Source organism: Caretta caretta, chromosome 3 (assembly GCF_965140235.1).
Source record: "Caretta caretta isolate rCarCar2 chromosome 3, rCarCar1.hap1, whole genome shotgun sequence".
Classification (NCBI taxonomy): Eukaryota; Metazoa; Chordata; order Testudines; family Cheloniidae; genus Caretta; species Caretta caretta.
The window spans coordinates 121,485,827-121,713,091 of record NC_134208.1 but is presented as its reverse complement, the minus strand read 5'-3'; the positions used below and the strand labels follow the sequence as shown (position 1 = coordinate 121,713,091).

General features: G+C 43.1%; 2 protein-coding genes across 3 annotated transcripts; both read right to left on the bottom strand.

Moving 5' to 3' along the window:
- Positions 1-36,214: 36,214 nt before the first annotated feature.
- Positions 36,215-38,169, bottom strand: LOC125634006 (uncharacterized). Its single transcript, XM_048844117.2, has 2 exons — positions 37,261-38,169; positions 36,215-36,672 (listed from the first exon to the last, which is right to left on the bottom strand). The coding sequence occupies exons 1-2, from the start codon at positions 37,841-37,843 to the stop codon at positions 36,401-36,403; spliced, it is 855 nt and encodes a 284-aa protein (XP_048700074.1). The 5' UTR covers positions 37,844-38,169; the 3' UTR covers positions 36,215-36,400.
- Positions 38,170-79,296: 41,127 nt separating this feature from the next.
- FNDC1 (fibronectin type III domain containing 1) lies at positions 79,297-205,410 on the bottom strand. Of its 2 annotated transcripts, none has more exons than XM_048844100.2 (20): positions 205,104-205,410; positions 158,248-158,454; positions 155,108-155,206; positions 151,381-151,498; positions 148,918-149,105; positions 148,592-148,699; positions 144,571-144,759; positions 139,325-142,582; positions 136,848-136,966; positions 134,382-134,493; positions 129,491-129,856; positions 120,591-120,656; positions 117,729-117,890; positions 112,739-112,969; positions 107,739-107,847; positions 92,336-92,415; positions 88,727-88,756; positions 85,484-85,645; positions 82,703-82,825; positions 79,297-81,215 (listed from the first exon to the last, which is right to left on the bottom strand). In XM_048844100.2, exons 1-20 carry the CDS (start codon positions 205,198-205,200, stop codon positions 81,100-81,102), a joined length of 5,940 nt encoding a protein of 1,979 aa, XP_048700057.2. In that variant the 5' UTR covers positions 205,201-205,410; the 3' UTR covers positions 79,297-81,099. The 2 variants fall into 2 exon arrangements, with proteins under 2 accessions (XP_048700057.2, XP_074982942.1); XM_075126841.1 differs by having other exon boundaries at positions 158,248-158,449; positions 205,104-205,208.
- Between the last annotated feature and the right edge of the window lie 21,855 nt (positions 205,411-227,265).

The window sequence follows — 227,265 nt, the reverse complement described above, 5'->3', positions numbered from 1 at the left end:
CAAAACTTCTGGGCCAGTGACCCAGATGATTTTGAACACTCTCCGTAATCTTTTAGCATAAGGCACAGTTCAGTTATGTGCAGAAGCTCTTCAGACAAAAATCAGACAATACAGTTCTATTCCTTGTCATAGATAAGTGTAGAAACATGCCCCACATGAAGTTCATGAACTCTTGCTAATGTTTCTATCTAGGATCAACTAAGAGTAGAAACTAAACTGCATGAACTGTTTGTAATTAAACTGCATGCAACTTGCTTGGTCACAGTACAAACTCAAAATCTAACATTCACAATTTTAAACACGTATGTGCTCAGCTGACTCCAGGAATGGAACGGAATAGAAACAAGATTTCCAAAAGATGCTTTGAGCAATGTAGTTCTTACACCTGTATGCACCATGCTACTGGAATTTTGGGAAATTAAAATGTAAAATAAAACCAGCCTCAAAGCTATTTAAAAAAAGGGCATATATGCATTATAATTTGGCCAAATAAAAATGGATTTTCACTCGAGCTCCAAAAGGCACATGTCTGACTTAAGGCCTATCTTCTTGACAAATTTCAAGAATCTACTTCTGCCCACTCAGATGCTAGACCTGCTCAAAAACGGTCCCTAAGTGCTTTTATAGCAGTGAAAATGCCCTTTTTCCACTGCCCTGGTCCTCAAAAATTGTTGGCCTGGTTTTGCTCAGACATGTCCCAAAAATTCACTCTTTGTCAGAGAGCAGACCTACAAATTCTCATTCTGTAAGATGAAAGAGAAAATTATAAGCAACTGAAAAAGGCTCATTAGAATGGAAAAAGCTTAGAGAATCTTAACTAATCCAATGTCTTAAATTTGATTCAAATGAGCTTTGTATCAGGCCATATTGCAGGCATTGCAAGCTCCAGCTATAATAAATATTAATATTAAATATTTCATGTAACATTTTCTGGGTAAGAACATGAAAGGACACCAAGCTTGTAAAACTAAACTGTCTCTTTATTAAGAGAACTATTTAGAGATGCTGCTATTATAATGCTACGTTGCTGTGGCATAGAAAGGCCACACCCTCCTAGCTATATGCATGCAGACTGACTTCCTGGTGACTCCTCCAAGCTCTTCCCTCCTGCAATCTGTGCTCCTACCTCCAAGTTCCATGTAGGTTGCACCAAATGTGCAAAAATCAGAACTTTGAATTGAAATGCCTTCCTATTTTAGGAAAATTTGCATTCCAGTCCCTTGGTTTGAACCTGTCCCTGTGGTTTTGTTTTGGATTGTACTTGGCATTCTGGATGTATCAACTGGAAAAACGGGGGGGTCTGAGATATAAGAAAGATTTGACAGGGTTCAGACAGACAGAACAAAAATGATCTGAGTAATCATGTTACTTTCTTCCTAGTATGTACATAAATCCTTGCTGACTTCATAACTGTGAAAATATGCCTGAAGAGAGCATAGTGGGGCTGATGCCTAAGTAAATAAGTGTCTTTAATATTTAAGTCACTCAGTTTCTTGGGATGGCTTGGTTTCAGCAACTGCAATGGGCAGCTTTACAGCCATTTTGTGGGGGAGAATAATTAAACAATCCCCTTTTGGCAGTATAGCCCAAACTAATGAAAGACGTTAGTGCCAGATGGGAGAGCACATGGGACGTGCTGCGTTTATGAACACGTCCCCTATGAAATGTACAGTTGCTGTACATCCCTTTCAGGGTACGGAATGTACCCTTAGTGCAGCTCACTCCTTTCCTCTGCTCCCTACAGACAGTGAGAAGGAAGCAGGTGCTGGGCTGCAGAGAGGATGAAAGCCTATAACATGCCCGCACACACTATTCCAACTGTCTGGGAAACTGCTCTGTGCAGCTAAACCTTTGGCACCAGTCTTCATGCTCTCAATTATTTTGTATCTTTTAGACGATATCATTCCTCAGGCTTGTGACTGGGGAGTTTTTGTTTCAGAGGCTTCTGGACAGACTGAAAAATGTTAATCTGTTTTCCAAGTGCTGATGTTTCATTCTTAGCAGTGAACTGCCTCTCCTGGAACGGCTTTCGAATTGGCTAAGTCATACCATGTGTGTACGGGGATATCTACGCTGGAGGTGCATCTTCCCAGCTCGAAGAGAAATATCTGCACTAGGTCTGATTGAGCTAGTGTGCTATAAATAGCAGCATAGCTGCAGCTGCACGGGTGGCAAGGTGGGCTAGCCACCCTGCATACATATGTAGGGGCGCAGATGGGATTGTTCTCAGGGAGGCTAACCCATCCTGCTGCCCACACAGCTGCAGCTACACTGCTATTTTTAGCACACTAGTTCGCTCAAAGCTAGCACAGGTATGTCCACCGGAGCTGGAAATTACACCTCTAGCTCTAGTGTAGACATACCCTATATGTCACCTTATTGTTCTGATGGCTATATGAACCAATACGTAGATATGATGTTGATGTCTGATTAATATACTTATGGGATCCCAATCCTGCAATGAGATTCACTGGGGCTTCGTGTGGGTGCAAAGTATTACCTGCCTGTATCTCATTGCTGGATTGGAGCAGAAGTCTGCACGAGCTCCATTTATCCCTATAGCCGCGACCTATCCCCATGCTGTTAATGCTGCAAGACTCTTGCAGGATTTTCCCATGAAAATTCTGTTCTGCTGTGCCACTGTACGGAAAGACCAGCCCTCCTCGCCACCCAGCCATGTGCATCTGAACTCGCAGACCTACAACTTCCACTGAGCTGCCACAGATTCAGGAACAAAAAGGAACAGAAACAATCTTTTGTCTTCACTTGCACTGTAGTCAGGACCAGCTCAGCTGCACTCATGGTGACACCCATTGTCAGCAAATGGATTTGACTGAACCAGGCATTTGGTATCTCTCCCCTTCCGCAAATAGTTTGACGCTTTTCACAGATCCTAGTTCTTGTTCCAAACCCAAGTGTTCAAAAATCAGAAATCAGCTTACTTTATGCAGTCATGAGATTGCTAAAACAACAAATGTTGGATTCACTTTATTTGCTTTCTGGTTTTTGAGCCTTTAGGGCTCATGTTTTCAAATCTTCTCCACATCCAGCACAGATAAAAACTTTTTTAAAAAAGCTAAAATTCTCACCTTGTCACAGAATTTCAGGGGCTGGGTATTTAGGAATTGACATCAAATATTGCAAGATTCATGATAAAATCAAGCGAGTTAGTAGCACTACCTTTGATCTCTTCCACTTCACTCTGTGAAGCAGCGAGAATTGTCTGTGGGAGTTTGTGTGTGTTATTCTGGCCACTAGAAGGCTCTCATATTTTTTTCACTAGTGCAACAGAAACTCTGAATAAAGTTCACACACAGTGTGTTCCTTTGTCTAAGTCATAGCAAAGTCTATGTCCCGGCAAATCTCCTTAATTCACTGTGTGTTGCTTCTTCTATTAAAGTGAAAGATGAAGGAGTTTCCAACATTTCAGTAATAAATTTACCCACAAAGAGAACACCAATTAATTTTTATTGTATAAGTTGTTAAAATGTTCATGGCTATACAAAAACACATCAAACTCTAATGTTCCAGTGCTCTGTACTGTCTGGTCAACACACTAGATTCCCAAATGAGTTTAATCTTCTCGTAGTGGAAATGTTATTTTTCTAGGTTGACTCCAGTCACTGACTCTATGGTTCTATGTGCATTTAAACTTTAAACATTTGAATTTTTTTTTTAGTGTGAATGCTTTCCAAAGATTGTCCATAAATAAGCTGCAATTAAATGTGGCAATTTTCAAATATCTTGCTAACTCCAGTGTAAGATACAGTTGAAACAATAATTTTGATTAGCAAGGAACTGTGACTTTGATATTTAGCAATGGAGCATTCTGAATGTATTTCCCCTGTGGCTAAGAACACCAGTAAAACCAAATGATAGTGCATCCCATTCCTACTACAGACACAGAATGGCTGATGGCATTGTTTCAAAACAAAAATGTTTGTTCCTTTCAGCAAAGTCCATCCATTCTTGTGTGTCTGGAAAGTGCAGAGCACATCATGAGTGCAACCACCAAAAAAACCACACACATGGGTGTTAAATATGCCCCTCCCCCCTCCCCAAAGTACCAGGATATCTGATTTCACAGTCTGTAACACAGTTATCCTCACAGTCTGTAACACAGTCTGTAACACTGTCTGTAACACAGTTATCCTCACAACAGCCCTGTGAGGTAGAACAGTGCTATTAGCCCCATTTTTCAGATGGGGAACAGAGGCGCCGAGAACTGAAGTGACTTACTCAAAGTCACACGGAATCTGTGGCCAAGAAGGCGATTGAACTTGGGACTCTAACCACTGGACTATCCTTTTCTACAGACTTAAAAATAGATCCTCTTCACACAGCTATGGAACAGAACTGAGATGCACAGGAGCCTTGCTGTTTGTGGTCTGAGAGGAAAATATTAGATTTGACGGGTCCATTTCCTTTTGGTATCCCCACTTTTCTCCTTCTCAGTTTATAATACTAAGTAAACCAAAACAGTAATTGAGATTCAGCCTCACATTCTGGCTATATCTACACTGCGCAGAAAAACCAGGTGTTGGCACTGGGATAGTCTAGCCTGGGTATGAGTATCCCCACTGCAAACTCCTACCTGTGTTACTTTGTCCTCACTGTTCCTGCAGTCACCCATGTGTGTCTGGGGGCATATCCCATGGTTCTTTGTGCTGAGACACTCCAGGATTATGTCCCAGGCAGGTGTGTCAACTGAAGGAGAATTTGTTTGTCCTTCAGGGGGAATTGTGGGAAGGGCATTGGAGGCTGTCAGCACTCAAATGATTTAGCCTGCATCCTCACTGAAAAGTGGGCGGGTTCCAGCCTAAATTAAATTATAATTTATAATTTATTAAGTTTATAATTTATATTATATTATATTATTATATATTATAATATATTATATTATATGAATTTAAATTATAATTTATAATTTATTAAGTTATAATTCACCTTCCTATCTGGGTAAGCCAGTCTGGGCTTAAAGTACATCCAAACTTCGGTCAGAGATTCAGTGTGGACAGGAAGGGGTTAAGGCTAAAACCCAGGTAAGAGCCTAGGCTAACTGTCTAGCATATACATACTTGCTGTATTAAGCTCTGACGGTAAACCATTTTAGTTCATTCTGTAGAAATTTATCCGTAGTCACAATTAAATGTAGCTAACCCTCTAATTTACGTTTTTATTCGGCGCTCATTATCCTGGGCTACTGTAATTATTCAAACTACAATACATTTGAATAATGTGATGGTTGGGTTTTGGGGACAGGAAACAAAGCCACCCCAAACTGGCAATGCCTCAGAACATGGTGAGCAGACTGCTTGTTGTGGGATTTGGCTACCGTCGCTATTCTGTTGCGTGCTTTACTGACATGAGGGAACACTGTGACCTTCACAGTAGTCCCTCTTGTTGCATCTTAACAAACAGTTAGTAGGATCAAAGTGGATCCTTTATTTAATAAAAAGAAAAGGAGTACTTGTGGCACCTTAGAGACTAACCAATTTATTTGAGCATGAGCTTTCGTGAGCTACAGCTCACTTCATCGGATGCATACCGTGGAAACTGCAGCAGACTTTATATACACACAGAGAATATGAAACAATACCTCCTCCCACCCCACTGTCCTGCTGGTAATAGCTTATCTAAAGTGATCATCAGGTTGGGCCATTTCCAGCACAAATCCAGGTTTTCTCACCCTCCACCCCCCCACACAAATTCACTCTCCTGCTGGTGATAGCCCATCCAAAGTGACAACTCTCAGGAGAGTGAATTTGTGTGGGGGGGTGGAGGGTGAGAAAACCTGGATTTGTGCTGGAAATGGCCCAACCTGATGATCACTTTAGATAAGCTATTACCAGCAGGACAGTGGGGTGGGAGGAGGTATTGTTTCATATTCTCTGTGTGTATATAAAGTCTGCTGCAGTTTCCACGGTATGCATCCGATGAAGTGAGCTGTAGCTCACGAAAGCTCATGCTCAAATAAATTGGTTAGTCTCTAAGGTGCCACAAGTACTCCTTTTCTTTTTGCGAATACAGACTAACACGGCTGTTACTCTGAAACCTTTATTTAATGTGGCTTACACAAGTAATAGCCCTGGCAACCTTGCAATGGCAGCTATGAAGGACAATCTGCAAGATGTCGAGATTTTTTGTGCCCAGTAAATACTTGGAACTCAGTTCAACCTGCTGGTGCACGGAAATGCATACTGTGTATGGGTGCTGTGCTTTAAGAAGGATTCACCACTGGTGAATGGTTTACGGTGGTGTTTACATTGCCAACCTTTCGCCTGGGTTATGATGACAGCAGTAATTCCTGCTCTTGTCACTTTCCTCTGCCCCTGACTATAGGCTCAGCCCATATCTGAGCTGACTCTCATTATTTTAACAGAGAAAAACATGATGATCCCATGTCCAGAATTCTCAAAGGGCTTCTCATGTTGTAGAGTGGGCAGGAACATTGAAAACACGTTGCCTTCTGCACTTAGGGTCTGATCCAAAGCCCATTGACGTTAACTGAAAGACCAACGTTGATGGCGATGGGCTTTGGATCAGGCCCTTGGCACCAAAACAGCCATGGGATAGTGGCTGCAGCCTATCCATGCCAAGAGGTTACAGGAGACATGGGCTCATCCTCCCCATCCAACACCAGCAGCAGAGAGGTTGGAATAAAGTACCTGGGAGAGAGAGGGAAGTAGAGAACGGGGGGAGGCTGCATGAGCCTTGGCAAAAAGGCCCATTGAAGAGTCCAGTTCTGAATGAATTGGCTTTTTGGAAGTAAAGGCTATGAATGGACATGCAGTAGCTTTGTATGTACATGTTTCACTGTTTAAAAATGTGCCCATCCAGTGCTCTTTGTGCACCTGCATGTCTTGTACACAGATACCACACCACTGCAGGGCCCATGTCCACAGAACGAGCCCTTCCAGAATGCATTCTCCATTGCTCTCCTGCACAGCCTCCTGGGCAAAGCACAGAAGCGCTTAGCACTGGCCTAGTTCTGGCCCTCTGGAAGTCAGTGGTAAAACTCCCATTCAGTGACTTCAGGGGGAGCAGAGCTAGGCCAGTGCTACATATTTTTGAAAATCCTACCTTAGAAGAAGACACGGTCCTTGCAGTGTACAGGTGGTGATGTCAGGGGAAATAGGATCTCCCTTGCCATACGGGCCCCAGCCTAAGGAGCTGTCAGTTAGGAACAACAGGGCTGACGAAAAATTTGATTATCTATATAGTTCCTCTCCCTCAATCTCTAAACTGAATCATTCAACATGTAAATGCAGCAGGGTGAGTTTAGAACAGACTAAATTCATCCCTTGGTCCAAGGCATGTCTGACAGGGAACCACTCTGTTCCCAACTGTGAACTTCCTTACTTTGATGAGCTTAGGCTCGAATGCTAGCATTCTTTGAACATACTGCAATTTCCTGTATCAGTTAATTTCCTCTGTTTTTAAATGGAAGGATTAGAGACTTCACCAAAAAGCTGTCAGCAAGGACAGAAGGTTAGAACAACAAAAATAGCATTCTTACCACACCTATATTGTCTCTTTCACCAACAGAAGTTGGTCCAGCAAAAGATATTACCTCACCCACCTTGTCTCTATACTATCTTCTGACCCACACAGCTACAACAATGCTGCATACACCCATATGTGTCAGTACAAAATTATACAGCCTCATGCATAATTATTGACTCATCAGTAATAGGCTTATAGATTAAAATTTTTGTATAAAATCTTAGAAGACTATCAACTTTTGCACTGTTTCAGCTAGAGCTGGCAATTAATTCAAAGTGAACATTTTAATTGATGAATGTAACCCTTTTTTGCTTATCAGAAATTGCCTTTGAACAGACTGTGATTTTTATAAAATTACTTGCTATTTGAAGTTAATTAAATATTTTGTGCAAACAAACTTCTATCTATGGCTGGTTTGCAAATTGTCTGCCACAAGTATTCCTTCAAGTATCTATGATTTGATATTTGAACCACATGATTAGTTATCTAAAGTCATGTAATATTGTTTCTTTTGAAATTTTTTAGACAAACTCTTTTTCCACCAAAAAAATGAAGATTTGGGTTAACAAACATTTCACAGATTTGCAGGGAATTCACAGAATTGTTTCAGTCAGAAAACAAAACAAAATTCCAAAAAAGTCAAAATGAAATGTTTTCACTTTCCAGTTCAAAATGACTTTTTATGTGAATCCTACTTCAATTTTATTAAAAAATGAAAAAGGTAAAAACAAACAAACAAACAAACAAAAAACACCCTTGAAAATTAAATTTGTTCAATCGCAAACATTTTTTTTAAATTTTTCAGTTCAGCTACAGAATGAAAAAAACTGATTATTCAGCTCTAATCAAGATGGCCATGAGAGCCGTTCTGGCACAAATCTTTGTGCAAATACATATTTATATATTTATTCATCAGTCTCTTTCTTCCAATGGACACTTGCAGGAACATAAACAAATAATCACTTACAAGAATATATGTGGATAGTGGATCAAAAAATTGGAAAACTAAATAAAATCAAATTTGATTTAGAATAGGCCACAATATTTGCAGAAATAATCAGTTCTAGTTTCTGCCTATTTCAGATCTAGTTTCAACCTAAAATGCTTCCACATGGCATGAATATCAACCCCCAAATAACAAGAATTAGAAATGCACCACTAAAAATGGACCATGTTGCCTACTGAGATTATGAATGATAAAAAACAACAACAAAAAACTATGAAAATGCCAATGGATCATGATTAAATCTACTTATTTTGTCTGCTTCTGAATTTTCTTCTAAAACATCTGAAACTGTTTCTCTTTGTCATTCATAGTATTTGTAATGATTCACAATGTTAAAAAAAGGGCTGCCAACATTCTTTACATTTTATAATATCACCCAAATCCCTATCTAGGCTGATAATTTGTTAAACAAGTTTCCACCCCATAAGATTTGAAACGGCTGTGTTATAAACCACTGAAAATCAGGACTGTTAATGAACATGCTGAGAGACCTTTAACTGGAGCCTTATTCCCACTGCCTCAATAATACTGTCATACGTTTCAAAGGGGCTGCCAGAAGAATCCCAAGGTATTCTTCCTAATGGGGCAGGGAGCCCACTGCCTGGGCCAGATCTTCAGAATTCTGCTCTGGGTGAGAGATGGAGTGGAGGGGACAGTGTCAGGACCCAAGGGGACTGCATGGAGAATCCTTGCCGTCTTGATGTGGTACAGGCGGGCACGTAACAGAGCACTGATTACTTCCCTGGAAAACTGACATATTGGCCTCTCAAGCTGTTCTCACATGAAACATTCAGTCTACATTTAAAATTCACATGTTCTGTTTGCCTTTCCCCCTCAATATGTTGTAAAGATATTTAAAATAATTGACTTAGATTTCTTTCCCTGTGTAACAGATTGGGACTTTTCACCACAATTTTCCCGTTGCTTGGCATAAAGACTTTCTTAAACATATTTTTTCCTTTTTTAATGTTCAATTGAATAAGCTTCCCTGACCCCCTTTCGATTTTTCATTAGGCTCCCCATCAGTCTTCACATAAGTCTTATACCTCACATGACCTTTCTTATTCTCAATCTATTTTTCAGCAGCGGGCCATTAGTCTGCCTTATAATGAAGAGTCTAATCAGGAATACAGTGTTCCCTCCCTAGGTCCTTTCTTCACTGATTGAAAGTGTGTTGTGGGAGCAGAGGTGGATTACACTTTTGTGGGTCCCTGGGCCAGAGCAAGTGGGGGCCCCTCTCCAGCCTTTCCACCTGCAGCCCCTCATCCCTGGTGCTCTTGCCAGGGAGTGGGGTCAGGGCGTGGGGGCTTGCCCCGCTCTGCCCCCCTGGCAGGAGCATGAAGCAGGCAGGAGGAATGGGTCAGGGCACAGGGGTGCTTATTTCCTCCCTCCCCCCACAGTTGACCAGGGCTTCTGAGCATGGGCCCCATTGGCCCAGTGGCTAATCTGCCACTGCGTGGGAGCTGATATGAGCTAAACACAGTTCCATTTTACTGTATAGATAGGGACCAACTGTGTTTCAGGAATTATGCTAAAATCATGGGGCAAGATTTTCACATGCCACAGTGAGGAACATCGCAGAGTGTGCTTGGCAGGATGCCGTCAAGAAGCGAATCGCCAGGACCCCCTCCAACCAAGATGTCACCACCTACCTGAACGGCTCGCTGGAAGGTGAATTTGGAAGAGACAGGGGAGACTTTGCTTCGCTCTGAACTCATGCCCGCAATGCTACACAACGACTGGAGAAGTGTATCGGCTGCCACTGGATATGGTGTGAGGAACGCCAGGAGCTGGGAGTTCTGGTGCCACAGGTGAAGAATGCAGAGCACACAGTCATCACTCTGAGATCTTAGAATCATGCTGGAGAGGACCCTGAAGGATGCCATCCGCTGCCAATATGTGGAAAACCTGAAATGGAAGCCAAACCAGGGCAAGGTGTTCGAGGTGATGTGCAAGCGGGACGCCAGCAACCTCTTCCTCCCTGGAGCCAGCTTCACCCGATTTGCTGACTGGAGGTTCATCCGCCAGGCCCGGCTCAACTGCGTCCTGCTGAATGGAGCCGTCCACTACGGGAATCGGGACAAGTGACGCAGAAAGTGTGGCTACGCCAACAAGACGCTACCCCATATCCTGTGCAGCTGCAAGCCCCATTCCAGAGCCTGACACAACGCCATCCAAGATCGCCTGGCCAGAGCCATCCTGCCACCTGTGGGTTGCTGTAAACTCCGCCATCCCCGGAACTGACAGCCAACTGCAATCAGACATTGTCATCACCAACTAGGACCGAAAGAAGATCATCATTGTGGATGACACAATGCCCCTCGAGAACAGGACTCCGCCCTTCCACGATGCCCGAGCTTGAAAGGTGGAGAAATACGCCCCTCTGGCCGAAACCTTGAGAGCTAAGGGCTGCCGGTTCAGACACACACACTGATCATTGGAGCCTTGGGCGCATAAGACCCCAGTAATGAGTGAGTGCTGAGAGAATGCAGAATTGGTCAAAGGTACGCTCGGCTGATGTGGCAACTCATGGTGTCGGACACCATCAGATGGTTGAGGGACATCTACACAGAACACATCACTGGACAACAGCAATACCAGGAGGGATGAGCTGGAGTGCCAGTGAGAACCGCAGTCAGAAAAGTAACTGAAATACTTCCCTCATAGATTGTATTTTCTAAATAGACAACCTACCTAATTCTCAGTTACGGAGGGACAATCTCCACTCGATATATTTTGCTTTTCACAACCAAATCTCTGTACAACTTTTCATGAGGGATGTACCCAAGTATTCGGATTCTAATATTTAACTATATTGTTAAATCTATTTACCTAAATTTGGGTTATTGCTGATTATGTACTCTATGTATCATATGGAGTACGTGTGGCACCTTAGAGACTAACAAATTTATTTGAGCATAAGCTTTTGTGAGCTACAGCTCACTTCATCGGACCCATGCAGTGGAAAATACAGTGGGGAGATTTTATGTACACAGAGATATGAAACAAGGGGTGTTACCATACACACTGTAACAAGAGCAATCAGGTAAGGTGAGCTATTACCAGCAGGAGAGAAAAAAACCTTTTGTAGTGATAATCAAGGTGGGCCATTTCCAGCAGTTGACAAGAACATGTGAGGCACAGTAGCGGGGGAAAATAAACATGGCGAAATAGTTTTGCTTTGTGTAATGACCCATCCACTCCCAGTCTTTATTCAATCCTAATTTAATGGTGTCCAGTTTGCAAATTCATTCCAATTCAGCGGTCTCTCGTTGGAATCCGTTTTTGAAGTTTTTTTGTTGAAGACTATGCATCTGATGAAGTGGGCTGTAGCCCACGAAAGCTTATGCTCAAATAAATGTGTTAGTCTCTAAGGTGCCACAAGTACTCCTTTTCTTTTTGCGGATACAGACGAACAACGCTGCTACTCTGAAACGTCTATGTATCATCTGACTTTTAAAAACAAACTTTGCATTTGTGGATAATCTAAGCACTATACCCAGATGTACAGACACTCTTTTCTCAATCTATGTATTATATAATTTTTTTAACATTAGCTTTCATAACATTTTAAAATATTTTTGTGCAAAGGAGCCCCTCAGTGTAGATCTCCACCCTTGCCAGGTGGTGGGCAGGACAGGTCAGCTACTATTTTCAATAAGACTAAACTTGAATCACAAATGAACTATTTTCTTTGCAACCATGAGGTTAAGTTTTTGCTGCTATGTTTTTGTTTGTTTGTTTGTTTGTTTGTTTTGATGCAAGCTTAAATACAGCAGAACGCCCCAAAACCTAGTGCTAATGAATAGATTATGGGAGTTTTCAAAATCATTCAGCATTGACCAACTCTGCTTCTCTTGAAGTCTACTGTAATCCTTGTGGGATCAGAGTTAAGCCAATGCTAAGTGTTTCTGAAAATCTCACTTAGTGTTTTTGAAAATCCCACCCAGACTTTCTATGGTGGTACTTCCAGGGGCCCTAGCTATCACTTTTCCACAACTGCAGATCAGTTTTTGGTAATTTCACAAATCTAAAATTATAGCATATTCAAATTTCATTACATTAACAACAACTGCAAATGATAAAATAGCCTGTTGAATTCTTCATTGTTAAACATTTTCCTCTAGGTTTGTATCTGATTTTTTAATCTCTGTTCTTGTCGGTGTGGCTGTTAAAAGTATTTGTTCAAAAAAACTTAAGAAAATATACTTTAGCAATGTTTTTAAATATATGTATGGAATCATTGAGCCACATACACAATGTTTTGAGAGGTTATTGTGTTTTTTAGTGAGCCATAATTTCCTCTGTTTTTCTTGGATCTCTTCCTTTTGACTTCCTAGAATTTTGTCCGTACCACAGACACAGTGGGTCATGCTTCAGGCATTTTAAATTCAGCTATTCTTAATGCAGCAAAGTTTTATTTAGTAATGGAGAGCCAAATATTGCTCTTAGTTACACCTTTCAAACCCATTAATGGGACAGAATGGGTGTAACTAACAGCTTGGCCCAGAATCTGCATAATTGATAAAAACTGCTTCAGGAATAAAAACTGGTTATATATTTTATGCATTATTTTCTGAAGAACAATAAGATCAAACTTGTCCTATACCCTTAGCGATTTCTAGGTGTGTTCAATTTAAAGTTGCATTGGGATCAGTACATTCTGAATTTGAATAAAGTCTGATATTTGACTTATTGTAGAGCTGCTGCAGCAATGCCAAAGTTAAGGTTGTAAATAGCTCCAAATATAAACTCAGTTTTTGAGCCCTAGTTTCTAATTTCTTCAAAACCAAACCATACTGGACTGAGTATTTGTAAAATAGAAGCATTTGAAAAACTAGGAGTATTTCACTTTTTAAGTTTCTCTAATTGTTTTTAAAAATGCATCTCAGAAAGACAGGGGGCCAATGTCACCTCTTATTAACAATGGTGTAAAACTGGAGTAACTACACCAAATTTAGTATATCTATATGGCATGATTGTCCGCGTAATCAAGAGCAGAATCTGGCACTTTATTTTACCTACAGATTCCTCATATGGTTTATTCTTTTGGTTCTTTTCCTGATGGTGGTATGTGCTCTTTGGTACTTGGGGCAAGTCTAGATTGTGAACTTTGAAGTTATTAAATTGATTTATGTATGAACCTCTGAAAACTCTACCAGGTTATAAGCAGAGTCTATAAACTCCTCCAGAAACAGACAGCCATGCAGGCTTTGGACCTTGCACAGCTTCGCAGGACCAGTGAGCCATAAGGAGAGTAGAATCTTGGAAATTCTGAGATCTACAAAAGAACAGACCATGCATTGAGGGAAGGGAGCCTGTGGAGTTTGTAAACTACATATGAGTGCAGAGCATCACCAAAACCAAAAAACTCTTTAGTTCTGTGGCGCAGATAAACTTCCATAGACGTCCTGGTATCTCTCATGTGCATGGATGATTAATCACAAATCTATAGGATCTCCAAGCGGACATACCCATGCTGCTAATTTCAGCCACAGACACTGAGGTTTGCTGTGAGCACATGAGTACATAGATGGGCACTGTGTGTGTCAGTACAGAAATAGAAAGCTTTCAGTGATGGACCTGGTAAGTACTGCGGTACAAGAGGGAGACAAACTAAATTCATCTAAGCAAATAGTCCTACTGAGATAAACTCAAGGAGTGTGTTAAAATCATGCCTGGTAATCAAGAGAGATATGGGACCAGAAATCAATGGACCAAAATTTGTGTTTTGGCAGCAAGAACGGACTTTCTATAAGCATTTGTATATCTGCATTATGCCCAAACATCTACAGTTGAAGTCCCATTGAATAAAGCATGGGACGCTAAACTGACATTGTTTTAAAGCAAGATCTGGTAGGAAACATGTCATTTTCTCTATCTTGCAGTTGCAGACTGCCCCACTAGTTGGCTCGGAAGATCTTTTGAAACTGGCATAACACATTCTTCATGCATGGTATCAATGGTAAGATAGAGTCAAAAGATGGCCCATAATTTTAGACCTACAAGAAAGCAAATACATACATACACAGAGAGTTGGGACTGATACTAAGTAGGGATGTGTAGCCCTGCAGAGTTCCTTTTGCCAAATGAACTTCGCAGTTTGGTAATGGGAGTTGAAAGCAAACCAAGGAGGTTTGAATTAATTGAACTTGAGCCTCCAAGGAAAATAGCTCAGATCTTTCTTTCTTACGGTAGGGCCAAGTAGCCTGACTGAGCTTATTCTGTTCGGTTCTCTTGAGTCAGGTAACCCTGTCTGAAACCATTGTTGGATTTTCAGGACTGCCAGATGCCCACTAGCTCCAGCTGTTCTTTCAGGGAGGGGAATTGGGGGCTCTGTGAAGACCATTGCCACCTAAATCCTAAAGGGCCTTCGGAGGGGTCAAGAAGCAGAAGCAAAGAAAACACTCCCAATCCCACTGCTGCTGTTTTTTGGGCTGTGAAACCCCATAAACCTTAGTTATGGAGCTTGTGCTGAGGATTACAGTGCCATGCGAGGTATGTACAGGATCAGACTCCGCTATACTTGCTTGGGTGATGCATGTAGGGGGTTAGCTTTAACAGAGCAGTTTCGGGTCACATGATTCCAGTGGGGTCCAGCTCTCTCTCAAAGATGCAGCACCATTAACTCTTTCACAGACAAGACAGCTCAGTTATACTGAAGAATGTAATATTTCTAATTCCAGTCTTTCATATTGACTGGCAATCCATGCTCAACTTTGCTAAAGGTTAAAGGACGGCCTTTGCTAGTCAAGCTTGCACTTGTATTATTGTAGAAAATCCTCAAAGGCACAGCCATTCTTATCTATTCTGAGCACTAATTAATTATGATTAGTATTTGAAGAGGAACGAAGAGAGCTATTCATTCTTCTTCCTCCAGGGGGCTCCCTGCAGGAGACATCCTCAGAGCTGGGTTAAAATGGATCATGACCAAGTATTCAATATCTCACCAAGTTGTAGAAGTCAGACAGCATAGATCTCCTCATGCAGATTCCAACGTACAGTATGTAGTGTACAGTTTCTGCTAACCAGAGAACCCAAATGGGAGGGCTTGTTTCACAAAAGTTGTGGCTAGCCTGCAATGGTAAATAAGGAGTAACACATGTCATTTTTTTGAAGAATTCCTTGTCCACCATGTGGTGTCATGAATGGCATGTTATACAGTTTGCAGTGGTGTTATAGCCGGGTTGGTCCCAGGATATGACAGTGACAAGGTGCGTGTGGTAATATCTTTTATTGGACCAATGCCAATTGGTGTTGGTCCAATAAAAGATATTACCACACGCACCTTGTCTCTCTCGTGTTATGCAGTGTCAAGTTATTATATGAATACCATCTATGTACTGTAAAATGCCAAGTCACTGCTTAATTCAGTGTCACAACTTTCACTTGGCAGTAGGCTTTAGACCTCTGCAAAGCCCCAGAATTAAAGAAGGGGATTTTGAGGGAAGAATATAAAGCTAAGGAAGAGTAACTGACTAGGGAGAGATAAAGGAAAGGTTGTACCTTCTGAGCCTTTTCAGGAGTTGGTGCCCTCAGGGGAGAGGGGAACAGGAAAGAAGATTAACTATAGAGCACAGTCACCACTGAAGCCTATAAATTCTTTCAGTACAGAACTGAATAAATCTGTTTCTTTCTTAAGTGATCCCTACCCGACAAGCCTGAGCAAACTGTAACTAGAATTTTGGAATCCATTAACACGAATTTGTGTAATTTTGCTGCTTTAGTCATTACTGTGGAAACTAATCCCACATTGCTGAAAGTGACAAGGTATAAGATCTCATAAAAATGAAGCAGTTAAGTCACTGTATGGGGGGGCAGTGGAGACAGCATGCAAATCTCTTTTTAAGTTTATTGCATGAGTGAAAAAGCCTTTTGAAATACTGTACTTTCCTACACTCAGTCCGATGGACAACAAAAGCTTTACTGATGCCATATAATTTTATGTATCCAGAATTACTTCACTGTTAACCCTCCCCTGCCTTCCTACATATGTGCAGAACTCCCATTGGAGTTTAAAAATTGAAGGCAAACTGAATTAAAGAACGTACCATACCAGAATTTAAACCTGAAAAACAATTTCTAAATTCTAGAACCAGGAAATTCTGAAACATTCCAGTTACATTTTGCGTTTCATCCATTCCTGTGACTCATGCTACATTTTTTGTTCAAATCTGAGCTTTCTGAGTTGACTAGCAGCTTGGCTCTATCTGAAAATTAATTGATTTTCCCTATTTAGGTGACATTTATTTTCTTCTCCTGCTTGTCAGTAAGAGAAAAGAAACTGCCAATGAAAGGGGACTTCTCAACAGCTTGTCTGCAAGTGCCTGAATGGCTCAGGGGATTGATGATGTTTGTCAATAGATGACACATAGCTCCATGACTTCTTTCCATCATATCCAGATACTATGGTATCCCCATGCATAATTGCCACTGGGGCTGAGCTGAGCGAGCCGGCCTAAGTTTAATCAGAACAAGATGGAACTGGTACTTGGGGTCTGGGAGATGGAAGTTTCAGGATGTGACAGGAATGGTTTGATGTAGTACACCTCTTGTTGAGGACTTTATCTATCCTTTGTTCAAGTGAGTCACAGTCTGATATTATTGGTAGATCTTCATCTGGACCTGGAAATTTAAGTGGCGCCAGGAATCAGGGTTCTGACTAGTCTTTAGTTTTTGTAATCTAACACTTTTCATGAGCTCTAAATTTGCTTTTTAAGGCCTCCTGTGTGTCTGCCTCATTATTGCTACTGATTTCTGTGAGATGACATCTCTATTAACAGACATGTAGAGGGAAGGTTGTACTCTTTGTGTATGGTAGATAGAAAACAGTCTTTCAAACTGAATGCATCCGATGAAGTGGGCTGTAGCTCACGAAAACTTATGCTCAAATAAATTTGTTAGTCTCTAAGGTACCACAAGTACTCCTAGTCTTTCAAACTGGTTACCATTTGGGATTTCCTTTCATTCTGTGGTTCTTAGCATGCTGATTACAGGAAGTTTTCTATAAAAAATAATGCATTTCTAATATTTTAACTATCTTTATCCTCCACTCCTATGGCCGCAGCACCAACAGCTCTCTCTCTCTCCCTCCCTCTCCCCCCTTTGTCTTCCTATTTGTGATCTTTCTGATGTTAACAAATGGAAAGGTTTAGGGATGGTTCTGCTGAGAACCTGGCACACTAAGATAGTTTATCTTAGTGGGCTGTTATGTGGCTCAGCACTGGCAGACAGACAGAGAAACAAAAATGAAGAGTATTATTTACAAATGAATTCCCAACGGTGCATGTAATAGGAAAGGTTGGTTTTTGACCTTTCACTGGCTTAATTAAAGCCCCTATCATTTTTCCATAGAAATGCAATTTGAAAACAAATGTGTGTTAATGAAAAATTGAAGGCTGAAATGTGGAATTGCCTGAGAGGAGTGACGAACCTTAGGTAGCTGAGCACCACTGCTCATAATTAAGGGGATGTTTATAGAGCCTGAAGGCTGTGAAATACAAACATTTGTCTGTTGATCTCTCTGGGTCTTTTCATAAAAATTTACCTGCTTGGTTGGTGCTCAGTTTTGCATATAAACACCAGAGTGGCTTAGAAAGGGGAAGCCTGTGGAGATTGGTGCTAATCAGAACCTGATGGTACCAACCAAGCTAAAGACATGAAAGAATTGTTTCTATTCCCTATTTCCTAGCAAGGGGAGCAGGATTATTGAAGATCTATAGGAGAGGTCTTCTTTATGGGATGATAGAAGGTGGATTAGAGGGGGAACCACCACATTTGTACAACAAGGGGAGAAAGTCCTGAGGACTGTGAAGTGCTGAAGCCATGAGGTATTTGTAAAAGTCATTGTGCTTCTATGAGGCGGCCTTTCTTAGGTGAATGAAGCGCACATGGGCTTGTTTAGCAGGCATATTTGAGCTTGTTGCAGCATTTTCCCCACTGGGCCCTCCACCGCTGTGGGTCTGTATGTACAAGAGGCTGATAGCTGCAGTTTTAGGCAGCGAGTCACTGAGGACGAAGAAGGGTATTGGTGTTTCTGAATCGGCAATTGGGGTTTAATGGGGTAAGAGGTTTCAGCAGCTCTTTAAACTTGACAGGTAAGTTATGTTCCAATGTTCAAATAAGAGTAGATGACCTGTGTCCATTGTAGTCACTGGGTCGGTACTGGAACATAGAAAGCAAAAGAGAACAACCAGAAGAGCAGGGAATAGGATGCAATTGCCAACAATCCTGCAAAGTTTCACTAATGTCCTTGAAGACTCCCAGGACATGTATAATGTCCTGGGAGTCTACAATAATACATAGCACTTATATAGTTCTCTGGCTTCTCTAACTTGCACCAGGGGCCAAACTGGCCCTGGGCCTCCCAAAATATGGGGGGAGCAGAAAGGTGGCATAATGTCACCTCTCCCGCTCTGTGTGCTGAGGAGGGCTGTGATGCAGCTGAGGATACAGCTATTTGGTTTTGGAAACTTAAATTTTGGGCCAGATTTCTACCAGATTGGGTCCCACTAATGAACACGCTCATGGCTGTAAAGTGCACTAGGCCACCTGTATAACAGTCATTCCATAAGTGGAAAGTATTATTATTGTTCCCAAACGCTGACCTTAAATTACAAACTCAGATTAGCTTCTCACTGGGAGCCACTTACTTCTCAAAAAGTCATAAATAACCCAAGTTCAACACTACAGCATGATGCCTTCCCTGAGGAGCGCACACATTAAAGAGGTATTACTTGTTTCCAGAAGGAAAAACATACATCACCTCAGTCACAGTGAGCTCATATTAAGCTTAAAATATGTCTCAGGGCTATGATTAACAAGACACAATCTAGCACTGTGATTTGGTCACAGCTTAAACCAGTTCTTCACTCCTGCACTGTGATAGCTGCTATCTTTATACCTGTATTAACCCATCATGTGTTATCTAGACATAAGCTCCAGGAAGAGAAATCTGTCATAGTAAAGTGGAAAGATACAAACAGTAGAGACAAAAAAGGAAACGGATTTTTAATCCCCCTCCTCAAATATTGGGATCGCTTAGAACCCATTCCATGCTCACTTACACGAGTTCTGCACAGTTGTAAAAATATCGATGTCAGTGGAGCTACCCTGGATTTACACCAGCGTGCGATCAGAATCAAGGCCCGCTGTAGCTTAGCTCACTGTTACACTTCAGTGGTAATGCCATTGTCTGACTGATTACACAATATGACAGGCTGTTTACAATGAACATTAGTTACCAGAACAAATCTCTGCTGCCTTGCTTTTACACATGAGCCAAACTGAATTCAGACCCATTAAACATTTAATTCCCATTAAACATACCTCTCTTCCCACCGCCCACTCCAGCACAAACACACACACCCACTTAAAGTATGTCAACAGTGCAATGAAAAACCTGCAACTGGCCCATGGCTCATGGGGCATGGGCTGCGGGGCTGTTTCACTGCAGTGTAGACTTTCGGGCTTGGGCTGGAGCCCAGGATCTAGGACCCTGCGAGGTGGGAGGGTCCCAGAGCTTGGGCTCCAGCCCTGAGCCCAGATGTATACACTGCAATGAAACAGCCCTGCAAGCCAGCTGTGAGTGTCTAGTTGCAGTGTAGACATATACTTAGTGGCTTCAGAGTAGCAGCCGTGTTAGTCTGTATCCGCAAAAAGAACAGAACAGAACAGAAGTACTTGTGGCACCTTAGAGACTAACAAATTTATTTGAGCATAAGCTTTCTTGGGCTACAGCCCACTTCATCGGATGCATAGAATGGAACATATAGTAAGAAGATATATATATATATATATATATATGTATAGATAGATAGATAGATAGATAGATAGATATACCTACAGGCTTCATTCATCATTTACTTATCAGTCAGTGGCAGCAAGAAGTACAATATTTGGTTGAGCCCCACAACCTGAAAACTTGTCACTGAGATACTTGATGTGCAAGAGTGTGAAAACAGTTGCAGTCTACTGAAGAGTTTTCAGGCAGCAGAGTGGAACCAAACTAAAATTTTACTTCTTGCTATTGAAATCTACAGAATTACACTGGTGTCAAATTAGAGAAACATAGTGAAGAATCAGGCAACTAATTCCCACTATGCAAGCTCAGAGGCTTAACGCCAATATTAGCATAAATCTGTCCCATGCTTAGGATAGAAATGAGTTGCTGAAGTGCAACTCCCATGCTAGCAACATGACACTTATTGTTATGCAACAAATTCTAGACTTTAGTCTGTTAAGACTTCTGTTTGAAATCCAGAAAACTTGGGAAGTGGTGTTAGCACTGGAGCTCTGTGAGATTTCAAATACTTTAGGTTACTTAAGGATAAACAGCAATAAACTGGGATTTTTTCCCCCCTCATCCCCATGGAAAGTTGTTTTCTCCCTCCTTTTTTATTCTCCAGTTGAGTTAATCTTTGGCTGAAGAGCCCTCTTAAAATAACTTATAGTTACAGCAAAAGCTATGCTTAGTCACTGCAATAGAAATGGGAGTGTGTGGTAACTGTATGGCAAACATATGGATCCATTTCTCTATGCCCAGCTGCATTCTTTACTCTTCGAGAAATGTTATTATTTCAGACTTGTGACTTCCCATTTGGTGGAAGGCTTAGTTTACAATATGACCAAACATTGTTTAGTTTGGAGACAGAAAGAAAAAAAATCTTTATTACGCCAAACCACAGTCTCTTTGTGCTGAGCAAGATGAATTTACCAATACTTCTTGCACAGCCATCTTAGAGCACTCACTCAGATATCTCCAAGTATTTTCAATCGTGTGCATTTTGTTGTAGTCCATTCCAAATTCTGGAAAAAAGTATTTAATTTACATTACATTTTACATGCACATTTTACTGTACAGCTTTTATCTTAACATTTGGATTATGAAAAGCATCCCCTTAGTTTATTTAAGGCATTGATAATTGAAAAGATATGGTGGATTTTTCATCATATAGTTTACAGTGCATATTTGCAAATATTTGTTAATTAGGTTGTAAAAATCAAACTTTTAAATGGGGGAGCAAGGCATTCAGAACTGGTTGTAACAATCTCCATTAAACATATGTGCGAGCAGTCAAACAAACATGCATGCCCCTGGAGCATGTATAAAACCAAAAACAAATATTTTTTCTTCCTTGAGGGGTGGAGTCGATTGGGGATGGGGAGGGAAAGGGTTATTGAGCCACCTATGGTAGGTAAAACTCACACAAAAAGGAACGGAAGCTTGTAGTCAACACAGTCTCTGCCTTCCCCACTGCTTCCTAGTGTAAATGTAGCATATTTTTTTTTAAAGGCCAAAATAATGTAAACCTACAATTAAAACTCATAGCTCTAGTCCTCCCTGGAGAGAACAAAAGCATATTCTAGCTCCCTCCAGGTCTCTCCAGGACTATGGAAAAGTTCAGGGCCTTTATACTTCCCTTATCCTGGCATGCCTTGCCCAAGTTAGGACTACATTCCCCTGTTGGAACTAACTCATTTCCTTCTGATAATAGAGAGGCTGGCTGGAATCACCAGAAGCCAGGGTGATCCCTCCTTCCTGAGGGGAGTTCCAACCCACCCTACTCACAGAACTTTGGTCTTGGGCCTTAAAGCCAGAGTCAGCTATATGGGTTTTTCACCATACCCCAAACTAAATTCCAAGGCCACGTCCTCTCCCTGTGTCCCTACCCCCACAGATCTATCGTAAGGTGAAAAACCTGGAACAGGGAAGTGGGGGCCTAGAAGGGTCCCCTCACTAGACTTAGGCTGTGTCCACACTTATGGCAGCATGTAGACTACAGCTGTTACACATGTAGCTACATGCCAAAGGTCTGGCAGCAGGGAGGCAGTGGAGAAAGTCTCTGGTAGTGGGGAGCTTGCAGAGCCTTTCCCTGCTCCTGGAGCCTTTCCCAGCTGCCTTCCTGCTGCCAGAGCCTTTCCCAGCTGCTGGAATCTTTCACCGCAGTGGGGAAAGGCTTCAGTGGCAGGACAACTAGACTCCTAAAAATAGCAGTGTAGACATGGGAAGCACTGCTTGGCTGTATAGACAGCAGTGTAGGGTGCATACACTAGGGTTTAGGTGTGTAGAGCACTCTACTCCCTGAGATGTACCTCACTGTCTACACTGCTAGTTATACCCAGGCTTCCTGGGTGTGCAGTGACTGTATGCTACCCACTGCCGAAAGTGTAGATGTACCTTTACAAGGCTGGTACACCAAATTACAACAGATTTTAATTTTGTGAGGGATTCAGCTTCAGTCTTAGAACTTATCATCAAAGTACCATACAGCTTAATCCTCATAAAACCTTCATGAAGTATAAACTATTTCCTATTATCCCATATTTACAAATGTGAAAATCAAAGTAGAGGGGTTAAAAGATGTGCCGATGGCCATAGAGAGAACCAACCTTATATTAGAGCTCAGACTGCTAGACCACATTCTCCTCAGGCCTCTCTTCTTGACAGAAATAAAAATCTTTACGTTCATGAAGGGACACCAATCAACAAAGAGAAAGAAAGAAGTTTTTAGCTTTAGCTTGACTTAATCTCTGGAATTAGTAGCAGATGGAAGGAATTCTCAGAACAAACATGAATTGCACCACTTTTGACCCAATTCCCTTTGGCTGCATAGGGTATTTATGGAGGCAAACGCCTCCCCTTCAGCCATGGTGGTGAATAGACCAGAAACTGTACACTGCTGGAATCTTTAGAAACTCCAGCTCATTTTCTTCACTGTGAAAGAAAGCATGTGTATGCAGCAGAGTTCCAAGTTATATTATATAACCCCAGTGACTGTGGGGAAAACATTGATTCCATATCAAGTAATCCAACTTCTTGTTTCTGCATCAGCCAAGATTTTGAGAAATACCTTGAAGTGGAGGTTTCAGTGCAGCAAGTCCAACAGAGCATCAGCAAACAGCAGAAAGTTATTAATGCTTAATGCCAACATTTCCACTCCCTTGCATGGCCAAGTCTTCAAAAGCTTTGGGACAAGTATTCCTGATTTACTTTTTTAAATGAATGACAGGTTGCATGGCAGTGATATTTATTAAATCTCTGAAATTGACCCAATGCTTCCTTGATGGACAAGGTGGATGAAGTAATCTCTGTTATTGGACCAACTTCTGTTGGTGAGAGAGACAAGCTTTTGAGCTTATACAGAGCTCTTCTTCAGGTCTGGCTCAGTGTAAGCTCAAAAACGTGTCTTTTTCACCAACAGAAGTTGGTCCAATATAAGATATTACCACACCAACTTTGTTTCTCTAATATCCTGGGACCAACACGGCTACAACAACACTGCTTGCTTGATGTTGCTTCATTTGAACTCTTGTCTCCAACTGAAACAGATGGGATTAGCACAAACATAAGGTTGTTAAAGACCAGAAATTGGCAAATGTGTGTACCTTTTTTCTTTGAAAGCAATTTCTAATTGCATTTTTAATAAGAAATTGTTTAATCCTTAGAGTGCTTTTTGTTAAAGACCAGATATTGCTGCTGAAGAGCGTACATACTTTGGGAATAAATTAGGCTAGTGTCATGTGTGTATAGAAACTCATTTATCTCCAAAACTGTGAAATAATCCACTCCTGGAATCCAAAAATTCCTGACCGCTTGGGAGCTGTGAAAGTACAGTATACAGGAAAAATTTTGCTTGCCCAGAAACCAGCAATCCCTCAAGGTTATAAGATGGATATCACTCACTCCATTTACTGAAACCATCTCCGTGAAAACCAGTGGGCTTTCTTAGGTGTCAAGGAATGTGACTACTACATCACTGACTCCCTGGGTATACTGCTGAGATAATTAATGATCCATAAAAGACATGACCAGCAATTGATAAACAAATGTTATATGAGAGATTGGAGCAAATCACACCATTTCACTCTGGAGCCATTTGACGAATTAACATGAAACATTTATGCAGATCAAACCTGATTCTTCTCTGTTATGCTACCAGCAATGAGTGCTTTGAAAATGCACTTAGGCCACAAAAGTTGCTGACAAAGACAAATATAATGAAGGCAGAAACACTGACCTTTGCATCTTCATACTCCAGCCACACTGAAATGGAATGAGATTATGCAGCTACTTGTACCCTAGATTTCAGAGTAACAACCATGTTAGTCTGTATTCGCAAAAAGAAAAGGAGTACTTGTGGCACCTTAGAGACTAACCAATTTATTTGAGCATAAGCTTTCGTGAGCTACAGCTCACTTCATCGGATGCATACTGTGGAAACTGCAGAAGACATTATATACACAGAGACCATGAAACAATACCTCCTCCCACCCCACTCTCCTGCTGGTAATAGCTTATCTAAAGTGATCACTCTCCTTACAATGTGTATGATAATCAAGTTGGGCCATTTCCAGCACAAATCCAGGTTTTCTCACCCTCCGCGCCCCCCCCCCCACACACACACAAACTCACTCTCCTGCTGGTAATAGCCCATCCAAAGTGACCACTCTCTTTACAATGTGTATGAAAATCAAGGTGGGCCATTTCCAGCACAAATCCAGGTTTTCTCACCCCCCCCCCCAAACACACACACACAAACTCACTCTCCTGATGGTAAGAGCTTATCCAAAGTGACCACTCTCCCTACAATGTGCATGATAATCAAGGTGGGCCATTTCCAGCACAAATCCAGGTTTTCTCACCCCCCCACCCCCATACACACACAAACTCACTCTCCTGCTGGTAATAGCTCATCCAAAGTGACCACTCTCCCTACAATGTGCATGATAATCAACGTGGGCCATTTCCAGCACAAATCCAGGTTTTCTCACCCCCGCCCCCACACACACAAACTCACTCTCCTGCTGGCAATAGCTCATCCAAACTGACCACTCTCCTTACAATGTATGATAATCAAGGTGGGCCATTTCCAGCATAAATCCAGGTTTTCTCACCCCCGCCCCCACACACACAAACTCACTCTCCTGCTGGCAATAGCTCATCCAAACTGACCACTCTCCTTACAATGTGTATGATAATCAAGGTGGGCCATTTCCAGCACAAATCCAGGTTTTCTCACCCCCGCCCCCACACACACAAACTCACTCTCCTGCTGGCAATAGCTCATCCAAACTGACCACTCTCCTTACAATGTGTATGATAATCAAGGTGGGCCATTTCCAGCATAAATCCAAGTTTAACCAGAACGTCGGGGGGGGGGGTAGGAAAAAACAAGGGGAAATAGGCTACCTTGCATAATGACTTAGCCACTCCCAGTCTCTATTTAAGCCTAAATTAATAGTATCCAATTTGCAAATGAATTCCAATTCAGCAGTTTCTCGCTGGAGTCTGGATTTGAATTTTTTTTGTTGTAAGATAGCGACCTTCATGTCTGTAATTGTGCGACCAGAGAGACTGAAGTGTTCTCCGACTGGTTTATGAATGTTATAATTCTTGACATCTGATTTGTGTCCATTTATTCTTTTGCGTAGAGACTGTCCAGTTTGACCAATATACATGGCAGAGGGGCATTGCTGGCACATGATGGCATATATCACATTGGTGGATGTGCAGGTGAACGAGCCTCTGATAGTGTGGCTGATGTTATTAGGCCCTGTGATGGTGTCCCCTGAATAGATATGTGGGCACAGTTGGCAACGGGCTTTGTTGCAAGGATAGGTTCCTGGGTTAGTGGTTCTGTTGTGTGGTATGTGGTTGTTGGTGAGTATTTGCTTCGGGTTGCGGGGCTGTCTGTAGGCTAGGACTGGCCTGTCTCCCAAGAGGAATTCCACCATGATTTCAACAATTTCCATCCCACCATCAACCTCAGCCTGGTCCAATCCACACAAGAGATCCACTTCCTGGACACTACAGTGCTAATAAACAATGGTCACATAAACACCACCTTATACCGGAAACCTACTGACCGCTATTCCTACCTACATGCCTCCAGCTTTCACCCTGACCACACCACACGATCCATCGTCTACAGCCAAGCTCTGTGATACAACCGCATTTGCTCCAACCCCTCTGACAGAGACAAACACCTACAAGATCTCTATCAAGCATTCTTACAACTACAATACCCACCTGCGGAAGTGAAGAAACAGATTGATAGAGCCAGAAGAGTTCCCAGAAGTCACCTACTACAGGACAGGCCTAACAAAGAAAATAACAGAACGCCACTAGCCGTCACCTTCAGCCCCCAACTAAAACCCCTCCAATGCATTATTAAGGATCTACAACCTATCCTGAAGGATGACCCAACACTCTCACAAATCTTGGGAGACAGGCCAGTCCTTGTCTACAGACAGCCCCGCAACCCGAAGCAAATACTCACCAACAACCACATACCACACAACAGAACCACTAACCAAGGAACCTATCCTTGCAACAAATCCCGTTGCCAACTGTGCCCACATATCTATTCAGTTTTGTATTGTCTATTCAGTATTGTAGTTGTAAGAATGTTTGATAGAGATCTTGTAGGTGTTTGTCTCTGTCTGAGGGGTTGGAGCAAATGCGGTTGTATCGCAGAGCTTGATTATCATGCACATTGTAGGGAGAGTGGTCACTTTGGATGAGCTATTACCAGCAGGAGAGTGAGTTTGTGTGTGTATGGGGGTGGGGGGGTGAGAAAACCTGGATTTGTGCTGGAAATGGCCCACCTTGATTATCATGCACATTGTAGGGAGAGTGGTCACTTTGGATAAGCTCTTACCATCAGGAGAGTGAGTTTGTGTGTGTGGTTTTTTGAGGGGGGGGTGTGAGAAAACCTGGATTTGTGCTGGAAATGGCCCACCTTGATTTTCATACACATTGTAAAGAGAGTGGTCACTTTGGATGGGCTATTACCAGCAGGAGAGTGAGTTTGTGTGTGTGTGTGGGGGGGGGGGGGCGGAGGGTGAGAAAACCTGGATTTGTGCTGGAAATGGCCCAACTTGATTATCATACACATTGTAAGGAGAGTGATCACTTTAGATAAGCTATTACCAGCAGGAGAGTGGGGTGGGAGGAGGTATTGTTTCATGGTCTCTGTGTATATAATGTCTTCTGCAGTTTCCACAGTATGCATCCGATGAAGTGAGCTGTAGCTCACGAAAGCTTATGCTCAAATAAATTGGTTAGTCTCTAAGGTGCCACAAGTACTCCTTTTCTTTTTGTACCCTAGAGTCACCCATTGTACCGGATGATATAAATACCACATCGACACTATAGTAAACTAGGAGTTAATGCCGCTGAAGTCCACGGCATTACACAGTGTAAAGCTTGCATAAGGGCGAGCAGAATCGATCCGTTTAAGCAGTGGTATATCATCTTCAGTGAGAACCATTCTTCGTGGATGCCTTTTCCTCACATGTTTCCTGAACAAATCCTGCGAAAAAACAACAATGTGTTTGACAGTAAATTAAAAAATGGAAATAACTGAAAGGGTTTCTGAACTGCCTTACTGGGAATCACATTTAGACAGTGCAAACTTGTGGAGCTGTTGGGACAAAATTGTACAAGAACTGTAGTCACCGGTTTTGTCAGCTGCTGTGAACAGAGAGCTGTGAATGTACCTGACTGAGCTAGGCTTTCACGATCAGCAATCCTATTAAATGGTGGAAGCACAATGCTAGCAGACTTTCAAGTCACATTGCTACCATGAAGTCCCTTGGTGCTGGGTCTGCTATTAAAACACAATATACATGTATGGTATCTGCATTTCTGTAGGAGGTTAGTTAAAGCTGGAGTAAGATCCTCCTTGTTGAGCTGTCCTGACAGAGAACAATTATATCTCCATCCTTTGAGTCTTTAGGTAGGGCATTCGTTTAGCATAGATGTTTGTACTGAATTTCCTTTGTCACTGGCAAAGAGTAACACGAGTGCTCAGAAGTTTGTTGTGATCTAACCAGCTCTGTGGTGGCTGCAGTCCTCAGCATGACGGTTTTCATATGTCAATGATTTTCATACATCAGCTCTCAGCTACATTTCATGCTGAAGCACAACTTGCAAGATGTGGAGGAGCAGTTCTCTGAATTGAGGGGGTTATTCTCAGCCTGAGAATGATCCCTTACCATTCTGCTGGATAACACCACCCTCTTGACAGAAGTGGCTGCACCTCAGCAATAGCAACAGTGCTGAGTCCATTGGGAACGTACCACCAGCGACACACTTTAAAAATAGTATGATATCTCCTGTGTAAGGTTCTGTTTGTGATAGCAATGACAGGTTGGCTATCTTGTACTGCCTGGCATTATATATGACACCATTCATAAAACACCTTGTCATGCAGCACAGAAAACTTTCCCTCTCTTTGTCTCCTTCTCTCACTTTGTCTCTCTTCCCTGGAGTTCCAAAGTTTTAAGTGCGATTAAGTCTTCATCTGACAAGAGTAGTCACGCTCTGTGTCACAACCTCAGAGAATCCATTCCCCTTAAAAGGGTCCAGGCTAGAGTTGTGGTATGAGCTGTTTGTCAGGGACTCAGACTTTGTAGAATAACGCCCCTTCCCCTCCGCAATCAATGTTCTTAATTCACCAACTGTACAGTACAGCAGAGTGCAAACCCAGAAAAAAAACTTTAATGCGAATGCGGTTTGAATGAAGCTAGAAGCCTCTAGTCAGCACACCATTCAAGACTGTCTACTAGCTGCTATTTGACCCTGGTTAGAGCTCACCGCTTAATGTGTTAGTAATTTTAGTTTAGTAGTTTGTAATTTTAACGAGACCGTTTATATTAAAAATCAAACTTTTCAACAAAGTACGGGACCAGAAAAAGCACGGAGAGCAATAAAAAAATTGCATTTTAGTCACAATACCAAAGAACAGTGACCTGTACTGCAATAATTGGTAAAGCATCACACTTCTTTCAGAAAAAAAGGAGGACTTGTGGCACCTTAGAGACTAACAAATTTATCTGAGCATAAGCTTTCGTGAGCTACAGCTCACTTCATCGGATGCATTCAATGGAAAACACAGTGGGGAGATTTATATACACAGAGAACATGAAACAATGGGTGTTACCATACACTGTAACAAGAGTGATCAGGTAAGGTGAGCTATTACCAGCAGGAGAGCGGGGGGGGGGGCATTTTGTAGTGATAATCAAGGTGGGCCATTTCCAGCAGTTGACAAGAACCTCTGAGGAACGGGGGGAGGGGGGAATAGTTTTACTTTGTGTAATGACACATCCACTCCCAGTCTTTATTCAAGCCTAAATTAATTGTATCCAGTTTGCAAATTAATTCCAATTTAGCAGTCTCTTGTTGGAGTCTGTTTTTGAAGTTTTTTTGTTGAAGAATTGCCACTTTTAGGTCTGTAATCAAGTGACCAAAGAGATTGAAGTGTTCTCCAACTGGTTTTTGAATGTTATAATTCTTGACATCTGATTTGTGTCCATTGAGTCTTTTACGTAGAGACTGTCCAGTTTTGCTAATGTACATGGCAGAAGGGCATTGCTGGCACTTGATGGAATATATCACATTGGTAGATGCGCAGGTGAACAAGCCTCTGATAGTGTGGCTGATGTGATTAGGCCCTATGATGGTGTCCCCTGAATAGATATGTGGACACAGTTGGCAACGGGCTTTGTTGCAAGGATAGGTTCCTGGGTTAGTGGTTCTGTTGTGTGGTGTGTGGTTGCTGGTGAGTATTTGCTTCAGGTTGGGGGGCTGTCTGTAAGCAAGAACTGGCCTGTCTCCCAAAATCTGTGAGAGTGATGGGTCGTCCTTCAGGATAGGTTGTAGATCCTTGATGATGCGTTGGAGAGGTTTTAGTAGGGGCTGAAGGTTGACGGCTAGTGGCGTTCTGTTATTTTCTTTGTTGGGCCTGTCCTGTAGTAGGTAACTTCTGGGTACTCTTCTGGCTCTGTATCTGTTTCTTCACTTCAGCAGGTGGGCATTGTAGTTGTAAGAACGCTTGATAGAGATCTTTGTAGGTGTTTGTCTCTGTCTGAGGGGTTGAAGCAAATGCGGTTGTATCGTAGAGCTTGGCTGTAGACAATGGATCATGTGGTGTGGTCTGGATGAAAGCTGGAGGCATGTAGGTAGGAATAGCAGTCAGTAGGTTTCCAGAATAGGGTGCTGTTTATGTGACCATCACTTATTAGCACCGTAGTGTCCAGGAAGTGGATCTCTTGTGTGGACTGGTCCAGGCTGAGGTTGATGGTGGGATGGAAATTGTTGAAATCATGGTGGAATTCCTCAAGGGCTTCTTTTCCATGGGTCCAGATGATGAAGATGTGATCAATGTAGCATGTAGTGTAAGTAGAGTAGGGTCATTGGGGATGAGAGCTGAGGAAGCGTTGTTCTAAGTCAGCCATAAAAATGTTGGCATACTGTGGGGCCATGTCGGTACCCATGGCAGTGCCGCTGATTTGAAGGTACACATTGTCCCCAAATGTGAAATAGTTATGGGTGAGGACAAAGTCACAAAGTTCAGCCACCAGGTTTGCCGTGACACTATCAGGGATACTGTTCCTGATGGCCCACCTTGATTATCACTACAAAAGATTATCACTCCCACTCTCCTGCTGGTAATAGGTCACCTTACCTGATCACTCTCATTACAGTGTGTATGGTAACACCCATTGATTCATGTTCTCTGTGTATATAAATCTCCCCACTGTATTTTCCACTGAATGCATCTGATGAAGTGAGCTGTAGCTCACGAAAGCTTATGCTCAAATAAATTTGTTAGTCTCTAAGGCGCCACATGTCCTCCTTTTCTTTTTGCGGATACAGACTAACACGGCTGCTACTCTGAAATGCTCCTTTCAGTGACAGGCAAAGTCTCCTGCAGTATTTTAAACAGAATAAAGGAAGTTGAGGCAAGGCAAAGGGAAGAGCAGGTTGGATTTTGATATGGAAGATCATGTGTAGACCAGATTTTCACCCTATGTATAATCATTCAAGAGATCCTGCAAACCAGTGCTGCACTGGACCATGAACAGAGGGCCTGGAGGATGAATATGGCAGACAGCCTGGAAAAGGAAAAAGCAGACAGGAGAAAGGCCCAGAAGTCCCAGCAGGATGAGGAGAGGGAGATGCAAGAGGACATAATGGGGCTTCATCAGCAGAAAACATGTGCTGCAAGCTCTGGTCGACCTACAGGTTCAACAAGCTCAGGCTCACCTCACTTTGGAGTCACTGGAAAACTCCATTTTACCACCTCCCTACACCCACTAACATTCAACGTGGCAGCAGGAGCTGCATCCCTATCCCAGCCACTCCATTGCCAGGGGACAGTAAGGACAACCACAGCTTCACATACACCAACTGTGGTTTTCACAGGTCAGTGTATGTGAAGCCAAAATGGACTGGAGTGGACATGACTGTTCTTTCTCCTTGTTAAGTTCTGTTCCATTAATCTATTTCAAAAGTTTTTATTATATTTGTTTTGTAATTACACATAGGGTTTTTTTGCACTGGTTTGATATGCAATAAAATCCTTTTTTTTAATTAATTCATCTTTATTACTTCCGCATGCCAAGCACCCACTGCTTGTTATTCTACAGGGCAACAGAACTTATGGGATCAGTGACAACACACAATGCAATAATTATATATGTATATCAAGTGCCACACAATGAGTAGGTGCATTAACAGAGTGTTATATTCATAGATGTACATCAAGAATCACACAATTCCTAACAGGACCCAAGACTTAAGAGTCAGGTAAAGCACAGCCCCACCACACTACATCACTCTGGCTGACTGTGAAAGTGTTCTTTCAAGGCCTCCCTCAGCCGCTTAGCTCCGCATTGAGCTCTTCTAATAGCCTGTGTGTCTGGGGCTGTTCAAACTCAGCAGAAAGCTGATCCACCTCTGCTCGCTGTGCTGGTGGCAAACTTTGCCTCACAGATATTATGCAATAAACAGGCAGCTGTAACTATTGGGATATTTTTCTTACTGAGATCTGATCTAGTGAGTAAACTCCGCCAATGTCCCTTCAAGCTACATTCAACTGTCATTCTGCATCTTGAGTCTTTCCTTGGTGTTGGTGAGGTGGCCAGCGTACGGTTTCATGAGCCATGACAGCAAGGGGCAGGCTGGTCCCTCAGGATCACTATGGCATTTCAGTATCCCCAATAGTAAATCTGCTTGCAGCTTTCTGTGCTGTGTTCTTAAAGTCAGGTACCTTCCCTGACCAGCCAACATTGATGTTGGTGAAGCATCCCCAGTGAGCCACCAGTGCTTGTATAACCATAGAAAAGTGGCCCTTTCTGTTGATGTACTCTGTGGCAAGGTGAGCTGGTGCCAAAAAAGGGATATGTGTGCCATCTATAGCCCCATTGCAGTTTGGGAGGCCCATTGCTTCAAATAGACCCCCTACATCATGCGCATTGAGCGTCACAGTCCTGCATAGCAGCAGACAATGAATGGCCCTGCACACTTGCATGACAATGGCCTCTACTGTGGATTTTCCAACTCTGAAATGATTTCCTACTGACCGGTAGCAATCCAGCATTGCAAGCTTCCACAATTCAATTACCACTCACTTCTCAGCTATCAGTTTAGCTCTCATTCTGATGTCCCTATGATGGAGGGCCAGAAAGAACTGAACACACGGACCCAGGAATGTGGCCTTTCACATCCGAAAGTTCTGCAGCCACAGCTCATCATCCCAAACCTGCATTACGATGAGATTCCCCCCAGTCAGTGCTTATTTCTCATGCCCAGAAGTGGTGCTTCACCGTCTGCAGCTGCTCCATGAATGCTGATGGTGTTTTATTGCAGTGCAGACATATCTATGAACCTAGCGTATCACTTTCAGTTGTATTGCAAGTCATGAGTGACTCTTGCTAGGGCAACAGTGCACCAGGTCAAATTCTGTTAATGGTCAGAAAAGTTGTGACTGAGGGTATGTCTACACTACGGAATAAGGTCGAATTTATAGAAGTTGGTTTTTTAGAAATCGGTTTTATATATTAGAGTGTGTGTGTCCCCACAGAAAATGCTCTAAGTGCATTAAGTGCATTAACTCGGCGGAGCGCTTCCACAGTACCGAGGCTAGAGTCGACTTCCGGAGCGTTGCACTGTGGGTAGCTATCCCACAGTTCCCGCAGTCTCCGCTGCCCATTGGAATTCTGGGTTGAGATCCCAATGCCTGATGGGGCTAAAACATTGTTGCGGGTGGTTCTGGGTACATATCGTCAGGCCCCCGTTCCCTCCCTCCCTCCGTGAAAGCAAGGGCAGACAATCATTTCGCGCCTTTTTTCCTGAGTTACCTGTGCAGACGCCATACCACTGCAAGCATGGAGCCTGCTCAGGTAACCGTCACCCTATGTCTCCTGGGTGCTGGCAGACGCGGTACGGCATTGCTACACAGTAGCAGCAACCCCTTGCCTTGTGGCAGCAGACGGTACAGTACGACTGGTAGCCGTCATCGTCATGTCCGAGGTGCTCCTGGCCACGTCGGCTGGGAGCGCCTGAGCAGACATGGGTGCAGGGACTAAATTTGGAGTGACTTGACCAGGTCATTCTCTTTAGTCCTGCAGTCAGTCCTATTGAACCGTCTTATGGTGAGCGGGCAGGCGATACGGACTGCTAGCAGTCGTACTGTACCATCTTCTGCCAGGCAGGCAAGAGATGAGGATTGCTAGCAGTCGTATTGTACCATCTTCTGCCAGGCAGGCAAGAGATGAAGATGGCTAGCAGTCGTACTGTACCATCTTCTGCCGAGCAGCCATGAGATGTGGATGGCATGCAGTCCTTCTGCACCGTCTGCTGCCCGCCAAAGATGTAAAAGATAGATGGAGTGGCTCAGAACAAGAAATAGACCAGATTTGTTTTGTACTCATTTGCCTCCTCCCCTGTCTAGGGGACTCATTCCTCTAGATCACACTGCAGTCACTCACAGAGAAGGTGCAGCGAGGTAAATCTAGCCATGTATCAATCAGAGGCCAGGCTAACCTCCTTGTTCCAATAAGAACGATAACTTAGGTGCACCATTTCTTATTGGAACCCTCCGTGCAGTCCTGCCTGAAATACTCCTTGATGTACAGGCACCCCCTTTGTTGATTTTAGCTCCCTGAAGCCAACCCTGTAAGCCGTGTCGTCAGTCGCCCCTCCCTCCGTCAGAGCAACGGCAGACAATCGTTCCGCGCCTTTTTTCTGTGCGGACGCCATACCAAGGCAAGCATGGAGGCCGCTCAGCTCACTTTGGCAATTAGGAGCACATATTACACCACACGCATTATCCAGCAGTATATGCAGCACCAGAACCTGGCAAAGCGATACCGGGCGAGGAGGCGAAGTCAGCGCGGTCACGTGAGTGATCAGGACATGGACACAGATTTCTCTGAAAGCATGGGCCCTGCCAATGCATGCATCATGGTGCTAATGGGGCAGGTTCATGCTGTGGAACGCCGATTCTGGGCTCGGGAAACAAGCACAGACTGGTGGGACCGCATAGTCTTGCAGGTCTGGGACGATTCCCAGTGGCTGCGAAACTTTCGCATGCGTAAGGGCATTTTCATGGAACTTTGTGACTTGCTTTCCCCTGCCCTGAGGCGCATGAATACCAAGATGAGAGCAGCCCTCACAGTTGATAAGTGAGTGGCGATAGCCCTGTGGAAGCTTGCAACGCCAGACAGCTACCGGTCAGTTGGGAATCAATTTGGAGTGGGCAAATCTACTGTGGGGGCTGCTGTGATGCAAGTAGCCCACGCAATCAAAGATCTGCTGATATCAAGGGTAGTGACCCTGGGAAATGTGCAGGTCATAGTGGATGGCTTTGCTGCAATGGGATTCCCTAACTGTGGTGGGGCTATAGACGGAACCCATATCCCTATCTTGGCACCGGAGCACCAAGCCGCCGAGTACATAAACCGCAAGGGGTACTTTTCGATAGTGCTGCAAGCTCTGGTGGATCACAAGGGAAGTTTCACCATCATCAACGTGGGATGGCCGGGAAAGGTGCATGATGCTCGCATCTTCAGGAACTCTGGTCTGTTTCAAAAGCTGCAGGAAGGGACTTTATTCCCAGACCAGAAAATAACTGTTGGGGATGTTGAAATGCCTATATGTATCCTTGGGGACCCAGCCTACCCCTTAATGCCATGGCTCATGAAGCCGTAGACAGGCAGCCTGGACAGTAGTCAGGAGCTGTTCAACTACAGGCTGAGCAAGTGCAGAATGGTGGTAGAATGTGCATTTGGACGTTTAAAGGCGCGCTGGCGCAGTTTACTGACTCGCTTAGACCTCAGCGAAACCAATATTCCCACTGTTATTACTGCTTGCTGTGTGCTCCACAATATCTGTGAGAGTAAGGGGGAGACGTTTATGGCGGGGTGGGAGGTTGAGGCAAATCGCCTGGCTGCTGGTTACGCGCAGCCAGACACCAGGGCGGTTAGAAGAGCACAGGAGGGCGCGGTACGCATCAGAGAAGCTTTGAAAACCAGTTTCATGACTGGCCAGGCTACGGTGTGAAAGTTCTGTTTGTTTCTCCTTGATGAAACCCCCCGCCCCTTGGTTCACTCTACTTCCCTGTAAGCTAACCACCCACCCCTCCTCCCTTCAATCACCGCTTGCAGAGGCAATAAAGTCATTGTTGCTTCACATTCATGCATTCTTTATTCATTCATCACACAAATAGGGGTATGACTACCAAGGTAGCCCAGGAGGGGTGGTGGAGAAGGAAGGAAAATGCCACACAGCACTTTAAGCACAGCACTTTAAAAGTTTACAACTTTAAAATTTATTGAATGACAGCCTTCTTTTTTTGGGGCAATCCTCTGTGGTGGAGTGGCTGGTTGGCCGGATGCCCCCCCCCACTGCGTTCTTGGGCGTCTGGGTGTGGAGGCTATGGAACTTGGGGAGGAGGGCGGTTGGTTACAGAGGGGCAGCAGTGGCAGTCTGTGCTCCAGCTGCCTTTGCTGCAGCTCAACCATACACTGGAGCATACTGGTTTGGTCCTGCAGCAGCCTCAGCATTGAATCCTGCCTCCTCTCATCACGCTGCCGCTACATTTGAGCTTCAGCCCTCTCTTCAGCCCGCCACTTACTCTCTTCAGCCCGCCACTTACTCTCTTCAGCCCGCCACCTCTCCTCCCGGTCATTTTGTGCTTTTCTGCACTCTGACATTATTTGCCTCCACGCATTCGTCTGTGCTCTGTCAGTGTGGGAGGACAGCATGAGCTCGGAGAACATTTCATCGCGAGTGCGTTTTTTTTTCTTTCTAAGCTTCACTAGCCTCTGTGAAGGAGAAGATCCTGTGATCATTGAAACACATGCAGCTGGTGGAGAAAAAAAAAGGGACAGCGGTATTTAAAAAGACACATTTTATAAAACAGTGGCTACACTCTTTCAGGGTAAACCTTGCTGTTAACATTACATACATAGCACATGTGCTTTCGTTACAAGGTCGCATTTTGCCTCCTCCCACCGCGTGACTACCCCCTCAACCTTCCCCCCTCCCTGTGGCTAACAGCGGGGAACATTTCTGTTTAGACACAGGCAAACAGCCCAGCAGGAATGGGCTCCTCTGAGTGTCCCCTGAAGAAAAGCACTCTATTTCAACCAGGTGACCATGAATTATATCTCACTCTCCTGAGGATAACACAGAGAGATAAAGAACGGATGTTGTTTGAATGCCAGCAAACATACACTGCAATGCTGTGTTCTACAATGTTTCCCGAGTACGTGTTACTGGCCTGGAGTGGTAAAGTGTCCTACCATGAAGGACGCAATAAGGCTGCCCTCCCCAGAAACCTTTTGCAAAGGCTTTAGGACTACATCTAGGAGAACCGCAAATGCCAGGGCAAAGTAATCCTTTCACATGCTTGCTTTTAAACCATGTATAGTATTTTAAAAGGTACACTCACCAGAGGTCCCTTCTCCGCCTGCTGGGTCCAGGAGGCAGCCTTGGGTGGGTTCGGAGGGTACTGGCTCCAGGTCTAGGGTGAGAAACAGTTCCTGGCTGTCGGGAAAACCGGTTTCTCCGCTTGCTTGCTGTGAGCTATCTACATCCTCCTCCTCATCATCATCTTCTTCGTCCCCAAAACCTGCTTCCGTATTGCCTCCATCTCCATTGAAGGAGTCAAACAACACGGCTGGGGTAGTGGTGGCTGAACCCCCTAAAATGGCATGCAGCTCATCATAGAAGCGGCATGTTTGGGGCTCTGACCCAGAGCGGCTGTTCGCCTCTCTGGTTTTCTGGTAGGCTTGCCTCAGCTCCTTCAGTTTCACGTGGCACTGCTTCGGGTCCCTGTTATGGCCTCTGTCCTTCATGCCCTGGGAGATTTTCACAAAGGTTTTGGCATTTCGAAAACTGGAACGGAGTTCTGATAGCACGGATTCCTCTCCCCAAACAGCGATCAGATCCCGTACCTCCCGTTCGGTCCATGCTGGAGCTCTTTTGCGATTCTGGGATTCCATCATGGTCACCTGTGCTGATGAGCTCTGCATGGTCACCTGCAGCTTGCCACGCTGGCCAAACAGGAAATGAGATTCAAAAGTTCGCGGTTCTTTTCCTGTCTACCTGGCCAGTGCATTTGAGTTGAGAGTGCTGTCCAGAGCGGTCATAATGGAGCACTCTGGGATAGCTCCCGGAGGCCAATACCATCAAATTGTGTCCACAGTACCCCAAATTCGAGCCGGCAACGTCGATTTAAGCGCTAATCCACTTGTCAGGGGTGGAGTAAGGAAATCGATTTTAAGAGCCCTTTAAGTCGAAATAAAGGGCTTCATTGTGTGGACGGGTGCAGGTTTACATCGATTTAACGCTGCTAAATTCGACATAAAGTCCGAATGTAGACCAGGGCTGAGAGGTTCTCTCTTGCCATGTTGCAGCTAGAAATGAAAAGGAATGTGTGTGTCTCCACTTGAAGAAACTCCGGTGCTCTATGACTCAACGGGTTTTGAAACGCATGCACAGCATGCACGGTAGGTTTTAATTTCCACTGAGGTATTTTGATGTGTGCCGTAGTTCTACGGTAAAGGGAAAACTGGCTGAGGAAACTGATTTGGAAAGTCTAGTTTCTAAGTACAGTAGGTTGTCAGTGATGAGGAAGCAAGTTTCTTTCACCGTGGTAGTGTGCTGACACATCATAGAATCATAGAATATCAGGGTTGGAAGGCACCTCAGGAGGTCATCTAGTCCAACCCCCTGCTCAAAGCAGGACCAATCCCCAACTAAATCATCCCAGCAAGGGCTTTGTCAAGCCTGACTTAAAATCTTCTAAGGAAGGAGATTCTTCATCATTGGCTTCTTTAACCCCAGCTGATAACTAGAGCTGTTGGGATGAATGGAACAGCAATTCTGACAGTGGGGGATGGCAACATTTAATGTTTAATCAGGGCTCCATAGCAGGTCTCCTGGCAGAGGTTGCCTGGGAGGGGTGTTGAATTAATGCATCCCCCAGGCTCTCCATAGGGGGAGGGAGGATAGCTCAGTGGTTTGAGCATTGGCCTGCTAAACCCAGGGTTGTGAGTTCAATCCTTGAGGGGGCCATTTAGGGATCTGGGGCAAAAATTGGGGATTGGTCCTGCTTTGAGCAGGGGGTTGGACTAGATGACCTCCTGAGGTCCCTTCCAACCTTGATATTCTATGATCACATCACACTCCTGTTTAGTGCAGCCACTTTTGGAGCTATGCTGGTCCTCTGTGGGAACTCCCTATGGAGCAGAGGTTGCAGATGCAATATGTTGCTGCAACCTCCTTTCCCCTGCCCTGGGCATAACTTCTGCCCTAGGGTCTGAACTATCAAAGGTGAAGCAAGTCCCACATAAGCGAACAGAATTTGCATCCAAAGGAATTGCACAGTAATGACTCATGTTGTATTGTGGTCCACCAGCCTGGACTAGAGTCTGTTAAAGTCTGTTTTCCCCCCTGAGTTACTCTTCCATAGACACATCACTTTTCTCTATTTTTTCCACTTTAATCATGTTGGAGACCGCAGCATGAAGACAAATGTGTTTATAGACTTGATTTGGGCTGGTATTTCACATTCCTTTGAGCTGTGAACAATTGTATGACTTCACATGCTGGCCACACAATAGAAAGAGGAAATGTTGCCAGCAGGCTACGTCAGGCCGGATACAGTCAGCTACAGTTCCAGCTTCATGTCTGACAATGGAAGATTCACAATGTCCAGACAGGGGACAAACAAGCCACAAAGCACTGGCAAGTGAAAATGTGGTGAGCAGCACAGGAAGGAATTTTCTAAAGGACAGCAGTCTGGGGTTTATTTTAAAGCCCACACAATGCGTGAACTATCCTGTATGGGACATTTTCAATTGCCTCAGCACAAAATGACCTTGCCAACTACAGCACCGTTCTATTTCCAATCTCTTCTTTGTGGGCAAAGGGGAAGTAGTGATGAGCCACAAGACGAGCTTGAGTGGTAATGAACTCTAGCTGTATGGTCCATAGTAAGATTTTCGTTCTCTTCGATCCAGGTTTCAGATTTGGACAAGGCAGAGAGGTGATTTAGACATTCTCCATATGGCCGTCAACAGAGGTGACATGTCCACACTAATACTGCTTGAGCTATCCTCAGTCTTACATATCATTGATACAAGGTGCCTGGAAGACCTTGTGTAACCCATTAGCGAGTATGTTACAAGTCCCCCGATCCACAGAGAATATGAGTCACCACTCACATAGCCATGGTGCTCTAGCTCATGCTGTAGGTTCCCAACCAATTCCCTGGTGGGTCAGCCAAGAGGATAGCAGCCATGTGTGCAAAGGAGGATGCATATTGCATAAAACTGGTTTTACTCTGTTGCTCATTTGTGTGGATAAAAGGTGACATTTGCTAAATAAGTTATTCACCACTGTTTTTTCCACCCAGCTCTGTTATAAAGGGAATTGCCTTTTCTCCTTAATTGTGCAACATTTTTTAGAGGCTTAATAAAAGCGGTATTGTACTTCAAGCGGCACAGGCATACCCAGCACCCACCCTTCTGCTGCCAGCCTCAAGCCCCGCACGCAGTCAGTGCCGAGAGGTAGCCCAAAGAACCAACACCTTGCTATGTGTGACTGATGATGCCTAGCAGTGGCCAGCAGTGTGCTCGGTGGCCTGCGATTATCGGCAGGATTGATAGTCATTTCTTTCTCATTTGCTCAAGAACTGCTAAGAGCAGCCATGAGAAGAAGGAACGACTGCCTTAACCTGGACCACCTCAAACACAACAGAGCTCAGCACCCTCCTCCTTTCTGTTCGTTGGCAGGAAACACTAGGAGCCCAAGCGTGAGGTGCTGAGCAATTCCTGCAAGATAGTGAGTGCCCTCAGTGCCCACTCAAGTCAATGAGAGCTGAGGGCACTCAGCACCTTGTGGGAGGTGCTCAGCGCTTTTCAGGACTAGACCCCCAGATATGTCCTGGGAGCCTGTTTTCCAGTGAGTAAAGATAGGATTTTGCAACTGCTTTTGATTAATCTATGCTACTGAATGGAAAGAGGCAGGCTTTCAAGAGGTGTGGACTCACTTATGTACAGCTTAGGCCTTGGCAATGTCTCCAGCTCTCAATTTCATTGCAAGGCTCATATTTAATGTTTTCTCAAAGCTCCACCTCCTGGCGGCATGTGATGAGGTGAGAATCTCAGCTTTCATTTTTTTAAAGTAAGTTTCTAGCATGGTTGCAGGGAAAGCTTGCAGTGTGACCTAAGTGAACCCTAAACGCTTGAAAACCAGAAGGGAAATTTTAAATAAATTTGTAAATTTTTAATAATCTGGGGACTGATCACAGTTTTTGAATTCAGGGGGTTGGCAATACTGCCTGGCCTGCACTGGGATTTGAGCCACAGGTGTACCTGGATTGGTTGGTAATGACATGATTTATACAGGCGCAATTCATGCTGCACTGGTGTAAATCATGTCTACAGTAGTGCAGCTATACCGGTGGTGAAATTCCCTGGGAAATATGCACTTTGGCTCTTAAACATGTCTAGGGGCTGTACTGGAGATGCAAAGGAGGCATAACTGGCCACTGGAGAATTCTCTGCGCAGACACAGCATAAGTCTGTGGGGCATAAGACACAGCATAAGTTTGGGGGAGGGTGATAGCTCAGTGGTTTGAGCATTGGCCTGCTAAACCCAGGGTTGTGAGTTCAATCCTTGAGGGGGCCATTTAGGGATCTGGGGTAAAAATTGGGATTGGTCCTGCTTTGAGCAGGGGGTTGGACTAGATGACCTCCTGAGGTTCCTTCCAACCCTGATATTCTATCTATTCTAAGTCACCATAAACAACTGCCCCCAACCTTCTTGCAAACCCTGGTGTAGGGACATGCCACAGTCAAGACTGAGAATGGGCGGGGCCACGTTCCTAGGGGCACAGAACAGAATCAGATCCTCAATCTAGATAAGGCCTTACTCCATATATTCCAAGGTATTTTTTCCTCCTGTGGCAATCGGTGCTTTACACATAATCCACTTGAAAGCACCCACTGAAGAGCAGCTGTGAGAAGTGCCCATTGAAGTACATTTTTATGCTCCATTCTGCTGTTGTATGCCAGCAATTTCCTTCATGGCAACATTAAACCCTCCTTTGTGGTGCAGGGAGCAGTGTTATACCAGAGGATCTCCCTTCTAGTTTATAATTAGAGATGGGCTTGTGCTGTCCAGTTCAGGGGCCATATTTTTCCCTCGTCCCACCCCTTGTGTAGTCATTTACACCAGTACAAGATGAATACAGGGTGTGTGTGCCACATTACCATTCTGTCATAGTAGTATATTACACCAACTATGCACTGGTATAAATGGCCACACAAGGCTCATACAATCAATAATTAGATGCCCAGATCCTGATTTGCTTTCACAGGAGACTCCTGCCTCTCTGCCACTTCTCTTTCTAAGGTCCTGCTCCTGAAAGGATCTTGAAGACAATGGGAGTTATGAGTGCTCAGAGCCTGTCAGGCTGAAGCATAAACAGAAATAAACAAATTACAGATTAAGGGACCAATCTTGTTCCTACTGAAATCAGTGGGAGTGGGACTGGGCCCTAGAACAGTTAGTCTTCATCAGACAAAGCCACCAGTAAGATTTACTGGACAAAAAACAACAACACCCCCTCACACTCCATTCAAATTAAGCTATCAGCAATGGAAAATTGATGTATAGATATGTACAGATTACTTATGGGGTCACCTGCTACACAGCCATGCCATGGAATCAGAATGTAGGAGGCCCCCCCCAACAGGCTACCCACATCATGGCTTGCCATGTGGGGGAAGATCAGCCACCACAGGGCTGCTACTCTCCCTCCCATGCAGGTGGGCAGAGAGTAGGCAGAGACTTGGCTCCCCCCCACAACATGCCAGCCTACACAGCTGAGCTGTCCTGGACAGGAAAATAAGCCATGCCAGGAAAAGGTCTGGTGTAGCTCGTGTCCTTTGGGGAGCAAGGGGGGAAGCAGAGACAAAATGTTGACTCTTGTCTCACACATCAATCTTTGCTCTGCTCTTGGGGCACCACACTGACAGCCTGACCCTTATTCAGCACATGGAGAAAGGCACAAGCCTAGCCCTTAATGCTCATCTGGATGTAACAGGAATTGAGGAAATAAAGGATTTTCTCAGTTATGAGAATATCTGTCCCTGCCTAATTTCTTTATGTAGTTAAAAAAGTATGCAGTGTAAAGGAACAAGACAACAACAGACATTGAGATCTTCACCCTACTGTGGTGTACTAACAAGTTTTCCATATCTTAATTACCTGCAAAGAGAGAATTCTACCCACCTCCTACCTAGCATTTCTTACAAGATTTTTTACTTGATGAATGCACAGGTAACCAGTGGAATTTAAAGAGACCACACCTGGAATCTTTCTTACAAAGGGTCACAGAAATCTTCATAAGGGAGAGGACTAGCAGCCGGTAACCGGCATACCAGAAAACAGATGCTTATTTTAAATTTTGTTGAGTGCTCAGCCACTATAGTGTGGTCATTGTGCACAAGCAATGAAGAAGAGCTTAAAGAGTGAAGGGGGTGGGGGAAGAGCATAAGGCGAGCAAATGTACAGGAGGTGCTAGGAATAAAAAAGCTTGTAAAATGAACTTTACTTCTTGTCAATCTTCAATCCCATGACAGGCAGCAGCAGCTCCCAGGCTTCCACCCAAATCTGCACCAGGGCTCAGATCAAAGCCATGTTAGTATCTGAGAACACAAAACTATTCCAAACTGTGGTGTACGAAAGTTCAGATCCCGGCCTAAAGTTCCCTCATGACATTGTGTGATCAAAGTCTCTCTCTCTAGCCACCTATCTAAATGTGCACCATTCCAGGCCACTGAACATGTCAGTGAATCCCAGACACCCAACTGACAGTCTCTTTCCAATGCTTCAGTAACAAGATATAGGATATAATTCAAAACACCTCAGTCGTTGCTCATTTGATCTCCTCCCATTTTTCTTCTAACATTGAACAAGGTAAGAAGGGATTTGGCTCTGTAAAATTAAAGTAAAATTTCTTGAGTTTTGTGGGATCGCAAATGCCCAGCCAATCTGATATTTGATGATGTTTTTCCAGCGTTCTGTTTCTATTCCATGTGAGAAGCTACCTGGATCATAGATACCGTTTCATTAGCCCCCAAGAGGCTTTAATCTTCCTTTACTTATAACTGTAAAATTTAATCAAAGCAGCAGCTATTCAGAGAGGATATTTAAGAGAAAGAAAGAAAGAAAGAAATTCTGGTTTACAGTGGAGGGCATCCAATATCAATTTCCTTTTTCCTCCACCACATTTTTATATAGGATTAAAATAATATTTGTCAGCACTTTTGTAAGTGTTTTTCAGTCCGCAGGGCCTTAAAACAGTCAATGTCCTGCTTTTTTTATTATTTTTAACATCTTGATCAATTACCAAGCATAATATGTTCCCATAATTCCACACTGAGGTATAAGAAGAGGTTTTAGAATACCAAGGTTTTGACATTCTTAATCTGTATACCACATCCCTCTGCTTTACTTAGCCCTCCTCATTTTCATGGTCACACTGGTACATTTTCTCTTTTTGTTCTTTCTTCTTCAGACAGCATGATCACAGCAAAGATTTTATCACTCCAATGAACTGAAAGTTTACATTATGAGAATGACTAGGTGGGATTGATGGAAAGTGAGTGGCAGCGTTAGAAGAGGTTAGCGGGGGAAAAAATCAGTGTTTGGAAAGGAATGAAAGAAGAGGGCAGATTTGTCTAAGACTTCAGCACAATTCGTGCTGTAATGAATTCATGTGCTTCAGCTGACAGACATAGGTGCTGTACCTTTTCTCACGCTGAATAGTACCATATGCCTTTTAAAGTCTCTTGCATTCCAATGGAACTAATTAAAGAGCAAAGTAGGCCAGATTCTAATACATTTAACACACATCTGCCTGGCTATGTCTAGAACCATGGCCCTTCAGCCCTGGCAAAAACCAGAGCTCTATCTCTTAAGCTTAAGGACCGCCTAGCTAGTAATAGCAGCAGAGCTTTCACCCTCTGTAAGCAACTGTGATTAGATGGTGATATGAACATTAGAGCTGATCAAACAATGCCAACAGTTTTTCATGGGAAATGTTTAAAAATACATATTTAAAAAATTTCCAGCAAAAAAAGGGTTTTGGCTTTTCAATTAAAAACAAAAATGTGACCATTTTCCCATGTTCAAACACCCCCTAACCTCCTCCAAATCTCAGGTTTTGGTTTAAAAAAAAAGCTATTTGGGACTTTTTTCACTAAAAACTGCCACATTTTAAATGAAATCAATTTTTTCGTTTCGAAAAAATATCAATTTTCCATCAAAAAAAGTTGGACAGAACATTTTTAAGTAGGTCTAACCTGAACTCACCTAGGGTGCATCACTTAGGGTAACTAGATTCCTGTACTCAGGTAAGAAGAGACATTATGAAGTAGGTGTGAATGCTGCAGAGCGAGTCCAGTGATGACATCAGGAAAAATTAATTCTTAGCTAATGGATGTCACTCTCCTGGAAGTGCTGGTGCTGGAAGTGGGGATCCTGCTGTTGGCCTTGCAAGTTTCCCATGCTGACATGAATTTTTATTCTTTAAAATGATTCTTCAGTAGTTACCACTGGCAGGGTCAGCTATTCCCCCATTGACCTGGTGCTTCCTCTCTTATTGACATGGGTCCAGGGCCTGATTAAGGAAGCACATGGAGCATGGATCTCCATTTGTGGTTTGTGTGTGGGGGGGTCCCAATGTACCTCTTGTGCCAGGTGTTGTTGGCAGCAATACGGGCTGGATTTAAGCAGCATGGAGTCAGTCTTAAAATGAAGACACAGCACTGGATCCAGCCCCCACCCAGGGGGATCACTAAATACCTTCTCTAGGTGCCTGGACTAGGCAACACTTCCCCACCCCCCAAGCACCGAGTCTGTGTATAAGACAAGGAAAACTTTATTAGGGGACAAGGGAGCCCAGCATCAACTTGAGAGAAATGCTGCAACAATGTCTAGACAGGAATGCTATAAATGCTCAGTAGGCAAGTGTCTCTTTACCACGACACTGCCCTTTTCTCCATCTGCTAAACTCCGCAGTTTGGTGTCAATGGGTCATGCAGTCCCAGAGTGCTGAGGAGCCCTTGGGCAGGTCTGTCTCCAGTCCCTCAGGCAGTCCTTATCCTGGCCTGAGCTTTCACCACCTTCCTCAGCTCTCCTGCTGGCTTCTACTGTGTCAGTAAAGAGCCTTCTCCGTACTGCCTCCTGCAGAGGAGCCACTCACTGCCCTTTGTGCAACAGAAGCTCCTCAAAGTCACCGATTGCAAAGTCCCCCTCCGCAACAGCTCTCACAGTAAAGGCCTCCAATTACATTGTATCTTGCTGTGGGATCCTGTCACTAACATGGGAGGGAAACTAACAGCATATAGGACCCCTGAGCAGAACCCTTGCACAAGGTAAGAGAAATGGCTCCTCTCTCTTAGTTCTACCCAACCAGTTCTGAGTTTGTGGACAGAGCTGGTGGCTCCCAGAGTGTCCTTGGAGAAATTCTGTGGAGAAAGCTTATGCCAATGAAAATCTCTCTGCAACTGACTTCTGCCTGTTTACCAGCTGAGAGGAGCAGAGAACTCCTTCCCCTCTACCGCTTCAGGACACAGCTTATGCCAGCATTGCATCACATCAGAGGGTGCTACATTGCAACATGATGGACAATCTCAGATTTGCCATGTCTCTTTATTTTAATGAGACTTGCACAGTATTTGCTGTGTCTCCTAAAGCCCCAACTGGAGTCCTGTGATTATGAGAATCTCGGCTTTCACTGAAGACTTATGGACTTATGATAAATAAAGTGCATAGGCAAGCTTGTAATGTTCTGTTGAACTGATGACAAGAAAATGTCAAAACAACTCTAGCTACGATGGGTCTCCAAATCCATAAGCAGTTTGTTTTCTCCTGGTGTTGTACATGCAAATGTGACCTCACGCTATTGACTACTAGTTGTAAACTAAGTAATGTGAAAATGATTAGACACGTTCCAAGCACAGTCCAAAAGCAAAGGAGGTTATCCTGAATGGGCAAGGACATAAATGGCACAGAATCTGGGAAAATTCCATTTGCCATCAGTGTTCTCCTTCCTGAGGAGACATGGTCTCAGCTTTAACTGTCTGTGCTCAGTTCTTTCTGGAGATACCCATCTCCTGTGCTGAACTCAGGAACCCGCACTAAATAAAAATCAGTCTAATTAATACACAGTTTAAAAATGTAATTGATAATATTTTTGGTTTATAAGCGTGAATCTCAATAGACATATCACACACACACACGCTCTTATGATATATTAGAAACACAGACATACACCAGCTGGAAGTAGCCAGGGTGAATTGCACTGAGTTCCTGCTGCTGATCTGGCCCAGGGATCTACACCAGATCTTGCCCATGGCAGCTGATGAGGTGTGAGACTTTAAACCAGAATTTTGGGCAGCAGTTTGAAGCTGAGGTCACACCAGTGTTTCCTTTGAATTTATTCAAAACCATCACAGATTCTTAGGGCTTGTACATTGTGTCCCAAACCTTCCAGTCCAGCAGATCTGTGCTCACTATAAGAATGGGGTAAGAATTACACCACTTTTATGCTCTCCCAATAGTAGCATCCAGGCTGCTCTAATTTATGCTTGGAAGCTTATAGCACCAAAGAGCTGTTCTGGCATCCAGGAATTGCTAAGGTAGAGGGACATCTTTGTCATGTACACCTTCCCTCTGCCATACCCTTCGCCTTTTTGGGCCTGTGTAGAATCAGAGGATTTACAGCTATATCAAGGTCCTGGGACTGAGGGCAGTCTTGTGGGTTAGGCACAGGAATAAGAGACATGAGTTTTGTACAGCCTTGGGCTTGGCCACTCCATGGGCCTCATTCTCTGTTCTCCCACACCTTTGTATAGGTCATTTATACCAGTGCAAAGTGCATGCAAAATGATACAGTCTCATTTGGTGGCATTTTACCCCCACTTTGCCGTAATATAAATGATCGCACAAGGTGCAGAGCAACAGACAATGTGGCTCCCATGTGTCTGTGGCTACATCTGTAAAAGAGAGATAAAAACACTTTCCTGCTTCACAAGGTGCAGAATTTATTCATGTTTGTGAAGCACTTTTAAATTCTTAGCTGGAAGGTGCTATGTAAGGGAAAATGTTATTGTTACTGCTCTTGAACAGCACCCATGGAGGGAGGAAGGAAGCAAGGCAGACTTGTGGAAGACTAGATAAAGAGACACAGAGAAATAGCATGACAAGAATATTTGTTATCTGCCTACCTTCACTTTTTCTTAACTCTGCTGGACATAGATTTCCCCTTGTCTTCTTTTGCTTCCCTTATCTATTTTTATCTATATTTATTTCTTAGCTTCTGGTTTATATTCATTACTATCAAGTCTTCCATTGGTTATATATAATAGCTGCCTTCACTTCCCCTCAAGTCAGGTTGTTTTTTTAACCAATGCAGGGTCCTTTCTTGACTGTGCCTTTTTGCATAGCTAGTAAATACTTAAACACTTCCCAAATGTCATTCGTATTTTTTCCCCAACACAACTGATTTGGCTTATAATAGTTTTTAGCTTTGTGAAATGGTCCGTGTGTTTGTGTATCTCTGTGTGTGTGTGTGACTGATTTGGACTTTATTCTGTTTCCACATAACAAATGTAATCAAGTCACCATTACTTGTACATAAGAATGGCCACACTGGGTGAGACCAATGTTCCATCTACCCCAGTATCCTGTCTTCTGAGGAGTGGTCAATGCCAGGTGCTTCAGAGAGAATGAACAGAACAAACAATCATTGAATAATCCACCCCGTGTTGGCCACTCCCAGCTTCTGGCAGAGGCTCGGGACATGGCAACAGAGGTTAGGGACAACTGTATCTAATTTTTAGTTCCATGATCGTTTTCCTTTTATCTGTAAAGATCAGATCTAATATAGAATTCCCCTGTGTTGGATGCAAAACTTTTTGAGGTAGGAAATTGTCATCTATAATATTTAGAAATTCCAAGGATGTTTTAATACTGTCAGCATGAGATTTCCAACAGATGTCACTCAGCATGATCACACAGCTTTTTACCTTATTCATTATAGATAGGATGACTGGCTCCATTAATACCTGTTATCTAATATGATTTGGTGGTCTGTAGCAGACGCCAACTAGTACCCCAACTTGTGCTTTATCTATTTGGACATTGGTCCATAAACATTCAAGATCATTTTCCTCTAAGTTTTCAGTGACTTGGAAACAGGTGGTGCCATGTTTGACATAGAGAGCTATGCTCCCTGCCCCTTTGCCTACTCGATCCTTCCTAAATAGGCTATAACCATTGATTTTACCATTTCAGTCATGTGACTCATCCCATCAGGTGTGGAAATACCAACTAGATTGAATTTATGCTCCTAAATGCACAATTCTCATTCCTCTTGTTTATTACCCAGGCTCCTAGCAAGGGTGTATAGACATTTCTTTTCTTATGCTCACATTCTTTGGTGTCTTGATTCATTTGGTTCTCAATAACATGACTTTGTGCTAAATGAGTGCACATTTTTTTCCTCTTTCACCCTCCCCTTTTGTTATTAGTTTAACCCCCTCCTGACTAGCCAGCCTGTCCCTGAGAAGCTCAGTTATCCTTCTACTGAGACAGAGGCCATTCAAACTATGTTGCTCCCACTTCACATAGAAGGTGGACCAACAGTACACAAACCGCTCTCCCTTACATCACTTACCTAGCCAGCAGTTCACTTCCAGAACTTTAAAGACCATTGCTGTATTTCTGATTATCTGTTTGACCTATGGGCTTCTTTACTACAATGAGGTGGTCACTTACTTGCAAAGAAGTTCTGAATTCTGGTAATACTAATTAGTAACCCAATTATTTTAGGGAAGCTCTATGGCCCGTGGTACACAGGAGATCAGACTAGATGATCAATCACATTGGTCCCTTCTGGCTTTGGAATCTATGAACCCTTGTAACAGGCTAAGACAGTCACACAGTCCAGGCAGGCCTGATTATCCTGCCACCTGCGTGCATACAACTCTCATTGATGCCATAACTGAATCTAGGATACTAAAAAATTGCGGAGTTTAATATATTACTGAAATCTTGCAAGCCTCATTTCTGTCTGTCTCACACACTCTCATTTTTTGGTTTAAGTCCAAGAACATGGAGTTATCAAAGCATCGAAGTTTAATTTACTGAGCACACAAGGACCATTGCTATAAATTTTTCCCTACTTTGCTGAATCTCTGCAGGATTATATTCAATAATATTCAATATGATGTCTGTAAAGCTTCCTGGTCTAACAGACACACATGTACATTAAGCCTAGCTGGGATGTATCCACTGCCCTGCAATGTATCAGAGAACAGCACATGTTGTCTCGCTCTGACAGAGGGCAGGTGTGGGGAAGGATGTAGCCACCTGGAAAGCACATGCATGCCTGCTGCAGGTGTCCCATCAATGTGCAGAGTTTAAATCTTCTCTTCTGACAATCAATCTTTTACTTTGCTGCAAAGGGGCCTCTCCATCTGCTACTCATCAGCACCCCAGGGCACCAGGAGTTTTTCTTTACCACATCTGGACTGCAATTTCACAGATTTTCACCACTAATTGTCACTCAGGTCCTGATCCTACAAGCAGATCTGTGTGGGTGGAACCTCTCCCCCCCATAGAACCCCATTTTAATCAATCAGCATGTGGTCATGGAGAGTCCTTTGCAGCACTGGGGCCCAGGGGTCCAGAACGGGGGGGAGGGTAGGAGGACTATGGCCCCCCCCACTTTTAAAAGTTGGAGGACTGTGCCCTCCCACTTTTTACTGGCTGTAAGAGTGAGTGATGGGAGGGAGGGGGCAGAGAGGAGTGAGCAGGGGCAGGATCTTGAGGGGAAGAGGCAGCACAGGAGCAGGGGAGAAGGGGCAGAGCAGGGTTGGGGCATCAGGGGGAAGGGGCAGTGCGGAGGACGGGGCCACAGTCTGGGTGGCAGGGCCCCCCATACTTTTAGGGAGCATCTTCTGCTCCTAGTGGGGCCTAAGTCCCTCATTGCCAGCTCACTGTTTATCTAGCCCCAGTGCTATAGTGTCCTTTGATTACTCACTCTGGTTTAGTCACTTTAACTACCTCGCTGCTTATTTGGGGCCCAATCCAAAGGCCACTGAAGTAAACAATGGTTTCAATGGTCTTTGAATCAGGCCCTGACTGTCTACATTTTCCTTTTTCTGTTTACTGTCTCTTCTCATCATGTCTCCTGCTCTCGCTGTCCCATGTTCTCCTATCCTGTCACTTCTCACCTCTGCACTTATCTTCCTCTTGACTTCTCTTACTTTCTCTCTCCACCACTTATTCATTTCCCATCTGACCTTCTGTCCCCCACCTTCTGCAGTTCTCCTATTTGGCTTCATGGTGTAAAACCATAAAGACAATTGCCAACACACTAAAGGATCAAAGCTTGGGTGTAAATTGTCATAGTTCCATTGACTTCAGTGGAGCTATGGCAATTTACACCAACTGAGGATATGCCCCATAGCCTGTTTACTTAGAAAACCAGGATAGAATAATGGGTCACAACTTATGTTGTATCATGTACAGGATCCAAGAAGGAGGAAGCCAAAACCATACTTACAAAAACAACCAGGGGTCCCTTTAAGAAGGCCACTGAACCAACCACAGCTCCCAGAATTCCTAGTTCTTTTATCGTTCTAACAGGCAGGCCAGTTTTCTCTCTTTCCCTTAGACATCAGGTCAGGGGAGAAGCCACTTAACCCCATTCATAAGGCCCTTACCTCAGAGCCTTGAGTCCATGCAATGAAACTTATAGTCAGAAAAGTAGTCCAGATCCGGCTGGTGACCTAGTACCTGAAACCTGTAGCAGCCAACGTGACTTCTGATCACCTCCCCCTTGCTCACTTCCTTTTCCTGTTTATATAGCCCAGCCCCAAGGGCAGGGCACAGTGGTCCTGGATTGCACCCAGGCAGCTTTGGCTGTAGCTCTAGGCTGTCCACTAAAGGGGTAGTGCACCCGGCCACATACTCTTGTTCTTGTCACTAATTATATGTAATCTGGGAGCCCCTGGATGCTCTAGCCCTATTGGGCTAATCTTTGTGAAAACATATCTAATCAAGATCCCCAAAGAGCTTGCAATCGAAACATCTGGCATGAAATCCTGGCCCTATTGAAGTCAACAGCAGTTTTGCCATTGACTTCAGTGAAGCCAGGATTTCTGGAACCCCTCGATCATAACGTGGAATTTTGAAAGAAAAAGAAGTGCATGAAGGAAGTCCAGTGCCCCAGGATTAAGAAGAAAAGGCATCATTTCCAGCTGAGATGTGGCTGTGTGTACATATAGCTATGGCACAAAGACAGAAAGGTGGGAAACATTTAGGGGTGAAATATGGAAGCAAATGAACTGTATTAATACGTGAAATGAGCTCATAATCTAATGCGAGAATGATCTGTTTTGAAATGAGGCCGTAGTCTGTTACTGTAGGGGCTCACCCCTTGTTTTGGATGATTTGTGCTTCTCACATCAACTATAAGGATAAATTTAGTAATGCTGGCATGGAAATGAGTGTCTGCAGTCTTGAAGGATCTCATTTGTTTGGTTGTTTAAAAAAGAAAAATAGGAACAAGTATCTTCAAGCCAGCAGCACTTTGTAAAACTCCTCGTTCTGTTGTTGACCTTTTCACTTGAGAGCTGTGGAGGCAGTTCAGAACAGACTGTGAACCTTCTGCTTACCTGAAGACGGGGGTGGGGGTGTTGGGTTCTTCCTGTTTACTGAGGAATTAGCTCACTGACAGCTTTCCAAAACTAGCATAAAACTCCTTCAAAACGAACATTTTATTTGCTGTGTTAAAGCTTGATCCTTCTTCCTTTGAAAACAATGGCAACACTCCCAGCTACATTAGGGCCCAAGGAGCAGATTCTCTGCTGCAGCTGAGATCAACTGGTCCATGGTGCTCTTCTTGGAGGTCCTCTGAAAGAAACGTTTCAGGAATCAAGCTGGGTGGGGGGGGGGGGTTGAGATGCTGGTAGCATGAAGTGGTTATGAAAAGATCTGTCATTCTCACAAACTGGGCTGCAGAATGAAAGCTGGAGAATCTGTGGTTTAGGATATCATTTAAATAAAGCCTTATACTTTATGATATATATATATACATAGAGAGAGAGAGATTGACATACACACACGATAAACCTATTTATATTATTTTGGTTTGGTTTGGACAGCAATTTCACCCAGCATTGGAAATACAAAGAACCCCATCCTCCCATCAATTCATAAAAGATTGGGTTGTAACCCAGACGAATAAAGGACAGTGAGTAACTGCACTGCCCCAGAAGGAGGGCAGGAAGCAGACTGGAGTTCTCAGAGTCACACCATGTTTCCTGATCGCCCTTCTGCACCAGGCGACAGATTGTGGAGATGAAGAACTGCTCCTGTGCAGTGTAGCAGCCCAGTGGTGGCTGTTCTCTTCCCAGCCCATGCAGGTTCTGGTCAAGTGGGTAGCCTATATAAGGCATATGGGTACACAACTGAGCCTATAGGGATTTGGGGCTAAACCATATGAATACACACACAGACACACACAAAGTCTCCCAGTGAGAGCTGTGTGTTAGAGCTAGACAGGAATTTTCCATTTTTTGGGGGGCAGGGCAGGGAGGAGAGGGGGGAATAATCTGTCAAAACCAAAACTGTTTGTGGGAAAGGGACATTTGCCAGCATTGAAATGAAAGGTACTACATCCATTGTGAATTGTACTGGTGTCGGATAACAATTACTACACCTGATTTGGTGTCGATGTACATATAGATTGTGTAGATGCGGCCCACATAATACACAGAGAGCTGCATAAGCGGCACACAATGGTAAAAAGGTTGAGACCCACTGCAGGATGGGAATACAAATCAAAAATACCTCACTCTGGTTTTACACCAATTAATTTTGTACAACTATTTAGCATTCAAAATATTTACCTTTGTTAATTATTAGACACCCTTACGACTGCAAATCAGGAGAGATCTACTGTATATTTAGAAAAGCTCTGTTCCATGGTTAAAGTAGTAAAAAGAAAGAGTAATGGAAGCATTTGCCAAACACATGTAGAACATTATTACTGATTTCTTGTTTTTCATCATTCCTTCCCAGTTAAGAAATAATAAAAGAATTCTGTCTACAATTGGTAATAAACCTTATGACATCTGGATTATGAAACAAAGGAGATACTGTATGTCTGATGGCCATACTGTATTTTGTCTTTTGGTCTTAATATGCATGGTTTCCTCAGTTTTTTTTAAGGTACTTCTATCACAAAAGTGATCTATTGGAGAGCAGGGATTTCCAAGGTATTGACTGATGCCTCCTTTTGGCCCTGTAAAAGGATAGGATGAAAACCAAAACTAGAGTAGGATTTTGGGTTTGACTCAAGTTGCTATCAGCAAATGCTGGCTCACATCTGCTGTGTTTATTCTCACCATGACTCTGAGGTCTTAATAAAACAAAGTCATAACAAATACATCAACTTAGTCCCATTATGGGGAAGGTTTCCAAATTCCCAGTTTATTGCTCCTTGCAAGGAGGCTGCACTGCCATGTAGAACTTTTCGCATAAGAGTCTCAGAGGTATTGTTTTCTAGCTTTTATTTGCACTTGTAGGGTTTCTGAGAGGGAGTTATCCAGTACTTAGAGCAGGCATTGGAAATCTGCCACTTCTCCTCAAATGCACGTAGCACGGTGGGGTATCTAGTGCTGCCAACCCGACAACTTCAGAAATCATGACTCAGGCCCTAAAATTCATAAGATTGGCTTGAAAAATCAGGAGCTTTTAAATATAGTCAATGTTTTAACATTGTTGAAACATTTTGTGTTCACATTTTAAAAACAAAAAAGTCTGGTTTCTAAATTCAGAATGAATTTTTGTTTAGAAATTTAATTGGACACTCTCCACAAAAGCAAGAGGTGAAAGAAAAAAGGTCCAAAGTCAAATGTTTTGAAATTATCGAAACAAACCATTTTGATTGACCCAAGCCAAAACAGTTTTTGTTTCTCCAATTATTTTCAAGATTTTTTTTACATTGTCCCAATTCGAGAAAGGGAAAATTTTCAAACTTTCAAAAATATTTGAGGGATAGGAAAATTGCTTCCAGCCCAGGTCTAGTAGAATCATAGAATCATAGAATATCAGGGTTGGAAGGGACCTCAGGAGATCATCTAGTCCAACCCCCTGCTCAAAGCAGGACTAGTAATACATATAAAGACAAAGCACTGACTGCTCAGGACCAGATGATTTAAGAAATAGAGGCTAATAATTTTTCTTTCTTTGGCTAATATCAATACATTTACCACAGTATATTATTTTTGTCATTACTTAAATAAAATAAAATAAATGTCCACCACTCTTCAGAATAGTTCTTTGAATGTCAATGGTACATTTTTAACAGAGGATCTCAAAGAACTTTATGACATTTGTTGCTTAAGCCTCAGAATACTGCCACATGTAATTATTAGTATATCTTGTTAACAGCTGGGGAAAACAGACGCACTTAGAAGTGACATGCCTTCCTCAAAGACACATGGGATACAGTCATACAGGAAACAGGCATTGCAATGCTGAGTACTGAGAAGCCTAACTTTTAGGCACCCTGCCACCTAGTAGAATCCACAGTCCCTAGTTAGGCAACCAGGCTCCCTATAAAACACATGGGGAGAGTTAGTCACCCAAAAATGGGCTTCACAGAAGTCAGCAAGATGAGCAGGGAGCCACCTTAGCTAGTCAGTAGGAAATATTGAGGAGAAGGGTGAGGTCTAAGCCCTGCTTCTCAAAGGGAGTTAGGCACCTAAATCTGGACCGTAGGGAGGCACCTATTTTCACTTGGGATTCAAGGTTGTGAACCTGCTCCTGAAGTTGGGTGCCTGAGTCATGTCAGGCATTTTCCAAACAAACAAACAAACAAACAAATCCCGCTGAAGGAGGAGGTAGTGGCTTTCCCGTGCATATCTAAACATAACGATCCTACCAATTCAGAGTATATGGAAATGAGCCTGTAGAAATATCCAATTAATAAAGGGTTAAACTTTGGGCTAACATTGTTAAGAAAGGAAGCGATGAAGAGCTTACATTCTCTCACACATTTTATGTCTCACCTGAAGTCTAGCTAGTGGTAACCAGCTGTTCTGAAATGTTCCAGCTAGCTTTGAACCCAGGTACTGACAGCTGCCTATTTGAATATAAATAACTCCGCCTGAGCTCCACTTTTGACTGTTCTTCTAGCCTTTAAAATAAAACATTGCCTAATTTCTGGATCAAACACAACAGGACTCAGCTCATGATTATTTTTACCTTTGATCACATATTACTCCTGCTTGGAGAGCCATCCACTTGGCTTGAAAGCACATCATTTTCTCATCCTCTATAATATTTAAGGCCCAGGACTGCTCCCAGTGAAATCAGTGCAGGTATTGTCATGACATAAGTAGAAACAAGAGAAAGTCCTTGGACCCTGATAGTGTAAACTGTTCCCTGTGGGCAGAGGTCTGTCCATACAGTGTTACCAATTCTCACAATATTATCACAAATCTTGCAATGGTTGGTGTTTTCTTTAGAGCCCCGACTCCTGGGATCAGCTGTTACCTGAAAATCCCAGCTTTCATTGAAAGAAAGAACTAAGATACTACCCTCTGTAGTTGCAGAAAATATGAAAATATGATCCCTAAATGCGCCAACCTCAGAAGCTGCAAAACAGGGCTTCAAATAACTCAGCAAATAGAAGTATTTCAGCTTCTATTACTAGTCAGAACCCAGAAAAGTAGAGTAGCATGGAAATGAAAAACACTGCAGGGAATTAACCCACTTTTTTTCAAACTTCAATAAAGGTTTGTTTCGGGTGAAAGTTCAAGGCTTTTCTGATTTTATCTGAACTGATCTGTCCCTTCACACCCTTTTCTGCCACTTCTAGATCCCTTTCCTGAATCTTCTACTGACAGCTGGGTCTTAATCTAAGCTGAATTGCTGTATGTCACTGACCCTGGTCACAGAACTCAGCAATACCACTGTTTAATTCTTGCTTTCTAAGTATGGTAGTCCCATGGGCCTGCTCTTTAAGAGGTCATCAGGCTTGGATCTCATGCAAATCTTATACAGAGTATGCACTTAACGTGAGTGCAAGTTATGGAAACAGTGACTTTCAGTTTCTGGTTAGGAGACCTGTAACTATATGTTATTCTTATGGTTGCATATGAACTACTATGGGTGAAACCCGGCCTCATTGAAGTCAATGGCAAAATTCCCATTGACTTCAATGGGGGGCCAGGATTTCACTGCCTGTCTTTATATTTTTGTGTCTCTTTAGCATCATACATAGTCAGCGTGGGTGCAGGAAGGTGGGGAAGGGGTTAAAGATTTAGGCCCAGCATGCCATGGACTTCAGTGGGGTGCTGCATGGGCCTGCCCTGGGGCTCTCAGTGCAGGACTGGGGACTAGGAAGCTATTCTTGGTTGAGTGGGTCAGATAAAAACAAGAATATCCTGCCACTATCACCTCCTGAAGCTTCATCTATGCTGCACCTGTTGACAAAATAATTAACTTTTTATGGTTCGATGCCTTTTGGTCATTTTTTTGTTTTCATTTTTTCAATTGTTCTTTTATATCTCGATTCCCATTAGGAAAGAAAGCAGAAGTACCAAAATCCTGTGAGAAAAGCTATTCTAACTGGGCCAAGTTCTGCTCTCAGCTATGTTGGGGTAAATCCCTGGAATCACTTAACTTGAAAGCAGAGTTTGGGCCATCGTATGTGTCGCCTGTGCCAAAAGGAAGCATGAATTCCCAGAACCGTTGTGACATCTCCAGCTTCATTTTTCCAGTTTGAGAGGATTGATAGTGCAAGCAATAATCCAAGCCAAACCTGAGCTCTGAATCTCTCGTGGTTCATCCATCACTAGTTTTTTCCAAAACTGGGCAACAATAGAATGAGTTGTATCAAAAGAGTGACATAGGGTATGTCTACACTATGTCAGCCCAGGGTTAAGAGGATCTGAGGCAGCTGAACCATGTTAGAGAATCCACGGCTTGAGCATCTACACTGACTGTTAACCCTACGTTAAGAATTCTTTCAGACACTTGAACCTGGGGCTCTGACATCTGCACTGCAGTTTAGCCTGGTATGACAGCCTTCCTCCCTCCCCACCCCCAGCACATTTCTGGGCAAAATTTCAAACCACAGTCATATTTGGAACAAATGATTTTGTCAACTATAGGCTGCGTGGACTACCTCTGACTGAAATGGATGAGATTTGTGAACTGAACACATTTCGCCGTCCCTCCGCAGAGTTCACTGTTTCAAGGTGGCTCAATAGACCGCTGAGTGGCTACAGAGCGGCAAACATAAAAGTGTGGCACTGTAAGGTTATCATTTTTAAGAAACAGGAATGGCCCTAGCAAAAATCTGCACCTTTCCAGTAAAAAGACACTTTAAAGATGTTCTTTACTGTTTGCATTTCCTGGGCACCATTTTGAACTCCACATGGTGGGGATGGGAGAGGGAAAGGGGAAGAAGGGTGGAGAGCCAAGGTGCTGGGACACAATCTGTCATTAGCGGACACATGCTGCTAGCCAGGGCTTCTCATAACTGTTGCAGTGGTTCATAGAATAAAAACCCTTCCATTGTTGTATTAATAAACTTGATAATTGATCCAGAAACTCACCAGCCTCAGGGGTGGCTTCTGTCCCTTTTGTGTCTGATGCAGGCTCTGCAGCCGGCTGTTCCTCAGGGGTGCATCAAATAGCTCCTCTGAGTATGGAGCCATAATCTGCTGCTGCTCCTATCCCAAATCCAGCTGTGAGACCAGTTTCGGCAACAGAGGGACTTCATTTTCCTCACTCACTATCTGCTGATGGTTTCCATCAGTCCCCAGGATGGATTCTGGACCAACAGGGAACCAGCCCGGCTGACCAAGTCATCATGCACCACAGCTGGCTCTGTGCAGCACCCAGCACCGGGTCAAACTCCTCATAAAACAGGCACAATGTCAGCAAGTTGCCCAAAGTGCAGTTATGGTCCCTGGTTTTCTGGTCCTTACTCTGAAGACACATAATTCGCTCCCTGCTCTGTCACCAGTCCAGTAAATTTGCAAACCTGCTAGTGGTATGCATGGTCATTCCTGGTACTCTTATTAAAGTATACAGTTATACTGGCCTCGCACCAGGGAGTCACCAAAATCTGGCTGTGCTCCCATGATCATGAAGCAGCAGGTTTTGCAAAAGGCTTCTTCTGTTCAGGCGCCATTTCAAACACAGGAGGCTCTCTGCTGGCGTGTTTGCAGCTCAGCGGTCAGAAGACACTGGAAGGGTCACTGAGCTGCTGCTGTACGCCACGGGGGGTTGCATCTGTTTTCACTTGAGTTGATTGGAAATTCTTGGGATAGAGAGGACACAGGAAGGTGGCCTGTGGGATACTTTTGGTGGAATCCCAGGATCCGGAGTCAAGTGGGGCTGCATCCACACTGCTAAAAAATAGGGCTTGAACCCTGGATCCCACTTTGACTCAGGCTTGGACCCTCCAGCCCAGCAGGGTCCTTGGACTGTGGGTCCAAGATCTAGATTAGTGCAATTTGTGTCTAGGCAGAAGAGGAGTTAGGCTTAAATCTGAATCTGAGCCTGGGCTTTACTCTGCAATGTAGACACACCCGTAGGGACCAATGAACACATTACTTTAGACTGTAAGCTCTTTAGGGCTGGGACCATCGTTTTGCTTTGTCTTGTCTTTGTAGAGCCCCTAGCGCAACAGAATTCCATTCCATTTCTGCCTCCGGCACTATTTCAACACAAATCATAATAATTCTAGGAATCCTTAGTTAACATTTCTGAAGATATACTTCAAATGAGCATTTTGTTTTGAAAGGCATTAGAGAATCAAAGGTGTTCTAGATGAAACGAGACCTGTCGGTTGTCCAGCACTTGTTAATATTACAAATACAACATTAAATGTTTTTAACCCAGACAAATTCATTTGTTAGACTCCATGTGATTAACATAGCAACTCTGGTCTATTTTTGACACTCCTTGGTGCAGTGAATGAGATATGTTGGCAGAGTTTATGTATTGAAAGCAAAGGAAAACACTAATAGCACTCGATCATGACTCTCTAATCTGGCTACTTTCCCCTTAGTTGAAATACTCTAAGTATCTCCTTCGATAATTTTCAAAAATTCTAATAATCCCTATCAGGCACATTCAGCTAACCTCCCAGTACTGCTGCATGGCAAGGGAAGTAGGTACAAAGATTAAGTGGAGTAAGATATAGAAATATGACAAAGAGCAATGGAATTGCACATATATTAAAAGCAATTACAGTTGAGATTAACAGCTGGCAGAGATTTGATGGGAATCTAATATTGTGGTTAGACCCAGGGGTTTAAGACTGACATTTTTCAGCCAATTACAGGGAGCCAGCTCTTTTCTTGGGACAATTTTTGCCATGCTGATCATCATTCCAATGTATGCAAGAACATGCGGGCTGCTATTCTGTTAGCAGTAGTGTGCCGTTTCCAGGATCTCGGGCACTTGAGACACAAAGTTGGAAACGGCACACAACAGAAGTCCAAACATAAATAAATAAATAAATAAAAAGGGCTCTCTCTGCCACAATGAGAGATCACCTGGGAGGGGGACAAACCAAAAGAACAGACTGAGCACGAGACCTTTGAAAACCTTTTATTTCCATGTAGGAAAAAAACAAAACCACTAGATGCAAAAGTTTCCTACACAGTCCCTATGCAATGCCAGTTTGTTGATTCTTGCTGTATAAAGCATTTTCGGGTGCCTTGGGTCTGAAGTGTGCTGTAGCTGATCAGGTTGTGTTCTGTTCTGACCAGTGGAACCTATGGTTTGCAGCAATAGATACACTGCATTACTATGCAGGCAATCTGAGCTCAGTTCTCAGGCTCATTCCTTGGTAGCTCTAGGGCGCGGTGCTCCTATCACTGGTGAGAAGGAATGTCTCATTAGGGTTGGGTCAGAAGGGATCACTGCACAATTGGCCGAAAATCATGAGTCAGGCCTCAAAAATCATTATGTCTAAAAAAATAAAGCTGGATTATTTTTATTTGCCTTCTGTTTTTTGAGCCTTTTTTCCCAAGCCTTTCACTGCAACCAGGAGGGCTAGAAATTTGCTAGTTTTTTTTTTTTAAACAAAAGCTGAGCTTTTCATGCAATGACATGGCTCTAAGAGCTGAGGCTTTAAGAGAAACACCACTTGTCACAAGCATTGGTAACTGTGCTGATGAGCCCTGGAGGGAACCAGGTGCATCTCTTTGGGCAGCTTGCCATACGATCTCTTATGGAAGGCTGGGGGCATTCCGGAGAATTTCTCCCTACAGAAAATGAATGGCTCAAATGAGTCTTTTAAGACTTGTGCACACACAATCCATTCTATTGATATTGTTTTGCTGCTATTCCAGATGCAGCCTCTTCTGTGATCCCCTCCAGTATACATAGCTCCTCTTCCACTTATATCTGGCAATGAGGCCTTTTGACGCAAGGATGAGTGCAGTGCAATGGGAGCTTTGAGACAGACAACCTCTATAGAGCAGAGAATACGTTTGTCTTCTTTTAAAAAGAAGTTTGAAAACATTAGTATAATTCAGTATTGGAAATTAGTTTATAAAAAAGGTTTCAACATTACATCATAGAAAGAAGCAAAACTGCCATGAAACCACTAGGGGCCTAATGGTATCATATGATGCTTCTGATGTCACACTACTACCAAAGAGAACTATATAAACACTTCAAAGGAAACATGTCACTATTTAAATATATACCCATATCCTGAGAGTTCAACACCTTCTTATGGAAAGAAACCATTTTAAAATGATTTCTTCTTTCAGATGACAAGTTCTGAGATAAGCTTTCCAGTAGATGCGGGTTCTCAACTCTGAGACTGAGCACTTCACAGGTAAATCTCAAAAGTATCTGGAATATACCACCTAGGTCATTTTAACCGGTGCAGTTTTATAATGGATTCTTTTTCTGATATTAAACGAGTTATTTTATCACACCTACTAAACAATAAGATGTTCCATATCAGTATAATTGTCTTCCAGAAAGATATCCTGATTTATAGTATTGTGAGATCAGAATCAGGCTCACTAGGTCTAATCTGCAAAGGAAAGTGATTGCTCTCAAAAAGTACAGGAGGGCTAAATTCACCAGGTATGCTTCAGCTTCTCTATGCCATTCTGTCAGTGCAAAGCAACTGTAAACCCATCCTAACTAGCCGCAATCTGGATCACTGCGCCAGATGCAGGTGTGAAGGTTTTACTAGAAAATCCCCCCCATAGTCAAGTTACAGTCTAACCATGTGGGGCTGCACTGGGGAAACAGAGTAAATTTGATCCCTGTGAACGCTGCCCAAGAGGTCTTGGAGTGCTAATACTCTGATTCTATGCATCTTTTAGGCTTTGCATTCCTTTGCCCTACAGTCTATTTTAATTTTATATTCTTAAGACCCTTTTTAAAATATAGGAAAATGAATGGCATTTATTATTAGAGTTACTAAAAGTTGTGTGCTTAATTCCAAAACCATTGAAACATTGAACCAAGCACAGGGACTTTTAATTTCCTGAGGGAACCCTGCCACTAGACTCTGCTGATCTCAAACTTAGGTGAAACTGGAGGGTTCAGGAATTTAAATAAAAAATAAAAGTTTGAAATTCTGGAGGCATGGATTTTTTCAATTTCTTTACAGGAATAATGTGCCATTTACAACAGGAGTAAATAAAAGTCTGATTAAATTTTTTTTTCTTATCTCCAGTTCCCTATAGTTTTGTCTTCCATCCAGCCCCGGAGGCACACTCCATAAAGTAAGTAAAACCTCCCACTGAGTGTTTCCTCCCCATCACCCCCAAACAATTAACCCTTCTGCCTTCCACTCCCATACACATACCAACCAGCTTCCCACACACCAAAAGCCAGATTCTGATACTCCTTTCTTGCAGCAGGCTCAGGAAAGAGAAAGGGGATAGGAAAAGGTTATTCCTGCCTCCAGAATCCCGGGGCCTGGCCACCCCTAAGGCTGTTGGGGGCTGCTTTCTGCAAGCTGCTACAGCCTCCTATGGGTTGCTCTGCCACTAAAATAACTGGAGTGCAACATGTTTGGGCCACACCCCCTCCTGCCCGTTCTCTGGCTCTCCTCGTCCCTGGCACACCTTCTGTATCACTGAGGAGATCCCATTTGTGCTTGGGATATTTCCCGGGGATGGGGAAGAGAAAAAGATCCAGCCAATTTTCAGCCTTTTACATTGCTCCAGCAGCACAAAGAACCTGCAGCGGAACCAAGAATCTGACCCCTCATATTTGCCCCTGGCCTCCCTCATGTGTCTCCCTGGCACATCCTCTCCCCACCGCAGGCCCTAAGCTTGTCTCTCACTCGCTGGCAGTGGCACTGTTGCAAGAATTCTCCTGGAATGCCCCTCTGGCATGACATTTTGCCTGCTGAGCACTCATATCACATAAGGCGACATGTTGGGGAACACTTCCCTTGGACCAGGTAGGGGCTATTAAGTGCAAAATCCAGTGAGCAGAATAGGGTTCACAGAAAACATAGCCCAAGGCTGCATGTGGACTATGGGCCCTGTAATGAACAGTGAAGTAATTTGGAGTTGTGGGTGCTCTGCTCTTCTAATAAATTAGGCGTTAGGGTGTCCCATGATGGGCTCCCCAGGACATCCCAACTTAGTGGACACTTTGGAAAATTCTGTCCACAGAAACTAATGGCAACAAAGTTATGACATGCAACTTTTCCCTGACTTCCTTCAAATGTCATATGGCCTGTCACTTTTCAGCAATCGAGCCACCAGCCGCAGAAGGGTCAGTGATCAAATGCCTATTCAAACCTAAACCCATCAGCTCAAATATAGCGGTGAGAGATCGTAACTTGAGAGATGCTTCTTCCTGTGCTGTGCAACCCTTTTTCACGTCCAGGGAGCTACTCATGGGAGTAAATGTACAGCCCTGAGGCATGTTGGTGAGCAATCTGGCTCTTTGTGAACACCGTGCAAAAGAAATATGGGCAATGCATTATCACACTTGTGAGCCGTTTCTGCTCACTCCCGGGCTAGATACTACTGAGACAAAAGCACACTGCTTCTCGGTAACTTCATGGACTTAGATCCCCCCATCCACCTTAAGCGAACCAACTGGCATAATTTAGTGCGTTTTATTGTTTACCATAAAGGAGGTGCAAAAATGCAGGCATCTTCTGTGACCAAGTAGGACAGATTTTTGAAGCATTCAGATATGCAATATTTGGAAAAGACATAATAGTAAGACCTAGGTCTGATGCTGAGCATTTCATCTGTTGTAAAGTGCTTTGAAATTTATTTTTTCTTAAACTTCTCACTCTTTTCTTCCATCACGAGCCACTGGCCTGCTCTGTAATTGCTCCCTTCACTGGACCTCAGTTGACCTTATCTGCATTCCTGAGCTCTGGGATAACTAGTTTCTCTTGATATCGCTGAGTTTCACAGAAATATTATGACCTTTCACCTGATTTCTCTCAGAGTTTCACAGCGATATTGGTTAGATCTTTCACCCACTAAAACAGTCATTTCAAACCTAGTAATTCACTTGTGAAGAGGTTGGTGAATGAATTCTTACAGTTAACCATGATTATCTACAAGCACAAAAGTGGCACTCAAAAGCAGCAGGTCCATGAAAAAGAAGATCAGAGAACTGTGAATGGTCTGCAGAGCTTTTTAAAATGTGCGAAGTTCTACCATGGTCCTGGTCAACAATCCATGGACAGTTCTGTTTCTTGTACTTCTGAGCCTTCCTGAGCTGGTGAGGATGTTGATTTGGGTGTATCAGTTTGTTGGGTGCCAGAGTCTCTGATCCGAGAACAAAAGGCTGCTTGTTGGTTGCTAGTGCAACTGTCCTGGACACAGATGCTGTTATGCCAGCAATCTTGGTTGATGTAGATTTTGACTCTTGCCTCCTTATTCTGTTTCAGTTGTTTGCTTTTGCAGCCAAATTCCTCATCTTCCTTTGTGAACCGTAAAACTGGGTTCATGAACTTTTTCCACTTTAGGGAGCCAACATGAACGTTCAAGGAAACACGTGGAGGCAATCGCTGACTGGATAGAACTTGCAGAATGGTTGGAAAAGGGTTGCACAATAATAATAGTATTCAAACCTGTTATCAAATGCAGAAATTTGAGGCACAATACTTTGTGTTGTCTCTTGGATATTTTGCTGTACTTAGATGAGATGAGAGGTGTTTAGCTTTAAGAGGTTCAGATGGAAAGTTAGACATTCCTCATAATGGTCATTTTGGGGGGTTTACTTGAATTGCTTGCAAGGTACAATAGTGTGTTGGAAGATTATATGGAGGCTATTAAGGCAGGGACCGCAAAGAGGACATACTTATCAACCCAAATTCAAAATGAATTTATCATTAGCATCGCAAGAAAAGTGCAGCCAACTATTTTTGTTAAGGTTAGAAAAGTTAGATACTTCTCTATTCTGCTTGCACTCCAGACCTCTCCCAAATGGAACAAATTTAGGGGTGTTAAGGTATGCTGAGGTTTTGAAAGATGGAATAAAGGTTGTGGAGAGCATTGTAGATTTCACTGATATCCTCAGCAAAACTGGGGAGGGTATTATGGAGGTTATTTTAGAGAAGCTGAAAAAAGAGGGTTTAGATATTGCTGACTGTAGGGGACAAAGCTATGACAATAGAGCTAACATGGCTGCAGCAAATAAAGGTGTCAAAATCAAATTCAGCAGGTAAAGCAGTTTGCTTTTTGAATCTCATGTGCGGTCCACTCCCTGAATCCTGTGGGAGAAGCTGCTGCAATTATCGTTCCCCAAGTTGTTCTATTTTTTTGGAATTGTTCAAAATTGTATACCCTGTTTTCTGCTTCAACAAGTCATTGGGATGTGTTGAAAAAGTATATTAGCATTAAATTAAAATGCCAAACCACAACAAGTTGGTCAGCAAGGATAGAAGCAATCCATCCACCATTAAATCAGGTTCAGTGTGTTCTTTACACTTCAGACAACACAAGGCTTCACACAATCTTTCACCCAAACTTACGCTGGAAGTGGATAGCTTGCAAACAAATATTTCAGAGTTTTCGTTTCTTGTTTCGGCCAAGATATGGTATACTTGCTTATTAAAAATGAATGTTGTGAGCAAAAATTTGTGGAGTCCAGATCTTGACATTCAAATGGTATGCAGTTTACATGGTAGCCTTTGAGATGTTTTCTCACAGTTAAGATCTTCTAAGTTGCTTGCATGTAAGTAAGCTGCCGTTTCACAGGCTGAAACATTAGGAATATCCACACAGTTCAAGGAGAAACAATCTCAAAGGAGGAAAGTAATGCCAGGTGAACTTGCAAAGGACCAAAGGTCATCAGATCCCAAAAATGTTTTTGAATGCAAGGTTTTCAATCCTATCTTACACACAATATTAACTCAATTGAACAATAGGATGTGTAAATATGATGATGACTCACAGAAAGGTTTGCTTTTCTGACAGTCAAAAAATTGAAAAACCTCAGCACCGGGACCTAAAGAGACACCGTCAAAACTTAGCAAATAGCTATCCAGACATTTAAACTCTGAGATTTTGAGGACGAGAATGAGTTCTTCACCAGTTTTTGCAAGTGAATCTTTAAAGATGACTTGGAAACAAAGGCACCCATTGATCTTCTTAGCTATGTTTACAAAAGGTCTTTAGATACGAGTTTTCCTAACACAGTAACAGCACTGCATATTTTTGTACTGGTTTCCTGTAAATGAAGCTGATAATGAAAGGAGTTTCAGCAAGCTCAACTTAGTCAAGAGCTGCCTAAGAACGTCCCTGGGGCAGGACAAGTTAAGTGGTGTGGCCATTATTTCTGCTGAGAACTCGGAAGCAAGATGGGTTGCCTGGGATGAGCTAAGAAATGAGATTGTTTCAGAGAAGGCTAGGAAGGTCCTTTTGTAAAGTACCTTGGGAGAGGAGGGGGGCTTGCAGCAGGGGGAGAGGGAACCCAGATTTGAGTCTTTGAACTGGGCCCAGAATACCATTGGATGGCACTTTTTAAAAAGAAAATAATAGTGATGAATAGCTTGGTCAAACTACAAAGCGTGGTAATGATAAACAGCTACAAGTACTCAAAGGGTGTGGACTTATTGAGATCAGTGCAAACGGATACAACCCAGAAAAATGGAATGACACTGAGCAAAAGGGTATTAGCTTGACTACGTGTGAGCTGTATTAGCCTGTAGCATGGACATCCAAGGGAACTGGTGGAGGCCTCATCCCCAATCTCTCTCTCACCTTTCTTATTTGTAAGACGCTTGTCACCACCGTCGAACGAGACTGGACAAAGCACTAGACGATAAGTTTGGTGGAAGCATTCTGCACGAACGGGGAGGGACTCGATGAGCCAGTAGTGGAGTTGCTTGAAGAATGAATGAATAAATAAACAAATGCTGAACATAGTCAAACAGTTCAAAAGGTTTGCATGTGAAGTTTTAGAAAACAAAAAGAACAGGAGGACTTGTGGCACCTTAGAGACTAACCAATTTATTTGAGCATGAGCTTTCGTGAGGAAGTGAGCTGTAGCTCACGAAAGCTCATGCTCAAATAAATTGGTTAGTCTCTAAGGTGCCACAAGTACTCCTTTTCTTTTTGCGAAGACAGACTAACACGGCTGTTCCTCTGAAACCTTTAGAAAACAACTCATTATGAAAATGGTCACAGTTTTTTTTTACCATACTATTCAATTTTTGATCTTCCCTCTTTTTCCTATTTCTCCCCTTTTATCACGAATAAAAGGGGAAAAAATGAAACTGAAAAATGTAAACCAAAAATTGTTTTTTGGTTTTCAATTTTTAAAAAAGAAAATTTTGAAAAACAAACTGTGTGAAGCCTTTGTTTTTCTAAAAATGACCAATTTTTGACTAAATACGTTTTTCATTCAAAAAATTTTGATCGGTTCTACCCAATAGATTGTTTCTATTTCTTTCCTCTGTGATTCTATGACATAATTCCATATTGACCTAATGTGTTCGGTCTAAATCCTTAGAGCCATAAAGTACCCATCTTTAAAGGCAATTTGCATAGACAAAATACCAAAAGTTGGTAACTGTGGCAATATCTACTATACTGAATGACCATCTGTTTGAATTGCAACAGGGCTATTAGAGAGTGCATGGCACTACTAAAGCAGGCTTAGCTCCTTGCAAATATTTGCCACTTGCTTTTTGATAGATCTTTTTCTGCGCTCCTTTCTTCTCTGTTGTGATTAATTATGGGCAGAAAGCAAAATGCTTGGTTCTTGGAATTATCTGTCAGTATGGGATCCAGGGGGACTGAAGTACCACTTGCTCTTGTGCACTGTCTTTGAAGGAATTGCCAGTATAGTTGCAGACTGCAGCATTTCACAGGTGAGGACAGCTAAGGTGTATATGCGTCCAGCAGATATGTTTTACAATCATAGTGGAATGAGTGAGAAATTTGGGGAAAACCTGTGCATCATTTTAACTTTTGTTTTTCATTTGGAAAACACAATATCGATGCCTGACATGCATTCATTGCCATGAAAAATATCACATTTATACCACAGGGGGTCCACGCTCACAATAATTGAGCTAACAAGTACAGCAGCCAAGGGAAAGGACAATCTTGCGCACCTATAAACCCCCCAGCACTCTGGGATTGTCTTTGAGCAGGTGACCCAGATGAAGAGCCAGGATTAATTTACACTGCAATCATTTTTCTGGGCATGATCAAATGAGATTTTAAAAATATCATGTTATTTTCACCAGAGACAGACTCCGACCACATCTTTATACGGACATTCCAGGAAAACATTTTGCACAAGACAGAGGCACTATCTCCAGTGGTGATGCTGTCATGACCGCTCTGGCTTTACGTTTGCTGGGTGACCCCTCAGATGTACAAAATTCTTCTAAAGATACAACAAAAATTGGATAAGAATAGCAGAAAAAAGAACTTTGCTAAGACACTGGAAAGAGCGGAACCCCCCTCAGCTCAGGGGATGTTGAGGTCTGGCTCTGGATTTCCCTGCCAATGCTAGTCCAACAAAGACCCCCGGGCTAGACAGCCTTGAACATTTGTGCCCATTCTTTGTTTTTCAGGAAAAAGAGGGTGTCTCATGGGGACTGAGGTGATGAGAGACAGGTGTGTGGGGGAAAATCTCAATAGGTTGGATAAATTGAAGGTGTGTTGGAGAAAGATGTCTCATTTTGGTTGGTTATCTGAACTGAACTCAAATTTCCAAGCTGTTCAGGATCACCTACAAGAATAACCTCTTGAGATTGCTGAGTCACATGGGTGAGCGAAAGATTTCCAAATGTTTTCAGATTTTCCAAGTGCTGGAAATGTGTGGATTGATTTCTCAAAAGCAGCAGGTGTCTGTGTATGTGTATTAACTCATTCTCTTATTGTTGGCACATAACACATCTTTCCATTATCTAAACAGATATTTTTTTCTGCTGTTGTCTTTTATAAGCTGATCCAGTTTTTTGTATGTCTTCAGAAACATTCTGTATACCTGAGAGGTCTTTCAGCAAACAAACAGCCATGACAGCATTATCTTCTGAAATACAAACATAGTCTTGTGCAAGATGCCCGTGCAACAGGATATTCCCAAAACATAATCCACTGCCTGTGATAAATATCACGAGTCTACCACCAATCTACCACCTGTTTACTAAGACCCACTATAAATTCTTTATATAATGACATTTAGTATGCTTCTATAAAGGATTTTAATTCCATGCAGTTTACTTCCCAACCAGATGAAATTCTAGTTGTCTTTTAATAGCTGTGAGTGGCATATCTTTTTCTCTAAAGTAATACCCAAGATCTTTTCCATTATGAAGCTGACTGTCCAGAACTCAAGAGTCTAAAAATTATAGGCCAAGTCCTCAGCTGGTGTAAATTGGCTGAACTCTATTGGTTTCTACTGGATTTGACCCTGTCACTTCTAATCCGAATATAATGCTAGTGTAGGCAGTAGTAGCAAAGGCTAAAAATCATTGAATAAAATATTTTAAAACAACTTTTGAGCTTTAATCTCCCTTTGGAGATCAATAAAAAATTTTTCCTGTTGTAATTGCAGCCAGGTGTTCTATAATATAACAACAGAAAAAATATCATGGCCACATTTGAAGCAGTGCACTTACAAATACAGATGGTGATATTCCTATAATTATTTTTCTAATTTATTGGAATTAAAAAACTGTACAAATTATGGCTGTCAAGAGATTAAAATAATTAATTGCTATTAATCGCACAATTACAAAAATTACTTGCAATTAATCGCATGATTAATCACACTGTTAAACAATAATAGAATACTATTTATTTACATATTTTGGATGTTTTCTAAATTTTCAAATATATTGATTTCAATTATAACACAGAATACAAAGTGTACCGTGCTCACTTTATATTTATTTTTATTACAAATATTTGCACTGTAAAAAAACAAAAGAAATAGTATTTTTCAATTCACCTAATACAAGTACTGTAGTGCAATCTCTTTATCATGAAAGTTGAACATACAAATGTAGAATTATGTACAAAAAAACTGCATTAAAAATAAAACAATGTAAAACTTTAAAGCCTACAAGTCGACTCAGTCGTATTTCTTGTTCAGCCAGTTGCTCAGACAGACAAGTTTGTTTACATTTGCAGGAGATAATGCTGCCAGCTTCTTGTTCACAATGTCACCTAAAAGTGAGAACAGGCATTTGCATGGCACTGTTGTAGCCACCGTCGCCAGATATTTACATGCCAGATGCACTAAAGATTCATATGTCCCTTCATGCTCCAACCACCATTCCACAGGACATGCGTCCATGCTGATGACGGGTTCTGCTCAATAACAATCCAAGGCAGTGTGGACCGATGCATGTTCATTTTCATCATCTGAGTCAGATGCCACCAGCAGAAGGTTGATTTTCTTTTTTGATGGTTCGGGTTCTGTGGTTTCCGCATTGGAGTACTGCTCTTTTAAGACTTCTGAAAGCATGCTCCACACCCCGTCCTGATCAGATTTTGGAAGGCACTTCAGATTCTTAAACCTTAAGTCGAGTGCTGTAGCTATCTTTAGAAATCTCACTTTGGTACCTTCCTTGTGTTTTGTCAAATCTGCTGTGAAAGTGTTCTTAAAATGAACAACATGTGCTTGGTCATCATCCGAGACTGCTATAACATGAAATATATTGCAGAATGTGGTAAAATAAAGCTGGAGACATACAATTCTCACCCAAGGAGTTCAGTCGTGAATTTAATTAACACATTCTTTTTTTAATGAGCGTCATCATGCATCAGTCCACACTGCCTTGGATTGTTATTGAGCAGAACCCGTCATCAGCATGGAAGCACGTCCTCTGGAATGGTGGCTGAAGCATGAAGGGGCATATGAATGGTTAGCATATCTGGCATGTAGATACCTGTCAAGGTTCCTCCCCCACTCTGAACTCTAGGGTACAGATGTGGGGACCTGTATGAAAAACCTCCTAAGCTTCTCTTTACCAGCTTAGGTCAAAACTTCCCCAAGGTACAAAATATTCCACCCTTTGTCCTTGGATTGGCCGCTACCACCACCAAACTAATACTGGTTACTGGGGAAGAGCTGTTTGGACGCGTCTTTCCCCCCAAAATACTTCCCAAAACCTTGCACCCCACTTCCTGGACAAGGTTTGGTAAAAAGCCTCACCAATTTGCCTAGGTGACTACAGACCCAGATCCTTGGATCTTAAGAACAATGAGCAATCCTCCCAACACTTGCACCCCCCCTTTCCTGGGAAATGTTGGATAAAAAGCCTCACCAATTTGCATAGGTGACCACAGACCCAAACCCTTGGATCTGAGAACAATGAAAAAGCATTCAGTTTTCTTACAAGAAGACTTTTAATAAAAATAGAAGTAAATAGAAATAAAGAAATCCCCACTGTAAAATCAGGATGGTAGATATCTTACAGGGTAATTAGATTCAAAAACATAGAGAACCCCTCTAGGCAAAACCTTAAGTTACAAAAAAGATACACAGACAGAAATAGTTATTCTATTCAGCACAATTCTTTTCTCAGCCATTTAAAGAAATCATAATCTAACACATACCTAGCTAGATTACTTACTAAAAGTTCTAAGCCTCCATTCCTGTTCTGTCCCTGGCCAAGACGACTACAGACAGACACAGACCCTTTGTTTCTCTCCCTCCTCCCAGCTTTTGAAAGTATCTTGTCTCCTCATTGGTCATTTTGGTCAGGTGCCAGCGAGGTTACCTTTAGCTTCTTAACCCTTTACAGGTGAGAGGAGCTTTCCCCTGGCCAGGAGGGATTTCAAAGGGGTTTACCCTTCCCTTTATATTTATGACAATACCTTACAATGCTGGCTACAAAAGTCCCATGTGAACGCCTGTTCTCACTTTCTGGTGACATTGAAAATAAGAAGGGAGCAGCACTACCTCCTGTAAATATAAACAAACTTGTTTGTCTTAGTGATTGGCTGAATGAGAAGAAGGACTGAGTGGACTCTAAAGTTTTGCATTATTTTGTTTTTGAATGCAGTTATGTAACAAAAAAAATCTACATTTGTAAGTTGCACTTTCACAATAAAGAGATTGTACTACAATGTATAAGGTGAATTTAAAAAATACTGTTTCTTTTGTTTAGCATTTTTACAGTGGAAATATTTGTAATCAAAAATAATAATATAAAGTGAGCAGTGTACACTTTGTATTCTATGTTGTAACTGAAATTGGTATATTTGAAAATGTAGAAAAAATCCAAAAATATTTAATAAATTTCAGTTGGTATTCTATTGTTTACAGTGCAATTAATCATGGTTAATTTTTTTAATCATGGTTAAGTTTTTTGAGTTAATTGCTTGAGTTAACTGTGATTAATCGAGACCCCTAGTACAAATACATTTTGTTTCAACTATTCTTAGCTGCATGAGTTTTTTCTCATTTATAAAACTGCAAACTTTTTAATGGAAAAGACCCTAGTACATAGAATCCTAAAATAATTTTCTAGCAAGAGCCCAGAAAGGCTAGAAAAATAAGATAAAATTAGGATACTGAATGGGAGACCCTCCAGGTCAGCAGTTCTCCAATTCTCCTTTCCCTTGTCAGCATGGTTCCATATGCTCTACCTCCCCCAGGGGGTGTGAAGGAGCGTACATCAATGGACAAAAACATGGTGGGAGCCACACAGATGAGGAAAGTGGCTATGTGGGTTGCCCTGTACAAACAAAAGGGTAAGTGAGGCCAGGGCAGAGTCATGTAAGCATCGTCCTTCCTCCCAATTCTGACCAATTAAAGGAGGCTATTAGTAGATTCACAGATTTGAATGGTCGAAGGGACCATTGTGCTCACCTAGTTTGACCTCCTGTATAACACAGGCCCAGAACACTTGATGATTACCTGTTCTGTTCATTCTCTCTGGGGCACCTGGCATTGGCCACTGTCGGAAGACAGGACACTGGACTAGATGGGCCTTTGGTCTGACCCAGTGTAGCCGTTCTTTTAGAACTTCACTAGTAGTTCCTGTATCCAGCCCAATGGTCTGCAGAAAGTTAAGGCTGCCACAGGCAGCATCAGCTCCATCTGTGCACTCTGTCTCCCCTCTGAAGAGAAGCAGAGTGTATCTGGGGTCCAGCAGCCAACAGCAGTGTGGTGAGAAGTCACGCTAGAGTGAAAAAGGGTAGCCCGCCACCAGAGTTGTGCAGGAAGAAGCTCAGATGTGGTGATAAGGGTCATATAAGTGCAAACATAAATAGGATTGATGGGTCTGGGAGCCATGGATCCCTGGAAGTCCATTGTCATTCTAGGCCCTGTCCCACAGCCCGTTCACAGCCACCAGTCTCACAAAGCAGGGGCTAAGGATGCTACAGTTGTGCTTTCAGGGGAGCCACAGAATTCTTGTGTTAATTTCTTCCTCTTTGTACTCAGCAGGCTAACACATGGGCAGGGCAGTGTACGGATGGGATGCACTGACGGGGTCTAATGAATTCTTTTCCTTTGATGCTGAAAAGGGGACCCCTCCACTCATAATCTGTTTGACTTCCCCACTCAAGCAGTTCTGGAGCCAAATAGGAACATACATTCAGGAAACGTTCTTTCACTGAGCCGCAAAAAAGAATTTTAGACTGCAGATGGGAGAAGCTCAAGGGGGAAACAAAATTGAGGGTGTGGTTTAATAACCCTGCCTTGAAGTTAATTATGCATAATCAGAAAAAGCTTTCTCAGATTTCGTTACCAGCATGGATAAACATGATCTGTGTTGTTACTAGAGATGAAAAGATTGCAGTTCTAAAAAAGGACCAAGAACTCAAAGAGGAGGAAACGTGGGAATCAATTAGACACATGCAAACACCATTGCCAATGAGATTATGTTACTCAGTGGGTGAAATTACAGCTCTCACAGTGAATAGATTATCTAATATTGCTCTACATCCAGCTTCATTATAGGGTGAGTCTTGCAGTCCTTAGTGCTTACTCAAGAAAAACTCACAATGACTGCACTAATAAGAAAAGTTTTGCCTGACAAAGGACTGCAGGATTTTAGTCCTATATTTGCAATTTCTCATTTGTCTATTTCACTCATTACTCTTCTATGTCATATGCACCAGCAAATTTGAGTTTTACATCATGTTGAGATGCAATATATTTCCCAGAGATTATTTATAAGTACTAAGAACAGATTCATTGATAAATGATGAAGCTGCTCTCACTAAAAGCAAACACTTCTAGGCATGCATTTGCAACACTGAACGCATATTCACTGCACTACCGTAACACATCTCTTGCTCTACAAGATTTGGCCAACTAGAACGTCCTGCCATCTAGAGGCTAAATGTATAAAAACTTGAGGGCATCTTCAGTGTTAATGCATGATCCAGAATTGAGAGGCAGTAGAAAGTTTGCAGAGTCCACATTTGGGAAGCACGTGTAGACACCATTCACAGCAAAGGCAAAGATCAGAAATTCGGGGAGGAGCCTAGGAGCCCATCGCCTTTGCTTCTCTCTCCTCTCATCCACCCCCAAACCCTCAAAAATGTTTGCTCTTTCATCCGTGAACCACATTGCACCAAATGTCATTGAAAAATTTAAACCAGCTCCTTTTAAATAATAGTTTTGGGTTCAGAAATTGAATGCAGCTTAGAGAAGAGCCAGTGGACAGCTTAAAAGGTGCTGTCTATCTGAGTGCCAGTGAATGATTTTCTACCAACGTCTCAGAATGTTGCTATTCATCATCTGCAGTGATTGTACTTAAAAAACTTGGCAGGTAGTAATATTTTATATTCATTTTGCATAGGTGTAAATTGCACAAGGAAGTGGAGAATCAGGAATAGTAAGGGGCCTCTGATGTAAAGGATCCCATGTTTTTTTTTCTATCCAGGAATGTTATTGCCAAATCTTTGACAGTGTTTAGTACAATTATCTGACACCTAATCACAGCTTGTCTAGAGATTAAGATCTGACAAATGCCAAGGGTAGGGCTGTGTGAGAAACATCAAATCAAGCAGGGTTATAGAGTTAAGAGCGGCCAGCGTACCCCGTCTGCTGCCAGGAGTTTCATAAATGTTTTGAAATGAAAATGTGCTGATCAGCCCAAATGGCCGCTCTGCTGTTAGGAGCTGGCACTGCTTCCTATTGTCTCCAGGCATAGACCTGTGTTCCCAGGCAGGATGCACTTTCCCAAGATGAGACGGGAAAGGGAGAAGTACAGTTCTCCCTAATCCCATTGAGGCCGGAGAATAGGACGAGAAGAATGGCTGACTCAAGAGAGGAAACAGTGATTGGCATTAGCCACAAGGATGCTGACTGCTATCCTAACCAGGCCGCTCCAAGAGACTGCAGTACTCAGCACTTTATTTGTGAAATCATTAGAGCTCAGGGAAGCCACAACAAGGTCTCCCAGATGCAGCCTCAGCTAAATAGTAAGTTATACTATATTTAAATAAGACTACAAAAAGTATACTGGGGAAGGGAGGATACATTTTCTGGCTAAGGAGTTATGGAACATTTCAACCCAGGAAACAGATCGCTGAGAAAGCGGAAGAGGTGCAAAGTGATGAGGATTTCCCTGGATTCCTCCTACAAATAAATCACCAGTGGCAACTCAGTGGTATTTTTGCTTTCTCTGAGTGATATTTCCATTACGCTCTCTGTCATGCTTCATAGCTGTTCTTGTTCTGTTTTATGCTATGATACGTGGGCTGTTTGGGGAGGGCGGTAGCAGGGTTATGCTGGGAACTCAGAGCTGAAACAGAGGGCTTGGAGAGCAGACATCTGCACATCTTTCCATTGAGGGGCATGACCTGCCGCTGCAGTGAAACAATGTAAGGAACACTCGGTGAGAAGGACAGCAAAGAGAGGAGGATGGTCCAACAGGTTAGGACACTTCCTGCTCTACCACAGACCTCTTGTAGGAGCTTGGGCAAGTTACTTAGGGTTTGTTTACACAAACTTTTAGTTTGCGGCCCGCTGGAGTGTAAATCTGTCGTGCACTGCCTTTGTGGACTTCGCTGCCCTCCACTAAAAGTTCCCCAGTGTAGTTTAATCTGCTTCTGTTGCAAAGCTCCCAGTTTTACAGATGGGGAACTGAGGCATGGACTTTGGGCTTGTCTACATAAACCCTTAGTTTCTGGTAAACTGGGGTGTAAATCTACCTTACACTAGCCTGCCATGAATGATGTGTCCATGTGGACCCTGCTGCTGCACACTAAAAAGGCTTTGATCAACATTGCTTTGAAATGGGAGTAGATTAAAGTGCACTAGGGAACTTTTAGTGCAGAACAGCGGGATTCACTTCGACACTTAGTGTACAGCAGATTACACCCCAGCTTGCCACAAACTAAGTGTTTATGTAGACAAGCCTGAAGTCTGGGCCTCAGTTCCCCATCTGTAAAACTGGGATTTCCCTACTTCCCAGGAAAAATGTTAGAGTTTGTGAGATATTTAGATGCTGTGGTAAGGCGAGAGGGAGTACTGGGGGTGGGGGTGGGAGAGAGTGGATAACGGTACAATAGATAGATTAGAGGTTTCTTAGACCTTTCCCAGAGATTTTACTGTTGGACAGAAACTCTCTGTCCTAATTTTGTCTGTCTGTCTGTCTGTCCATCTTAGATGGAGGATTATCCCCACTCTTTGCATGTTAACACAGAGCACTATCCTCTAACAATAATAATAACAAAAACAAAACAAAACCTGGATTTAGAAAGAGTGTTGAGCCAGTTTGGCATTTCCTCAGTATTATAAAAGCAGCCCTTGCAAGGAGGGGCAGTTTAATTACACTGTGTATCCAAGTGTCTGATTCAGTAGCAAATGCATCTACTCGGACACGGCTGCCCAAGACCTGAGTTTGAGTCTAGAAGCAGCAACATGTTATTGAATCTGTGCGTAAGAGTCTATACAAAGGCAGCTGGATGAAAAGCATTTGGCTTAACCTCAACCCAGACAAGCCCCAGTGATGCTGGTAAATAGAAGGAAATGACTGTGAAGAGTTACAGAGTGATCTCACTAAACTGGGTGACTGGGCAAGCAAATGGCCGATGAAATTCAGTGTTGATAAGTGTAAAGTAATGCACATTGGAAAACATAATTCCAGCTATACCTACAAAATGATATGGTCTAAATTAGCTGTTACCACTCAAGAAAGATCTTGGAGTCATCATGGATAGTTCTCTGAAAATATCTGCTCAATGTGCAGTGGCAGTCAAAAAAGCTAACAATGTTAGAAACCAGTAGGAAAGGGATAGATAATCAAACAGAAAATATCATAATGCCACCTATAACTCCTTGGTATGCCCACACTTTGAATATTGTGCGCGGTTCTGGTTGCCCATCTCCAGAAAGTTATATTAGCATTAGAAAAGGGACAGAGAAAGGCAACAAAATGATTGGGGGTATGGAACAGAGATTAAAAGGGCTGGGACTGGTCATCTTAGAAAAGAGACAACGAAGTGGCGGATATTATAGAGGTCTATACAATTATGAATGCTGTGGAGATTGTGTTATTTACCCCTTCACATAACACAAGAACTAGGGGTCACCCAATGAAATTAATAAGCATCAGGTTTGAAACAAACAAAAGGACGTACTTTTTCATGCAACACACAGTCAACTGTCAACTGTTAGTAACTGTCATTGTAACTTTATGAATGGCAGATCTCATTATTCAGAATGGAAGGATTGAGAGAAAGATTACGAACTATTCTACATTCAAAGAGTTACCTCCTTGAAATTTGGGCAGTTTAACAAAGGCTTTGTGGATGGGGTACCCAGATGAAGGCAACAGGCTGGTGGAACAAACTCTCCAAGAACCTAAGGACCCTCACAAAGTCACCATCTTCCGATTCACCTGCAGGTGCACTTCTTTGATCTGCTTTCTTTAACAAGCACAGAGCAACATGTACATTAAAAAAAACAAAACAAAAAACCCTACCAATACAAAACCCTACACTACACACCATTCACCCCTGGGGAGAGGATGAGAGAAAGAACTAATCACACATAACAGATACGCTTCAGGGTGCATAATGCACGAGACAAGGGCACTCATACTATAAGACTCTATATAAAATAGAACAGAACATACAACATGCAATTGCATTTTATGGGGTGAATTTTCTGCTGTGGTCCGACTTCTGCTGAGTGCAGCACAACAGCAGGAGTGGTAGGTGGCCAGTTATGGCCCTCTAATTCTCTGCCCCAAGTTAGAGGAGCCTAGGAGCTGCCCTACTGTGCTCCAGATGGGTTTGATCCTCTAGGGGATCATTCATCAGCTGGGAATTGCTAGAGTGCAGGGCACTCTGGCCAGTCTTTCTCCCCATACTTCCAATACAACCCTCACTGTCCACTAAGCTGGGGGCTGCAGAGAGGCAATGATGGAGTTTTCTCTGCATCCACCTGGGACTCTCTGCTCCAGGTGTATCTCCAACAGATAACTGAAGGGAGCAGATTGGGGCAGATAACCCACCCCATATGTTTGAATGATCTGAAATCACATTTCACAAGTGCTGCAGTCTATGAATGAGCAAACTATAGCATCCATTTGGGGAGGGGGGGTGGTAGCGGACTACCCATCCTTAGACAGGGGGCCATACTCTCAGCTAGTGAAACTGCACATAGTTCCTTTGAATTCAATAGTGCTATGTCCTTTTACACAAGCTGGGGATATGGCCCATGATGTGGATGTACATCATACAGATTTAATACAAGAGAAAATCTATTTTGTTGTGGAACAACTCCCCACTCCCTCCACAAGTAACCCTATGTGAAATCCTGGTCAAGTTTGCACTTACATACACTTCCTGCCTTAATACAAACTGGCACCTTCTACTCTTCCAAGTGTGCATTTGGGGCATCATGCAGCTTGATCCTGCATGTCAGACTACCTGGCGCAGACAACCAAAAGGGATGCAATTAAAAAAAATGGAACAATATATCATACGTTTATTAGGGAAAGAAGCTATATTTAATCATTATATTTGGCACTGCATTGAAGCAAAACAAAATGTGAAAACAATTCAATGTTCAATCCCAGCACCACTGTGAAAATAAAAAGCTCTTTTAATCAATTTAGTTACTTTTCTCCCCATACATTTACAATAACTACAAAAAGCGGCTTATAAGATATTAGTCCTATATGGTATGTAAACTGGAATGAGAGTGACAGACGATCAGGAGGTTGAATTTGTCCCCCAGGAATATTGCTATTTTCCCAGGCCGTCAGAATGCTGGAGTCTTTTTTGAGGTGGGTAAAGGCTTATAAGATGTAACAGTGAAACAATATGGCCACAAAGGCTAAATCCCTTAGGGTCAGAGTAAACCTTAATGCTACATGAAGAGAAAGAGTAATATGGCAGGAGAAATTGCTTCTGATGCATAATGAAATTCTACATTACTGCCCACTTCCCAAATAAGGTTTGTATTCCTGGCTAAAAATCAGAAGTGCACCTCCCAGACACACCAGCTTTTGCTCCCCAACCTTTGATGGAAGACATGCTGTGTGGTCTGCCCTTCTGATGTGCTTTACAGAAAGACTGACGACTTTCATACTTCATTCACATGATGGACCGGAATCAGAGGAGTTCCGTGCTGCTCAAGCACCCTAGAGGTGTCTGTTTTGTTCAGAAAATAAGTTAAAACTTGTCTGCAAGTCCTGTGTTATCTCACTGTGCCTCCATTCACACAGTGAGACTTAATAACCTCACAAGGAATAAATAATACACAAAGATGATGAAAATGAATCAAACAAAAACTGAACTCAGCCTTTTAAATAGTACTGGACAGAAAGTTTAACTTAAATGTTGACACTCTGCTGATAAGGCACCTATGGTGGTTTATAATGCAATTTTAGTATAGGCAAAAAGATTTACTCCAATTAAATATCCAGTCCTTTGGTTTGCTGGAAAGCTGTCACAGATCTTTGCTCACTTATAAGAAGAACAAAGTTCTTTCCATGGTTAATATATTGTGCATAGTAAAATGTTTCATGGACTAAAAATCAGAAGACCTATTAATTAACAGCACCTTTTACATAAAAATCCCAACCATATTTATCTAGTGAACAAGAAAAACTCAGCTTCTCTATGTAGTACTTTGGACATAGAGAACTGTATTATATATATATATATATATATATAAAAGCGAATTTACATTGTGACCTGGTGTTTAGTCCAGCAATGGGTGAACCCACCAGAGAAGTTTTAAGTATAATATATTGCCTTTGGTGAATGTCTAGTAACTTGACATGATTGTATAGTAAAACTCAGAAGCATGGAACTCCACCAGTTGTAAGTGATGGAGCATTCCATTAATAACAATGAAAAAGTGTTTGGCATTCCATTAAGCAAGCACAGCATGCTTAGGCCATTCCTGGAGGATATATGCAACTTCCATGTTTTCATGGCCAGTAAAGTTTTAGGTTTCACTGGGCACTGGTTGCACCCATTACAACCACATCTCCATGCCTTTTAAGACCCACAGAAGGAAAGTAGGGCACCAAACTCAAATCCTGTCCCAAGTGGAGTGATCAAGCAGCACCACAGATTTCAGCTGAGAAAATGTGCACAGTATTTGTTTTGGTTGGGGTCTCTTGAGCAACTGGTCTTAGTTGGTTTCTTTCATGTTTTGTTCTTTTCCTAAACAACTGGTCACAGTCTTCCAGTACAAGTCATTTGAAAGGCAGGGTTGGTGCACTCTCCATACAATCTGCCGGCGGACTGCCACATGGTTACCATTTCCCTGGAATTGGCACACCACACTCATACCAGCCCACATAGTAGTAAGGTGTTGTGTAACCAATGCGCCCAAATGACACAGGTTCCTGGCGATACTGGCGATAATACCCTGTTGGTGGAAAAATGGCAGTGGTTCAAGCCAAAGGCAAAGTAACTTGACAAATGACATCTTTGAAGTACAGAATATATGATGTATAGTATATAGCATACATAGAATTATCACAACAAAAGCTAAGGCATAGGAGCCACTTGTTAATCCCATGGCACTTCATGAGAAGTAGGATTGTTAGCTCTGATGGTTTAGCCTGCTTCAATTTTGAATGATTGCATTCTACCTACATATATTTCCTCTACAGTTCCAGTTGGATTTACTGTTCTAAATATCTAACTATTGTGTAACTATGCAGTCTCTGCTGTTAAAGAGCTTTTGCATTTCACTCCAAAAGGAGTCTGAATTTCAGTAGCAGGTGAAGTTATGCCTCTATATAAAATTTGCATATCAATTCAAGCTCATGAAGCACTTTGGAGTGAAAATGCCATAGAAATGTTCAAAGAGACTAGGTGGATGAGGTACTATCTATTATTGGACTACCTTTTGTTGGTGGGAGGGTTCAAACTTTCAAGCTACACAGAGCTCTTCTTCAGGTCTTCAGAGTTCTGTGTAGCTTGAAAGTTTGAACCCCCCACCAACAGGAGTTGGTCCAATACAAGATATTACCTCTCCTATCTCGTGTCCTTCATATCCTGGGACCAACACAGCTACAATAAAACCGCAAATAAAAATATAAGGCATTATTGTATCTTACTGGGTTCAAGACAGGATTCACAAATATCATTTTTTATAACAAAGCAAGGAGGCAAAATTACATGCAGCAAATATAGAGTTAAATCCCACTTTTTTTTTTAAACTGATGGCCCCTTTCCCTCATCTGTATAAAAAAATGTGACAGCACAAAGCATTAAAGACTCTCAACAGTCTTTCTGCATATTTTGTACAGTGGAACATCTGAAATGTTGATTCCTGTGGCAGTTGTACAATTTGTGTGTTCTACATCTCTGCTTCTTAGAGCTAGTAATGTACAGCTGGATTAACAATCCTTATTTTAAATAGAGAAGTGCAGTATTATTCTATGTCATCTACATAGAAGCGAATATTTCAGTTTCTTCACGGCAACCCAACCCTTAAAAAACAACAGCAAACAGCGTAAGATGAAAACCAAGAATGCTGAGTGAATGATTAACAGCAGTCTGTAGACCCAGGCTCTGAGACTCGCTGCTGCAAGTTGGGTTTTTTTTTGTTTTTTTTTTCAGTGTAGACATACCCTAAGGGTTATTTGTATTTTCTGTTTTATCCAATAATTTATTTGCAGACTCATTCTCTTTGTCTGAACTTTCACAAGCTGTTGTGGTTTGCAAATTATTATACTAGGACATCACATGATACAGTCTCAGAATATGTGGTGTCCGCCTGGCTCCTAATAGAAGTGATATAAATGTAGACAGGGAGGCAGAAAACCTCTTAATTCTATATAGTGGATGAAGTGTAATTCCTCAGCTTTCACTTCAGCTTTCCTTTTTTTGTTTTTGTTTTTTTACCTTGTATGGTGGGCAAGGCTTCTACATATGACTGAGGCCCTGTTCTTCCATCCATGTGTGAATCCACAAACTGGCAGTGGTCCTCACCTTTCCCCCAGCTATCTCCAATGCCGTAGAATGTATCTGAAAGGTGACATAAAAGATTAGGACAGATATATATTGTTATTTCAAATGGCCTTATCTCATCCAATGATGCTTTCCCACTTCCAGGAAAATAAAGATGGGAAAAAGTCAGATACTACAGAGATGAGCAGCAATATACCAGTAAATAAAAATATAAGAGGTGAAGAATGCTACATTTGCCAATAGGAATTAAGAGAGAGAAAAAACTTTGTAGTTTCATTAGGAACATTGCATCTGAAGAAGTGGTTTTTAACCCACAAAAGCTTTTGCCCAAATAAATCTGTTAGTCTTTAAGGTGCCACCAGACTCCTTGTTGTTTTTATTAAGAACATGCTATATGCTAGAATCATACGCTAGTATCATAGAATCATAGGCTCGAGAGGTCATCTAGTCCAGTTCTCTGCACTCATGGCAGTACTAAGTATTATCTAGACCATCCCTTGCAGGTGTATGTCTAACCTGCTCTTAAAAATCTCCAATGATGGAGATTCCACAACCTCCCTAGGCAATTTATTCCAGGGCTTAACTATCCTGACAGTTTGGAAGTTTTTCCTAATATACAACATAAACCGTCCTTGCTGCAATTTAAGCCCATTGCTTCTTTCCTATCCTCAGAAGTTAAAAAGAATAATTTTTCTCTTTCCTCCTTGTAACAACATTTTATGTACTTGAAAATTGTTACCATGTCCCCTCTCAGTTTTCTCTTCGACAGACTAAACAAACCCAGTTTTTTTTCAATCTTCCCTCATAGGTCATCATTTAATCATTTTTTACTTTTTTGTTACTTTTCTCTGGACTTTCTCCAACTTGTCCACATCTTTCATGAAATATGGTGCCCATAACTGGACACAATAATCCAGTTGAGGCCGAATCAGTGTAGAGTAGAGCAGAAGAATGACTTCTTGTGTCTTGTTTACAACATTCCTGCTAATACATCCCAGAATGATGTTTGCTTTTTTTTTTGCAACAGTGTTACACTGTTAACTCATATTTCGCTTGTGATCCACTATGACCCCCAGATCCCTTTCCACAGTACTCCTTCCAAAACAGTCATTTCTCATTGTGCAACTGATTGTTCATTCCTAAGTGGAGTACTTTGCATTTGTCCTTATTGAATGTTATCCTATTTACTTCACGCCATTTCTCCAGTTTGTCCAGATCATTTTGAATTTTAATCCTATCCTCCAAAGCACTTGCAACCCCTTCCAGCTTGGTATCACCCACAAACTTTAAAATTGTACTCTCTGTGCCATTATCTAAATCATTGATGAAGATACTGAATAGAACCGGACCCAGAACTGATCCCTGCACAATCCTACTCAATATGCCCTTTCAGTTTGAGTGTGAACCACAGATAACTATTCTCTGGGAATGGTTTTTCAACCAGTTATGCACCCACCTTATAGTAGCTCCATCTAGGTTGTATTTCTCTAGTTTGTTTATGAAAAGGTCATGCGAGGAATATCAAAAGCCTTACTAAAGTCCCTGGAATAAGTAATTTATCAGAATTACAGTACAGATGATAGCAGAGGAAATTTCAGCAAGACCCATTATTTTAATTGGTTATGAGAAAGTAAAAATAGCCCCACACACCAGTATTGCTAGGTTGACAGAACTCTCAAATTTAAACCAGAAACTGTGAAGATAGGTCTCATATACAGGAGCTTTACTGTTCTGGTTGTTTGCATATTACTGTCATGGACCAGGATGTAGCCAGTCACATCTAGTGGTTAGGGCAGGAGTCAGGAGCCAGAGCTAGAGTCAGAGTCAGGAGTCAAGCCAAGGGTCAGAGCTGGAGCCAGTAGCCAGAGGTGGTGTGTAGCAGCAGGGATCTGGAACAAGGCAAAGTCCTATGTTGCAGGCAGCCTAGGATTCACTTAGTTCCTCAGAAAACTTCCTGTTCCTTCTTCTGGCTTACATAGCAAGTTTGAGCCAATTGGAGAGGCTAGATGTCTCCTCCAAATCAGGAGCTTTGTGGGCGGTGTCTCTGTTGAGCCAAGGTCCATCAGCCTACTCTCCCTGCTGGTACCAGCAAGCTGTCAGGTGGTGGCTGCAGTCTGAGGACTGCCTGGGACCCGCAGAGATGGGCATGAGAGCACAAGTCTTCACAAATACTTGTTTATACATGTTCTTGAAACAAGACAAATATTTTGCTAAAACCCCCATTAAAACACTTTGAAAAGCCTAGGGGATAACCCCACTCAACATTCCCTCTCAATACAACCAATTGGTACGGCTACAGTTATATGACAGCCCTTGTTGAACACCTACCAGCTTCTGGATTTGCTCAAACAACTGCTGCACTACCATGTATCTAACCTGTTCAGAGTACAAGTCTCCTCTTTTATCCATTCTGTAGTTCTCTATTGTGTTTTCTGCAATTAATCCATGTGTGGACTTCCCATTATGACATCAGAAGTTCTGCATGAGTAACGAGCACAGAACATTTCAGAGAGAGCTGTATTATGATTAGAGAGTACAACTTTGCTTTCACTGTGCAAATTGCTTTAGGTTCCTATCCTTAGAAGCTAAATACTGTCATATGTGTATCCAAATTGTGCCATCAGTTTAGCCATGTACTCCTTTGATAGAGTCAACAAGTGATGGATACAGTAAGTGGAGGGGTGACAGCACTGTAAGAATAATCCCAAAACATACCTTTCAGGTCATCACTGAGGTAAATCTTGTACCTCAAAGAGTTGCAAAGAACCACTCCCACAAATTTTCGGTACCAAGTGCGTTTCACATACTGCTTTCCACTGCAGTCTGAGTAGGTGGGATCATATTTAAAAGTGAAAGGGATCCAGATGGGTTCACCACCTTAAAAAACCAAAATAAAATAAAAGGAAAAACCTAGAGGGTCAGTCTTATATTTCAGCATTTTATCAAGATGAACGTCCTGTTACAAGAAGGTACTGCGGCAGGTTAATAAACTACCCTTTTACTTTGAAACACCCGAGTTCAAAAATCAAATTTAAGTCTCAAATGAAATAAAATTGATGTTTTAGTCAAGTCCCTTCTGGACATTTGTCATGAATGTATTGTTAAAATGGTGTAAAATATGCTTACATATAGCATATTTATGTGGATCATAGATTCCTAGGCCAGAAGGGACTACTGTGATCATCTAGTGTGACCTCCTGTATAACACAGGCCATAGAACTTCCCCAAAATAATTCCTAGAGCAGCTCTTCTAGAAAATACATCCAACCTTGATTTTAAAATTGCCAGTAATGAAGAATCCACCATGACTCTCAGTAAATTACCCTCACTGTTAGGAATGTGCACCTTATTTTCAGTTTCAATTTGTCTAGCTTCAGCTTCCAGTCACAGATCACATTATACTTTTCTCTGCCAGACTGAAGAGCCCATTATTAAATATTTATTCCCCATGCAGATCATGTCAGAGATGGACAATTCCTATCCAATAATCAAACCAATCCTCTCTGCAAGGACCCCATGTGACAAGACATATTACAAAAGGGACCATGAATGTATCATGTTAGCTATCACAGACTTACAGGAGCACTCACTCTCTGTTTTAATTCAAACCACAAATGTGAAAAGATAAAACTGGACCACAAAATGTATGCTGAACAGTAAGAGATTCTATTTAACCATCCCATACCAAATTCGTTTTAGTGCACCTAGAACTGGGGTGTGGAGGAGTGGGCATCTTCAAACAATGGGTGGGCTTATATACAGTTCCATTGACCACTGCTGAAACACTTAGATGCAGTAGGTGTGCCCCCAGTTGCATTCATGCAGCCCCACTGATGTCAATGAGGTTGTATGGATGTGACTAACGGCCCGGTTTTCCCTGGAACATCAGCCTTAGTTCTTATTTCCCTTGATTTTGTCCCCAATTCAGCAAGATACTTAAGCACAGAACTAATTTTAAACAGTGAACAGTCTCATTGCTTTCAGTTGGATGACTTCTAAACCTAAAATTAAACATAAGCCTAAGAACCTTGCTGAAATGGAGGCTATATGAGCATAGGTCAGATCCTAGCGCTATCTGAATGCAGTGTCTTGTGGTTTAACATTACATCTCCCCTCTCCTCCCCTCCCCTCCAGAAAAGTAAGTTTCATCACTAAAGAAGAGATGATGTGGAAAAAAATCTGCAATGGGTAACAGGTTTCAGTGTGAAGTAAAATCTGTTGCTGTTGTGTTAAAAAGATGAGATATGAAACCTAGAGGGCACTCTCTCTCTCTATCTCTCGTGTGATGTGCGTGTGTGTTCTGGGTGGAAAATTTGGCTTTCACCACAGGAGCTCAAGTTAAATCAAAACAGATTTGACACCAGCAAAAAAATTAAAAAAAGATTTTTTGCTCAGTCTCAAATGAACTAGTTTCTTCTTCACTACGTTGCAGTGGTTATAAGCTACCACTTAATAATTATGTTGCACAGGATCAATATTACAAATAATTGGTTGTTCCTTTATATTAAATAATGGAATCCACCTTCCTTCTAGAATGCTTTTGTAGCAATATGTATGCAAGATAAAACAGATATAAGCTTACAACGTGAAAATGTTAGTTTTCTTTCCTGTTATTTCCTACATCCTCTTTGGTTTTTTTATTGTGTTATTGGCAACTGTTAAGAATGAGAAGTATGTTTTAAAAAATGTCAATTTGTCTTTCTTCCTTTTACGAAGCACAAACATAGGGCCCAGTCTTGCAAACACTTGCACGTGAGTAACTTCTACACACATGAATAACCCATTGAATTAATCTGAATTGACCCTCATGACACTACTTAGGTATGTAAAGTTACTCAAATGCATGTTTGCAGGATTGGGGCCATAAACGTCTCTATACAAATAAAGCAGTGAAATGGTCATTTCAAGAACAAAATATCATGAACAGAATGCGGTTAATGTTAATATTTTTATTCATCAACTTCCTGGCTATCATCAACAGTGCTCAAGAGAATCCTTGCAACAGCTGCTCTGAAGTAGGCCATGTGGTTTTCAGAATATAATCAGAATGCCTTTGGAAAATTACCTTTATATTAAAACACCAGACCACTTTTGGAGAATTATCATTCAAGACACAATTCTATCCCAGGTTCTTAGTACATATTCTCCTTCCAAAAACCATGTTAACCTGCTACATCTCGTAAAGAAAACAATCCAGTTCCTACAGAAAGCAACCTTCACACTTGGAGATTGTATATCATGTCATTCCTCACTCTGCTACCTTATTTCAAGGACCCTGTCCCCAGGAGTGGGGTGATCACTGATAAATATGATAGGTGGTTTTCAAAGGACACTGTAGGAAAACCCAGTCACCATAGCTCCACTCCAGATTTGGTTAATAAACTCAGACTTTATTACTTACGAGTAAACCCCTAAGTGAAATCATTTACTGTTCATGTAGAGGTGGCCTTCAAACTTGGTCTCAGTGCCAGTAGGTTGTTCCCATATGGTCTCCAACGGACTGGTGTCTGGTGTCTTGGGAGTCCATTACTTGCACCTTTATCAAGATCCTGGAACAACCCACCTCTACCCAGCAGTCCTCAACTCAACATAGTAGTTAGAGACGGAAAGGAATGATTAAATAACTTAATCTAGCCTCATGAAAGTGCAGGATATAGTCTCCCAATAAAGGGTGTACCAGGTATAGAACAGGTTCTACACTTGATTTTAGCCTAACATAATACACTTCATTTACAACACTTCTTTTAAGAGGTAATTGGCTTCAAAAGCCTGATAAGACTGGAACACAGATTCTTGAGATGAATCAGGAGTTGGGAATTAACACAGTAATTTATATCACACGCCTCCCTCAAACTCTAATAGAAAGTAGTGTGTCATAGTGCCTAATTTTTACAATGCCCAGATTTGTTTCACAGGTTTTATAGACAATATCAAGAAAATATCAGCAGTGAGACTTACCAGGTGGTCTGACAATAAGCAGTGGATTATCTGTAAGAATGAAACAAAACAAAACAAAAAAAACCCAAATATTTTAGTGTTTTCTCTCAAAGACTAGTGTCTCCTAATGTTACAGTGTACTAGCTATCATGCAAGAAAGAAATATCAGCTTCAAAAAATAATTGTCTCTAGCTGTTTTCAGAACGCTGAAGATACGGGTTTGTCTCTTTTCAAAACAAATGGTGTTAAGTTATACCAATGTTTTTCACATTTGATGGCATGCACCTGCACTTGGATTATACCATTTATTCTGAAAGATGTTTAAACTGCAACAATTTTTTTTTTTAAATTAGTAAAAAATATCCTCCATTCGGTTAGCTTTTAAAAACAGACTTCTTTACTTCAGCCAATCAGAAACCAGTTTAATCATGCAATCTTTTAAAGGCATACGGTGTTTTTCTTCTCAATATTCTACCTCATAGACCAGTCAGCACCAGCCATCTATATAGGCAGGTCATTTTGCTAAATCCCTCATGTAGGTGCCTAAGTACCAATTTTGGGACCATTGTGATGCACATGCCCCCACCCTTCCAACCCTGTAGGTCGTTAAACCCCGCTAGGAACCTGCATTTTCGCCCTCAAAGGTTCCTACGCACCTTCATTTCTGCCTCTGGGTATGTGCACTGGGCAAACTACGGCCTGCGGGACCCTCCAACCCAGCCCCTGAGCTCCTGGCCCGGGAGGCTAGCCCCTGGCCCCTCCCCTGCTGTTCCCCATCCCGCGCAGCCTCCGCTCACTGTGCCACCGGCGCAATGCTCTGGGCAGGGAGGCTGCGAGCTCCTGGGGCAGCGCAGCTGCAGAGCCACGGCCTGACCCGCCGCTCTGTGCTGCGCGTCGGCGCGGCTGCAGCACCACCAGCCACCGGTGCTCCAGGCAGCGCGGTTAGGGGACAGGGGGCAGGGCGGGTTGGATAGAGGGCAGGGGAGTTCGGGGTGGTGGTCCGGGGGTGGGGGTGTGGATAGGGGTTGGGGTGGTCAGAGGCGGGGAACAGGGGTGTTGAATGGGGGCAGGGATCCTGGGGGGGCAGTCAGGAAGAGGAGGGGTTGAATTGTGTGGTGGGGGGCAGTGAGGGGCAGGGGTTCCAGGGGTGGTCATGAGACAGTGAGAAGGGGTGGTTGGATGGGGCAGGGGTCCCAGGGGGGCAGTCAGGGATGAGAGGAGGAGCTGGATGGGGTGGTGGGGGGCAGTCAGGAGCGGGAGGTCTGGGGGCAGTCAGGGGACAGGGAGCAGGGCGGGGTGGATGAGGCAGAAGTCCCAGGGGGGCCATCAGGGGGCGAGAAGCAGGGGGGGTCAGATAGGGGGCAGGGGCCAGGCCACGCCTGGCCGTTTGGGGAGGCATGGCCTCCCCTAACCAGCCCTCCATACAATTTTGGAAACCTGATGTGGCCCTCAGGCCAAAAACTTTGCCCGCCCCTGCTCTAGGCATCTGGATGCCTATCTCCTGCCTAAGGCTTGGAGTGATGCATGAATTGGGGGAAGACAGCAATTGGCAGCCTAACTTGCCTGCAGGGCCCAACCTGAGCACGCTTAGTGGATTGAGCCCTGCAGGCGAGCTCATACAGAAAAGCCAGGGGAGGAGAACACGTCCCTTATAACTTTTAGCCCAGTGGTTAGGGCACTCGGTATGTGGGAGACCCCTGGTTCAAGTCCCTTCTCTGCCTGAGGGGGAGAGGGATCTGCCGCCTCTCAGATGCTTACTCTAACCCTCAGGCTACAGGACAGTCTCCTGGGGGGCTCCCTAGTCTCTCCTGTTGAAACTGTTCCACTCTGGCTCATTAAAAAAGAGTCATGGGAGCAGAGCCCTGGATCCTGGGTCTCTCACATCCTGGGTGAATGCTCTCCTGGAGAGGGTACAGAACTGAGAGCCAAAAGCAGTGATAGGCACCACCCTGAAGCCCAGACTTAGGCACCTGTATCTCTGTGGGCAGGTCTTCGCTACCCGCCGGAACGGCGGGTAGTGATCGATCTATCTATCTTTCGGGGATCGATTTATCACGTCTCGTCTAGACACGATAAATCGATCCCCAAATGCGCTCCCCGTCAACTCCGGAACTCCAGCTCGCAAGAGGCGGAAGCGGAGTCGATGGGGGAGCGGCAGCGGTCAACTCGCCGCCGTCCTCACGGCCAGGTAAGTCGACCTAAGATATGCTGAGTTCAGCTATGCTATTCGCGTAGCTGAAGTTGCGTATCTTAGGTCGACCCCCCCGCCAGTGTAGACCAGGGCTAAGAGAGGCAGGCTTACCACATACCCCCTCTTATTGGCATTTCCTATTTGCTAGCAGAGGCAACTTGACACTTAGAGTGCTGGCTTTAGTGGATCACAGTCTAAGGTGCTTATCTTTCCCCATTCACTGCACATGAGCCTATGCTCCCAACTCAGTTCTGTTCCTGCAGTTTTTCCACAGTGCCTAAAAATTAGGTGTCACAATGCTGAGCGTTACCATGCTTATGTCCCTTTGTGCATCTAGGTCTTAGCAGTTAGATAAAACAACAGGAGCAATTCTTTGTATCTATCATTGTGATTTATATTGTCTCTTGAATTGGCATTTCTTCAGTGGAAGCTGCTTGAAGCCAAGGTACATGGTTATCTATTGTTTGGCAAAATTCCAGGGAACTTTCATTATTTGATGAAACAGAACAGCGGGTTACTGTCTTTCTCAGTGCATTCTGCAAAGCACTTACGAAAAGCTGTGGAGCTCTTTACTGTCCCATTGAAGTCAATGCTAAAAATTCGGCTTAATTTACAGCTGACCATGCAACATGCCTTTAAAATATCTGAATTCATTTCATAAGACCATTTACTTTATTATGCAGTTTTAGTTTGTTTTGTTTCTATAAACAGAACTTCCATTGATTTTAATGGAAGTTCTGAAGCAAAGACTGTAGGATCAAGTTAAATGGGCACACACAGAAGCAATGTATACCCATGTTGTCATAGGGCCAAAACCGGTGACCCTTGATGCCAATGGACATTTTGCTCAAATAAACTTTGCAGAATTTGGCCCCTTGTTAGTCAATAATATGACTGGCCTGCAGCTCAGTAGAAGAAATAAAAGTGGATAAAAATAGCCCATTGAGGATACTATTTTTATAGAGTATATTATCCTCCAACATTCTATTGGCATTAAGAAATTGGAGCAGATTTCATTAAAGAAGGAAAAGAGAACTGAAATTTGCCTGTCGGGTGGAACAATTGTTTGAAATGAGTACTTCCATCCCTTCAGCTGTTCACAATTAGAAAGCTAGTTTATTAAGTGTCTGGACAATCTATCAAAGATGTATTAAACTTCCTATTGCCTCCACACCACTGAGTATTAGCTATCTTTTCTATTTTAAATTTAACTTTCCATTCCCCCTAAAGTTAACTTCAGTTTCATTAAAACTTCCCATCACTTCAGTGACATGAAAGAGTAGGTACACTTTCTTGATTTTCTTGAAAACAAATGGTTTACCTGAGAATCTTTAAGCAGAAAAGTTCAACATCATAGTCATCACCATGGCTTTGGCCCTGGCCCTACCATACCAGTTATTAAAATCTCAACTTTAAATAAAGAAATAAGCAACACATACCAGATTCTGTGACAAATGTGACTGAAGAGCTAATAGGCCCATAACCATAGGGATTCTTTGCTTGGACTTTAAAATAGTATCTACAATAAAAAGAGGAATTGAGCAAGCATTAAAAATAGTATTGATTCCCTGGTAACAACTCAGCTATAAAGACTACAAAGACGGGGCCAGAACTGCAGCTAATGTAAACTGGTGCAGTGCCACTGGGCAAAAGGCACCAGTGAGTTTAATGGAGCCATATCAATTTATACCAGTTGAGCACATATCCCTTTGTGACCTACATTTTCACATTAGTGAAAATATCCATGTTTGTTGAATAAAAATAAATAATCCAGGCTAATTATAGCCAGTTCACATCAAACAGCATGTTTGAAGGGAGCACTTGCCAAGAGGAATGGAATAAAAGATAGAAAAGTCACAAGATATGTTCTGATCTCAGTTACAGCAATGTAAATCCAGACTAACTCCAATGAGGTCAATGGCATTAACTCTTGATTTAAACTAGCATATCTGAGATAAAATTATGAATTTTTACATTTCTTTAGAAATGGTAGCATTTCTAGACGAGCAGTATTTGAATAATCCGAGAAAAGTTACATATGTTGAGTTATTAGTTTGTTATCAAAGCCCCAATTCAGCAAAGTACTTAAGAAAGTGCTTAACTTTAAGTGAGAAGTCCCAGTAAAATTCAAATGCTTTGCTGGATAGAGACTGGACTATTCAGCTGCTTAAAATTAAGCACATGCTTAAACATTTTTCATTTCATTAAAAATTTTTACAATGTTTTGGTTAAAAAAAACAACCAACGGCCCTTTTTCCTTTTCAGTTTTATGGTTCTTTGTTTTCTCCCCACTGTCTCTCCCTTTTTTTCCTTTTTATCCATTCTGCCACTAGAAAAAGGAGAAGGAGTTAAAAAGAGACAGAAGGGGGAGGGGGAAATCAAAAAACATTTTTTAAATTAATAAGAAATTTTCAAATTTGTCATGAAAAGTTTTGCAAAAACTAAAATGTTTCAAACGTTTTCATGGAACACACTTACCATTGTTTGACTAGCTCTCCTTTTGGGATCCTTTTCCTTTTCCGTGGACTCCCCACCATTGGGAACAGTGCAACTCCAGTGCAAGCCAGTGCCTCCACACTGCCACAAATCTGGGGGCACTCTGTGGGCCAGAGTCATTGCTGAGGCAAACGTCATTGCTGAAGCATGTAGACCCATCAGATTTTTGGCTGGGTCCCGCCCGTAACCACCTATTCAGTGGAAGTGGCGAACCCCACATCCTGTACTCAGAGGTTGGGGTTTGTTACGGCAATGCTGTCAGGCACTTATACAGGATACTAATCACAGGGCTGCAACTGCCAGAACTACAAGACCTGATGTTTGCAAATGCTAAGTTTCTGTTGCTGAAATGAAACTGAATGTCTGCTCTTCAGAAACAGTATTGCAAAAAGCAGGAGGCAATTTAAGTCAGTTACTAGGCAAAAATTCTAGCTTAAAATGCATGATTTTCATAAACGTGTATGTTAAGCTTCTTCTTTCCTTGCTGCTTGCTTTGTTCCACTCTTGCAAAAAAAAAAAACAAAAAAAAACCACCACAAACAACAACAAACAACCGGCATCTTTAATGACCATAAGTGTTTGGCTCTTGATTTTGCATCTCATCCAAAAGTATCCAAAAGTAGCAAGTATCTCCAGAAGCACAGTGCCTCTTAAAACCATCTGTGACCAACATAACTGGGTCAGTACTTGCTCTGAGGGAAGAATGCCACCAAACCCCTGGATTATTTCCCTCGATAATCTCCCATTCAAGCAGTAGGCCAAACGCTCCCTAGCTTGTGAAATCTTACAAAAGCACTGCGTCACATGCTCTGACTGCCGGTCACGGCTACATACAAGAAGAAAAAGGCTAACTCACTATGAAAACAGAATTCTACCCCTACTTTCCAAAGTGGTGACAGCAGAGCCAAGAGAGGTCAGCATGGGAGAAGATCCATAGGAACCTGTGAATCAATTATCTTTGGCGGAAACTGGCAGTCTGTGTTGATCTCTTCCCCCCTCCCCAACCTTGCTAAATACCTTCCTCTAGGCTTCCATCCTACTATGATCCTCTGTACTTTCCAGTTCCCCAGCTCCTCTTCTCATCCTTGACAAACCCATACTCACTTTCTGTGCCCTTCTCTCCCTCCTCTTCCCTGAGAGACACTCCCCCTCTCCTCACCTCTAAACTTGCTCTTTAATTTCCCTGGGCGGGGGGGAGGGGGAGTTGGGTTGTGGGGACTGTATGGTACATCCCTCTATTAGCACGTAGTGGAGGAGGCAAGAAGGAAGGGAGTTCCCCTTGCAGGGACTACGAGGCTCACAACAACAGTGGAACTATCCAGCATGGGCTGAACACTTTAACAAATATAACTGGCCTTGGCCTTTGGGGGTGGGTTGTTAACCTCCCACCCCCCTTGAAAGTAACCAGTTTTGATGTTTATCACACATTGGGCCATCCAAAGGATTTTAGGGAGGGTTAACAAGAAGATTCTTTGGGATACACACCAAAGATAACTGGCTTGTTTTACCTCAGAACTCTCCCTCTCTCCCTCTGCTAGCCTCCTGCTGAGGAAGTGAATCCCATTGTCTTTCAGTCTGACCACAGTGATCAGTTTGCTTCAATTTAGATGGGCTTATATTAAGGTCTGCCTTTGCAAGGAGCAGGGCAAGAGACTTAATGTTTTGAAAAAGTGAAGAGAGTTTCTCCTTTACCAGACCCAAAGCCTGGTTTCCATAGACCCCGCCAACTCATCAGGGATGACCATTTCATAACTGTTTAGGTAACTCTTCTGGTCCGATTGGCTGCTTAGAGGAATGTCAATTTATGCCCTAACATATATAAAAGCCTTGGAGTAACAGATGCATCTTGTGGCACAGGAAAGTGCAGATGGTCAAAATGTAGCGACATTATAATAAAAGAGGTCATGCAGCTGGACCATGATGATTTCCTTTAGAGTGCGTTGGCAGAGAAGGACAGGCAGTATGGGGCACTTACACAAAATTAACCCACGTTTTACTCTTGATTCACAACATTTATTGTCCTATTTATGGACAGAAATGGAAAAAGGGGGCCAGATTCCTGCTCCAGTCAAGATCCACCTTTGGATTATAACCTATGACATCTGACAACAGCTTTCAAGGGAACTCAGTGCACTTTGGTTACACCCCTTCTCCACCCCAAGCACAGCCTTTATTGGGGCTGGTAAGGGATATGGCACAGGAATTGGCTATACCATTGCTACACTCCTTGGAGATGCCCCCATACTCAGGAATCCCCAGCAGAGGAGAGCTGGGTAATTTCCCCATTTTTCCACTGCCTGCACGATAGAAAGGGTTACATAGTAAATTCAGAATGCAGCCTGGGTGTGATTCCAAAGAACATTTGTTTCCTTGTCCTCTTTCCCACAACACTTCTCTCATTTATGTACAGCAGCCTTGCCCACACACACCTCTCTTCCAATAAACACCCTCCAACTGGACTTGTAAGGAAAGAGAATCCCATCGTATTCCTACCCCCAAAACTGGAAAGAAATAGCAAACTCATGAGGATGAAGGAATTGTGAGCATACCAATACTCTGTATCACCGTGGATCACCCATGTGATCTCTGGTTACATATTTTGAAATCTGTGAGCATTCCCACAAGCAGAAGGAGGAAGATGAATGGGGCTGAGAAGAAGAGAAATCATTACTTGATTAAAAAGCCTTCTTCAGCCTAACATTAGCCCTTCATGATAATTTAAAGTGTATCAGATGCCAATTCTCCCCTCCACTAGTCATGCTTATGGTATGAAGCATGTTTCTGTCCTTATAAGCAAGAAGGGAAGGTGTAAGTTTAACAAAAGTTGACATGTTCTCAGTTATCCTCACATCAGCATGCTGCATCCATGTTGGAGACTTCAAGGGTTTCTCTACTCCATGGGCAGATCCTCAGCTGGTATAAATTCTCACAGCTCCACTGTGGAGCTATCTACGACAGTTTGCACCAGAGGAGGATCTGTCCTATATCTCTGCTGCATTTGTCTCTTTTCTTTCGCTGTGGTCAGAAACCAACAATTTTTGGTCCACTTTTGTAATCTGCAAACTGTTCTGAATGTAGTTAATGGCTACATGATGCCCACAACTGCAATACCCACTGTGGCAAAGAAAGCCACATGAAAGGCTGGAATTCAGGAAAGCTGTGCTTTCTCTTCATTCCTGACGCAAGCCTTTTATTGTGGAAATATTTGCCAGTGATTTAAATATAGGCCCCACTTCCTGACTGGGGCCACGGAGTGTTCAGCACAGCTGAGAGGGTGGGGGCAGGGGCACAAAGGCACCCAGGGGGCTTGTATTTACTGAAACAGTTAGCTCAAGTTAGTACACTCAAGTTACTCCACTCAAGTGAAACAGCACTGGAGTTACACAGAGCAATTAGATTAACAGTTGATGAGTCATTATAATTCAGCTGCTGCATCCTCACTGCATTACTAGTTCCAGCATCAGCAGCACTCAAGCTTCAATCCACATCCCGAGGGGCCAGTTAGCTTGAGCTGAAAGCACCACTTAAGATTTTGATAGGTGATTGGGAGTCAGGTTGGGGCAAAACATGAGTTATAGCACAGGCTATCACTGCACTGAAGACAAGCTTGATATGTGTTCCTTTAATCCTGGGCTTCCAGCTTGGTTCCCAGGGTAAATGAGAACTATGAGAACCTAGTGGCTGCTTTAATTTACACAGCCTGCTAATGGTTCCAGAGGCCATTTCAGCAGCAAAGGGCAGCCCCAGCCACACCCACTTCTATCTGGTCATACTTTCTGCACCAGAGGGAGGGGCTGGGATAGGACCGAACTGATGGCAGAACACCAGCCAATTATCCCTCCCTAGAGGCCACCGAGATGGCTTTAAGCAACTTTGTTCTGGGGTGCAGTACAAAGCTGCCCTGACATTGCTCAGAATTTGGTCCAACACACACAGTAAAACCAGAAAGAGTGGTTTCCAGCCTATTTATCTTTTGTAAAGAGTTAAATAGGGCTGTCAATTAATCAGAATTAACTCAAGCGATTAATGCAAAACAAATTAACTAGATTAAAAAATAGTCATGATTAATCTCAGTTTTAATCGCACCATTAAACAATAACAGAACAGCAAGTTAAATTTATTGTAAATATTTTGGATGTTTTTCTATATTTTCAAATATATTGAGTTTGATTACAATACAGAATACCAAATGTACAGTGCTCACATTGTAGTATTATTTTTTATTGCAAATATTTGCGCTGTAACTAGATGACAACCCCTTGCAGTTTTTGGCAGCCAAAAACATAGGGATACCAGCACCTGCAGTACCACATGAAATTTGTACCAAATGACATTTTTAGTCAGAAAGAGAAAAATAATATTTTGTCCTAAGGAAAGTCCTTTGAGAATTGCATCTAAGATCAGGGTCAATTTACAATAGATAATAAATAAAATACAGCTTGACATGCCTACAGAGCCTTCTATCCAATCTAGCCTATTAGTTCATTTTATCATCCATTTATCGTTTTGTTATTTAGTGTTATGGCCAACTCATATTCCATTTGATATATAATCAATGTATGCTAAACAGATTTAAGTTGTAGAATTGTGGAAGTATAAGACTGACAAGTATTTAGGAGCGACGAGTGTGTATTAGGTATACAAGTAAAGCATGGCTAGGATGCAAGGCCTACAGGCTGAGGCCTGAAAGATTTTAGATTAGCCTTATTAGGCCATATGCTTAAGAACATGAGTGGATTCTTTTATAAGAATAAGGGGAACTAAGAAACAACCTATGAAAAACAAGGCACAGATGGGGTGTGGAAGCACAGATAAGGAAATGAAGGTTGAAATCCTCACGTATATGCATAAGGTGTTAGGCATGGTCAGAACAACAATATAAAAGAAGTTCCTCCATTGGGTAAAAGTGGGAAGACCACACAGGAAACCCCAGCAGGAACCATCCCTCTATTGACGATCATCTGTTGAGAGAGCCATCAGACCCTAGAATATCTCTGAGGTTGTGAGTATGACTACAATCTTCATCATGGCATGGAGTGCTTTATCACAGATTTCTGCAAAAATCAAGCTGCCTGTGAGCAGCTTGTTCCCACCGCTGTACAAAAAAACGAGACTAGGGAACATTTTTGTAAGTTACACTAAGGAAATATTCTGACTCTGTGTCACTGATTTCTCATTCACACAAAAATAGCCCTGCAAGGTACCGCATTTCAGCTGCCACCTGCTCAAAGGGGCAACAATATGTATGCAGTCACTAGGCAGGACGACACATGATAACCATACACAAACATTTAAAGGGTTAAATACTAAGGGCTAGATCATGCCCCCATTGAATGCAGTGTGGATTCTCCTAGTCCCCAGTGCAGGGGGTGAGAGGGTCAGCCAGCATCCCAATACCATTCCTAGTTCTCCAGACTCCCACAAAGGTCCCTCCCCAGGGCTGAAGATCTTCAGGTGGGAAGGGAATAGAAGAGGTTGCGGGGGGGTAGGGGAGGAATGGCATCAAAGGGGATGTGCACAGTTCTTCAACCATGCAGCCAGCCAACTCTCAGCCTGGGCATGCCCATAGTCTCTTTCAGCTTCTTGCTTCTGGATCCCCTATAGAAGCCTCTATTCCTGTTCCCAGCAGGAGTTCAGGGTCCTTTTTGTGTCCCATTACCTCTAGTCCCTGGCAGTGCTCTCCAGGTCCCACCACAGACTGTTGGCTGGGGGCAGCCTTATAGGGCCTCTTGCTCATATCAGGCTTGCAATGTTGGTTTGCCTCCAAAACAGGGGAGGGGAGGCTAGCCACTACCCCAGGCTGGTACCGCTTGCTACTGGCACTCACTTACACTCCCTAGTCGCTTCTCCTCCTGGGCAAACTTCCTCCCTTTCCTGTGGCAAGATTCACCTTTTTAAGCTCCCTTTCTCCAGGTGGAGCATGTGCTGCAGGTTCACCTGACTGGCACTGCCTGAGTGCAGGGGTGCTCGTTAGCCATTCTACCAGTAGGATGGGAGCATGTCCCATCATCCCCCAAACCTTGTGAAAAGTCAACAAAAACATGACTGGAGCCGGAGGCTGCATTATCTCCTCTGCAGCTTCCTGTGAAACCTTCCTTTTGATGGGAGCTTTCATGGGCGGCAGCTGGCACAAGCAGCCCTGGCAGCATGGCCTAGGGGAGCAGATCTGCCTCTGCTGGGAGACAAGAGGTGCAGGGGATCCCAAAACCAGTGTGGGGACACAGGACCTGTAGCTAGAGAGGCCTGGACCCCTGCAGATTTCAGGGGAGCATCAACACATGCTAGCTCCACCCCTCTCCCCAGCGATGGAATGATTTGGGGGAAAGGCAGTGAAAGGAACCTCTTAGAGCATTGCCAGGGATAGGCAAGATGGAAAGACAAGGCCATGTTTGACTTTGAATATACACGTGGTAAAAATTAATTTCCTTATGGAAATACATCATCACAGAATAATGTAAAACAAGTGATGTGTTCAAGGGCAACTGCTGACGTTAGTCCCAAAGGAAATGCCTTACCATGACTCTCTGCAGGGTTATGAAACTAACCCACCACTCGTGTTTCAGTTATATTTTATACTTCTAGAGCACATGGAGTGATCTCAGATACATACACACAGCATATAAATAGGAGGGCAAAGGGAGCCTTTAAAGGCTTGGGGCCTGATCTGAATCCCACTGAAGCTAATGGATCTTTCAAATGACTTCAGTGGGATTCTTTCACTATTTATCCAGAATGCAACAGCTTCAACAGAGAGAGAGAGAGAGAGCAAGCAAGGGACTGACTCTGCAGCCTGGTGATTAGTGCACTAACGTGGGTGATACAGTCCCCCTGCCCCAATGACTTTTTAAATTAGTTACCCACAGCTTCAGCAAGAGAGTCTGAGGGAGCCCCACATCAGAATACCCTACAGCCTGCTGGCTAGAGCACTCATTTGAGAGGTGGCAGAGTCCTGTTCAAATCTCTTCTCCCCCTCAGACAGACAGGGGACTTGAACTGGGGCAGGGGGTTCTCACGTCTCCCAGGTGAGTACCCTAACCACTTGGCTAAAAAGCTATGAGGCAAGTTTTCTTCATCTTCTCACCTTCCTCCCACCCTGCCTCCTATAAATACAGTATGGGTGCCAGTTCCCAAGAGAGCATTGGTTTCTGAGAATCCCAAGCAAGGGGAGCTGCCACCCTATCTCTGAGAGAGGCAGGGCTTAGCACACACCCTTGGCTTGGCAACTTCCATTGGCTAGTTTAGGCAAGGAGCCTCCAAGCGTGCTGGCTTCTGTGAATCCCACTCTCAGGTGTCTCTCTTCCCCCATTCATCGTACAGGGATTGGGAGCCTAGGTGCCGAACTCAGGCTTTGTGAATCCCAGGGGTTTTGTAGGCCCTTAAAAATTAGATTCTTTGTGAATCTAACCCTCTGTGGCTAAGTTTACCCATCCATAAAATGAGGATAATATTTAGCTGCCTCATAGGTGGTGAGGCTTAATTTATGTTTGTAAAGTACTTTGAGCTCCTCCTATGAAAGACGAAGTATGAATAAGGGCTGGAATTAGTAACAGGGGGTCTGGGATCAGAAAGATGGGCCTTGAGGAAAAAGAGGAACAAGGGGAGGTGATAGAGGACCTGGAGGCTGTGACCCTGGGAGCCCCTCAATGCCAACTGACAGAGGCATATCATAATTCACATCAGGTCTGACATTGCTCCAACTCACTGTTGTCATAACCTGTATCTAAAAGGAGTCATGTAAGGTGTCATATGCAAACTGGTAACATGCTGGTCATTAACATTGTCGTGTGAGATATGTACAATCTCAAAAGGTGTTTGGCATGCAGTGATAAGCCCAGTCTGTCCTAGACAAAGGAATGTTGTTTCACCCGCTTGCCTGTTTCCAATGTAAATTGAGCAAGGTGAGGCCAGAAACAATGGAAGTAGATTTACGTACAAGGTAAACAAAGCCATCAAACTAGCAAGTGGGGGAGACATCCACCTAATGATGACGCCATGAGGGATGAAAGCTGTACCCCCCGGAAGCCTCACTGGCTCTAGAAACAGAGACAACGGACCTTGGGGAAAAGAAGCAGAAACAAAGCCATTTTGTCATCCATCACTCAATGGACCCAAGAAGACAGAGCACTTGAAATCTGAGAAAGGTGGATCCTTCGACCCTGGGGACTGAAGTCTCTGGGAACTGCCTGTAGGTGAGAAACCTGTTCAGACAAAGACTGTAACTTACTAAAGTTAAGTTGCAGTCATTAGAAAGTATGTTTTGTTTGTACCCTTTCATATCTCTTTCACTCTCACTTGAAAGCACTTAAACTTATTTCTTGTTTTATTACAAAATTATCTCACTGATGTTATATTGAAATAAGTGACAGTCTTCAGCAAAGCCAACAGGCTGCTATGTGCTCTGTGTCTTTGGAGGTAGCAAACTTACTAACTTCTGTGAGTGTCCAGTAAGAGGGACTGGATACTGAAAAGGACACCTCTGGGGAACTCAGGAGTTGAGGTTCACTGATCATTACCTGCAAGGCAAGGTTTGAACAGGCAGAGTCCTGAAGAATTTGCTGGCAAGGCAGACAAGCTGGTGTGTCTGGGAGCTGACACATAGCTTAGCTGCGGCAAAGCTCACTCTTGCCATGGCAGAGCAGTAACACAGTGGCTCACAGTTCTAGGTACACTGAGCAAGATGTCACAGAGGCAGAGAAAAGTGCTTTAGTGCGGAAAGGGAGTTGGAGCAGAGAGCACGCTGCTAAAAACTGACGAGTCCCAGCATCCTTTGTGAAAGGCTGATGGGCAGTCCGAGGGTAGAGGAGCTATCAAGACAGGTGGGCTGAGCCTCTGAGATAGTTTTAAGATTTATTCATTCATGTCACACGGAGCCTGATCCTACACTCACTGAAGACGATTGGAGTTTTTCTATTGGAGAAGCTCCTGTTGACCTCAATGGACATTGAATCAGGCCCTTCATTAGAAAAGCTGGTTATATTTGGGGTTTTTTGTTTTGTAAAACTTTAGAACAAGTTGAAAATTTCTAAGATACTGTAGAATTTTGAGCTGTTTGAGGTTCTTCCAAGCATGCTACCCAGGGTGTGACAACAACTTTAAATCTTGGTCTGAAGCTGATCCAGGATTCATATGCTGGACAGGCCGTAGTTTGAACAGCATGACAGCCTCTCATATGGAATGCTGAGCACCGATATCAACATTGGTGTACAGTAAATCTTACTTACTCAGAGATTTCTCATAAAATGCACACACTATTGTGAACACACAGGTTCCAGTCTAATTTCTTCCTCCAGTTCATGTTTTCTCAATTAGATACTTCCCACACAGCAGTTATGGAGATATTTTTAAGACAAAAAAATACATAGTCAATTCAGTTTGTGAATTTGGAGTATGTAAATGATATTGGCTGAGGCAGACAATTTTTTGTATAGAAAAGGATCCACTTGCTGTGCCCACAGGTGCTAGATGCGTCTGTTAAAACAAAGTTCCTCTGCAAAGTGCATAATGGAGGCCAAGTCTCAGAACAGGGTTACAGAAATATACGCTGTTTCGCTTAGGTTAAAAATTCATAGAACTGTTTCACTGAGAATCTCTAGAACCTCAAACCATTGGAACAGGCACTTGAAATTTGGCAAGGAACTTTCACTGGTGTCTAGGATGTGACTTTTATTGTTCTTGTGAAAAACTGTCCAAATGTGGCCACGGGATGAGCTTCTGAAGATCTCAGTTCACACTTGCTCAATAAAGACGTGTTAGAACATGGAAGCTAACTTCACTGAAGATTCCATCTATACAGAGCATGCTCCAGCTCAGAGCTTCAGCAGCTCAGCAAAATTCTCCTTGCAATGGCTGCTCTTGACATCCAGGAGCCACTCTGATGCTGGGCACTGGAACTGAGAGCAGGAAAATGGTCTCTCTGGTGCTTTCAGGGTTCACCCTGCTGGTGCCCAGGCAGTGTGGAGGTGGAGGAGAAGGAAGCAGCTTGACTTGAATGTAGAGAGGTGAGGAGATAGGCCTGGAGGGTAGAGAGTGGGGAGACTGGGACAAGGGGCCAGGATAAGGGCATAATGAAATGAGGAGCCAGAGGAAGTTGGAGGACTAGGTCTGGGATATGGAGACAAGTGGGAAGGAAGAGGGGTATTGGGACAAAGAACTGGGAGGGGACTAGAATGTGGCGCTGAAGGTGGGGAGACTGGAGACTGGGAGCTGAGCGAAGATTGTAGTGGGGACTGGGAAAAGGACAGGCTTGAGGAGCTAGAAGCAGAAGAGGTCTGGGTTGACAGGGGTCGGGGCAGAAGGGTCTGTAACCACTAGAGTACACATCCCTCAGAACCTTGGACGAGAACCCAGGACTCCTTAGCCTCAACTTTCCACTTCTGTCTAGCAAACAGCTGTGAAACCCACTGACATAATGTGTGCCTCACCTCCCTCTAAAACAGTGGTTCTCAAACAGGGATTCATGAACTCTTGGGGGTTCACAAAATGTATCAGGGGGTTCTCAGAAAAAAATTCTGTAATGGCAGACAGAGCTGTCCCTAGGGACCCCAGGCGCCGGGGCCCGGCAGCCTGAGCCCCGTGACCATGATTTCCTGGCAGAACAAGTTTAAGCTTTGTTGTAGTCGTGCGTTGTTAGGCTGGATTTCTCAAGATCCGAATGCTTGTGCGAAGAACTCTTTATTTGAGTTGGCTGCTTAAATACCTTCATGCTGTTTCATGTCTGGTACTCCTTGATGAAACATGTAGGAGGCTTAATCGAAGTGATATGAGCTACAAAAGTGAAATCTTGGAAGAATGTTGCCATTTTCATTATTAATTTTATTACATTATGTAATGATAAATTATAATGTAATAGTAAATAGTGTGTGATAAGCATGTCATAAAAAAAAACAAATTATTTCCAAGATCACAGCTTCTATAATTTATGCTCAGGTAAGGGAGAAAATCCCTGGAAATATTCATTTTTAGGAGGGGGGGTCACAAGATTTGATATTTTCGTGAAAGGGGTTTGTGGGTTGTTCAAGTTTGGGAACCACTGCTCTAAAACCTTAACAGTCACCTCACTGACTTTTTATATCTAGTCTCTCAACAGATCGGCACATCTGGCCATGCATGTGGGAAGTAATGCTGCCTTGTCACTATTAATGTTTTGCGTTAGAGCTCAGGTTTATGAAGATGGGGTATATATTGCTTTTTGGTGCCTTGGGAGATGGAAGTGAATGTCTTACTCTGTGGGTCATCGACAGTATTTCAGGCAATACGAAGGTCGAAAGGAATGCACAAGTCGTTCCCATTAATGTCTTATCTGCATTCTTTTAAGGGTTTGGGTGGATGGTGTGTGCTTCTGCAACCTTCATTGCTGCCAAGTGAAGTTTTTGTTTGCTGATTTCCTAGGTTCTTTGTGCAGGGTTGGAGAACTTCAGTGGATAACTCCCCAGAAGGCTGCACCGGCCTGGGAATCAGAGGGAGAAACTGTGCTACTGAAGCGGCTCCTGATGACACTGACCCCTCTGAAGAGCGTGGGAGGCTGGGATGTTTTTTATGTCTACAATAGTTTAGCTTTGTTTAAAAGTTACTGACAGTAAGAGCACCAAGAGCACCACTCCACGCTGAGCAGTGACGACATAACCTGGCAGCCAGAGGGAACTTCCATGAAGGAGTGTCTCATCACTCACTTCCCAGAACACTCTGTAGCCTTTCATGGACTTCTGACAATTGGATACAGCCAGGAGCAGCTGCAGCAGCGGGGTGTGCATCTCTGTGTTACACCAGCAAGCCTGCCTATTGCACCCCCCTTTCTTCTGGGACTCCCATCCTTTCCTGTATGAAGCATACCTCTAAACCTACAAAGATGCCAAACTAAGGCACTTACCTGTATAACCACCACCATCTTGACCAATACCAGAGATTGAACCATTGTCCTCGAGAACTAAAAGCATCACTCTTTCCTGCTTGTGCTAAAGAGGCAGGCTCTCAAATTGAGAGCTGTCACAGATTTACATCCTTTATGGATGAGGCTCAGTGGGGGTTGCATAATGAACACTGACTAGTCGATTACTCAAGTAAAGGGATTGAAATATGTATTTTGGTGATTCAATTTACAGATGATCATAATATAAAATCTGTTTTAAAGAGGTCTTCTTGCTGCTTGAACCACACATAACCATACTATGCCTCCAAAATAGATTACGAGCAGGATGTGAATCCCATGAATTTTAGATTACTAGTTTAGACACTTCCTAGTTTAGCTAGAGGAATAATTGTTAGCCCTTTAGTAGAGCAGTAGCTGGAGTAGGACTTGACACACACTTTCCCAAGTGGATTACACACTATTTTCTAATCAGCAGTAGAATACCGGTGATCAGAAATCCTGCCGTCTATTCCTAGTGCTGGGAGAGGAGTGTGGTTTATAGTGGTTAAAAATAGGATAATCAAAACTGGTTTCATCATTCTGAAAGGCAGTGTGATGCAGTCAATACAATCTGGAGGTGTTGAGTTAGAGACCTCCAGTGACCTCGCATAAACTCATAACTAAGTCTGACAACTTATTTCAAATAATGGATGGGGATGGAGAGTGTTCAACAGCTCTTCATTAACGGTCTCCTAGGTTTTGGTTCCTGGTTTCAGTCATTAATAAAGGCAGTGAATTAAAACAGCAGTTAGAAGAAGCGACAACTGAATGCCTGGCCTCCTCTTTCACAGCTCAGAAAACTTTTCCTTGGACTACAAAGGCATTTGATGAGAAAGTCATTACTATCTCCTTCTCTCCCCATCCCCTGTCTGCTCAACCCCAGAGAGAGTAATGATATTTGTGCCATTACAGATTTGTCACCAAATTCAGTGGGATTGCGTGGGAACATATCTTTTCCATTATGGCTACAATGTTATAAAATGCACTATAGACCAACACTACTGATGTATAAGGCTCCGTCTACACGACAAGCACTTCAGTGGCACAGTGCAGCACTGCGGCTTCGTTGCTGTAGCATTGTAGACACTTTCCATATCAACAGAAGAGGTTTTTTTCCATTGGATGCAGTTGATCTTTGAGAGGTGGTAGCTAGGTCAATGGAAGAATTCTTCTGTCAACCTAGCTGCAGCTAAACCTGGGGGGGTGGTTGACCCAACCATGGCATTCAGGGCATGACATTTTAAACAGCACTGAGAAACGTACCTAGGTCAACCTAACTTTTAAGTGTAGACCGGGCATAACTGATACTCTAGAAATCAGCACACAAAGAGCAACAATGTGGCCAAAGGACAAGTCCCAGGGTGTTTCAGGGATACAAAGTAAGTGAGACTAGCCACTGGAAAACTGTCAATGTAGGTAATTCTGAATGCTTAGTATTTTCTCTGTATCAATTCATTTTTTTTCAAGCCACCGTGAAATGTTCAAATAGTGCTCCATGTTTACAGTCTATGCTTTGGTTTTTGCCATTTCAACGAGATCTTTACAAAATACAGGTTTAATGTTCCTGTTAAAGTGAACTCTGTAACACAACCTTAAGTCTGGTGCCGTTACCGTTGCACCATTTCATCTCAAGAAAAGTCACTACTTAGAGAAAACATATGGGCCTTGTACTGTGAACAGACAGGGAAAGTGAATTCTAGAGTTGAACACCCTGCCACAAGCCCCCAGATGGCTACACCTGGGGCCTATGAGCTCAAGCACCTCAAACAGAGAGATGGTCTTTCAGGTAATGAAATCCCAACCACATAGGGTGAGATTTTCAAAACTTCCTAAGGGAGTTGGATGTTCAACTCCCAGTGAGCTTCAGTGGAAGTTGGGCATCTAGCACCCTTAGGTATTTTTAAAAATCCCTCCCATAGAGCTTTATAGATTACCACAAACCCTTGAACTGCAGCCAGGAGCGAATAAAGCGGAAATATACACTCACCCACAACCCTACCATATTTCACATGTATATTCTGAAGCTTGCATAGGTGCCCTTGACTTTGTAATTCATTCTCCCATTTATCTGATAGAGCCAATGTGTAGCATGATGCAAGCAAGGCTCCTGTCTTTCATTATTTTATTTTTTTCCTGAACAGGCTGCTTGGATTATGTATATAGCTTGCACATTCATTTCTGGGCCAAGTCTTTTTATGCTGATATAGATCAGCATATCGGTATAATTAATATGTATTGCTCATCCATACATGGACAATGTGATGTCTTATGTACTTATAAGTAGATGCATGATTTCTAAAATTTGATTTGATTAGTTCTGTTTGGTCTAGATTTGCTGACAGATTTGTGCAATTCTACTAAGACCACCAAAATGACTAACAACTAGGGAAAATTGTTTTAAATTAACAACAGTGTTCAAAAAGAATAGACCAAATTGTTACCTTGTATTTGGCTTCAGGTTCTCAATAGGTAAATGAGTAGCCCCTGCAGTCCTGGTTGACCACTTGTTCCTTATAAAGTCATCATAAGATGCACTGTAAACCAAGTAACCTGCAAATGGAAGAGAGAAAAGCAGATCAGCCAATGAGAGTTCTATGTTTCAGTCAATGATACCTTGAGGCTTAACTACTTTGACAAATTCTAAGCGTCAAAGAGCAAAGACATCAGGGCTTTCTATGGCACTGCTTTATACAAAGCCTACCCTTTATTCTCTCGGTCCCTCTATGTATCTGCATTCTTTAAAAGTGCTATTTTAAATTACAAAATTGTTGACTTTTCCAAGGAAATTGGTTGTTTTTTTTCAGAGCCGGAGCTTGCATTAGGCCACTTTCATCTTTGGTGTAACTATGTTGAAGTCAGTGGAGTTAAACCAGGGATGAACTGGACCCATTATGTTTAAATAACACTTCAATTGTGACACAAATTGACTAGTATGAAATAATAGAGAAGGTGAGGCTGAAACTTCTTCCTCCACTATTTTACTTTAAAATGTGTTGCATTTTAAAATGAGGAGGAAGATCCTCAGCTGGTGTAAATTTTTATAACTTCACTAACTTCAGTGGATCTAGTACATTTGCCCTGAGGTGTCAAACTCAGTCTTGGTATAACTCCAACATCTTGCTGGTAATTACATTACAGTGAAAACCTTTTATACAGAGGGAGACCAATCTGTTTCCCCACTATTATTTCCCCAGATGTCAATAGTAAAACTCCGATTAACATTAATGGGAGCAAGAGCACACTTATTACTCACTCTACAAGGTAATAGTGTGATATGCTTCATGCTCACTCATTCTGGAGCAAATGTTAATCTCAGCTCTGTAATGGGCAGCCTGAACATTCTACATTAGAACACTGCATGGAAATCCCATTGAGGTCAATGACTTTTGCATGAGGATCAAGTGCAAATATAAGCCATAGAGATCCAGCGTGCAGATCAGACAATAGGATTTTGCCCTATATTTGAAAAAGAACAGTTTCCAACATTGGTAAAGATCCTGCGTTGGTATTTAATGTGTGTCAGGCTTTTAAACAGAAACAAAAAACTCTAAGAAAAAGAGCAGAAATGGAATAATTCAACTCTGGCAGTGTCAGCTGCTGGGCCTGATTCTCCTTGGCATGACTCCAGTTTCATGCTGGTGTGACTCTCTTGAAATCAATGGAGTTACACACTGTGTAAAAGAGGAGCAATACAATCAGGTCCATGATGTCCTCTTCAAGGCTGCCATTTTCAAAGAAGCCTCAGGGAGTCAGGTGCTCTACTCCCATTGAATTTAAATGGGAATCAGACACCTAACTCCCCTGGGCTCCTGTGAAAATCCCAGCCTAAAGTCACGCACATTTCCAGACATTCCCATTAGCCAATCCAGTATATTCCTGATTATCCGAACTGCATGGGGGACACGGACTTTGGATAATCAAGCGAGCAGGGGCCATTCAGCAGCTGGGCGGCCTCCCCTGCGGCTGAGGGCTCGTCCTCCTCTTCCTTACAGTCCTGGTTGGGGATCTCTGCTCTGCCCTGCTCACTCATTCCAGTGACAGCAGAACTGAAGAGGGCTCCTTGCGCTGCTGCAGGCTGGTGACACCATCCTCCTCCTCCTCCTGGTCTCTGCTCTACCATGCTAACCTCCACATTATCTGAATCCCTTCTTTGTCTCCCAGCATGAAATACAAGGGCGGCAAGGAAGGGGTTCAGTTAATAAGGTTTCAGATAAATGGGAGTATACTATACGTAGATATCATGCTGTACACATATTGAGAAGCAACATTCCTTAAAGTCAATCTGCAATTCATAGGTAGCAGTCAACCTCTGACTCAAGTTCCAGGCTACCAACAGGTGCAAAGTGTCTGAGAAGCACTCAGCATATCCATTTCTGACAGTGACATTTTCAGTTTAAAAGTGACACAGATCCACTTTCTCTTTCCATTGACTCAAGCTACATTAATCAACCTTGAACACGGTTTACATTCTGTTCCGCATCGGTATGACATAGTTTTCTCTCTGGCTTCAAGCCAGCACACCTGTGAGTTCTCTTGAAATTTTGATCAAGCTGGGGTGAGAGAGGGAAAAATCAATCCTCTACTAAACTAGCTCAGTCAATTCCCAGCTGAAGGAGAAATAAAAGGAAAAGCGAGTGCCTATGTGGTCTTGTTAATTGGGTAACAAATTAAAAAATATGACTAGTAACTTTGGGGCCATGAGCAAAGATTTTGAACATCTAGAATTTCTTCCCCGCACCCCCACCTTGAGTAAATTTCCTTAGGCATAAAGAAAAATGTGTTTTTCATTCTGTCCCAAACGAAAGCGGTTGGTTAAAAAATATGCAGCAAAAATTCATGGGCAAAACCCAGAAAAACCTTTCAAGCCCTCTCCATTCATCACAAAAAGAGGGGAAAGGGAGCATAAGCTTGATTATTTAAAAGTCCTTTGAAGTGTGCCTTTAACAATCTCAGAGTGCCAGACCAAGACATTATGACAAGCTATATTACAGAAATGAACAATCTGAAGCATGGCTGTGAGAAGAGTGAAAAGAAAGACACGTTGCCAACTGTGTCCACATATCTATTCAGGGGACACCATCATAGGGCCTCATCACATCAGCCACACTATCAGAGCCTTGTTCACCTGCGCATCTACCAATGTGATATATGCCATCATGTGCCAGCAATGCCCCTCTGCCATGTACATTGGTCAAACTGGACAGTCTCTACGTAAAAGAATCAATGGACACAAATCAGATGTCAAGAATTAGAACATTCAAAAACCAGTAGGAGAACACTTCACTCTCTCTGGTCAATCGATTACGGACCTAAAAGTGGCAATTCTTCAACAAAAAAACTTCAAAAACAGACTCCGACGAGAGACTGCTGAATTGGAATGAATGTGCAAACTGGACACCACTATATTAGGCTTGAATAAAGACTGGGAGTGGATGGGTCATTACACAAAGTAAAACTATTTCCCCACATTTATTCCACACACACACACACACACACACACAGAGTTCCTCAGACGTTCTTGTCAACTGCTGGAAATGGCCCACCTTGATTATCACTACAAAAGGTTCTTCTCTCTCTCTCTCTCTCCTGCTAGTAATAGCTCACCTTAAGTGATCACTCTGGTTACAGTCTGTATGGTAACACACATTGTTTCATGGTCACTGTGTATATAAAATCTCCCCACTGTATTTTCCACTACATGCATCCGATGAAGTGAGCTGTAGCTCACGAAAGCTTATGCTCAAATAAATTTGTTAGTTTCTAAGGTGCCACAAGTACTGCATCTCAGAGAAAGGTGCCAAGATGAAAGTACTTCATGAAACACAGGAAAGCCAAAAAAATGCATCGGACATTGTCAAACATTACTTATGTGACATATTGCTCTGAAATTAACATAATTAGTGACATTGTGGGTGATTTTTTAAGTGAACAGTGTGCAGATAACACTGAAAAATGAAATCCTTTATTTATCCACTGACCAGGCACAGCACTGCCAGTGGAAGCTTCCCTGCCTTCCCCCACCACTGCTTATCAGCAATATAAGGCTAGCATAGTTTTCGTGACCATTCACTTCTTGGCCCCTCTGTGGAAGGGCTGCCAGCAAAAGAGTGGGTCAAGATTCAGCAATAACAGCAACAATGTAAAAACCAGTACAACAGCACTGTCAGTTTCTGACTCCAAATCATCTGACCCGCTGTCGAGTTGGGTTTTGCATCATCTCCAAATACTTCTGTTGTTTACATATCTCACTAATTTTTTTAGCAAGGTTAGAGATTTGTATTTCAAATTTACATTTTTTTTGCTATAATGTGCTCTAAAGACAGTGAAAAAGATCCAGTTTAATGTATTTGTTTAACCGCCAACCGCAGCATGTCAGATTGGCATTTGAACAAACTTTAACTATAATAAAGTCAACACAGTTTGGGTTATGTGTTCCACAGGAGTTAACCAGCTCCATTTCAGTTTAACTCTTTTTATTTATATAAAAAGCTTAAATTTCTCTTTTCACTCAGCTACAAAGCTCCACAATATTTCTTTGTATGCAGAAACAGTTTTATTCTGGCCTGTATCATTAATATTGCTATTGTGGCATGCAATATCTGCAAACCACAAGAAAAACAGTTCCGTATTTTCCATAACATTCCATCCTCTCTTCCCTCCTCTGCCCTCACCACACATTTTATTTTCTTGAGAGAGTGACTATTGATTTCAGAGATTTAGAAGAGAGCGGTGTTAGAAAATAAAGAGACTGATTTTGAAATAAGAAAAGGAGTACTTGTGGCACCTTAGAGACTAACCAATTTATTTGAGCAAAAGCTTTCATGAGCTACAGCTCACTTCATCGGATGCCGACGAAGTGAGCTGTAGCTCACGAAAGCTTATGCTCAAATAAATTGGTTAGTCTCTAAGGTGCCACAAGTCCTCCTTTTCTTTTTGTGGATACAGACTAACACGACTGCTACTCTGAAACCTGATTTTGAAATGTGGCTTCCCATATTGCTGATGCAAATAACTGCAGGGGAGGGAAATTTTATAGGTCTGAAGTCTTCTAACCCCTTGAGTGCTTCTGCCAATCTGACTGTTAGAGCTACGTGCTACAAAATAAGCCCACAAGTATTTGCACTTCAAAACTGCATGCACAAAAACAGAGCCAAGGTGAAGCCCTTTAGAAGACCAGGACTAATCTATGCTTATCAGTGGCATTGGTACAGTGTTGACAGATGACATAGAAGCTCTTTCTCACTGACTAGCAATTAATACCTTCTTCTCGGAGAGCTGTATGGTAACGGAGAGTTAACATTGTTGAAAAATTATGAATAATAATTAGCTCAGATTAAGGTAAAAACCTTCCCATTTGGCTTCTGCATAGTTTCCTGAACCCCAACCAGGACAACAAAATCCCCAGGGTGACAGCCAAGACTGGAAATTTCTGTTACCATACCTGTTATCAAGTCTCCTTGTCGGGGTTTGGCCCAGTCCACAATGACAAAGGAGTGGCAGCCTTCCATTGCCACCACTGTGATATTGTGAGGGACAGTCTGGGGATGCAGCTCTCCCCCTTTTAGATTATACGGTATGATTTCATCCAGACTTTCCACTTGGAAGTGCTCCAATATCTCTGTCAAGGAGCAGGGGGCAGCAGGATCTTTATTGAGATAACTCACATAAGGAGCTGGAAGAGACAGTGATAAGCAGCATTTATTTAACAGTCTGTACAGACAGGCAGATTACTACAGCTAAGGACAATTTCCTGTAGAGAAAAGCACAAGGTTAATTTTCTTTTTATATTCCTTACAGGCGGCCGAAACAGGGGGCACTCGCAGAAATGGCTATATTTTATTTTTTAAAATAAAATAAATTAGACATTCATTTCCTGACCTTCCAGCTTGTAAATCTTGTATATTTTCCTACCATTTCACTGACGCTTTCAAATCTGTAAACTGTCTGGAAACTTCTTGGAGTGCTATTACTCTTCATATAAATAAAGCACCATGGAAACTGTAAGCATGACAAATATTCAGTGGCAATTACATTACTCTAAGGCTTTCAATAGATGGGGAATAACCATGTCTGGTGCATTTCAGTCTGTGTTATAAAGGATCAGGATGGCAACTCTTGATTAACCCAATGTTGTTGCTCTAAAATTAAGACTTACCACCTGTCTTTGGGAGCCAAAGTTGTGGGTGGGGGGAGGGGTGTAGAAGGGCCCACAGTGTAGGGGCAGGGTCCTTCCCATGTCACAACCTGCCCACTTTAGATTTGGAGCTCCTCTGCCTCCTCTAGTCCCTTTCCCCCGGTAGCTGACGTAGCCTTCTGATTCAATGTGTGCACTCTTGGCAGCAAGAGAGACCCCACCAGGGGGGAAGTGGCTCAGCATCTGGACCTGGCTGCTCAGAGCAGGGAGAGGCCCACCCATGAGTCCAGCACCATGCCCCCATATCCTTGATGCCTAGAGACAGGCACACACAGGGGTATTACCCCTTCACTGCTCCCTCTGGCAGATTTTGCCTTTCGGGCTTCTGTAGCAGAGAAACTGCTGAATTTGAATTAATATGCAAACTAGATACCATTAACTTGGGTTTGAATAGAGACTGGGAGTGGCTGGGTCATTACACATATTGAATCTATTTCCCCATGTTAAGTATCCTCACACCTTCTTGTCAACTGTCTAGATGGGCCATCTTGATTATCACTACAAAAGTTTTTTTTCTCTCCTGCTGATAATAGTGCATCTTAATTAATTAGCCTCTTACTCCACCTTTTCATGTTCTCTGTATGTGTGTGTGTGTGTGTATATATATATATATATATATATATCTTCTTACTACATGTTCCATTCTGTGTATCTGATGAAGTGGGCTGTAGCCTATGAAAGTTTATGCTCAAATAAATTGGTTAGTCTCTAAGGTGCCACAAGTACTCCTGTTCTTCTTTCTGACAACATTGTGCAGTGATGCGGCTGGGAGCAGCATCGCTATGATGCCAGACCCAGGCTATGGAGCCACAGACAGTTTCTTGTGCAAAGAAGTGAATGTAGTTTCTCCCCCAACAGCGTGTCTTTGCACCCTCAATTTCATAATTTCTGTCAGTGCAACTGAACCTTTGAGTCCCTGTTAAAGCTGCCCCTACCTCCCCCTTGCATTTTGAGGGCCAGATCCTCAACTGGTATAAATCAGCATAGCCCCATTGACTTCGGTGGGACTACACCAAATTATACCAGCTGAGGAGCTGGCCCTGGAGGTGCAGCCAGCCCCATTCTAGTTGTCTCCTGCATGGATGGCCTCTCTTTATCCTCTTCCCTCTCCTACCTACCCACAACCAGGTTTTGCCTAAGGAATGCAGAAAGTAAAAGAAAGGGTCTTGTTCTTCTAGTGATAGGGTCACCATATTTCCCTAAAGCAAAAACAGGACACTGAGCAAGACCGGCCCAAGCTGCCTGGCATCACCAGGCACAACCCCCCCCGAATGTTCCTCCACACCCCACAATTTGAAAACTGTGCCTTTTGTCCCATTTGCTCTTGCCAACTGATGATCAGCTGGTAAGAGCAAATGGGACAAATGCCCACTTTTGCCAAAAAAGTTGGGCTGTCCAGGACAGGGCTTAAAAAAGGGACTGTCCTGGCCAAAATGGGACGTACCGTCACACTATCTAATGAATGTAGTTTAAGTAACAGAGTTTTAGTCCTTTTAGCTCATGGCAGACCCCTTGCTTTGGAAACTGGACACCTTAGTACTAGTGTAAGCAGTTACTTGTCTCTATGTGGTAGTGAGGTCCATTAGGGAGAGGTGCTAAAGATCATGGAAACAAATTACTGATATTTAGCAGTGAAACCAATGTAGCATGGTTCTCTCCCACTATGGTTATTTAACACTAAGAACCAGTTGCTCATATTAAAATCAACCCCTAATTCCCAAGTTTCCTGGAGTATGGAAATGTACAGGTATCAGTTTAGTAACTGGTAACTTTTACACTTATGCTTTATAGTGACAAGAACTGTACTTACTTCATGAAATGTCAAAACGGTAATTTTATTGCATTAAAGGTCCCTGTCATAGGGGCAATTGGACCGTCAAGAGGAATCAGGGCCTAGCCTGCCCATGACAGCCCTCTGAAGACCCACCTGGGACTAACCAGTTGCCCAAGGTGGCTGTTTAATGGTCAATTAGTAGCAGAGCACCTGCAACCTTACCACAGGGCTGCCTGAGTTCAAAGAACCAGGGAGAGTACTCCCAGGAGGAAGGTGCCTCCGAAGGGAGGGACAGCCTTCCCTGGGAAGGAACAATTGTAGCCTAGGAGAAGGAACTGAGAGGTCTCCAGAGAGACAGAGATAGTTCCTTGGGTGAAGGATACTAGAGTAAGCTGAGAGAAGGAACCAGAGACTGTTCTAGAGGTGAAGAGAACAGAGCTATCCTGAAAGAAGGAATCGCAGGCTGCTCTCAAAGGGAAGGGAGCAGCCGCAACTTAGAAGCCCTGGCTCCAGAGGATGGGCTTGGTCTAGAGTGTCCCGTGGCTAAAGGAGCAAGAAGTTAGTTGAACTGACCCTGAAACTGCAGCTTTCCTGGTGGGCACCTGAATGAGGTCTTGCTTATGCTTATGCTAATCTTTGTTGTTAATAAATTAAACCCTCTGAAGCGGGTGTTCTTTCATGCACAGAAGTCTGGTTTGGACTTATCTATATCCAGATCAAGGGAAACTAAAGAAGAGCTCACCTGCGGTGTCACACCTGAAGGCTATAGGGGGCATGGAACCAGAGGCACAATGTCCACAGTCATTTTAACATTTAAAGAAACAGTTTGAGTTCTAACGTTCGCCTTTGGAAATGTTTATTTAGTTACAATAATACAGTTCCCTGGGAGGATAATATTTTCCCTCCTAGTGACCTGAAGTGTTCATAAAAAAATGTTCTTAGTTTATCTTATTGGATTTCCCACCACACAGGGAGTCTGCCCAGAGCTCGTAATCAACTTCATTTTAGCCATCACAAGGTTTCTAATCTAAACAGACCGGGACGCATGATCGCTGAAAGGACAGGACCATCCTGTCAGGTTTTGACAGGAAGGAGTTGAAGACTCATTTGAAAAAGTTTTGGTTTATGTGAGAAGTATTTTACTCCCCAAACCATGGTAAACAAGAGCTCAAGCCTCAGCTGCTCCAGAGCAGAACCCCACACAGTTGGTGAGTATGTTGGGGGGATGGCATGAATCAAAGGTGGCTCTAAGCCACCTTTCCTGCTCTCCCAGTCCTGCAGCTGAACTGACCCTCAGAGCAAGTTCTGCCAGCCTTTAACAGTCCCATAGGAGCTGCCATATCAAAGGAGGATTGCTGGAATGCAGTGCTCTCTGGCCCTTGAAACACCCTGACAACGTACCCCCAAGACTTCGATGAGGTCTCAGAACAGCATCCTTAGCTGGTATAAACAACAATGGTTACAGCAAAGTCAATGAAGCTCTGCTGATTTACACCAGCTGAGGATCTGGCCTGTGCATGCAGATCCAAACCTTTTGGCGCAGCTCCATCTCCTATTGTTTCTTTCTACAATTACAAAATAAAGCAAGACGTTTATGAACATATAAAACATATTAGCACTCATAGTTAGCAAAAGGGTTCCAATTTAAGACTTTGTTCCATTTACCTATTCTCCCGTACTATACATTCCAAATGAAATATCCCGGCAGGACAAATTCTCCTCTGAGATACATCAGCGTACAATGCCACTGGTATCAATAGGGTTCCACTGGTGTAACAGAAGAGAACTGTGCCCTGGTTTCCCATCAGAGGGCTTGTCTACAAGGAGAGCTGCACAAGTTTTACTAAAGCTTTGAATTTAAACTGATTTAGCTTAAGTGGAGCAAATCCCAGAGTAGACACTCTTAGGGTATGTCTACACTTAAACCATTACAGCAGCACAGTGATGGTTCTCCCATCACTGTAGTTAATCCTCCTCCTCAAGAGGTGGTAGCTAGGTTAACAGAAGAATTCTTCCAATGACCTAGCACTGTCTATCCCAGGGCTTAGGTTAATTTAACTATGTCCCTCAGAGGTGTGGATTTTTCACACCCCTGAGTGACATAGCTGGGGTGATATTAACTTTTTAGTGTAGACCTGGCCTTATTTTGGTTAAATCAGTTGGAAACAAATTTAAGCTATATTGAAACACAGCCCTCTTAAACTGAAATAAAAAAGTGTCTACAAGGGCTTTGCTCTGGTTTAACTAAACTGGTTTAGTTTGTGTCTGAGATCAAGATACAGCTCCAAGTGCTGCTACTTGTGTTTATCTTGTGATGATCTCTCAAAGCACTGTACAGTATCAAGAAGAGTTGTGACTCATTAGCCAGATTTGTGTAGTCTTCTCACCAGAACGAATGATGCAGCTAGAACATGGACTATTTACCTTATTATTTAGCAAAAGCATAACGAGTACTGGGCTCACCGGTAAATCGTTTCTTCCCAGCTAAGTCAAATTCTGACACAGGATCGGAGCCAGCAACACTGATCTCTGGATAGTCTGTCTCAGGCACTGCTTCTGTAGTAGCAGCAGTAGTAGTGATCACGGTGGTAGTTGGAGGCAAAGTGCTCTCAAAAAACTCATAGTCTTCAGAAGACACAAAGAAGAGTTGACAACATTAGCTTGTTCCATGTTAAACTGGCTTAAACTCGACAGGGAACTCGTAGTTTCCCTCATTACAAACTATGATGAGAAAACTAAAGCAACATTCACCAGCAGACTTCACATCACGGGGTTCACACACTCCTTACTGATTTTTAAGTCAGAGGAGAGCATGCTTTGCTCTTCTTCCCAGGGCTTACAGCAAACTAAACAAAACAAAGACAGTCTTTGCACCAAAATAAGGATGAGGAAAGCCTCCATATTCTTCAGTTCACTTTACTAACTATAGAAATAATAGTGCCAGAGGGGATTTAAGTTTGATTTATAAGGAACTAAGAGGGAAGAAGCGAATCTGTTCTCTCAAGCAATTAACATGCATATTTTAAAATATATGTTTATTGGTAATACATACAAGTTGTTCACAGAACCCAATCCGCTCCCATTAAAGTTAATAGCAAAACGGCCACTGACTTTAATGGAATGCCTAATGATATTAAACAGAGTGGGACATGCAACAGGAGATACGCATACGTGTCAGATACAAAAAAACATATGCACCAGTTCATGGGGAAAATAATACTTTTGCAAAAAGAAGTGTGGGGAGACATCAGAAAATAAAAAATCAAGTAGATAGGAAAACAAATATCTTTAATTTGACTGACAGAAATTCAAAGAGAAGGCTGACTCACTGCACTTATTTGGCATCAAGAGTCTTATTCACAGAGAGCTGTGCTCGCTTTTCAGAAAGGTTTGATCTAGTCTAATCTACTCATCATGGTTCTTGTATAACCATCTTTGCCATGCTATCAGAATGCCCGCAAATTATAAATCATATACATCAATCTCTCTCTCGGTCGCCATCCCCTCCAGTGAGCTGCCATTGGAATTGGTTATTTTTGTACTTTTTTGTTGGTGTTATTGTGGGAAGTCTAGGTCAAGGAAGTAGATTTTTTTCCCTTCTGCTCTAAAAGTCATGATGTCTGTAGTCATCCTGTTGTTTTCTAGGGGTGAAGAGCAGGGAATAAGGAAACCCAGAAGATCACCAGCTGAATTCATTGCTACTTACCCCTCATGCAAACTCATCAGGTAAAATTTACCATGATAAACTAAACACATTCGTATGGCAAGATTCTGAGTTGACACTCACTCCCTGAAAACCTGAGGATAAGCCCGCTCAGAAACTGAGGCCAGATCCAGCCACCTTTGCACCATCTATTTTACACTCCTGGAACGGCTTCCCTCTGGTCTGGTAACCTGGTGAAGGTTAGAGCCACCCAAAGGCTTAGACTGACTGCCAATGGCCGCCAGGGGACACTGACAGCAAAAGAATCCTGGCCCTGTGCCATTTCCCCCTATGCCAACTGCAGGAAGGAGGTGGCATGAAATTCACTACAGGAGCTCTCCACTGCTTGAGGAGCCTCCCTACACAGGAGGGATCCCTCTGTGACTGGGATGGGAGCTTTAGTGTAGCTTGCACCACTGGAATGAAATGAAACGGCCCTAACACAGCGGAAGATTTGACCAGATGAATCTATCAGTTTTCTCACGATATAGTTTCTCTGTGCTCGGTAGGTGAAAGTCACCCCTGTGCAGAGGGCCAGAAAAAGGCCGGTTTACCCTGGAAGTCCCACTTAACCCCGAGTGAACGCAGAGCAGCTTTATTTTCTATTTTAGATTAACTCAGCAACTTTGCTGATTTTTGGTTCGGGCTGGATTCTGTAACAGGAAAGATAAGGGCAGGATTGAAGCAGTGTCCTTTAGAAGTGTCACTTTGAAAAATGTCTTTTTTGTTCACGAGTTGAGTTATAAGCAGGCAGATTCTAAAATAACAGCAATTTAAGCTCTTTCTGGGCCACTCTCTTCAGTCTGTTAAATTGACATTGTGCTGCTTACATGCAATATTATGTGGCACAAAGTCAAAGGGGAATCTCCATTGGTATGATGCTGGAGGAGGCAGCATTGGTGCCTACTAAGCCAGCTCCATCACTGGTGTAAGGGAAAGTTGGGTGGAGGGTGGGGCAGGGGCAGAGTGGCATGGAGATCCACTACTCCTGATCCCCCACTGATGTACATTAATGTAATCCATTCAAGCGCATTACTGGGGTAACAGAGAATCAGCTCTCAATTGGACCATTTGTGACACTCTACTTTGGAGACCACCTTTGTTCAAACATTCCCTATGTCTACATTGGAATCCAAGCTACAACAACAGTGAAGCCAAGGCAGCAGAGGCTACCCATGTTCCCAGGCAGGGCCCTCCAGCTTGTGCTACTAGTCATCCTGCGGCAGCTCTGCTCCTATTGTTATTTGAGCTATCTAGACAAAAGTTAGCTTGCGTATGTTTGCATGTGCTACAATCACACCTTTCACTGCAGTGCAGACACACCTATTGTCACATTTGCTGAAAATGCTTCAATGATTTGAGAATACTGGGCCCATGTTTCCTTTACACTGCTCTGGCTGTGAGTTACTTCCACTTTAAATCCCCTTCGAAGGCTCTATTTTTCACAACCACCACAGGGCTGCTTTGAAACCAAGAGGCATGGCTCCAGCTCATGATCCTGGTGATAGCCTGCCTAAGTTCCCATCCAACATGATGCAGATTTATTCTTTACAGTGCAATGTTGAAAGGGGGATGGGGAGACCACACAGCACTTGCAAAGGACTTTCCTAATGAACCAGTACCTTCGTCATAGATCACATACGCCTCTGGAGTTGCTGTCACATCCATATCCAGCCCTGAGAACGTATCTATCGAAGGAGGAAGAAAAGATAGCACAATGATTAAATGATATTTGCCTCCCTCAATTACTCTCTGAACACGTTTTAAAATAAAAGCTGAAAGCTATTTAATCCATAGAATAATGAGACAACAGCAGCAATGGTTCTAGATCACATGATAATAGGTGCACTATGAATATCTAGAGTAGATGAACGGGTGGTAGCACAAGCAAGCTAGCCAGGAGGCATGATGCTGCTTCTTGCAGAGCTGCTGTACAAAATACCCAGCATCCTCCAGGAATTCTGCCCTGGGAGACCCACAGGATTCTTGGAGCAAAGGATGCCTTGCTTAGCATCCCTGTAACAGCTTGTTGTGGTTTCATGGCAAAAAACCCATGACATTTATAAGCAAGAATGGGTGAAGCAGTGCAGATAAAATAAGAACGACAGGGAACTTCTGCTCAAAATGTTTTAGATGCAAGACAATTGGGATGTTGACCCCTGTGTATAACAGACTTCCTTCCTCCCTGAAAAGTCACTTCAGAAACTCTGCAGATTCATGGATTCTCTCCTGGATCAATTGCTGTCTTGTGAGTTTGGGGCTTTCCTTGCAGTCAGAGAAATGTACTTTGCAGTGCCTGTGGCTCAGGGAAGCCAGAGCACACAAGACCTAGACTAGCCGTCCAGAACAGTACTGAGAAAATAGGAGCATCCTGATGGATTCCATTAAAGGTAGAGCCATGTTAGAGACCATCAAAAATGAAGAACTGGGCTTTGGGAGGAAGATGTGGTTGGGATGTAGGACAGTAAATGAATAAGAGCAGGAGGAAGACCTCAGAAGGTTTAGATACGTATCTGAATTCTGGGAGGCTTGCATCAACCTTTTGAAGTCTTTTTCTCTCACTTCTACTCTATAGGTTGAGGACGCAATCCAAAACTATACGGATTCTAATAGGCAGAGCCACCAATTATAATGGCCCCAATGATTACCATAGATAGTTACTGATCTCAGCTACATTGTCCATAACATTTTAACAGCTCAGGCACAAAATCTCTTTGACCATACTTTACCATGATGCTTGGTGACAATGAAAAAAGAAAATTATTTGCCTTCCCAAAGAAACCCAAAAGACCTCATTCCAAGTAGAATTATGCAAGGCTGGTTATATATTATACACACACACACACATATATATATATACTATAGGCACCTATATTAAAGATATTGTGTATGTGTGTACACAAAAACACATGCACAAAGGTACATACATACTTGTACATACACATGAACACACTCTATCTTTCATGTAATCTAGTTGCACACACCAGTATAAATTATATTAATGTATCCAACTACTTGACACATTTCATACTTTAACATTGTTCTGTACAGGATACTTTCTAAAGACAGGTAACCTTCCCACTGTAGCTCTTAATAAGATAGAAAATGTTAGTTATATTAAAGATATTAAGATGTATGTTGAACAATTTCAATTTCCAGTATTAAATAATTAAAAATAAAATCTGAATCATATTAGCATGTCTCATTTATTTTTTATTAGAGAACAACAAACATACAAACCTTCGTTTTCTATTTCTTGCTATTACATTTCGGACAAAAAAAAAAACCCTCAAACCCTAGCTGGTATAATACAGCAGTAATTTTAGTGCCAGAAAAATTTTTGAAAATACAGGAAATTGGCTAATTCTTGTCAGACTTTAACAAAGCAAATGTCTGACATTTTCTCACGGTAAACTTGTGCAGCTGACTGACAGGCAATCATACAAAGCAGTGAATGTCTACTGCCAAGCTAGCATATGACCCAGTGCATCTTTGGACGAAGACAGAGAATCTTCCCAACATAGGCAGCTGGTATTGATCACTAGTTATACTGTAAACACTCCTTTTTGAATACTGCCAGATAAATTATTGAGTATCAGATATACACGAAGCTTTGAACGTGTTAATGTGCAGATTTCACTCCTTAATGCTTCCCAGCGTAACTACCTCTTGTCAAGACAATAGTCTGATTATACGGAGAAATTGTATTTTCTTTTGTGTTTCGTCGAGTTCTCCCGTTTACAGGGCTATATTTTCTCAGCAGAACTGTGGCACAGAAATGGCATAGTTATTGCAAAACAAACAAAATCCCCCTGCAACTTTCTGTTTTATGTGGTTTTATGTTTATGTTGATTGTAGTTCCTCAGTTAGCTCCTCCTACGCTGAGTGTAGCTCCCTCAGCTCCCCAGTAGGGTTTACTTCGACCTGCTACCAAGTGAGAACAACAAACTTCCTTGTCTTAACTAGAATTTTTCCACTTTCACCACAAGTCAGCCAACACACACAAAAAACAGCTCCCTTTTCCCTGAGTCTGGGCACATCCAGGGCTGAGTCGTCTGGGAAATGTAGGCTTGGGCTGCCAAACTCTTTTCTGCTAAATGTTGCTGAATCTAGTGAAATGTTGACAATAAATTGTGCTGGGACAAGCAAGTATTCTGCCAAATATTAACAGACTTTGCAAAATAATTAGTATAACATGTGGTGGCATTTCTGGCACTTACAGACCAAATCTGTTGGGAAGCCAAGTACTGATGGTGACAAAATATCAGGCTCTGGAAGAATGACTGTTCTACTAAAGACCCAGACAGAGGAGATAGACAGTGCAAAAACACCCTTTGGAAACATTCAGGACAGAGCAGCAGCTAAAGTTTGGGGCATGTTGGTAGTGCTATATAGGAACGGGTTATCCTCCTTCAAACGTAACGTAGCAGCTGTTAAATAGGCACCTTGGAGGAGCTTTCATCTCGATGACGTTCACCCAGACAGGGCAGGCTGTCTTATTGCATGTGTCAAACGTTGGACTAGGCAGCCAAGCTGAGGTTACAGAAACGTTATGGAGAGAGAAGCAAACATATATTCCTCATAGAAATCCTCGTAACTCTGAAGTGGGGATTAATATTTCTCAACTTATGTCATGTGTATGTTGCAGGATTCAGGAAGTGTCCTGCCCTTTCAGACTTCCAATCTGATGCATTGGCAGAGACATTCTTGACATGCTGTACTTTTAAAGAGGAACAGCTGGTTTTTCTGCAACATGCAATAAGGCTCTCTATAGATTTGGGTTGATCCATGGATGATATAATGACTCTTTTGCAAAGAACGAAATGTGGGCCAGAGCTTCTGGCAAACTGGACACTGGAAAGGAAAGAAATATTAGTATTTAAAAGGTTCTTTAAACTTCAGAGAAAAATCAGCCAATGCCTTTATTAAAAATAATACTGTGAAATATTTTTAGGGCCAGATTTTGAAAGCCTTGATGAGATTCAAGGCAGCCTTACTCCATGAACAGTCCCACTGAAGTCAATGTGTCTGCTTGTGAAATAAGATACTGCCTAATATAAAGGGAATTAGAATTTGGCCCTCAGTTATTTTCATGGAGATGATATTATGTATCTTCAAGATGCAATCAGTGATATGGTCAAAATAGACGCAAAAAAGCTGCCCTGTTGTCTTTAAAGATGTCCTTATATCGAAGAGTCATACTATAGAGGAAGAATAATCTAGTGGTTAGAGCACTAACCTAGCACTTGGAAGACCTGAGTCCTTACTGTGACATAGACCTCTTGTATGACTTTGGGCAAGTTCCTTAGCCTCCCTGTGCCTCAGTTCCTCATCTGTAAAACAGGGCTAATTCCTACCTCACATAGTTGATATGAGGATAAGCATATTAAAAGATTGTAAGATGCTCAGTTGCTCTGGTACTGGGGACTGTATAAACATGGATAGACACTATAAAACACCCAGGCTGCCTAAGAAATTAGACTCGAATTGCCAGAGGTGGAGAATAAGGAAAAGAGACAAAGGTAACAGGGAAGATATAAAGGATTTCCATATTAAACTCAGAACTGTAGGGGGGGAAGCACACCAAGAAGAGTGTCAGTGGATCTCACGTGATTTTTCTTAAAGTGGGTCTCTACCAAAACCACCTGCTGCCATAATGAAAGTAAGATAAGCCCAGGAAAAATCTTAACGAAAGTAAACTGAATCACAAAAAGGAAACGAAAAGATAATGAAAAAAGTGCCTAAAAGGGAGTTGGCCCGAGTTAGCAGTAATAATACTAAAAACAACAGAGATAAGATCTGTCTCCACCTCAGTCCCTGTAAAGAACAGCTGTAAAAAAATAATGACAGTCAAAAATAGTTACCAATACTGGAAGACAAAGCAGTTCGATGACAGCATGAAGCAGGCATGGGCAAACTACGCCCAGCGGGCCACATCCAGCCCACCAGCTGTTTTAATCCAGCCCTCAAGCTCCCACTGGGGAGCGGGATCTGGGGCTTGCCCCGCTCCGGCACCCCAGCTGGGGAGCAGGGTTGGGGGCTGCTCTGCGTGGCTCGAGGAAGCAGGGACACGTTTCCCCTTCAGCTCCTACGCACCCCACTGCACTCTAACCCTCTGCCCCAGCCCGGAGCCCCCTCCTGGACCCTGAACTCCTCATTTCTGGCCCCACCCCGGAGCCTGCATCCCCAGCCAGAGTCCTCATCCCCTCCCACAACCCAGCCCCAATTTTGTGAGCATTCATGGCCCGCTACACAATTTCTATACCCAGATGTGGCCCTCGGGCCAAAAGGTTTGCCCACCCCTGGCATGAAGACACACTATGAACAATGGAAAAGGAACAAATGGCCAAGCAAAAATTCTTTTGTAAAAATAGCTAACAGAAAAGAAAGATAGGGAGGGAATTCTTGATGTTACGGGTGAAGCATAGTGGTTTTCTCAGCATGAATTTGGTCTGGCTGCACTTCTCACCAGTGAAAAAGCCACAAAATGGTTATGCTGGTCATCCTACATGAGTGCCAATAACAAATACTAAGAACATGACCATCAGGTGGTATATCACACATATGTTTTAGGCCCCATCAGTAGGATTCCTTACAGGCACAGAGGCCTGCACTAATGCATCTGTTTGCAGGGTTGGGGCCTGAGAGAGTTTCTGAACATTTTACAGGTATGGTACACTATATTGTAAACTTCCACCACATAGTCAAAAACAGTTACACAAGATTACCTGCTAAATAATGAATACTAAGAATATAAATAATAACAGTTCTGTCTATACAAGGTAATAAAATCTCTCAGACAGATTACTCACCTAGTACAGCTGATAGAGGAATCGCCGATCTTCTGCCCATGGCAGTTTTTGTAGAAGACGTTTGTGTCCATCTCTCAACTCATCGTCAGCTGCCCATGTCTCTTCTTTCCATCTCTTCTGTGCTTTCTAAACTGATAGTGCGGCTCCCCAGATACCATTTACATTGTCTGTTTCTAAATCCAGTTACAGACTTCTGTAAATGGGGGGCTTAGGACAATCCGGTAGGCGCATCCAGGCCCCATTTTTGAATATAAAGAGCTGTTTTCTGATGCTGCTTTCAAATGATGAGTGGGTTGAATTTACACCCGGTGTATACAAGCTCAATAAAACTGACTTCGGTGAATTTGTTCTTGCTTACTTCAGATCTAAATTTGGCAGTGTCATTAGCTTCTATTGCTGCAACAGAGATACAATGACAAGCAAGGTCTTTGCTTTATATTTAATGTGGGGAAAGGAATTTCTGTATGGCCCTCTACTTTACTCACTTAGAGCCAAGCCAATCTTTCCCCAGCTCCTAGGAGTGACATGCTGTTTTTCTTGCTTGCCAATCTATATCTGCTCCTTGTGTGTCTTCCAGTTATATCTTCCTACTTTACCAACAAAAACAAATTTTTCCTATGGTTAGAACACTGCGGAGGCAACAGCTATAATGACTGAGATGGCTTCGGTCTCTGTTTATAATCCATTCATATTCAAAAAATGACAAAAGAGAGTGAGCGAGAACTAACAGCTATGAGAGGCAGTGTTGACTAGTGGACAGCGCTCTAGACTGGGACCCAGAAGATCCGGGTTCTGGTTCTGCCACTCACCTGCTGGGTGACCTTGAGGAAATCATGTCAGCTCTCTGTGCCTTGGTTTCCCCATTTGTAAAATGGTGATATTTATACTGACCTAATTTGTGAAGTATTTTGAAATCTATGGCTGTAAAGCACTATATAAGAGCTAGACATAGTTATCAGAGATGGGCCAAGCTCCCATACTCTGCTCAGAGCTAGAAAAAGTTTGGGTCCAGATTTGCATTTTGCAGCTAAGATCCAGCTCTGTTATTCATGGATGGATCCGGCAGCCAGCAGTCATTAAAGCAATGTGACACAGTGACAAAAGTCAATGGAATTACACTGATTTGCACCAGCTGGGAATCTGGCCTGCAGATTTTATAGTCTAGACGCCATAAAGCACTTGCTTCTCATGGACAGATGATGGTAACTGATAGATATACAAAATTAATGTGAAGTGTGGAAACGGTAAGCAACCCCTATATCTGTTGGTATAGTGCAGCTGTTCATCACGAATATCTCCATCCTTCTACCATAGCACTGAGAGATGTGATTGAAGAGTTAGACTAGCTAATCATGTTAAAGAGGGAATTTATGCAAATTATTTATAATCAACTGAAAAGGGGTCATCTACAGAACAGTTGCAACTCAAGTGATAGTGCATGTCATCGGACAAATAGTCCAGGGAAACCTGGATAACAGGTTCCTCTGGATTAAAGTGTTAAAGATTATAGTAGGAAAAAAGTGACTATATAAAAAGGCCACCTATTTGCTCAATAGTTCTGCACCCATTACGGCTTTCAAGCTCATCTTCTCACTTTAGTGAGAAAAACAAGTTTTTATTCCTACTGGCAGACAATGAACAGGCAATACAGCTATGGAAAAGCAAGATAGTGTATGAAGCAGAATATAAACTATCAACAAAATTGTCAGCTAAATTCTAAGGACTCTGTGCTACTTCTACTGAGGTCAATGGCATTTTTGTCATTTACTTGAGTGGATGATGAAGCAGGCCATAAACACAGAATATGAGTTAATAGCTGCTTATGATGAGGCTAGAAGCAGAAAGAACCCAGACTGACTTTCGTATCCCAAATTGAGGCCCCAACCAATTCAGCAGAGAAATTTCACGTGCCTAACTTTCAGCACATAAGGAGTTCTATTGAAAATCAAAGTTCTCACATGCTTAAGGTAAGTCATGAGCTTAGGTACTTTGCTGAATTGTGGCCTGAGCTTGCAGGGTTGGCCATTAGCTTGTAAACTGAGCACATGTGATATGCAAATGATTGAGAGAGAATAAAACTACAGCCCTGCCGTCCCTTTTCTGGTGAGGACAGTACTTTAAACCTCATAGCACTACTCTTTCAGCCTTTAAAGATGCAGCTGTTTGTTCAGAAGCCAAAGACCTAGGATGTTGGCCAGAAGAGTGACCATTTAGTTACTTTTAACTTATACAGTGCCGCATAGCCATCTGGAAAGGGGGCAGCTACGTCAAACTAAATCAAGACTGTGATTCAAAGCCCAAGGAAGTCAGGATCAGGCCCCAGTAGCTAGCTGATAACAAGTATTCATTTTTATGAGAGTCTCAATAATGATTTGTGATCTGACAAGCCTTGGAGATTCTTTGCAAGTATGTGTTGTTTCAGATTGCAGCGAAATACTGAAACATTCCTCTTTGTCAGATGGCAAACACTTCGAGTTTTCTTTTCCACAATCAACTGTCATTGGCAAGTTCGGAAGATCGCTTTTCAAAACAAAGTTTTCATTTTATATTTTTGTAACTGTGCAGTACAGCCACACATATTGTGACTCAGGGACTGGGGGTAACAGGATGTCAACTGTTAGAGGGCACAAGGGTTACATCGGGTTTTACAGGGATCCCCTGGGTCAGATTTATCCAAAACATTTCACTGAAGGAGGGCATGTGATGTCTCTACCAAGAGCCAGTGGCCCACTGGTCATCACAGTCATTTGAAAATGTATGTATGGACAATATTTAAGAAGTTATGTGTCTATCCCAAAAATTATGTTCTTAAGGTCCTGCCTGGTTAAGGCAGGTCACCAGGAGGTGACATATCTCAGAAATTTCCTTTCAGGCAAGAGATAGCAGATACCTATTTCCCTGTCTGGTCATATACATTCTGTGTATTGTATGCTTCACAATGTAGGCCTATTTGCATATTTAGCCAGGGGCTAAATAAGAGATGACAAAATCTACAAGAGAGGATATTTCCAAGATGAAACAAACAGCGGGGGCAGGAGGCCTATCTTGGGGTGCAAGGAAATACAGAATCCATTGCACAGGAGGCAATCTAACAGCATGTGTCTCTCATGAAGGATGGTCAAAGCTAAGCCTGGCTATAAAACACTGCAAGGATTTTGGATGAGCAATACTCTACAAGGCAGGAGAGTATCTTGTTAATTACGGGTAGGCTGTAAAATACATATAAAGTAAAATCATAACACGCAAACATTTGTTTCCAGTAATTCTACTTGTTACAACTTAAATCTCTGTGCTATGTCAAATAAATGTATATGTGATTTCACTATAAACATATCTCAGTGCTGTGTGTTAAGCGGACTGATGATCTGGGGTGGAACTGGTAAGATGCACTCTACTGGTAAGCTCTGGAAGCAGCAAATCTGTGAACATGATGATTGTCCAGCAGACCAGGGGCTGGACACTCCAGGGAGATGCTTGGAGGGCTCAAGAGTTGGAGTGTGCTTGTTGCTAAGCTGTGGAGAGAGTGCGGGGTCTGTGACGCCTAGAGGGAAGTGCTTGTGTTGCCGATGGCTGGAGGAGTTGGGGAGCTGACCAATGGCAGGCACACACAAGACTTTGTCACACTATGGACTGGTGGTAGCAAGGTGTCTCACAACCTTGGCTACCCCAGGAAACATCACACCTCCTATTTGTGTTTATATTATTGTTACCTTCTGCATTGCATTCAGGCAGGCCATCAAGCCCTTTTACCAACTTGCCATCCTCATCATACTGAGCATCAGTGCCTGGGGGACATGTAGGTAGTGGTTTCTCTGTCGGGAGCTCAGTAGTCGTTGGTTCAGCAGTGGTGGTGATGATGGTAGTTGTGGTTGTAGGTGCAGTTGTGGTTGTTGTGGGAATTGCGGTCGTAGTTGTTGAAGAAGTTGTTGTCTTTTTAATCATTTCAAGACCAATCAACGGTTTCCCTCCAAGGCTTACTACTGGTTTATCTTGTGCACTTGCTAGAGGTTTACCAAACCGCCCATGTCCAAACAAGGGTAATCCATCAGGACTCACTACTGGAGCACCACCAGCATCTGCAAGAGAAGAACAAAAGAAAAATATCTAATTGCAGATTCTCTATGTTTTTAAATCATGGTATTTAGCATCAGCAGATTTCCATTTAGGATCCCAGAAGTGCCATACCTAGGGGAATGGAGAAATGATTCAGGAGGACCTCATACAAACCACAGTGTCATCCACTTTTATTAGCGGTTCTCTGAAGAGCTGGATTCCCAAGAGTGTATCAGAACTAGTGAAGAGAGGTATAGTAAATCCTGACTTAAAATAGGTAAACCCTGCTGGCTGGGATGCTGAGGACACAGCCCTTTCCTTGACTGTGATTCAGCAGCATGTAATAGCACCCAGAAGGGGTTTCATATATCCATTTCACTCACGTGCAAAGATTACACCTACTTTCATCTCACATAGGTAAGTGAAAACATACATGGACAACTGTAAAAGGATTTATACCCTGACCCCTAATGTTATACACCAGAAGCAAGGTTAAAAAAAAAGGATACTCTGTTAGGATGCTGCAATGAGAGAGAAAAGGCCTATCTTAAGTTATGGATATAGCAGATGTTCTCTGTAACTGTGTTTCATCTGTGTGTACTACGCGAGTTCATGAGACTTATTTAGATGGATTCATACGTAACCACCAGTGATTTCACGCATATCCCACAGCTATTTTTTATTATTTCCTATGAGTCTTAAAGAAAAAGCCACAAACTATGCTGTGGATAAATTAAGGGAAAATAGTTATTTATATCTATATACTGGGACAAAGTTCCTGCTCTACCTTGGTGGGTCTTGCGCTTATTGGCGGATTTGCTCGCCTTGGAGCTTCACGGCAGGCCTCTGTTTTTCTGAATTCACAGTCCAGGTCGACTCCTCCTGTGTCTGACCAGGAGTTGGGAGGATTTGGGGGGGGGGGGGGGACCCAGGACTGCCCTCTACTCCGGGTTCCAGCCCAGGGCCCTGTGGAATGCAGCTGTCTAGAGTGCCTCCTGGAACAGCTGTGCAACGGCTACAACTCCCTGGGCTACTTCCCCATGGCCTCCTCCCAACACCTTCTTTATCCTCTCCATAGGACCTTCCTCCTGTGTCCGCTAATGCTTGTACACCTCAGTCCTCCAACAGTCCACGTTCTCACTCTCAGCTCCTAGTGCCTCTTGCTCCCAGCTCCTCACACGCACACCACAAACTGAAGTGAGCTCCTTTTTAAAACCCAGGTGCCCCGATTAGCCTGCCTTAATTGATTCTAGCAGCTTCTTGATCAGCTGCAGGTGTTCTAATCAGCCTATCTTAATTGTCTCCAGAAGGTTCCTGATTCTTCTGGAACCTTCCCTGTTACCTCACCCAGGGAAAAGGGACCTACTTAGCCTGGGGCTAATATATCTACCTTCTATTACTCTCCTATAGCCATCTGGCCCGACCCTGTCACAATACATAAACAGCAAGATATCCACATATACGATATCCACATATACCATACCTTCTACTGGCTCATTCACACAATCCACATAGACGCAACTGAAACTGACTTAATACACATCTGGACTGCATAGGAATGCAGGATTAGTTTTTAAGGGCCAGATCTTCAAAGGTTGATTTCAGTGGGAGTTAGGTCCTAAATAGCTTTAAGAATCTGGGCCTAAGTGCATATGGGCTTGATTCTGTGGTGGTGCCAGATGCCCTCAACTTCTAATTACTTTGTGGTCATTGAGGATCCAGAAGCATTCAGCGTCTCAAAGAACTGGACTCCATGTAAGAAATATGCCTTGTCTTTCTGTATATACATGTGTTGGTACAGATGCTGTGGATACCCCCTTCAAAGATCTGCGTACTCCATACATGAGGTACATGTCACCTCATGAGGAGGGCATGGTTTTTTCTACTCACGCTCCTGATTTCCCTACGGAGATGCCATGTCCCTCTATCTGTTCTGATTGCCATTTCCAGCAATACCACCTGCTCAGATGCTGTATTAACAGAAATGACATTTCAGCATGGTGGATCTGTGAGTAAAAGGGGAGAATACCTGCTGACACACAGATTGGATCCAGCCTCTCTCATTTCAAACTATAATCCAAAAGCAAATCCAAATCCAAGGTGGAATCCTACCACTAAGATTTTCTTCCTCCCCATTTCTAACGATGAGCCATATCATGAAATCCTTCTCAAGTGTGAAAATCAGCCATATGAGCAAACTGGAGAATAGAGGAAGGAGAATACTGCAGAACACTATTCAAAGTGATTCATGCAGATTCCAGGTAGCTGGCTTAGTTTGAAGATATATAGCCATATGCTAGAGATTTACTGATGAAAAGTGCAAGATGAGGGTTAGGTATTATTATTAGATTTTGCTCCTCCATGAACATTTGAGCAATGGAGTTTGTGGTCACCTGAACATTTTAGGAAAGTTGTTCACCAAGGATGATAGCCACCCCTGTACAGAGAGGTCAGCAGAAGGCCTTGCATTACTTAAGGCCTCCTTGTGAACTTCACTCCATGTGCACCCCAGTATTCATATTCATACACTGGAAGACTCACCCTTCGTGTAGAAAGTCCTCACATCCGTCATAATACCATGTGACTTAAAGGATCAATCACAAATATCAAATAGTAAACAACCAAGAGTCAAAGACATAGACAAAGCAACCCATAAGATGGAATATATTTGCAAAAAGTTATCAATTAGGAATAATAACTGCATTAGCTAAAATAAAAATCTATTCATGGATAATTCCCAAACAAAAATAACGGCTAAACTCCCTGGATAAACTGTTCACTACAAATAGTTTGTCCAGCTCTACTGAAAAGAACTACAAAAACTGAAGAGACACACATTTTTACAGAGCTTCTAATTCTGAGCAAAGTTAAAATGATATTTTTAAAAAGTACACAACAATGACAAGTTGAAGTCTTATAAGGAAACATACTTAAAATAATGGACATCCCAGTGAACAGGTTTTTGGTTTTAAAAAGAACCACTGTGGCCACAGGGGAGTATATTTGAGGGGTCTGAACTGTGGAACTCATTCCTACATGAAGTTGTTGAGGCCAAAAATCTTAATGAGGTGCAAAAAGGGATTGGACATTTATATGTATAACAAGAACATCCAGAGTTGTCATAGTTAATGGGAACAAAAATGAAAAAATTAAATTCATTAAATCTTGTGTTTCAGGGTTTAAACTGATCTCCAACTATTAGTGATCAGGTTGAAACTAATTGGGGGTGGAGCAGATTATCCCACCTCTGCTTCTGCAGTGTCTGGTGCTGGTTGTTGTCAAAGACAGGATACTGGACTAGATGCACATTTGGGTCTTATCCAATATTGCAAACAGCTACATTTCTTTTATTTTATTTTCAACTCTGTTCAAAGGGGATGCTGTCATGATTGATGTATTTTTAAGAATCCACACATTATTATAGTCAGAAAGCTGGGATTTTTCTTCCCCCAGTAATTTAAATCTCAGCCACAAGAATACTAAGTGTCCTTTGAGCAAATGACCTACCACTTTAAAATATCCACTTCAGGGAAAAAGTCAGCAGTCATTTGAAATTTCCATCTCGGAGTTAGTTTTGTGGCTAGATCATAAGCTGATACATTTCATGGGCCAAATTTTGTCTGGCAAAGTGAAGCCAGAGGGCTAAATCCTCTACTGCCCTGGCTGGCAACCAATCAGGGAAGCAGCAGGGATGGGTTGTCAAGTAGCGAGTCATGGCTCTGATTCTCTGCCTCAGGCCCAGGAACAGAGATGCAGGTTCCACTCATTTTGTATCCAATTCTGCCTCCTCCAGGATGTCACAGAACCCCATTCTGTTGCACATTTACAGGTGCAATTACAAAGAGATAAAGGGGGATGTGGCCACAGGGAAAGCAGACGTGGTTTGCAGTATAGTTGTGAGTGGCAGTCCCCAAAAGCAATTGTTCCTATACAAAACCACCCATGCAAATTATCCCTGTTTCAAGCAGGAACAGCTCTGTGGGAGGCTGTTCTCTGGCTGAATAGAGGAGCAGGTTAACACTGTTTGTACAGTATATTTCATACCCATACCTATTTATAGATTGAAGAGGATATAATTGTAAGCTCTTCAGGGCAAGGACTGCACCTACCTCTGTGTTTGTCTAGCATCTGTTAAAACAGGGCCCTAATCCTGTGTAGGGGTGGTGTGTAGCTGAGCTCCCTCTGGAAGAGCCTGGAGTAGGAATTATCATCTTCCTTGCTTGCTCCATGTAGGAAGTAACTTAATGCAGCCCTTTTTTGGGCTCAGGTTACTTCCTCTCATGCTGGCTCAGCTCTGATCAGGTTGAGAGTTGAACTCTCCCTCCCACCTACTTGGGGGAGGAAGACACTACTGGGTGCAATACCACGTACCCCTTCACACTCATGCAGTGAAGAGGATATTCCCCTTATTGCCTTGTGCTGCCGTATTAAGCTGGGCCACAATCTGGCCCTAAATAAAATCAATATGCCACTTCTGCCATATTTGCCAGAATTTTGCACCATTGATATGAAAACTATTTTTTCTTTAGGAAAAAAGTCTGTCCTTACCAACAATAGTGCGTCCATCTCCTCCTAGTTTCACTCGGAGGGGGTTTCCTTGGGAATCTTGGAGGTATCTTCCTTCAGCATTTAACACTAGCCCTCGATCGAGATCTACGATCTAAAAAGCAGTGATAGAAATACTGAAACTCACCTGACATGAAAGAATGGGAAATTAAATTATACCATAATAGTAATTCCAGGGGAAGAGAGAAGTTTGGAGTTACATTTTTAGAAGTGCCTGAATCATGTAGGGAGAGATTTTCAAAGGAACAAATGGCAGTTAAGCCCCTAACTATTAACTGTGCCTTTGAAAATCACCTCATTAGGAGTCGAAATCCATAGGACTCCAAAATTACTTAAGCACTTTTGAAAATGGTATTTAGGTTTGTAAGTGCCTTAGGCCCAAGTTTTTAAAGGTATTTAGGTGTAGCCAGCATTGTAATGCCTAAATAATTTAGGAGCCTAAATCTAATTTTCAAAGGGAAGCCAAAATCCCATTGACAATCAATGGTAGTGAGGCTCCTAAGTGCCTAAATCACTTTTGAAAACAAGTGTTAGGCTTCTAAATCAGTTAGGCATTGAAAAGCTGAGCGCATCAATGCCCTAAAGACCTTTAAAAACCTGGGCTGTAGCCACTTTTGAAAATTTTACTCACCCTTTAATTTTAATTGTTTCCAGAAATGATTTCATTTGTTTAGAAAAGGAAACCAAAAGGTTCACATGCGACAAGCTAGACAAAATGGAAGACAGGTGCTAAGTGTCAGATCAAAATAATTTACATTTTTTAAATGCCCGTGTGCATGTTTTTCACACTATCTTGAAAATGTCTTCCAAACCAGGCATTTGAATACGTTCATCTAATACACACGAAGAGCGCTAAAATGCCATATGACATTTATTTATTCTCATGCTGTGATTCCGGTTGCAGGGTACCTTACTCTGTGAGTATCTTCATTGATTTCAGTGGGACTATTTGAGGAGCGAGGCACGAATCAATGTGGGGCAGAAATAAAAATTCCTTCCGTACATAGGCTGGTTATCAACAGGGTAGGTGGGATTTGCCCTGAATGGCAGATTTTAGAAGGCATTTAGGCACCTAACGATGACTAACAGCATATTGGAAACTATGAGGAAAGGGATAGAAAGCAAGACAGACAATATTATAATGTCCATCCCTTCAATACTGTGTCCAGTTCTGGTTGCCCCCATCTCAAAAAGGACATAGTGGAACTGGAAACGGTTCAGAGAAGGGCAACAAAGATGATCAAGGCTATGGAACGGCTTCCAGATGAGGACAGACGAAAAAGATTGGGACTGTTCAGCTTGGGAAAGAGATGACTAGGGGGTGAGGTGGGAAGGGGAATAGAATAGGGGTCTATGAAGTCATGAATGGCGTGGACAAAGTGACTAGAGAAGTGTTATTTACCTTTTCACACGGTACAAAAACCAGGGGCCACCTGATGAAATTAGTGGGCAGCAGGTTTAATACAAACAAGTACTTTTTCAAACAATGCACAACTATCCTTTGGAGCTTATTTTCATGGGATGGTGTGAAGACCAAAACTATAACTGGGTTCAAAAAAGAACTGGATAAGTTAATGGAGGACAGGTCTATCGATGGCTATTGGCCAAGATGGTCTGGAATGCAACCCCATGCTTGGGGTGATCCTAAACTTCCTACTATCAGAGGCTGGGAATGGAAGACAGGGATGGATCACTCGATAATTGCTCTGTACTGTACACTCCCCCTGAAGCTCTAGTTCAGGCCACTGTCGGAGACAGAATACTGAGCAAGATGGACCATGATCTGACCCAGTATGGCAGCTCTTATGTTCTTACATTGAAATAGACACTTAATGGAATTTTCAAAAGTGCCTAGGCACTTAACTCCCATTGAAATCAACGGAAATTAGAATTCTAAGTCCTTCTGAAAAACCCACAAGAGGTCTATCTTTATGTGCCTAAACACCTTTAAAAATCTGGTGCTAAGGGCTTGTCTGCATAGGGAAGCTATTCCACAATAAGATAGGGTTTGAGTTTAAATCCCTGTAGCTGCTATTCTGGAGTAACTGCCTGTGTGGATACTCTTGTTCCGGAATACAAGTGCCAATACAGGTAGCTATAATGAAATAGCTATTATGGAACAGTTATTTCAGAATAGCTGTGCTGGTCAGTTTCCCCATGTAAAGAAGAGCTAAGTTTGACATAATTGAAAATCACTTAATTGAAGTCAGTGGGGTTTATGCTGCTAAATTACGTAGGCACTTTTGAAAATACAAACCCTTAAGCCCTAAATCAGCTATTTAAATCACACAACAATAAATAAATAAATTTTTTTCATAGAGCCATCGATTTAAGGCCAGAGGGACCCTCAGTCTGATCACATTTTATATTCTTTTTGGTGAAGAGCACCATTCCTTTTTTTAAAAAATAAGTCAAAGCATCTTGAATTTCCAAAGAAGGTCACCCTACCCACTTTGTTCCTTGAGGACCATTGATTATTCTTTGTCCACTTGGTTTTCCATTATTACCAGGTAGTATTTTCCCATTTATATTTGTTTTTGTTGTAAGATTGGGCCTACCATTACTACCTGAAATAGAGAAAACAATATATACAGTATTCTTAACAAGCATGTGCACAGAACCAAACCACACTTTACAACATGAACAAATACAATGGTCATTACGAACTGTGCTTAATTATTTACACATAAAGGTATATGTCCAGTACATAAAGCTGTGTTTAAAATACACTAAATGTAAAGGGTTCGATTCACCAGTACACTCTGGCTACTGTGCATTGCTCTGTTGATACAAAGAAGATGTAAACCGGGCCTAACTGGCTGCTTAAACTGGATTTTTGGCTGCTTTGTATCACTGAAATGGTGCAAAGCAGCCGTCACATATCAGTAAACCAGGCCCCAGACCTATTAAAACTAGGAAATTCAAAATTAAATCTGAAACCCAAACCATTATAATGTTTACAGACATTTATAAGGCACCCATCACCATAGTACTTGCATGCCTTTTCCATAATTTACAGTAGATCAAGAAATTACATAGCACCCAAATTAGTGAGTGTATATCCTGAGTGAACCTACAACACCCAAACAAATTTACCTGAAAAGTCCAGAACAAAGGGATTACCAGCCATGGAACTATCTGCTGGAGGATTCCAGTATCTATTGTTAGGGGATCTCATCTTGCATCACACTGTAAGAGAGGTCTAGCTTGGCTCTTGATGATTTTCTGGTGGGAGCAAATTCAAAACCCCCAAGAACGCCTTAGCATCACACTTGCCATTTCTACCCTATGGACTGATAGCTGAAGCATTCCTGCCAAAAGCAAATGCTGTAATGGGGAAAGTGTGTCTGAAATAAATGGCAGCCCCATGCACGCAAATGGGAGCAGAATTTGGCCTGTTGTGAAGTCCCTGCTAAAGAAAGGACCAAATACACTGCAATATGTCAGCTCAGCGGGTTTCATATTAAGAATGTATTTAGAATGTATTAAGAATGTATATAGAACTCATTCTGGAGTTTTTAGCCTTCAGTTGGTTCAGACTAGAAAATTTTAGTTTTAGACATACATAGCAGACCAAGTCTTCCTCCCATGGAAGTAAGTAGGATGTTTGCTATTGGCTCAAGAAGCCTGGATCAAAATCTTAGTTTTCATACAAGTCTAAGAAGTAGACAAAAAACAACATGTATGTAGAACAAAAAACAACATGCAAAGTGTCTGGGCCTGATTCTCCTCTCAGTTTTATCATGGTAAATTGGGAGACACTCCACTGGAGAGTGACTTTTGATGTACAATCTGGCCCATTATTTTAAAAAGTAGGCATTTAATTTCTGTTGAGATGCACTATTGGAACCCTTTCATGTCTGTGCAGCTGAAAAGCTGCATTCCACACTGATTTGTTCAGAAGAGGACAAGCACTTGTTTTCTTTCTAACATGTTTGGCCTGTCTGCTCTGATCCCTGTTGGATTTTAAACAAAACAGATGCAGAATTTCCAAATAGATCTTTTTAAAAAACGTTCTTGAACTTTATAAGTATTTCTAAAAAGTCCATCACCACGTGGAATCACTTTTTTTAATCCAACCACATACTGACCTTTTACAAAGAACCCAAAAGGGGTCAGGGGGCGGAAATGTCTCTATAACATTTCTCCTCACCTCTAGAAGAAAACACTAGACTGAAAGAACAAACCTCATCTCACACAGCTTTGTACAATATAATTCAGCTCAGCGCTAGAACAGCATTAGCTTCAGCTACAGGCACTCAACCTTGGGATAGAGAGTAATTTTAGAATCCTGACCCCACCAAACACATGTGATGCTCACTCAGCATACACTCCCTTTGCTGTTAGCTTTTGTGTTCTGTTCCTGCTGATGAGGTGGTATTCCAGGTCCACACAGATGGAGGTAACTGGCAGATCTAAAAAACTGAAGGGCTTGATTTTTAGACCACTCACAGGTGCCATTTCAGTCTACTGGAGTTGTGGGTGCTCAGCACCTCTGAAAAATCAGACTCTAAACTTAATCTCTCATGCAACGAACCAGGATTGTCCTGGAGTCTCCAGGAATTAAAGATTAAACCTCCAGGAATACATCCAATCAAAATTGGCAACTCTAGTGTTGCCCAGTTTCCATACATAGTCCCTGACTCTGTAATCTGATCCCCTTGGGAAGACCCTGAGCCTCACTGATTTTGCAGGACACCCCAGAGGCATATGCATCAGGTCAGATTGTTTGTACAGTGCTCAGCAAAATGGGGACCCAATTCTGATGGGGCTTTCTGGATACTACCAAAATATGAATAATACGGTACACTGAATTATATACTTTAACTTGTATCCTGATGAAACAATGTAGCTTTCATCGAACTACTGATGGGGGGGGAACATTCAAGACAGTAAAATTAATAAAGTAATTAAAAACATATTACCTTGTCTATATGGAGGTCTGACATATTGCCGTTGGGACAGGTTTCGTGGCCTTGAGCTTTGTAGTCGTTGACGGGAGACGAGAGGGGATGAAGATGAAGAAAGAGTTGGAGAAGCAGAGTGTGTGGGATACAGCTGAGAAGGCACAGATATGGATGCAGAGGAGCGTGGCCAGGCCAATCTTGGCTTAGAAGATGTATGTGGTTTGTTAGGGGTCTGAGAAATTCTTGAGACTACAGAAGACGATGACCTGCCTTGTTTTAAAGTGGGAGGCTCTTCCTCCGCCTCTTTTTCTTCTGCAGAGTTTACTTTGTGTATTAGACGAGAGCCCGTGGGTTTCCTTTTATCCCTGGCACCATTGCCATTCATTTTTGTGCTGTCTCTAGAACTGGAGGAAGATGACCATCTTGCAGCTGAAGATAATGTGGGTTTCTCCTCCACTTCTCCATCATCATCATCATCATCTTTTGAAACTGACTGTTGAGATTTAGATAAAGAGGAGAAAGGAGCTTTTGGAGAAGGTTCCACTTTTGATGATGGTGACTGGAATGGGCCATATTTTTTCTCATTTTTGGATGCTGTTCTAGTAGGGACCCTGGAACCTGAATGGTAATTAGGAACTGAAAGATCAGTTTGTCTCAAAGAAGTGGAGGTTGACTTTGAAGATAAAGAAGTATCCCTGCTATTCTGATTGTCCTTTGCTGTGTCAGTGATGGAGCTAGAGCCTGACTGAACAGGTTTTGATTGATAGGAAGATGAAGATGGTTTATATGAATCTGACACATGTTCATTTGAGGTTGCTACTCTGGATCCAACATGTCTGCCTGCTGGCAAAGATGAACTTGATCCTCTGGAAGAAGTTGGAGAGTCATGTCTACTTTTGTGTTCTTCATCAACTTTACTAATTTGAGAAAGTGACTGCTGGAGCTTTGAAAGAGATGAGTTAGAACTTCTCTGAGACAAAGAGGTAGATATTCTCCTAGAAGAAGAGACATCTTTAGGGAATGCAGAATGGGCATTTATTCTGTCATCTGCTTCCTCCTCCTCGGCCACATCCTCATCCTCCTGTAATTTTTCATTACTTTTGTGGGAGATCTGAGAAGGAAGCCAGCCTCTAGAATTTAATAAGGAGAATGGAAGTTGAGGCTGACCAGCATGTGCCTTTTGAGAAGGATGGAGAGGTTTTTTAGATGAAAAATGAGAGCCTCCAGTTAATGTTTTTTTAGACAAAGGTATACTTTGTTTTGATTTCACAAAGGTTTCCTTCACCTCCTTACTGTCCTGATCATCAGGCTGTTGTTTGGAAGCAGAAGACTGTACATGAGAATACTTTTCTGCTGTAGCCACTGATGAAGACCCAGTGGAAGATGATGAGCCTGATAAGGCTCTTGATCTTGCATCCTGACCATTTGTTACCTGGTGAGAAACACTAGGACTAGAGTGGTGGTTCATTCTAGTAGATGAGGGAGATCTCCCAGATATTGAGGGCAATGAAGAAGATTGGCGGACTGTAAGCAAAGAGCCTGATTTTGTGGGAGTTTCCTCTATTTCTGTACTAAGAAGTTCATCTTCTGAACCAGAGAGCTGTGATTTCTCTTTGACTGGCTCTCTGCGGTGAGCACTAGACTCTACCGAAGGACTTCTTCTTCTAGAATAGACTGCTGCTGAAGATGACTGTCTAGAAGAGGAAGGTGAATGGTCACGTACAATAGTTGAGGGTAATGGTTTCTCATCTTCACCCTCCAGTTCTCTAGTATCTCTCTCAATATTGGAACTAGACCTAGTGGTGCTAGTTGAGGTTAGGCGTGCATTAGTCTGAGGATGAACCTTTGAGGAAACAGCAGAATAAGGGGGTTTAGAGGGTGGCAGCTTAGATTCTTGATTACTACTGATCTTGTTTGGAAACTTACTGATTGCATGAGATGACTTGTGCTTGAGGAAATTAAAACGTTCAGAGGCAGTCTGTCCTAAAAAAGACCTAGAATTAAACCTAGAAGAGGAAGAGTCTTGTCTTTTCTCTTCCGCTTCTGTGTCCTCATTATAATTACCATCATCAACATCCCTTCCAACAGACTTACGTTTAACAGAAGATGGGATGCGTGAGTTAGTCGAAGTACGGCTAGCAGAAGCAGAAATAGCAGACTGTGATGCTGCAGCTGCGGTGGCTAATTTTGGATCCTTCAACATGTGAGGATTAGAACCTGAGTGAAGTTTTGTTTGCAGTGATGGAAGTGAATCTCCATCACGAGAAGAAGAACTGGAACTTGACTTATTATTTCTATTCTCTGCCTCTTTGCCATCATAATTGTCATAACTATCCTGGGTATCAGAGTGAACCAAATTAGAAGAGGGATAGCGTGAATGACTTTGAGAGTTTGTAACTGTTGATGATGTAGGTGATTTAATTGGCACAGAAGAGGTGTGTGCCTTAGTCTGATGGCTCTGGACCACCTTGCGAGACACAGCAAACTGCCGATTCAATGGTAAAGCCAAGTGAGTGTGTTCTGGAGTTTTAGAAGATACTTGACTGGACTCTATTTTTTTTAATGGCACAGAATCTAGACTTACTTGTTTTTCCTCCACTCTATCTGCAATATCATGAGGTACATTTTCAGCAGGCAGATTATTTAAAGGGATTTTAGGGGAAGAAGGAATATTAGAGTTGCCTTGTCTCTGATGCTTTGTTTCATTATCTGTGTACTTAGAAATGGACGAAGAAGCAGAGGAAGAGGATGAGGAGCGTTGGGTCAATGAAGATGAGGAGGAGCCAAGTTTGTCTGTGCTCGTTTGTCTCGTCCTTACTGGAGTGCGTGGCCTAACTGGTGTTCTACCTGAAGAAAGGACAGAGTGAAATGGCCGGCTAAGAGAGTACGGCCCAACGTTTCTTCTCAGATTTTGGGTTTTAGGCAAGGGTGTTGGCGTTTCACTGGCGGAATCATGATCATCTGTGACTTCAGTGGATTGGGGATCAGGTTCTCGCTCTGATGTCTTTTTAGAGAATAGCTGTGATTTATTCAGCACCCCACTATCAGTCAAGAGTTTATTCTTAAACTCAGAAAGAGGACTTTTTGTATCTCCACCACTGGGAGAATTAGATGAATGAACAGCAGTATGCTTAGAGGAAACTGGTGATTGGATTTTCCGAGAAGGAACAGGAAAGGTTCGAGGTGGGGATGAAGGCACAGCATCACCAGGTTTTTTAGACTCCATATTATCTTGAATGTTTGTTTGTTGATGAACATTTGAATCATCCCTAATGGCTGCAAAAGAGAAAAAAATATTTTTTTAAAAAAAAATTCACAATGATATATGTAAAGACAGCATAAAAACTGTCTAAGAAAAATGAATCAGCCAGCAAGATCCAGATCATGCTTTACAACATTGGACAATACTTAATTCAGTGTTAGCCATCCTACTGGGAAATACAAATATCACTACATCATCAATTGGGGAAAACTTAAAATAATAAAAATAAAGAATAAGTCAGTTGAGAGTAGGCAATGCTAGACAAATAATTGGAGCCAGATGTTCAGCATAGCTTTATTGATTTAATAGATTCATAGATTCTAAGGCCAGAAGGGTCCATTTTGATCTAGTTCAGCATTTTTCAAAGTTTGGGTTGTGACCCAGTACTGGGTTGCGGCATGTCAGGCACTGGGTCACCCTGGTCAGCACCGCCAACCGGGATGTTAAAAGTCTCGTCAGTGGTGCTGCCCAGCTAAGGCAGGCTAACGCCTACCTGTTTCAACACCTTGCTGCGCCCCGTAAGCAGTCATCGGTGGGGCTCCGCACACTGCCCCCACCCCAAGTACCGGTTCTGCACTCCCATTGGCCGGGAACCAGCCAATGGGAACTGGGGGGGAGGGCAGTGCCTGCAGGTGAGAGTCACAAGAAGCTGCTTGCGCGCCTCCACCTAGGAACCAGACCTCCTGCTGGCCGCTTCCGAGGCACGGTGCGGTCTGCGATGCCAGGACAGGCGGGACACTGCTGACCAGGAGCTGCCAAAGGTAAGTTCATGCCCCAACCCCGCACTCCAACCCCCTGCCCTATGCCTGAGACCCTCCCAATCCCAGAACCCCTTCCTGTACCCCAAACCCCTCACACCCAGCCCCACTCCAGAGCCTGCACCCCTACCCCAGACCCCTGACTCCCTCCTGCACCCCAACCCCCTGCTCCAGCCCTGATCCCCCCCAAACTCAGAACCCCTTCCTACACCCCAAATCCCTCATCCCTGGCCCCAGCCCAAAGCCTGCACCCCTCCCGCATCCCAATCCCCTGCCCCAGCCCAGAGCCCCCTCCCACACCCTGAACACCTCATTCCCGGCCCCAACCCACATCCCTTACCTCAGCCCTCTGCCCCAGCCCTGAGCCCTCCCCAAACCCCTCATCCCCAGCTCCATTGGGTTGCAGGCATCAACAATTTTCTTAAACTGGGTCCCCAGAAAAACAAAGTTTGAAAACTACTGATCTAGTCTGATCTCCTGGATAGCACAGGCCATAGAATTTCCCCAAAATGATTCCTAGAGCAGATTTTTTAGAAAAACATCCCATCTTGGTTTCAAAATTGTCAGGGATGAAGAAGAAATCCACCACAACCCTTGGTAACTTGTTCCAGTGGTTAATTACTCTCACCATTAAAAACATAAGCCTTATTTCCAGTCTGAATTTGTCTAGCTTCAGCTTTCAATGCAGCTATGCTGATGTATACCAGTGGAGGATCTGACCCTTAATGCTACATTAAAAATAAACAACAGATCACATTTTTGTCTAACAATATACTCATAGGAAAAAGCAAATATTTTGGAGTTTTGCCTGAGTAAGGACTGCAAAACTTGGCACATTAACATTTAAAATTTAGTTTTTATATGTTGCAAATATTGTCAGGAAGAGTACAAGCAAACAAAATACAGTATAGATTTCACTGAACACTGTAAAACAAAAGGAATATATATTTTCATGCAGCAGGTCATGAAACAGCCAGAATACCGGTATAAGTTTACTTAAAATATTTGTCTCCCTTTATACTGTATGTGCTATGAAGGTGATGACTGACTGGATCAGTATTGCCATGACAGATCTAAGTTTTAAAGCTTATAACAAGCTGGCTATTAAAGAACCTTTGAAATGAAATAGTGTTATGAAACTCTGCAGGTTAGTGGAATAAAAAGCCAATGACTGCAATAAAAAGTTACACAAACAAATCAATGGCAAGAATGTATAGACTAAGTCATAGGCACACGATACTTACCTGTTGGCATAACGACACTGAAGGCTTTAGACTGAGGACCTTGTCCCCTCCTGTTTGCTGCACGAATTTTGAAAATATAGCGTTCCCCAGGCTGCAGACCATCTATTATGGCAGAAGTAGTGTCTCCACGATAGGTGATGGACTTTGCTCCGAATGGTTTGAGAGCCGGGGCGTATGAAAGAATGTATTCTGAAATGATTTGGCAGACGGTTGGAAGGAGGAAACTGAAAACAGTCCTGTTTCCAGCGGACAGACTGTATGGGTAGGATGAATTAGAACGTGCATTACTAAAATTAATACATTAGCAATGCACGTCAAGTCAACAGCTGGAGTATAAAGACATGATATGCAGTAAGCTGAATAAACATTCTTTCAACATATTAGACAAGAATATCTATCTATATAGTAAATTAGCTGATTAAGCATACAGAATACAGGAGATAAATCCTACAGAATATTTAAGCAACAACCTTCATTGTTGCTGGTTATACCACCCAATAATTGTGATGGGAACTATGCATCCCAAATGGAAGACAAGTGGAAAAAAAATAATGGTTATAGAGTCAAACATTGGGTGGTTTAGCCATTGCTATCACAATTTTTGTTTATGAATACTGAAGATTCAAAAAACATTCTACACTCAGCATTTATTCTAATACAAATGTATCAGATTGAATCTAATGATAGTTAGAAAATTTGTTGAACATAATGAAACACTAACATTCTAACCAATTTTTAATTGCCTTATAGCTACTGGCAATAAAATCTGATGCAACCAATAACTGTTCTGTATTACTATTACAGAGCTCCTTATGTTAGTAAAATAGCGGTGGTACGGATTGTAAATACTCTGATAGTTAGTCAGCAGGTTCAAGCCTTTTCATTCTAGTAGAAATTATAAAAATGTTTAATACAAAACAGTGTATGTACTCAACTAACCTTTAAGACATGCAATATTAAAAGCAGGTAAAATATTTTGATTAGTGCTGCTTATTCTTTTATCATTTATTTGCTAGAGTCCTGACACAGTTATAATCACTTTACACTTTAAGGCCCCAATCCTGCAGAAGAATCCCCACTACAACATAGAGCCCAATTAGTTTTTGTGGGACTCCACCAGATGCAGTGGTCTAATCACTAGATCCTTGGCAATACTGAGGCCTTAGGTTCCCTGCTAACACAGCATTTAAGCAGGAGCTTAATTTGAAGCCCATGAGTAGTCCGATTGCAGTCAGTGAGACTACTCACATGTTTAAAGTTAAGCACATGTTTAAATGATTAGGGCCTTAATTAGTTTAATTGTCCATACAGAGCAACTATATAGTATATTAAATTCTTGCCTTGACAACTTGAAATCTTATGTAAAAGAAATACCTTATGATGGACAGATGGTAGTAACAACACACGTGCTCCATCCAACAGAGTTAAATACATAATTTTCCCCTCACTGACACACAACATTCATTAACTGTAATGGCAGATGTTCACCCTGTGCAAGGGACCAGCACAAGGTCTAGGCACTATTTAAGTCCCTCTGAAAACAGCACCTCTTAAAATAAGACTGAAGTGGTGCTGAGGCCTGGCACTGGCCCTCTGCACGTGGGTGAATTTCTCCCTAACAGGAATAATTTGTGCATGAAGGTGAGCATATAACCTATAGTTTTCCCCATTACGCTCTCAAAAGGCCTTGATTCAGAGAGTAGCATTTTTCATGTAGTAACCTGCAAGATGCCTTTTTCAACCCTCTATCATTTTAAAAATCTTATTATTAGTCATAAAACAGAACTTTAGAAACTCTTTTCTAGGACTAGAGAGAGCAGATCCACGGGCAGATCTACAGAGGGCAACAACATATGAGGCTCCAGCACAGAGCCCAAGGAAAACTATAGCCCACAACACTCCATTACAAAAATTAAGGAACTTATTTTCCCCTCTAACAATTAACCTGTAATGGTTGCAATAAGAAATGTGATGACTGTAAGATCTGGAACAACTCATAAAAACATAGATTAAAAATGCATCATGCTTATTGTCAGATATGAATGAATTTTACTGATCAGTGCAAAGACTGCTAATCACTGGAAGGCCTGGAAAGTATTCTTCCTTTCTGGTGGTAAAGAATATCCATATTGGAGGTAAGAAAAATATGATATAGAGGAATGACATAGTGGCACTGGCCAAAAAAACTCTACAACAATTGTTATTTCTGGCCCTTTTGGTTGGCTGCTAGAGGGCAACGTCCTCCATTATTGAGATATGAAAGGTGATCAAAATAGAAAACAAACAAAAAAGCTTACAAGATGTGTGAAATAAAGCTAGTGTTCGGAGTAAACAATGATCACGAGAGACCTATTCCATGATTTTACTTTCACTGTACCTGGATAATTTAATCAGGTTCATTAAAAAGCCCTCTCCTGTGGTACACCACATCAAAAGAAAACATTTTGGCCTTCATTTTCCTAAGTGATTTGGGGTGACCAATTTTTCAATCCCCACTTTGTGGCAGCTTAAAATGGCCTGGTTTTCAAGAGTTAAGCACTCAGCATCTGAAAACCAGGCCACTTTAAAAGGGGCCTCAAGTTGAGCATTCAGAAGTAGAGTCACCCTAAATCACTGGCCACATTTGAAAATTTCAGCAAAATTCAGCAACATGTGCGGATTCCTCAAAACTCAGGGCACTCAGCATCTGAAAACCAGGCCACTTTAAAAGGGGCCTCAAGTTGAGCATTCAGAAGTAGAGTCACCCTAAATCACTGGCCACATTTGAAAATTTCAGCAAAATTCAGCAACATGTGCGGATTCCTCAAAATTTTAAAATTTCACGTCACATCCATGCATCATCTCACAGGTTATTTCGGGGTTTTTTTTAAGCTCTAGGGTGAAACTTTGCCTCCACTGAAGTGCCTGGCAAAACTCCTGTTGATTTTAGAGGAGCCAGATTTCACCCCTGGAGTGCACACTACACAAGTCGTTTGTGCTGATATGATATATGCCCGCTCTTTCTCCCTCTGCCATTGGTTTGCTGACTCCTGTGAATCCACAGTTCTGATAAAACAGCTGTATAATGTTCCAAAGGGATGGAGAGAAAAGGGATGGATAGTGGTTCCTTCAGTCATGGGTGAGTGGAAGTAGCCTGATTACCTGCATATGGAGTTTTGGGGGAAAGCTGGAAGGTTGTTCAAATTCCATCCAATTAAATTACTACTGATTGACATACACTGCTACTGTGGTAACTGTTGCTTCTGTATGAAATATCCAATCATCAGTGTTTCATGCTTGTTTCTTTAAGAGGGACTTTCACATTATGGTAAACTTTAAAATATCATGAAACATAATTCCACCGTTCTGATGATTATCCTACTATCCATGCTCCTTTTTTTAAGCATCAAAAGGTCATTGTACTGCCTCTGTAAACAACTTCTTTCCCCCCTTCTTGGTATGGGAGTTAAATCATATGATTGTATTTGTGACATCACAATCATTTTGAAGGCAAAGGCTTTGACACATCCCAGGCAAAGCACAGTGGCTTCACTGCAGCACGTGGCAAAAGCTGAAGCAGAGCTGGAAAGGAGAAAACTCTCCTGCACATGCAAGAATTGTTAATAAGAAAAGATTACTGGTATGGTCAGCTGCTATTTGCACAAAGTCTCCTTTATTTAAGCTCACCACAGAGTGGAAATCCCTTCTTGAAGAACTTGTGCTCCCTACAGTTGTACAAAAAGGAAAGGAGTACTTATGGCACCTTCGAGACTAACAAATTTATTTGAGCATAAGCTTCCAATGAAGTGAGCTGTAGTTCACGAAAGCTTATGCTCAAATAAATTTGTTAGTCTCGAAGGTGCCACAAGTACTCCTTTTCTTTTTGCGAATACAGACTAACACGGCTGTTACTCTGAAACCTACAGTTGTACATTGCATACAGCAGCAGTGTCAGTTTAACTTTATTACTATAGTGTGATTTCTGCAGTTCACTTTGTCTTTAATTTCTCTCTCAATCTATTAACTGGCAGAAATGACCTACCTTTTGCTTTTCCTTCACTCTCTGCAAGAGGGTCCCAAGATGCAGTGACAGAAGTTGTTTTGCCTTTTATTGGCCAAACATCTAAATTTTCAGGTGCACTGGCAGGAGCTGTGAAATAATACACAAGAATGGAAATTAAGGTCAGAAGTAATGGTTATACAGAATGGCATATATTTTTTTGCCCCATGTTTGCATCTCAACACCTTCTGTGCATCTATTTCAAAGACAAAACACGAAAAGCATTGCTGAAATATAGATCCATCTGTAGCTGCCGTGGATCTACTTTTCAAAAGGTACGTCAGGTTGTAGATAATTTTGATACATACCAGCTTCTGGGGTTCGTTGGTAAACGGAAACACTCCATTTGCCTTCCCTTTCTCCCTCTGAAATTCGCACTGCAAATTCATACATGGTGTCTGGTATCAGGTTATCCACTAACACCCGTCTGTTAGGCACTTGTTTGTAATCCCACCTTGCTGATTCCCCTTTCTCTCGATAACGGACAGCATATCGCCTGGGAATGGAAATGGGAGAGCCAAAAATTCAATTCATCAGCTGAACTCATTAGAATCAAACACAGTTCAAGCCTTTTTCTACTAATGTGCTTGGCTTAAAAAAAAACACCCAGTGATAGGGGAAGAGTGAGCAACCATGAGCAAAACAATCTCTTTTAGGCCATGTCTACATGAGGAGCACGTCACCAGGACAGGTATACAGGTATATTATACCAGCAAAGCACTCCTCAAGTAGACGCAGCTTACACGGGCAAAACTACTCTTTTATCAGTATAGCTTATTCCACCACCCTGGAATGAAACAAGCTACACGAGTAAAAGTGCAATTTTGCTAGTATAACTGCACCTACGCTACTGATTTCCGCCAGCACAGCTATGCCGGCCAGGGAGCACAGCTCTTCACATGCCTGACCAACGTAGCTGCGCTGGCAAAACTCTGAGGTGTAGACATTGTGTCACCGTACTGACCACTGTAGTATCTAGGTTCCCTCTAATGCTAAGGTGAATGAGATAGAAGCTGGTTGCGCCCTGGGAGGAACTCACTCTAGAAGAGATCAGGTAGCGTTTACACGGCTGTCCTCCAACAGGAGCTGTGACAGAGAGCAGAGCCTTCCTTTGGAGGCTGGGGTTACTGGGAGCTCTGCCAATGGAGTCTGCCTATGGGATAAGCTATATCAGCTTATCTCAGGGTTGCACTCTCCTGAGCCAGGATCTTTTGGCTGTAAGTTCCCCCAGCGGACCAAGGATTCCAGGCACCATCCACCACCACAATCCCCATCCAAGTGGGATTTTACATCACTAGGGGCCAGGCACCCTGAAGTTAATATATCCATTTGTCATATACTTAGATTGCAAGCCTTTGAGGTAGGGGCCTTCTTTTCGTGACACGTGTACAGCACAGAATGGTGCCTGATCCGGATAGGGGCCACTAGAAACTACTGAAATTACAAATGAAGAGTAATAATAAAAACATTCCTTAGCATCTTTTAAGCACACATTTTTCTCTTTCTTTAGTTGAGTCAATTACATTAAGCCATATGCCTTTTTAGTCTTTATGGCTCCCTTCTTGTAACAGGGTGACTTGCCCTTGGGCTGCAGAGACTGGGGCTAAGCCAAGCCTGATTCCAAAATGAGCCTCCCCTGAGGGGAATCGGGTGCTCTAATTTAAAGGCAGCAGGAATCTGTGGGGGGGGGGGGGGTGGCTGGTTGAGAGAGGGAGGGAAGGTTGAGTTCCAGTCAGAAAGGTCTGAGAACTGGTGGCTTCAGGTAAAGGTTTATGATTTTCGATTTATCTGTGAGGCTGGACTCAGTCAGTCATGGTACTCTTGCTCAATAACTCTCTTCAGTCTTTCTAAACCCTGAAATGGGGCCTAAGCCCCAAAATTTGGATCTGAACCATCCCCAAAGGTAGGTGTTTCTAGACACGGGATTTTGTCTATCAACTATTTGGTAAAGAGGAGAAACTCTTATAAATCTTGGATTGAAAACTGACCAGCAGAGGTTTATGACCCTTCTAGTTTGAGGCCTTGTATCTCCCTGTCAGATGCTCTGTCAGTCCAGGAAGAGCTTTCCCCATACACTAAAAACTCCAGTTTATCTAGGATATTACACACATAGTGGAGCAAATTAAGGCTGCCAGTACTGTTAAGGTGAGGGGAAAGAGAGTGCAGTGAGACCCTTATACGGTTAACAAGAATATCCCAAGTTATAATAGCTAATGCTAACAAAATTTTGGAAGGGATTTTAAATCTCATGCTTCAGGATTTAAGCCAATCTCTAACTATTAGAGAACTGGATGAGCCCTGATATGGGAGCATTTTCCTATGTCTACCTGCTTCAGGGTTCTCACTCTATCCTCTGAAGCATGTGGTACTGGCCACTGCCAGAGACAGGATATTGATGTATATAGACCCTTGATCCAATATGGCAATTCCTATGTTCATAAAAAGAAAAGGAGTACTTGTGGCACCTTAGAGACTAACCAATTTATTTGAGCATAAGCTTTTGTGAGCTACAGCTCACTTCATCGGATGCATGTAGCTCACGAAAGCTTATGCTCAAATAAATTGGTTAGTCTCTAAGGTGCCACAAGTACTCCTTTTCTTTTTGCAAATACAGACTAACACGGCTGTTACTCTGAAACCTATGTTCATATTTTGCCTTCAATCAAGCTATGCCTGTAACTACACTTTATTATTTAAATGGCAAACAAAGCCATAAACAATGAACTCTTTAGTATACATCTTGAAAACAACATCACCACAAAGTAAAGTACCTAGTTGGGTCAACCTTCTTTGGTTTTTCATATATGGGATCTGTCCATGCAACAAGCACAGATTGAGAGGACATAACACGAACACTTATGTCTTTTGCCTCCTCTAGCTCATCCTCCTCTGAAATGACAAAGTAACACAGTGAGTCAGTAATGAGAACTTTGGCGATCTCAATGCAATAGTAATTGTGCCACAACAACATTACTGTAAATATGCTATACTGATAAACGACTAACACAGATGATGACACAGGATACACTGAGAACAGGGAGAACCCCACCGCAATATGATTCTCCCTGCTACATGTCTTTGTACAAGAATAAGGCATGGTTCTGCTGTCCAGAATTCTATAAGCATTTAGCCAATTCTAACCAGTTATTTACAGCAGACAAATTATTAAAATACTCCCATTCCTGGCCCCCAGCAAACGCACCACTAGGGCTGTACAGAGGATAGAAAGTCTATTTCATGAAAGATTTTGAAATTTGGTTTCATTGTGAATTGTACGGAAACCTGAAAATTTAGAAATTATCTGTGAAGGAAATTTAAAAAAAAAATTGCTTTGAATCAATCAAAAGGGGTGGTTTTTTTCTACAAAAATGAAATGTTTCATTTCAATTTCAACTTTTTTATTTTTAAATATAGAATATACAATATTTAAAAAGTTACTTAAAAATGATAAATCAAAATGTTTCATTCCAAAAACGTCTTCTTTTTTTTTGCGGGGGGACGACGACAAAATTTCAGCTAAATCAACGTAATTCCTCAAAGTATTCTGATTTGGATGGATCTGCTCATTTTCTGACAGAAAATGGTTCCATCAAAGTATTTCTCACCAGCTCTGCTCATCACTTTGTGAACAGGACAGTCTTATGCCAGTGGTTCTCAAACTTTTGTACTGGTGACCCCTTTCACATAGCAAAGTGAGACCCCCCCCCCTTATAAATGAAAAACACAGTTTTATACATTTAACACCATTATAAATGCTGGAGGCAAAGCAGGGTTTGTGGTGAAGATTGACAGCTCGCGACCCCCCATGTAATAACCTCACCGCCCCCTGAGGGGTCCTGACCCCCAGTTTGAGAACCCCTGGTCTATGCTTACCGTTATTACAATAACAATCATTCTCCAGATATTCCCAGGGCACAGAACAAATATAGTGCAAGGTTCACGCCCCCGGGGCTCTGCAGAAGGGTAAAATTTGGAAATTGTTCAGGCCTGAGGAGGGCTGGGGCCAGTAAATCTTTGACTATGCAGAGCCCCAGTCACTCTGCAAAGGGGGAAGTGATCCAGCTCCAGGGCTTAGTGTAGTCCTGAGGTTGCAGTATTTACCACAGAGCAGCTCTACTGGCTTCAGTCAAGGAGGGAAGGAAAAGGATTCCTCTCCAGGCCAGGCCTCACAGAAATCCCAAGTGTGCAATCCAGTGAGTGACTTGGGCTGTGAGCAGGCACCAGGATTTAGCCCTTTATTAATATCAGCGCAAATACAAAAGTTAATGCTGTAAAATTGGAACCTCCCCTTCATATTTTACGGCATACTTTTTCAATAACACTTCACTGTTACCCTGGTATTTCTGATGAGCTAGGCTGGTTGTGTTTGTTTGTTTAAATATCTTATCCAAGGACCAGATAGATCTCAAATTTGGTTATCCAAAATGAAAATATGATTATCCAATATGATAGTATCTAGCTTTTATATAGTACTTTTCATCAGTAGATCTCCAAGTGTTTTTACAAAGGAGAGCAGAATCATCACCCACTATTATAGAGATCAGGAAACTGAGGCATGTGCAGGAGAAATAATTTGCCCAATGTCACCCAGCAGGGCAGCAGCAGAGTAGGAACTGAACCCAGGTGTCCTGGCCCAGTGTGCTATCCACTAGAGCACACTGCCTCACTCTGTATCGCTTTGCAGCTAAAATGAGTATTTTTTTTTTTAAACTCAGCTGATCAACATTTTCCTCCTTTATGGACAGGAAGGTAAATCTGTTCAGAACTTCCTTTATAATACCAGCCATCCTGAGGTCAGAACTGAAAGATGGCCACCAGCCTCAGTTTCCTTGTAAATGCCATTGAGTAGCAGTTATACTTCCCACTGCATTTCAGAGACTGGGCCTACTCATTTGCACTGTGCACTCTCCCTTACGTTCAATGTAGGATACATCTGGTTTTCCTGTGCTGTTCAGTTTCATTAACAACAAACCTGACACAGGGAACCACTTTTCAGTCTCAGCATGATGCGCCAATCAGTCAGTAACAAACCATGGCCACATCTATACACACACACCGCACTTGCCTATGGGGATTGAACCCAGGCCCTTCAACACCAAAAGTACAAGCTCCTGCTTCTGAGCAGAAGGAGAACTCCTTGCGCTGTGAGTAGAAGGGTATTACAGTTGTTGAGGCTAGCCTCTGGGGAGGAACATTCACCGAGGGCCTGAGTCAAAGCCCATTGAAGTCCATTGAAAAACTTCCATTACCTTCAACAGGCTTTGGATGAAACTCTAAGCCTGTGTGTTATGCTTAACGTGCTTAGTGCCAGTGTAAGACAATGGCTTGTCTGGTAGACAATAAGTAATTATATTTTACTTGTCAAGAGCAAAATTTTGGTTACCCAGGAAAACAGGGTTTTTCCGAGCCTAAGAACCACTATTTAAGAAGTAAGAAGGGTTTTTTTTCCCATTAGAAAGTGGATTTTCAGCCATCTCTCTTCCATGGAAGCATCATCTTGAAACACGATACAGAATGACAAATGAAAAAGATGTAATTTCCCTACCAGGTGTGATTTTAAAATGGAAAAAATTAGCATGACAGATTGATGATGTGACCCTCCAAGGAGAATCATAGAATATCAGGGTTGGAAGGGACCTCAGGAGGTCATTTAGTCCAACCCCTTGCTCAAAGCAGGACCAAACCCCACATTTTTGCTCCAGATCCCTAAATGCCCCCCTCAAGGATTGAACTCACAACCCTGGGTTTAGCAGGCCAATTCTCAAACCACTGAGCTATCCCTCCCCCCAAAGTCTGAGCCATGACACTAATACAACATAGTGCCGAGTTTAGGAACGGTTAATTTCATCACCCAGTTAAAACATCTAAAATGTTCTTCAACCCCAGCATATTCTAACTGCAATATGATGTGGTGAGAAAAATGCTCAGCCATGTCGATGACTTCATGCCACGAGTTCGTTTCTAACCTCACTTACAGTACACAGATGTGCACTACCTCATTTCCAGGGAAGAAGGGGAAGCTACAGATACCTAGCCCCTCTGAAAACCAGGGAACTAACACAGATGCTTACATTCAGGCACTCAAGCCTGAAAATGTGGGCCTGGATCCTCAATGGGCCCACCCCTCTTTCTCTTATAGTCACTAGGAGCTTTGGAGATTGGTCCTGCTTTGAGCAGGGGGTTGGACTAGATGACCTCCTGAGGTCCCTTCCAACCCTGATATTCTATGAGTCTATGATTTGCCACTGGCTGCAGTCCTTTAGGCACAAATCTATTGAGTCCATTATGAACAAATCTGTTCTACTGTTATTTTTTACTATGTGAATTACAGAAGCAACCAGAGACATCAGTCAGGGTCAGTGCCCCAGTGTTTGGTACTGTACAAAAAAATCTAGTAAGAGACAGCTTCTCTCCCAGTCTATAGTCACAAAGCAGCATATATTTCACTTTTTATAAACATGGCTCCACAACTTGTCTGCAAATATGAAAACAACATACCTGAGACCTTTCTCTTGGTTAAAGCTGCACTATAGACTGGCTGACTCCGTCCTTGGGAATTCCTTGACTGCAGTGAAACCACATAAACCGATTCAGATGCTGCATGTGAGAAAAAGCACAGAGACTTTTCTATAATCTTTTCCACAGCAGTGGTAAACAACGTTTCAATACTGTCAAGCAGACGTTTTGTCACATTTTTATTAGGAAAATTCTCTCTCTAGAGAAGGGGAAATCAGTTTCCTTGAGAGGTAACTTGGAAATCGTTGGCATTTACATCTAGAGGTTTTCATATGCATAGGTGCATATGATGGCATTTTAGAGGCAGGTACACTATCTATAACATGAAATAGTGTTACATAAATCCCACAATCTAAAGTTTGTTTGTTTGTTTTTTACTTTCTCCTGAAAAATTTCCAATTACTTTAAAAACATTATTTGCTCTCTCTCTCTCTCGCTCGCTCTCTCTCTATGGCAGTGACTTGTAGAATAAAGGCAGTGAAAGACAAATGCTGCAGTTTAAAACACTGCATGGTATTTTTCATTATTATTATTTCATAGTATTTACTGCCTGACCCAGTGCTCACTGAGTTAATGAAAAGAATCCCAGTGGCTTCAGTTGATATTGCCCCTGAACAATGCAGGACGCTATTTACCCTTAGTTATATTGATGTGTGATGGAGATAGAGAGCACAGGGAGCTTCTCCCACACATATATCTCACCCAGCAGCAGCTCTGCAGGGTTCCTAACTAGCTTGCTGGGCTGCAGGAGTGACTAGCACGGAACGTGGATGGAGGAGCACAGGTTGCTGGAGGGAAGAGTTTGGAGGAAGCATCAGCAAGTTAGTGTGTGTGCACATGGCTAGAATGCTAGCTAGAGTTGCAACAGCCCTGCAAATAGTTCTCTTCATAAAGAGCCAGTTTAGTTTAGTGTTAGCAACTTGGAGTCCTCTGATGCAGTAAGCAGTAAAGTTTGCTGCAAAGTGTACTCCTTTCCCGCTCTGAATTATTTGGCCTATGACAGCAAGATGACTCAGGAAACTTTCACACAGCCAGCCCTGCTCCACTCCCTTGTTGACTCAGTATAGTAAGAAGGATCTTGCCTTCCATGATAAATATTACCTGCTAATTAATGTCTTGATTCAGCAAGGTACTTGAGCAAGGTACTTGCCTAACTTTAAGCCTGACTTCAGTGGGGTTACTCACAGGCTTAAAGTTAGACACATTCTTAAGAGTCTTGCTGAATCTGGACCTAAAACTCATCCCTTGATGTTTAAGCAGCTCTGTGCTACAGTGTGGATCACTTGCCTCATGTTGAAAGTCAGTAAGCATGTCTGAGGGTTGCCAACTTTCTAACTGCACAAAACAGAACACCCAAGCCCTGCCCCTTCCTTGACCCGCATCTTCCCCGAGGCCCTGTCCCCCACTCACTACATTCCCCCTTCCTCAGTGGCTCGGTCTCCCCCACCCTAGCTCACTTTCACTGGGCTGGGGCAGGGGGTTGTAGTGCAGGAGTGGGAGAGGGCTCCAGCGGGGGGTGCGGGCTCTGGGGTGGGGCTGGGGATGAAGGGTTTCAGGTGTAGGAGGGGGCTCCAGGCTGGGAGGTGGGGCCAAGGGATTTGGAGTGCAGGAGGGGGCTCCGGGCTGAGGCAGGGGTTTGGGGTATGGGAGGGAATGAGGGCTCTGGGCTGGGGGTGCTGGCTCTGCGGTGTGGCTGGGATGAGGGGCTTGGGATGCAGGAGGGGGCTCCAGGTTTGGGGGGCTCAGGGCTGGGGCAGAAGGTTGGGGCATGGGCTTACCTCGTGCTGTTCCCAGTCAGTGGTACAGTGGGGCTAAGGCAGGCTGCCTGCCTGTCCTGGCACACCGCGTTGCATGCATCCCGGAAGCAGCCAGCAGGTCCAAAGTCTAGGCGGGGTGGGGGGGAGCAGGAGGCTCCGCTCATTGCTCTCACCCACAGGCACCACCCCCCAGCTCCCATTGGCTGGTTCCCAGCCAATTGGAGTGCAGAGCTGATGCTCAGGGCAGGGGCAGCGTGCGGGGCCCCATGGTCCTCCCACCTTGGAGCCAGACCTGCTGGCCACTTCTGGGGTGCAGCACGGTGCCAGGACAGATAGGGACTAGCCTGCCTTAGCCCTGCAGCACTGCCAACTGGACTTTTAATGGCCCAGTTAGCAGTGCTGACCAGAGCCGCCAGGGTCCCTTTTCGACTGGGTGTTCCAGTCACCTGGTCACCCCTAGCATGTCTTAATAGATTCATTTGTCGTTATATAAAATACAGTAGCTCTGAAATTAACAGCCTCCTCCTACACCATTGACTCAAATGGTCTCAATCCTTCAAGTGCTTGGGCAAAGTGCAGCCGGGAGCACAAGGTGTTGTGCTCTAGTGCTGGCATACGTGGGCACAGCAACATTAGGCACTTGGCATAGTCACCTGCAATGGGTGGAAATATGTCTCATCCCCACTGAGCACCCACCCAGTTCCTCTGATGAGTATAGGGATGTGAGCAGAGAATGAGGAGCTATGGGTTTAACTGGGACCCTCAGAATGCCAAGGAGAGACTTAACTATGCATTCCCTTCTTTGGCCTTACTTCTACTAGGCAGGAATAATTTGGTGGCCACATGCATGCAGTGCTCTCTTTAATGCAGCACTGGATTCTGCGGCACTTTCTGTCCTGGCCCTCATCTTTTACCTTGTGCTTACATGTGCACATTCCACATTGTGCGGGATCAAGCACTAATAATGTGCATACGCATGTTTGGCATTGTCATTTAAACTGTTAACATATGATCTATGATCCTTGAGCACTGTTAAAAATATACACATTTCCAATCTGAATTCGTCTAGCTTCACCTTCCAGCCACTGGATCTCATTATGCCTTTGCCTGCTAGATTGAAGAGCCCATTATCACCTTGTAGGTACTTATAGACTGTGATCAAGTCACCCCTTAACCTTCCCTTTGTTAAGCTAAATAGATTGATCTCCCTGAGTCTATCACCGTAAGGTACATCTGAACAGAAGAACATCACAGTGCAGTACTGCATATGCAACAAAAGGAACAGAAACCAAACTGATGGGCTGATGCCCAAGGCTAGCCTTGCACCAACTAAGCTTAGACCCATAGCATGGAAATTCGGCTTACCTAGTTTCTTAGCTTCCTGGCTTCGTTCACGTTTTTGCAGAGGAACATAACTCATCTTTCGGCTGCTATCCCCATAACCCAAGAGGTAGCCTTGGGATCTACGTGGACTCCTGAGGCCTGAAGCCTGGGGTAGCTTCCACCGGACAGATAACTTGTTGCCTGGAGATCGGAGACGCACTCTCAAAGGTTTGTTTGGCACTTCCTTCTCTTCAAAAAACAAGCAAGCAAACACACAAAACCACCATATTACTATTATGCATTTGTCATATATGACAGTAATTGTTGTCTGTCTGCATGTTTAGCCATAAAATAACATCAAAGTCTGTTTATAGCTCTTTTTAATTTTGTGATAAATCCAACCCCAATAAAAACATGTTTTCCAAGAGTGGAGTACAACACAATACATTTTTCCCAGACACTTCAGACAAAATGGTGTAAGACAGCCAAAGTGAAAACATATCATATTGCAAGTATTCCTGCCAGAAATCTTGGATGTCTTACAAATCTCGTTTCATTTTTTCCCTTCCCCTCCCGTCCCCCTACAGCTTTAGGCACATAAGTACATTATTTTCTGGCAAGTATTGCAGGTCAGTATAAAATACAGTACAGAAATATTACACTATTTATAACTTTCCTATAGAAAACTATGTACACTGAAAGCAATTTCTGCTCTCCAGTACACATCAGTTGTAGTTCTGGTCACCTACAGCTTCTTAACCATGCTTTCTTGCATGTGCCATAACTCTTGACTTCTAAAGTTCAAAATTACAAACTTACTTTATATGATCACTCATGCAGATAACACCACAACTGGTATTTTATAAAAGTCATTTGTATTTTATATTTCTAATAAGTCAGAAACTTTCCTCTTAAGAAATCATTTTTATAGGACTATTGCTTGAGCAACTAATTCACTCATTCCAATGGCATGACCTTCTTTTTTGGTGCCAGTTCCCATTTTAAATATACATGATATTATGCTAAGTATGCAATGGTCAAAGTAGATAGCTCCCCCTACTATTTCTCTCACTGCACCACCCAGGAAGGAGTATCACTTACCCAAACCAGGGAGAGAAGCTGGATCTGTATTCCCTCCCATTTCCCTTTACTTTAATCCCTGCTAGCACCATTAAGAGAGCAGGCACACTCATTAGATGGCACATTTCCTCTGTGAGATCAAGTTGCTCTAACGGAAGTGCCACTGTCTACACAAAGTTTCAGAAAAGGATTAGATTGTCTGTTCTGGGCTCTGGGTCATCATGTTCCTGTGGCTTTTAGCATTTTGCTAAAAGTTAGAAAGATGCAGAGTAAAAAAAAGAGAAAAGAAAAAGAAAGACATTTAAAATTTTAGCTGATGTGATTGCACCAGCACCATGGGGCTCCAGTTCTAATTCGGATACTGATAGGCTGAACAGATAGCAAGTGTGAAAAAACGGGGCAGGGAGTGGGGGGGGGGAAGGTAATAGGAGCCTATATAAGAAAAAGCCCCAAATATCGGGACTGTCCCGATAAAATCGGTACATCTGGTCACCCTAGATGCTGGTTAGGACCCCTTGATGCTACTGCAATGCAAAAACTAAATTTGAAAAATATCAATCAATAAATAAAGACTAGACATTATGTAATAGAGACACTGCTGATAAAGCAAGTTCTCGCCTTAATTTTGCTTTCACTCTAGGCCATAGGCACAACTCTCCTCTCGGTTACACCTGCAAAACTCCACTGAGCTCAGGGTTGAGACAACAGCAAAGAGAATTTGTCCCTCTGGATCCAAATATGCCCAGTTGGAGGGACTAAGCGTGCCTACTTTTGGCACCAATTCAAGAAAATATCTCTATTCAGGGATGTACATAAGCACATACTTAACTTTAAGCATGTACTTAAGTCACATTGGGAATAATAGGACTTAAATGCTGCTGCTTAAACTCAAGCCCATGCTTAAATGCTTTCCTGAATCAGGGCCTCTGAGAGGAGCTACTCACATATCCAAGGGTCAACTATTATTGGTAATGAATGATAACTAACTGTAGTCTGTAGCCTATCATTTAAATCAGCTTCTGTATCAAATGACTGGAAGATAGCTAATGTGACGCCAATTTTTAAAAAGGGCTCCAGAGGTGATCCCGGCAATTACAGGCCAGTAAGCCTCACTTCAGTACCAGGCAAACTGGTTGAAACTATAGTAAAGAACAAAATTGTCAGACACATTGATTTACATAATTTGTTGGGGAAGAGTCAACATGGTTTTTCTAAAGGAAAATCATGGCTCATCAATCTACTAGAATTCTTTGAGGGGGTCAACAAGCATGTGGGTAAGGGGGATCCAGTGGATATAGTGTACTTAGATTTTTCAGAAAGCCTTTAACAAGGTCTCTCACCAAAGGCTCTTTAGCAAAGTAAGCTGTCATGGAATAAGATGGAAGGTCCTCTCATGGATTGGCAACTGGTTAAAAGACAGGAAACAAAGGATAGGAATAAACGGTCAGTTTTCAGAATGGAGAAAGTAAATAGTAGTGTCCCCCAGGGGTCAGTACTGGGACCAGTCCTACTCAACATATTCATAAACGATCTGGAAAAAGGGGTAAACAGTGAGGTGGCAAAATTTGCAGATGATACAAAACTACTCAAGATAGTTAAATCCTAAGCAGACTGCAAAGAGCTACAAAAGGATCTCTCAAAACTGGGTGACTGGGCAACAAAATGGCAAATGAAATTCAATGTTGATAAATGCAAAGTAATGCACCTTGGAAAACATAATCCCAACTATACATATAAAATGATGGGGTCTAAATTAGCTGTTACCACTCAAGAAAGAGATTGTGGAGTCATTGTGGATAGTTCTCTGAAAACATCCACACAATATGCAGCAGCAGTCAAAAAAGCGAACAGAATGTTGGGAATCATTAAGAAAGGGATAGATAATAAGACAGAAAATATCATATTGCCTCTATATAAATCCATGGTAGCCCACACCTTGAATACTGAGTGCAGATGTGGTCACCCCATCTCAAAAAAGATATCTTGGAATGGAAAAGGTTCAGAAAAGGGCAACAAAAATGATTAGGGGTATGGAATGACTTCCGTATGAGGAGAGATTAATAAGACTGGGACCTTTCAGCTTGGAAAAGAGACAACTAATGGGGGATATGATAGAGGTCTATAAAATCATGACTGGTGTGGAGAAAGTAAATAAGGAAGTGTTATTTACCCCTGCTCATGACACAAGAACAAGGGGTCACCAGGTAATAGGCAGCAGGTTTAAAACAAATAAAAGGAAGTATTTCTTCACACAACACACAGTCAACCTGTGGAATTCTTTGCCAGAGGATGTTGTGAAGGCCAAGACTATAACAGGGTCAAAAAAGAACTACATAAATTCATGGAGGATAGGTCCATCAATAGCTATTAGCCAGGATGGGCAGGGATGGTGTCCCCAAGCCTCTGTTTGCCAGAAGCTGGGAATGGGCAACAGGGAATGGATCACTTGATGATTACCTGTTCTGTTCATTCCCTCTGAAGCACCTGGCACTGGCCACTGTCACTAGACAGGATCCTGGGCTAGATGGACCTTTGGTCTGAGCCAGTGTGGCCGTTCTTATGTTCTTATGATAAGGTACTGCCAGTAGTGCTGAAAACGTAAGTACTGTGACAATTTTTATTAAGCAACCATCTGCCCTAAGCAACCACCTACGGTATCTCAATCATTTCCCAAAGTTAAATCATCACTTGCAAGGGATCACTTTTCCAGTGCAACCAGAGACTGCCTAGACCTGGTCACAGAGCTCTCCTAGCAGACCATCTGTAAAGGTTTAGATTTCAGTGCCCTTAAAACACGTGCTCCATGACGGACACAGCTTGGGGGCACGGGGCGTTGTGCACTTTGCAGAGTTCTGTCTATTACTTTTAGTTTTTATGCTGAAACACCTTTTGATTTGACCTAACTATTATGTAACTGACCAATGGGGTCAATGGTTCAGCCATGTGTGTACAGATGACATTTTTAATCTGTTTTCATAATGTATTTATAGTTCAATTATTTTATCAAGTTAAAGTTTTAAAGTGTTTTTACTTGTGTGGTCAGATTCACCTTTACATTCTGGCTTTTTTGCACCAGTCGTTCAATCCAAAACCGATATAAACCCAGATTAACGAGCAAATTAAGGCAGCTTTACAGCTGCTTTGAGTAGCTGGCACAATGTAAACCAGTCGGAGCATAGCAGTGGATCTGCTCCTAAGTGTTCTATAAAAAAAATAACCATTTTTATATGAAATAAGTATTTCATTTATGGGATTCCCTTCCACTTTTCAAATAACATTCTCAGTCACCTTCATTAAAAGGCTACCTGCTCAAACAACCACTTTTTTTTTTGTTCCTTCGAGCAGTCACTTAATACAGGTTTTACCATATAACCCATTTTCAAAGGTCAGTTATTTACAGACCACATATGCTATCCAGTGCTAATTTACAGTTCTGTCATACAGAACTATAAATCTAGCAAATTCAAGCCCGGAATCTCCTCTTCCCCTTTATTTTGTAATAAATGTACGTTATTGCTGAAGCTTTTCTTCACTGAATCAACTAAGAAAAGCTCACACTGGCTAAATAATGTAATTAAACCTTTGAGTTTAATTAAACCTTTGGCGGAGTGTGGCAGGAAGTGAATCTACAGTGGACCACTTTTTTCTTCACCAATTAGTGTCATAGCTTTCCAACTGGAATTACTATAAAGAGTTCCAGGGGACAAAGGGTACAAAAGAAACCAAGCCAGCCAGAAAGCCATATGGAAAGTATTCTATTTAAAACAAATGTAGCTTTAGGCAAAAAGAAGTCTATCTGCTCTAAGGTTAAACGAAGGACATTCATTGAGATTTTAAAAATAGGACATTGCAGGTTTTAAAAAGATATTCCTCATACTAGTTCCAGGGATTACTGCCTATCTGCCCTATTTTACTAATAACCCATTTCTTGTTGCCACAGTTCAACCCCAATTATCTCAAGATGTCAAGGACACCAAACACTTTTGAGCAGTCAGGGGTTCAGATAATCGTGGACGCCAGCCTAGCAGGCTTTTGTATCTGCACTCAAGGCTAGGAACCCTGAGAACCAATCCTGCTAAACCTGCTTATTTATGGAGAGCAGGCTGGATTCCCCTAGGCTAGCCAGCTCTGCAGCTCCATAGGGCCAGAACTCCTCAGGACAGAATTGCACATGAGTCCCAGTCATGAGAAGCTAGACTCCCTAGGACAGGACTAAAGCTGGAGTCTTGTGGGGGTCTGTAACTCCCTGGGACCAAAGCTATTGCACAGCTCACTATTAGAGCGACATCCTGAATTCACCTTGGCTATTCAGTTGTATCTGGGGATAGGAGAGAAGAGGAATTCAATATTCTAAAAATCACCCAGCCTCCAAAACCAACAAGCCATCCCACCACAGCTATTGATTCAGTTACAGATTTCAATGTGTACACATTCCAAGAACCCAAAATACATTGTGTGCCCCTGATGCCAGAGAAACCCTGGAGCTAGCAAGATCTGAAAGCCAGCCTAGCACAACAGTAACTGCCGGAGCTGCTAATGAGACCACAGGTTAGATTTTGTGGACTACTGGTGTAGGCAGCATTCCACAAAAAGCATCTTGAGAGCTCAGCAGAATTTGGGTTATGAAGAGAGGAGGGCGGGTCAGGGAAGGAAAAAATTCTCTGTTTGGCAGAGGGAGGGCCACAAGCTGAAACAGAGGAAGGGGAAATTTACCAGAAAATGTTTACAGTAAGGCGAGATGAAATAGGGAGAGCCGATGGAGAATCTGGTTCAGAGGAAGGGAGAAGGAAGTGGTGGAGCTGGGAAGAAGCAAATAGAAGAACAGGAGCAGGGCAGGAAATGAAGGACGGGAAAAGACAAAACAAATCTGGAATAATTTTTGGACATCCAACAAAATGAATCATTTTGAGGATCATCCATCACAAATTGGGACTTGCAAAAATCCACCCTGCTCCTGAGAGCAGATTAATAAGAAAAGCTAATAAAAGACAGCCTGGTGTTCGCTGAAATACGCACTAGGAGCCAGATTCATTAAAAGCGATGCAAAGAGATGCAAACAACACCTCCCTTCTCAGGACTGGATTCTCCCTAAGGAAGGGCAGGAGCTTTAAGTCACAGCTAGGTCTTCCATGCGCTGAACCAATGCGCCCCACCAACGTGGCTGGCCTGAAATGAACGAAGACCCTGCCCCCTTTTGGGGCATTGCTGAACTCTGAGGGGCCCTTGAGTGGAGGAGGGTTGCCAATGCTTTCTGCTGTCAGTCTCCCTCCCTCCAATGACTTCCCACAGTGACCCTAGAACTGCCACAGACAAAACATTTCAGAGCAATGTGAAAACTCCAGAGCCCACCATTTTTATTGCACCTGAGATGTTTCCGTGTTCACTACTCTGCCACAGAAATCTAGTCTTACATTTTAGAGGTGTATGGGGTTTCAGCTGCATGGCTCCCACTGGGCTTTGAATCAGGCCTTCAACAAAGCCGTGGAAAGAGGCGTTGACTTCAGTCTGCTTTGGATCAGGCCCTAAATCAGAAGGAGTCATAATTAGGAACCCCCGCTCATGCCCAATACCATTTTTTTTAGTTCAAAATTTTGGGGCTAGTGGCTACCCTAAGTGAGTTGCTTGCTAGAGCTGGGGATTGAGTCTCTCCCCTCCCCCACCTTTTTCCTTTCCTTTGTGCCTTTTAAATACTGCTACCGTTTTCTGGACATGCAGTTAGGCACGACTGATGTGGCAAAGCTGAAGCAGCTGCACGCATCCAGACATCTGATATCTTCTAAGAAGCTGCCCATTTAAAAAATGTAAGTATTTATTACGGTTAAGTCAGGAGTAGCAATACAGACTATTTCCCTCACACACTCTTTTAGAAGGAAACCCCACATTATCTGCCTATACAGGAAGCTGAAGGGTATCTTGGCCCCAAGAATTCAGGCTTGACAGGCCCTGAATTATCCACTCAGTCAAAATGCCCCTTGATTTCTCCAAAGTTTTTGTCTGGGATAAAGCTTTATTTAATGAGCTTCCTCCAGAGCACAAGGTCTAAGGCAGCCTACAAAATCTTCCAATGGCCACACAAGGGGGCACGCCTTATTTGCCAAGTCACACACATTCTCCAGAGAAGTTCATCAGTATTCTAGTAAAGTAAAATGATCAGCCCCAGAAAAACAAAGCACTGACTCTAGCTGTACAGGGGAAAAAACCTACAAGTCAAAACATACTATTAATTTAACAAGCCGTCATAGTTAGATACCACAAAAATATCAGGAGTTGTCAATTTAGCACCACAACAGGAGACAATTGCTATTCAATGTTTGCTTTTCCCTTCCTTAGTCAGCAAGAATGTTTTTCTTTTCCCTCCATGTGGTATTACTGTGCAGCTGGAAAACTGGATATTCTGCTGCAAAGATTTCAGGTAGTTAGCAAGAGTTTTGTGGCAAATAGTCCTATAATTGACATAAAATAGATAGAGAGCTCTCGGAATACCTCTCCTTCTACACATGTTTTAAATCAGCATGTCTAAGTACACTGCCATGTGTGGAAGGGCAATGTAAGAAAATCAGAAGAGATCAATTGCTGTCATTTAGTAATAATGAGCATATAATAAACACACTGATTGAAAACACGCATCAGAAAGGACTGTAAACGTCAGCTGACAACTGAAATATTACTGGAGTCATTTTTATGCTTGCAAAATAAAACAAATAAATTGCATTCTATATTGTACAGATAATGGATAATTTGTTCACCAAAATAGAAATCTTCAGCTATCAAAGAAGATCTGTTGATTGACTGATTGATTATGTGCCCCATTACATGGGATCAGGACACTTGTGCAAAAGTTAAAATAATTAATATGAAAAACCAAACAAAATGGGCATTAATACCAAACTGCTTGATTCACTCACCACCCTCCAACAGTAAATCCCCTGTTGGTTTAACAAGCCTCGCTCTGCTTCCGAACTGCAGTCAATTGCCCCCTGGTTTAATAGCTAGACAGGACAGGTTGCGCCACAACTCAAAAGGTGCCAAATTCATGCATTGGCGGCCTGCAAGAAGGATCAAAATCAAGAGCTGAGGAGAATCCCACCGAGAATGTTCTGCAACCTGCCCAACTAAGTTTACCACTAGAGACAAGGGAACAAGGGCATTCCAGCCAATTGCAACTACCATGACAGGGCACGGGCCATGAGGGGATCGCGAACGGTCAAGATATTTCTATTGAATCAGACACTAATGCAACAAGTGCTAGCTGGATCCCAACCTCTCTTAAGTATAAACTCTACTGCTGTAATAGTGGAGTCATAGGTGTGCTCAGCTGTACTTGTAGAAACAAAAAACACTCTTCGTGTGAATTTACTACTTCTTTAAAAAAAAGGATCTGGGTCAGCCTGGTTGCCAGGTGGCAATGTTCTGCACTTCTATTCACGAGACCTGATTTACCTACTGGTCCCAGTCTCTTATTACCTATGCTGCAGATGCTCAGAGGACTCAGCGCCAGGGTAGGGAATTGTGTTTCCACATTGCAAAAGCTCCTCCCCCAAACTTGTAAAGAGTGGCATGAATGACCTTCTTCTGCTGGAAAGGAGGTGGATGCAAGGCCGGGCCTATAGAACAAGGCTTAAAGTGGATTAGATCTTCAGAGCTAACAGAAGGATACAGAAATGCAGTAGTTCCAACCCAGCAAAATGAACCAATAAATGAGAGAAGAGTCCCACCAAGTTTCATCTCTCATTCTTCTACGGCTAGCTTTAAAGTTAATTCCAATTCTGAGATAAAACCCTTTTAAAAGTATCCACAATCTTAATGCCTACTGGCTTGGCCTCCTCTCACCATTGAAAATGTTTACTTTAAAACACTTAGCATTTGGAGAGCCCATTACAACATTAACCGATCAGTCTTTACAACACCCTGTAGATAATCCCATTTTATGTCTTGGGGGGGCAGAGAGGTTAAGTAACTTACCCACAGTCACAGAGAGTCAGGGTGAGATGCTGGCTCCATAGAAGTCAATGGTAAAACTCCCACTGACATCAATAGGGCCAGGATTTCAACCTCAAAGTCATAACCAGGATTAGAACCCCTGGAGCCACTGACGCCCCACTCCTGTGTTCAGACAGCAGCTCTCTATCACTGTCTCTAGTAATTGTGGGGGAAAGTATCCCAGTCTTTTCTATTAAGTAAGTTCCTAAATAATAAATGTTAATAACAAATACCGTATGGTAACTCATCATTAGCATGTGTCTTGTGGTGTTTATTATTTTTCACTTGGTTCTCTACTGTTCTCAAGAGACAATTCATTTCAGACATCTGTTTTAAGTACTGGTATAATTCTGATATGCCATTTTAAAATTGCATTCAATGTGAAACGTACAGATTATGAAGTAGAGTATATTTGAAAGAAGAGAAGGTAGACCAGCCAAGTCAAGCACATAAAAACTTTTCATTAATCTGTATAATTCAAAGTTTGCCATCAATCTGCTATTCCAGAGAAAAGGGGGATGGAGACTACCGTTATTCCAAGAAAAGAAAAGAAAAGAAAAGAGCGTCTTAATGACCCACCAGCCCATGGAAATGGATCAAATTAGACCACAACTCTCCTGGTGCGTACCCACTCTGTTATCCTCAGCCTTTGTAATGAGCCCAGTGCCACATCAGCATACAGGAAATAAAATACCAAGAAAAGTTGTTTTCAGACCAAACCTTAATTCACTGTATCACCTTGGTGAAATATTTATGGAACGGAAATTTAAAAAAAAAAAAAAAAAAAGCAGCAGTTTAGGGCCTGCACAATCTAAGTCCCATTGAGTTAATGGAAGCATTTCCATTGACTTCAGTGACAGCTGGATCAGGGCCATAGTTGCAGGAGCAGAGCCATTTCCTGCAAAAGGTGTGCCAGTTCAAACAGTGGTGATGTGGCCCTCTGAGATTTATCCTCACCACTGCTTATTTTTATCCCCTTTGCTCTGCTGCTACAGCAGCACTGAATACATACACCTACAGAGACAGACCAACCACTAACTTTGGTAGCTTATTTCTACGATTGCCCCACTGACAGTACTATACCTTGACTAAGCCTTCACTGGACCAGATTCTTCTCTCACTCTCACAAGTGAGGGGGGAGGGATAGCTCAGTGGTTTGAGCACTGGCCTGCTAAACCCAGGGTTGTGAGTTCAATCCTTGAGGGGGCCATTTGGGATCTGGGGCAAAAATTGGGGATTGGTCCTGCTTTGAGCAGGGGGTTGGACTAGATGACCTCCTGAGGTCCCTTCCAACCCTGATATTCTATGATTCTAAGTTTTGTGCCATTGCCTGATGCAAAGGAGATGAGTACCAGGCCTACAATGTGCTATTTACACCCACAAATAAGGGCAACATCCTGAAGCCTTACTTAAATTAGGTACTAGCTTCCTGCAATCAGTGGGACTGCTTGTGGTATAAGGTACTACTGAACATGAGTAAGGGCATGAGAATCTGGCCATAAGAAAGAAAGCTTTAATCCAGCTCCCATTGAAATCAATGGCAAAATTCAATTTGACTTCAAAGAGAGCAAGATCTGGTGCTTGACCAAACAGGTAGGTAGCCTCTCCTTGCTCTTCAAAGAGCAATGTTCTAAGATTTACTTACATGGATTCTGGGCCAGATCTTGCACTTAAAGCCAATGGAAGTTTTCTGATGGATTTATATGGATTCTGTATCAGTCCCTCTCTTGGGACCTGATCAATCATTAAGAAGGTCGAGGGAAGTTCCCTATAAACCCTTTGTCTGTTGTGTGCAAGTATGTCAAAAGAACTAGTTTGTCTGCACTTCTGCTTGTCTGTAGCAAATAGGGAATATAATTCTTTAGTTGTCTGCATAACACAATCGAAAGTGTGCCATAATTCACGGGCCAGGGCCAAGAATTTTCAGCAGTGTACCAGTAGCCAACAGTAATGTCTGTTTTATGTGAAACCAGTCATTATAAATCTTTAGAGAAGGTTACCTGGCACCCAGAATACATTTTTTAAATTGACAGGATTTGCAGACATGTTCAAAAATGGCAGAAAACTCTCTTTTAAGAGCCCAGTGAGCACTAAGAACAGCAGCACAGGGACATTTTCAAACTCAAGGAAGAAATATGGTCAATGCATGCATTATTACTTAGGAACAACAGAGTGAATTACTGATAGGTTAATAACATTCCACTCCCACCCTTAGGGCCAGATCCAAAGCCCACTTAAGACAATGGAAGGACTCCCACTAATTTCAGCGGGGTTTGGCTTGAGCCCTACACATCTAGATGCTATTCCATTTTGTTTGTTGCCTTCTTCTATTAATGTTGTTCTTTCTCCCTTTGAGTATCTCCCATAGCTATCTAATGTCACGTGTACTCTCAGAAAAACATGAAAAGAGCTGTCTCAGTGCTGACAACAGACCTCATCCTGCAATGGGTGCAAGGGTCCGACTACACATGGATCAGCTTGCGTGATCAGGGCCTGAATTTGCAGGCCTGTGTTCTGCTCCCTTTTCCAGAGTTAGATGTTTAATAGGTGATGCTCCTTCATTTCAGAATCTGTTAATTTAGTAAATTACTAAAATAGCATATTATACTAAAGTGTCTTACATTATTAAATCCAGTTTAAAATACATAAGAAACATAGTTAAGTCATACATCAAGAGACCAGTGGAAATGGATTATGGTACCTTTCCTCCTCTTCCAATATAGCCTAAATTACAAACACGGGTAATTTTGTTATATTAGTATTTACCAACAGAAACAAGTCCAAGTAATCTCCCTGTTGGTCCATAAATCAAGTTAACAATTTCCCCATCACTTTCTTAAGCGACTTTGCTTACTTCACCAATCAGCCAACTGAACACACATATCCCTAAGCAGAACTGTAAAAATAGCATTAGCCTTTTCTTTGTAATGCAATCGGAGAACATGACAGAGTCACCACTGCTTTTGTGGGGCAGAGTTAAAGCTGCATTGGATATCTGAGTGCAACTTCAACCCTGAATTTCCTCCATTTCTATTGTTTGTTTGTTTTAAACTCTAACATTCTTGAAAAATAGTACACACTCCAAAAAATGATATATACCTACAACCTTATTTCACCTTAGAGTTTTATACTCTCATATAATGCTTATAAAACATTTAAGATTAAGTATAAAGAGTATATGAATGAGAGAGAGAGGAACTAAACAAGAGGAACAATTTTTTATAAAAAAAATTACCTTTACTCATGAAATCAGTGGAGCTACTAGAGACTACTTGGTGTGAGTCAGGGCGGCAGAATCCGGCCCTATGCAATCACACATTGTGTGATCTAACAAGCCTGGAAACAAATTGGTGCCTCCAGGGAATGCAGTGGTACCTGACCGCAGTGATGTATTTATCTGTCACGACCATCGGTCCTGGTGCTGACTGCATTTTTAAATAAATACAGTGAGTGCGGTTACCTGAATGACCTCAAGCTTTAGAGAACACACACTGAGTTTATTGGAATGTGTGAACAATTACGTGAATGGGCGGGAGCATGTGTAGTTTACAGAGAGGGGCCTGCAAGTCATGGCTGCTGCATTCTCATTCTGTACCTACCAGGGAATTCAGAGTAGCAGCCGTGTTAGTCTGTATCCGTAAAAAGAAAAGGAGTACTTGTGGCACCTTAGAGACTAACAAATTTATTAGAGCATAAGCTTTCGTGAGCTACAGCTCACTTCATTGGATGCATTCAATGGAAAATACAGTGGGGAGATTTTATATACACAGAGAACATGAAACAATGGGTGTTACCATACAGACTGTAACAAGAGTGATCAGGAAAGGTGAGCTATTACCAGCAGGAGAGCAGGGGGTAGGGGGGAGGAACCTTTTGTAGTGATAATCAAGGTTGGCCATTTCCAGCAGTTGACAAGAATAGTAGGAGGGGAAATAAACAAGGGGAAATAGTTTTACTTTGTGTAATGACCCATCCACTCCCAGTCTTTATTCAAGCCTAAGTTAATTGTATCCAGTTTGCAAATTAATTCCAATTCAGCAGTCTCTCACTGGAGTCTGTTTCTGAAGTTTTTTTGTTGAAGAATTGCCACTTTTAGGTCTGTAATCGAGTGACCAAAGAGATTGAAGTGTTCTCCGACTGGTTTTTGAATGTTATAATTCTTGACGTCTGCCCCTCTGCCATGTACATTGGCCAAACTGGACAGTCTCTACGTAAAAGAATCAATGGACACAAATCAGACGTCAAGGGCAGTTTGGCACAGGCTCCCTGTTTGAGAGGGCCCCCAAACTGTGTGGTGCTGCAAACTGGTGCGTGAGTCGTAGCGCCACTCAGGTTTGGCCCGACTGCCCCTCCATCTCAATCTATGGAGGAGCAGATGAGCCAAACCTGAATGGCATTGAGACCCTGTGTGCTAGGTCACAATTCCAGTCAAATTTGACTCTGTCTCCATCTATGGAGGGCCGGATAGGCCAAACTTGAATGGTGCCGTGTTCCACTTTAACCACTCGGAATGTTGGGAGATATGCTATTATTACCCATCTGTAAAATGGCTACAATAATACTTACCTATCTCAGAGGAATTGTGAGGATTTACTAATTTATTAACACTTATGCAGTAGTTTGAGAGTCCGGAGGAAAATTGCTACATACTGTGGTGTTTTGAAAACTGTGTTAAAATTATAAGCTATCACTTTGAATTCTCAGGGGTTCTCCTAGATCTGCTTGCAAGGTAGGGGGCATTGTAGGGAAGAATGTGATATGGATCTAGCAACACTCAGTCTGCAATGAGCCAGCCTACAGGAAGGTGGGGTGAGTTGTGCCACTCTGTCTTAGGAAACATTCTGCTTTCCCTCTCTTTTTAGGGTTCTTGTCTGTTAAGGTTCTGAATTTTAAGAACTATGCTATGTTGCAACCTTCCAGAAGAGTACTGTATATTTTTAATCTAACTTCTCCATTTGCCATGAACATACCACATATGCTCAAAATATTATTACTTGATAGAAATGCATCTGGATGTATGTTAAATTGTAGATATCACATGCCCTTTTCATCACCTAAAATGGGGACTGTTCTGCTCACAGCTTGTCAGCCATGTCCATAAACTGAATTTGACTAGAAACAAAAATCCCACATTGAGCTGACCAGTTGAGTTATGTTGTACTTACCTCTCCTCCAGCATGCCCCCCTCCCCCACCAAACCTTCACTAATTCTGCTAGTATGTTTGTACATTCAAAAGTTTTAAGCTTAAAAAAAGCAGTCATACAAGGTGTTTAGTAGGATGCACAGCCTTTAAGGCTGACAAGGACCACCATGTGAAGGGTCCTTCTCCGGATCCCACCATTTGAGCACTTACCATCGGGTGCAGACCAGCCCTGCACTATGTGGTGTCGCCTTAATAGGCTCTGCATTGGAATTGGCTGGTCTAGTGACATGATGATCAAGTGGGGCTACATCAGTGGCCCCAACACTTGTGACTGCAGCAGAGCCCCTCAAAATATGAAGCATCTCCTGAGATGCCAGCTGCTTGAGTGCAAATGTTCTTCCAGTGACCCAACAGAGTGCAGAAATCAGGCAATCGCCCGTGAACGGATGTGGTGGGAAGCAGTTTGAGGACACAAAAAGATGAAGCATAAAAAAAGAAACCACTAAGCATTTTTCTCATCATCAGCCAAATAACACTGTTGGCTGACATGAGCACTGCACGAGATGCCAACATCAAAACAAATAATGGAATCAAATACGTAGCAGAGATGGATGATGTCTATTTTGTACATTATGTTACACAGCCTACTGTTCTAGTAAGTACTCATTAGAGCACATTTCCCTTTTAAAGCTATTGCTTTGTGAGTCGTATGAGTTTGTCTTATCTGTCGCTAAAGAAGGTAGCCTTTAATTACATCAGTACAGCCATCTGGAGCACTATCTTTGAGTATAATTCATCAATACTGTCACCAGGATAATAATAGATACACAGCCTGAGACAACTCCATTATGAAGCACACAGTAACAGTGACTGATTGATGCTCATAGGTATGGGGCACACTGCTGTGTTCTATACAGCACAGCAGCTGCAAAAGACATGGATCCAATGAAAAAAAAAGTATCTTGCACACGGGATAAGTTTGACAATGAGATATAAATGAAATGATTGTCAAGGAACGCATGTGTGATGGAAGCACAAAGCACTTGGCAGCTTGCGCTTTGTTGGATACATGAACCAAGTGAGAAAAAATACTGGTCATGGCTCCATTAAAGGCAAAGCCATCAGCCTTAATTCATTCACCTCCTAAATTAGGGAAGTGCACCTTTATAGTTAGAAAAAAAGGAAGCTTGGCTTCTCATCTTTCATTGTTACACTTGGTTATCTTCTGAGACGCAGTTTGCTAAGTGTCCTGGACTTACAGAATATGCAGTGCTAATAGTCAAAACCACTTTTTTGCTGTATTTTTACAGAATTGCTCATGTATGTATTTTTAATTCATGTTTAATTCAGTTGAGGGACAAGTTATCTTCTGCATTCAGTTTATCTTGAAAGCACTCAAAGTCTATTGCAACATCAGTTTTCAGTCTTTTGATGCAGGGTCTGATCCAAAGTACACTGGAACTCCTTCCATTTTCTTCAGTGGGTTATGGAGCTGGTCTCTAGTGCCTAACAACATAATACAACCATCTGTAAGGTACATATGGTTTACTTTGAAACACACATACATTCAGGTGTGAGATAAGACGATAGCAAGGTGTAATCACTAGCATTACCCCTTCAAGTCCACTTAGAATGCAAAAAGCCACCCTTTTATTCCAGCTAAACTTACCAGGTGGGCCCTCAGCTCTGAAAACTGGATGGCTTACTCCACTGTGGTTCTCTGCTGTACTTTTTGCTGGTTACATTACCCCAGTCTAAAACATATGGTTTACGTCAAGCCACTATTTCAAGTCTCCAGGAGCTACAGTAGGCCGTTTGATTTACCAACAGTTTAACTTAGAATGAAATATGAAATCAGATACAATCCATAGCCTGTGGACTATTTTCCAATGGAGAGAAAGATGAGCCTATAGTATAAAAATTAGGAAAGTTCTTTACAACTTTAACTTTTCTACATAGAAATATACTTTAGCTAGAGACAATGGAGTAAAATGTAGGGAAGAATGTATTGTGTGTGGCATGCATACTTTAGTTATTCTCCACTCTCAAACTTAAGTGCTAAACAATAATTGGAAAAATATGAACATTTTGCAAGACCAAAGTTTGAAAATAATTTGAAAACCCCAGCTACTTAAAAGAATGCTATTGCAAATGTACTTTTAAATCTGTATGAAAGCCCTCACCCAAACCTTCCCTTGCCTACATGGATCTCCTACAATTGGCTCTCTAATTAATATTCTTTTGCTTCTGGCTGTTTTGCTTCAGGGCAATTCTCTCATTTCTACTGCCATGGCCCTAGGATTCTGGCACTTCTGTCCCAGAGACCTCTCACTGTCTGTTTTCAGCTCATCTGGTCCCCAGGGCTCTCTTGATCTAGGTTGTTTTCCTCTTTGTCTGATCCCTTTGACACCTACTTAGCCTTCTCTCAAGTCTCTTTTCTTGACCCCCTCCCTACCTGTTAGATCCCTTCTCTCCATATCTCTCTTCCAAAGACACAAAAGAAAATCTTTGCGCTTCTATAGTGTCCTTCATCCCTTTTATAAAATTAATTATTTAGGTTGGGTTTTCAAAAGAACGTAAAAGAATTAGGCACCCAAATCCCATTCAGTGGGATTTCAGTTCAAAAGGAGCTTCATAGTATCCCCAAGAGATAAGTAGGTACCCATTTTTTCATAGGTAAACCAAGGCATAGAAAGTTTAACAGTGACTTGCCCAAGGTTGTACAATACTTGCCCAAGTGAATCAGTGGCAGAGCCAGAAATAGAACCCAGGAGTCTTTACTTCCAGAAGGCTCCTTTAATCACTAGAGAACACTCTTTCTTCCTGTGGCCCTTTTTTTCTCCTCTAGACTCCCATTCCCCACCTGATCGTAGTCAGAACTCATTGACTATTTCAACCACAACTTTGTTGCTTGTTCCTAAAGCAGGCCTTTTAGGTCATAATTGTTTAAGATGACATTTCTCCCTTGGATGAAAGGGGTATTATTTGTGGTACTATATTAAGGGGGTTTTCTGTGACACAGCTCAACCATAGCAATTGGAAGTACTACGGGCATTACTGAAAATGTAAGGGCTCCTCATTCACAGACTACAAAGGGCCAAATTCTGCCTTTATCTATACCCCAGGAACCTAATGAAGAATTCAGGGTGAACAGTGCAGATGCTGAAGCAGAATTAGGCCCAAAGCTTTTAAACTGGTTCTGGGAAAAAATACGTGTCAAATCTGCAACACCTGAGTAAGTTTAAATTGTACACAGACCTATTCTCCCAATTATTGTTTCCTGATTAAACCTTCCTGGAGGTTTAAACATGGGGAAGGGGTTCTCTGCTCTAAGGCATTTACGGCCCAGTTCAAAACACACTGATAACAATGGGAGTCTTTCCATTGACTTCAATGTGCTTTGCGTCAGGGCGCTCAACGGGTGTTACAAACAGGTGAACAAACAGATGAATTCATTAGTTATCAAAGAAAACACTTAGAATCATAGAATATCAGGGTTGGAAGGGACCTCAGGAGGTCATCTAGTCCAACCCCCTGCTCAAAGCAGGACCAATCCCCAATTTTTGCCCCAGATCCTTAAATGGCCCCCTCAAGGATTGAACTCACAACTCATTAGCAGGCCAATGCTCAAACCACTGAGCTATCCCTCCCCCCCATATCAAGAAAGACGGTGAATAAAAATGTTTTCCTGCTACACTGTTATAATGATGGACATGAATAATTTGATCAGATCAATGAATTAGATGAGGTCACTGAGTCTGACTGGAAAATGACCACAATGATGCTTCATGTGCCCACATCCTCAATAATGAGAGAATGTTTATCCTCATTCACTGTGATGTTGTGACTCTAAACACCCCTGTTTTACACCCCACACATTATTGGAAGTAATAATCTTTGTGCAAAATATGCCTTGTGAGATATTAAAAAACTAACACTGATCATTAATATTCTTGTGTAATGTAAGTATGAAATGCGTATTACGAGTTATGAAAATAAGGTGAAATTATGACTAAAATGCATTTATCAGACAAGTCTGGTGAGGGAGTAAACCAGTTTCTCAAAGACAGAGGACAAGCAGATGCCTCTAGCCAGGTGTCAGAGTTGATGGGCAATCACCTGTCAAGTGGGCATTTTTTGGCAAAGAAGTGGGGCAGGAACAGATGGATCAGCATTTTAGCAAACAACAGCATGGAACCTCTTTCATCACCAGACTCCAGGTCTCCTTCCTCCCAACTGGAATGAATTTTATCTAAAGTTAACTCTCAGGAAAATGCATTCAAAGGGTGACTGGACTATAAAAGTGAGGGGCAAAAACACCCCAATTCTTCTCTCTCTCTGCTGAGATCAGAGCTGCTGGACCAGGGCAATAGCTGTAAACAGACACTCAGGGGGTGACCAGCATGGTGGTGGGCTGTTGGTGAGTGGCCCAGGTTCGGAACTATAACAGCAAAGCATTGTGAGGCACCCAGGATTATGGGACAGGTGGTGACACAACCTTTCACTGGTCTGCATTTCACCTCAGAATGTGACAGATGTACCTACACTTTTTCAGTGATTCCCCATCGGCCAGGTTGTACTGTTCCACAGGTCTACCAGCTGTTTTGTTTGGTGTGACCAACATGACTTTCAGACCCTTCTTAGTGGGCAACAATTACACATTCCTTGGTTTCAGTGGATGTTCAAGTATATAAAGAGTGCAAATGTCAGCTCACAACAACTTTAAAAACCTAAAAAGCACATTTGAGGTAATGCATGTAAAGCAGAGACTGAGGCCACAATAATCCCTCAAGCCATGTATTTAGTCTTAGTGTCTCAAAATTGTTCTTCTTTTCATAGTCACAGCCCTCCCACTCGTTGTCAGTAGACAAATGGGTAAAGGTATATGTTTCTGACAGCTTAAAATGAAGTAGTATCTGAAACCATGCCATTATAAGAGAAAATCCTCCCATCGTTAAGTCATCAACCTACAAGAATTGTAGCTCAACTGATTAAGGACATCATTTTCAAAAGCAAGCTCTACTGCCTCTCATAAATTTTTGTTGATCTGTTGCTGCTGTACACAAACTTAAGAGTACTCTGTGCTCTTCGGTAGCCCTTGCCTGTGTGATGAATCATATAAACAACGGGGGGAAAAAAGACGAATTTGTTTGAAAAGCACTATTATTATTATCAGCATTGTAAAGCATGTGTAAATCTGCATTCATGGCATTATACCAGTACAACAGGAGAGTTTAGCTGAATAACAGGTTCCTTGCCCCAAAACCATTACTTCTAAGAACACAAGCAGAACAATATAGAAAAACAAGATTGTTAGAGATGTAGGGCTACTGAAAGCTATCCCTGGATCCTACACATTCTCCTGGCTGTGGAAGAAATGGTGACAACAATACTCTGCAGTATAACAAATGGCAGTTTTGTCCAATATAATGAGAAGTGAAAGAATACATAAAAACGTGCCACATGATGATTTTTATCCTCTGGTAAAATATATCAAAGCACATGCTGAGAGCTGATATATTTGCGCTAAAGTTTACCAAACTATTTTTATGGGAAAGAAGGCTAGATACTGTAGGTGCCGATGCACACGATAAGATACATCATGACAGAAAATATGCTTTTAAGGCCAGGAACATGACACCTTCTGCTATTACTGTTCCTTTCTGTTGAAAACTCATGACCTCACTCTAAAAATATGAAATAAGAAAAACATGGTCATTAAAAATGAGGTCAAACTGTACATAAGAACATAAGAATGGCCATACTGGGTCCATCTAGCCCAATATCCTGTCTTCCGACAGTGGCCAATGCCAGGTGCCCCAGAGGGCATGAACAGAACAGGTAATCATCAAGTGATCCATCCCCTGTATGTTGTCCTTTGTGAACCTGTCACTAAAGGAGAAGTTCCCATATAGTTTCTCTCTCACACATGCACCCAGCTTTTCTAAAAATCTGGTACAGTTGAAAATTCAGGCCCCCCACTTTTCCCCACACATAGTAGCAGAGATTTCCCTACTAGCAACACTTTAAGTTACCTTTGTGTTCTTAGAATCATAGAATATCAGGGTTGGAAGGAACCTCAGGAGGTCATCTAGTCCAACCCCCTGCTCAAAGCAGGACCAATCCCCAATTTTTGCCCCAGATCCCAAATGGCCCCCTCAAGGATTGAACTCACAACCCTGGGTTTAGCAGGCCAATGCTCAAACCACTGAGCTATCCCCTCCTCCCCCCAAGGTGGGGGGGGGGGAGTTTACCGAACTTTAACCTCTCCCCACCATGGAAAAGGCTGGGAGTTTAGCCCCCTAAATCCATGGATACCCCTCCCTCAGGACAGATCTTGAGGGATCCACTATTGACAATCTAGTTCAAAATACAGGAAACTTGCTTCCAGATTGCCATCTGACTACTCCACCACTCTGCCCTCCCCCCACCTCTTGACAACACAGCTTGTACAGAAGTCATGTTGCCAGTAGTTCCTCTAACCATGGCTGCTCAAGCGGGGCTTTGTGGAATGTAAGTCAGGGCAGAATTGAGGCCACTCTGTACAGGGACAGTAGCCTGTCACCTTCCTCCAAGTGTTATGATCTGTCTGCATCCATTTATTGCCTCTTTTGTTTGACTTAGATTGTAAGCTTTTTGGAGAAGGGACTGACTTTTTGTTCTGTTTGTCCAGCATCTAGCACAGGGATGGGCAAAACGTTTGGCCCGAGGGCCACATGTGGGTGGGGAAATTGCATGCAGGGCCACGAATGTAGGGCTGGGGCAGGAGGTTGGAGTGCAGGAGGGAGTGCAGGGTGTGACAGGGGGTGCGGTAGGCAGGAAGGGGCTCAGGGCAAGGAGTTGGGGTGCAGGAGGGGTGTGGGGTGAGTGAGGGGGCTCAGGGCAGGGGGTTGGGGGCAGGAGGGTGCGGGGTGCTGCAGGGGGCTCAGGGCAGGGGTGCAGGAGAGGTTTGGGGTGAGGGCTCCGGCCCGGCGCCACTTACCTTGAGTGGCTCCGGGGTGGCAGCGGCTCGGCTAAGGCAGGCTCCTTGCCTGCCCCACTCAGCTCCCGGAAGCGGCCAGCACCACATCCCTGTGGTTCCTGGGGAGGGGGGGCAGAGGGCTCCATGCGCTGCCCTCGCCTGCAGGTACCTCCCCCAAAGCACTCATTGGCTGCAGTTCTCCATTCCCAGTCAATGGGAGCTGTAGGGGGCAGTGCCTGCAGGCAAGGGCAGTGCCCGGAGCCCTCTGCCCCCTCTTCCCCCCAGGGGCTGCAAGGACGTGGTGCAGGGCTGGCAATGCATGCCAGATCCAAAGCCCTGACCGGCTGGATCCAGCCCACAGGCCATAGTTTGCCCACCCCTGGTCTAGCACAGTGAGCTGCTAATCCATGACTAGGGCTTCTAGGTATTAAGGTAATACAAATAAATAATAATGACATTAATAATAATTAATAAATAATAATAAATCTATTAAGATTGCAGGATTCTTTATAAGGTTAACTAAACAGAAGCAGCTTCATGCTGAGCTTCTGGATTGTAGTACAGGGGCCTAATTATTTACTCCATTACACTCGTTTCACACTGTTATAACTCCATTAAAATCAATGAAGCATTAAGAATGTAAAACTGTGCACCAAGTAGAGAATGGTTTCAGAGTAACAGTGTTAGTCTGTATTCGCAAAAAGAACAGGAGGACTTGTGGCACCTTAGAGACTAACCAATTTATTTGAGCATGAGCTTTCGTGAGCTACAGTGCATCCGATGAAGTGAGCTGTAGCTCACAAAAGCTTATGCTCTAATAAATTGGTTAGTCTCTAAGGTGCCACAAGTACTCCTTTTCTTTTTGCAAGTAGAGAATGAGGCCCTGTATGTTCAAAGTACTCAGAAAACTTTATATATGATTAATCTGATGGGACATGAGGAGTGGGTTTCTGGAAGTTTAGGGTACTCAGCACAGCTCTCTACTTGTACCAAGTTTCTTTCTAACCCTTGTCAATTAGTGGTTAGGTTATGCCCTAAAGCAGTGGTTTTCAACCTTTTTTCATTTGCAGATCCTAAAACTTTTCAAATGGAGGTGCGGACCCATTTGGAAATCTTAGTCATAGTCTGCGAGCCCCCAGGGTCCATGGACTACAGGTTGAAAACCACTGCCGTAAAGTATGATGATTTATATGCCTATTTTTATCCTACTTCATATACCTGTGGCTGTTTTTAATAGCCAGAGAAATGGTTAGGCCTTTTTTGAATCTTGCCAAACTCTTGGCCTCTTGATTTCTTGTAGCACAGTTTCACAGGTTAAAACAAGAGCTCATTCCTCTGGATGCTGGTTTTGGGCGTTGGGTCAGGGGAGTAACTTTTTTTACACTCCTGCAGTCCCACTGTCCGGGCTCTAATGAAGAACTCAGCTGTAGGACTTTAGCAACCACCAAATTCCCATGAATGGTTTACATCAGTTCTGTCTTGCTAACTAGTTAGCAACTAGTTAAAAAGATAGTTAGTAAGCTAATACATTAGAAAGCATGCTAATAACAAGTTAAGAGTCTAAAAGTAACAGTTGAAGGAATGTGAGAAACTTGACGTTAAGCATGGGTCTGGATCCAAACTCCCTCACTATTAGGGATGTTGTGGTCTGGGGCTTTGTCAGCCAAATATACAGCTAGGAATACTCCCAAAGTTAATGTCCCTGAACTTTCACGTGTTTGGATCTGGGGGGCTGGAGTCCAAAAATATGCAAAAGTGACTACTTTATCCTGTAATGTAGCAAAGATTTTTTCAATCCAACAAAGATTCACATGTTTATGTCTTTCCATTTCTTCTGTACTTCAAGTGCACGTTTTACTTTCCATAGAAACTGCCAAAAAACTTCTCAGACCCATAAAGTCAGAAAGTATGAATTCAAGCTTCATCATGAACTCAAGAAAGAAAATCAACTATCTCTGTTTTCCTTTCAAACTGGGGACCTCTCACTGATCAAAAAAGATTGTGATGTCCCAAAAGTCCACGCTTGCTAAGAACAAAAATACTGAATATGTCAGTTCAATATTATCTTCCCTTCTCTTATCAGCAGCTGTCAAAGATGAAGCTTATTCACTGCAATATCAAAAAGTACATCTTAAAATAACAAAGACTAAATCAATTTCTCTGTTTCTATAAAATGCAAACAAAGCATTGCATGGTATTGTCCTTTATAGTTCATAATTCAAATCCTGTGATAGAACCACCTTCTTTTAAATTGCTTTATTCTAAGTTGTCTGTTGTATATATTAGTTCTGTGGGAAGGAAAGCCACTTACTGAAAGTTTACAAAAAGTTAATCATATAAAATCAAACTCAAGGAAATATTCAGACCACTACCATCACTGATCCCAGTAACTCCACACTCAGTCAGATCCTGATGCAGGTCAGTAATGGACAATATTCCAAAATAATTTTCTCACCCATGAAAAAGAAATACTCTGCAGTTAGGTTCCAAGCCATTTCTTCATTAAAAGTGAAGTGGATATACTGAATGTGCACCAGCCCATGCCTCTGCAGTTATCTGAATCATGACTTTGCTAAGCTCATCTCAGTCAGAAGTTACACTTTGAGGAGCTACCCAATTCTTTATAGTCTAAAAATGCCACTTTATCTAGACATGCGTCAGGGTGAAATACTAGATTTCTACATCAACATATCTATGGGTTATCCAACCTGCCTAGAATCTGATCAACGAAGGGTCAGACATTTGTACTGTGATATAAAAGGTCACTGTCAACTTAAAAAAAAATCACACCTCTTTCTGTGCATTTATGCTTATTATTTGTACAAGTAACATCTAAGATTATTGTAATTTAAAGAGCTGTACTAACACTAATGCTAAGCTGTCATCTGGGCTAACGCACTGGAGTATTGATCCAGAGATCAGTAATGCATAGCCATCATCTGGGCTGATATACCAGGGAATTGATCCAGGGACCTCTAGACCTGAAGTTCTAGACTAATACACTGTGAACTAATAATCCAAGCTCTGTAACAAACTCTCATCCTCTGTGGATTGGACATGGGGTTGTGGGGACATAACACACACTGACCAGCAAGTTGTACAAGGGGGGCGTGATTTTTTAAAAAACCTCAGTATGAACAAGACCTTTGTGAAGATCAAAAGGATAAATCACAGGAAGGAATGAGGATGCAAGCTTTAGCTGAAATGTTGAGAGTATCTCATGTGCTGCACTGAAGGTCCTGTCCACACCACAAGTGAATTATGTGCTAGGACACTTGCCTGTTGTGGCTAGGGGCATACATGTTGTAACACAAATTTGTTTTTATGACTAATGTGAAGAAAACATGATTCCATGTGTGTGTTAAGGAACTGTGGAAGGAAATTTCACTTACATCCATTTTAAGGCTCCTTTACATGGTCAGAGTGGGAGCCTAATAAAAATCTGGCCCATTATCTTTGAATCCAAGGCTGGAACTGTGAGATCTGTAGGTCCTGAACAAAGGCCCATGGGCCACTGCCACATCCACAGTTCCACCCAATGACTCTACTAGTGACTGGAGAATTAGGAGCCCTAAGGCCTTACACTCCACTAAATGTACTACCCTCAGGGACCTGACTGGGCTGAGTACAGTATTTGAGCCAGAAAGAGGCACAGGAAGTTGCCTGTGCAACAAGGTGGACCCTGGCTTGCTTCTGCTACAGACCGTGTCATCCACTACCAAACTCCCAGCCTCATTCCCGGTTCCTGACTTCAACCCTGCCCTGTTCCTGGCCTCAGCTTCATTCTGGTCCCTGAACCCTTTCACCTTGGTCTCGGACTGCTCCAAACCTAGGCTATGGCTCATTGACTTCTGACAGAGTGCTGACCCTCGGCTTCAGTTCCCATTTCCTGTCTGACCCTGGCTCTGACTTTCAGCTCAGATACCTATGCTAACCACCAGGCCAGACCACCCACATCCTGGTCACTGATACTACCTTTCCACCATCTTTGACGCTAACCATTAATAAGTTAACATTTGCCAACAGATATCAGTTCTTTTCTATTTTAGGAACAGGAAAATACTGCAGTGTGCCTCCGTGCTAAATAATGGCAAATTATGACTTTCTAATAGTGACCACTGTATCTAATGAAGTAATCTACAGTATGATTTGCCTACCATGATCCTCAGAAAACCAATTACTGTCCACACTGATCAGGGAGGCAGAACAGACATTGCCTGTTAGTGTGATTTTTTTTGTATATGTGTAATTACAGAGTTTGGGTTAGTGCCCCAATGTGCTAAGCACTTTCCAAACACACAGGCTGCTCTATGTTCCATGAGGCCAGTCAGCCTCACCTCAGTCCCTGGAAAAATCATGGAGCAGGTCCTCAAAGAATCAATCCTGAAGCACTTGCATGAGAGGAAAGTGATCAGGAACAGCCAGCATGGATTCACCAAGGGAAGGTCATGCCTGACTAATCTAATTGCCTTTTATGATGAGATTACTGGTTCTGTGGATGAAGGGAAAGCAGCGGATGTATTGTTTCTTGACTTTAGCAAAGCTTTTGACACGGTCTCCCACAGTATTCTTGTCAGCAAGTTAAGGAAGTATGGGCTGGAAGAATGCACTATAAGGTAGGTAGAAAGCTGGCTAGATTGTCGGGCTCAACGGGTAGTTATCAATGGCTCCATGTCTAGTTGGCAGCCGGTATCAAGTGGAGTGACCCAAGGGTCGGTCCTGGGGCCGGTTTTGTTCAATATCTTCATAAATGATCTGGAGGATGGTGTAGATTGCACTCTCAGCAAATTTGCGGATGATACTAAACTGGGAGGAGTGGTAGATACGCTGGAGGGGAGGGATAGGATACAGAAGGACCTAGACAAATTGGAGGATTGGGCCAAAAGAAATCTGATGAGGTTCAATAATGATAAGTGCAGGGTCCTGCACTTAGGACGGAAGACCCAATGCACAGCTACAGACTAGGGACCGAATGGCTAGGCAGCAGTTCTGCAGAAAAGGACCTGGGGTGACAGTGGACGAGAAGCTAGATATGAGTCAGCAGTGTGCCCTTGTTGCCAAGAAGGCCAATGGCATTTTGGGATGTATAAGTAGGGGCATAGCGAGCAGATCGAGGGACGTGATCGTTCCCCTCTATTCGACATTGGTGAGGCCTCATCTGGAGTACCGTGTCCAGTTTTGGGCCCCACACTTCAAGAAGGATGTGGATAAATTGGAGAGAGTCCAGCGAAGGGCAACAAAAATGATTAGGGGTCTGGAACACATGAGTTATGAGGAGAGGCTGAGGGAGCTGGGATTGTTTAGCCTGCAGAAGAGAAGAATGAGGGGGGATTTGATAGCTGCTTTCAACTACCTGAAAGGGGGTTCCAAAGAGGATGGCTCTAGACTGTTCTCAATGGTAGCAGATGACAGAACAAGGAGTAATGGTCTCAAGTTGCAGTGGGGGAGGTTTAGATTGGATATTAGGAAAAACTTTTTCACTAAGAGGGTGGTGAAACACTGGAATGCGTTACCTAGGGAGGTGGTAGAATCTCCTTCCTTAGAGGTTTTTAAGGTCAGGCTTGACAAAGCCCTGGCTGGGATGATTTAACTGGGATTTGGTCCTGCTTCGAGCAGGGGGTTGGACTAGATGACCTTCTGGGGTCCCTTCCAACCCTTATATTCTATGATTCTATGATTGCCTTTACATGGTCCGTTTTGCCTACCATCCTTCAATGCCATAGTTCAGATAGGACCTCTGTGCCTCCCTCACAGGCTGCAGCATTCACATTCCTTCACGCTCACTGTGCAGTTAAGAAGTGCTGGTCTTTAGATTGCAGTTATTTGGACATACAGCCGGGTGCATTTTGAAATGACCACTCACTCAACCTGATTTTCTACTGCCCTGCATTTATTGCCCTACATTTGCGTGAATGACGGCACGGCCAGTCATTTACATTGTTACAAAGTGGATACTAAATCACAATGGCAGCATTGTGCACTTCCTTTGCTACACAAGGCCCACAGCAATGGAGAATCGGGCCCACTCTGAACAGTGAAGGGTTTCACTTAGTAACTGATATCAGCAGCCATCATCCTGTAGAGAAAAAACTCTAAATTATTCAGGTCAGGTCAATAATAAAGCTGCTTAACTCATCTGAGGATTTCCCAGACAACCTGTGTGCAATTAACTGGCTAAAACAGTTATTTGGGCCAGATTCTGCCATCCTTTTTCATGCTATGTAGTTCCTGACTCTGTAAATAGAGCCACTAGTTTCAGTGGACATGCTCCTAGAGTGAGGTGCTAATCAGCATGAGTGAGTATGGCAGAATATAGACTTAATGCTTGCTTTTAGGGCGCACTGATACAAATTATTATTCTTTTCTTACAGATCACCACAGACGTTTATGGATCTTTATGGATAAATAAAGATCTAAGAAGCTTGCAAAATACCTAAGATGGAACAAGCTACGTGTGACATTGGGACAGATGACTTCAAATGAAAAGGGGCAAGAAAGGAAAAAATTGGAAAGGGAAACAAGCCCCAGTATATCTTACAATTGATATCTATTCTTGTTCTGCCACCAAACAGAAAGGAAATCTCAACCAATTATCCAGCTGAGGGTTCACAAGTTTTCTGGCATACAGAAAGGAAAGGGCATTTTTGGTTAATTTTCCAAGTACAAAGGAGCGGTAGAATTGCTGACCAAGCATTCTGACCAGGATTGGATCAGTCATAGGCACAAAGGGAGCACAGGATAAAATGCCAGGAGTTGCAAACAGAAAAAGCCAACCTCAAAACAAGAAATGAAAACTAAAGCTCTCTTTCTGGGGAACTAATGGCTCAGGGGACTAGTAATGGAATATATGGATTTATATTATTGGAGATTTTTTAAGAGCAGGTTGGACAAACACCTGTCAGGCATGGTCTAGATCAGAGGTGGGCAAACTACGGCCTGCGGGACCGTCCTACCCAGCCCCTGAGCTCCTGGCCCGGGAGGCTAGCCCCCAGCCTCTCCCCTGCTGTCCCCCCTCCCCCGCAGCCACCGGGCAGCGCTCTGGACAGCAGGGCTGCACGCTCATGCAGGGCAGAGCAGCAGCATGTCTGGCTCCGGTGCGGCTCCCAGACATGCTGCTCTGAGTGGCATGGTAAGGGGGCCAGGGCCGTGGGGTTGGATAAGGGGCGGGGGGCCTGGGGGGCAGTCAGGGAGCAGGGAATGGTTGGATAGGGGGTGGTGTCCCAGGGGGGTGGTTAGGGGTGGGGGGGTCCCAGGAGGAGGCGGTCAGGGGACGGGGAACAGGGGGCGGTTGGATAGGGCAGAGGTTTGGGGGGGGCAGTCAAGGGACGGGAAGCAGGGTGGGGGTTAGATAGAGGGCGGGGGTCCTGGGAGGGGCAGTCAGGGGACAAGGAGTGGGGGGCGTTGGATGAGGGGGTTCTGAGGGGGGCGGGAAGTCGGAGGGGGTGGAATAGGGGGTGGGAGCCAGGCTGTTTGGGGTGGCACAGCCTTCCCTACCAGGCCCTCCATACAGTTTCGCACCCCGTTGTCGCCCTCGAGCCAAAAAGTTTGCCCAGCCCTGGTCTAGATAATACTTAGTCCTGCCATGAGTGCAGGGGACTGGACTAGATGACCTCATGAGGTCCCTTCCAGTCCTACGATTCTCTGATTATTTGTATTAAATAACTCCTATAGGCCCCACTTAAGACCGAGGACAACATTGTGCTAGCCATTGTATAAACACAATAAATGACAGTTCCTGACCCAAGGAGTTCACAATTTAAACAGACCTTTAGGTCACCAGTTCAAATCCAGCTCAGGTTAGTAGAGAGCCAATATTCTAAGAGGACACTAAAGGAACTTGTCTTGTTTAGCCTATCAAAAGAAGGCTGAGAAGGGATATGATTGCTCTCAATAAACACACCGGGGGGTAAACCCCACGGAGGGAGAAGAGCTAGCCCCAAAGTTGCATTGATCCTTTTGGCACCATTGCAAGCTCAGCTCTAGGGTCTGCTCAGTTGCCACAGGATTTTCCACAGAAGGGGACAAGCAGGATCCAAGTTAATCTCAATTCATCCTATTGCAAAGCAACTGACAATACGTCAGGAAGTCCTGTGAAATCTCAAAACTGAGATGGCTTTTCTAAAGCTGTCACACTTTTTCTTTAAACAAAAATAATTCAACTGTTTTTGATGTGTTGAAGCGTAAATTGACATTGCAGAATAAAAACAGAGAGCCCCATTCTCCTCTGAGATGGTTAGCACTGCTCAGTTTCCACCCCCCAAAAGTTTCATCTTATGGAGTTTCCCTGGAGTTGTCATTCCAGAAAGGTTGGAGGTCTGTACTCTGTGGAAGAAGCCCTGGGTTCCACCCTCTGAAAAGAAGGATGCTCTAAGATCAATACAGACCTAACAGAGGCAGTGGGCATCCATGCAAAGGCTCTTGCTTCTGCACTGCTGACTGTCCTGCCCCTCTGGCGACTGGGCAGCATGTTTCCTTCAACAGCTATGCCCAGAACCTCTTTTGAGGCAGATGGATGGATCCATGCCATGGAGGGTGAAACCAAGCAGGTTACTACTGAGTCCTGGATTTGCTTCATTTGCTGAGTTTCCCTTTCTTCACACGGCCCCAACCTGGGTCTGCCTCCTATCGATCTGGATCACCTACCACCACAAGGTTGGGAATGGAAAGGATGAAGCAGCTATTCCCCCTTCCATTCATCTCACACGCCTACACAGATTTTGCTCCTATCCACTCACATGGCTAGTTTAGACTGCTACAAATGGTTAGATTACTGGAAACAAACGAATGTTAAAAACTGGATTTCCCCACCACCACCATCATCCCCATTTATGCTCTTTCTGGTTCAGTGCTGGCATGTTTAGTGTTCCAGCTCTGCCGGAAAATGTTTAAATAACTAAACATCCCTTTTCACTGAACTTTTTAAAATAAGTGATCTGAAATCCATTTCTGTCCATATTAGAGTCTGTCTTAGATTCCCATCAATTATGGGTTCCCAGATCTGCTCATAAAATGTGTTTCAAAACACAAGTAAAATAATGCACGGTTCAGAGAAATCATAGAAATTCAGGGCTGGAAGGGACCTCAAGACATCATCCAATCCAGTGGCTGGCAAACTTTTTTTCCCCACAGACCACTTGAAAATTGCCGAGGGTCTCGGCGGACCACTTAATGATCTTTCCAAATGTTGTTTGTGCCGTTAGGTAACTGTTGTAAAGCACTTTGGATAAAAGCGCTATATAAATTTTTTTTTATAATAATTTACTTTTTTTGTTCTACAAGTAAAAGCACACAACTCATATTTTAATATCAGTAGTCTTAGCTTTCTAATGCGATGGATGTGCCCACTCTCCCCTGCCGCGGCTGTCCCCAAGGTGGAGCTAGGAAGGAGTGGGGTCTCTCCCCCACCGCAGCAGCCACAGAGCTGAGGCTGGGAAGGAGGGGGGGTCTCTCCCTCTCTTCCCCACTGTCAAGGTTCCTCCCCCACTCTGAACTCTAGGGTACAGATGTGGGGACCTGCATGAAAAACCTCCTAAGCTTATCTTTACCAGCTTAGGTCAAAACTTCCCCAAGGTACAAAATATTCCACCCTTTGTCCTTGGATTGGCTGCTACCACCACCAAACAAATACTGGTTACTGGGGAAGAGCTGTTTGGAAACTTCTTTCCCCCCAAAATACTTCCCAAAACCTTGCACCCCACTTCCTGGACAAGGTTTGGTAAAAAGCCTCACCAATTTGCCTAGGTGACTACAGACCCAGACCCTTGGATCTTAAGAACAATGAACAATCCTCCCAACACTTGCACCCCCCCTTTCCTGGGAAATGTTGGATAAAAAAACCTCACCAATTTGCATAGGTGACTACAGACCCAAACCCTTGAATCTGAGAACAATGAAAAAGCATTCTGTTTTCTTACAAGAAGACTTTTAATAGAAATAGAAGTAAAGAAATCACCTCTGTAAAATCAGGATGGTAGATACCTTACAGGGTAATTAGATTCAAAACATAGAGAACCCCTCTAGGCAAAACCTTAAGTTACAAAAAAGATACACAGACAGAAATAGTTATTCTATTCAGCACAATTCTTTTCTCAGCCATTTAAAGAAATCATAATCTAACACATACCTAGCTAGATTACTTACTAAAAGTTCTAAGGCTCCATTCCTGGTCTATCCCCGGCAGAAAACAGCATATAGACAGACACACAGACCCTTTGTTTCTCTCCCTCCTCCCAGCTTTTGAAAGTATCTTGTCTCCTCATTGGTCATTTTGGTCAGGTGCCAGCGAGGTTACCTTTAGCTTCTTAACCCTTTACAGGTGAGAGGAGTTTTCCCCTGGCCAGGAGGGATTTCAAAGGGGTTTACCCTTTCCTTTATATTTATGACACCCACCGAGGCAGCCCCCGAGCTGGGGCTGGGAAGGAGGGCCGTCTCTCCTCGGCAGCCGCAACCCTGGAGTTGGTGAAACTCAACCTCCTTCTCTGGCCGCCACAGCCCGGCACATCCCAAATTCCCCCCACCCCCTCTTCTCACCCCACTGCCCCCTCCCACTTACCCCCTATTCTCCCCAAGGCCACCCCCTCACTTTACATGTGCGCCTTCTCCAGGGTCCAGGCACCTAATGAGTGGAGCCACGCCTGCATGGTTCCACTAATTAGGTGGGTGGCCCATCATTCTCTCATGAAGCCGCTCAGGCGCGCACCTTAGAGGGAACTATCTGAGGACCACCTGAATGGAGTTTGCGGACCACAGTTTGAAAACCTCTGATCTAATCCATCCCCTCACCTGGAGCAGAATTAAGTAAACCTAGACAATCCCTGATCATTTTACTTTTGTTATGTGTACTCCTTTTATCTGTTTAAACAGCCGCTGTGGTGCCCGGGTGCTATTATATCTACGGAGGCATATGGAACTCGAGGAGTAGCACTTGTTGGGCCATGCCACTTTTTTGATGTTTAATATTTGGGTAGCGACTCCTGTGAGAGCAGCTGGTTTGACAGGAGTTCCAGTGCCATAGGGTGATGTATTATTTGAGACATCTAGTGGTAGGAGAGATGAATTACTATCGTTTCAAATTACTGGAATGGATCAGATTAAATCTAAAACCAACAAACCTATGACCCCAATGCTGCAAAGACTTACATACTTTATGCATTGTGAATGGTCCCTCTGACGTCAAGATAAGCACATGCTTTAGTCTTTGCAGAATCAGGGCCTCAGCTAATTCAGCAGTAAGGTTGCATAGTTTAAAAAGAAATCACAGTGTCAGGAAACGCAAAAGTTAAGGTTCTGACAACAGCATATCCTATATATTTTATGCTGAACATTTTACAACATAAGCAGTGATCTATTAAGCTACATATTTAACCAGAAAAAACAGAATATAAAAATCCTACATATGTGCAATGCAGCCATATTAATATTGCTGGTTGAACCATAAATTTTACATTTCCTAACTTTCTGTTATTTTAGCTGTGTAGTCTTCAGGTCTTTAAATGCAAAGCACTAAATTGTTACCTAAAGGGGGCGGAGGGAGTGATTTTTTTTATATGTATGTACAGCACCCAGCATGATGGGGCTATAAACTTGCTGATGCCCCTTTGGGCTACTGCAATGTAATAAATAAATAAGTAAGTAAATAAATAATCATCATAATTTATATCAATAATAAAATAAATAAGTTAAATAAATAGTATACATAAATGACTTGTGCTTAATGATGTTATACTTAAATGGTCCGAATTAGGCTTTGAAATTCACACCTGATTGGAGTGAATGGAAAGTGGGAGGGGTGAGTTACTTATATATTGACACCGTCCAGATCTATCTACGTCACTATGATCTCTATCATCGCTTCTCACTACTATTAATTTTTCCTCACAACACCTCAGCATGGCAGGGAAAATTTACTATTCCTAATATGACAGGTACAGAAATTAAGGCACAGGAGTTTGCAGGCTTGATCTGTTGAGGCTGCATATATGCTTAAGTTTGCTACCATGAGTAGTCCCCACTGATTTCAGGGTTTACCAAATCATGACCTTAGTGATTTGTCCTAGGTGTAGTCAAAGGAAGAGTCAGGATATGACCTCACATTTCCTGAGGTGCATCTTAGTACATAAACTCCAAGACCATTCTTCTCCTCCAATGCAAGTGAGCCGACAGCTTTGCATCAAACAGGAACAAATGTGTATTATGATGTCACAAAGAGAGAAGGCCTTATTATGTTGTGTGAACTTTCAACCACATAACTTTGTTTTGGAAAGTTTCAAATATGAGAAAACAGTGGGTTATGACAAACAGCTTAGTGAACTTAGTTATATTTGAAAAAAAGAAAAAGTAGAAGTTAAAATTATTAGGTTAAGTAAAACTTACTTTTTTTAAAGACACAAGGGGATTTAGATGCCTAACTGCCACTTTAAGTGCCAAAGTCTATAGCTTAGATCCTCAAAACCTCACTCAACTACAGCCTAACCCTGTAGATGCTTAAATTCCCTAGGCACTGAAATTTTCACCAGCAAAGTCCCCAAGACACCTAAATTTCTGCTAGCGGGCACGCACGCAGACACCTAAGTCCTCACACTGTCGAGTTGCTCGGTGCCAAACTCTTGACTGAGTTCCGATAAAAATTGGGTTTGTTTAGTCTGGAGCAGAGAAGACTGAGAGGGGATGTGATAACAATTTTCAAGTACATAAAAGTTTGTTACAATGAGGAGGGAGAAAAATTGTTCTCGTTAACCTTGGAGGACAGGACAAGAAGCAACGGGCTTATATTGCAGCAAAGGTGGTTTAAGTTGGACATTAAGAAAATCTTCCTAATGGTCAGGGGGGTTAAGCACTGGAATAAATTGCCTAAAGAGGTTGTGGAATCTCCATCATAGGAGATTTTTAAGAGCAGGTTAGACAAACACATGTTAGGGATGGTCTAGATAATACTTAGTCCTGCCATCAGTGCAGGGGACTGGACTAGAGGACTTCTCAAGGTCTCTTTCAGTCCTATGACTCTATGATAGAATTCACAAACTAGGCATTCCCTCATCTATCCCAATCCAGCATTTTCAGAGGCTACCTATGAGAACAGGCTCTGCACAAAACACAGCTGCTGGAGGAGGAAGTGTCCCTCAATGACCAGTGGCTAGGACGATCCCCTGGTGTAGGGTTGCCAACTCTCTACTCACACAAAACTGAACACCCTTGCCCCGCACCCTGCCCTGCCCCTTCCCCAAGGCCCCGCCCTCCACTCACTCCACCCCCCCCCGCCCCCTGCTCGCTCTCCCCACCCTCACTCACTTGCTCATTTTCAATGCACTGGCTCAGGGGGTTGGGTGTGGGAGTGGCTGAGAGCTCTGGATGGGGGGTGCAGGCTCCGGGGTGGGGCCTGAAATGGGGAGTTCTGGCTGGGGTGCGCTGATTGTGAGGGCTCCGGCTGGGGGTGAGGGCTCTGGTGTAGGGCCAGGAATGAGGGGTTTGGGGGGTAGGAGGGTGCTCTGGGCTGGGGGGTTTTGAGGACGGAAGGGGGACCAGGGCTGAGGCAGGGGGTTGGGGGGGAGTGCGGGCTCCGGTGGGGGGTGCAGGCTCTAGCATATGTAGGATTTTTATATTGAGAAGCTTGGGGTGCAGGAGGGTACTCCGGGCTAGGATCGAGGGGTTCAGAGGGTGGGAGGGGGATCAGGGCTGGGGGAGGGGGTTGAGGCATGGAAGGGGGTCAGAGGTGCAGGCTCCAGGCAGTGCTTACCTCAGGCAGCTCCCGGAAGCAGCAACATGTCCCCTCTCCTGCTCTTACATGGAGATACGACCAAGCAGCTCTGCGCGCCGCCCCCGCAGCTCCTATTGGCTGCAGTTCCCAGCCAATGGGAGCTGCAAAGCCAGCGCTTGGGGGTGGGGAAGCATGAAGAACCCCCTGGCTGCCCCTACTTGTAGGAGCCAGAGGGGGGACATGCTGCTGCTTCCAGGAGCTGCGTGTAGCCACGGCAGGCAGGGAGCCTGCCTTGGCCCCACTGCGCCACCAACTGGACTTCTAATGGCCCGGTCGGTGCTGACCAGAGCTGCCAGGGTCCCTTTTCGACGGGGCATTCGGCAACCCTACCCTGGTGTAAGGGAGATCCAGTTTCCAGTCCCTGCTCTAATACTCCAGCATATCCTATAACCCAGTGGTTAGGGCATTCATATGGGAGCTAGGAGACCTGGCTTGAAGTCCTTACTCCATGTCAGGCAGAGTGGGGATTTAAACCTCTGTCCTCAGAGAGGGCTCTAACCGCTGGGCTAGAGGGCATAAGGGGAGGGGGCATGATCATCTCTATTTTTCTGGAGAAAGGGCTGACCTGGCTTAGGCACTTACCTTTAGGAGAGGCTTCATGGCTGTGAATCCAAAGTGGAGGGAAGCATTTAACTCCCTCTGAGTGCTGGGGCTCAGGCCACACCATTCTGCCCAATGTTTCCTACTGGCTAGCTTAGGCCGCTCCGTGCTCCAGCACCCTGGCTTGTGTGGATCTCCATTCTTAGGCCACTAACTCTCCCCAAGCACCGTACAGGGAGGATGGGCACCTAACTCAGGGCTGTCGATTCTGGCAAGCAGCAGGACACCTAACGTTAGGTGTTGCAATGCAGCTCCTAAGTGCCCTTTGTGGATCTCAGCACCAAAGTGCCCTTTGTGGATCTAGCCCAGGGGTTCTCAACTTGTGGCCCCAACAGCAAACAGCTGCAGCCCATGCAACATGTGAAAGCCATACAGGTAGTACATATATTGTGTGGATGCAGCCCACATAACACAAAGAGAGCTGCATATGCAGCAGACATGCCAAACCCACGAAAAAAAACACAGAAATTGGGCTTGGTTTTGACTTAATTGGCTTGTGAGTTGCTTGTTGGCAAGTTTTTGCTTTGTAGCTTGTTGCTCGTTTGGCTTGTAGCTTCTTGCATGTTGGAGCTTGTTGCTTCTCTCTTTTTTTCCTTTTTATCAGCTCCCAGCAAGCAGGGGCAAGTAGTGGAGAGAGTCAGGGATGTACAGCTGGCCCACCACAGCCCCAGACTCCATGCCAGGGGGATCTAGTCACACAGAGTGTTGGGATTCTTAGGGATTGGCTTGTTTTGGCCTTGTTTTGAAATGGGATTAGCTTGATTTTTGGCTTATTGTGAAAGTCAGGGTGCTTATTTACCACATGAAAACTGGCAACTGCGATATGCAACCCAAAACAGTAAATAGGCTGAGAACCACTGATCTAGCCAAATATCTACATTGTGACCCTAAATGACTTGGAAGCATCCCTTTAAAACCCAATTCTATCACTGACTAGTTTGGAACTAATATAGAACTAATATAAGTGCAACATCCAATTCCATAAAGGGAACTGAGATTTTTTTTCCCCATTCTATTTTGCTGAATTGCCTTTTAGGGGCATTTTATGAAAACAAGGTGGAGGAAGTTCATATAACAGGATAAATGATCAAGATGTTAAAATGCCAAATATAAAGTGGAATTAGACAATTAGACAGTAGCTTACTGTTTATGGTTACAATGTGCAAGCTATTTAAAAGTTTAATGCACCAAGTTTTAAATCAACATACAATAATTGCTTATTTCTGGTGGGAATCTTTGAACATTCCTCACATTCATTTTGCCACTGAGAAAGGCGTTCTTAATACACTATTACGGTTGACCTCCTCAAAAGCAGGGCCTCATCCAAAACCGATAGAAGCCAAATGGAAAGAGTCCCATGGACTTTGGGTCAAACCCACAGTAAGTAGCTCAATAAATTCGTTGTAGGCTTTTCTAGGGTGCTTGTCATTGTACTACCCTACTGCCTCACATACATCACTGAATTAATCCTCACCGCACCCCAGTGGGGAGGGAAATGTTACTCATTCCATTTTAAAAATGGGGGAGCTGAAACACAAAGATTGATTAGATAGTTTGTCCAATGTCACTCCAGAAGTTTGTAACAAAGCCAGAGACTGAAGCAGATCTTCTGAGTCCTAGTCCAGTGCCTTAACCACAAGTGGGCCCTTGATACTAGTCAAATATGTACATTAAATAAAAACAAAGCACATTTAAAACTCTATTAAAGTCTCAGTCAAATGAAGCCGACATGGGGTTATTTCTGTCACAGACATTAGAACTTGCTTTATTCATGCAGTAACTTTAGAGAGAAGAGATGTCAAACAGATGATGAAACTGTGAGAAGAAGCAGATCAAAAACTCAATGGGAAGGGTCACAGCAAAAAGAGTTTAACGCTGATCATGAAAGGCACAATGCCCTGATCTTGCAAAGGGCTGAGTGCCTTCTGTTAGTCCTGCGAGCTCTCTGCTTGTCATTCCCACAGCTTCTCAGTGCCTAATCTTATGTGCTGTCTGCAAAGAATTCACCAGTAAAAAACCCACAGATATGCAACTGAAGTTGGCATCGCTTCCATATATGATGCAAGGGAACATAGAACAACCACACTGAGTGAGACCAGTGGTCCATCTAGCCCAGTGTCCAGTCTTCTAACAGTTGCCAGGGCAATGAACAGAACAGGGCAATGAACAGAACAGGGCAATTTTGAGTGATCCATCCCCTGTCATTCACGCCCAGCTTCTGCCAGCTGGAGGTGTAGGACACCTGGGGCATGGGGCTGTGTCACTGACCATCTTGGCCAATAATCATTGATGGACCTACCCTCCATGAACACATACAATTCTTTTTTGAACCCAGTTAATAGTTCGGACATTCACAACATCCCTTGGAAACAAGTTCCACAGGCTGGGGTCATTGGGTGACCCCTAGTTCTTCTGTTAGTGAAGGTGTGACAGGTTGGACACCCCCCCGTCTGGTGTGTCTGATATACTGGGGTCCCACTGAGCCCGCCCGTTCCACCAGCCTGGGCTTCCTCACCCTGTCCTGCTGTGCCAGGCCCTCAAGCCTTCTCTAGCACATCCACAGGTAAGGCCACAGCCAGCTGCAGACACAAACTGAAATCAGCTCTGTGTGGGAGGATTCAGCTCGGGAATTTACCCAGCACTCATATGCACACCTCCTTTGGGGTGTAAACCCAAAATAATATTGTCTTGCGCTGTATACAGAGATCTGTACAGCCCAAAGTCATAAAAATCACCCCCTCCCTCAATGTGGAGGGAGATATGCATAGCTTTTTGCCTCCCCTCCCCCCCCCATACAAATTGCACAAACTGGGTTTTGAAAAAAAAATAAGTTTATTAACTACAAAAAGTAAATTTTAAGTGATTATAAGCGATAGCAGACAGAACAAAGCAGATTTCTGAGCAAATAAAACAAAACACGCAAACTAAGCTTAATACACTAAAGAAACAGGTTACAAATAGTAATTTCTCACCCTAAATGTTGGATAGGCAGGTTGTAGAGTTTCTGCAGCTCAGAGTTTCATTTATTTCTCTTCACAGGCTAGACCCCTGTCTTAACCTGGACACAGCCCCTGCCTTTCCCCAGCTTAGTTTGTTTGTTTGTTTCTTCAGGTGTTTTCACCAGTCTTCCTTCTTGAGCGGGGAGGCAATGGAGAAGAGCCCTGATTGACTCACTTCCCAGCCTTAAATAGGATTTACATAAGCTGCGAATCCTTTGTTTCCAGTGGAAAAATACCGGCAGTGTCCAAGGTGGTACTCCATACCAGGTGACATTATCACATGACCTTGCAATGTTAGAGCAACCATGGAGACAAGGTTTATTTGAAAGGTCCACAGGAAGGAACTCCAGGAAGATGAGAGATCAGCATCTTCAAAGACCCATTGTCTTTCCTAATGGCACATCCAGGCTGATTGCATACTGTCTGACGGGCGTTTCTCAGTTGTGATCACAGTTGTAATTGTTATATAGTCAATATTCCTAACTTTAGATACAGAAATGATACATGTATACAAATAGAATAATCATATTCAGTAAAACATAACCTTGCCAATGATACCTTACATGACCCATCTTCCATGAAACATCTTAGTTATGCCATATTCATATCATAACAATATTTCTATGAAGACTATGCGGTGTAGCATCACAGAAGGGGTAAATAATACTCCCTGTTCACTTTCTCCACACAATTCCTGATTGTATAGACTTCTATCACATCCCTCTTTAGTCATCTATTTTCTAAACTGAACAGTCCCAATCTTTTTAATCTCTCCGTGTGTGGAAGCTATTCCATACCTACAATCGTTTTTGTTGCCCTTCTCTGTACCTTTTCAAATTCTAATATGTATTTTTGAGATGGGTGACCAAAACTGCATGCAGTATTCAAGATGTGGGCCTACCAGGGATTTATATTGTGACATTATGATATTTTTGTTTTACTATCTATCCTTTCCTAATGGTTCCTAACATAGTTAACTTTTTTGACTGCTGCTGCACATTGAGTAAATGTTTTCAGGGAAATATTCACAATGACTCCAAGATCTCTTTCTTGAGTGGTAACAGCTAATCTAGTCGCCATCATTCTGTATGTATAGCGGGGATTATGTTTTCTAATGTGCATTACTTTGCACTTATCAACATTGAATTTCATCTGGCATTTGCTTGCCCAGTGACCCAGTTTTGTGAGATCCCTTTATAATTCCCCGCCCCAGCACAACCTACTCCTGTCATTCCTATATATTTTGTACCCTGGTATTACTGTGGTCCATTGATTATCATCATTCCACCAAGCTTCTGCAATGCCTCTTATAGCAATAGCCTCATAATGCCAGCACTCTAGTTCGCCCATGCTGATCTTTAGACTTCTAGCACTTGTATACAATTTTGTCCATATTCATTTGCTTGCCTTTACATGTAATATTTAAATGGGACTCTCTTACATTTGACCGTTCTTCTCTAGGTCCTCCTACCTGTACTTTACCAACTTTTTTCTTACCCTCCTTACTAGGATGTAGAGTTCCTTCTTTAATAAATTCATCCCTAAGGGATATCTCCACCTGAACTAAACCATGTGTTCCTCCGTACCTGTCTCCTTTCCCACAGCCCTTAGTTTAAAGAATCCTCTACAATCTTTTTTAATTTTACATGCCAGCAGTCTGGTTCTGTTTAGGTGGAACCCATCCTTCCTGTACAGGCTCCCCCTTTCCCCAAAAGTTCCCTAGTTCCTAATAAATCTAAAACCCTTCTCCCTACACCACTGTCTCATCCATGCATTGGGACCCTGCAGTTCTGCCTGTCTAAGTGGCCCTGCGCATGGAACTGGAAGCATTTCAGAGAATGCAATCATGGAGGTCCTGGACTTTAATCTCTTACCTAACAACCTAAACTTAGCCTCTAGGACCTCTTTCCTATCTTTTCCTATGTCATTGGTACCTTCATATACCACTACCACCAGCTCCTCCCCAGCACTGCACATAAATCTATCTGGATGTCTTGTGAGATCCACAACACACCCGTCACACCCGGCAGGCAGTTCACCATGTGGTTCTCTCGGTCATCACAAACCCAGCAATCTCCATTTCTAAAAATCAAATCCACCATTACTATTCCCTTTCTCTGCCTATTAACGAGGGTTCCCTCCCTCAGAAAGATATCCTCTATGTGATCATACGGAAGGAGGATCCCAGTTATGGGATTGTTTCCCTCTGCTCTTTTTCGCTATGTAAGGGTATGTCTCTAACTGCCTCTTTTACTCTGCCATTTAGCCATGGTGGCTCTTTTTTGTTGTGGTTGTTTTTTGAATTGGGGTATATATTTAGTTTGAACCTCTATTATGGTATTTTTAAACAGTATTATGGTATTTTTAAACAGTTTGAGAACCACTGGCTTAGAGTACAGTGCACTTGCTCAGGCAGAGCCAGTTTTTAATAGGGCTGTTTGTGGAGCAAGATACTAATTAGTATGAGTGTCAGAACCTGGCTGGTTTATACTGGTCAGCTGGGGGTCATTTCAGAAAAAAAGAGTTGGGGCAGGGATCCTCCCACATATCACTGACCTGTTGAAAGGGGGAAATGGGATGGTATTTTGTCTCAGTGTAACTAACACTATCTTGAGGGCCTGGAAAGGGTGATTTTATTGCTCATGAGTGTACCACATCAACAGCCATGGCAAATGAGGTTCTCTATTTCCACACACAACAGATACTGCAATGGTATCTGAGACTACAAGTCCCTCCCCGCTGCCTCACTGATGTGCCTGAACCCTTTCCAGGGGCAAGGGGTAGGAACTACATCTAGATATTTAAAGTATTATTTTAGTTTATATGCCAGTTCAGGCCTTTGTCAACACAACAAAGAAGTAGGGAGTCAATTAATACCCATGAAAGTGGCGATATGGCAATGACAAATCAGGCTCTCCGTGCCCCAAGTAGAGAACTTCCAGTAACAAAGGAAAGGGTTATCTCATGCATACCAATATAATATGCTTCACGATCACTGTATTTCTATGTTGGTTTCATGCTTTAAACCCTGGCATTAGGTAAATTATTAACATTTGGGAGAAGGCATATGCTTCTCTTATTTATCTGTACCTTTCCCATACCTGAAGAAGAGCTCTGTGTAAGCACTAAAGTTTGTCTCGTTCACCAACAGAAATTGGTCCAATAAAAAAATATCTCACCCACCTTGTCACTCTGTCTCAATCTTATTTATATGTACACTATAAACTCCTACTTTGCTTTGGTTTTCTGGGTGTCAATTAATAGAATTCTTTGTGTTTAAAATCTATGGCCCTGAGCCTGCAAAAACTTACAACCTAGCGTAGTGCCTAGTACCATGAGTAATCTCACTGAAGTCAACAGGACTCCTCTCAGAAACATTACACTCAATTAGTATTTGCAGCGTTGGCCTCTTAACATATCTATCAGCTGTTGCAAGGATAAGAACCACTGACCCCTCCAAGAAACCTTTGAAAAACAGCCTATTTAATTCCAGAAGAACACAAGACCCAAAAAGGGCTGTAGGACTTTAGGAACAAGGATTATTGTGGGACGACCAAAAGACGTGAAGATTGAGTAATGCTATATGGAATGACAAAATATGAACAAGCTCCACAATCCTCAAAGGGTAATAAACCTTGTTTTATGAAGAGCTGGGCTTTGATGATCAAGTTTCAAGCTGAAAAGGAGTGATTTAAAATATAGACTTCTCCAAACTACATTCTAACATATACTTGGTTTTAGATGGAAGTTCCTCAGGGCTCTTTTTCCCCACTGATCAGTGTCGGGAGAAGGTTAGACTGATTTCCTTACAACATGGTTAAAGTTTAATTCTTGGCTCTGTAATAATTAAATGACATTTTTTTAAAGAAAAGCAATCTATTTATATAATAATTCTTATGTGCCATATATTTTTGTTTGGGGGTTTTTTTCCCCAGAAAGTCACTGTTACTTGGGGATATTGATCTAACTCCTCAAAGATATTTAGGATCCAGGCCATTTTCATTAAAATATAGGCCAACATTTTCAAATTTAGGCATCTAAATCTATGTTGAGCCACATAAATAGCAGTGGCCTAATTTCCAAGGTTGGCGAGAACATGTAGCTTACCTTGATTCATTTGGCTACTGAAAATCAGGCCACTTCTACTTAGGTGCATAAATATGAATTTTGGGGCCTAATTTAGGCCCTTAAATTTGAAAATATTGGCCACAATTTTTATTTGTGAAGAGTTTATCTGCTTCTGCTACTTAATCTTCACTTGATGTCATAATCCCCTATAGCTGACATTATTATTATTCCCACAGCAATCAAGTTATGATGTCCCAAACAGAGTTTTATGGCTTCAAGTATATGATGAACAGCATTAGTGAGTGCTCTCCAGCATTAGTGAGTGCTCTCCTAAAATCAGAGATTGTGACTTCCTGCAGATTTTCTAGCAATAAAGATCCCAGTTCAGCAAGGTACTTGATCATATGGCTAACTTTAAGAAACTGAGTAGTCTCATTGACTTCAATGGGACCACTCACACGCTTAAGTAACTTGCTGAATTGGGGTCAGAGAAATGAGAAGTGAAATACAAAATATAACATATTGTAGGAGGGATTAGTCTGATCTACAGGGTTTCCAATCCTGTGATTCTATTGCAAATCTCTCTATATTTCATGTTTTTTCTTAAAGCCCCGGTTCCTGGAGTCAAGTGATTGCAGGAAAATCCCAGATTTCAATTATTTTTAAAAAGTAAATCTATGGACTACCTGGTTGCAGAGAATAGCTTGAAAACATGAACACTAAGGCTCAAAAATCAGAAGGTAAATCAAAATCAAAAGGTAAACCAACATTTGTTATTTTAAAAATTTTATTATTTCTAAGCCAATCATAATTTTGGGGACCTGAGTCATGATTTTTGGACACTTGGGGTTGTCAGCACTGGATAGAGAAATGGGTTTCGAGCCAGTGTCACTGAATATTTAACTACTGTGCAGCAAACACATGATTATTACAGTTTTCAAAATTAATTTAATATAAAAGAATTAAACTGGATTCTTCATAAGGTAGGGGCTTAACATCTACAACTCACTTCCAGTGGAGGACCAGTCCATCATCTCTTAACCTGTGCAAGTGAAGTCAAAATGCTCTTCAGTAACTGCAGAAGTGTCTAGGATATAGCCAAAATTTGGATTATGAACATAGGGGCAAGCATCAAACTTGTGGCTCTAATAAGCAGAGAAAAATAAATGAACCCATCTTCAAAATTGTGTTGGTATATTCAGTGTTTGAATTCCTCGCACCTCCAGAGTTAATACTTCTCTCCAAAAATTACTGCTTATTTAGGACAGAGAAGCTTAAAAAAAAGAGCTCCCTTGTGAATAAAGAAAGCAATCATAGTCCACAATTAATAAAGCTAACCTCAGACTACATTGGGAAGCCCTAAATCTCCCATCTAGCAGCTACTCATCATTACTACTGCTTTCCACTATTGTAAAAACTCTGTAGGTTCCTTCATGGGGAGGGAAAGCACAGTAGCTACCACAGCTAACTGTGCAATGCGAAAGTTGACAAGATGTGTCATGCTGCTGTATTGCTGTTAGTGCCCTCTGAAGGCTACCAGAGAAAAAGAACAGCAGTTCATTCCCTCATGCAGTGCTGGTGAGAGGAGTGCAGGAGCGAGTGAGCTTCCTGATATGAAGTCATAACAAATATCTAAGCTGTTCCTAGGGGAGAAATTAATAACTAACACACCTAATGTGCTATTGAGATCTAGGAAGTAGATTTAAGTGTCAGGTGTGCCATTATGAGAAGTCACATATGAAACAAATATTAAATGAGGTCATGGTCTGTGCACTGGCCATGACCTGTCTAATTAGAAACAAAGTCCATTGGCAGACACAGGTGCAAAAGGGGAACAAAGTAATGACCGATCCAGGGCAATGGGGACAAGCTGAAGTGCAAGACGTAAGTGGATCCTGACATTTAAGAAAAAGAAAAGCACGATGGTTTCCCATGCAGTGTTCAGAGAATCACAGCACTTTCATTCTGTAAAATATTTGTGAAAGAGGATCACAACCAAATGAAAATAATTCGGATTTACCAAACAGAGGCCCAACCGTGCCGTCCCTATTCGGGCAAATACTCCTGTCTGAGTAGAGACTGCAGGAGCAGGCTGCAGGTGCCTGATTTTTACTTACCCGCAAATTAGAGCATGATTACACTCCAGGGTCAGACTCCTGGGCCCTGTTCTGGAGGTGCCAAAGAATGGCTGGCCTACTGAGGATTTCTCCTGAATAGGGAGAATCTCTGGGTGGCATGGAGCGGAGACAGGGGCTGGGGAAAAGGTCCCTGTGGGGCCGAGGAACTGGAGCACAGCACAAGCATTGCTTTGCTTCAGTGATCTCAGGCTCAGAAGAGTCCATGGGCGCCATAGGCAGCTGCACACAACTTAGAGCAGTTCTGAAACTGCTGTAAAGTAGGCTAAACCCACCCCCAGCTCTCCCTGGACCGAGGAGCTGCAAACATGGCACCAAGCCACCTTTCCCACCCCAGTCTTCCAGTCCTGTCCCAAGCACAGCTCAGCCAGACCACACTGACTTCAGCTGAGCTTTCATCTCTTTACACTGATGAAAGTGAGAGAAAAATGAGGCCCTGTGTTCAAGAATGGGCTGTGCCAAAAGTCAACTCCCTTTGGGACAGGTAAGAGTACTCTTAAAATCACTGCAGAGTATGATGGATAAGTTAGCATCCAATAACTACAGTAATAAAAACTACCAGGCATCGATATTAAGTGCAATAGGAGGGAAAGAGTTCTTCTAACGTAGGGTGTTAATTTTGATTATGAATGTCCTTTCAGCCGGAGCACTTAATTGCCTTGGCGGTCTCTGCCACCAGCTGAATGCAGCTCCATCACAGTTATCTTCACAACCTAATGAGGGGTTCTGCTGCTGGAGATAGTAACTGTTTTCCAGGGAACAGATTAAACAAATCATCAGTCCCATGACAGCTTCTATGGGACATGGAGATAAAACATTTTTCAGATAATTTGATTTATTTCCCCAGATATATTTGTACTAGTTTGGCCCTCTCTGATCTGGCCATCATTTCAACTGTAAATTCTGTGTTAATGTGGTGGAGATAAGCCATGGTTTGAGGCTCCAAAGAACGATCCAGCTAAAACATTCCACCGATCTGGAGTGATTTATAGTGTGTAAGGAGACTGGGAAGAGGGGTGGGTAGCACTGGGAAATGTGACAGAGCTCACTCTGCCACAGCAAACAAATATGATTCCAGAGGAACATAGAGAGGACAGTGGAAGGAAGAAAATAACAGAGGGCTACAGGTGTTTTAGTCATAAAGACAGGGTGCTTCTGCAGTCAAAACAAATGTCCTTTCACAGAATCAAAAAACAAACAAACAAACAGATCAAAGTTGCTTCTGAGCAGTAGGAGACTGAAATACATTAGAAAGGTTCATATCCTTGCCACATTTATAATGTCGCACACATGATTTAAGGCCTTTGTAAAAGTTAACTTGTGACATTCTTTGCTCACTTCCAAGATGCATTGTTTTAAAAAAACACACCCAACTACTTGATCTTGCAGTTAACAGGGAGATCCCGGAAAAAATAAATCCCCAAGTAAGTAGGGCTTTCTGACTTTTTTCTAATACCTTGTCATTTTAATTATACCAGGGCACAATCAACACACTAAATATCGTTGTCAAATATGTGCCCCCGGGCGAGACTGCCTGCAAAACTGCCTCCACGTAGCTGGAAACAACTAGCACGGACGCATACTGCTGCCACGACTTCCCCTCCTGCAAACCGAAGCCACCGCTAAAACACACACGGGCTTCGGAGGGTGAGAACGTCGGGAGGGGAGGCAATCAGCCGTTTACACACCACGCCAAATGTTGGTCACGGAAAATACGCGGGGTTCCCACTGGCACGGCGAGGAGGAGGAGGATGAAGAGCTGACCTCCCAAGGACCTGAGCGGGGAGTACATTTTCCCGGTTTCCAAGGCACAGCTGAGCTGCAGGGTTGCCCCCCACCCCGGATTTAAAGTGGGTTGGATGAAGTTATTTTGCTTTTGGAGTGAGGGGTTTTGCCGCGTGGGTCTCCGCCTCCCACCCCTCCGACCTGCTCCATCCCCACTGATCGGCACAGCGCCTGATCTCCCTCCCCCCGGGTAGTGGCGGGGGCCCCGGCTGTGTTCATTTCACCGGTGCAATCCGCTTCAGTAATGCACCTGTGCTCCGTGCAGCCCAGCGCCTCCTCTTCGCCCTGCCTGCCCACAGGGCTGCCTGGGGCGGGGGAGACGCGCAAGGCAGCGGCACACTCCCTGCCCCCGATCAACCGCACCGCGCCGGGAGCCGGGGAGGGAGACCGTACCTGGGGCCGCGGGGGAGCCGGAGTGCAGCAGCGCAGCAGCGAGGAGCAAAAGCGCTGCCCAGGGCAGCCGCAGCGGAGCCCGGGCGGCGGCAGCCATGGAGCCGGTGTGCGCCGGAGTCAGTCCCGCCGGGGCGCGGGCCACGGGGTCTGGCGGAGCGGCAGAGGCGCTAGGACAATCCCGCAGCTCCCCGCTCAGCCCCGCTGCCTCTGCCTTCGAGCCTCGCCACTTCCCTTCATCTCGACCGGAGCCGCGGCAGCCGCTCCGCTTCCCCAGCGCCTTCCCTCTGTCTCCTCCTCCTGGCGCCCCGGGAGATTGCAACGGGAGCCTGGGGGAGGGAAGGAGCCTGCAACCTGCTTTGATTTTTTTCCTCCCCCGCGCCACCCATTGATTTATTGGCAAAGCGGGAAGGCAGAAAAATCTTCCCTCCGCCCCAAACACTGTCTGTCCCCTGCGTTGTGGCTTCAATGTTCAGGCACTTCCACACCAAGGAATTTATTTCCCCTCCTCCTCCTCCCTGCTATTTTTCTGGGGGTTGCCCTGTCATTAGTTAAATCTATTCGGAGTCCAGAGACACGCTCCATCTCCCTTCTCATCGCTGAGACTTGAGGCTCTCCAGTCACCCCCTCTCGCCCTCCGGAACTCCCCACACCAGTCCTTGCTGACAGTCTCCAGCTCTTCTGAACCCTCCAGAGAATTCCTGCCTCCCCCACCGACCTGTGACTTGCCCCCTTTATGGATGATGTGACTGGTTGCCACTTGCCACCAGCAACAACAACGAAAAGGCAGTTTAAGAAGCAGACTCCACCGAATTTAGGGCAGTCTAAAAATATCCTAAAATTACTATTCCTTAATCGTTTTTACAGATCACCTTTCAGATGAAGTAACTACAGTTGTACAGTTATCTTGAGGTGGGCAGAACCAGTTTAATGGCTTTATAATCCTCTCCATGGCCCCGATTCTGTGAAGACTTACCTATGCTAAATTTTACACTCTGGGAGTAGTCCCAATGATAGTCCCTGGAGGTACCTACAGTTGGGCAGTGCTTATGTCTCTGCAGGGTCAGGATCTGTATTATTTTCTATCTTTGTAGGGAACCTGTGAGTCAGATTCCTGTTTGCTTTAACTCCTGCTGCCCGCTGAGCAGGAATCTTGGGAGGTTTCCATAATGACTCCTATCTCTTTTTCATCAGGGGATACTGCAGGTTCAGAGCTCAGCAGTATGTACACAGTAAGAGATTATAGGGTTGCCAATGGGTATTATGTTATCTATATTGTGTTATACTGTGGCGCTCCATCCCCACATTGACCTGAGGGTTCTGAGTCTTCCACTCTTTTTATCAGCCAAAATAGCTGTCCTCCTCAGCCATCCTCACCAACCCAGTGTCCACTTGCTTTTCCAAATCATTAAGGGCTAAACTATCTCTCTGTCTTACACAGCTGTTGAGGGAAACAGAGGGAGCAAAGCCTTCTCCAGACTCCTGGCTCTTGGACTTGGGCCCGGTATACAGTGTACCCCCAGTGTTTCAGCATGCTCCTCCCTCCCCAAGGAAGTAGGTGAGGAATGGGTAAGAGCCAAAGCTCTGCCCCGAGTGTGTTGGTCAGGGGTGCGGAGAGAAGCATCCCAATACAGTGTGTTGCAACTTACTTCCCCTCAGGAACAAAGGGGAGTATGGGAGGAGTGGTGTCATCACATTTCCTTCCCAAGACTTCTGCTGCAGAGGCACAGCTACACCCTGCCGCTTCCTCGGGTCTGAGCCTTATGGCTCAATCTGGCCGTACCAGTCTAACTTTATTAGCTGTACTGTTTGTCTAGATTTACCTAGGTGTTGCACTGCTCTGGCTTTGGTTATTGGACCCTCAGTGGGTCCCAAATGAAGATGAGACTCCCTGGGTTGTAATTAGTATCAGAGGGGTAGCCAGGTTAGTCTGTATCCACAAAAACAAGGAGGAGTCTGGTGGCACCTACTAATTTTCCTTTTGGGGAAATAAAATGGGTGTTAGCTATCTATCAGTCCTCAGTAATATTCCCAGGTTAAAAGGGCACAGTGCAAATATTTAACCATTTCTCTGCTATTGGAGAACTTGAACCTGCACACCCTGGTGCACATCAATAATCCTTACACATGTGAGAAGTCCTAGTGGGTTTAATTAGGCTACCTGTCTGAGTAAGGGTTTGTAGAACTAGGCCTCATACTTCATTTCCATCACAGTCTGGAGGGAATAACCTCTGGTCCTCACAATTTACTTCACCCAAGTTTTTAAGTTGCTCCACAGCTTCTTCCTTAGAGACTTCAGAGAATGACTTTAGAAAAGCAGGATTGCTCATTAAAAGTTCCTTTCTATGTTTTCTATTTATGCAAAACAATCAATCTTTATGGTGACCTCACACTCCAGTCCTACTTCCATTGAAGTCAATAGCAAAGATCTCATTGAAGAGCCCTGAGACCGTACACTCTTATCTGCTACTTGTTCTTTACATTGCTGAGCATACTCTCAGCACTCTGAAAAAATACAGAGTAATCATTTCCTACCTCTTTAATTGTCTCTAGACAAAAAAGCCCCATGGCAGCAAGTCTCAGAGCCAGTGGTGCAAGTAGAAATCATTTCTTGCCGGTACTGCACTCATGGGAGGGACACACGGGGGGGCATGTGCTCCCCCGCCATGACCCTCCATGTGACTCCGCCCCACCCCTCAGACACCCCCCTCACCTGTCTAAAATTTTACAACTGCATCTGTTTAACAGATGCAGTTGTAAAATGATGCTTTGGGCCCCTGGTGCCACCTGTACTTCCAGGTGTTATTGAGGATCCAGCAGCACCCCAAATTGAAAACTTCTTAAATGAAAGAAGGATAGGAAGGACAATCACCCCACTTTCCCCAACACACTATCAGTGTCTCCCTTATGTTTGTGCCTTTGTTTAAGTTTGTTAGCATATATATTGTGCTGTTAAGAATGAATAGGATTCAGTGAACATTTCCTAGTCAGGCTGGTCATTCTCCTTCTCTGGTAAGCACTGCTAGCTACTGAGGCACTGCTCCCCTGCTCCAGCCCTCCCACCCCTGCAACAGAATGCTTACAGCTGCCCTCTCCCCAGTTAGATTCTCTGCTGTTGGGAGCCTCTGCCAGGATCTGCAGCAGTGGATAGGGTCCCTAGTGTGTACCCATAAATTATCGGGATGATGTCTAGTAATTTGATTAATTATTATTCTAATATTTAAGGTATTTAATTTGTTGGTGATTTATTCCTATATATAATTAGCATAACATTTATTTGACACTGGAGTGTTTTGCAGACCCACAGATGGTGGAATGGCATGGAACTTACATTCTGTATGTTCCGCCAACACAGAAAAACTGTGAGAAGCCACATTTCTGACTCAGAATTTGAAATCTCAGAGTCATGCAGTCAGCATGTTTCTTCACTGACTATATGCATCTCTGACATTTTAAATCATAAAAAGAAAAGGAGTACTTGTGGCACCTTAGAGACTAACCAATTTATTTGAGCATGAGCTTTCGTGAGCCACAGCTCACTTCATCAGATGTGTACCGTGGAAACTGCAGCAGACTTTATATACACACAGAGAATATGAAACAATACCTCCTCCCACCCCACTGTCCTGCTGGTAATAGCTTATCTAAAGTGATCAACAGGTGGGCCATTTCCAGCACAAATCCAGGTTTTTTCACCCTCCACCCCCCCACACAAATTCACTCTCCTGCTGGTGCTAGCCCATCCAAAGTGACAACTCTTTACATAATCAAGTCGGGCTATTTCCTGCATAGATCCAGGTTTTCTCACTTCCCCCCACCCCCATACACACACAAACTCACTCTCCTGCTGGTAATAGCTCATCTAAACTGACCACTCTCCAAGTTTAAATCCAAGTTAAACCAGAATATCTGGGGGGGGGGGGTAGGAAAAAACAAGAGGAAACAGGCTACCTTGCATAATGACTTAGCCACTCCCAGTCTCTATTTAAGCCTAAATTAATAGTATCCAATTTGCAAATGAATTCCAATTCAGCAGTTTCTCGCTGGAGTCTGGATTTGAAGTTTTTTTGTTTTAAGATAGCGACCTTCATGTCTGTGATTGCGTGACCAGAGAGATTGAAGTGTTCTCCGACTGGTTTATGAATGTTAGAATTCTTGACATCTGATTTGTGTCCATTTATTCTTTTACGTAGAGACTGTCCAGTTTGACCAATGTACATGGCAGAGGGGCATTGCTGGCACATGATGGCATATATCACATTGGTGGATGTGCAGGTGAACGAGCCTCTGATAGTGTGGCTGATGTTATTAGGCCCTGTGATGGTGTCCCCTGAATAGATATGTGGGCACAATTGGCAACGGGCTTTGTTGCAAGGATAAGTTCCTGGGTTAGTGGTTCTGTTGTGTGGTATGTGGTTGTTGGTGAGTATTTGCTTCAGGTTGCGGGGCTGTCTGTAGGCAAGGACTGGCCTGTCTCCCAAGACTTGTGAGAGTGTTGGGTCATCCTTTAGGATAGGTTGTAGATCCTTAATAATGCGTTGGAGGGGTTTTAGTTGGGGGCTGAAGGTGACCGCTAGTGGCGTTCTGTTATTTTCTTTGTTAGGCCTGTCCTGTAGTAGGTAACTTCTGGGAACTCTTCTGGCTCTATCAATCTGTTTCTTTACTTCTGCAGGTGGGTATTGTAGTTGTAAGAAAGCTTGACAGAGATCTTGTAGGTGTTTGTCTCTGTCTGAGGGGTTGGAGCAAATGCGGTTGTATCGCAGAGCTTGGCTGTAGACGATGGATCGTGTGGTGTGGTCAGGGTGAAAGCTGGAGGCATGCAGGTAGGAATAGCGGTCAGTAGGTTTCCGGTATAGGGTGGTGTTTATGTGGCCATTGTTTATTAGCACTGTAGTGTCCAGGAAGTGGATCTCTTGTGTGGACTGGACCAGGCTGAGGTTGGTGGTGGGATGGAAATTGTTGAAATCATGGTGGAATTCCTCAAGGGCTTCTTTTCCATGGGTCCAGATGATGAAGATGTCATCAATATAGCGCAAGTAGAGTAGGGGCTTTAGGGGACGAGAGCTGAGGAAGCGTTGTTCTAAATCAGCCATAAAAATGTTGGCATACTGTGGGGCCATGCGGGTACCCATAGCAGTGCCGCTGATCTGAAGGTATACATTGTCCCCAAATGTGAAATAGTTATGGGTAAGGACAAAGTCACAAAGTTCAGCCACCAGGTTAGCCGTGACATTATCGGGGATAGTGTTCCTGACGGCCTGTAGTCCATCTTTGTGTGGAATGTTGGTGTAGAGGGCTTCTACATCCATAGTAGCCAGGATGGTGTTATCAGGAAGATCACCGATGGATTGAAGTTTCCTCAGGAAGTCAGTGGTGTCTCGAAGGTAGCTGGGAGTGCTGGTAGCGTAGGGCCTGAGGAGGGAGTCTACATAGCCAGACAATCCTGCTGTCAGGGTGCCAATGCCTGAGATGATGGGGCGCCCAGGATTTCCAGGTTTATGGATCTTGGGTAGTAGATAGAATATCCCAGGTCGGGGTTCCAGGGGTGTGTCTGTGCGGATTTGATCTTGTGCTTTTTCAGGAAGTTTCTTGAGCAAATGCTGTAGTTGCTTTTGGTAACTCTCAGTGGGATATTCTATCTACTACCCAAGATCCATAAACCTGGAAATCCTGGGCGCCCCATCATCTCAGGCATTGGCACCCTGACAGCAGGATTGTCTGGCTATGTAGACTCCCTCCTCAGGCCCTACGCTACCAGCACTCCCAGCTACCTTCGAGACACCACTGACTTCCTGAGGAAACTTCAATCCATCGGTGATCTTCCTGATAACACCATCCTGGCTACTATGGATGTAGAAGCCCTCTACACCAACATTCCACACAAAGATGGACTACAGGCCGTCAGGAACACTATCCCCGATAATGTCACGGCTAACCTGGTGGCTGAACTTTGTGACTTTGTCCTTACCCATAACTATTTCACATTTGGGGACAATGTATACCTTCAGATCAGCGGCACTGCTATGGGTACCCGCATGGCCCCACAGTATGCCAACATTTTTATAAAAAGAAAAGGAGTACTTGTGGCACCTTAGAGACTAACCAATTTATTTGAGCATGAGCTTTCGTGAGCCACAGCTCACTTCATCAGATGTGTACACATCTGATGAAGTGAGCTGTGGCTCACGAAAGCTCATGCTCAAATAAATTGGTTAGTCTCTAAGGTGCCACAAGTACTCCTTTTCTTTTTGCGAATACAGACTAACACGGCTGTTCCTCTGAAACCCAACATTTTTATGGCTGATTTAGAACAACGCTTCCTCAGCTCTCGTCCCCTAAAGCCCCTACTCTACTTGCGCTATATTGATGACATCTTCATCATCTGGACCCATGGAAAAGAAGCCCTTGAGGAATTCCACCATGATTTCAACAATTTCCATCCCACCACCAACCTCAGCCTGGTCCAGTCCACACAAGAGATCCACTTCCTGGACACTACAGTGCTAATAAACAATGGCCACATAAACACCACCCTATACCGGAAACCTACTGACCGCTATTCCTACCTGCATGCCTCCAGCTTTCACCCTGACCACACCACACGATCCATCGTCTACAGCCAAGCTCTGCGATACAACCGCATTTGCTCCAACCCCTCAGACAGAGACAAACACCTACAAGATCTCTGTCAAGCTTTCTTACAACTACAATACCCACCTGCAGAAGTAAAGAAACAGATTGATAGAGCCAGAAGAGTTCCCAGAAGTTACCTACTACAGGACAGGCCTAACAAAGAAAATAACAGAACGCCACTAGCGGTCACCTTCAGCCCCCAACTAAAACCCCTCCAACGCATTATTAAGGATCTACAACCTATCCTAAAGGATGACCCAACACTCTCACAAGTCTTGGGAGACAGGCCAGTCCTTGCCTACAGACAGCCCCGCAACCTGAAGCAAATACTCACCAACAACCACATACCACACAACAGAACCACTAACCCAGGAACTTATCCTTGCAACAAAGCCCGTTGCCAATTGTGCCCACATATCTATTCAGGGGACACCATCACAGGGCCTAATAACATCAGCCACACTATCAGAGGCTCGTTCACCTGCACATCCACCAATGTGATATATGCCATCATGTGCCAGCAATGCCCCTCTGCCATGTACATTGGTCAAACTGGACAGTCTCTACGTAAAAGAATAAATGGACACAAATCAGATGTCAAGAATTCTAACATTCATAAACCAGTCGGAGAACACTTCAATCTCTCTGGTCACGCAATCACAGACATGAAGGTCGCTATCTTAAAACAAAAAAACTTCAAATCCAGACTCCAGCGAGAAACTGCTGAATTGGAATTCATTTGCAAATTGGATACTATTAATTTAGGCTTAAATAGAGACTGGGAGTGGCTAAGTCATTATGCAAGGTAGCCTGTTTCCTCTTGTTTTTTCCTACCCCCCCCCCCCCAGATATTCTGGTTTAACTTGGATTTAAACTTGGAGAGTGGTCAGTTTAGATGAGCTATTACCAGCAGGAGAGTGAGTTTGTGTGTGTATGGGGGTGGGGGGAAGTGAGAAAACCTGGATCTATGCAGGAAATAGCCCGACTTGATTATGTAAAGAGTTGTCACTTTGGATGGGCTAGCACCAGCAGGAGAGTGAATTTGTGTGGGGGGGTGGAGGGTGAGAAAACCTGGATTTGTGCTGGAAATGGCCCACCTGTTGATCACTTTAGATAAGCTATTACCAGCAGGACAGTGGGGTGGGAGGAGGTATTGTTTCATATTCTCTGTGTGTATATAAAGTCTGCTGCAGTTTCCACGGTACACATCTGATGAAGTGAGCTGTGGCTCACGAAGCTCATGCTCAAATAAATTGGTTAGTCTCTAAGGTGCCACAAGTACTCCTTTTCTTTTTGCGAATACAGACTAACACGGCTGTTCCTCTGAAACCTGTCATTTTAAATCATGGCTCCCGGGTGAGCTGTCCCATTGGCCTTTCTCTCTCTCTCTCCCAGTCTCTCCGTATGCAACATCTTTCAACTGAAAGGCTTACCGGCACTCTCAGCATTCTCCCAAGCATCTGCTTTACTCCTACCTTAAGCAGTCGGACAGGTGTCATACATTTGGCAGTACTCATTAACTGCCTCATTTTCCCCACTCTTGGATGGAAGGTGATACACAGCATGCCTCTGCTGTGCCTCAGTTTCAGCCACAGTAACGCTCAGCTCTGCCTGAATTTCCTTGTTAAGAGCAGGCAGTGAATTGGCTTCCTTGGGCACTGAATCTGGCCTCAGAGAGATTACACTTGAGCCAGCGTGACTCACATCTCCCCTGTGGGAATGGGTGCAGACCCTCCCTCCTGCCGTTCATGTGCTTATTCACAGATGCTTCTGGGGAAGCCACTTCCTTCCCATCAAATGCCCTAGCCAAGTTCTGCTCCTTTCAGCACTGTGGCAGCGGAGAAAGGAACAGAGCATAGCCCCCTGCCCCATGTCCTCTGGAAGGGCTATGCAGCTGTGGGGGCAGAGGGAAGATCTGCCGGTGTGGGGCCATCTGGCAGCACCAGGTTTTTCTGGCACCCCATACAGGCTAGAAATCTCTTGCAGGTATGGGATGCTGGAGGCTACCACCATACTTGTACTCCTGCTCAGAGCCCAGGTCAACTAATTCAGGCTTGCAGAGCTCACGCTATGGGGCTAAAAATAGCAGTGTGGACATTCCCACTGGGGCTAGAGCCTGGGCTTTCAGATCCCAGCTCACTGAGTTTCAGAGCCCAGGCTCCAGTCCAAGTGGGAACATCCACACTGCTATTTTTATCCCCCAAGCAGAAGACCTATGAGCCCAATTCAGTTGGTTCCTTCTCCCAGCTCATACCTAATTGACTGGGTGAGAGTGGAGCCTTGCCCCCACCCCCTCTGCAAGGCTCCAGGCCCTGAAAGATACTGTAACAGGATCCCTTTTAAATATTACTTTTTCCTGGGACCTCTTTCCTCTCTCCCCATATTCTTTCAGGCTTTGCCACCCCAAACTCTTAAAGACCCATGCCAGGTGACAGGGAGGACTGACCAAGAGGTAGTACTCTTCTTAAACTGTAGACTGCCTTGTCAGAGACCCAACCCAAACCAATTTATACATCTCAATATTTGGGTCCTGGGTTTTAATTAATTTAAATGAGTGTAGCTCAATGGAAGTTGAGGACACTTATTACTTGGTAGAAATCCAAAGCCTGTCTTAATTCTGTGTCTTGAGCCCACCCCTGTTAGGAATGTATAACTGACATTTGAGTTGGTTTTCGAAGACATATGGGAGTAGGCTTTGGATAGCATGGGGCCTGATCCTGCAAGGTGCTGAATGTCTCTTGCAAGGTATTAAGGGCCAGATTTTTAAAGCTATTTAGTCACCTAAATACCATTAGGCCCTAAGTATTCTCAATTTCCATTGACTTCAAAGTGTAATGAAATTGCATGGGAGCTGAGGCTTCTCAGCGGAATAAGGCCCCATGTCTGCTCTTAAAATACACGCTTTCAAAAGGACAAACACCACAACACACAGTTCCAGTTGAAAAAAGAGTGGCATCTGTTTATGTCAGAAAGAGTGAATCCAAGTGGAGTTTACAAAATGTAAAGGTTTTATTTTTTCTTCCAATATTTTTTTATTACCTACCCAGTGAAAAATGCAGTCAGTCAAGGCAGAGGTTTGCAGTGAGTAGGAGTGGAGTAATGTGTCCCTAATAACAGAATTTAATCTAATCGCCTTTACAAGCTGCATAGCCTTGGCAAGTATTTTTGAAATAGAATTCTGTAGAGAATGTGGATATGTAATAAATCAACCTGGATACCATGTCTGAATGAGACTTGTTTCTATGGTAATGTGGAATTTGTTTTTCTCTTTTACCTTTCCCATGCCAGTGCGGAGGGTGTGGGGGAGGTTATATTATCAAGGTATTTTCCATAATTATATATCAGTGTATTTCAAATTAGTGTAATATCTAGGATTAAGATGTAGCCCAATCTAAAATATATATTTAGGGTTTGCTAATACTCTTTCTTCTGTTTATGGAAATAATTCCCCACACATGAGGACAGATAAATAATAAGCACATTTTGCAAAATCCTACAATAATGTCTAGATCAAAAAAATGCAACATTTTAAAAGTTATGTCTCTTTGATTTCTAAAAACACATTGGGGCAGATCCTCAGATAATGTAAAATGACACAGCTTCACTGAAGTCAATTAATCTCTTATATTCTTGACATCAGTGGAACAGCTATCCCTCGGGTTCCCCAAGGATATGTACTTGGACCTGTGCGATTCAACATATTCATAAATGATCTGGAAAAGAATGTAAACAACCAGGGGGCAAAGTTTGCAAACAATACAAAATTACTCATACAGTTAAGCCCAAAGCAGACTGAAGAGTTACAAAGGGATCTCACAGAACTGGGTGAGTAGGCAACACAATGGCAGATGAAAATTAATCTTGATAACTGCAAAGTAATGCATGTTGGAAAACATAATCCCAACAATACCTACAAAATGATGGGGTCTACATTTGCTGTTACCACTCAAGAAAGAGATCTTGAAGTCATTGTGAATAGTTCCTTGAAAACATCCACTCAATGTGCAGCAGCAGTCAAAAAAGCCAACAGAATGTAAGGAACCATTAGGAAAGGGATAGATAATAAGACCATAAATATCAAACTGCTACTATATAAATCCATGGTATGCTTACTCCTTGAATACTGCGTGCAGTTCTGGTCACCCCATCTCAAAAAAGATATATTAGAAATGGAAAAGGTACTGAGAATGGCAACCAAATTATTAAGGATATGGAATAGCTTCCATATGACAACAGGTTATAAAGACTGTTCAGCTTGGAAAAGAGACGATTTAGGGAGGCTATGATAGAGGTCTATAAAATCATGAATAGTGGGGAGAAAGTGAATAAGGAAGTATTATTTACCCCTTCACATAACTCAAGAACCAAGGGTCACCCAATGAAATTAAAAGGCAGCAGGTTTAAAACAAACAAAGACTATTTCTTCACACAACACACAGTCAGCCTGTGAAACTCATTGCCAGGGGATGTTGTGAAGGCCAAAAATATGATTGGGTTCAAAAAAGAATTAGATAAGTTCATGCATCAAAGTCTATTAGCCAAGAAAGTCAAGGACACAATCCCATGCTATGAGTGTCCCTACGCCTCCAACTGCCAGAAGCTGGGACTGGCTGACAGGTGATGGATCACTTAACGATTGCCCTGTTCTGTTTATTCCCATTGAAGCACCTGGCACTGGCTGCTGTCAGAAGACAGGATACTGGGCTAGATGGACCATTGGTCTGATCCACTATGGCCGTTCTTATGTTTAATTTACACCAACTAATGAAATAGCCCATTCTATTTGGCTTGTAGGGTTCTTCATGTTTGATTTCTAGAAGTTGTGTCATTTGAGCAGAAGACAACAGCAAGAAAGATGCCAACAGTGTAACAGGGTACTCTGCTTCTTTAAAGGCCAGGAAGGAGTGGACCCTGTTCTAGAGAGAACCCCAGCAAGGAGATGGGGGTGCCATTTAAGGGGGACAGAGGGGGCTCCAGCCTCCCCCCCCCCCGAGTTTCATACAGGAGGTGTGCTCCCAGGCAGTGCTCTTAACTGCACAACATTAGTGTGGAGTGGTGAGTTCTCCAGAGGAGAGATGCTGTTCCCAGCTTGTTCCCCTGGGATAGGGAGTCAGCATTTTGTTTACAAACAGAGGCAGGGTGATTAAGATAAGAAAGGGCTGGTAATTAAATTAAGGATCTGGAAGTCATTAGATGGAATCCTTCTGCAGAGGGTGGGAGGTGTTGAAGAGAGACTTCAGGGGACTCAGAAGAAATCCAGCCAAGCCCTCAGAACAAAGTTTACATTCAGTAAAGAGAGAGATTTGAGAGGTGTCGGTGAAAAGAAGGGGCCAAAACCCAGGGAAGGGATAGCAGTGGTATGGAGAAGTTCCCACTCTACCTGTGGTACTTATGTGGCCCCATCACCATAGTATCTGAGAGCCTCCCAATGTCTAACCTATTTCTCCTCTCAGCCCCTCAGTGAGGTAGAAAAGTGCTGTAATCCCCATTGTACAGATGGGACTATGAGGCATAGAGACTAAGGGTCAGATTTTCAAAGGTATAGGCACCTAGTAGATTAGGTGCTTTGTAAACCCCACTAGATGCCTAGCTGCATCTTTGGGTGCCTAAAAGGCTTTGAAACTCTGTCTCTAAGGCCATACAGGAAGTCCATGGGGGGAGCAGAAACCAGGTCTCTCAGGGCTAGTGCCCTATCCACTAGACCAGCTTATCTCTCTGCTGCGTGCTGCAAAAAAGAGGCTCTGATAGATGGGAGCAAAACCAAGGCAGCCAGTTCTCTGAGACTCCAGCAATTGGTCCCAGGTGATTGGGAAGGAAGTCATGTTTGACAGCATGAAAAGCAGCAGAGCGGTCAGGAAGGATGATGAAAGAAAGAGGGAAAATGAGAATCAGATGAAAGAAGATCACTTAACCCCCAAGGGGTGGTAGATTCTGCCCCAGTTGGGTTGTAGAGTAATGCCTGCCGTGCAGTTCTAGATTTTAACTGAAAACCATTTTGTTTAGTCATTTTTGTTCTATGTTTGAGAAAAGGAAGTAAAGAGAAAGTGTCATACAAGTATCAGATGTGTTTATGCCTCAAATTCTTAGGGTTTCAGGCCAATTCCAGAACAAAGAACAGAAATTGCACCCTCAGAGTCCATAAAGTTGACTATTATTGCATGATTTGTATTACTCACCATCTGCATACTCAGCACTGTTCAGAATATGCCAGAAAATGTAGTTCCTGAGCCAATGTGTACAAGATGTGTAGCCCTGGATAAGATGGCTCAGATATTTAAGCATGAAATGTATAGTTACTGAGCACATGTTCACTGTGATGTTAATATCTATTCATGGAGGCACTAATGGCAATAGAAGTTTTACTGGATTAAGGACTAGAAGGTTTCATCCTCCAACTTTCTTTTGAGAGAAAGAGCTGCCCAGAGCTCCTGTGCCTGTTTATTTTCTTTCCTGCTGCAGAGGCCCTGATATACCTCCATAGTCTCAATTTTTATCTCAACTTTTAAATGTGGAATTTTCTTGGTGTTTGGTTTGAAATATTCTCCTGTGAAAACTGCAACTCTGTCACTGCAGTGCTGTTTAAGAGCCTTCTGGAAAGTAACTAGCCTTTAAACAAGTGAAAGCAGTGTTGCCAACTCTCCTGATTTTGTCATGAGTCTCATGATAATTATTGTTTTTCTTAAAGCCCCAGCTCCTGGAGTCAAGTGGATGTGATGATTTCAGTCTTCATTCTTAAAGAAAAATGAAGTTTCTAGCTCTCGTGGCTGTGCTTCAAAATGGGACCCAGTGCAGCCTCAAGGCTCAAAAAGCAGAAGGCAAATAAAAAAAACACACCAAATCTGTTATTTTTACATAATCTCATGATTTTTAAAGTCAATCTCATGATTTTTGGTGAACCTGATTCATGATTTTTGAACATTAGAGGTTGGCAATACTGTGAAAGTAACTTGAAACTGTCAGCTTCACTCCTGTTTAAAGTCAGTTTCTAGTCTATTATTTATAGTGGGGTAACAGTCACCCCTAGAGCCCTAGGCAGGTGCAGTATAAACTCCAGGGGGCTTGCCCTAGTAGGATGTTTCCAAAAGTTAAATGATCTATTCCGAGCTTTGGTGAATTGCAAAGTGATAGAAAGCAATCTAGATTTTTCTACAGTTGTTTCAATTGTTGTATTCAAGAGTTCATAACAAAGTGAGAATATACATTAAAATTTTAAACCTAACTATTGTCCCTTAAGGGACTTGACACAAGATGTCAGAACATGTTAGTATTAGAGCTCAGTGGGTCTAATATTTATTTAATTTTCTTTCTTTAGATAGGAATTAGATACAGTGCTCCTATCAGCTAATTTCTAAGTTGTTATCTGCAAAAAAACCCCTAGAGTTTTTAGGTGCCTAAGTAGCCCCTGGAATCACGGTTAAAGTTGCCCCGCCCCCCACCAAAATCTGAAATGGCACCCCTGTTGAGCAATCTGGCTTTTCCTAACTTTTCAACTGACTTTGCAGACAAACTAACTTGTTTTTAATGTAAATTTTTGTATGAGATTCCTAGTTTTTTTTCTTTAAAAAACACTCATGCGCAAAGGTAGGCACCAATTATATCATGTTCAACTTTTACACCCCTCACATCAGGTATCAACAGCAAGGTTTGAGCGCTAAACCTTTAGCACTGACTGCTGCCACATCAGCTATATGACTCACTATGTTAGGTGGCAGCAGCAGAAGGCTGTTATCCTAGAGTTGGGGGATTCATGGATTCTAAGGGTAGAAGGGACCATTGTGATCATCTAATTTGACCTCCTGTATAATACAAGCCAGAGAACTTCCCCAAAATAATTCTTACAGCATATTCTTTATAAAAACATCTAATCTTGATTTTAAAATTGCCAGTTATGGAGAACCCACCACAACCCTTGGTAAATTGTTCCAATGGTTAATTACTCTCACCATTAAAAAAATACACCTTATTTCCAGTCTGAATTTGTCTAGCTTCAACTTCCAGCCATTGGATCGTATTATGCTTTTCTCTGCTAGATTGTAGAGCCCATTATTAAATATTTGTCCCCAGGTAGATACTTATAGACTGTAATCAAATCACGCCTAAATAAATTGAACTCTTTGAGTCTGGCACGATAAGACATGTTTTCTATTCCAAGTCGTTCTCATGGCTCTTCTCTGAACCCTCTCCAATTTATCAATGACCTTCTTGAATTGTGGGCACCAGAACTGGACACACTATTCCAGCAGCCATAAGTTTCCTTGAGTCTCTCCACTGGTCCCATTTTCACCAATCCAACAAATATAAGTTTCTTAGCCCCACCCTGTACAGCAGATCTAGTGAGTGATCTATCATGTTGTTGACCCCCCAACACACCTTCACGTTGCCACCTTCCCCAGCCTTTACTTTGCCAGTCAGCTTCTCCTGTAAAAATCTCCATATTGTCTTTATGCACAGGAAAGAAATGTCCGATAACAGCCAATACCTTACCCTCCTTAAGACTCACCTTTGTCATGAAGCCTACAAAACCCAGCCTGCTGACCATGGCTAGACAGGTGAAAAGTTGAGTATTCCTCTTTCCATTCTTTCCTTTTTCTGCTTCCTTCCTCTAGCTCTAATTTAAAAAACAAAAACATCCTACAATATATATAACTGCCAAAGTTGTGCCAATTCATCAACAATCTCATTTGCTTGCATGTGGCATCCCCATCCCCATACCTTTCATCTGTCTGTGTCTTTAGATTGTAAGCCCTTTGGGGCAGAGACTCTCTTTTCAGTGTTTGTACAGCATACAGCACAATGGAGCTCCGATCCAAACTGAGCCCTTTGGGTGCTAGCGTAATAAACAACTAGTACCACCACAAAAAGTGCTGGCAAGAACCATTCTGAGCAGGGGAAGAACTGAACAACCTGAAGGGAGCTAGGTGCAATAACAGAAGATAAAGGATATAACTGCATATTTTGTCCTACTTCAGGTACGTGGCACCTCGGTTATAAAAATAAAGAATAATAGATCCTTTTTTAGGAAAGCTCAAAGATAATTTTGATGCAAACTCTCTTCAGATTTACAAGTTAAACACAATTTTCTGCATCAGAAATTTGGCATTATTAACAGCTAAGATAAAGGCTTAATTCATTCTCTGCTGCCTGGAAGGAACTCTGCCTGGCAGACCTGTTCTGATGACTTCCTGAGCAAGTGGGTTAACTTGGCAGATTTGCCTCATTTTTTACTGTTATCTTTTGCTAACTGCCAATACTAATATAAGTTTACAGATTGCTCCAAAATTAATCCTTTTTTGACTTATAGGGTGTCTTTTCTGAGCAGCTGTAATATCAAATACAGGACTTGTCTTTATTGTTAATGAACCACATGCTAATTCAAATAGAGATGATTGTAACATAAAAGCATAACTTTATAGTAAAATAGGAAGAATATTAAAAATAGGAATAATAGGAAGAAGTACCTGAGATTTTCTTTTTCCTTTTTCACCAGAAAATAGTAGGCCATTCATTCCCATATAAAAGGCCAGATCCTGTGCCCCGCTAAATCCAGTTTGTGCCCCTGATTACAGCTGTCCTAAGTGAGGAGGTGGGGATATCTCTGGGGTGAGGGAACCATGAAATGGCCCAAAGCTGGTATAGCTGGATCTATGCCACTTTCTTCTGCCTCACACCATAGACAGTGTGCCAATGGGTGGGGAGGGAGCAGTGGTGAGCTGGAGCCGGTTTGCACCGGTTCGCTGGAACCAGTTGTTAAATTTAGAAGCCCTTTTAGAACCTGTTGTCCCACAAGGGGGGAACTGCTCCCCTCCCCAGCTCGCCTCCGCCTCCCTGGGCCTGAGTGCAAAGCTGCCACTTGCTTCTCAGCCCTCCCAAACTTCACGCGCAAGCAGCTGATTCGCGGGAAGGGGGGGGCAAAGAAGCAGAGCCGGGTGGCGCGTTCAGGGGAGGAGGCAGAGCGGAGGTGAGCTGGGGCCAGGTGCGGGGTGGGGAGCTGCCATTGGGGGCTCTGCACTCACCAAATTCTCCCCGTGGGTGCTCCAGCCCCAGAGCACCCACGGAGTCGGTGCCTAAGGCACCACTTTTGATGTGATCAGTGGGGGAGAGGCCACTCCCCTTGTTCCCCCGCTAGCTACACTCCCCTGCCCCTAGGAGCCAGAGGAACCTGCCGGATGCTTCCTGGGAGCTACCCCAGGTAAGCACCCCCGGAACTCCCCACCTCGTCCCCCAGCAGGTCCCTCTGGCTCTTAGGGGCAGGACGGGGTGGGCACCCACTACAGTGGCCCACGAGACCCTCCTGCCCGGTTCTGGGGGCAGTCAGGGGACAGGGGAGGGGGGTGGATGGGGCATGGGTCCCAGGAGGGGGGGTGACAAGGAATGTGGTGGGTTGGATGGAGAAGGAGTCCCAGGGGGCGTGGGCGGGCCTTGACCCCCTTGTGGGGTGAGGTGGGAATCGGTTGTTAAGATTTTGGCAGCTCATCACTGGGAGGGAGCATGGCCAGAGCCTGCTGCATTCAACAGCTCCCTGCTGAAGTGGTGGCCACAGGGAGTCATTAGAACTCAGCACAACTCAGGGCTTCTCTAAATTGAAGCAGGGCGAAGTCAACGATGCAAACTCCAGCCACTAGGTTTACCCAGGTATCATAAAGGAACTGGTTCAAGACCACAAAGTGTTGGGCTTTGCTTCTCAAGCTTTGATTTAAATATATAAAGGTGAGCTCAAAAGGCAGGCTACCAAGATCAGAGCTATAAGCCAGGCAGGAGCTGAGCCTGCAATATTTTGATTCATAGTCAGATCCATTATCTGTTACACCACCCACTGGTTCTCATGGAGGTATCGATTTGGCCATGTGCACACCACAGTGGAGGTGGGAAAGGTAGTTTTAGGCTATACCTTCTCTTTCTCACACCTACTTTGCATTCCCAGAAAATCAGGAGAGAATGAAAGACTCAAAAAAGTAGCACTTCAGATGGGACAGTGAAACTTTTACCTGTGTAACCCTTCTGCCAGGTAGAGTCGGCAGCAACAAGGGCCAGGTTCAACAGGAAGGGGCTCCTCTTAACAATACAAAACAGAACCAGCTTGAGCTCTCCCCCGCCCCCAGTAATTTGGGAAAACTAAACACTACCTGTGAGTGCCTCTAAGACCCTGTCTACTCTAAAGAGCTTTGTCAACGCAAGTTATGGCAACAATCAGAAAACGCTATGATCACATCGCTTGTGCATGTTTCCTCAACACTCCTGTTGCTGGAGTGCGTCCACAGTTGGTGCTCCAGCATCGACAGGGAGAGCAGTGCGCTGTGGGTGGCTCTCCCACTGTGCTACTCACCAGCTTCTGCAGGTAGGAGTTATGGGAAGGCAGAGTGGATCGCAGTGCATCATGGGTGTGGGCTGAACATCCCATGATGCAGTTTTTCCTGTCCCATCATTGCATGGGCGTCCAACTGCATTTTGTGCCATTTTTCAATGGCCCCTGTTTACTGTACACCCGCCATCTCTGTCTGAAAGGATGGATCCAGCTCTGCTCTCTACTGTTGTGGTCAGTGTTATGAACACATCACAGATGGTCATGAGTGCCCAATCTGAACAGGAATCAGAGGTGCCTGACCTTCTGTGTGCCATGGAAAGAAACAACACCAGGTTACTTTGGCAGGTTAGATGTAAATCATAGCAGCCTGCTGTATGCTCCATAATATTTGTAGGCTAAGGGTGAAAAGTTTTCCTCAGGGTGGAGCACGGAGGCAAGGCTATTAGAGGGGCACAACTGGGGACGATTTGAATCAGGGAGGCTTTGAAGCACCATTTTGATAATGAGCACCAGTAATGTGTCTTTCTATACAGCACTTAGCCATGCTTTGTTAACTTATCACCTTGCATGAAAATGTTGATGATTCCTGACCATGATTTGTAGTCTGCAAATGTTACAATTGCCACTGTGTATTAATTCCAGCAGCAACCACAATGTGTAGGAGACAAATAAAGATTGATTATCTTACAGAGAGTATGTTTTTATTAAATAACAATTAACAAGTCACAGAAAACTTTGGCAGGAAGGGAGATAACAGCAAAAGGCAGTGTCCTAATGTAGGCTCTCATAGCTGTGAATAACTACAGCTATCATTCTGGAAGCTGTCCTAAGCGGTGGAGTGAACTGGGTACTGATATGAGCCAGGAAGATGCAAGGAATGAGCGTGAAGAGTTTTGGGAGGGCAGCGCCAGCAAGCTTTTAATCTGCCAAAGGCACATTCAATGATCACTCTGCACTGGCCTATCCTATTGTTGAAGGCTCCTTGCTGCTGTCCAGGTTTCCCATGTAAGGCTTCATGAGCCATGGAAGTAAGGGGTAAGCTGGGTCTCCCAGAATCACTATGGGCATTTCAACATTCCTCATTGGAATCTTCTGGTCTGGAAAGAAAGTCCCTGCTTGCAGCTTTCTGTAAAGGCAAGAATTCCTGAAGATGCATGAAACATGCACCTTCCCTGACCACCCCAGCTTCCACACAGCGATCGCCATGTTCTTCTCCACAGAGAGAGCAGCTCTCATTTTTGTGTCCTGGTATCACAGTGCTGGGGCAAGCTCCAGACACAGTTCCTGGAAGGTGGCTTTCCGCATCCGAAAGTTCTGCAGCCGCTGCTCTTCATCCCAGACCTGCATAATGATGTGATCGCACCACTCAGTGCTTGTTTCCCAAGCCCAAAACCAGTGGTTCACCATGTGCAGTCATGTGGCTGTCCCTGTAAGCACACTCCTGCTAGCCAGGCTTGTGGCTTCTCTAGAATTTTGGTGGTCACATTTTCAGCCATAAGAGCTAACATGCCCCAGAGGCAATTTGTTAGCCGTACCTAGTTTCAGTACAATGGGTACATAGAATTCCTTGCTGACCCTCTGTAGGATATTTAAACTGCATCAGTGCCCAATATGCACCCAAAACCACCTTTTCACATATGGAATATTTTAACTCCACACTTTGCAACAATCATCATGCAAAAACCACTGATCTCTCTTCTGTCCCATAAAATGACAGTAGAACCTCAGAGTTACCGACACCCCGGGAATGGAGGTTGTCCGTAACTGAAATGTTCATAACTCTGAGCAAAGCGCAGTTCGGGCTCCAGATCCAGCAGCTGAGACTCCAGGCCAGGCTTCAGCAGCAGCTGAGCTCCCTCCTCAGCTCCAGCAGCTTCCTTGCAAGCAGCTTCTTTCCCAGGCAGCCCAGCTGTGCCTATGTTTAAGATGCAATACAGGCACAGTACAGTATTTGCTTTTGCTTTTTTGTCTCTGCTGCTGCCTGATTGGTTACTTCTGGTTTCACGTGGTGTCTGGTTGATCAGTCAGTCTGTAACTCTGGTGTTCATATCTTTGAGGTTCTACTGTATGTGCCTACAGCTGCAAGATTACCATCCCCCACCAATAGTCAGAAAGACTAAGGTTTCTTTGAATTAGGTGCTTCCAGGGGAATACTACTCCTTAGAGCTTCTTTTAGTTTGCAAAATCATCCATATGTTCCTCCTCCTATTCCCAAATTTTAGCTTTTATTAACTCTTATAAGGGCTTTTGTCACTTCAGTATACGTAGGAATAAAATCCCTGCAGAATCCAGTCAATCCTAAAAATGACTGTAAACTCCTTTTTTCTTGTGGGAGAGGGAGTTTTTCAATTAGGACCACCCTATCTGTGTTAACATGTCTCCCATCTCTTCCAGTTGTTACTTCTAGGAAATTAACTTTATTTTGATGGATCTGGACCTTATCTGGATTAATTTTAAGACCTCCTTTCATGAAACAGTTAGCACTTGTGTCAACAATTCATTATGTTCCTCCTCACTCCTTTCCTGAGCTAAGATATCACCCACATACTGAATGATTAACTTATGATTTCCAAGATCCCCCAAAATCTCTTTCATGCCTTTGTGGAAAAGGGCAGGTGAATCTTTATATTCATGTGGTAAAACTGTCCAGGCATATTGCACCCCCTGCCAAGTAAAGGCAGTTTTATACTGACATTCCTCTGTCAGCAGTATTGACCAAAAGCCATTTGCCACATCTAACACAGAGAACCAGTTTGCATCTGGATGTATTTTAGCAGTCATTTCCGGATATGCCGGTACTACATTAGCTCCCCCTATTGCATATTTGTTCTGGGCTCTATAATCTACAGTTAGCCTCCACTTGCCACTAGGCTTCTTTGCCAGCCATACGGGTGCATTACAGGTAGATGATACCCCTGATGCAGCAGCTGCTGCACTGTCTCTGTTATGTCTGCAACAGCCTCCTGTGGCACAGCCTATTGCTTTTGTGGGGATGGATCAACAAGTCCCTCCATCCTAGCTGTAAAACTTAGTCTTCCACTGTCTGTCTCGTGCTCTGCCCACACAGCATCAAATGCCTTTAACTCTGTAACTTCCATTTGGTTTACAAGCTGGTCATGTTTAACCACACCCAGACTGGGTGGGATGCTAGTTAGCATTGCTTTTATTCCCCTCCTCCTGCACGTGCTGCCAGACACACAGGTCAGCCAGATCTATTAAAAGACTGTCGGCTGGCAGACAGAATCACCTCCTTAGCATTTGCTACTGTGATAGCTTGTAGTTTTAAACTCCCATTTGTATTAAAAGCCCAGTGTTAATAGTGACTTGTTCTTCTACCCCCCGTAATCCACTGTCTCTTCCCTTGAGCATTTCCTTTCCTAACTCTGTATGTCTTGCAAATTGCTGCTCCACTATCTAACAACATTAATTTCCCCCCCCCCCCGCCCTTCAATATACATTTGAACATGAGGCCACCCCCATTTACCCAATTTAATAGGGAAAACCTGTGGTGGGATGGCCTCCAGACAGGGTCCTCCTATTGTGGGTTTCCAGCCGTCTCCTCCAATTCTTTCACCCACTGTTCCAGAGCCCCCCTTTCTTCCTGCAACTGCCTGAAAGAAATCCAGGGTCTATCCCCCTTTCTACCCAGGCTTCCCTCCTCTCCATACCCTTCTTCTTGTCCATGCACCAGTGTCTCTCCTGACCTTAATTTGAAACACGCTAGCCAGGGGTGGTGGATGAAGCTTCCCTTAGGGAGGCTAGCCCCCTGCCCCACCTTCTCTTACCCAGGCCCTGCCCCCACTCACGGCTCTCAGCATCTCCTTCTCCACCACCCCCATGACCCTGGGTACTGAGAGCCATTGGTAGTGGAGGAACTGGGAGCCTCATTGGTACCTGACTGGAGATCCAGTGGTGCCAGGGTAGCTGAGGGAATTGATGATCTTGGCTTTTTTAGAGGTAGAATTTCTACCTTGCAGACCCGGGGCACTTTCTTTCTAGGGCTTGTGAGAAGTGTCCTGCATCTTCCTCTTGGGTGCCCAGGAACTGTGGGCTCCCAGGCAACAGACTTGTTTGGGGACAGGTGTACAGGGGCATCCCTGGGCCTGGATTGGAGACCAGACATAGAGACATCTCCACTGTATGGGCACCCATGCCCTCCCCCCCCCACACTTTTAGAGAGCTTCCATCTCCCCTGTATGCTACCATTGCACCATGAGGTCACTGGGTTTG

Excerpts from the sequence above, each read along its gene's own strand:
- LOC125634006 (XM_048844117.2), bottom strand. The coding sequence starts at position 37,843 with ATGCAGAGCTCATCAGCACAGGTGACCATGATGGAATCCCAGAATCGC. Across the intron at positions 36,673-37,260 it reads AGGCGGAGAAGGGACCTCTG|CTGCATGTGTTTCAATGATC; the intron begins GTGAGTGTACCT and ends TTTCTCCACCAG.
- FNDC1 (XM_048844100.2), bottom strand. The coding sequence starts at position 205,200 with ATGGCTGCCGCCGCCCGGGCTCCGCTGCGGCTGCCCTGGGCAGCGCTT. Across the intron at positions 144,760-148,591 it reads GAGTGAAGGAAAAGCAAAAG|AATACATTCTTTCATACGCC; the intron begins GTAGGTCATTTC and ends AAATCATTTCAG. Across the intron at positions 129,857-134,381 it reads AGATGGACGCACTATTGTTG|ATGCTGGTGGTGCTCCAGTA; the intron begins GTAAGGACAGAC and ends CTTCTCTTGCAG.